This window comes from Podarcis filfolensis (assembly GCF_964270895.1).
Source record: "Podarcis filfolensis genome assembly, chromosome: 8".
NCBI lineage: Eukaryota > Metazoa > Chordata > Lepidosauria > Squamata > Lacertidae > Podarcis > Podarcis filfolensis.
The window spans coordinates 87,258,622-87,528,013 of record NC_139611.1 but is presented as its reverse complement, the minus strand read 5'-3'; the positions used below and the strand labels follow the sequence as shown (position 1 = coordinate 87,528,013).

The 269,392-nt window shown below is 48.5% G+C and overlaps 4 protein-coding genes across 8 annotated transcripts; 1 reads left to right on the top strand and 3 right to left on the bottom strand.

The window, feature by feature from the left end:
* Positions 1-131,918: 131,918 nt before the first annotated feature.
* On the top strand, positions 131,919-133,680 carry SYCN (syncollin). The gene is made up of 2 exons (XM_083628209.1): positions 131,919-132,864; positions 132,994-133,680. The coding sequence occupies exon 1, from the start codon at positions 132,085-132,087 to the stop codon at positions 132,481-132,483; it is 399 nt and encodes a 132-aa protein (XP_083484335.1). The 5' UTR covers positions 131,919-132,084; the 3' UTR covers positions 132,484-132,864; positions 132,994-133,680.
* A 1,798-nt stretch (positions 133,681-135,478) lies between these two features.
* On the bottom strand, positions 135,479-149,335 carry NCCRP1 (NCCRP1, F-box associated domain containing). Its single transcript, XM_083628041.1, has 6 exons — positions 149,089-149,335; positions 143,424-143,495; positions 141,550-141,637; positions 140,548-140,643; positions 138,117-138,261; positions 135,479-136,099 (listed from the first exon to the last, which is right to left on the bottom strand). Exons 1-6 carry the CDS (start codon positions 149,216-149,218, stop codon positions 135,959-135,961), a joined length of 672 nt encoding a protein of 223 aa, XP_083484167.1. The 5' UTR covers positions 149,219-149,335; the 3' UTR covers positions 135,479-135,958.
* A 6,871-nt stretch (positions 149,336-156,206) lies between these two features.
* Positions 156,207-173,255, bottom strand: LOC310768952 (sushi domain-containing protein 4-like). The gene is made up of 5 exons (XM_083627929.1): positions 173,084-173,255; positions 168,802-168,948; positions 162,365-162,580; positions 158,988-159,126; positions 156,207-157,343 (listed from the first exon to the last, which is right to left on the bottom strand). The coding sequence occupies exons 2-5, from the start codon at positions 168,902-168,904 to the stop codon at positions 157,004-157,006; spliced, it is 798 nt and encodes a 265-aa protein (XP_083484055.1). The 5' UTR covers positions 168,905-168,948; positions 173,084-173,255; the 3' UTR covers positions 156,207-157,003.
* Positions 173,256-180,649: 7,394 nt separating this feature from the next.
* PAK4 (p21 (RAC1) activated kinase 4) lies at positions 180,650-263,760 on the bottom strand. Of its 5 annotated transcripts, none has more exons than XM_083627188.1 (9): positions 263,641-263,760; positions 206,068-206,291; positions 197,442-198,149; positions 194,985-195,482; positions 193,224-193,357; positions 188,831-188,957; positions 186,234-186,359; positions 185,667-185,801; positions 180,650-184,939 (listed from the first exon to the last, which is right to left on the bottom strand). In XM_083627188.1, exons 2-9 carry the CDS (start codon positions 206,269-206,271, stop codon positions 184,784-184,786), a joined length of 2,088 nt encoding a protein of 695 aa, XP_083483314.1. In that variant the 5' UTR covers positions 206,272-206,291; positions 263,641-263,760; the 3' UTR covers positions 180,650-184,783. The 5 variants fall into 5 exon arrangements, with proteins under 5 accessions (XP_083483314.1, XP_083483315.1, XP_083483313.1 ...); XM_083627189.1 differs by lacking the exon at positions 263,641-263,760 and adding an exon at positions 243,633-243,736; XM_083627187.1 differs by lacking the exon at positions 263,641-263,760 and adding an exon at positions 230,343-230,574.
* Between the last annotated feature and the right edge of the window lie 5,632 nt (positions 263,761-269,392).

Sequence of the window (269,392 nt, the reverse complement as noted above, 5' to 3'; positions counted from 1 at the left end):
TCCAGCACCAGAATTCAAAAGCATCCATTCTTCGGCGATCAGCCTTCTTTATGGTCCAGCTTTCATTTCCATACATCACTACTGGGAAAACTATAGCTTTAACTATACGGACCTTTGTTGGCAAGGTGATGTCTCTACTTTTTAAGATGCTGTCTAGGTTTGTCATTGCTTTTCTCCCAAGAAGCAGGCGTCTTTTAATTTCGTGACTGCTGTCACCATCTGCAGTGATCATGGAGCCCAAGAAAGTAAAATCTCTCACTGCCTCCATTTCTTCCCCTTCTATTGGCCAGGAGGTGATGGGACCAGTGGCCATGATCTTCGTTTTTTTGATGTTGAGCTTCAGACCATATTCTGCGCTCTCCTCTTTCACCCTCAATAAAAGGTTCTTTAATTCCTCCTCACTTTCTGCTGTCAAGGTTGTGTCATCTGCATATCTGAGGTTGTTGATATTTCTTCCGGCAATCTTAATTCCGGCTAGGGATTCATCCAGCCCAACCTTTCGCATGGTGAATTCTGCATATAAGTTAAATAAGCAGGGAGACAATATACAGCCTTGTCGTACTCCTTCCCCAATTTTGAACCAATCAGTTGTTCCATATCCTGTTCTAACTGTAGCTTCTTGTCCCACATAGAGATTTCTCAGGAGACAGATGAGGTGATCAGGCACTCCCATTTCTTTATGAACTTGCCATAGTTTGCTGTGGTTGACACAGTCAAAGGCTTTTGCATAGTCAATGAAGCAGAAGTAGATGTCGCTGGACTCATAGAACCACATAACTGTAGAGTCGGAAGAGTCCTCAATCTATTCCAGACCATCTTGGCTTCCAGATCTTGGTTTTATTTGTTTTTGTTAAAATCTGTAAAACTCAATAAAAAATTATTTAATCAAACACAGTCAACATCATCTCAAAAACAAAACAGGATATAAATTATCAACCCTCTTTCCCCTCCCCACGACTTCCCTCAACTTCATTTTCTAGTTCTTTGAATATTTGCTTCCTGCTTGTTTTATTCTTAATATGCAGTCTTTAACTTAAGTATTATTATGTTCTTAACATTTTTATACCCTACTTATTTTCATATTTCCTCTTGCCCTCCCATTTTCCCATTTTAATTTCTATGCTGTTAATTGTAAATGTTTACTGAGTCCACATCTTTACAGTTTTTCTGTAGGTGCAACATAAATGGTTCCCAGTATTTTTTTTTTAAAAAATCTCTATTATCCTTGTTTCTAAGTTTTGCAGTTAACTTTGCCATTTCAGCATATTCCATCAGTTTTTCTTGCCATTCTTCTTTTGTTGGTATCTTGGCTTTCAGACCCGTGGTCACTTTGATCGCCCTCCTCTGCCCACGTTTCAGCTTGTCAATGCCCTTCTTAAACTGTGGTGTCCACAGGACTCCAGATAGGGTCTGGCCAGAGCGGTGCCATTACAGTGGTACCTTGGTTCTCAAACTTAATCCATTCCAGAAGTCCGTTCCAAAACCAAAACGTTCCAAAACCAAGCCACGCTTTCCCATAGAAAGTAATGCAAAACGGATTAATCCGTTCCAGACTTTTAAAAACAACCCCTAAAACAGCAACTAAACATGATTTTTTACGATCTAACGAGACCATTGATCCATAAAATGAAAGCAACAAACAATGTACCGCAGTCACACAATCAATCCATCAGTAGCTGAACTGGGTTCCACACAAACACAAAACAGAAAGAGCCACAAAAACAAAAACGCAAAATAAATAGCAAAAACATAGAGACCTCAGAGTAACACTCAAAACAGTAGTGTGGCACTCAAGTCGGAAGTGTAACACTCAAAACGGAGCACGTTCGGCTTCCGAAAAAACGTTCACAAACCGGAACACTTACTTCCGAATTTGCAGTGTTTGGGTTCCAAGTTGTTTGAGTGCCAAGGCGTTTGAGAACCAAGGGACCACTGTACTTCTGTGTACAGTGGTACCTCTGGTTGCGAACGGGATCCGTTCCGGAGCCCCGTTCGCAACATGAGCAGAACGCAACCCGCTTCTGCGCATGCGCGTGACGTCATTTCGAGCATCTGCGCATGCGCGAATGGTGAAACCTGGAAGTAACCCTTTCCCGTTCTTCCAGGTCGCTGCGGGACGCAACCTGAAAAGATTTAACCTGAAGCAAAGGTAACAAGAGGTATGACTGTATGTGGATACCGTCATTTACTATGGCGCCATCTACTGGTGGGCTCCCAGCCTTGTACCCTATGACCCCTGCCCGTGACCTTCCTGAGTCAACACCACTCAGGGTAGTAGATGCTGGGGCAGACGCTGGTCTGAGTTAATATAATGCAGCTTGCTTCATATGCTCAACATCTTCTGCAACATCCTACTTTCCCAGGGCACCTGGTCGGGGGCTCCCTCCAGCAGACTGGATCCTTGTAGCGAGGGTTTCTTGAAGCCTTGAATTTCGAAGACCGTGACTCGGCAGCGCTGCCTTTGGGGCCAACTGACAAGGAAGACGACGAACCCTCTTAATTCGGGATAACGTTTTGGGGCTGGCAGGCATACGCATGTTTTTGCTCGACATAACAAATTAAAATATGGAGAGTTATTCTTCCCCCTTATGCTTTATAATAAAAAAAAGCGCCACCCAACCCCGGGCGCTTTCCATCGAGTTATAAATTAAATGCATTTTTAAAAGATGTGTACACTCACATCATGCAAATGTGTGAACGGGAGATTACACAAATAAATTCAATGATGGCTTCAAGATGCAGATTTAACACCAGGGCCGTCCTGTAAACGGAGAGGATTAAAGGGGATATTTCTGCGCACAGAGAGAGACAGGCGCGCGCAGAGACGTTCCAAGTGTATTGTGACGGTGTCCAAGTCGCTGTTTTTCAAATGCAGAAGCTTTGTAGTTCCCAGGGAATCGGGCGCCAGTCATCTCCACAGCCAGGGGTTCCACCACAGCACAGCCACTGTTATGGCAGAGTGCAAGAATGGCTAAGTTAGCTGCTTAACTGTTGAAGTCGCAAGGACTGGCACATTGCAAATGCATGAGGAAAAAAGAAATGACAGTGTCATTTCCATTCTGCCCAAACCCACTGAGGCTCTCCCAGAGCCTCAAATTCATTATTTGAGGAGGAGGGCGTGGGATGTGCCAATCTCCACTGCTTGATTTCTCAAGCAAAGAGGTGGCGGGGCTCAACGCTCTGGGAAAGTCAAGGTTTCTGCTTCGGAAGACACCCCCTCCCTTCCTAATCCCAGATGTGCAGAGGAACTCCAGCTAAGCTTAATATGGTCTAAGCAGGGGTTCCCCAGGATTTCAGGCATACGGGCAGGGCCAGATTTAGGTTTGATGAAACTACAACTAACCCAGAATGCGGCAGCTAGACTGGGGACTGGGAGCGGCCGCCGAGACCACAGAACACCGGTCCTGAAAGACCATACATTGGCTCCCAGGACGTTTCCGAGCACAAATCAAAGTGTTGGTGCTGACCTTTAAAGCCCTAAATGGCCTCAGTCCAGTATACGTGAAGGAGCGTCTCCACCCCCATCGTTTTACCCGGACACTGAGGTCCAGCTCCGAGGGCCTTCTGGCAGTTCCCTCATTGAGAGAAGCGAGGTTACATGGAACCAGGCAGAGGGCCTTCTCGGTGGTGGCGCCCGTCCTGTGGAACACCCTCCCACCAGATGTCAAGGAAATAAACAACTACTAGAAGACATCTGAAGGCAGCCCTGTTTAGGGAAGCTTTTAATGTTTAACAGACCACTGTATTTTAATATTTTGTTGGAAGCCACCCAGAGTGGCTGGGGAAACGCAGCCAGATGGGCGTGGTATTTTTATTATTATTATTATTATTATTATTATTATTATTATTATTATTATTAGAGGAGGCCCTCAGCTCCTGAAGGTAATGGGGCCTTTTCTATGTCCAGCTGTCCTTTCTCAACAACAATTTGTCCCGGTTTTTTTATGTTGAATATGCTATATGGTCACTGATGGACCTAATAGGTATCTCAAGCCATATGCACATAGGAGCCTATACAACACAAACCACTGTTGCTGTACGTAGGTTTTATTTTATTTGTTTTTTATCTTATATTTTGGAAATGTACATCCAGGGTTTTTTTCCCCCCCTTTAAATTTTTTGGGGGCCCCCAAGAAAGTGGGGCCCTAAACTAAACCTTGTTTAGCTTATACGTAAATCCGGCACTGCTATGGCCCTCTCTCACAGAGACACTAGCTATAGAATGAGAAGGAAACATAGAATCCTAGAACTGTAGAATTGGAAAGGACCCCCAAAGGTCATCTAGTCCAAACCCCTGAGATGCTGAAAGAAGTCCAGCACACATGCTGCTCAAAAGCCCTTTCATTTTCTAGTGCTTTACATTTTCAAGCAATCAAGCCCTGCCGTTCCAGCTGCCAAGCCCTCGACGCTAATTAAAACCTGGGTAGATCCTCTTCCAGCAGGATTTTCTCTACTAGAATCCTGTTACTTTGCATACCGCCAAACTCTCACTTTTCTGCCTGCTATAACGCAATTATCTCCACTAGAAAGAAACTTTGGGGGAGCATCAGAAGCAAAGCGGAATGATATGCGGATGCTCCAGCACAAATCGAACACTCACGCGTTGCATGCATGACGCGCAGCAGAATGCACCTGCAAGACCAAACCATTAGCTAAAGTGGTGCTTCAGGTTAAGAACAGTTTCAGGTTAAGAACGGACTTCCGGAACAATTTAAGTTCTTAACCCGAAGTACCACTGTATATCATCTCCTACTTTTAAACCACAGAGCCTAGGGCTTGCCGATCAGAAGGTCGGCGGTTCGAATCCCCGCAACAGGTTGAGCTCCCGTTGCTCGGTCCCGGCTCCTGCCAACCTAGCAGTTTGAAAGCACGTCAAAGTGCAAGTAGATAAATAGGTACCACTCCGGCGGGAAGGTAAACGGCATTTCCATGCACTGCTCTGGTTCGCCAGAAGCGGCTTAGTCGTGCTGGCCACATGACCCGGATGCTGTACACCGGCTCCCTCGGCCAATAAAGCGAGATGAGCGCCGCAACCCCAGAGTCGGCCACGACTGGACCTAATGGTCAGGGGTCCCTTTACCTTTACTTTCCTAAACATTTCCACACTTACATTCTTATAATGAAACATCAAGCAACCATTCAGGACTATCAGCTGAACAAGAGGCTGGCTGTTGAGCATCCATAAAACTACCTGATAAAAGATTAAAAAATCCTGTCTTTTAGAATAATTGAAATTACCTGCGGTTTTTAAAAGCTTCTCCTGCAAAAGTCTTACAAGACTTTTTGAGAGCACAGTACAGGAAGGGTGGGGGAAGGGAAGCAGCACCCAGAAAACAAATGACAGAATGGGGTATGTGGGGTGCACACTGCTGGTGCTCTCTGCCCCTTACAGGGGGTGTTGTGGGTCTTCGCATCTCTGCCACATAGCCAGGAGCTGTGTAAAGGATCAGTTGCATGCATCAAACATCTGTTTTTCAGAAAATGTAAGTTTGCAGATTCTCTCCTGTTCGGGGGGTGGGGGGAGAGCAAAAATTAAATCAAGTGTGCCAACCCAGCCCATTGTTAAATGCAAACAATGGTGACAGTATGCAAATTAAGAATGGATAAGAAGGAATATTTAAGCAATAAGGTGGACAGTGGCGGGAAGTAGGGGGAGGAGAGGTGGGGAAATATTGTTAAAAAGGTCTAGTTAAAAAGTAGCGGGTGGCGCTGTGGGTTAAACCACAGAGCCTAGGACTTGCCGATCAGAAGGTCGGCGGTTCGAATCCCCGCGACGGGGTGAGCTCCCGTTGCTCGGTCCCTGCTCCTGCCAACCTAGCAGTTCGAAAGCACAAAGTGCAAGTAGATAACTAGGTACCGCTCCAGCGGGAAGGTAAACGGCGTTTCTGTGCGCTGCTCTGGTTCGCCAGAAGCGGCTTAGTCATGCTGGCCACATGACCCGGAAGCTGTACGCCAGCTCCCTCGGCCAATAAAGCGAGATGAGCGCCGCAACCCCAGAGTCGTCTGCGACTGGACCTAATGGTCAGGGGTCCCTTTACCTTTACCTGTAGGTATATCAGCACTCAAATCTGAAATGTTAAATTGTGTTACTAGTGTTATTGTAGTTTTTGTTGCATGTGTTTTTTTGTGGTTGTTGTTTGTATTGAAAAAATGATTAAATGAATTAAAAACAACAATGGTGTCAGCAGTGGGATACTTAATAAATAAATAAATAGATAAATAAATAAATAAATAAAGCAAGCAAGCAAGCAAGGAAGGAAGGAAGGAAGGAAGGAAGGAAGGAATCTGGAACACAGATCCTCTTCTTCTCCTGCCCGGCGAGAATGGCTGAACCTGACAGAGCCAAGACAAATCTGGGAATGTGTGCGATTTGCAGACACCTTCTCCTGCTGGTTTTGCTGACAGATCTGAAAATGCCTGAGGAAGCCCGAGGCGTTTCGAAGGCATACCTGGCAGGGGAGCAGATCAGAAAAACTTCCGCTCCATGCCACTCAAGGAGGAGGTTAGGCGGAAGAGACAGCTGTCAACAGCTGCCAAGTCCCCGAGTCTCTTCCCAAGCACAAGTTGCCCTAGAAACCTGCAAGAAGCGTCTCTCTCTGGGTTTCCTAAAAGGAGGGGAGGGGAGGAGGAATCCGCCCCATGACAGGGCTTTGCTCCTTGATCTCAGCCTGATAGGGAAGAGGAGATGAAAGGTTCATTACCGCCTCAGCAAATTTGAAAGAAGATTAACCCCTTTGGAGTTTCTGAGTCTCCATCCCTGTTTTCAGGAAGACTTAAAAGATACTAAGAAGGGGGGGGTGTTGCAAAGAGCAGGGAGTTTTACAGAAACTTCACTCCCCAAATTGACTTTGGCGATCACTCATAGCCGAGTAGAATTGTCTTCCATGAACACGGTCTTAACAGTGAGTCCGTAAGTGACTGTGGAGGCCAGTTCTGGACCCACAGGTCCTTCCACAGTGGGGACATTGGTTTCTGGGTGGGAGTTGATCCCGGTGTGGATTTGCCAAGCATGCCTTCCTCTTGGCACGTTTCTCCCTTTTGTCCTGAGTTCGAGTGTCTTCAAAGCCCATGACACCTTTGGTCAAGGCTGTTCTCCAACTGGAGCGCTCGCAGGCCAGTGTTTCCCAGTTGTCAGTGTTTATAGAACTGGGATGTTTTGCCCCTATACTTCTGGAAGTTTGTTTGGGTTTTTTGTGGGATGTGAAACACAAGAGCAGTCAAGTACAACATTCCTAGAGTGAAAATGTGTACAAATGGGGAAGAATGTTTGTCCAGCCAGCAGGTAAACTTCCTGTTTCCTTCTGGGCTGGGACAGACTTCCTCTGCATGAGACTAGAGGTGGGCGTGGCCTCACCTCTGCAGGTAGTGACAAAAGCACAGGGCAGGGCAGCCATCTCTCTCTCTATGACTACATGCATCGAAGAAGCAACATCTGTTTAGCCAAAGATGCTCTCTTGGCCTCCAGCCAAGAGAGGACAGAGGGACTGTCTCCTTATGAGATACTTTCCAGGTATATGTTACTTTGTGAACAGAATGTGAGTGAGTAAACTCTTTTTATATTTTTATAGAAGACTGTGTCGTGCCTTATCTCTCTCTCTTTGACTACATGCATCGAAGAAGCAACATCTGCTTAGCCAAAGATGCTCAAGAGAGGACAAAGGGACTGGCTCCTTATGAGATAGTTTCCAGGTGCATGTTACTTTTCTAAGCTAAGTCTGCCTTCTGGGATCCAACTGTGAACAGAATGATGTGTGAGTAAAACTTTTTATACTTTTATAGAAGACTGTGTTGTGTCTTAATTTTTATGAGAGAATAAGGGGAAAATACCAGAACAGTTATTATAGAGGCTTTAGCAAGCCTGAGCAAACGCATCCACTGCAAGCTTAAAAAGGGGAATGTTACTCTGCTAAATTGTGAACTTGTAACACAAGTTGGAAAGGCTATAATAAAACAATATATCCTCTCCTGCATCCCAGAACATTCCCACATTTTTAATAGTCTTTAATAAAGCTGATGGGGAAATAGTAAACATCTTTAAAAAAACCATAAGGAGTGTTTGCAGGGTCAGGGCAGAAGGGGGCCCAACTAGTTCAGCGTCCTCTTCTTGCAGTGGCCAACTTGAGGCCTGTGGGAAACCCACAAGCAGTGTAGGAATGCAAATATCCAGAGTGTGGGGTCAGATGGGATTACTATGAGGAATTATAAAATATGCATCAAGCCATTGTGTCCACGATGAATGCATTGTGTTGACCAAATCCCACAACCCTCTGCATCTCTGGCCATTCCCTCTACTGTCCATTTTTCTTGCTTGACAAGTCGCGTACAGCAGGCATGCATCCTGGGTCATCAAAGACAGTGGGCAACTTCTTTGAAGTAGCCTTTCTGATATGTTAATCCCAGGATGTTAATCTTAGGGCCAGGAAACAGATCTCACATGAAGGTGATAATGATCGCTGTCCTCCTGGCCATCCTTCTTATCATGTATATTGCTTGGGGTTGCCAAATGCTCTCCTTTGTAGTTCTGTTTTGTTTACCCCAGAAATATATGTGCTTAATTATTTTTGGTAGTTTAGCTTTGTCCCCACGTGGGGTCTGTTGAAATGCTCAGAAGAAATATGATTCGTTCTTTCGAACACTCTGTAAAAAGTTCTTTTGTGAATAAAACGACCTGGGCCAGGGGCTGGGGAGAAACAGAGACTATTATACGTACCCTTCCCAGAGTCTTGCTGGTTCAAGCCCCTGTGTATATTCTTATTAACCAGAGTTCAATCCTTCCTTTACTTTGGGAACGCCTCAAGCAGGATTCGAACACAAGAGCTCTGTCCCCCTTCCCCTGGTTTCCGGCAGCTGGCATTCAGAAGCCTTGCTGTCTCCAACTGTGGAGGGCAGCGCACAGCCATCATGACTGGTAGCCATTGATAGCTCTCTCCTCCTCCATGAATTTGTCCAATCCCCTTTTAAAGCCATCCAAGAGGATGGCCATCACGTCCTCCTGTGGCAATGAGTTCCATAGTTTAACAATGCGCTGCTTGGTCAAGGACCTCCTTTTCTCTTCCAGCACTCAGCTGGAAGGTCCATCAGTTCTCATGTCCTAGTCCAGCGTGTTTTGCTAAATGGCTTGGAAATCTCTTCTCAGCTACCGCCTTTATACTGGAGCCCACAAAAGACATTGGTGCCTCCTCAACGGAGACACTTTGCGATAAATTTTTTAAAAGAAGCACCAGCTACAAATCATATACACATCGGTAAAAATTGTGGTCTGTGTGGGTGGCAAGAGTTTGGGGGTGGGAAAGCAAGCTCCCCCCCCCCTTCCCGAGGGAATGCTGTCTCAGAATTAAGTTTACTGCTGTCGGTTTCACTAAAACAATGAATAATCTACTGTTACTCACTGGATGTGCCGCGTTTACATATATTTTACGAAAATGCGGCGAGAGAAACCAGGCCTCATCTTGCGAGCCCAGTTTCTTTAATAGCTAGCGAGGCATCAGATCTCTTCGTTTGTTCATTTATATACCGGGTTTCCACTTTAAAGAAATGCCAGAAGCAGCAGACAATATTGAAAAGCAAATAAATCAGGGGAGGCGAAGGCGTGCTGCAAAATGGAAAACAGGGCTGGGGCAGCAGGCAGAGGGGGGAGTCGGGATGGAGGGGGGAGCAGAGAAACAGTGGAGGGTGACTCCTTTGTGGGGTGCAAGCCTGGGAAGTGTGTCTGGGGGTCCTGGGCTGCCTAGATGACAAGACCCGCCCCCCTCTCGGCTTTGCTGAGGTGGTCCTAAGGAAAGCAGAGCGAGACATCGGGAGCGAGCTAGGCTGCAGGACTTAGATGCCCTCTAGCATTTGTCCAATGAAAATATTCTATTTTTTTTATTATTACCCTACTCGTTGAAAAGCAAGGTGTTGGCAAGGTGATGTCTCTACTGGAGACTTCTTTAAAGTCATAATTAGGAAAAATTGTAATAATCACATATAAAAGAAACAGTATAAAGTCATACCTCGGGTTGAAGTAGCTTCGGGATAAGTATTTCCGTGTTGCGCGCTACGGCGACCCAGAAGTAATGGAGCGCATTACTTCCGGGTTTCACCGCTTGCGCATGCGCAGACGGTCAAAATGACATTGCGCGCATGCGCAGAAGCGGCAAATCGTGACCCGCGGACTTGGGTTGCGTTTGCTTCTGGATGCAAACGAGGCTCCGGAATGGATCCCGTTCGCATCCAGTGGTACCACTGTACAAGAAGTAAATAAGGAGGCCATTTACAGCATAAAGAAAGTCTTTTATTTTTATGTTATGTTTTCTTTGTGTAAGGGGATAGGAGTTTAATTTTGATAATTAAATTGTCAAAGGTGGTGGGTTTGTTTGTATGCACGAGTTGTTGTGGACTGTGTTGTAAATAAAGTAAAAAAAATTATATATTTTTTTTTTTAAAAAGAGAGAGAACAGGTTGTTGGACTAGATAGGCCTTTGGCCTGATCCAGCAGCTAGGCTCTCTTTAAATTCTCACAAAAGTGCAGGACTTTGATGGCCCGGGGACTCCCTGGAGCCAGTCTTGGGACTCACTCTGCCCTGTGATTAATAGACTCTTTTACTCTGTTGCATAGCCTGGATTCGTCTCCCCACAGCGACTCCCCCCGCGGCCCCCTCTTTGGGGTAAGCCGCCGTTAATGAGGCTGCCTGTTCTTTGCGACTTGACAAGCCCCAGTCTGGCTGGCTCCGTCACGAGCTGGACTTTGCGGGAGGTGCAGAATTCAATCTATATGCAAATGTGCGTGCGGGGAGGAAAAAAATAAAGAAATAAAAAATTAGCAGAGGTTGGGGCTGATTGGATCGGTTGTAATGTAAAGAGACAGAACACGTGTACGAGACGGAAGGGCGGGGGGTTAGAGAGAACGGGGGTGGAAAGGCAATGTGAGCCCGGCAACCGGAACAGAAAATGGATTACGCTTGGCCGTGCTCTAACCGCTAGGCTCGGCTGCCCTCCAAAGAACCGGGGTGATGCTTATTTATTGCACTTGCACCTCGCTCTTCTGTCTGGCAAAATTCGGCCCCTTCCTCAAATGTTCCAGCCCCATGGGCGGGCAACATTCATAGGATCATAGAATTGTAAAGTTTTAAGGGACCCCGAGGGTCATCTAGTCCAAACCGCTGCAATGCAGGAAGCACAGCTAAATTCACAGCTAGTTCTGGGGTCTTCTGGTTTTTCAGGGGGAGGTAAAGGTGAGGTCTTCATGTCAGAGGGGAACATGGGTGGGTCCAGGTCATTGTGCAGCACTGAGTGACGGATGAGGGAGTTGGGGTTGTTTAGCCTGGAGTAGAGAAGACTCAGAGGTGATATGATGATGATAATAATGTTATGTACTGAGTTGAATAGGATCCAAAAGGCAGCAGTCTGATTGGTCCTAGAACAATAGGATCCAAAAGGCAGCAGTCTGATTGGTCCTAGAACAATAGGATTCAGAATGCAGCAGTCTGATTGGTCCTAGAACAATGCAGCAGTATGATTGGTTGGCAGGAACCACCCAATCATGCTCCAGATAGAAGTGAATCCACAACCTGATTGGCTTACAGTAGAATTCCGGAATTAGCCAATCATGTGCAGCCCATTGTGTAAATAATGTATATAAAGCAGATACTTTGAGGGGACTTTGATTCATTCCTCCTCACCACTATGAGCTGAATAAAGAGAATGAAATCACTTTGCGACTCTGAGTATATTTCAAATAATAACAATAATAATAATTTATACCCCGCCCGTCTGGCTGGGCTTCCACAGCCACTCTGGGCGGCTTCCAACCAAATATTAAAATACAGTAATACATCAAACATTAAAAGCTTCCCTAAACAGGGCTGCCTGTTTATGAGAAGCCTGGGAACAGCTTCGACTGGACGGCTAAACCAGATGAGGGGAGCAGATGGGTCTCAAACCCTCGAAGAGTTAGTGCCTGGGCCTGGGGTCCAGATCCGGCCCAATCGCCTTCTCAATCTGGGAATTAGCGTGTTTTTACATGAGTAGAATGTGTCCTTTTACAGTGGTAGTTCTGGTTAAGTACTTAATTCATTATGGAGGTCCGTTCTTAACCTGAAACTGTTCTTAACCTGAAGCACCACTTTAGCTAACGGGGCCTCCTGCTGCCACCATGCGATTTCTGTTCTCATCCTGAAGCAAAGTTCCTAACCCGAGGTACTATTTCTGGGTTAGCGGAGTCTGTAACCTGAAGCATATGTAACCTGAAGCGTCTGTAACCTGAAGCATCTGTAACCCGAGGTACCACTGTATTTTTCTGAGTTAGGTGGAGCGGGGGGTCAGACTGGATGATGCCCTGAGCCCCATCCAGTTCTCAGGATCCTGTATATTGGTTTGGGGAGGGAGGGGATTAGAAGATATCAGAGCAAGCTTCCCAAGGCAGTCTTTTTGTCTAGGTCAGGCATCCCCAAACTCAGCCCTTCAGATGTTTTGGGACTACAATTCCCATCATCCCTGACCACTGGCCTTGTTAGCTAGGGATGATGGGACTTGTAGTCCCAAAACATCTGGAGGGCCGAGTGTGGGGGTGCCTGGTCTAGGTCATGCTTTTGGCTGGCTAGTTAAGTACCACAATTTAGCATGACAAAATAACTTGCTCTGTGCCATAGAAGTGTCTGTAATCTGAAGCGTCTGTAACCTGGTGGGATAAATCCTGAAGCTGAGGCTCCAAAACTTTGGCCACCTCATGAGAAGAGAAGACTCCCTGGAAAAGACCCTGATGTTGGGAAAGATGGAGGGCGCAAGGAGAAGGGGACGACAGAGGACGAGATGGTGGGACAGTGTTCTCGAAGCTACCAGCACGAGTTTGACCAAACTGTGGGAGGCAGTGGAAGACAGGAGTGCCTGGTGTGCTCTGGTCCAGGGGGTCACGAAGAGTCGGACACGATCTCGTTTTTTGACAGAATTACAAGCCTGGTAGATGAAGGGAATGCAGTGGATGTAGCCTATCTTGATTTCAGCAAGGCATTTGACAAGGTGCCCCATGATATTCTTGTAAAGAAGCTGGTAAAATGCGGTCTTGACTATGCTACCACTCAGTGGATTTGTAACTGGCTGACTGACCGAACCCAAAGGGTGCTCATCAATGGTTCCTCTTCATCCTGGAGAAGAGTGACTAGTGGGGTGCCACAGGGTTCTGTCTTGGGCCCGGCCTTATTCAACATCTTTATCAACGACTTGGATGATGGACTCAAGGGCATCCTGATCAAATTTGCAGATGACACCGAACTGGGAGGGGTGGCTAACACCCCAGAGGACAGGATCACACTTCAAAATGACCTTGGCAGATTAGAGAACTGGGCGAAAACAAACAAGATGAATTTTAACAGGGAGAAATGTAAAGTATTGCACTTGGGCAAAAAAAATGAGAGGCACAAATACAAGATGGGTGACACCTGGCTTGAGAGCAGTACATGTGAAAAGGATCTAGGAGTCTTGGTTGACCACAAACTTGACATGAGCCAACAGTGTGACGCGGCAGCTAAAAAAGCCAATGCAATTCTGGGCTGCATCAATAGGAGTATAGCATCTAGATCAAGGGAAGTAATAGTGCCACTGTATTCTGCTCTGGTCAGACCTCACCTGGAGTACTGTGTCCAGTTCTGGGCACCACAGTTCAAGAAAGACACTGACAAACTGGAACGTGTCCAGAGGAGGGCAACCAAAATGGTCAAAGGCCTGGAAACGATGCCTTATGAGGAACGGCTAAGGGAGCTGGACATGTTTAGCCTGGAGAAGAGGAGGTTAAGGGGTGATATGATAGCCATGTTCAAATATATAAAAGGATGTCACATAGAGGAGGGAGAAAGGTTGTTTTCTGCTGCTCCAGAGAAGCGGACACGGAGCAATGGATCCAAACTACAAGAAAGAAGATTCCACCTAAACATTAGGAAGAACTTCCTGACAGTAAGAGCTGTTCGACAGTGGAATTTGCTGCCAAGGAGTGTGGTGGAGTCTCCTTCTTTGGAGGTCTTTAAGCAGAGGCTTGACAACCATATGTCAGGAGTGCTCTGACGGTGTTTCCTGCTTGGCAGGGGGTTGGACTCGATGGCCCTTGTGGTCTCTTCCAACTCTATGATTCTATGATTCTATGACTAAACAACTAAACAACAACAACAAAACGCAAGTTATGAAGGATATTATTAAACAATATATCCTCTCCTGCCTCCCTGAACATTCCCACTCATAATAACTTAAGAAGAGCCTGACCGCTGGATCAGGCCAAAGGCCCGCGTAGTCCAGCATCTCCTAGATGAACCCTATCTTCCCCCTCCTTCCCTCTACAACACATGCAGAAACCGCCTTCTTGACCGTTAGACCCCTCTTGGTCTCATCTGCTCAATCTGCTGGTGCCTCTTTGCATGCAGGTGGTCCCTAGCACACTGAGGGTTTGAGACCCATTGACTCCCTTACCTGGTTTAGCCGGCCAGTCGAAGCCATTCCCGGGATGTGGCTCCTTGTCTCATGGGGACAGGAGCCACAGGTGAGAGGTTTGCCAAAGGTGGACAAACTACCCTAAAAGGAGCACAATGTGGCTTCCACCAGAGGTACGGCTCCTCCCCTAAAAACCCATAGGTAAAGGTAAAGGGACCCCTGACCATTAGGTCCAGTCGTGGCCGACTCTGGGGGTGCAGCGCTCATCTTGCTTTACTGGCCGAGGGAGCCGGCGTACAGCTTCTGGGTCATGTGGCCAGCATGACTAAGCCGCTTCTGGCGAACCAGAGCAGCGCACGGAAATGCCGTTTACCTTCCCGCCGGAGCGGTACCTATTTATCTACTTGCACTTTGACGTGCTTTCAATCTGCTAGGTTGGCAGGAGCAGGGACCGAGCAACGGGAGCTCACCCCATCGCGGGGATTCGAACCGCCGACCTTCTGATTGGCAAGTCCTAGGCTCTGTGGTTTAACCCCCAGCGCCACCCGTGTCCCAAAAACCCATAAATATACCCTATATTATAAAGACTCCAAAGTCTCCACTGGCCCCTATTCCAAGGAAACTGAACCCTAGGTACAGACCCTGCAAGTGTCCCTATTTTCCAGGGACAGTCTTGGATTTACAGAAGCCATCCCAGTTTTTTACTTGATTCTGGGACCTCCCACTTTCCCTTAAGACGTCCCTATTTTCATCCGAGAAATGTTGGAGGGTACGGAGTTATGCGAGCCAAGGAAATAAGTCACTATGCAACCTTTAGAAGACATCTGAAGGCAGCCCTGTATAGGGAAGTTTGCTAATGCCTAATGTTTTATTACATTTTTATATATGCTGGGAAGCTGCCCAGGGTGGCTAGGGCATAAATAATATAATTATTATTATTGAAAAGGTTGCCCCTATTCTCATGAGAGAAATGTTGGAGGGTACATAGGTAAGTGCCTGGAATTCCTGGAATCTTGCACCATTCAGACTTCCTTTTGTCTGTTCTGAGTCTTCCAATATTCAGATTCATAGGATTTCCACAAGTTCCATTTTGGAAGCTGCTTTTGGACACATCAGCGATGGCAAAGGAAAACCTGGGGCGCTTATTATCTAAAGCAGATGTTTTGTACTACAACTCCCATCAGCTCCAGCCAGCATGGAAGTTCTCTTGCCCTGCGGCATTGTGGGAAAAGAAACAAGCAAACCACATAGGCATGATGGCTGACCAAAAGGCAAAGCAGGCACTGTGTCTTCTACCCACAATGCCATGGGATGAAGGAACTGCTGGGCCATTGCATTCTGGGAAAACTGCTGCTCCGAGGCATTGTGGGTAAAAAGAAAGAAGCCATGTGACACAAGGTGGCCAATAGAAAGGCAAAGCCGGCACTGTGTCTTCTACCCACAATGCCATGGGATGAAGGAACTGCTGGGGCACTGCATTCTGGGGAAACTGCTGCATTGTGGGTAAAAAGAAACAAATCACATGACACAAGTTGGCCGACGGAAAGGCAAAGCCACCTCCATGCGGTCTACCCACAATGCCGCAGGATGCCCAGAACTCCTGGGCCATTGAATTCTGGGAAAACGAAGATGGCAGCTACATCAGATGGCGGCCAGCTCAACCCTGGAGCCAGCCCTGGCTGGAAGAGTGTGCGGTTGGCAGGCCAGAATTAAATCAGCCCAGAAATTATTCTGCTGCAGCCAATTATCGCTCACTAGAGCCGAGAGCTACAGGGATGCGAGATTAATTAAAACTACTCATCCCGCTTATTTGTTATTTTCTCAACGCACACAACAGCAGCGGCGTGAGGGACTGCAGGGCCCGTCTGCGTGCCAAACAGCAGCCAGGAGAGGCCCCAAGAAATCTTGGCTACCAGCCATGTCGGCTGGGCTCTGCCTTCGCAGTTGGAGGCAGCCATGCTTCTGAACTCCACTTGCTGGAAACTGCAGGAGGGAAGAGAGGGCTCGAGTGCGGATCCTGCTTGCGGGTTTCCCACCTGGTTGGCCCATAGCTGTCAAGCGTCCCTTATGTGGAGGGACAGTCCCTTATCCCAGCGCCGTGTCCCGCTGCTGTCCCTTATTGATGGATGTCCCTTAAATTTCCCGGGTTTCAAAGGAAGCAGCTCCTCTCCCTCCCTCCCTGCTGGCCAGGGAGGAGGGAGGCTCCAATTGTGTTGCTTGGCTGCCCGGCCTGCCCCCCTCCAGCCTTCTCTCACCAGCCTCGGCCCCCGGGAGCCCCTCCCCGCCAGGACTGGTGGGAGCCTCGGGCCCTTCCACCACCATCCTCCTCGCGGCCACCAAACTGAGCGTCTCTGCCTGGGGCCTCCCCTCTGCCCGTCACCCCCGCTCCTGCTCCCACTAGGCCGTACTGTGGCTGTGCCGCCGAAGGACCCAGATGAGATGGGCAGCCTGGCATGGTCTATGAATTGATGAGGAGCCTTGAGAGGAGAGCAAGGACAACCATAGAGAAAGCAGTTCAGAGAGAGGAGGAGGAGGAGGAGGCGGAGGCGTGGGCAGGTGTTCCAAGGGCTACAAGGGAAGGACCGCAAGTGCTTCTCCCACAGATTTGTAGTGGTAGACTAGCATAGATGGTCTGATCTGCGGGTTAACTTCGGGCGCTATTTTCCCACCCCACCTGATGGAACTGAGAGCTGCAGATGGAGCACGAGAGAAAAGATACAAAACTGCAGCAGCATCTTCGTAGCTTGGACTTCGTTTTGTGCGAAAAGTGGTTGCTGCTTGTAGTTATTTCATTGCAGTGTTTCATCGGCTGGTGTCCTGAGCAGCAACCTCTGGAAACGAAGGGCTAAAAACCGGCGCTGCTCTCCAAAATTATCTGGTCCCTTTTAACTGGTTGACTAAAATCCCTTATTTTGGCTGCTGGTCCCTTATTTTCAAATCTGTAAGTTGACAGCTATGGGTTGGCCACTTTCAGAAGGATGCTGGACGAGACAGGCTATCAGCCTGACCCAGCATACTCTTCTTATGGTCTTAGAAGGTCTCTGGGGGGAAAATTGCATTCTCTGAAATCCCAGAGATGTTTCCCTCCAGCAGGAAGAGCCTCACTTCCCTGGAAATTCAGCAGCGATGCTACTGGCCACAGGTCTTCCACCCACTTCACAGGGAGGGCGTTCTTCACCAGCCGCAAAACCTCAGCCCAGCAGCCTGTGATAGCAAGAGGCCATTTCTTTGCAGAAGCTGGCAGAGCGCTCTGGAGGTTTTTTGGCTTTGCCCAGAGAAGAAGCGTAAAAGTATTTCAAAGTAAAACAAAATAAACAAGAGCAGAATCAGAGGATGGAAGAGTGAAGGGCAAACCAGCCAGTCATGTACCCATTCCCCAGACTCACTGGCCTCAATACATTTGGAGGGTGAAATAAAAAAAATAAGGTCATATATATATATATATATATATATATATATATATATATATATAAATAAATGTTCATAAATGTCCCAAGCAAACACATGCATAGATATATAAACCACATGTCTGAAGCAGCACAGGAGAACAGTCATGAGGCCATTTTGGCTCCCAAGCTGACCAAATGTTTTCTCTGCAAAGTCGAAGGAAAATGGAAAAGCCTCCCCATTGTCTTTTCCTTCACAAATCCTGTCTTAAGGGTATGTCTATATATGAATAGGGTGAGCCTGTGACTTGGCTCAGGAACTAAGTACTTATCATTACAAAAGACTAGCCAGGCTCCTCAGGGTATCCAATCAAGTAAGCATTAACAGGTAACCTGCCAGAGAGGAGGTAAACAATGCACTCAGATTTCTGCTGTAGACCACCCTTTCTGTGATGTAGGTATGATGTTTCTGGGGGTGGTCTTGGACTCCAGGGCAGGCAATTTTAAATGTCTATATAAGGGCGGGCACACCTTTGTTCTGGGTCCTCCTCCTTTCCTGCGTGTGAGGGGAGCACCCTGTTGCAACAGTTCAATAAAGATCAGGCTTACTAGCTGCTTCTCAATATTCTCTGCTTGGCCTCTGTTATTTTCTCCAACCGATGGAGAACCTACAAAGGACTCTGTAAGGGCTCTTGTGTCCCCCATAAGCGAATAAGGGCAGATTTTCATTTATTACAAGGGTGTGAGTCTACCACATGGGTAGGCAACCTAACGCCCCGGGGCCAGATCCGGCCCAATCGCTTTCTAAATCTGGCCCCTGGACAGTCCGGGAATCAGCGTGTTTTTACATGAGTAGAATGTGTGCTTTTATTTAAAATGCATCTCTGGGTTATTTGTGGGGCATAGGAATTCGTTTATTTCCCCCCCAAAAAATATAGTCTGGTCCCCCCCACAAGGTCTGAGGGACAGTGGACTGGCTCCCTGCTGAAAAAAATTGCTGACTCCTGGTCTACCAGCACAGTGAGGGAACTGCTGCGCTTGCAGAGGCTTCCCCAAAGATTCAGAGCCCTATATGGGGATGATAAACAGTTAGAACTGGATATGTAACAACTAATTAGTTCAAAATTGGGAAAGGAGTACGACAAGGCTGTATATTGTCTCCCTGCTTATATGCAGAATTCATCATGCAAAAGGCTGGGCTGGATGAATCCCAAGCCAGAATTAAGATTGCCGGAAGAAATATCAAGAACCTCACATATCTTGATGGCGGAAAGTGAGGAGGAATTAAAGAACCTTTTAATGAGGGTGAAAGAGGAGAGCGCAAAATATGGTCTGAAGCTCAACATCAAAAAAACGAAGATCATGGTCACTGGGCCCATCACCTCCTGGCCAATAGAAGGGGAAGAAATGGAGGCAGTGAGAGATTTTACTTTCTTGGGCTTCATGAAAGGTCCGTCTAGTTCAAGCTGGTTTTCCCAGTAGTGATGTATGGAAGTGAGAGCTGGACCATAAAGAAGGCTGATCGCCGAAGAATTGATGCTTTTGAATTCTGGTGCTGGAGGAGACTCTTGAGAGTCCCATGGACTGCAAGAAGATCAAACCTCTCCATTCTGAAGGAAATCAGCCCTGAGTGCTCACTGGAAGGACAGATCCTGAAGCTGAGGCTCCAAGACTTTGGCCACCTCATGAGAAGAGAAGACTCCCTGGAAAAGACCCTGATGTTGGGAAAGATGGAGGGCGCAAGGAGAAGGGGACGACCGAGGATGAGATGGTGGGACAGTGTTCTCGAAGCTACCAGCATAAGTTTGACCAAACTGCGGGAGGCAGCGGAAGACAGGAGTGCCTGGCGTGCTCTGGTCCAGGGGGTCACAAAGAGGCGGACACCACTAAACAACAACAATGGGAATGATAAAGCAGGCTCTCTGCTAAGAGAAAAAGAAGAGGCTGCTGGACCAGGCCAGGGGCCAACCTTGTCCAGCATCCTAGGGATCTAGGGATCTAGATAGACTGCTTCTGGAGCTGGAGGTTCCATAAGAAAAGTCTTGTTGCTGGATCAGACCAAAGCCCAACCTAGTCCAGCACCCTCTGTGCACAGTGGCCAGCCAGATGTTCATTAGGGGAACGCCCACAAACAGAACCTCCTCAGGGATCGGGGTTAGCTGTGATCCCCGCATTGCGGGGGTTGGACGAGGTGAGCTGGGGATCCTTTCAAACTCTACAATCCTATGATCCCATGAGGTTGGTGATGTTCAACAGGGAAGCATCTCTCCAAAGACCGTCTCCATTCCAAAGGCACATAACGCAAGAAGTCTACGATTCTACGTCACTCAGCCTGATCTCCCTCACAGGGTTGTGGGGAGGGTGGAGAAGGAAGGGGGCAGCCGTTTTGCTGCGGGAAGGGCAAGATCAGTGAAACAGAAGCAGCCCCCCACCCCAGCTCCCTATGATGCTGCTGGTTAAATTTGTCTGGAAGGTGCCAGACGGATGCACCCAGAATGGCAAAATGAGAGAGGCAGCCGCTTCGCTCCCCAGTCCCTGGGCTGCTGTTGTGGCTGCCAGCCGTTTAAATTTATTTATCTATTTAAAACCTTTTTATCCTGCCTTTCAATACCAGATTATCAGGCAGCCAGAGTAGAACAAATAGAGCATGCAACCGAACAGTAAATTAAAACAGCGACAGGCATCTCTGGAGGAGCAAAAGGTTAAGAAGCCTAAGGAAACACCAGGGTGTTTTTTGACCCAGTATAAAGGTAAAGGGACCCCTGACCATTAGGTCCAGTCGTGGCCGACTCTGGGGTTGCGGTGCTCATCTCGCTTTATTGGCCGAGGGAGCCGGTGTACAGCTTCCGGGTCATGTGGCCAGCATGACTAAGCTGCTTCTGGCGAACCAGAGCAGCGCACGGAAATGCCGTTTACCTTCCTGCCGGAGCGGTACTTATTGATCTACTTGCACTTTGACTTGCTTTCAAACTGCTGGGTGGGCAGGAGCAGGGACCGAGCAACAGGAGCTCACCCTGTCGTGGGGATTCGAACTGCCGACCTTCTGATCTGCACGTCCTAGGCTCAGTGGTTTAGACCACAGCGCCACCTGCGTCCCTATAGGAGGATTTAAAAGGAGCTGCTTCTTCACACAGCACACAGTTAAACCGTGGAACTCCCTGCCACAGGAGGCAGTGAAGGCCAACAGCTTGTAACGCTTTAAAGAGGGCAAGGGATGTTAATGCAGGACAAGGCAGTCAATTGCTACTAGCTATGGACAGCTGCACCCAAGTCCGAGTTCTAGGCATCTGGTTGGCCAGACTGGATGGGGGTTGGACTAGATGAGCCCTTGGGTTCCCTCCCAACTCTACAATTCTATGGTTCTGTAACCTTGGGGCCTGATCCAGCATAAGCTTTGAATTCCTGACTTCACCTAGAATCTTGCATTGCAAAACTCAGAGTCCGTGCCCTCACACATTTCCAGGGAATTCACGCTTCCTGGGTATTTTAATATTTTTGCCCTCATTTTGGGAGGCAGGAAGCTCTCAGGTTTCGCTGTGGTGAAAGACTGTTTTGCAAACCCACCTTCCACAAGTTTATTCCGCTAGACAAAGTCCATGTCAATTATGTTTAAAAATGTACCTAAATCCAAATAGTATTTAAAAAAAAAAACCTCCATAATATGATGTTTAGAGAACCAGTGTGGTGTAGCAGTTCAATCGGTCAGATTAGGACCCAGGAGACCAGAGTTCAGATCAGCCATTAAACTCACTGGGTGACCTTGGTCCAGTCACTTGGCATCTCTTAGCCTAACCTACCTCATAGGGTTGTTGTGGCATTAAACGAGACGGAGGAGAACCATGTATATGCCACCTTCAGCTCCTTGAGGGGGGAAAGGGGGATATAAATGCATTATAGTGGTACCTCAGGTTAAGAACTTAATTTGTTCTAGAGGTCCGTTCTTAACCTGAAACTGTTCTTAATCTGAAGCACCACTTTAGCTAATGGGACCTCCCACTGCCGCCGTGCAATTTCTGTTCTCATCCTGAAGCAAAGTTCTTAACCCGAGGTACTAGGACCCTTGTACCAACAGACTGCCTCTCCTGGTATGCCCTGCGGAGGACCTTAAGGTCCACAAATGACAACATTTTGGAGGTCCCAGGTCGCAAGGTGGTTAGGCTGGTCTCAACTAGGGCCAGGGCCTTTTCAGTACTGGCCCCGACTTGGTGGAACGCTCCGTCACAAGAGACTACGGCCCTGTGGGACTTGACATCTTTCTGCAGGGCCTGCAAGACAGAGCTGTTCTGCCTGGCCTTTGGTTTGGGCTCGGTCTGACCCTTATGTTTCCCTCCCCTTATGGTTTTGATCTATGGGCTACTTTTCAAATGAGGCTGCATTTTAAATTGCATTTTAACCTGTATTTTAAATAGGGGTTTTTTCCTATTATGTTTTTACTGTAATTTTACTGGTGTTAGCCACCCTGAGCCCGGCTCTGGCCGGAGAGGGCGGGGTATAAATAAAACATATTATTATTATTATTATTATTATTATTATTATTATTATTATTATTATTATTTCTGGGTTAGCGGAGTCTGTAACCTGAAGGTACCACTGTAAATAAATAATACAAAATAAGGGGGGTGGGAATCAGAAGTACAATCTGCTGGCTTGAGGGCTACACAGAACTCTGCAAACACATCTGATGAAGAGCTCTGTTTAGCTCTGAAGCCAGCACACGATGCTGCAGCCCAGAGAGACTGGGAGGACTTTGCTTTGCCCTACCAAAGTTTTGTTTTGTTTTGTTTTAATCTCTTTAGGGGTTTTCTTGCAGCACCCACCAGAGAGAACTGCAGGAGACTCTCTCACTTCAGCCTGACCCCTGAAATTCTTTCCAACCTGCCACCTCCGTTCACGTCTAGCGTCTCTGCGGAAGACCTGGGGCTCTTCCGAAATGAGCTGCACCCACCTCACCCGTGTTTGCCTGGGCCTTCCATCCCTGGGTGTCCTCAGCGACACCCTTTCCTATTTATGCGTGTGTTCGCAGTGACGTGCAGCCCAGCTTTTGGTGCGATTTCTCCCTTTTCACAGCTGTCCATGGAGGCGCAGGTCAATTCTGTGTCCAGGGCAGCTGTTTATCAGCTCCATCTGGTACGCAGGATGAGACCCTCCCTGCCCGAGGACTGTCTCACCAGAGTGGTGCATTCTCTGGTTATCTCCCGCTTGGACTACTGCAATGCGCTCTACGTGGGGCTACCTTTGAAGGTGACCCGGAAACTACAATTAATCCAGAATGCGGCAGCTGGATGGGTGACTGGGAGCAGCCGCCGAGACCACATAACACCGGTCTTGAAAGACCTACACTGGATCCCAGTACGTTTCTGAGCACAAGTCAAAGTGTTGGTGCTGACCTTTAAAGCCCTAAACGGCCTCAAAGGCCCAGTATACCTGAAGGAGCGTCTCCACCCCCATCGTTCTGCCCGGACGCTGAGGTCCAGCGCTGAGGGCCTTCTGGCGGTTCCCTCCCTGCGAGAGGCCAAGTTTCAGGGAACCAGGCAGAGGGTCTTCTCGGTAGTGGCGCCCGCCCTGTGGAACGCCCTCCCATCAGATGTCAAAGAGAAAAATAACTACCAAACTTTGAGAAGACATATGAAGGCAGCCCTGTTTAAGGAAGCTTTTAATGTTTAATAGGTTTTTGTATTTTAGTGTTTTGTTGGAAGTCGCCCAGAGTGGCTGGGGGGACCCAGCCAGATGGGTGGGGTATAAATAATATATCATCATCATCATTATTATTATTATTATTATTATTATTATTATTATTATTATTATTATAGATGGGGTATGTTTGTCTCTCCCTCAGCCCTGCCTGGAGACACCAGGATTTGAACCTGTGGCCTTCTACATTCAAAGCAGATGCTCTATCGCCTAGCTACCAGCCTCTCCTAAAAAACTGCTTGACACCCAGGATCTCTCCGATTCCTTTGTTTCCTTCCTATCCCCACAGCAACCTCCCCTTCCCTCCCCACATGTGCCAATGTTCTCCCCCATGCGCAAATGTTACGCACTCGGCTGCCAGGAGACGGGGGTCTGGTTAAAAAATCATGAGGCTCTTTTGAAATAATAATGAGGTTTTAAAGTATAATAATACCTTGGTGTGCTCTTTTTCTCTGCCTTCTGGGGTTCTAACCTTTGCGGAGGAGGGGAAGCAATGTAGAGTTTGCGCTTATTCGTGTTTTTCGCCCGCAGGAAGTCGGCGTGTGCGTACGCACCAAAGCCCTCTCCCATTTTAGGGACCCGGTTTTATCAACCAGTACAGAGAAAGGAGCTGGCGTCTGGGAAGTTTTAAGAGATGTTGTGCATGAGAAATGCAAAGACCCCCCTCAACTGGAGCTCGTTTTGGGGAGATGTCCTCAGCTAAGGTCATTGTCCGGGGCTAGATTAACTATTAAGCAAAATTAGCTCACGCACCAAGGAAAGGGGGCAAGACAGAAATTTTCCATTGTCAGATTTTTAACACTCATGGTCACAGATTGCTCAGCTGAGCGAAGTCTATTAAAAATCCAACAGAACAACGAGGCAACAAGGCAGGCTGGATGCCTTAACTCCACTAAGTATAGAAGCAGATGTGTGGCGTAAGATTGGTGTTTTGAGGATCTGATCAAAGGCTTTGCAACTAGAAAAAGGAAGAGAAAAATGTTGCAAATATAGAAATGGAAGCATACTAAAATAAACATCATTTTGCCGTAGCTTTTGTTTCATTCTGAAAAGCACAGTTTTATTTTACAGCTTCTCATTGTTAAAAATTCGAATTAGGTCTTCTATATGGAGGCACTGAAATCTTTTACGTGATTAGGGTCTTGATCTGGCCCTGTCGCCGTCTTACAAAGAGACTTGTTAGATTCTAAGCCTCCTTGGCTACACGACCCGGGGCATCATCCATCCAGAACTGCCGTGCTCTTTTAACAAAGGATCCCCCCCAAGGCACAAAAATAGAACGGGACAGTGTGCCCACCTTAATGCCCAAAGCAGGGGCACCTCAGCTGCCTGGGCTGCCAGCGAGAAGGGCCGCGGTCCGAGGAGCGCTGCATCCCCAGCGTTCTTGGTGACATCGCACAAGCCATCGCTCTCAATTAATGCAAAATATGTCTGCATGTGAGCGCAGTGTGGGGCCGGGAACATGATCTGACAGGTGCCCCCCTCTGGAACGACTCTCTAAATGGCACTGCCTACGTGCAGCTCTTGAGAGGGGCGACCCGGGTCCCCGCGCATCTGGGCATCTGAGGAGAGGAAACAGCAAAAGGCATTTCATAGGACAGCCAATCCCACGCAGAGCAACTTCGGAACTGACAGTTCCATCCATTATTCAAATGGACTTGGGAGAGAAACGGCCCCTTTCTTAATAAGAGAGGCTTCCTCTCACCCTTTCTCTCCGGGTGCGAAATCCACGTGCAAGATTCGCGTGGGGCACGCTTTTGGGAGATGCTTTGCACCCCTCAAAAAAATAAATTGGCAAAAAGTAGAGACATCACCTTGCCAACAAAGGTCCATATAGTAAAAGCTATGGTTTTCCCAGTAGTGATGTATGGAAGTGAGACCTGGACCATAAAGAAGGCTGATCGCCGAAGAATTGATGCTTTTGAATTCTGGTGCTGGAGGAGACCCTTGCGGGAGGCAGTGGAAGACAGGAGTGCCTGGCGTGCTCTGGTCCAGGGGGTCACGAAGAGTCGGACACAACTAAACGACTAAACCACAACAATCTCGAGAGACAACAGAGGGTGCCATCTCTCCTGGGTGCAAGCCTGGGCACTGTGGCTGGAAGTCTTTAAATTGTGGCTGTAATTTTTTTGTATGGATGATTTCATCGCTTTATCCTTTTCGTAAACCGCTCTGAGGGCTTGTTTTTTTTGCTGCGATCAAGCGGTGTATAATTTTTTACAAAGTAAGAAAATAAATAACACAGGCACAAAACAAAACATATTGAACGTAAGGCAGGTATCTGAAATCCACGTCAGCTCTCTAGCAAACGTTGCCATTAGAATTCCCCTAAACAAAAGGAAAAGATTCCTTCACTGCACATAAAATCCACAGTTGGCTAACAAACCTTTCCATAGTTGATCCAGTTATCATTATTATTAATTAAATTTCTATACCTCCGAGGATCCCAGGACGGTCTGCAATATAAAAACACAAAAATGCATAGCATGGTGGGAAACAAATACAATAACACACACCCCCAAATCACTAAGCAAGCAATAGCCGAAAAATAAATAAAAACCCACCCGAAACATCAATATTCATATGTTTCAGTTTTAAACCCCATTTAATTCAAAGTCTGCAAAGCAGCAGCATTAGAGTAAAGAAACCAGAGAAGAAGTCATTAATCTCCATCAGCTCCACTAAGTAGAGGGGGCAGACTTCAGGTTTGCGAGATACACTTCGCTTTCTCCTTAAAAAAACACCCCAGGGCCCCCACTAATCAGACCAAGGTGCAAATCTGGGGAGGTGGGCAGGGAAGTGGAGTCCATGACCTAATGAGTTGCCAGAGCTGTAAGCACAGCTACAAATCTACGTCCGAGTTACTCTAGATCAAGAGTTGTAAAGGCCCCTTCAGAGCTGTTGTTTTTCTTCCAGGGATAAACTTGCAGCATGGATCATTCACACATCACACTGTTCTATGGGCTGTTCTGCAAAGTGGCGTAGGAAGGCCAGGTGGTACCTGGTGCGGAAAATTTCTTGTCACATGGAAATCTAGTTGGACTCCAAAGAGACTGCGAACTACTTACAGTATAAATATAGTTACAGATAGGTAGCTGTGTTGGTCTGCCATAGAAGAAGTGTGCATGCACACGAAAGCTCATACCAAGAACTAACTTAGCTGGTCTTTATCTGAAGAATCTGAAGAAGTGTGGTATCTGGTATCTGAAGAAGTGTGCATGCACACGAAAGCTCATACCAAGAACTAACTTAGTTGGTCTTTAAGGTGCTACTAGAAGTATAAATATACTGGCTGTGATCTACCCATTGTCATTGTCTGGAGTTGTTGAGCTTTTTTTTAGGGTAGGGTGGGCCAAGGTTGTTGAGATAGATAGATATAGATATAGATGATATAGATATAGATGATATAGATATAGATGATATAGATATTAGTTTTTTTAACATATCATTTCCAACCATCACATAACTTAACTTCTTATCTTATACATTGTTTTAGACTTCCATCAACACTTTTGATGATTTTCTGTACTTTATCACTTATTCTGCATTTCTTAATATATCTATTACAGTGGTACCTCGGGTTAAGTACTTAATTCGTTCCGGAGGTCCGTCCTTAACCTGAAACTGTTCTTAACCTGAAGCACCACTTTAGCTAATGGGGCCTCCTGCTGCTGCTGCGCCACCGGAGCACGATTTCTTTTCTCATCCTGAAGCAAAGTTCTTAACCTGAAGCACTATTTCTGGGTTAGTGGAGTCTGTAACCTGAAGCGTATGTAACCCGAGGTACCACTGTCCTCTTAATTATTATCAACTAACAATTCTCCTCATAGTCTTTCTTGCAATATTTCATATAGTTCACCTTACAAAACGTCTTGCCGTCCTACTAGCGTACAGGGATTCGCAGGGATTCGCAGGGATTCAAACCGCCAACCTTACAGCCTTTCATAAGCAAGAGACTCCAGGAATTGACGCTTTAGCTGAGATTCCTGCATTGCAGGTTGAGATGATCCTTGGCGTGGTTTTTCTACAATTCTATGATTCTATAAATTTGCAGTGGACCAGATCTCCTACCTGGGCATCGCCTGGCAATGCCAACCCCTCACCCCAGCCCTGCAGAGGCCTATATCTGATGGCGCAGGGACCAGCCCTTTTTTCCATGCGCCAGCGGCCTCACCCCCTCTCTTCTCCCCATTCCTGCCTCACTCCGCTCGCCCTATTGCCGCAAAGAGGTTCTGGGGCTACGCCCCGGGCATGTAGGCACGACATGAGTCGGAAGAGCTACCAGCTGGCTCTGCCGTGTTGTGCAGCTGGCTGGCTCGACAACCCACGTTGGTGCATGGAAGAAGGGGGCGGGCGGGAAGCAGAGTTCACACCTGTCAAGAGGAGCGAGGCAGGCAGTTGCAGCAAACTTGACCATGGCTTTCTGCCAGCTCCCCTTGCCTCCGGGCTGCAGAATTCGTAGCTGTGCTCCTTGCATGGGCAGTGGGGGTGGGCGTAGCTGCTGATGCCAAGGGTCTGCCGCCCCTGTGTATTTGCAGATGTTCCAGCAGGCTGAAGCAGGAAGAGGAGACCTTGGTGCTCGGCCACAAACAGCTGGCAGCCTGGAAGGGTGCCAGGTTCGTTTAGTTTTCCCTTTAATGAGCTAGCCGGAAGGTCAAGTATGAGTCAGAATCGGCACAGCAGGGCGGGGAGTGAAGGCAGGAGGAGGAGGGGGCTGGAGGCAGCTCTGATTTGGTCCACAGAGCATCGTTGCCTCGGGAAGCCGTTTGGGATTAATAGGTTTTGATCTTCCGAGGCTCTCAGGGTGGTGTGTGTGTGGTTCTGCTCCTCCCCATTTCATCCTCACAACATCCCTGTGAGGTAGGCCAGGCTGAGAGGTGGTGGCTGGTCCAAGGTCACCCAGAAACAAGGTCAATCAATGCATTACTATTAGGATATGAACACTTAAGGACCTGGGAATGGTTGACCTCCCAGATCGCCTTACATCGAGATCGCCCATAATCCCCGTTCTGCTTTTGTAAGAACTTGATCACTTAGTGTGGCGGCAGCACCTGCACTTTGGAACTCCCTGCCTCTTGATGTCAAGGCTTCACTGTCCCCTTTTCAGCCGCTGCAAAATATATATACAGTGGTACCTCAGGTTACATATGCTTCAGGTTACATACACTTCAGGTTACAGACTCCGCTAACTGAGAAATAGTGCTTCAGGTTAGGAACTTTGCTTCAGGATGAGAACAGAAATTGTGCTCTGGCGGCGCAGCGGCAGCAGGAGGCCCCATTAACTAAAGTGGTGCTTCAGGTTAAGAACAGTTTCAGGTTAAGAACGGACCTCCGGAACGAATTAAGTACTTAACCTGAGGTACCACTGTCTATATATTTGTTTAGACAAGCCCCCCCCAGATGCTTCAAAAGTTGATGTGTGTTTGTGAGTTTTAATCTGCTTTTAAAGGTAAAGGGACCCCTGACCATTAGGTACAGTCGTGACCAACTCTGGGGTTGTGGCACTCATCTCACTTTACTGGCTGAGGGAGCCAGCGTTTGTCCACAGTTTAGTTTTTCCGGGTCATGTGGCCAGCATGACTAAGCCGCTTCTGGCTAGGTTGGCAGGAGCAGGGACCGAGCAACGGAAGCTCACCCCATTGCGGGGATTTGAACCACCAACTTTCTGATCAGCAAGTTCTAGGCTCTGTAGTTTAACCCACAGCGCATTAGTATATGAACCCCGTAAGAACTTGGGAATGGTTGACCTCACAGATCGCCTTACCCCTAGATCGCCCACAATCCCCCTTCTGCATTTGTAAGAAGTGTGGCAGCAGCACCTGCACTTTGGAACTCCCTGCCTCTTGATGTCAAACCTTCACTGTCCCCTTTTCAGCCCCTGCAAAAAAATAATAATCTTTGTTTATACAAGCGCACCCAGATGCTTCAAAAGTTGGTGTGAGTTTTAATCTGTTTTTAGCCTATTGTTATTTTAGCTGTCTGTCTTAACTTATTGTTGTTCACTTTTCTTACCGGTAATTTTCTCATTTGATCTGTATGAGGGTTGTTTTTTACAACCTAGTGGTATGTAAATTTTATGAAATAAAATAAACTTTCCCGCCCAACAGTAGGGGGTGCTGCAGAGCAATATATATATAACCACAACAGAGTAACCCAGAGCATGTGCAGAGTGCCTTTTTTTTACCCCTTCACTGTAGCCTGCTTTGCTGGGGGCGGGCAGGGGGGGCTTGTGTGAGATCTCAGGTTTCCGGTCAGCGGTCTCTAACCTGGTGCCCTCTAGATCTTTGGAACTACAACTCCCAGCACCCCCTGGGCAGCTCAGCATGATGGAAAGAAGGAAAGCAAGTGAGGTTGACACGGGCAGGCAGTGAGGACGGAAGAGAGCGTGAGTGACATCTGGAAATTTGTCAGCGACATCTTTGGGGATCTCATTTACGCTTCCCTCAAGGCATGTCAGCTTTTCTGATCTCTGCACCCTTCCACTGACACGCCGGGTTCTTCTAATTAACCACAGAGACTGCAAGGCGGCTGAGGCAAGGGGAGCGTGGAAGAGTTTTGTGGGTGGCCTCAGTGTGCTTGAAGCAGCGGGCAGCGGAAATTACCCCCTAAAGAAGTGCTGGGGTCCAGTCGCTGTCTCTCAGCTTAGCCTCCCTCGCAGGGCTGTTGTGGGCATTAAATGAGGGCTAGGACTCGGGAGGGGCTTGGGTTCGAATTCCCACTCAGCCATGAAGCTCGCCGGGTGAGCTAGGGAGCCGGTCCCTGTCTCTCAGCCCTACCTCGCGGGGGTTGCTGTGGGGAGGAGCAGAACCACGTGCGCCACCTCAAACGCCTTGGAGGAAAACGTGGTACACAGATGCAACATCAAAAAAACGAAGATCATGGCCACTGGGCCCATCACCTCCTGGCAAATAGAAGGGGAAGAAATGGAGGCAGTGAGAGATTTACTTTCTTGGGCTCCATGATCACTGCAGATGGTGATAGCAGCCACGAAATTAAAAGACGCCTGCTTCTTGGGAGAAAAGCAATGACAAAGCTAGACAGCATCTTAAAAAGCAGAAACATCCCCTTGCCAACAAAGGTCCGTATAGTTCAAGCTCTGGTTTTCCCAGTAGTGATGTATGGAAGTGAGAGCTGGACCATAAAGAAGGCTGATCGCTGAAGAATGGATGCTTTTGAATTCTGGTGCTGGAGGAGACTCTTGAGGGTCCCATGAACTGAAAAAAGATCAAACCTCTCCATTCTTAAGGAAATCAGCCCTGAGTGCTCACTAGAAGGACAGATCCTGAAGCTGAGGCTCCAAGACTTTGGCCACCTGATGAGAAGAGAAGACTCCCTGGAAAAGACCCTGATGTTGGGAAAGATGGAGGGCACAAGGAGAAGGGGACGGCAGAGGACGAGATGGTGGGACAGCGTTCTCGAAGCTACCAGCATGAGTTTGACCAAACTGCGGGAGGCAGTGGAAGACAGGAGGGCCTGGAGTGCTGTGGTCCAGGGAGTCACGAAGAGGCGGACACGACTAAACGACTAAACCACAACAATCTCGAGAGACAACAGAGGGTGCCATCTCTCCTGGGTGCAAGCCTGGGCACTGTGGCTGGAGGTCCTGGGCTGCCCAGAGGACTACCCCCCCCCCCCGTTGGCCTGGCTGATGTGGTCCAAAAGAAAGCAGAGCGAAACATTTGGCATCTCTTTGGCTGCAGGAGTTGCCAGAAGGAGGTGTTCAAGGTGCCAACCAATCGCCGTAGGGACTCCGCTTTGTGTTGGGTTTACTTGTGAGCCTTTTCTTCCCACAAAGATGTCCTGCAAGGCAGCAGAGACTTGGGACCAGAGTTTTCCTTCTCCTAGATCAGGCATCCCCAAACTCGGCCCTCCAGATGTTTTGGGACTACAGTTCCCATCATCCCTGACCACTGGTCCTGTTAGCTAGGGATGATGGGACTTGAAAGACCTACATTGGCTCCCAGTACGTTTCCAAACACAATTCAAAGTGTGGGTGTTGACCTTTAAAGCCCTAAACGGCCTCAAAGGCCCAGTATACCTGAAGGAGCGTCTCCACCCCCATCATTCTGCCCGGACACTGAGGTCCAGCTCCAAGGGCCTTCTGGCAGTTCCCTCGCTGTGAGAAGCAAAGCTACAGGGAACCAGGCAGAGGGCCTTCTTGGTAGTGGTGCCTGCCCTGTGGAACGCCCTCCCATCAGATGTCAAAGAGATAAACAACCACCTGACATTTAGAAGACACCTGAAGGCAGCCCTGTTCAGGGAAGTTTTTAATGTGTGACATTTTAATGTATTTTTAATCTTTGTTGGAAGCTGCCCAGCCAGATGGGTGGGGTACAAATAATAAATTATTATTATTATTATTATTATTATTATTATTATTATTATAGTCCCAAAACATCTGGAGGGCTGAGTTTGGGGGTGCCTGTCTTAGATGACTTCCCTTCCCAGGTGAATGAACCCCATCTGCCCGTCACCTTCCTCTACAGCACATGCACTAATTGCCTTCTTGACTGGTAGACCAACTATTCGAATAATAGTATAGCAAAGGTAATAAGTAAAATAAAAGAGGGAGGTGCTAGATATTTCCTTTTTCTCACGCCAAGGATGGATCTGTGAGTCCTCCACTATTACCAGCGGCAAAAACATCTCTCCTCCATCGCTGGCTCAAATGCCAGGAAGGGCCATAGTCCTTTTGGCTAAAAACAGAACAACAACAAAAAGCCGCTGGTCCACAAAACGCGGTTCAGGAGAGGCAGGCCCCGAAACGACAGGCTGTGAGCATTGCGCGGCGCTGCCTCATGCGTGCATCTTGACATACACGTGCGTCAAAGACAGGATGTGTTCCGCTTCCTGCTCAGAGATATCACTGTGTGTGAGAGCTGGACCCTGAAGGCTGACAGGGCCAGGGTGGGATGCAGATGGAATTCTAATAAGGGATCTTCAAAAGGGCATATATAGGTGGCTTTCCAGGAAGAAGGACCAGAAACATCCCACTAAATAGGAACGCTTGAAGGGGGCTTTTAACAAAGGCTCGGCTTCCCTTTACCCCGCCTGTAAAATGGGTTTGTGGTACCTTCATTAAAAGAACCAGACAAACATACAGTGGTACCTCTGGTTACGTACTTAATTCGTTCTGGAGGTCCATACTTAACCTGAAACTGTTCTTAACCTGAAGCACCACTTTAGCTAATGGGGCCTCCTGCTGCTGCCATGCGATTTCTGTTCTCATCCTGAAGCAAAGTTCTTAACCCGAGGTACTATTTCTGGGTTAGTGGAGTCTGTAACCTGAAGCGTCTGTAACCCGAGGTACCACTGTATTTTTGTGAGTTAGGTGAAGCGGGGGGTCAGTCTGGATGATGCCCTGATCCCCTTCCAGTTCTCAGGATCCTGTATATTGGGGGGGGATTAGAAGATATGAGAGCAAGCTTGCCAAGGCAGTCTTTTTGTCTAGGTCAGGCATCCCCAAACTCAGCCCTCCATATGTTTTGGGACTACAATTCCCATCATTCCTGACCACTGGCCTTGTTAGCTAGGGATGACGGGACTTGTAGTCCCAAAACATCTGGAGGGCCGAGTGTGGGGGTGCCTGGTCTAGGTCATGCTTTTGGCTGGCTAGTTAAGTACCACAATTTAGCATGACAAAATAACTTGCTCTGTGCTATAGAACGAATGGGTGGGCCTTTCCCCCAACCAGCTGCCAGGGATAATGATCTCTGGCAGGCAAGCAAGCCCAGATAAGAAGTAATGACTCTCCGGCAGTTTTATGTACGTTTATTTTCAACAAAGCACATCCAGAGCATGGCTTCTCGCCTGCACGCATTGACAACAGTTGGTCAGTCTGAATCTTCGCCCCTCCCACAGCAGGAAGGACGCCAAATTCCCACTTTCCCCCTCTTGCCCTCTGATCTTCTCCAGCCTCCTAGAACAGGGCCTGAGAGGCTGGCCTTCACCCTCCCCAATTTCACTTGACACAGTCTCAGACCTCTGCTTATCTGCTGATTGCCTAGCAACACTCTGGCTGCCTTCCAACTCTTCCTCTTCTTGAGAGCTAACAGTGTCTTTCTCTAGAAGGGGGGGGGGTTGAACTGCCCTTTCTCGACTCTGTCTGCCAGCTCTCATCTGCAGAGTCAGTCCCTCCTTCACTTAGCTCAACTTCTGAGTCTGACTGTTCTCCTGCGTTCTGGTGAGCCACGTTCCTGACACCAAGTAGGAGAACAATAGCCAATGTTTTGGGGTGTGAGATGAGCTGGAAGATGGGGACACAGAGACCTGCTTGCTCTGGGCTGGCACCAAAGCTGTGATTAATGGAGAAGCGAGATCTGTTGGGCTGTGAATACTGCAAGCCCCTCCATCCTAGGCTCAGGTTGCATATAAATGTAAAGGTAAAGGGACTCAGAGACTCATGGAAATTCTAGTTTGCTGCGGGTGCTGGGAATTATAGCGCTGTCGGGGGAAACTACAGTTCCCAAGATTCTTTGGGGGAGCCGTGTGCTTTAAATGCGATTTCATTTTGGTGCGGTGCATCTTCCTCTGCAAGATGTCCATCCCTCCCCACTTCCCGCGGGTTGGACTAAATGACCCTCGGGGTCCCCTTCCACCTCCACCGTTCGGCATTTCTGTGACTCTCTCCGGCAGCCTGGCATGTCAGTTTTGCTGATCGGGTGACCTTCCCGCACCCTGCGCAGTTTAATCAGGGCTCCGGCGTACAGCCTGTAAGATTAATTTACCGGTGCCGCCGCTGCAGCCACGGGGGCGGCTAATGGATGATTAATTAGATGTTAATGAGACAGTGGCATAAATTAATCCTGCCCAAAGGGGGATTGGTAAGAATGGGGTGGGGGTGGGGAGATCTATAGGAGGCGGGGAAGGCCTTTAAATTGAGGCTCCGTGGGGACGTGTTTGGGAAGAGCGGGTCAGGATGAAATTGCTGCACCCCCAAAGGAAGAACCAGGAAGGGGGGGCGTTTCAGCCTCTCCCCCACCCCTCTAGGAAGCCGAATCGCTCCTGGCGTCTCAGACGCTCATGGATAATTCATCGCCACCTGCTTGGGGAGCCCCACAATGAACAGCAGAGCTGCCAGATGTGCCCCCCCCCAACCTGCTCCCTCCCCTACTAGGCCTTTGTCTTATGCCTTTGTTGTCTTCCTAGAAAATCCAGGGAGCTCACGGAGAGATCAGCCAGGGAGCTGCGTTCTTGGCAGGCGTGCAGATTCCTTTGGAAGTGGGGAGGGGGAGGAGGGAGGGAAAGAACTCGAGCGCACGGATCCATCAGGCAGGTCAGCCTTGTGCAATATCAATTAAATCAGCGCTGTGCATGCCAGACCAAACTCCAGATGATGAGAATAAAGCCCAACAATTGCAGATCTCTTCATTTTCAGGGTGATTCCTCCCTGCAAGGATGAGGAGAGGGTAAGTGTGGGAATGTTCAGGGATGCAGGAGAGGATATATTGTCTGATTATAGCCTGTCCAACTTGTGTTAACAAGTTCACAATTTTAGCAGAGTAACATTCCCCTTGTTAAACTCACAGCGGATGCGTTTGCTCAGGCTCGCTAAAGCCTCTATAATAACTGTTCTGGTATTTCCCCCTTATTCCCTCGTAAAAGATAAGACACGACACAGTCTTCTATAAAAGTATAAAAAGAGTTTACTCACTCACATTCTGTTCACAATTGGATCCCAGAAGGCAGACTTTGCTTAGAAAAGTAACATACACCTGGAAACTATCTCATAAGGAGACAGTCCTTCTGTCCTCTCTTGGCTGGAGGCCAAGAGAGCATCTTTGGCTAAGCAGATGTTGCTTCTTCAATGCATGTAGACAAAGAGAGAGAGATGGCTGCCCTGCCCTGTGCTTTTTTCGTTAGCTGCACAGGTGAGGCCACGCCCATGCAGAAGTCTGTCCCAGCCCAGAAGGAAACAGGAAGTTTACCTGCTGGCTGGACAAACATTCCTCCCCATGTGTAAACATGTTCACTCTAGGAAGGTTGTACTTGACTGCTCTTGTGTTTCACTTCCCAAAGTAAGGAGCTAGGAGGCGGGTGCTGGTGCTGGCGGGGGCGACCCCAAGGAAATGCTGGAAGATTCAGGGCAGAGAAAATAAAGTCCTTCTTTGCACAGTCAAACTGCGGAACTCCCTCCCGCAGAAATAAGCGGCGGCTTTAAAAGAGGACGGGGGGGATCACGGAGGAGAGGGGGGCTAGCCATGCTCTGCCAACACAACTAGAGGCAGCAGTGCTTGCGGGCGCCACTTGCTGGAAGCCACACAGGAAGGGAAAGTTGGTCTTGAATTCGAATCCTGCTCGCAGGTTTCCCTTCAGGCATGCGGGTGACCACTGTGAGAATAAGATGCTGGGCTAGATAAGCCAATGGCCTGATTCAGCAAGCTTGTCTTTGTGGGAATGTTCAGGGGGGCAGGAGAGGATATAACTTGCGTTGTTGTTTAGTCGTTTAGTCGTGTCCGCCTCTTCGTGACCCCCTGGACCAGAGCACGCCAGGCACTCCTGTCTTCCACTGCCTCCCGCAGATTGGTCAAACTCATGCTGGTAGCTTCGAGAACACTGTCCCACCATCTCGTCCTCTGTCGTCCCCTTCTCCTTGGGCCCTCAATCTTTCCCAACATCAGGGTCTTTTCCAGGGAGTCTTCTCTTCTCCTGAGGTGGCCAAAGTCTTGGAGCCTCAGCTTCACAATCTGTCCTTCCAGTGAGCACTCAGGGTTGAGTTCCTTCAGAATGGAGAGGTTTGATCTTCTTGCAGTCCATGGGACTCTCAAGAGTCTCCTCCAGCACCATAATTCAAAAGCATCCATTCTTCGGCAATCAGCCTTCTTTTATGGTCCAGCTCTCACTTCCATACATCACTACTGGGAAAACCATAGCTTGAACTATACGGGACTTTGTTGGCAAGGTGATGTCTCTGCTTTTTAAGACGCTGTCTAGGTTTGTCATCGCTTTTCTCCCAAGAAGCAGGCGTCTTTTAATTTCGTGACTGCTGTCACCATCTGCAGTGATCATGGAGCCCAAGAAAGTAAAATCTCTCACTGCCTCCATTTCTTCCCCTTCTATTTGCCAGGAGGTGATGGGACCAGTGGCCATGATCTTCGTTTTTTTGATGTTGAGCTTCAGACCATAATTTGCGGTCTCCTCTTTCACCCTCATTAAAAGGCTCTTTGGTAAGACCCCTTGAATCCCTCCTAAAAGAATAAAGATACCACAGTCTTATTCATAAGCAATAAAAAGGAAGTTTACTCACGATCAGGCAGAGCGCACTGTGATCCTCAAAGGCAGGCTTTAGGCTTAAAGTTGCAAACTATAAAAACAGGTTTACCCCATAAGGGAGATGACCTGAGGGACTGCTTGGCTGGCAGCCAACAGTTCATTCCAGGAAGTTTGCAGGACGAAAGGAAGAGGGAGAGTGGCATACCTTGTCCTTTTGTTACCTGGACAGGTAAGTTCACGCCCGCCCACTAGTCACATGCAAGGAAAGATGCTCCAGGCCAGGAGGAACAGGAAGTTTTGACTGGCTGGACCAAGCATTCCCTTGCATGTCCACTCTAGCAAAACAAGGAATGTTGTATTTGTCTGCTCCCAGTGGATTACATCCCACAGTCTTATCTTAGGTCCTTAAGTGTGACGCTCTAGAGAGCAATAATGTGGCAACACAAGAATGATATTTGAACGTTCTAGTATAATTCCACCGCTAATGGACTATTATTCCGTCAACTCCATGTTGCAAGGAGCCACCTGCGGGAAAACGAAACCAGACTGCGAATTAAGTACTTAACCCGAGGTACCACTGTAAACAACTATTTTACTTTTAAAAGACAACCGAAGGCGGCCCTGTTTAGGGAAGTTTTTAATGTCTGATGCTGTATTGTTTTTAATACAGTGGTACCTCGGGTTAAGTACTTAATTCGTTCCGGAGGTCCGTTCTTAACCTGAAACTGTTCTTAACCTGAAGCACCACTTTAGCTAATGGGGCCTCCCGCTGCTGCCGCGCCACCGGAGCACGATTTCTGTTCTCATCCTGAAGCAAAGTTCTTAACCTGAAGCACTCTTTCTGGGTTAGCGGAGTCTGTAACCTGAAGCGTATGTAACTTGAAGCGTATGTAACCTGAAGCATATGTAACCTGAGGTACCACTGTGTTCGGTTGGAAGCCGCCCAGAGTGGCTGGGGAAACCAGATGTGCGGGGTATAAATCATAAATTATTATTGTTGTTGTTATGTGTCCTTTTTCTGCTTCCAGAGAAAAACTTCCATCTTCCGCAGCCCCGTTCCATGACCTCGCCTCCCCCCCCTCAGTTTCCCCAGGCTCTCTTCCCTCCTATAAAGGGAGGAAGACGCAGCGATGAGATTAGAGCATCAGCCGGCGAGTGTTTTATTTCGTGCAGGAGGGCCGCCTGCGCTCTCTCTCGGCTCAGGTGAGCTGTGCTGCTGTGCAAGCCCCCACAAAGTGATTTCCCCAGGGACCCCACCAGCAGCAGCAGCCCTGAGCCGAGCGCGTGGGCTCGGATGATGACCCACTGTCAAGTCTCATCAGGTCTCCAGCGGAATGGCTCTCTGCGGCGACGGCGCGTGGAGGATGCCAGCCGCGCAGGCAGGTCCTACTTGACCCGTCACGCGGCTCTCTGAGGGTCTCTCTGTGGGAGGAGGTCTTTGCGACAGAACAAATCTGGTGGCATTTTGGGTTGGGTGGGGGCCAGGGGGAGGCCCTAGTCAAGAGAAGCGTGGAATTGAGGGCTCCCCTGGAAGGAAAGCGGCAGAGACAGGAGAAGGTTGCAAAGGAAACGTTCATGGATGAATGTCTGGAGGTGGTTAGAGGATGGATGGCGGCTAACAGATTGAGGGTGAATCCTGACAAGACAGAAGTACTGTTTTGGGGGACAGGAGGTGGGCGGGTGTGGAGGACTCCCTGGTCCTGAATGGGGTAACTGTGCCCCTGAAGGACCAGGTGCGCAGCCTGGGAATGTTTATGTACTCACAGCTGTCCATGGAGGTGCAGGTCAGTTCTGTGTCCAGGGCAGCTGTTCATCAGCTCCATCTGGTACGCAGGATGAGACCCTCCCTGCCCACAGACTGTCTCGCCAGAGTGGTGCATGCTCTAGTTATCTCTCGCTTGGACTACTGCAATGCGCTCTACATGGGGCTACCTTTGAAGGTGACCCAGAAACTGCAATTAATCCAGAATGTGGCAGCTAGACTGGTGACTGGGAGTGGCCGCCAAGACCACATAACACCAGTCTTGAAAGACCTACATTGGCTCTCAGTACATTTCCGAACACAATTCAAAGTGTTGATACTGACCTTTAAAGCCCTAAACGGCCTCGGTCCAGTATATCTGAAGGAGCGTCTCCACCCCCATCGTTCAGCCCGGACACTGAGGTCCAGCTCTGAGGGCCTTCTGGCGGTTCCCTCACTGCGAGAAGCCAAGTTCCAGGGAACCAGGCAGAGGGCCTTTTCGGTAGTGGTGCCCGCCCTGTGGAACACCCTCCCTTCTTTTCTTTTTTTTTAAATAATTTTTATTAACTGGCCAATCACATCAAATTAAATAACATCACATAAATTCCAAATTACAAAGCCAAATTTTTAAATTTTGTTGGGGGAACCCATACTTCAAGATCCAAAGGGGGATTCAGATCATCTTATTATTACTGCGTTAATGTCCCAATCAGTCCAGACAAAGTTCATAATTCTATCCAGTCTTATCTTGGTGTTTCCACATCATATCTTGTTCATATAATTTCTCTTTTTCCTTTACGATCTCTTCTGTTAGTCTCCTTAAGCCGATAAGCAAATATAATAATCCTGTGTGAATTTCCCGTTCCTCCAATCTAAGTCCAGATGGTTTCCATATATCTCCTTCGTAGATAACATCGCTCTTTCCATCATAAATTTGGCATTTGTCGCTCTTAAGACCCACCAAGAAGTTGATCCACGATATGTAAACAACTCTATTTCTCTCTTTCTCCTCCCAGACCCAAGAGCTCCAACAATGCCTCCCAAAATGGCGACGGCATTTTTAACTGCGTCATTCCAAAACTCTTAGCTTTCCAGCTTCGTCTTGAAACATTGCTTTGGTTCGAAAGTTTATCTCCACACAGCCTTAAATCCACAGCTTAAGTCCTTTTCTGACTCATTCGGGGAGGGGATTCTTGTTTAATCACATAAAAAAAGGAAAGGCAGGTTTTCCCCCCCCCTCCCCCCCCAGTCAATTGTCGTACCGTATCTTGACGTATCTTCTCATATTTTATTCTTGTCTTGTTATCAGAGATCTCTTCTGTCAGCAGTCTTTACTCCCCCTTTGTCCTTGAAGTATGTGCAATTTATCTCATCCAAATTGTTTCTTTTGAAGATTCTTGCAACTAGTGGCGCGGATCAGGGATGGCGTCCAGGAGTGCCGGAATCCCACAGGAGGGCTTTGTGCCTAGTGCCCCCACCCCCACAAATTCGGGGGTGGTATAGGAACACCCTCCCTTCAGATGTCAAAGAGAACAACAACTACCAGACTTTTAGAAGATATCTGAAGGCAGCCCTGTTTAGGGAAGCTTTTAATGTTTGATGCATTACTGTATTTTAATTTTTTGTTGGAAGCCGCCTAGAGTGGCTGGGGAAACCCAGCCAGATGGGCAGGGTATAAATAAATTATTATTATTATTATTATTATTATTATTATTATTAGGCTCCCCCCTGTCTCCCCATTTCTGGATACAGCAATAGCCTGGTTTTTTTCTTGGTTCTACATCTAGTTGTTCAGAATTCAAGAGGCAAAGCTTTTCATAACGTGGGGAGTAACCATTATATCACCCAATGAAGACATTGGTGGATTATACACTATACCTATCAAGCACATTCGAAACACATCCCCTCCCCTCAGTGAATTCTGGGAACTGTAGTTCACCCCTCTGAGAGCTGCAATTCCCAGCAGCCACCCTACACCTACAGCACCCAGAATTCTTTGAAGGGAAAGAATACGCTTTGTTGGAAAGGAAGGAGGAGCTATAATGCCGCAGATGATTAAGGAGAGCCAGAGGCCTGCTAAGATGGATATAAAGGAAAATAAGAATGAGATTATGAAAATCTGGCTTGAATGGAAGAATGAGGAATGGAGAGATCTCCTCATGTGGAGATCTGAAGACTTATGGATTACAAACTTGACTAAAGTGGAAGCTGGAGTTTCTGGGACATTTGGACCTAAAAGAAGTAAGAAACAAGATTTGGACTACACTTTTAAATATGGAGGTCTGGCTGGAAGAAACATGGACCTTATTGGGACAGAGCTTCTCCGAGATTTGGTGTTTAATATAAAGGACTATCAAAAAAACCGGCAGAGAGGAATTGAGAGAGAATTAAGAGCCTCGGACGTGAGGTCACCAGGCTGACAGCAGATAGACTGATGGACATTTGTTGGAGCTCGAAACCGGGAAAGGCGGGGAGTTGGGCTTTGGGAATCCAAAGGGTGTACAATTATACTTTGTTTCTTTGTATTTTGTTTTGCTACTTATATCAAAATGGGGAACTCGTGAAAGGGAATTGGGGTCGATCTTAGAAAAAGATATTAAGAAATAAGTACTGACGTATAAAGACTGAGGATTATGTTAAAATTGGTTAACTAAAATGAATTAAATATAATAAGGTAAAATTTGGGGATAAGAACTTGCTGAACTAAAAATTGAACTGGAATACAAGAAGGGGAGGTGTGGGGAAGTCAGGGAAATATGTTATTGAAAGTAAGGAATGCAAATTATATGTGTGTGTTTTTTGTGTTTTTTGTGTGTTTTTTCTTTATTTTTTGAAAATTTCAATAAATATCTTTAAAAAAAAAAAGAATACGCTTTGTTGACCCAGTGGTTTGGACGACAACTCTCATACCCGCCCTCCACACCTGCTCACCTCCTGTTCCCCAAAAAGAGTACTTCTGTCTTTTCAGGATTCAGCCTCAATCTGTTAGCTGCCATCCATCCTCCAACCGCCTCCAGAAAGATATGGAGAGGATACAAGCAAGAATTTGTTCCAGTCGCTTCTAACTTTCTCGGGTTCTAGCACATATAAAACACAAGAGTCCTGGAAGCTGTGGTTTGCTAAGGGTGCTGGGAATTCTAGCTCCACTGGGGGCAAACTATAGTTCTCAGCTTGTAAATGTGCTCTAAATGTATGGCATGCCATACATGCGTTTGTGGCGTTTCTATTACATTTTATTGTAATTCATATTTTGTGTTAGCCGCCCTGAGCCTGAGCCTGACCCTGTCTGGGGAGGGCGGGGTACAAATAAAAATTTATTTATTATTTATAGTGAGATTTACAAACCGAATAAGCACTTGGGGCTTCTGATGTCAGGAAAGAAATGAAAAAGAGAATGGGTTGGGAGGAGGGAGCAGGCCGTGTGGACAGAATAAACACAGCAATGCCCTCCCACCCAATTTTTAAGAAATGCCTCCTGGTCTATCAAGCAAGTGGAACCTGCGACGTGATGCAGCAGAACCAATTAGCAACAGGGCAAAGAACAGAAGGAGGAATTTATTCACACTCCAGGCAATTAACCTACAATTAACCTTCGGGATTCATTGCAGCAGGATGTTCTGCAATGGCCATAGCATCAGCTGCTCTCTTTCTTTTAGAAAAAGAAAAAGAAAGAATTTGACAAATTCAAGGAGTGGAGTGGAGTTCTCAGGGCTGTCTTACGCATATGTGGTGCCGGAGTGCAAAGATCATTTTGGACTCACAGTTGTCCATGGAGGCACAGGTCAAATCTGTGTCCAGGGCAGCTGTTTACCAGCTCCATCTGGTACGTAGGCTGAGACCCTATCTGCCTGCGGACTGTCTCGCCAGAGTGGTGCATGCTCTGGTTATCTCCCGCTTGGACTACTGCAATGCACTCTACGTGGGGCTACCTTTGAAGGTGACTCGGAAACTACAACTAATCCAGAATGCGGCAGCTAGACTGGTGACTGGGGGCGGCCGCCGAGACCATATAACACCGGTCTTGAAAGACCTACATTGGCTCCCAGTACGTTTCCGAGCACAATTCAAAGTGTTGGTGCTGACCTTTAAAGCCCTAAATGGCCTTGGTCCAGTATACCTGAAGGAGCATCTCCACCCCCATCATTCTGCCCGGACGCTGAGGTCCAGCGCCGAGGGCCTTCTGGCGGTTCCCTCATTGCGAGAAGCAAAGCTACAGGGAACCAGGCAGAGGGCCTTCTTGGTGGTGGCACCTGCCCTGTGGAACGCCCTCCCACCAGATGTCAAAGAGATAAACAACTACCTGACATTCAGAAGACATCCTAAGGCAGCCCTGTTCAGGGAAGTTTTTAACGTGTGATATTTTATTGTATTTTTGGTTTTTATGGAAGCCGCCCAGAGTGGCTGGGGAGGCCCAGCCAGATGGGCGGGGTATAAATAATAAATTATTATTATATATTATTATTATCTGCCCGGCGCCCCCCCCAAGAGCCCAGCGCCTGGGTGCCGCGCACCCCTAGCGCCTATGAGTAAAACGGGCTTGGGAGTTCTTTTGTATTCGATTCAGTTGGACTGAGGCCTCAGAGTCCTGCACAGGATTACGCTCACAATACCTAGCTGTGCACCTCCACCGACTACAACTCCCATGAGCCTCGGCCATAAGATGCTGGAAGGGATGGGAGTTGTAATCCAAAATATCTAGAGAGCACCAGTTTATGGGGGCTGGGTTTGGGTTGGGGCATACTTCCAGTGGCAAGGAGTTCCGCACATGCGGAAGTGAAGCTTGAGTGCACATCCTATATGTTTTCAATAGGCTGTCTAGCCCCGAGTCCTCCTGTCTGACGTGGTGCTTATTTTCACTGGGAGATTCAGGATGGATAAGAGAAAGTCCTTCATGCAGTCCATAGTTAAACTGTGGAACTCCCTGCCACATTGGCCTCATCCAGCAGCCAGGCTCTTCTTGTGTTCTTATAGAACCTCCAGCTCCAGAGGCAGTCTATCCAGATACCTAACTTTGTAGGGCCACTGTGAGAAGAGCATGTTGGCCTAGATGGGCCATCAGCCTGATCCAGCCAGCTCTCCTTATGTCCTTAAGGGCTTCCAAAGGTGCAGATAATAATATAATAATTTATTATTTGTAACCTGCCCATCTGGCTGGGTGTCCCCAGCCACTCTGGGCGGCTTCCAACAAAGATTTAAAATACATTAAAATGCCACACATTAAAAACTTCCCTGAACAGCCTTCAGATGTCTTCTAAACGTCAGGTAGTTGTTTATCTCTTTGACATCTGACGGGAGGACGTTCCACAGGGCGGACACCACCACCAAGAAGGCCCTCTGCCTGGTTCCCTGTAGCTTGGCTTCTCGCAGTGAGGGAACCGCCAGAAGGCCCTCAGAGCTGGACCTCAGTGTCCGGGCTGAACGATGGGGGTGGAGACGCTCCTTCAGGTATTTTGGGCCTTTGAGGCCGTTTAGGGCTTTAGAGGTCAGCACCAACACTTTGAATTGTGCTCGGAAACGTACTGGGAGCCAACGCAGATCTCTCAGGACCGGTGTTATGTGGTCTCAGCGGCCACTCCCAGTCACCGGTCTAGCTGCCCCATTCTGTATTAATTGCAGTTTCTGGGTCACCTTCAAAGGTTGCCCCACATAGAGCGCATTGCAGTAGTCCAAGCGGGAGATAACCAGGGCATGCACCACTCTGGCGAGACAGTTCACGGGTAGAGAACAATTGGTGCCCTGCAGCTATTTTTGGACTACAACTCCCATTTGCCCTGGCTGCGACTGATGGGAGTTGTAGTCTCAAATATATATCTGCAGGGCTCCAGGTTAGCTGAGACTTTACATGACCCGGAAAGATGAAGAGATTCACTGTGGCGTGAGCTTTCTGCCTCCTGCCACGACGCATTTGTGACACGTCATCTTTCAGACGCCACAGGGCTTCGCGTCTGTTCCGCTAACAGGGCTCTGCAAGCCTCCAGGCCCGCTCCTAGTTAGCAGGGGAGAGAAATCCCAGCTCGCTCTCTCCTCCGCCTGCGGCTTCTCTTTACCTGCCTGCCACCTGCCCTAAAAGCTGCCCCCCCACCCCACTCTGTATGCCTGGGAGCAGAATAATTTAGACTCAAACATGAAGTGTCAGGTACGGAGCAGGTACAGCATACCTGGCTGGGGGCACGACAGGTAGGAAAAGGGTTCCTCTTTTTCTCTTCCTTTTCAAATAAATGGGTTGGCGCTGAGGGACGTAGGTGGCGCTGTGGGTTAAACCACAGAGCCTAGGACTTGCCGATCAGAAGGTCGGCGGTTCGAATCCCTGCGACGGGGTGAGCTCCCGTTGCTTGGTCCCTGCTCCTGCCAACCTAGCAGTTCGAAAGCATGTCAAAGTGCAAATAGATAAATAGGTACCGCTCAGGCAGGAAGGTAAACGCCGTTTCCGTGCACTGCTCTGGTTCGCCAGAAGCAGATTAGTCATGCTGGCCACATGACCTGGAAGCTGTACGCTGGCTCCCTTGGCCAGTAAAGCGAGATGAGCACCGCAACCCCAGAGTCGGCCATGACTGGACCTAATGGACAGGGGTCCCTTTAACTTTACTGACAAAAGGGAGGGCAACGAGGGCATCCCAAATGCGCTGGCATTGAGCAGAGACCCATCATGCCCTCACAACAACATCCCCAGGGAAGAGGAAGGCTAACGGGAAGCACATAATGCGTTTCATTTGGAGGATATGCCTATCAGAGGAGCCTCAGGCCCACGACGCGTCTAGTCCAGTTTCCTGCTCTCACAGTGGCCAAATGCCCCATAGGATCTAGGGGTCTAGATAGACTGCTCCTGCAGCTGGAGGTTCCATAACAGCAGAAGAGCCTGGCTGGATCAGGCCAAAGGGGGCCCGCCTAGTCCAGCATACTGTTCTCACAGTGGCCACCCAGCTGCAAGTGGGACCTGATGGATGTGAGATTCCTGGATTGTAGGGGGTTGGACTAGATGACCTGTGGGGACCCCTTCTGACTCTACAACTCTATGATAAACCTGCGCCACACAAAGAAGCCCTTTCTTTTCTCGTGCGAGTTCTAATGTCACAAGAGCGGGAGAGAAACCCTTCCCCATCCACTTTCCCACGCCATTTGAGCATCTTCTGTCGCGTCCCCTCTCGCCCGCCTTTCTGCTAAACGGAAAAGTCCCAAACGCTGCAACCTTTCGTCGCAGCGGGCGAGCCTCGTACGGTGTGGGTGAGTGGGCTATGACAGGCCCGGCCCTACCATTAGGCAGGGGCAGAGAGACAGCCTGTCTCCCGTCTGCCATTTAAATGCAGGGGAAAACGGCTGAATTATTTAGCTCGACGCTCCCAACTTATCAAGTGGATTTCCAGCTCCAGGCACTGAAAACGGCTTGAGACATATCTGTCAGTCTGGGAGAGGAGGCTTGTCTGGCTGTCTGGCTGTCTCCTCACTTCGCACCCGGAATCCATTATACAGGGGAAGCTCTGGGGGTTTTCACCATTTGGGTCCTAGACGGCAGGGGGTGGGAATCTCTCTCAGCTCAAGATCTAACCCAGTGGTTCTCAACCTGTTTTTCTCTGGGCCACGCTTTCTGAATAAAAACTTGCTCGAGATTTAACTATTGAAGCTGCCAGTATCACGTATAAGACCAGTTCTTTCGATGATATACAGTGCAAACGTGATCCGTGCGGGATCCATGTTCACAACCCGCAGCATTCGCAACCCGCAGCTGCATGTCTTCGCACGCATTGGTTGTGATTCGGCACTTCTGCGCATGTGCGGCCACCGAAATCCAGAAGTAACCCGTTCCGGTACTTCCAGGTTTTGGCGGGTCTGTAACCGGAAGAAACACAACCTAAAGCATCTGTAACCCGAGGTATGACTGTATCTACAATGGTGAAATATATTGAGTCCTGTAGTGATGTCAGGCTCATTATTGCAGCTTGCAAAACAGTGGTTTAATTGCCCCCCAAACCTCAGGCTTTTAAATACATTTACACAATGCGTTTTCCCAGTAGTGATGTATGGAAGTGAGAGCTGGACAACAAAGAAGGCTGATCGCCGAAGAATGAGAGCCAGTGTGGTGTAGTGGTTAAGAGCGGTAGTCTCGTAATCTGGTGAACCGGGTTCGCGTCTCCACTCCTCCACATGCAGCTGCTGGGTGACCTTGGGCCAGTCACACTTCTCTGAAGTCTCTCAGCCTCACTCACCTCACAGAGTGTTTGTTGTGGGAGAGGAAGGGAAAGGAGAATGTTAGCCGCTTTGAGACTCCTTAAAAGGGAGTGAAAGGCGGGATATCAAATCCAAACTCTTCTTCTTCCTCTTCTTCTTTAGAATTCTGGTGCTGGAGGAGACTCTGGAGAGTCCCATGGACTGCAAGAAGATCAAACCTCTCCATTATGAAGGAACTCAACCCTGAGTGCTCACTGGAAGGACAGATCCTGAAGCTGAGGCTCCAAGACTTTGCCCCCCTCCTGAGAAGAGAAGACTCCCTGGAAAAGACCCTGATGTTGGGAAAGATGGAGGGCACAAGGAGAAGGGGACGACAGAGGACAAGATGGTGGGACAGTGTTCTCGAACCTACCAGAATGAGTTGGACCAAACTGTGGGAGGCAGTGGAAGACAGGAGGGCCTGGCGTGCTCTGGTCCAGGGGGTCACGAAGAGTCAGACATGACTAAATGACTCAACAACAACAACCTCCTGCAGAGCATTTCCAATCAGAAGAAGTGCCGCCAGTGGCATAGCATTGCTTGGTGGTTCCTGGGGCACATGTGCACCCTTGCACTGGGCAGTGGGGCTGCCAGCCTAGGCTTCGCTGCCAATGCCACTGGAGCGATCCTACCCTCGCTGGAGCAAAGTGGGGCCACACTGAGCCGCCTGCCCGCCTGCCCATGCCAGGATGAGCCCACCCGGCTGACACAGCCCTTGGTAGGCGGAGAGGGGCACCAGGTCAGGCCGGGCTGGTTTGCACCCCCTCAAAAATTGTGTGCCCGGGACCACAGCCCCCCTGGCATGCCCCACGCTATGCCCCTCAGTGCCAACACCACTACATTAACAGAACAAAGTACACATGCCCTCCATTGCTGTGAGAAAAACCCTGAATCCCGATTTTATTTTATTTTTTGGTAGATTTACTGTTATGTACTGAGTTGAATAGGGACGTGGGTGGCGCTGTGGGTTAAACTACAGAGCCTAGGACTTGCCGATCAGAAGGTCAGCGGTTCGAATCCCCGCGACGGGGTGAGCTCCCGTTGCTCGGTCCCTGCTCCTGCCAACCTAGCAATTCAAAAGCACATCAAAGTGCAAGTAGATAAATAGGTACCGCTCCAGCGGGAAGGTAAACAGCGTTTCCATGCGCTGCTCTGGTTCGCCACATGACCCGGAAGCTGTATGCCAGCTCCCTTGGCCAATAAAGCGAGATGAGCGCCGCAACCCCAGAGTCGGTCACGACTGGACCTAATGGCCAGGGGTCCCTTTACCTTTACTGAGTTGAATGGGATCCAAAATGCAGCAGTCAGATTGGTCCTAGAGCAATAGGATTCAGAATGCAGCAGTCTGATTGGTCCGGAGGAGCCACCCAATCCAACTCCGGGTGGAAGTGAATCTGCAACCTGATTGGTTTACAGGAGAATCCCAGAATTAGCCAATCACGTGGGGCCCATTGTATAAATAATGTATATAAAGCAGACATTTTTGGGGAACTTCTATTCCTCCTCACCACTATGAGCTGAATAAAGAGCATGAAATCCACTCTCGACTCCGAGTATATTTCATTTACAAAAAGTCACACCAATAAATTTTAGAAAAGGGCAAGATGAGCTGCAAAATGCACAAAGCATTTTTTAAAGGCAGCAGCCTCTCCTCCTCATTGCCCGCTCTTTCACGCAGCGAGCCCCACATTGGGTGAAAGATTCCTACGTTGCTGAGGTTTCGACCTGTTGACTCTCGTTGTTGTTGTTTAGTCATTTAGTCGTGTCCGCCTCTTCATGACCCCCTGGACCAGAGCACGCCAGGGCCTCCTGTCTTCCACTGCCAAGAGGTTTGATCTTCTTGCAGTCCATGGGACTCTCAAGAGTCTCCTCCAGCACCATAATTCAAAAGCATCCATTCTTCGGCGATCAGCCTTCTTTATGGTCCAGGTCTCACTTCCATACATCACTACTGGGAAAACCAGAGCTTTAACTATACAGAGCTTTAACTATACAGAGCTTTAACTATACAGAGCTTTAACTATACGGACCTTTGTCGGCAAGGTGATGTCTCTGCTTTTTAAGATGCTGTCTAGGTTTGTCATTGACTCTCATACTCCTCTCCAATGCTACAATTCTATGATTCTATATCTTGCCCAACGGCTTTGCAGCTGACTCGGCATTTGAACCCTGCTCTCCCAGGTCCTAGTCCCACGCTCTAACCGCTGTGCCACACTGCCTCTCCTAACTAGCTCTCTGCCGAAAGCAAAAGGCACGGCATTTAACCTCCCTAGTCAAAACCCCGCATCTGCCTCTCCTCTCTCCGCTGCGGCTCATGCAGATGGGCTGGGCCATTTTGTGGCTTCCAGGGGCCGGGCAGACAGGCGTCAATCAAAGTCATGCTGTCGACAAACGAGGGGGCTGGAGGGACTGTTTTATGCTCGGGTTTCATGGGCCATCAACCCTTCATCCTGACTGTCAGGGAGGGCCTGGCGAAGGGTGGCAATGGCAATAGATTATTAGCGGGCTTGACGTTTATCTGTTGGAGAGGGATCTCAGTTGCAAACGCTGTCGCTCTGCATCGCTTAGAGGACATTGGTGTGGACAGATCCTTCGCAATGCGCCGTGTTCTGCCCTTGAGGTTAGCCCAGTGGTTCTTGCAGGGTGCGGCGCATGCCTCCCTGGTGTGGCCAGAGAGGATGGCAGCTGTGGCAGGAAGATTCGAGGACAGCCAATATCATATTTTGGGAAGGATCTGTGTAGCTGCATTGCGTAATAATAATAATTTATACCCTGCCCACCTGGCTGGGTTTCCCCAGCCACTCTGTGCGGCTCCCAAGAGAATATTAAAAACACGATAAAACATCAAACATTAACAGCCGTCAACAGGTTTTCCATGCCCATTGAGTCAGTCACCCATCTCCTTCTACCCTTCTGAGAAAAACCCCACCCCACCCTCCCACTGTATATAAGGGTCTGATGACTTCTGTTTCAGTGTATCTGAAGAAGTGTGCATGCACACGAAAGCTTATACCAAGAACAAACTTAGCTGGTCTCTAAGGTGCTACTGGACAATTTAAATTTTATTTATTTATTTCATCAAACATTAAAACCTTTCCTAAACAGGGCTGCCTTCAGATGTCTTCTATAAGTCAGGTAGTCGTTTATTTCCTTGACATCTGATGGGAGGGCATTCCACAGAGAGGGCGCCACCACAGAGAAGGCCCTCTGCCTGGTTCCCTTTAACTTGGCTTCTTGCAGTGAGGGAACCGCCAGAAGGCCCTCGGAGCTGGACCTCAGTGTCTGGGCTGAATGATGGAGGTGGAGACACTCCTTCAGGTATACTGGACTGAGGCCATTTAGGGCTTTAAAGGTCAGCACCAACACTTTGAATTGTGCTCGGAAACGTACTGGGAGCCAATGTAGGTCTTTCAGGACCGGTGTTATATGGTCTCGACGGCCGCTCCCAGTCACCAGTCTAGCTGCCGCATTCTGGATTAGTTGCAGTTTCCGGGTCACCTTCAAAGGTAGCCTCACGTAGAGCGCATTGCAGTAGTCCAAGCGGGAGATAACCAGAGCATGCACCACTCTGGTGAGACAGTCAGTGGGTAGGGAGGGTCTCATCCTGCGTACCAAAATATTGGGTTGAGGAGGAGGGTCAGTTGCGGGGGGGGGGGGGAGAGAGAAATGTCCCTGTTTCCATCTGAGGAATGTCGGAGGGTATAGCTTAGGGCTTTGAACACCAGGGGCACATTTCGAAAACCAAAAACCGGACACAAAAGTTGATGAGCTTTTTGGGGTGGGGTTTAATAAGTTTTAAAACTATTTTTAAGGAAATTCCTCCAAAAAAAATCAGCACTTCTGACATGAGTTGCCACACAGCCGGTTTTCCAGGACATTTTTGCCGATATTCGCAAATTCCGCCCGGATGCTATTTCCTTCCCCCCCCCCCCAAAAAAAAATATTATTGGTTTTCTCTTATAACACACAGACAAAAACGCAAAAGAAAAACATTACATTTGACACAACGTAAAAACTTAACACCAATAAAACCACACAAAATAAAAGAATAATTTTTCCTTCTTATTCCCTGGTGTAGTTGCATTGCTAAAAGACATCCTCGACACCCTCCAATCTGGATTTCATCATATCACATATGTAGCAGTTCCCAATTTCATATTTATAACATCAGTATCTTCTTTCACTACATACTTCTTAACCTTATTACCAATTGTAATCCATAATAATCTTTATAATTAATCTTTTTCTATCACTTAGCCTAATCTGTTACAGTGGTACCTCGGGTTAAATACTTAATTCGTTCCAGAGGTCCGTTCTTAACCTGAAACTGTTCTTAACCTGAAGCACCACTTTAGCTAATGGGGCCTCCTGCTGCCGCCGCGCCACTGCTGCGCAATTTCTGTTCTCATCCTGAAGCAAAGTTCTTAACCTGAAGCACTATTTCTGGGTTGGCGGAGTCTGTAACCTGAAGTGTATGTAACCTGAAGCGTATGTAACCTGAGGTACCACTGTACTTCTAGGATTTTTTAAGTATCTTATATTACAATATCTTACTAAATATTCTTTAAATTTGGATGCTATTTCCGACAGACAAATCCCAGATACGTCCGGGAAATCACGGACATATAGCAGCCCTACGATAGTGGCCAAAATAGCGGCTAGGGGCAGGGTGAGGGCGTGGCGGTGCTGGCAGCTACCCAAAGGTTCCTGGCGCCAACATGCCCCCCAGTCGCTGTGCCAGGCCCTGACACCAGCCGGCTTCTCCTTCTTCTATTTACAATTTTAATGAAAACCCTAATAGACTTGTAATCTTTCCATCAGTATTCTGGTGGCATCCTTCAGCGTACTCTGGGTCACCTTTAAGCCGCCGACAGCATTCAGGCCTGCTTGGGTTTGCAGTTCCAGGGGGGCGTTGGATGGGGCGGCGGCGAATGATGAACAATTTATCCTGTTCTTCTCCTTATATTATTTTGATTGTCCGCTTTGCCTGCTGAGCCGGTTCTCAGAGCAAAAGAGGGAGGGACTGTCACGAAATGTCTTGGAAACTGGCCGCGCCGCCTCTAAGCACCACAGCCTCTTTGCCTCTCGCCCCTGAAGATGCACGCACCACGCTGAGCCCCAAATTGAGGGATTTAATAATAATAATAATTGATTATTTATACCCCGCTGAGTTTCCCCAGCCACTCTGGGCGGCTCCCAGTCGAGTGTTAAAAACAATACAGCATTAAATATTAAAAACTTCCCTAAACAGGGCTGCCTTCAGATGTCTTTTAAAGATAAGATAGCTGCTTATTTCCTTGACATCTGGTGGGAGGGTGTTCCACAGGGCAGGTGCCACCACCGAGAAGGCACTCTGCCTGGTTCCCTGTAACCTCACTTCTCTCAATGAGGGAACCGCCAGAAGGCCCTCGGCACTGGATCTCAGTGTCCGGGCAGAACGATGGGGGTGGAGACGCTCCTTCAGGTATACAGGACCGAGACCGTTTAGGGCTTTAAAGGTCAGCACCAACACTTGTGCCCCGAAACGTACTGGGAGCCAACGCAGATCTCTCAGGACCGGTGTTATGTGGCCCCGGTGGCCACTCCCAGTCACCAGTCTAGCTGCCGCATTCTGGATTAATTGCAGTTTCCAGGTCACCTTCAAAGGTAGCCCCACGTAGAACGCATTGCAGTAGTCCAAGCGGGAGATAACTAGAGCATGCACCAGTCTGGCGAGAGTCCGCAGGCAGGTAGGATCTTAGCCAGCATACCAGATGGAGCTGGTAGACAGCCGCCCTGGACCCAGAATTGACCTGCGCCTCCATGGACAGCTGTGAGTCCAGAATGACTCCCAGGCTGCGCACCTGGTCCTTCAGGGGCACAGTTGCCCCATTCAGGACCAGGGAGTCCCCCACACCCACCCGCCCCCTGTCCCCCAAAAACAGTACTTCTGTCTTGTCAGGATTCAGCCTCAATTAGAGCCATTAAGGCCAGTAGCAGAGAGAGCAGGGGTGGCAGCCAGGGAGAGACGGGGCCTAATTGGAAGTGGCCCCCGAGGGAGACAGTGAATGGCAAGACTGCAGCTGCTGCCATTGTACGGAGCCGGGGCGACACAGCATCGTAGGAATGTCAGAAGAGGCTGCTGGATCAGGCCCAGGGCCCATCTGGGCTGGCAACCTGTTCTCACGGTGGCCAGACAGAGAAAACCGCAAGCAGGACCCGAGTGCGAGAGCACACCTGTCAGAAGGCGGTGGGCTTGCCGTCCTTGAAAGTTTTTCAGCAGAGTTGGAGGGTCATCGGTCAGGGATTCTTGAGCTGCAATTCCTGCATTGCAGGGGGGGGGGGGTTTGTACTCAATGACCTTTGGGAGCCCCTTCACAGATCAATGATTCTATGGTTTCATTATACATGAGAGCGGGGCCTTCTCTGCAGTGGCTCCCCATCTGTGGAATGCTCTCCCCAGGGAAATTCACCTGGCACCTTCATTATACACCTTTAGGTGCCAGGCAAATACGTTCCTTTTTTAACCAGGTTGATCTGTTTGACATCCTATGCCCTTTTTAAAATGTGGGGTTTTTTGTGGGGGCGGGTGTATTGGGTTGTTGCTTTTATTTTTATTATGTATTTTGTGGTTCTATATCTTGATTTTATCCTGTGAACTGCCCCAAGACCCCTGGGTATAGGGCAGTACAGTAGTACCTCAGGTTACAGACGCTTCGGGTTACAGACGGTTACAGACTCCGCTAGACCAGAAATAGTACCTTGGGTTAAGAACTTTGCTTCAGGATGAGAACAGAAATCGCGCAGCAGTGGCGCGGCGGCAGAGGGAAGCCCCATTAGCTAAAGTGGTGCTTCGGGTTAAGAACGGACCTCCAGCACGAATTAAGTTCTTAACCTGAGGTACCACTGTATATAAATACAAATAATAATAATAATAAATAATAATAATATATGAATTCCAGGGATTTAGCAGCACTCACAGGCCGAGCCGGGTTGTTGCTTGAGCCACATCAAGGGCTTCACCAATGTGCCAAAGTGGCCCTCAGTGGGCTGGCCGAGTGACCTAGCCGGCCCCCAGCCCCTCAGCCCCTTCTGCGGGAAGATGAAGGCCGCTGAAATTGCAAGGGAAAAGATTCTGACGAAACACCAGGAAGGACTTTTAGAGGGCAAGAGTCATTCGACTCCCTCGGAACGCGGTGGACTCTTAATAATAATAATAATAATAATAATAATAATTTATTATTTATACCCCGCCCATCTGGCTGAGTTTCCCCAGCCACTCTGGGCGGCTTCCAATCGAATGTTAAAAACAATACAGCATCAAATATTAAAAACTGCCCTAAACAGGGCTGCCTTCAGATGTCTTTTAAAGATAAGATAGCTGCTTATTTCCTTGACATCTGGTGGGAGGGCGTTCCACAGGGAGGGCGCCACCACCGAGAAGGCCCTCTGCCTGGTTCCCTGTAACTTGGCTTCTCGCAGGGAGGGAACCCCCAGAAGGCCCTCAGGGTCCAGGTAGAATGATGGGGGTGGAGACGCTCCTTCAGGGATACAGGACCAAGGCCGTTTACTCGAGACTTGATGGTCGCCTCACTGGGGTTGGACTAGATGACCCTGTGGGGTCTCTTCCCGCTCTGAAGTTCCCTACTCCCTAGCCGAACCTCAGCCGAGCCCAGAGAAGTTGCCTCTCCAATCAGCTGCTCTTTACAGCATCTGTGAACCAAGCCTTTAATCTGTCAAAATCTTGTTATCTCTTTTTCCCCCCCTGAAATGGGGGGGGGGCGCAAATGGGAACGTATTTCCACCGCCACCCCTCCAACAAGGGGAAAGGGGGGGAAATTGTCTCCCTGGCTTGTCTTCTCTCCAGTCGCTTTGCTTTTAACCTTCCCTTTCAGCCGGCTGGAAAACATGATCTGAAATCGTTAGAGAGTTCATCAACGGAATTAATCAGGGCATTTGGCTCCGCGGGGTTTTAGGCCGGGATGGAGGAGGCGAAGTGGCGGCGGCGGCCGACTCTGCTCTGCTCCCCCCGCCTCTCTTTCCTTTTTGCAGAAAAAAGAAAATCTCCCCTCGACTGCTGTTCCTTCTCCGCTGCTGGAATAAATCAGAGGCACTGGGTGGCAGAGGGAACGCAGAGGTTGTTTGGCACGCTGGAGAATCAAAGAGGTTTAATAGCTTCGCTGGGTAGTTTGCACCAGAGAGGGATGAGGTTTTCAAGCAGAGTTTAGAATGGGCATCTGCCAGGGATTCTTCACTTGCAATTCCTGCATCGCAGGGGTGGGGGGTGGAATGGATGACCCCTGGGGTTCCCTCCCATCTCTACAATTCTACGAATTGGGAGAAGAAGGAGAGCAGGTCGTGCACAAAGCCCCTTTCTACAGAGGGCCTCAAAAGCAGGCTGTTCTGACATGGTTGTGAGGGCAGTGCGCTCTGCACATGCTCCAGGGCACTCTGCTGGAGCCAAGAGCAGCGCGTAGAACATCAGAAGGTTCCTGCTGGATCAGGACCAACGCCCAGTCCAGAGTCCTGTTCTCGCAATGGCCAACCGGATGCCTGTTTTGGGAAACCCTCAAGCACGACAGCATTCTCCCCGCTTGTGATTTCCAGAACCGGGTATTCAAAGGTATGCTGTCTTTGTTGGAGATGAGAGGTTTGGAAGAGTTTCCTTACTCTCTCATAGCAGAGTGTGCTAGACCCGAGGGCTAACCGTGCAGCGAGGTCCGAGTCCAGTCCGAGGTCAAGGGTGCGGTATGGAGGCTGTCCGTCAAAGCTGAAGTCGGGTCCAAGGCAGAAAGTCGGGTGAGGTCAGGAACTCTGGCAGAAGAGCAGGACAGGGTGCAGGCAGGGACAGGCTACCAACAATGTTGCTCCCGCAGCCTGGGACTGGGGCTGGCCGGCTTTTATCTGCCCTGAGGCATAGGGCGGCCCCGATCCTCTGGTGACTCGCCTCTTCTGGCCTGGAGGCGAGCACTCCTCCTGCGGGAACTTAGTTCCCTCCGCCTCTCTGCCCTGAGCCTCTGCAGCTCAGGAGAGGCTGGAGGGTTACCGGACCCAGAGGCAACCTCAGTTTCCCCTGACGGGGCTGAGAGTGGAGCACCTGCAGGCAATGGGTCCTCCATCACCTCAGGAGCCAGAGCAGACTCAGCTGGTGCCTGCACCTGGGGATCCAGCACAGGTGAGGACCCTTCGGGCTCAGGCCCCAGTCCCAGATCAGCTGGTTCTGGAGGCGGGGACTCCAGTGCAGGCTGGGATTCTTCAGGTTCAGCCTCCGAGTCTGAATCCCAGGCCATCACACAGAGTTAGCACAATGGTGATTTGCTCCAAGCACATTAAACTTGGTGAGAATTACCACTTTTAAACAAATGTTCCCCATGAAAATACCTAGGCTAGAATAAATCACAGACATTTAGCTTTGTAAGCAATTGAAGATTTTACTCAGTCGTGGTCCGCGGGAACATTAATGCCCCCCAACAGTAGAGGGCAGAGCACAGCCATCGTGCCTAGTAGCCACTGATAGCGTTCTCCTTTGTCCTTTTTAAAGCCCCCTCAGTTGGTGGCCCTCTCTGCCTCCTGTGGCAGTGAGTTCCACATGCGTGACGAAACGTTTTCTTCTATCTGTCCTGAATCTTCCAACATTCAGCTTCGTTTCATGTCCACGATTTCTAGTATTATAAAAAAGGTGTAGAGAAAGCAGATTAGGTTTGCACTTGGATGTGCCCATGTTCTGGTATTGTACATGGCATGGAGAAAAGGATAGGGGGGGAAATCTCCCTATAATAGAATCACAGAATTGTAGAGTTTGAGGGGACCCCAAGGGTCATCTAGTCCAACCCACTTCAATGCAGGAATCTCCACTAAAGCATCCTTGACAGACGGCCAGCCAACCTCTGTTCAGAAGCCTCCAAGGAAGGAGAGGACACCATTTTCCAAAGAAATCCATTCCACCAGGAAACAGCTCTTACCGTGGGAAAGATCTTCCTAAGGTTTAAGCTGGAATCTCATTTCTTGCAATTTGAATCCATCAGTTTGAGACACACTGTCCAGACCAGGAGAAAACAAGCATTCTCCTTCTTCCATGGGACAGCCCTTGAGATATTTAAAGATGACTATCCAACAACCTCAGATGTGCAGATGACACAACCTTGATGGCAGAAAGTGAGGAGGAATTAAAGAACCTTTTAAATAGGGTGAAAGAGGAGAACGCAAAATATGGTAAATATATAAAAAAAACAAAGATCATGGCCACTGGGCCCATCACCTCCTGGCAAATAGAAGGGGAAGAAATGGAGGCAGTGAGAGATTTTACTTTCTTGGGCTCACTGCAGATGGTGACAGCAGCCACGAAATTAAAAGACGTCTGCTTCTTGGGAGAAAAGCGATGACAAAGCTAGACAGCATCTTAAAAAGCAGAGACATCACCTTGCCAAAAAAGGTCCGTATAGTTCAAGCTATGGTTTCCCCAGTAGTGATGTATGGAAGCGAGAGCTGGACCATAAAGAAGGCTGATCGCCGAAGAATTGATGCTTTTGAATTCTGGTGCTGGAGGAGACTCTTGAGAGTCCCATGGATGGAAGAAGATCAAACCTATCCATTCTGAAGGAAATCAGCCCTGAGTGCTCACTGGAAGGACAGATCCTGAAGCTGAGGCTCCAATACTTTGGCCACCTCATGAGAAGAGAAGACTCCCTGGAAAAGACCCTGATGTTGGGAAAGATGGAGGGCACAAGGAGAAGGGGACGACAGAGGATGAGATGGTGGGACAGTGTTCTCAAAGCGACCAGCATGAGTTTGACCAAACTGCGGGAGGCAGTGAAAGACAGGAGTGCCTGGCGTCCTCTGGTCCAGGGGGTTACGAAGAGTTGGACACAACTAAACAACTAAACAACAACATCCTATCTCCTCTCAGTCTCCTCTTCTCCAGGGTAAACACACCCAGCTCCTTCAACCGTTCCTCATCAGGCTTGGTCTCCGGTCCCTCGATCATCTTGGTCTCCCTCCTCTGCACACCTTCCAGCTTGCCAACATCGTTTTGTCTTTTCTCAACACCATGCAGTTTTTATACACTTCTCTCATGGCTCCCCATTGTTTATTTGTTCCCTCTGCACTAAAAAGCCCTCAATATTGTGGTCTTTCCTCATATATCCTCCGCCGAAAGAATGATCGCCTCTTGTTTTTTAAATCAGCAGAGAAGGCGACTCTTGCAGAATACCAAGGTAGGGGAAAGCCTCCGATAATGTGTCTCTGTGGCAGGAGATGGGCTTGCAGAGCCATCTGAAGCATGAAAATAGGGAGACTCCAGACTGCTGTTTCTTGTGGGATCAATATTTCTCATGCATGCAAGATTTATTTATTTTCCCAACAACCACACGATGTCCTTGCCGTCAAAATGCCAGCCCATATTTTCCCGGCCATCTAATCCAGATTTACTCTAATAATAATAATAATAATAATAATAATAATAATAATAATTTATTTATACCCCACCCATCTAGCTGGGTTTCTCTAGCCACTCTGGGCTGCTCCCAATAGAATATTAAAAACACAATAAAGGGCCAGTCACATAGCCATCTTCTTTTGGCTCTTTGACTTTTTGGTTCTATTGCCATCTTCCAGTGTGGTGTAGTGGTTAAGAGCGGTAGACTCGTAATCTGGGGAACTGGGTTCGCGTCTCCGCTCCTCCACCTGCAGCTGCTGGGTGGCCTTGGGCCAGTCACACTTCTCTGAAGTCTCTCAGCTGCACTCACCTCACAGAGTGTTTGTTGTGGGGGAGGAAGGGAAAGGAGAATGTGAGCCGCTTTGAGACTCCTGAAGGGGAGTGAGAAAGCGGGATATCAAATCCAAACTCTTCTTCTTCTCTGCTGGCTCTTAGCCAGCAGCACACGGCTCATCCTTACAGAGGATGGAAGCCACAAGGTAGAAAGTCGGAGGCCTAACTCAGACTTCTTTTCTCTACAAATGTAACTGTAACCACAAGACAAAGCCTGCCTTCATAGCACTGCTGTGAGCTGAATGTAAGTAAACTTTACTCTCACTTTTAAAGAAGACTGTCGTGTTATTATTATTTTAAGAGAGAAATAAAAGGGGAAACTTACCAGGAACAATCCAGACTGGATCGCTCAACTTAAATGATTCTAACGAATCCATCAACTTGCTTCCAGCAACGTGCAAGAGAATGTGCTCTGATCTTTGCTCACTAGCATGATTGGGGAGGGATAATATTTAATCAATATATCTTCTCCTACCTTCCTCGCGGGTGGCGCTGTGGATTAAACCACAGAGCCTAGGACTTGCCGATCAGAAGGTCGGTGGTTCGAATCCCCACGACAGGATGAGCTCCCGTTGCTCGGTCCCTGCTCCTGCCAACCTAGCAGTTCGAAAGCACGTCAAAGTGCAAGTAGATAAATAGGTACCACTCTGGCTGGAAGGTAAACAGTGTTTCCATGCACTGCTCTGGTTCACCAGAAGTGGCTTAGTCCTGCTGGCCACATGACCCGGAAGCTGTACGCCGGCTCCCTCAGCCAATAAAGCGAGATGAGCACCGCAACCCCCGAGTCGGCCACGACTGGACCTAATGGTCAGGGGTCCCTTTACCTTTACCTTTACCTTCCTCAACACAAGAATAGCATTTGCTTTTTTTGCTGCTGTATCTCACCATTGACTCATGTTAAGCTTGTGCACTACTAAGACCCCCCTAGATCCTTCTCACATGTACTACTGGCAAGCCATGTGTCCCCCATCTTATACTGGTGCAGCTGGTTCTTCCTGCCCAAGTGCAAAACCTCACATTTGCCTCGGTTGAAATTCATCCTGCTAGTTTGGGCCCAGTTCTCCAATCTGTGAAAGTCACCTTGAATCCCGAATCTCTCTTCTGTGGCATTAGCTACCCCATGGGTAGGCAAACTAAGGCCCCGGGGGCAGGATCTGGCCCAATCACCTTCTAAATCTGGCCCGCAGACGGTCCAGGAATCAGTGTGTTTTTACATGAGTAGAATGTGTGCTTTTGTTTAAAATGCATTTCTGGGTTCTTTGTGGGGCCTGCCTGGTGTTTTTACATGAGTAGAATGTGCGCTTTTGTTGAAAATGCACCTCTGCGTTATTTGCGGGGCATAGGAATTCGTTCATTATTATTTTTTCAAAATATAGTCCGGCCCACCAGAAGGTCTGAGGGACAATGGACCAGCCCACTGCTGAAAACGTTTGCTGATCCCTGAGCTGCTACCCCTCCCAGTTTGGTGTCATCCGCAAATTTGATGAGCATCCCCTCAATTCCTTCATCCAAGTCGTTTATAAAGACGACGAACGACAGCAGGCCCAGGACAGAACCCTGCAGCTCACCACTTGTCACTTTTCTCATTGTTCCTCTGTCCTGGAGTGCTGAGACACAGGAAAAGCTTTGGCTGAGAGAGGCAGCAAAGATTAGAGGCATATGAGTCACGCCAGAGAGGTTTGGCTTGGGCTGACTCAACCCGGCAACAGAGCAGGGCATCACTCCCCAGGTCCACTGTGTCTGCTTCCCGCACATCTGATAACATGCGCGTTAAAGAACTCACTTGGCTGGGCTACTGATTTATTTTTAATTTTCTAGAGCGCTTGCTCCCATACATACAATCAAAACAAGACAGGCCCTACCAATCTGAAATAAATCACGGCACACAAGGGGAAAGGGATGAGGAGGGGAGAGGAAAATAAAAATCAAAGCTCAGCCACAAATTTCCAAACAGTTGTTCCTGCTGTAACCAGCTGGCATGGTTCAGGGGCAGAGCAGAGCCATTATAGCCAGCGGCCATTGATAGCCTTCTCTTCCTCCCTCAATTTGTCTAATCCTTTCTTAAAGCCATCCAAATTAGTGGCCATCACTGATTCCTGTGGGAGAGAGTGTGGGAATGTTCAGGGATGCAGGAGAGGATATATTGTTTGTTTATAGCCTTTCCAACTTGTGTCAACAAGTTCACAGTTTAGCAGAGTAACATTCCCCTTGTTAAACTCACAGCGGATGCGTTTGCTCAGGCTCGCTAAAGCCTCTAGAATAACTGTTCTGGTATTTCCCCCTTATTCCCTCATAAAAGATGAGACACGACACAGTCTTCTATAAAAGTATAAAAAGAGTTTACTCACTCACATTCTGTTCCCAATTGGATCCCAGAAGGCAGACTTAGCTTAGAAAAGTAACATACACCTGGAAACTATCTCATAAGGAGACAGTCCCTTTGTCCTCTCTTGGCTGAGAGCATCTTTGGCTAAGCAGATGTTGCTTCTTCGATGCATGTAGTCAAAGAGAGAGAGATGGCTGCCCTGCCCTGTGCTTTTGTCGTTACCTGCACAGGTGAGGCCACGCCCACCTCTAGTCCCATGCAGAGGAAGTCTGTCCCAGCCCAGAAGGAAACAGGAAGTTTACCTGCTGGTTGGACAAACATTCCTCCCCATGTGTAAACATGTTCACTCTAGGAAGGTTGTACTTGACTGCTCTTGGGTTTCACATCCCACAGAGAGTTCCACAGTCTAGTTCTGAGCTGCATCAGGACGTTATTTCTGTTACCTGTCCTGAATGTAGGAATTGAGGGGTTTGACCTGTTCAAAAGGAACAGACCAAACAGGAAAGGAGGAGGAACATTATATGAGTCTTCCAGCATTCGGCTTTGCGAGGTGCCTGAGGGAGCTGGGTTTCCATCAAAGCTAATGAAATCGTAGTCGGAAGGGACCCCCAAAGCTCATATAGTCCAACCCCTTGCAATGCAGGAATCTCAACTAAAGCATCCATGACAGTTGGCCATGCAACTTCTGCTTCAAAACCTCCACGGAAGGAGAGTCCACCACCTTCTTCTCGTCAGAAAGTTCTTCCTGATGTTTCGTTGGAATCTGTTTTCTTGTAACTTGAAGCCATGGGTTCGGGTCCTACCTTCCGGAGCAGGAGAAAACAAATGGTCTTGGTCAGTCATCCTTTAACCTGTGATTCTTGCAGTGCAAGAGGTTGGACTCAATGACCCTTGGTCTCTCCCAGCTCTACAATTCTGTGATTCCCTGCGACAAATGTCCCCTCCAGGCTGCCAACATTTTATGTAATGGATTCAACCCCTTAGCAGTTTATTGCCACATTTGCGCCATACGTTGAAAGCACTATGGTACCACTTTAAACATTCATAGCTCCCTCCCCCAAATAATCCTGGGAACTGTAGTTTGTGAAGGATGCTGAGAGATGTTAGGAGACCCCTGTTCCCTTCCCAGAACTACAGCTCCCAAATTCCTTGGGTGCAGGCAGTGGTGGACTTTGGGCTCTCAAATTTCAGTGGCACCCTGTGCAACGCTAAAATTTAGCGGTCCCCCATCTCTCATGCTCCATTCGACACCTTTGTTGTGGTGCCCCTTGCAGTGTGGCGCCGGCCCAGAGTGGCCGAACCAATTGTGCTACCCTAAAAGCACTTCTGGATTGATTGTTGAGCCACTCTGGGAATTGTAGCGCTGGAAGGAGAATTGGAGTCTCCCCTAACAAGTCTCACCACACTTAAAAACTACAGTTCCCACAGTATTTGAGGTTGAATCCTGATAAGACAGAAGTACTGTTTTGGGGGGACAGGGGGCGGGCAGGTGTGGGGGATTCCCTGGTCCTGGATGGGGCAACTGTGCCCCTGAAGGACCAGATGCGCAGCCTGGGAGTCATTTTGGACTCACAACTGCCCATGGAAGCACAGGTTAATTCTGTGTCCAGGGCAGCTGTCTCCCAGCTCCATCTGATATGCAGGATGAGACCCTACCTGCCCACAGACTGTCTCGCCAGAGTGGTGCATGCTCTGGTTATCTCCCGCTTAGACTACTGCAATGCACTCTGCGTGGGGCTCCCTTTGAAAGTGACCCGGAAACTACAACTAATCCAGAATGCGGCAGGTAGACTGGGGTCTGGGAGTGGCTGCAAAGACCATATAACACCGGTCCTGAAAAACTGCATTTCTGAGCACAATTCAGTGTGTTGGTGCTGACCCTTCAAGCCCTAAATGGCCTCGGTCCAGTATACCTGAAGGAGCGTCTCCACCCCCATTGTTCAGCCCGGACACTGATATCCAGCGCCGAGAGCCTTCTGGCGGTTCCTTCATTGCGAGAAGTAAGGTTATAGGGAACCAGACAGAGGGCCTTCTCGGTGGTGGCACCCACCCTGTGGAACGCCCTCCCTTCTGACGTGAAGGAAATAAGCAGCTATCCTATCTTTAAAAGACATCTGAAGGCAGCCCTGTTTAGGGAAGTTTTTAATATTTAATGCTGTATTTTTTTAACACACTATTGGAAGCCGCCCAGAGTGTCTGGGGAAACTCAGCCAGATGGGCGGGGTATAAATAATAAATATATTATTATTATTATTATTATTATTATTATTATTAGAGGGGAAGAAGCTTTGACTGTTTAAAGCGGTATGATAGAACTTTAAACGTATGGTTTGAATGTGGCCCAAGCTTTTGCAACGGAAGTGTACAAAAGGCGCTATGTCGCAACAAATCAGCCTTTCTTGGTTTTAAGAGAAAATAGTTGTTTCTGTGGTTAGGAAAGTACAGCGGAAATGCACCTAAAATGTGTGGGATAAACAATTGATGAATGGGAAGATACAGAAAGACTGCGCCAGCAAATCAGGACAAATGCGCGTTGTCATCTAACCTCTCTGCAAGGAAATCAGAATGAATGCTCAATAAAGGCCAGACACCTTCTAACCTCCATGGAAGCTTTGCAGAATTTAATCAGGATGAATGCTCCATAAGCAAGTTGTCTGAAGGAGCTCAAATTGACGGATAGCCAAAAGCAGGGTGCCAAGGCAGGCATTTGGGACTAGAACTCCTATCAGGACATCCCATCTTGACTGCTGAGCTTCAGCATGGCCCGTTATTGTATTTTAATATTCTCTTGGAAGCCGCCCAGAGTGGCTGGGGAAACCCAGCCAGATGGGTGGGGTATAAATAATAAATTATTATGATGATGTTATGTGACATGGCGACATCTGAGCCGTATGAGGAATGGTCGAGGGAGCTGGGTAGGCTTAGCCTGTGGAAGGGAAGACCAAGAGATGACATGAGAGCCATCTTCAAATATTTGAAGGTCCATCATGGGGAAGAAAGAGCAAGCCAGATTGAATTGTTCATTGTTTTAAGGAACTCACAGGAGTTTGCAACCAGTTTTCTGCTGCGTAAGAAGGGGGATGCACTCTGCTAAGTGAAGAAACTCGCTAGCACAAGTTACGTGCTCTCAATATATCCTCTCCTGCCACCCTCAACATTCCCACACTCTCTGCCCTCCTCCCAGCAGTCATTCCTCCTCTAGTCACTGCTGTGGATGTGCAAACTGACTGTCTGTCTCCAGGCACTGCGGTCATCTGCAGGGGATTCCCACACACAGAACACCCTTCATGTTACATTTGCAGACATTTTTGTAGCACAAAGTTCTGCCAACGGTGTCTGAAGCCAGCTCCCCGCAGAGCACGTCCTTGGGGATCCTGCCCTCTTCCATTCTGCAGACATGACCGAGCCAGCGTAGACGTCACTGAGACAGGAGTGCGCACACGCTGGGAACATCGTCTGGGGAGAGCACTTCGTGGTTTGAGACTCTGGCCTGCCATGCGATGCCCAAACTCTTCCTGACGCAGTGTATGTGGAAGGCATGGAGGCGTTGCTGCCAGGAATGAGCCAGCTCCCAACGAAGGTTTGCAGCCAACGGCAGAAAGCAGCCAGGAACAGAGAGGCTTAGATGTGAGCCAAGCAGGGGAAAGCGGGCAGCTGCAGACTTCGACTCTTCCTGACCTTGATGGGCCAGCTGATAAGGCTATAGCTGAGAGTGGGTTGGAACACAGCCAAAGCTCTCAGGGAGCTCAAACAGGAGCAAAAGGACACAGAGAGAGTCTCTTGGAAAAGGAAGAGGTGGGGGTGATCCAATAAGTCCGCGGAGTCGGCGAATGGGAGGGCTGTTAGACAGGAAGCAAAACAAGAGACCTTAAGGTGCGAAAGTTCAATATATTCTGTAGACACCGGAAGAAGTCTTCAGAAGGGTCATCTTGAGTAATGATGTTGGGGGCTTTATTTGAGCCGCCTGGAGTTATTTGTTTGTTGTTGCAATAAATCCTCCTGAAAGAGGAGAGCGCAAATTATGGTCTGAAGCTCAACATCAAAAAACGAAGATCGTGGCCACTGGTCCCATCACCTCCTGGCAAATAGAAGGGGAAGAAATGGAGGCAGTGAGAGATTTTAATTTCTTGGGTTCCATGATCACTGCAGATGGTGACAGCAGTCATGAAATTAAAAGACGCCTGCTTCTTGGGAGAAAAGCGATGACAAGCCTAGACAGCATCTTAAAAAGCAGAAATATCACCTTGCCAACAAAGGTCCGTATAGTTAAAGCCATGGTTTTCCGAGTAGTGATGTATGGAAGTGAGAGCTGGACCATAAAGAAGGCTGATTGCCAAAGAATGGATGCTTTTGAATTCTGGTGCTGGAGGAGATTCTTGAGAGTCCCATGGACTGCAGGAAGATCCAACCTCTCCATTCTGAAGGAAATCAGCCCTGAGTGCTCACTGGAAGGACAGATCCTGAAGCTGAGGCTCCAAGACTGTGGCCACCTCATGAGAAGAGAAGACTCCCTGGAAAAGACCCTGATGTTGGGAGAGATGGAGGGCACAAGGAGAAGGGGACGACAGAGGACGACATGGTGGGACAGTGTTCTCAAAGCGACCAGCATGAATTTGACCAAACTGCGGGAGGCAGTGGAAGACAGGAGTGCCTGGCGTGCTCTGGTCCAGGGGGTCACGAAGAGGCGGACACAACTAAACGACTAAACAACAACAACCATGTTATCAAGCTGGGAACCTGGACTCCTGACAGTTGCAAGTTGCCCATGACCGACTTCCATAAAGCAGCTGCTCAGCACACAAGCCTGGTTGATCTTCATCTTGGTATTGGTCATGGGCCTCACATTTTCCCATATTCAGATTGCAAGACAGGAGATCTCAGCTAAACACTATGAATAACTTTCTGAAGGCAAGAGCTGAGGGCAGAAGACCAGATTCCCTCAGAAGGGCGTGGACTCTCCTTACTTGGAAGTTTTTCAACGGATGGCCATCTGGCAGGAATTATTCAGCTGCGATTCCTGCACTGCAGGGGTTGGGCTAGATGACCCCAGGGTCCCTTCCAACTCTACAGTTCTTTGATTCTATGAGCATTATTTAGCCCATTTCAATTGGACCAGAGTTTTCTACACTTGTACATATTTGAACCTATACATGAGGAGACACTTGTGTCTTTCCCGTTCGTACCAGAAAGTTTTCCCTTTGGGATTTGTCCTCACCTTCTAATTTTTTTGTCCTATTATGCCAATATCAGAGTAGGTTATTGGTTAGGGGCTGCTGTGGTGGGGGGGGGTCGACGTTTAATTTTGGAGGTGACTTATTTCTGCTGCTACCTGGATGATATTCCTGTATCTTTACCGCTAGACTTCAGTTATGAATTTTCTGCGGGCTGTATAATTTTATTGCATGTTTATTAATACGATTGCCTTTTCATTAGCCCGTTGTTTATGACCCTTTAAATTTTATTAGTGAATTATGTAAACTTCCTCACATTGCATGGTTTGCCTTGAGTGTGGTTTGCCTACAAAGAAACATTGGGTTTACGTTTGGAGAGAGGAGTCGTAGAATCGTAAAGTTGGAAGGGACCCCTGGGGATCATCTAGACCAACCTGCTGCAATGCAGGAATCTCAGCTAAAGCATCCATGACAGATGGCCGTCCAACCTCTGCTTAGAAACCTCCAAGGAAGGAGAGCCCACCACCTTCTTCTTTTTTAAATCATTTTTATTGATTTTCCAATAAAAACAGCCAATTAACATATCCATCACAATCCAATTAAAAACAATAAACTAAAATTAAAAAAACCACCAAATTAGCGTCCAAATTATTAATTATAAATTTATTTTGGGGCACCCCATAGTCTGGACCTTTGAAGTGTATCTCCAATATCTGAATATTGAAGCTGGTAAAATGCGGTCTTGACTATGCTACCACTCAGTGGATTTGTAACTGGCTGACTGACCGAACCCAAAGGGTGCTCATCAATGGTTCCTCTTCATCCTGGAGAAGAGTGATTAGTGGGGTGCCACAGGGTTCTGTCTTGGGCCCGGTCTTATTCAACATCTTTATCAACGACTTGGATGATGGACTCAAGGGCATCCTGATCAAATTTGCAGATGACACCAAACTGGGAGGGGTGGCTAACACCCCAGAGGACAGGATCACACTTCAAAACGACCTTGACAGATTAGAGAACTGGGCCAAAACAAACAAGATGAATTTTAACAGGGAGAAATGTAAAGTATTGCACTTGGGCAAAAAAAATGAGAGGCACAAATACAAGATGGGTGACACCTGGCTTGAGAGCAGTACATGTGAAAAGGATCTAGGAGTCTTGGTTGACCACAAACTTGACATGAGCCAACAGTGTGACGCGGCAGCTAAAAAAGCCAATGCAATTCTGGGCTGCATCAATAGGAGTATAGCATCTAGATCAAGGGAAGTAATAGTGCCACTGTATTCTGCTCTGGTCAGACCTCACCTGGAGTACTGTATCCAGTTCTGGGCACCACAGTTCAAGAAGGACACTGACAAACTGGAACGTGTCCAGAGGAGGGCAACCAAAATGGTCAAAGGCCTGGAAACGATGCCTTATGAGGAACGGCTAAGGGAGCTGGGCATGTTTAGCCTGGAGAAGAGGAGGTTAAGGGGTGATATGATAGCCATGTTCAAATATATAAAAGGATGTCACATAGAGGAGGGAGAAAGGTTGTTTTCTGCTGCTCCAGAGAAGCGGACACGGAGCAATGGTTCCAAACTACAAGAAAGAAGATTCCACCTAAACATTAGGAAGAACTTCCTGACAGTAAGAGCTGTTCGACAGTGGAATTTGCTGCCAAGGAGTGTGGTGGAGTCTCCTTCTTTGGAGGTCTTTAAGCAGAGGCTTGACAACCATATGTCAGGAGTGCTCTGATGGTGTTTCCTGCTTGGCAGGGGGTTGGACTCGATGGCCCTTGTGGTCTCTTCCAACTCTATGATTCTATGATTCTATGATTCTATGATTCTATGATTTTAGAATGAATTGATTTTAGAATGTATTTCAATTAATTGATTGTGATTTTATGTAAACTGTGTTACTTTTACTGTTGTTAGCTGCTCTGAGTCTGGCTTCGGCTGGGGAGGGCAGGATATAAATAAATTATTATTATTATTATGTTCAATCCTGCCTCTTCGATCCCTAAACGGCCTCGGTCCAGTATACCTGAAGGAGCGTCTCTACCCCCATCGTTCTACCTGGATGCTGAGGTCCAGTGCTGAGGGCCTTCTGGCGGTTCCCTCATTGCGAGAAGCAAAGCTACAGGGAACCAGGCAGAGGGCCTTCTCGGTAGTGGCACCTGCCTTGTGGAACGCCCTCCTGTTAGATGTCAAGGAAAGAAACAACTATCTGACTTTTAGAAGACATTTGAAAGCAGCCCTGTTCAGGGAAATTTTTAATGTGTGACATTTTAGTGTATTTATGGTCTTTGTTGGAAGCCGCCCAGAGTGGCTGGGGAAACCCAGCCAGATGGGCGGCGTACAAATAATAAATTATTATTATTATTATTATTATTATTATTATTATTATTATTAGCATACAATCAGTAAATTTCAAATTTACTCTCCATAATTTCTGTCCCTCCTCTGTCGACACCCACCCACATGGCCACAGCAGAGCACAGTGCCCAGCCTGCAATTTCACACACTGAACTCTCCCCGAGGTCTATTCTGAACTGTTGATAACATGTTAGCAGGCTGCATTGTGTCCCTCGGGGAGATCTTTAACCGAATGAACCCTCCCCGGCTCGGCAATTGGTGAAAGGCAGGCAGTTGCAAATAGAGTCCACAGAAGGTGGAGCAGAGTCATAGAATCATAGAACCGCAGTCGGAAGGGAACGCCAGAAGTCATCTAGACCAACCCTCTGCAGCGGAGGAGTTGTGGCCAAGTCAATTCAGCAGTGTGCGAGGAACAGACAGTTCTATTGCAATGCGCTCTACGTGGGGCTACCTTTGAAGGTGACCCAGAAACTACAACTAATCCAGAATGCAGCAGCTAGACTGGTGACTGGGAGTGGCCGCCGGGACCACATAACACCGGTCCTGAGAGATCTGCATTGGCTCCCAGGACGTTTCCGAGCATAATTCAAAGTGTTGGTGCTGACCTTGAAAGCCCTAAATGGCCTCGGTCCAGTATACCTGAAGGAGCGTCTCCTCCTCCATCGTTCAGCCCGGACACTGAGGTCCAGCGCCGAGGGCCTTCTGGCGGTTCCCTCGCTGCGAGAAGCCAAGTTACAGGGAACCAGGCAGAGGGCCTTCTCGGTGGTGGCACCTGCCCTGTGGAACGCCCTCCCTTCAGATGTAAAGGAAATAAGCAGCTATCCTAAAGACATCTGAAGGCAGCCCTATTTAGGGAAGTTTTTAACAACAACCACCACCGTCTGGCTGAGTTTCCCCAGCCACTCTGAGTTGCTCCCAACAGAATATTTAAAATACAATAAAACAGGGGTCAGCAAACATTTTCGGCAGGGGGCCGGTCCACTGTCCCTCAGACCTTGTGGGGGGCTGGACTATATTTTTTTTTGGGGGGGTGAACGAATTCCTATGCCCCACAAATAACCCAGAGATGCATTTTAAATAAAAGCACACATTCTACTCATGTAAAAACACACTGATTCCTGGACCATCCGGGGGCCGGATTTAGAAGGCGATTGAGCTGGATCTGGCCCCCGGGCCTTAGTTTGCCTACCCATGCAATAAAAAAAAAAAAACATTAAAAACTTCCCTAAACAGGGCTGCCTTCAGATGTCTTCTAAAAGTCAAATTGTTGCTTATTTCCTTGACATCTGATGGGAGGGTGTTCCACAGGGCGGGGCCACCACCGAGAAGGCCCTCTGCCTGGTTCCCTGTAACCTCACTTCTCGCAGTGAGGGAACCGCCAGAAGGCCCTCGGAGCTGGACCTCAGTGTCCGGGCAGAACGATGGGGGTGGAGACGCTCCTTCAGGTATACTGGACCCGAGGCCATTTAGGGCTTTAAAGGTCAGCACCAACACTTTGAATTGTGCTCGGAAACGTACTGGACTATCGGGGAGCTTAGCTTGGCCCATCAAGGTCTTCTCATGGCCCTGTCCTGGCCCCCCCCCCGACTTCCATGAAACGTGGGCGGCCACGACGAGGCCTCTCAACTGAAGAGCGAGAGAAGCGGCTGGGCTTTCAGGGCCCTTGACATTTCCCGCAGACAAAGGCTTGCAGGTGCGTGGGGAAGAACAAAAGATGCTCAGCGCTGGTAGCTCACTTTGCCCCCGGCTGACCCAGGCTGGGAATCCGCTCCGGTGTTCAGAGAAGGGTTTGCATGGTCTTAATGGGATTTGTGTGCCTGCTCTCTCTCTCTCTCTCTCTCTCTCTCCGCCAGGGGAGTTGCAAAAACCGGGGTCAGCATTTTTGCATCTCTCTCCCTCCCTCCCTTTCCCTCTTTCCTCCAAGGGCTGCGCATGACGAATGGTGGCGCAGTCTGGATTCCGGCGCGAAGCTTCCTTCCCAGGGCACTTGTCAGGGCCTGTTGACGTTCCTCCTCGCCACATCCTGGCTATGTGACTGAAATATACTCGGAGTTGAGTGTGGATTTCATGCTCTTTATTCATCTCATAGTAGTGAGGAATGGAAGTTCCCCCAGAATGTCTGCTTTATATACATTACAGTGGTACCTCGGGTTACAGACGCTTCAGGTTACATATGCTTCAGGTTACAGACTCCACTACGATTGCTTCCAGGTTAAGGGGAACAATGAGCAAAGTGGGGGGGAGGGATTGGTGCAGGAGAACAGAACAGAACAGAAATTGCGCAGCGGCAGCGGGAGGCCCCATTAGCTAAAGTGGTACCTCAGGTTAAGAACAGCTTCAGGTTAAGAACAGACCTCCGGAAAAATTAAGTACTTAAACCGAGGTACTACTGTATTTACACAATGGGCCCCACGATTGGCTAATTCCGGGATTCTCCCGTAGGCCAATAGGTTGCAGATTCACTTCCACCTGGAGTTGGATTGGGTGGCTCCTGCGGACCAATCAGACTGCTGCATTCTGGATCCTATTGTTCTAGGAACAATCAGAGTGCTGTGTTCTGGATCCTATTGTTCTAGGACCAATCATAGAATCATAGAGTTGGAAGAGACCACAAGTGCCATCGAGTCCAACCCCCTGCCAAGCAGGAAACACCATCAGAGCACTCCTGACATATGGTTGTCAAGCCTCTGCTTAAAGACCTCCAAAGAAGGAGACTCCACCACACTCCTTGGCAGCAAATTCCACTGTCAAACAGCTCTTACTGTCAGGAAGTTCTTCCTAATGTTTAGGTGGAATCTTCTTTCTTGTAGTTTGGATCCATTGCTCCGTGTCCGCTTCTCTGGAGCAGCAGAAAACAACCTTTCTCCCTCCTCTATGTGACATCCTTTTATATATTTGAACATGGCAATGCACACATATCTAAAGATATGAACCACGTGTCTGAAACAGTATGGGAAAGCAATCCTGGAGCCATTCTGGCTCTCCCAAATTGAGCTCGATAAATTTCTCTGCAAGGAGGGAGGCTGTTATGTACTGAAGTTCTCACCCTGAGCCAGCAGGGGGATACTGTAGATAGTTATGCAAATGAAGGATCAAAAGTGACGTTCAGTGATTGGATAGTTTTAGAAAGTTGCTACAGTAACGTTGTACTGGAGCTCTATATAAGCAGGCTGGTTGAGCCCTTCAGTTCAGTTCTAGCCTCTGAATAAACAAGAGCTGTTTGAAGAATTGCTGTGTCGTCTGGTATGTTCACCCACAACTTAACAGAGGCACATGGGGTAAGTCTTCCCATTGTCTTTTTGCTTGCAAACCCTGTCTTAAGGGCGTATTTGTGGATGAATAGGATGAGCCTGTGACCTGGATTCAGGAACTAATGGATTAACCATCACAAAAGAATGGCTAGGCTGCCCAGATGATGCAACCAGTGACCATAATCAGGTATCCTGGTAAACAGGATTTCTGCTGTAGACCACCCCCTTCTGTGGAAAGATGTCAAATCCTGCAGGGCCCTGATCCATCAGGCCGGGGCCAGAGCTGAAAAGGCCCTGGCTCTGGTCGAGGCCAATCTAATCTCTCTGGGGCCTGGGATCCTCAGGGTGTTATTATTTGCAGACCTTAAGGTCCTCCGCGGGGCATCCCAGGAGAGGCTGTCCCGTAGGTACGTGGGTCCTAGGCCGCTTAGGGCATTAAAGGTCAAAACCAGCACCTTCAACCTGACCCTGTACTCCACCGGGAGCCAGTGCAGTTGGTAAAGCACTGGATGAATGTGATCCCACGGCAAGAACCCCATAAGGAGCCTCGCCATGGCATTCTGCACCCGCTGGAGTTTCTGGGTCAGCTTCAAGGGCAGCCCCACATAGAGCGAATTACAGTAGTCAAGCCTGGAGGTGACTGTCACATGGATCACTGTGGCCAGGCCGGGGCGGGAAAGGTAAGGGACCAACTGCTTAATACAATGGAGATGGAAAAATGCCACCTTTGCTGTGCCTGCATGGAAAGGGAGGCATCAAAGAACAGGATGCTGAGCCATTGGCCTGATCCAGCAGTATTCTTACGTAGAGCCCCACTTTCACATTGCCAGGGTTTAGCCCCTAAACATAGGCATCTGCTGAGAGGCCCCTGGAGAGACAACATGGGGGGAACTGTTGAAGAAGGGGCAGATCCGGCTTCTGAGGAGTGTCCTGCAACTGTCAATTGCCCCGGAAGTAGCAGCAGGGGGCAATGTGGGGTTCCCAAAGCAAAGGAAGGATTGGACTCTGATCATAAGATACACACAGAGGCTTGACCAGCAAGACTGTGGGCGGGGTGCCAGATTTCTCCATTAACAGTTTAGAAGATTGAGGGCTTGATTCCCTTCGTGGTCGCCAAACTGTTAACGGAGAAATCTGAGGGCTCCCTTGGACAAAAAACAAGGACACCAGCCAGGAATAGTCAGAGCAAAACAGCAGCCAGGAGGCTTGGTCTTGATTGAAGACTGTCGCGACAGGACTCCCACCTGCCACCAGGTGAAACAAAATGGAAGCCCAGAACAAAAGAAGACCCCAACTTTTATTAGCTACTAATCCCCCATGCTACACCCCTAAGACTACATCATGACTACATCATGACTACATCACAAAGAGGAGGGGTTCAGGGAGGAGTTGTGGAGGTAACCTGAGTGTCTTGTCACCTGTCCGGTTCCTCCTTTCCCCCTCCCCATGAGTCATTTCCAGAGAACAAAGGGGAGTTCACTGTTTCCTGCCCCCAGAGAGAAGGGCTGGTCACTGTCCTTTGTTTCATTTTTTTTAAAAAAAAAGATATTTATTGAGGTTTTACAAAAACATAGGTTTACAAAATAGAAAAAAGTCATATAGAAAGAAAAAGATACCAAAACAAGAGCATACATAAAAAAGAAAAAAGAAGAATAAAAATACAAAAAACAAAATACAAATAGATAAAAAAGAATTAAAAACAAATCCGTTTTTTGTAACTTTAAACTCATTTGCTTGTTTCCTTGGCCTCCTCACACCTCCCCTTTTTGTATTCCCATTTAAATAATCAAATCAGCAAATCCTTACCCTCTTTCGTTTATCTTAACTCTATATCTTAACATATTATAACTCTATATTTTCATCCATTATCAATTCATTCACTGTCCTTTGTTTCAGTCCGTTCTGAATCCACTTCCATATGCAGGTCCTTTGTGAGTGTAATGATCTTCTGTCTAGGACCATCAAGGTTGGCATGCCAACTGGGGAGGGCTCACGCTTGGGGGATTATGGTTGCCTTGTGTCAAGTCTCCCCCCTTTGATAGTCCTTCCTTCATGGTGTAAAATAAAAGTGGAACGGTACAGATCCGATGTACGGCTGATTTTCTATGAATTTATAACAGAAGTGTTGTGCATGTCGTGTGTGTGTATGTGTGTGTCATGTTTGTACAAACTGAATGATGGGGGGGTGGGTTCCTGCAACACAATGAGATAGGTATCTTTATCACCTTCCTGTGAAACTATTTCCAGGCCCTAAGATTAACAAAATCAAGGAAGGGTACATCTAAGAAACTGCCTACTATCTTTCATGGCCTCAGGGTGCCTGATGAAGCAACTGGCCTGTGTACGTGACTTGTCAATCAAGAGAAATAGGACAGGGATGCAGAGGCGTGGATTGATCAGAAATCATATCAAAATGGCTTAAACCCAGTCAACACAATGCTTTCATTGCTGACACAAATGGCTCACTGTATATTTGTTATAATTCTGCATAGCAATCCCACCTGATCACTACAGGGCAACGCGTTACTTGGAGACTGGTGGGATAGGAATTTTGAGGTCTTAGATATATGTTAAATGTTCATAAGCGTACCAACCAAGCACATACATAGATCAGCACAGGAAGACCGACCTGGAACCATTTTGATTCCCAAACTGTCCCAAACTGACCAACTGTTTTCTCTGCAAGGTCAAAGGAAAATGGAAAAGCCTCCCCACTGTCTTTTCCTTCACAAATCCTGTCTTAAGGGTATGTCTGTGTTTGAATAGGGTGTGAGCCTATGACCTGGCTCAGAAACTAAGTATTTATCATTACAAAAGACTGGCCAGGCTCCCCAGGAAATCCAATCAAGTAACCTGCCAGACAGGAGATAAACAAGGACAGGAGAAAACCAATATTCAAAATTCTGTTTTAGACCGCCTTTTCTGTGATGTAGGTATGATGTATCTGAGGGGTGGTCTTAGGTTACACCCCTTCTGTGATGTATGTATGATGTTTCTGGGGGTGGTCTTGATCTACAGGGTGGCAATTTCAAAAGTCTTTATAAGGCCTTGCATGCCATTTTTCTGGGTCCTCCTCCTTTCCTGCGGGTGAGGGGAGCACCCTGTTGCAACAGATCAATAAAGATCAGGCTTACTCGCTGCTTTGCTTCTCAATATTCTCTGCTTGGCCTCTGTTATTTTCTCCTACCAATAGGGAACCTATGTAAGGACTCTGTATGGGCTCTTGGATACCCCATAAGGGAAAAGGGCAATTTTTGTTTACAACACTGGGTTTGCTGCCCCTGTAGATCCTGCCACCAGAGGTGGTCCCCTCAGCTTGCCTCAGGTGTGGGCCGGTCGTGCCGTGCTGGAGACTGGCATCAGGGCATTTTGGGGAGGGCAGGGGAGCTCCCTTCTCATGCATCTTGGAAGCTGGGCTCCCCGCTGTGCATCAGTCTGGCTCCTGTCAGAAAACCCAGACAAGGCGGTGCTCAGGCTGCCTCCCATCAGACCCAGCTCAGTGACTCTTACGAAGCCAGCTTCCCTCGTTTCAGCCCACAGGGGAGCAGCTAGGTCTGGCGGGGGGGGGGGGAGCCTCAGCCGGCCACAGCAGACGGCCCCTGCAGTCCTCTCTCCATTCCGTGCTCGGACCGTACAGCCGAGGCTGTCTGAGTCCCCCAACACAACACGGCTGCCCCACTGAGGAAGACAGGCAGGGTTAAAGCCTCCGTGATGTCCCCACACATCGGTGCAAACCCACCCTGCTGTGATCTTTCACACTTGGTGCAGAAAGGCAGCCCAAATGCTGGCTTTGACCTAAAAAGCCTTAAGCGGCTCAGGACTGCAATACCTTAAGGATCACCTCTCCGGATCCTGAGATCACCATTTGAGGCCCTTCTTTGTGTGTCTCCTCCATGACAGATCTGGAGGGCGGCAACGTGAGAACAGGGCCTTCTCTGTGGTGGCTCCCTGTTTGTGGAATGCTGTCCCCAGGGAGGTTAATCTGGCACCTTCATTACGTACCTTTAGGTGCTTTCCTCTTCAACCAGGCCTTTAGCTGATTAATAAATCTTCGCCCTTTTAAATGTGCTTGTGGGAGGGGGATTGTTGGTATCATAGAATTGCAGAGTTGAAAGAGACCTTAAGGATCATCTAGTCCAACCCCCTACAAGGCAGGAATATGCAGCTGCCCCATACGGGGATCAAACCTGCAACCTTGGCATTATCAGCACCACACTGAGCTATCCAGGCATTGGTTTGTTTTTATTTCCCTTTTCATTTTGTATTTTGCGTTCGCATTTTTTGTTTTTGTATTGTGAACTGCCTTGTGATTGTCAGATGAAGGGTGATATACAAATCTGATAAATAATAATAATGATAGTCATTGGAGAGGAAGTCTCATATTTTTCATCACGGCAGGGCAGCCCAGTGCTTTTGGGCCTCTAAAGAAAGGGAGCGGGTTCCATATTTATTTATTTTTCCTCTTTGTATCCATCCCAGTTATTTTTGCTATCTCCTTCTTTTCCTCTGGCTTTACATCCCAGTACATAATTTTGGACTTCTCCATATTAACTCCCAGTCCAGACCCATCTTTAAAGTCCCCTGATCCTTTCTGGTCGCCCTTCCTGGCACCTTCTCAACCTCAGTCTCCAAGCAGGGAAATGGGTGCATTCATCATCCAGCGCACACCCACAGATAAGCACCCCGCACATGAGCACTTAGGTTTACACCACAGGTCAGCAAACTTTTTCAGCAGGGGGCCAGTCCACTGTCCCTCAGACCTTGTGGGGGGCCGGACTATATTTTTTGGGGGGGAAATGAATGAATTCCTATGCCCCACAAATAACCCAGAGATGCATTTTCAATAAAAGCACACATTCTACTCATGTAAAAACACGCTGATTCCCGAACCGTCCGTAGGCTGGATTTAGAAGGCGATTGGGCCGGATCCGGCCCCCGGGCCTTAGTTTGCCTATCCATGGTTTACACACAGCCTGCCGTTTTGCATACTTCAGCAAAATCTGAGATGGTTTCTTTGAAGAAAAAAGGAGTTTATTGATGGATTTGCACCCAGTGAATATTTTGACACGCTTGGCTTTCAAATCAGCAGAGGAAAGGGCTCTTTCAGGATAAAGGAAAACGGTACAGAGGCAAAGACGAGCCTCCGGTGACGGGTGACGCAGACAGAGTCGTCCCGAGGTATTTCCCTGCTTCAGGCTGAGAAGCAAATCTCCGACAACAACGCCACGCCGAGGCACGGACCAAGCCAGTTAAGTTATTTTGGTCCTGGAGAAAAATCCCACAAGTGCCTCTCTCCATCCCAGCAGGAAAAGCAGAACCATCACCAATTGAACGCTGGATATAGCCAATTAAATGCTGCAGCACGATTGCTGATGGGAGCGAGGCCTTGTCAGCACGTAAACCCCTGAGCTCAGAGACTTACAAGGGTTGCCGGTTTTCCGCCAGGCCAAGTTAAAGGTTATTTGAAAATAAAGTACTGTTGATATATTAAGTCCTGACCTTGGGACCAGTTTGCCTACAAGTATCCCTTCCCCCACATGTGCCCACTGGATCGATGGAACTGGCTCTGTTACAGGTGTTACGAAGAAATTGGAAGTGGGGTGAGAGACCCCCCCCATCCCAAGAGCCTTGCCTCTCCACACCAGCAGAAAAAGACAAAGAAGTCTCCGCTGCACATTAACAAACCACTCACTCACAAATAATATAAAACTCCTGTCGAAAATGTATAAATTGCTTCTGGAATTGCACACAAAGGATGAACGCAGGTTAAATCTGTCATGAGACACTGGGAGAGGGATTTGGGGCATAATTTGGGTTAAACCACAGAGCCTAGGGCTTGCCGATCATAGGCTGGCGGTTCGAATCCCCGCTATGGGGTGAGCTCCTGTTGCTCGGTCCCTGCTCCTGCCAACCTAGCAGTTCGAAAGCACATCAAAGTGCAAGTAGATAAATAGGTGCCGCTCTGGCGGGAAGGTAAACGGCGTTTCCGTGCGCTGCTCTGGCTCGCCAGAAGTGGCTTAGTCATGCTGGCCACATGACCCGGGAGCTGTACGCCGGCTCCCTCGGCCAATAAAGCGAGATGAGCGCCACAACCCCAGAGTCGGCCACGACTGCACCTAATGGTCAGGGGTCCCTTTACCTTTACCTTTTGCCTGATAACATTTATGAACATTCATTTTATATCTTACACCTTATAATTCTCATATTAATACTGTTACTTCCCACCAGAGTGGTACCTATTTATCTACTTGTACTTCTTGCTTTTGAACTGCTAGGTTGGCAGGAGCAGGGACTGAGGAACGGGAGCTCACCCCGTCGCGGGGATTCGAACCGCCGACCTGATCAGCAAGTCCTAGGCTCTGTGGTTTAACCCACAGCACCACCCGCGTCCCACCAGGCAAACACATACATAAATATATAAACCACATGTCTGAAATAGTATGGGAGAACAATCCTGAAGCCATTTTGACTCTTTCAGTGACCTCAAATATTCCTCTGCAGTTTGGATGAAAATGCGAAAAGCCTCCCCATTGTCTCTGTGCTCACAGATCCTGCCTTAAGGGCACATTTGGGTATGAATAGGGTGAGCCTGTGACCCGGATTCAGCCCTGAAATCAGCCCTGAGTGCTCACTGGAAGGACAGATCCTGAAGCTGAGGCTCCAAGACTTTGGCCACCTCATGAGAAGAGAAGACTCCCTGGAAAAGACCCTGATGCTGGGAAAGATGGAGGGCGCAAGGAGAAGGGGACGACAGAGGACGAGATGGTGGGACAGTGTTCTCGAAGCTACCAGCATGAGTTTGACCAAACTGCGGGAGGCAGTGGAAGACAGGAGGGCCTGGCGTGCTCTGATCCAGGGGGTCACGAAGAGTCAGACACGACTAAACGACTAAACAACAACAACAACGTGATCTGAATTCAGGAACTATTTACCATCACAAAAGAATGACCAGGCTGCCCAGGTAAAGCAATCAGTGACCATTAACAGATATCCTGGCAAACAGGATTTCTGCTGTAGACCACCCCCTTCTGTGATAGATGTATGGTGGGTTTTTTTGGGGGGGCGGGGGTGTCTTGAGCTACAGGGTGGGCAATTTCAAAAGTCTATAGGGATTGCACACCATTGTTCTGGGTCCCTCCTCTCTCCTCCTGCGTGTGGTGAGTGAGGACCCTGTTGCAACAGTTAATAAGATCAGGCTTACTAGCTACTTTGCTTCTCAATATTCTCTGCTTGGCCTCTGTTATTTTCTCCTACCGATAGAGAACCTACATAAGGACCCTATAAGGGCTCTTGGGTACCCCATATGGGGGAAAGGAACAGTTTTTTCCTTATAACAGCAACATCTCTGCAAAGGCATTGCATCTTCAAGGGAGCTCAGCTCAGAAACCTGTGACTCCCAGCTGAGCCCCGGGTCTTAAATTTTCTATAGTGAATCCTTTTGGGGGTTTTTTTGTTATTATTTATTTCCTATTATCAGTGCTACTTGCTTCTAGTTATACTGGGTACCCTTTGTTCAAAGTATAGTGGCGGGGTTCGCCCTGATAGGAAAGTTTTTCATAAGCCTCCACCTCAGATTTGCCTTTTCAGTTTGCGTCATTAAACTGGAAGTGTTAAGTTGTGGGCGAACATATCAGACGACACAGCGATTCTTCCAAAGCAGCTCTTTATTTGTAAGCTGGAACAGAACTGAACTGAGGAGCTCAGTCAGCCTCCTTATATGGAGCTCCAGAACAATGTAACTGTTGCCATTTTCTAAAACTATCCAATCACTGAACGTCACTTTGGATCCTTCATTTGCATAACTATCTACAGTATCCCCCTGCTGGCCCAGGGTGAGAACTTCAGTACATAACAGGGAGAGAATGCCAGGACATGAAACTGTAAACCTAATGTGCTCAGAAGGCAGCAAAAAAAAAAAATCCACTTGTTGGAAATCTTTGTTTCCCTTGGAGCAAATAATTTTTGTACTCAAAGGTCTAGAAATGTTTGTGTGTGTGTGTGTGTGTTTAAATTGGCTTCACAGGTAACATCCTATGGCCTGCTATCTTACATGCACAGAGTTTTAAATTGCAAGCTTGCTTCAAAATAATAGTTTAAAAAAGCCGTGTTGGGCCTGATCAACCTTAAACATGGCAAATATTGGGGGGGGGGGAGAAAAAATGAGGTGTGCAAATGTTTGTTATTTGAGGGAGTCTAGAAAGGGAGAATCTCTTTCCAAGTAGTAAAAAAATCATTTGTATGTGTATGCCTGTGGTCTGAGAGGGGAAACTGCCCCCCCCTTCCCTCTACAGCTTAAGGGAGGAAGAACATTTGTAACTTTGATTTTTTTGTTTAAAAAAAAAAATTTGTTGAAACTTGGGAGTTTCTGAGAGAACTTACCTACAGCAATGTTCTAGTCTCCTTTTACAATATGCTGCGAAGTAGCCTCCTGGAATACGTAAATTTCCTCTGCAAATAGTCTAGCTGAGCAAAATGGCTCTTATAAGTTAAATGTAGTGTTGGACGTTCCTTTAGCCTTAAGCAGGTCTCCTCATGAAGTAAAAGGCCTTGTGAGGAATCCTAAGAAGTATTGTGAATGTATGACCAAAGGAAAAATGAGCATCCCTTCCAGTTGGGGGTGGGGAAAGTACCATATTTTTTTATCCATAACTCTCACTTTTTTCCTCCTAGTTACAGATAGGTAGCCGTGTTGGTCTGCCATAGTCAAAACAAAAAAAAAATTTTCCTTCCAGTACCACCTTAAAGACCAACTAAGTTAGTTCTTGGTATGAGCTTTCGTGTGCATGCACACTTCTTCAGATACACTGAAACAGAAGTTGCCAGATCCTTCTATATAGTGAGAAGGTGGGGAGGGGTATTACTCAGAAGGGTGGTGGGAATGGGTGATTGGCAGATAGCTGTGATGAGCCTGTTGACGACTCTTAACGACTGCAATAGGTCTTACAGGAAAAAGCAAGGGGTGAGAAGGTGAAAAATGGCTTTGTCATGTATAATGAGATAAGAATCCAAAGGATCTGGCAACTTCTGTTTCAGTGTATCTGAAGAAGTGTGCATGCACACGAAAGCTCATACCAAGAACTAACTTAGTTGGTCTTTAAGGTGCTACTGGAAGGGAAAAAAAATTTTTCCTCCTAGAAAGTAAGGGGAAATGTCTGTGCGTGTTATGGAGCGAATGCCTACGGATGGCGGGGGGATCTGCTGCAGTTGTGAGCAGAGGATCCATGGTTACCCTTCCTTCCCTCCTCCGTGGCTCGCTTTGAAACAGCAAAGCGGGAGAAGAGCCGCTGAGTGGGGAGGAGAGAGGGACAGAGAGCCTGCTTCTTTAAAGGAGCAAAGTGGGAGAGGAGAGGAGCCTTCTCTTCTTATACCCCTCTTCTGCAGCATCCTTCTCCACACACCCCACGCGCACTTCTTGTCCCTTGGGTGCTTTTCCTTCCCTCCCCACTTAAAACGTGGTTAGAAAGAACGGATCCACATGGATCCTCAGGATTTTTGCACTGGGTCACCCCAAACTCACCATCAGATCACATAGCACGCACCCACTGTTGCCTGGGGCCGCAGTGGTGCAAAAACGTGGTTACAAAGCATGGATCCACATGGATCCTCAGGATTTTTGCATTGGGCTACCCCAAACTCACTGTCAGATCACATGTCTGTGGGCACAGCATGAACCACAAAAATCATACATCCACTGTTTCGTTTAGAATATTTTATTTCTTGTTTTCCTCCTCTAAAAACTATGTGCGTGTTATGGTTGGGTGCGTGTTATAGAGCGAAAAATACGGTAATTTGTTTTTCAAAAGTAGAACTTCCATGGGCAGTGACTGTGTATCTGGGTGTAGGTTTTGGCTTGGATTTGGTTGGCTAAGGGAGTTATGGGAAGGCTGATAGTATCAGTTTCTGTAAGATCGGCCAGGACCCCTGGCCTCCTTTTGTAAATGGGTCTTTTACCCCTTTAGTTTCTATCTCTTTGAGGCTTTTTCTTACTTCTGTGCTTCAATGGGTAAATTTACTCTCGAGTAAGCTTTATTTTATAGGGACGCGGGTGGTGCTGTGGGTTAAACCACAGAGCCTAGGACTCGCCGATCAGAAGGTCGGCAGTTTGAATCCCCGCAATGGGGTGAGCTCCTGTTGCTCAGTCCCTGCTCCTGCCAGCCTAGCAGTTCGAAAGCACACCTGTGCAAGTAAATAAATAGGTACCGATCTGGCGGGAAGGAAAACGGCATTTCCGTGCGCTGCTCTGGTTCGCCAGAAGCGGCTTAGTCATGCTGGCCACATGACCCGGAAGCTGTACGCCGGCTCCCTCGGCCAATAAAGCAAGATGAGCGCCGCAACCCCAGAGTTGGCCACGACTGGACCTAATGGTCAGGGGTCCCTTTACTTTACTTTAAGCTTTGTTTGGGAGGCAGTGGAAGACAGGAGTGCCTGGCGTGCTCTGGTCCAGGGGGTCACGAAGAGTCGGACACGACTAAACAACTAAACAACAATAAGCTTTGTTTAATAAGGAAAGTGCAACCTGGCCGGTCAGTATTTCCCAGGAGCTGCATTTTGTGAAAGACATTCCTCCCCACCCCACCCCCCACCCCGTGTGTGTCTATTTAAACTCTACCCATGTGCTTGTTCTTCTGGTGGCTGCATAATATTCTTTCTCTTTCTTCCTATATAAGCACATGCTGCCTTCGTAGTAAATCTACCTTTTGGTGGCGCAGCACCTCTCCTTTGGAACTCCCTGCCTCTTGATACTTCCCTGTCCTCCTTTTGCCCCTCCAGCAGCAATAGCAACTTGAGGCTGTGGGCTGCAGCCTTCTTTCTACCAACCCTGCAACTGGGCTCTCTCACCACTGATCTCCACAGCCGCCAGCCGCCCTGCCACTTTCCTCTTTCCCCTCCTGCCCATATCATCTCCTTTATTATATACGGGGTGTTCAGACTGTGAGCTTACTTATGTGTTCAGGGCTTCCTATCTCCCCCAATAGACAGGCGCAAAACTGTTTTTGTAGAAATCCCATGACTCTTGAGTCGAACAATGGCATCACTCTCAGGTCCAGCCCATGAGTTTCCATTGTGCAAAGTGGAGCCCAAATAGCCTTCTCCCCCCCCCCCAAAAAAATAATAATGTTGGAGGCTAATTTGGGGGGGAGAGAGACTAGACGGCTCCATTGAGGCATCAGATCCTTCATCTGCTGCTTTCAATTTCCACTGTCTGGGGAGACTTCCTTCTCCTTTTTGCTGATCACTTTCTCTCTCACCCTGCCTGACCTGCCTCCCGCGTTGTTCTCTGAGCCTCTTAGAGGAAGCGGGTGCATGGAATACAGAACAAAACGAAAATAATTATGGATCTTCTAATTTCACTCTTTGGCTAGGCTAAAGAAACTGTGCTAATGGAGGACAGGGTTTTAATGTGCCATCTCTTAACTGCTGCCAGAATTATTATTTGTCAAAACTGGAGGGGTTGAAATGAGAGGCTCTGTGCATAAGAGAATAGATGGCTGAAATCTGGGACATTGTGCGAAGCTTTTATGTATGGTGAGGAGCAGAGCAGAGCAGGCAAACAAGATTAGGTCTTTATCGAGAAACAAAGCCTTTTTATAATGTAACTGGAGCAATAGGGGACAGGATAACGTCAAGCCATTTCTGTTACTCGGAACCTTGCGATATTGATTTATGACGTTTGATTTTGGCATGGAAATTTGCTGCTGTGATTAAACTTCCGGGTATCCCTCTCTGCTTTGAATTTATACGGCGTCTGTTTTTGTACTTGTCACTCTGTACATGTGTGTGTGTGTCTGTGTGTGTGTAAATAATAATAAAAACAAATAAATACATAATGTGTCCTTTATAAAACAAATAAGCCGGGCAAATATAAGCTCTCCCGGTTCCACTGCCCCGCTCCGTATTAATTAAGCCGGCCTAATTACCACGGCTGGTTCCGTAATTGCAAGCGCCGATGTGGACTCTGGACCTCTCCGATTCATGCTTCCCGCTCCCTCCCTCCCTCCTTCCCTCCCTCCCTTGAGAGCTGTTGGAGAAATTGCCTGGTTTTTAATAAACCAGAATATGCTTCTGCAATGAAACCGGGGGAGACAGAGTGCAAGGAACGGAGAGACAAAACAGCCGTTCTTGCCTCTGCAAGGAATTAAAAAACAGGGCTTGCGGTTTGAATACTTGCTCATGTGCAAGCAAAAAAAATAAAAAAATACCCCCCCAGAAATCCTTGGCTGTGCTTTTGACAGCTTCAGAAAGCTGTGAAGCTATTTATGTCCCAGGGACACCCAGAAAACAACTGTCTTTCTAGAAACACTGCATAGAGATTCCAGATTTCTCGCTCTCTTATTTTATTTTATCCACTTGGCTTTGTGTTCTAATGCTGCAGGCTGAAAGACGGGTAACTAATAACAAAAATAAAAATAATAGAAACGTGAGTTTGTAGAGTTTGAAGGGACCCCAAGGGCCATCTAGTCTCACCCCTGCAAGACACAGCTGAAGAATCCCAACTTTCAACCTCTGCTTAAAAACCTCTAACGAAGGAGACCACCAGCTTCCACTGTCAAAGTTCTTCAGAATGTTTAGTCAGAATCTCCTTCCTTGTCATTTGAATCATTTGCTTCAGGTCCTCCCCTCTGATGCATCATTGAATCATTTGCTTTAGGTCATCGTCTCTGATGCATCAAGCTTGCATCATCAACAGCCCTTTGAAGATGGCTCTCATATCGTTTCTTCTTTTCCAGGATAAACAGACCCAACTCCCTCAACCGTTCCTCATCAGGCTTGGCTTCCATCCCCGTCATCATTCTGGCTGCTCTCCTCTGCACACCTTCCAGCTTGTCGATATCCTTCTTAAACTGGGGTACCCAGAACTGCGGGGGAGGTCTGACCGAGGCGGAATAAAGCGTCAGGTTACGTACCTTCAGGCTGCCAGGGCAAAGCAAACCTTCGTAATGTTCGAAGGCCACAAGACATCACATGAGAAACGCAGTCCTGGCTCCCCTGAGCTCAGTCGCCAGTCAGGAGTGGAAAAAGAAAACAGGAAGGAAAAACCAAAAGCATTTCAAAGGTCAGAGCTCAAAGACCGGCGCTTCGCCTCTCGATTCCCTAGGAAGTTCCCCGCAAACCAGGCTCTCAGGCGGCTTTCCTTTTCCACCTCTCCCCCACGAGCTCAGCAGTTCCACAATCGCGTCGCATGAAAGCGCAAGGGCACACAGCCACAAACCTCTCACACCCACACACCTCTCAGCTCCACTGAGCTTTCTTCCCCCTAGAGCAAAATAAGTGAGGGTGCTGCCCCACAACCCGTTTCCAAATCACCCCAACGGGACCAGAAAAGAACCACCTGCCCAAGCCAGCCGCCGGTTGCCCGTTCTGTGCTGAGTTGCAAAATCCCAGGGCTGACGGGCACGCCTATTTCTCCTCCTCCTGCCAGGGTAGAAGGCCTCTTGTGTGCCAAGCATGACATCACCTCTAGACACTCAGTCAAGATTACCTGGGAATTTCTCTGGCTCACAGCCAGCACCTGTCGACTTTTTTCACTTTCCTTCGACTGCTTTCGGAACATCATGTTGCGATAGTTCCCCAACACTTTATTCGAATGCTCGAGTTCCCCAGCTCGCTGTTTTGTGTCCTGAAAACAGAAAGCTGCGCAGGTATAAATACCTGGGCCATGGAGAACCCAAAACACACAGATCTGCTCCGGGGAACGAAGAGGACGTGCATCTTGAACCCCGAGACATCGCGACAGAATTACGATGGGAACAGGTAAGGACACGACGACTTCTTTTCTTCGACACTGCGGCTCAGGTTATAGAGTTGGGTGTGTGTCGGCGATAGGTTCCTCCAGATCGGGGCAACTGCGATTAAGCTGTGATGGCTTTGTTGCAGCAGGTTGGACTAGATTACTCTTGGGATCCCTTCCAACTCTACCACTCGATGATACATTGGAGGTCTTCCAACAGAGGTTGGGCGGCGATCGGTCGGGGATTCCGTAGCTATGATTCCTGCACTAGATGACCCCCAGGAAACCTTTCAACTCTGCAGGTCTATGATGCTGATTAATTCTGCACCCTTTTGCATTGCGAACCCCGTGTTTTGCACCGGACCCCAAACCAATTAACTGGCACTCAACTCAGGGGTCCGAGGTATCCCATAAAACCCCAACATTGTCCAATTCATTCCAAAGTGGTGCCAAATTTTTGCAATAGTTTTGCACCTTTTTGCACCGTTTCGCAGCAGCCCCCAAACAGAGTAATTGAGGCTCAAACCAAGATCGAGGTATCCCCCCCAAAAAAACCCACATTGTCTGATTCACTCCAAACTGGTGCCAAACTTTTGCACTCATTCTGCACCCTTTTGCACCCTGAACCCCGTGTTTTGCACCGGACCCCAAACCAATTAACTGGCACTCAACTCAGGGGTCCGAGGTATCCCATAAAACCCCAACATTGTCCAATTCATTCCAAAGTGGTGCCAAATTTTTGCAATAGTTTTGCACCCTTTTGCACCATTTCGCAGCAGCCCCCAAACAGAGTAATTGAGGCTCAAACCAAGGTTGAGGTACCCCCCCAAAAAAACCCCACATTGTCTGATTCACTCCAAACTGGTGCCAAACTTTTGCACTTGTCCTGACTCTTTTGTACCACAAACCCCGTGTTTTGCACCAGCCCACAAAGTGAGTAACATACTCAAACTGGGGGGACATCATTATCCCCCCCAAAAAAGCCCTCAAGATTCTCTTCAAACCAGTGCCAAACTTTTGTAATCGTTTTGCACCCTTTTGCACCATAAACCCCACATTCTGCAGCGGCCCCCCAAATTGAGTAACTGACACTCAAACCACGGGGTCATAGATATTCCCCCCAAAATAACTTCACCATTGTCCTCTTCACTCCAAACTACTGCAAAAGTTTGGCACCCGATCGGAGTTTACTGGGTACTCCATGGCACAGCTTTCCGTTTCCAGGACTCGACACAGCGAGCCGGCAAACTCTCCCGCCACGATGTTTGGAAAGCAAGCAGAGCAAAGCGAAAATAGGTGACAGGTGCTGGCTGTGAGCCAGCGGAATTCCCATGTGTTGTTAGCCAAGTCAGTGCCTAGAGGTGATGTCACGCTTGCAGCACAAAAGGCATTCTGCCGTGGCAGAAAGAGGAAAAATAGGCATGCCGTCTGGTTCACCGCCCTGGAATCATTCACCTTGGCATAGAACGGGGAGGGTGAGGCAAACCATGGGTTTTGCGATGCAAGTTTGCAAACGTTTGGCACCTGTTTGGAATGAATCGGACAATGTTAGCTTTTTGGTGTTAACTATGACGCAGGTGGCGCTGTGGGTTAAACCACAGTGTCTAGGGCTTGCCGATCAGAAGGTCGGCGGTTCGAATCCCTGCGACGGGGTGAGCTCCTGTTGCTCGGTCCCTGCTCCTGCCAACCTAGCAGTTCGAAAGCACGTCAAAGTGCAAGTAGATAAATACGTACTGCTCTGGCGGGAAGGTAAACGGCGTTTCCGTGCGCTGCTCTGGTTCGCCAGAGAGGCTTAGTCATGCTGGCCACATGACCCGGAAGCTGTACACTGGCTCCCTCGGCCAATAAAGCGAGATGAGTGCCGCAACCCCAGAGTCAGTCACGACTGGACCGAATGAGCAGCAGCGGAGCTAGTCGCTCAGGCATCCAGAGCGGCACACATGTCTTGCACCCAGGGGCAGAGTGATCAGTGGCAACCTGCCGGGTGGGATTTTGTTATACACCCCCTCAGGGATGACATATTCCCGGGTTTCACTACTCACACATGCGCAGAAGCACTCTGTGCGCCATACGCATGCGCAGAAGCGCGCTATCGTGCTGCGCACATGTGCAGAAGCGGAGCCTCTAGTTACGCACTTTTTTGGGTGCGCACGGCACCCCGAAATGAATTAAATCCATAACCAGAAGTACCACTGCACTCAGTTTGGGGGTCAGTGTAAAACACGGGGGTGAAACCTGAGCGGCTCCCAGTGTATCGCTGAGTCCAAACTAGCTAGAGGGCACCAGGTTGACAAAGACAGGGTTAGAGAGCAAAGTGTGCCCCTCTTACAAGGAGGCCTGGTGGGAGAAACAGGCGAGAATCATTTCAGAAGCAAAGGCAGCATGCTGTTTCCTCTAGAATTCTTGATTCCCCTCATATGCAAATGCATGCAGATTTTAATTGGCTCAGTTAACCGCCTAAAACTTATACAAGTAATCAGCTGGAATGGAGTGGGAAAGGGAGGAAGGAGGAGAGTCTCGTTCCCAACAGCGTCTGCGTGCCTTTTAGCAGCTGGAGACGGGCAGAAATTCAATCCGTACAGCTTTTTGATAAGGAAGCTGCACCTGTTGGATTTCCACCTGCCGGACAGCTCTTAAAGGCAGGGCATCTCTGTGGGGCAGGTGGGATGGCATAAGTGCACAGCAGCCTTCTCCAACCCGGTGCTTTTCAGGGGTGGTGTAGCGGTTAGGGTGGTGGGTTAGGACCAGGGAGAGAACCTGGTTCGAATCCACCCCACTCAACAGGGAGAGTAACAAGAAGAGCTGCGCCTGTTGCATTTGGGCTTCCAGGATTAAGTGAGGAGGGGGCAGAACCACGCCTGCTGCCTTGAGCTCTTTAGAGAAACGGGTGGAATATAAATATAAATAGCTGGATCGTCTAGTCCAGCCCCCACTGTGCAAGAATCGGGGGGTTGGACTAGATGACCCTGGGGTTCCCTTCTAACTAATTCCATGATTCTGTGATTCTATGAACTCAGTTGGGGCATTGCAGGGGGCTGGACTAGTTGACCCCTGGTATCCCTTCCAACGCATGGATATTGAAGAGAGCCAAATGCAAAAAATATTACTGCTCCAAATAATAATAATAATAATAATAATAATAATAATAATAATAATAATAATACAGATGCCTTGGACCACAGCTGGGCTGGTGGGTCAGCACCTGTAATCCAGAGCCTCTGCAGGGTTCTAGGTTGGAGAAGCCTGGTGTGCGCTGCCAGAAACGGAGGACAGGTGTCTCGGCACACCTGCCGGTTTCTCTGCTCTTTGAAAAACCCGCCAGTCATCTTTCGCAAAGGTCCGTAGGGGGTCAGCTCCCCAAACCCTGCCGCCTTCCCCCCACCACACAGACACATATACCCCAGACCCCCGTTCCTTGCCAGGACACCCCGGCGGCGAGATCCCTCTTAACCTTATGCTAATTGCCCAATTACTCACCTTCCCCATGCAAATGTAGCTACAGAGAAATAATTGAAGCCCTAAACAGTGACAAATGATTCTGGCTCCGGAGGACGAGAAGCGTCGAGGCAATTATCTCCCAGCGCTTCTCAAAACCCATCTTTCCTTTCCAATATTTTATTTATCAGAGTTTTTCCTCTCCGTGGTGGTAATGGTGCAATTAGCTGTCTCCCAGGAATACCCAGCGGGGCGGCCGGGGAACGAGGGCATCCATTTGGCCCCAAAGTCTTCCTCCTCCCTAGTCAACAAAATCTCCTCCTGGAATCTCAGTCACATGCCTTTCGCCCCAAAAAACCCACCTGCCTAGAAGTTGGGGACCCCAAGATGTAATCCCAAGGAAAGGGGGCTAGGACCAGCCAGGATCCCTCTCTTAATGACTCTCGTAGAATCACAGAATCTTGGAATTGTAGACTTGGAAGGGAACCCCGGGGTCATCTAGTCCAGCCCGCACTGTGCAACAATCAGAGGGTGGACTAGATGACTCTGGGTGTCCCTTCCAACTCTACTGTTCCATGATACTAGGCCTTGCCACAGGTAGCCAATGAGCTTGAGAAGTTCCAAATCCCAACAGTCCCCCTCCAACCCAGCGTGACCAACAGTTGTGGATGATGGGTGTTGCGTTGTTGTTGTTTAGTCGTTTAGTCGTGTCCACCTCTTTGTGACCCCCTGGACCAGAGCACACCAGGCACTCCTGTCTTCCACTGCCTCCTGCAGTTGGGTCAGAATCATGCTGGTAGCTTCAAGAACACTGTCCCACCATCTCGTCCTCTGGCATCCCCTTCTCCTTGTGCCCTCCATCTTTCCCAACATCAGGGTCTTTTCCAGGGAGTCTTCTCTTCTCAGGGCTGATTTCCTTCAGAATGGAGAGGTTTAATCTTTTGCAGTCCATGGGACTCTCAAGAGTCTCCTCCAGCACCAGAATTCAAAAGCATCCATTCTTCAGCGATCAGCCTTCTTTGTGGTCCAGCTCTCACTTCCATACATCACTACTGGGGAAAAGAGTGAAAGAGGTGAAAGAAAAAGGGTGAAAGAGGAGAGCGCAAAATATGGTCTGAAGCTCAGCATCAAAAAAACGAAGATCATGGCCACTGGTCCCATCACCTCCTGGCAAATAGAAGGGGAAGAAATGGAGGCAGTGAAAGATTTTACTTTCTTGGGCTCCATGATCCCTGCAGATGGTGACAGCAGCCATGAAATTAAAAGACGCCTGCTCCTTGGGAGAAAGGCGATGGCAAACCTAGACAGCATCTTAAAAAGCAGAGACATCACCTTGCTGACAAAGGTCCGTATAGTTCAAGCTCTGGTTTTCCCAGTAGTGATGGGTGGTGTAGTCCACAGCAACCAGAGAGCAACAGCTGGAGCCATGGTTTTTGAAAAACAGCAGAGAAGACCCAGTTTAATCAGCCTGAACTCGCTTTGAGTTCTGCGTCCTTCTGAAAGGAGATGAAAGCAAGTGGGTCCCCGCTGACTTTCAATGACTCAGCGCCCCCCCCCCCCCTTTTCATCCTGGCATCAATGCGAAGGCAAACTGTGATCGCATCCCCCTGGCCAGGAGTTGAAAGGGGTCAGGGAAACGCTCGTTCTTCAAATTGGTGTGCCTTTCCCGCTTCTTTAATCAGAGCCAGTTTACGCCATCAGATCTGGGGTGGGGTTTTTTTGCCATCTCCGCACCGTTGATCAAGAGGTAACAGCCCTTCAAATATTAATCGCATAATAACAATCCCCATTTGTTCAAGTGTCTTAAACAGAGGGAAAGAAAGACACTGCTCAGAGATAAGAAACACACAATCCCTCGAAGAATAATCAGACGGCCCCCATCCATGGGAATCATAAATCCCTGGAAATTTCAGACCACACACCCTGGGCTCATCATCTCCAGTCATTTAAAAGTGAATTTTGTTGTCTAGCAAATGCAGAAAACTCTTCTGGATGGGATTGCTTATCCCGGTTTAAAAAACAAAGTGAGGGTGAGCGCCTGATCTTACTAACACAGCCAGTCTCCTGCTGGTGGAATACAAAGGTTTTGGACTACAATTCCCATCAGCTGGTGGTGAAAGTTGTAGTCCAGAACCTCTGAAGGACACCAGGCAGTGGCGTAGCGTGGGGGGTGCAGGGGGGGCCGGCCGCACCGGGCGCAACATCTGGGGGTTAGGGTTAGGGGGCGCAAATCCACGGGTTAGGGGGCGCAAATCCACGGGTTAGGGGGCGCAAATTACTTGCCTTGCCCCGGGTGCTGACAACCCACGCTACGCCACTGACACCAGGTTATGGGGAACGCTACCCTTCCACTTCATCAAACTCAGGGACAGTGCGGTTGAACTTTCTAAACAGAGCATGAGCGATGCCATTTTGGTTAGAGCAGCAGTTGCACATTGTTGTTGTTTAGTCATTTAGCTGTGTCCGCCTCTCTGTGACCCCCTGGAACAGAGCACACCAGGCACTCCTGTCTTCCACTGCCTCCCACAGTTTGGTCAGACTCATGCTGGTAGCTTTGAGAACACTGTCCCACCATCTCGTCCTCTGGTGTCCCCTTCTCCTTGTGCCCTCCATCTTTCCCAACATCAGGGTCTTTTCCAGGGAGTCTTCTCTTCTCATGTGGTGGCCAAAGTCTTGGAGCCTCAGCTTCAGGATCTGTCCTTCCAGTGAGCACTCAGGGCTGATTTCCTTCAGAATGGAGAGGTCTGATCTTCTTGCAGTCCATGGGACTCTCAAGAGTCTCCTCCAGCACCAGAATTCAAAAGCATCAATTCTTCGGCGATCAGCCTTCTTGATGGTCCAGCTCTCACTTCCATACATCACTACTGGAAAAACCAGAGCTTGAATTATACGGACCTTTGCTGGCAAGGTGATGTTTGTCATTGCTTTCAGTTGCACGTTACCCTCCTCCAAAAAGAAACGAGAGCAAAAGAGGGCAAATTGCAAAGCATTGTTGGCACCTGCTGGTTTATACGCAGAGGTTTCAATTGCAAAAATAATGTAAAGAGAAATCCACAGCGAGTCATGATCCCGGGAGCTGTGCACCTGTTTAGTCCAGGATCTAGCAGTGGGCAGGCAATTTCATGGAAACTCCTGCCCTCCTTTCTTTCAGAAGTAGAGCTCTCCTTCACAGAATTATAGAATCATAGAATTGTAGATTTGGAAGGGAGACCAGGGATCATCTAGTCCAACCCTCTGCAATGCAGGAATGTGAAACTGTCCCTTATGGGGATCAAACCTGCGACCTTGGCGTTATCAGCACCATGTTCGAACCACGGATGCGGGTGGCGCTGTGGTCTAAACCACTGAGCCTCTTGGGCTTGCTGATCAGAAGGCCGGCGGTTCGAATCCCCACAACAGGGTGAGCTCCCGTTGCTCTGTCCCAGCTCCTGCCTACCTAGCAGTTCGAAAGCACGTCAAAGTGCAAGTAGATAAATAGGTACCACTCCAGTGGGAAGGTAAACAGTATTTCCGTGCTCTCTGGTTTTCGTCAAGGTGTCCTGTTGTGCCAGAAGCGGTTTAGTCCTGCTGGCCACATGACCCGGAAAGCTGTCTGTGGACAAATGCCGGCTCCCTTGGCCTGAAAGCGAGATGAGCGCCGCAACCCCATAGTTGCCTTTGACTGGACTTAACTATCCAGGGGTCCTTTACCTTTTTATGTTCAAACCAAGTGCACTATCTAGGCTTCTTTGGAGTTTTTTGGGTTTTTTAACAAAGGCCAGGGATTCTCTAGCTGTGGTTCGTGCATTGCAGGGGGGGTTTGATTAGAGACCGTTGGGGTCTCCCAGTCTATGAGTCTATGACTCACGACGCAATGCTTTTTCCCAAAGGCGCCCGCTCGCCTTTGAAGAACTGGATTAGCCACAGCAGCAGCATCCCATGCAAAGCGCACCAATTAATTCTGCTGCCCCACATGTCGCAGCTGGTGGGCGCCCTCCTTTCCACACGCTGCGTTTTAAGGAAGTTGGAGGTGACCGAAACCGCGAGCTGGAGAGGGGAGCACCCAGTAGGAACAGGGGTTTAGCAGAGGAGGCTGGAGCCCCTGGCGACGCTCGGCTTAGGAAGGGAAAGGCGATTATGTGCCCAGCCCGTTTAATGATGCTCTTCAGATTTTAAAAGGCTGTCATGAAGGCAACGGAAAGCTATTATTCTTCCTTGTCGCTGAAAGCCACGCTCACCCGGGCAAGGTGCAATGGGCTTTCTGCCGCGAGGAAGTGGATTGAGGATGTTTCGGCAAGAGTATTGAGGAGGATAAAGTGGTTTCTTCGAGTCCTAAGGTCTGCAGAAACGGGGGTCTATTTCCAGGCTGGCTTGCCCCACAGTCCCTAATTCACACTAAAGACCTCCAGTGCATTGATTTGCAGCTTTGCAATCCCAGGGAAAGTCTGCGACAGTTTGCAGGTCATCCTCCCCCCAAAAAACCCTGCTTCTCCCCATCTCGTGGAGGTTCTCAGGCACTACTAGCCATAGCAGCTGGGCTCTGCCTCCACGGCTGGAGCCAGTAAGTGCCTCTGAACGCCGGTTTTGTTATTACACCCATTTCGCAGAAGGGAAAACCAGTTTCTGGAAATCGCACTCTGGAGGCAAGCAAACCAGCCCTTCAAATCGGTATGGGATTTGGCCTGTGGCTATAACCAACCACAGGGGAATTAGAGTCACGGGACGGCAGAGCAGGGAGGGACACCCAAAGGCCATCGAGCCCATCCCCCTGTCATGCAGGAATCGTGGCTAAAAAGAGGACTTCCTGTGCAAAAGAAATCAAAGCAGCATTTGAAAAGGTCACTCTCAGTGATGGCCCCCTTTTTCCCCTTCCACTGCTGTGCTGCTTCGCAGGGGCGCCGACTTGGGGCCCAGGTTATGGGTGCCCAGCATGCAGCGACGTCTTGACATGACATCATGACATCACGCGCCCCGCAGCCTCGGAACCTGACTTCTGGTCTGGGGTGTTGCAAAGGGGGTGGGGGGGTGGTCCGCCCCAGGTGTCACGGCTGGGGTGTGTGTGTGACAAAATCCCCCCAAGCAGATCTGCATTGTGGCGCGCACAACCCCGGAGGGCGGATTTTCGTGATTGGTGTGATTGGCTCACAGCGCTGACGTGCAGTGCTGACATGGTTTTATGTGACCGTCGGTTGGATTTGTGCGATCCGTGGGAACTTTGGGGTATCCTAAAAAAGCTAAAGAACTCTGGGCAACCTTCCTGAAAAACAGCCGACCTTGCCGTGCCTCTGCTTCCGGTCTCACAAGGCCTCAGAGATGCTGTCCAAGGTCTCATATCTACGGGACCGCCTCTCCTGGTCTGCCCAGCAGAAGACCTTAAGGTCCATGAATAACCATAGTTTAGAGGTCCCGGGCCCTAAGGAAGTCAGACTATCCTCCACCAGGGCCAGGGCCTTCTCAGTGGTGGCTCCGACCTGGTGGAATGCTCTGTCCCATGAGACTAGGACCCTGCAGGATTTAACCTCCTTCCGCCGGGCCTGTAAGACAGAGCTATTCTGCCTGGCCTTTAATTTGAATTCAGCCTGATCTTTTATTTCCCTTCTCTTCCTTCCCCCTCCCCTTTTATGAAGATCACCCACTCTGGGATCCCACAGCTAATTCTCCCCTGGTCTCCTCGCTGGCCCAAGTAGGACTAATTCAGCCAGCTAGCCCTGGGGATTATCTGATTGATTATTTTTGAATTTTATTGTTATTCATGTTTTTATACCATATTTTATGCTGCTTTATAATTAAGTGTTTTCAAGTGTTTTAAATTTGTTGTTAGCCACCCTGAGCCTGGTTTTTGAACCAGGAAGGGCAGGGTATAAATAAAAATATTATTATTATTATTATTCATAAGGTATTGGAGCCTGATTTCTGGTGGCTTTGCAAGGCACCAAAAGTTACATCGGGGGGCCCTGTGATGTGGGTGCTGAGGGCCTCCTATAGTTGGTGCCCCTGTTGCTTAACCGGCTCCCTCGCTGCCTCGTGAAAACAATTCACCTTCCCGCTATTCCCCACCTCTCCATCTTCCTTCTCTTCTCCCACCCCCCCCCCCCCGATTATCGAAGCGTCTGCCAGGCTCCATTAAACGCAGCAACAATGTGAGACTCCCTGCCAATTTCATTCGTGAGCAACGCCGTCCGCTGTGTTTGGCGTCAATTAGTGGCGGTCAGGATTCTGCCCTTGCAGAATTTTGGAGGACTGGGTTTTGCCCCGGCTCAAGCCAAACCTCATCCATGCCTCCCGACACACACACACACACCCTCCTTTGAGAAAATACAGTGTCGGTTTAAGATGCCGGTAAACCCAAGTGGGATCTTTAATTACCGGCCTGCGAGGGGGATATTAATGTCCCGAATCAACCCATGTCTGCGCCTTCCCTGGCGTTCCTTTAGATCTCACACAAAGCCAAGCCGCCTGGCTCAGGGCACAACACCAGAGCTGTTTGTGATTCCATAATGACACAGATTAGTGGCCTTTCAGGAACTATAAACCCAAGGATGCAAAGCAGAGAGGAATCTGGCGAGAAACGGCTGTGTGATTAAGGAGCATATGAATCTGCGCTGAGCGGGTCCCAGCTCAGCGTGGAATTGCTTTGGAACGGGTTCCGGGTGCGGAAACAAAGGGTGAAGCTCCGAAAAGTGATTGCCTTCAAATGCCATCGCCAAAGGGCAGGGAATCATAAAATCATAGAAGTGGAAAGGACCTCTGGGGTCATCCAGCCAAACCCCGAACCTCAAGCACGGAAGGTTTTTTTTAGAGAGGAGTTACAGTTGTTGAGAAGACAGTCTGGAGTTAGGAAAAACAGAGAAGATAGGACTGCAGGTTGGTCTAGTCTGGTGTGAGAGAGGGAGAGAATTTGTTGGCGATCACACAGGGTCCCCGGACGTTTAACGGTCTATTGATCCCTGTGCCACCACTGTGCTCGCTTCCCCACTGCCACCAACCAGTTAAGGTAAAGGTAAAGGGACCCCTGACCATTAGGTCCAGTCATGGCGACTCTGGGGTTGCGACACTCATCTCGCTTTATTGGCCGAGGGAGCCGGTGTACAGCTTCTGGGTCATGCGGCCAACATGACTAAGCTGCTTCTGGCGAGCCAGAGCAGCGCACGGAAACGCCGTTTATCTTCCCGCCGGAGTGGTACCTATTTATCTACTTGCACTTTTGACGTGCTTTTGAACTGCTAGGTTGGCAGAAGCAGGGACCGACCAACGGGAGCTCACCCCATCACAGGGATTCGAACCGCCAACCTTCTGATCGGCAAGTCCTAGGCTCTGTGGTTTAACCCACAGCGCCACCCGCGTCCTCTGCCTCCCGCGTCCTCCAGTTACTTTCTGGTAAAACACTGAGTCCAGTCAGTTGTTAAAAGTGAACCAATAAACAAGTTTATTTTACAAGTTTTTATTCCTGTCAGTATCTTAACTTTAATTTCTTTACCAGCCTATACCTGCCAATCTAGCAAAGTGCAAGTAGATAAATAGGTACTGCTCTGGCGGGAAGGAAAACGGCGTTTACCTTTACCTTTACATTCCTAATACCTTCTGACAGATTATCTCAACTGTTTGACTGACTCCTCTGAACAAATTTTCTCTCACTCTCTCAGACCAGACTAGCCCAACCCACAGACTTATCTTCTCAGCTGAAGCATCCCGGACAGGTGGCCCTCCAACCTTTACTCAAAAACCTCCACCACCTCCCCAGGGAGGCCGTTCAGGTGGTTCTTAAAAGGCTCGTTCCCAGATCACCTTGGTCTCCCCTCCTCTTTGCACGAGGCTGAAGGGAAGAGAGAGAGGGCCTTTAATTTCTCCCAAGAACAGAAGGCCTTAGGGTCACATCCACACACCTTCCGCTTAAAATGCTGTGACACCATTTTAAAGAGGCAGGGATTCTTCCGCCAGAGAATCACAGAATCATAGATATATTGCAAGGGGCACCCAAGTGTCATCTAGTCCAACCCGCTGCAATGCAGGAATCTCAGCTGGGGGGAATCCTGGGAACTGTAGTTTGTTAAGGGTGCCGGGAGTTGTTAGGAGACACGCACCCCCAATTCCTCTCCCAGAATCTCCCAATAACTCTCAGCGCCCTTATCAAACTACAGTTCCCAGGATTTTTTGGAGGGGGGGCTGGTGCCCTCCAATTGTTGCCGGACTACAATTCCAACCAGCCCTGAGCTTTGGCTATGCAAAAAGGCAGCAGTCCTGTAAACTGGGAGTCACTTTTCAAAGCTTTTAGAACAATGGGATATCGGGAATTCTGTGGGAAGAGGGTGGGCGATGTCATTCTTGGTTTGAGGGACAACCTTCATCTCCCGCTTCTCTCGATTCAGCTCCTGTGAAGCGGATCCTGCTGGCGGCCGCGGCCGTGATTTTGTTTCTGGAAATCTATCGGGCGGATGGAGCTTCCATCAACCGGTGCTTCTTCGGCGACTTCTCGCCCCCGAAAGCGACGAAGGCCTTCAAAGAACTTACGTACAAATACGTAAGTAGGATGAATTATTCCTTTCTTATGTAATTTGCGGGGACGCAGATGGCACTGTGGGTTAAACCACAGAGCCTCTTGGGCTTGCCGATCAGAAGGTCGGCGGTTCGAATCCCCGCGACGGGGTGAGCTCCCGTTGCTTGGTCCCTGCTCCTGCCAACCTAGCAGTTTGAAAGCACGTCAAAGTGCAAGTAGATAAATAGGTACCACTCTGGCGGGAAGGTAAACGGCACTTCCACGCACTGCTCTGGTTCCCCAGAAGTGGCTTGGTCATGCTGGCCACATGACCCGGAAGCTGTACGCCGGCTCCCTCGTCCAGTAAAGTGAGATGAGCGCCACAACTCCAGAGTCGGCCACAACTGGACCTAATGGTCAGGGGTCCCTTTACCTATGTAATTTGCACCCCTCCGTTTTCTCCAGAGAGCTCAAGGTGCCTTACATGGCTCTCCTGCACCTCCTTGTTTAATCCCCACAACAGCCCTGCGAGGTAGGATAGACTGAGAGTGAATGACTGACCTCACCCACAGAGAACCCCCAAAATACATTATGAAAACATACATTCTCGCACATTCAACTTATCCCAGTACCCATCTACAAAACCTTTTATCATCAAGTGATTCACAAGCTAGCATAAACCCACCTAGGATAGGTCCGTCGGTAGGGCATGAAACCTGCAACGTCAGGGTTGTGGGTTCGAGTCTGCATTGCAGAGGGTCAGGCCAGATGACCCTTGAGGTCCCTTCCGACCGGCCTTTGGTTTTCCAGACGAAACGAAGCTCCCAAATTCTCTCGCAAAGGTGCCTTTCTGCTTTGATCCGTTTGCCAGTCTCAATTCGCGCACTGTTTTTGTTTTGTTCTTTTCTGTAAGGGCGATACGCCACCCTCTCTTGCACCAAGTTCCCATTTCCCTCACCTCTTAAGCCCTCCCAGAATGTAGCAATATAACCCTATGTGCAGCCACCAAGAAAAATCCAATTAGTGGCTTATCCCCGCCTTAAACCTGCTTGTCATTTAAATAGAGGTTCTTATGTTTTCATAAAGGGTTTTTAAACAAATGTGTGTCAAGGCCGGCATGATGCCAAACAACCTACAAGGCAGGCTGCTGTAAACTGGGTGCTCCCCAAAGATTTCGAAAGCACACAGGTTGAGGAAGTGGAATTCACCTGCAGGGCTGGGCGATATCTGATTTTCAACATTGTGATAGATCACCAGCCAAACATTGCAAGATACTGATAAATCACAATGTCCAAAATAAAGATGGAGCTATGCAGAGGCTTCACGCTTTTCCCCACATCACGATTTTTTGCATAGCGCAGACACACACATCATGACTCGCGATATATTGCCAGGTCAAAAATTACGAAACTGATATCAGGATATGGACTCAAACCAGTTTGGGAGATTACAGTGGCGCCTTGGTTTGCGAACAGTCTGGTTTGCGTACGTTTTGGATTAGGAACACGTTAAAACCGAAAGTGCATGTCCTGGTTTGAGAACTTTTTTTGGATTACGAACAAATTTTTTGGTTTACGAACAAATTATTCTGGATTACGAACAATTTTTTTGGGACGCACCATTGGCAAAAGCACGCCTTGGGTTACGACCTGTTTTGGTTTACGAACAGACCTCCAGATTTACGGATTGTGCTCGTAAACCAAGATACCGCTGTATGTTGAAATATGCCCTATTCACCTGACAGCATCGTGCCACCGACCTACATTGTTCCTGCATAGCAGGGGGTTGGACTGGATGACCTTTGAGGTCCCTTCCAGCTCTACAACCCCATGATTCTGTGACCTGTTTTGATCCCGGCATGCCGTCAAGGAGGCCCTAACTTTGCTTCTGTGCCTTGTCATTCCAGGAGGACTTGAGGAAAGAGTCTCAGCCATGGATGAACTGCTCTGGGGAGCATCTCAGGTGGCCCAAAGCATCTCTGGACAACGTGAGTGAGCCCCTCTTTTCCTTGGGGGTGGGGAAGCAACGCACATGAGCCCCATTCTGTCCCACACGCCGCCTGCCATGGCAGAGAGAGCCAGGACCCGAGACGGGTGGGGTGTCCTCGTTTAGATGCAGGAAAATGTATCTAGGAGATATTTAGGTAAAGGGTAAAGGGGCCCCTGACCATTAGGTCCAGTCGTGGCCGACTCTGGGGTTGCGGTGCTCATCTCGCTTTACTGGCCGAGGGAGCCAGCATACAGCTTCCAGGTCATGTGGCCAGAATGACTAAGCCGCTTCTGGCAAGCCAGAGCAGTGCACGGAAACACCGTTTACCTTCCCGCCGGAGCGGTACTTATTTATCTACTTGTACTTTGACGTGCTTTCGAACTGCTAGGCTGGCAGGAGCAGGGACTGAGCAACGGGAGCTCACCCCGTCACGGGGATTCGAACCACCAACCTTCTGATCGGCAAGTCCTAGGCTCTGTGGTTTAACCCACAGCGCCACCCGTGTCCCAAGAGAGATTTGGGGAAGCCTATTTCGGCCACAAATAGCCATAACCCAGGCAACCAAAGCCACCAAGAGGATAGAGAGACTCCTCAGTGAGGGAACGTTGCAGCGTTTGGGACGTTTCAGAGGAGAAGAGAGGCAGACGAGACAGCAGTTTATGAAGTTATACATGGCACGGGAAAAGTGGAGAGAGAGGAAGAAATTTTCCTACCTCTCTCATAACATGAGAGCTTGTGGACATCCTGCTGGGAGATTCACGTGAAAGAAACCACTAAACAGCATGCGGTTAGACTGTGGAACTCCCTGCCACAGGAGGCTGTCGATGGCTCCTAGCCAGGATGGCTCTGCTCTGCCTCCACGGTCGGAGGCAGAAATGCTTCTCAGTGCCACCTTAGACGCGGACCTCTCCGCTGAAGGGATCCCCCAGCGCCGGTGGGCATTAGAAGTGATAAATGCTGTTTGTGGCTCTTAGGATGCTTCTGCAGGGAGGTGTGGAGTTTAAACAGCTGCGCACACCTTCCAAAAGCAATTCTAGGAATCTGCCTCGCCAGGCAGAAACAACAACAAGGTAGGACTTGAACTCTCTTCTTTTGACAGATATGGGATAAACGAGAAGCCTTGGCGATGAAGCTCGACTTGGTTATCTCCGTCCTGCGGAACCACAGCCAGACTGTGTCTGCCAAAATCGTCAAGCCCGTGTTGGAGGAGTACTTGATGCCCCTCCAAGGGAGACTCGCGAACTGCGTAAGTAGTTTCTCAGCCCCTTCCTGTCCCACTCACCCACGCTGCCCCCAGTTCCACCAGGAAGGGGAATTTCTAAACCACATCCCCTTCTCTCATTCAGATAAAGCACAAGCCTTCGGATCACAGAGCCTCCAGTCACCTGCAGGAATTTAAGGGAAAGCTTCAGACGTTTAACACCACAAATGTCCAGGTGAGAGCCGGGTAGATTTCATCAGGGTGCGAGACAGGACTGGCAAAGGGGGGGCAGTCTGGGAAAAGCTTTGAGGGTTGGATAGAGAGGACTGGGTGGGGAGCCTTGCAAATAGAATAACAGAATTTTGGCCACCTCGTGAGAAGAGAAGACTCCCTGGAAAAGACCCTGATGTTGGGAAAGATTGAGGGCATAGGGAGAAGGGGGCGACAGAGGACAAAATGGTTGGACAGTGTTCTCGAAGCTACCAGCATGAGTTTGACCAAACTGCGGGAGACAGTGGAGGACAGGAGTGCCTGGCGTGCTCTGGTCCAGGGGGTCACGGAGAGTCGGATACAACTAAATGACTAAACAACAAATAGTTGACCCCAGAACAACATTGCAATGATTGACTCACACAGGGCGCAATATAACTGTAATGGAGAAAATTACAGTGGAACCTTGGTTCTCGAACGGCTTAGTTGATGAACAAATTGACTCCCAAATGCCAAAAGTGTTCCAGTTTTCAAACATTTTCCAGAAGCCAAGCATCCGACACGGCTTTCGCTTGAGTACAGGAAGCTCCTGCAACCAATCGGAAGGCCCGCCTTGGTTCTCGAACGGTTTCGGGAGTCAAACGGACTCCCGGAACAGATCAAGTTCAAGAACCAAGGTTCCACTGTGCTCATAATTTGAGATTTCAATAAGGACCAGAACATCCAGACAATTTTAATATGATTTGGCATCCTTTTATTCCACAGACATAAAAGGTAAAGGTAAAGGGACCCCTGACCATTAGGTCCAGTCATGGCCGACTCTGGGGTTGCGGCGCTCATCTCGCTTTATTGGCCGAGGGAGCCGGTGTCCAGCTTCTGGGTCATGTGGCCAGCATGACAAAGCCGCTTCTGGCAAACCAGAGCAGCTCACGGAAACGCCGTTTACCTTCCCGCCGGAGCAGTACCTATTTATCTACTTGCACTTTGACGTGCTTTTGAACTGCTAGTTGGCAGGAGCAGGGACTGAACAACGGGAGCTCACCCCGTCGCGGGGATTTGAACCGCCGACCTTCTGATCAGCAAGCCCTAGGCTCTGTGATTTAACCCACAGCACTACCCGCGTCCCTTGCATAGACATAAGTTGGCATAATTTAACAGATGATTTGGCATTATTTTATTACGGAATTTCCTAGCCTGGCAAGGCCAATTGTTGCGATAGGTATACAGATGCTCTCGTTCTCATATATATTTTCTCTCTCTCTCTCTCAGCCATCTCCAGAGTGTCTGGAAGTAGCTGTGGGCCTGCATCTATATGGTTTCTTGAACAGAGATATAAGGCAAATCGCCCAGCACCACCATCACCCACGCCCCTCCTCCGACTGAGACCCAGCTCGACCCAATTGCGCCAACCCAGGACCTCTCTATCCCACTTTTTCCCCAAAACGACCAGCTGGAACTGGAAGATCACCCGCCCTCGTTCACCACAATGCTTCAGCCTGCAGATTTGGACCAAATGCTTGACTTCCCCACTCAACAGCCCTCCAGCCGTTCTAGACCACAAATCCCATCCTTCGCAGCCAGCCTGGACCACAAACCCCCTGGCACAAGCATGCCTGCCTCCTTTCGGATTTGGGAAGTTTCAACGCCTGCCTGCAAAGCATTTGCCAGCAGCCTTCCACACCCGGACCAAGATGCAATCCAGATGCATTTCTCTTCCGGCAAGAGAAAAGCAATATTGCCCAAGGAAAACCGAGGGCTTGCAAATCCTGACGGAACTCTATTGCAGAAAATAAACTATGTCATTTATTTTAATTTCCTTGGGCCTGGAATTAACAAGTTCAAGAGGGAGGAGGGGGAAAGGGGAATCATTATTTAAAGTGCAGCGCGTTCATAAAAATGTTATTTATTCATGCATCTGCGTCTGTTTGCCCAGAATAGCTATTATTTCAAAAGTGGTTTAAGAGGGCTCTCTCTCTCTCTCTCTTGGAACGGACAAGCCAGGCTGCCCCCTGCTGGAAGGATTTATGCTTTGCACACACCATCGGAATTGCATCAGCAAATCCAGAATTCAAACCTGGTTTTTGGAGCAAAATCAAAGTCTGCGATATTTTGCTAAATTGTTTTGGCAGCAAATCCACCGCCTTCTTACTTCAGAGGAATCCACTTAAAATAGTATTACTCTAGAGCAGCTTTCTCCCAACCTAGGCACCTTTTGGATTTAGCTTGGTCGAAGCTGCTGTAGAGAAAACAAACTGCAGACTGTGGCCAATAATGACAATATGGCAAAAGGCAGGGGGGTTCGGAAAGACTACCCTGGCTACCTCGCAGGGTTGGTGTGAGCATAAAATGGGGAGAACCACATGAGGCACCCTATGCTGTAAATGTAATGAAAAATAATATTTCTCATTTCCTGAATCCCACTGAAATAAACTGCACAGGAAAATCTTCCAAGGTGGGCTCATGGCCGCAGAAAAGTCAGGACAAATAATCCGTTTTCTCGAAGACTGTTAAGGTAGTGATAAGCTTCATTATAAAAGTAATAATAATTTATTTGTTCTTTGTTATCCCGCGTCCTCCATGGCCAGTGGCGATTTGATGTTATTTTTATTAAAAGATATATTTTCTTACTATTTATTTTATATATAAAAATATACATGTACACTGTACGTTACAACCAAAACTGTTGTCTTTCTTGTTGTTCTTTTGCAATGGCTCTGAATCGTAATAAAAACATGGGAACAGAAACTCTTGCCTTTCTGCCATCTACACGTAAAAAAAAAAGACTGGAAATTACACAGGGCAAGTGGGTCAAGACCCCATCTACTCCCTGACCCCCAGGAGGGTGGGGGTGTAGCCTTATTGGAGTTCACCGATTGGGTCTGCGTTGCTCCCGAACAGGAGGAAGGAAGTCAAATGACACCAAGGGCTGGTTCAGAGAAAGAGTTCTTTATTTCTGCTCTCCAGAACAGCAGAAAGGCACCTGCGTGGTCAGTCCACTGCAAGTCCAAATAAATGAGAAATTTCATCAGTATATATATCCTCCAGGCACTCTCTCCCTCCTTCCCCAGGAATCCAGCCACGTCAGCCTATACACGCAGGTTGACATCACATATATTCCTGCTCCGGTATTCTTAACCATAAAAGGATATTCCTTCCTGTGCTTCTGACCATAAAAGGATCTTCCTGTTCCTACTCTTATCTTGGAGCAAGAGGTCACCATCTCCAAGAACACCCTCTGGCGCTGTTCCCAGACTAGGTCTGTGCATCTTTGTGGTCAGGATATGAGATAAGGCACAGACATGTCTTCCCTGTTCTACTGGTACAGTCAAGGCCACCCTTGCCATCACAAACTGATAAAGGAGAGGGCTCTGAGCACTTGTTTATACAGCTGGGTTTTTGGCTCAAGAGCTCAAGTTAAAGCATTTTAGCTAAGGAAAACTAGGGATTTTGGTGCAGTTTCAAACTGCCTGCACAGTCAGTTTTGGGTTTGGGAAACCCATTCCTTCAGGGGGAACCAAGTCCTCTCTCTCTGACCCCCTTCCCAGGCCACACACTCCTGGCTGGCCCTGTCTGACACTCTGAGTATTTCTACCAGGCTGGAATCACAAAATCATCGAGTTGGAAGGGACCCCAAAGGTCATCCAGCTGAACCCGCTGCAAAGTTTGACACCCCCTTCCTTTTACAAGATCCTTTTATAAGCCCCTGCATGCAAGTGGCCTCCCTAACTCTTCCCGCCAGCCCTCCCTGCGAGAAGCCAAGTTACAGGGAACCAGGCAGAGGGCCTTCTCGGTGGTGGCGCCCGCCCTGTGGAACGCCCTCCCACCAGATGTCAAAGAGAAGAACAACTACCAGACTTTTAGAAGACATCTGAAGGCAGCCCTCTTTAGGGAAGCTTTTAATGTTTGATGTATTGCAGTATTTTAATATTTTTTTGGAAGCTGCCCAGAGTGGCTGGGGAAGCCCAGCCAGATGTGCGGGGTATAAATAATAATAATAATAATAATTATTATTATTATTATTATTATTATTATTATTATATAAGACCAGCACAAATAGTTGGGCCTGGTGAGCACTTAATGTCCCCAACCCCTATAGTTATAATTCGTGGGTTGCCATCCGATTTGCTTTTGTTTCGATCTTAATCTGATTTTAAGCTGTATTTTAATTGATAGTTTGACTTTATGTCTTCAACGTATTATATATTTTGATGTAGGAACGCGGGTGGCACTGTGGGTTAAACCACAGAGCCTAGACTTGCCGATCAGAAGGTCGGCAGTTTGAATCCCCAGGACGGGGTGAGCTCCCGTTGCTCTGTCCCAGCTCCTGCCAACCTAGCAGTTCGAAAGCACGTCAAAGTGCAAGTAGATAAATAGGTACCACTCTGACCGGAAGGTAAACGGCGTTTCCATGCGCTGCTCTGCTTCGCCAGAAGCGGCTTAGGCTTGCTGGCCACATGACCCGGAAGCTGTACGCCGGCTCCCTCGGCCAATAAAGCGAGATGAGCGCCACAACCCCAGAGTCAGCTACGACTGGACCTAATGGTCAGGGGTCCCTTTACCTTTTTATTTTATATTTTGATGGTAGCCGCCCTGGGCCCAGTCTTGGCCTGGGAGGGCGGGGTATAAATTATTATTATTATTATTATTATTATTATTATTATTATTATTATTATTATTGCAACTAAACACACCCTGACAGATGGCCACCCAACATCTGGGGTTTTTTTTTCGGGGGGTGATCCAATAAGACTTTTATAACATTTCATACACCAGCCAAACATGGGTTCCACAGAACCTGGCCCTTTCTCTTCTTGTCTCCTCCCGACTCAAAGTGCTTGCACCTCTAAATGGCCAACAACCTCTTTGACCTGCAATTGGGCTCCACACATTCCTGTCTCAGCAGGATCTTCTTTGTGGTCTTTGCCTTTTTGCGGAAGATGGGCTTTGTTTGGCCACCATAGCCACTCTGCTTGTGATCATATCCCCGCTTTCCCTGAGTGTACAAAGATTCCTTGCGCTTCTTGTACTCACCCAACGTATGTTGAAAAACCTCCAACCAAGGAGAGTGTTATGTACTGAGTTGAATAGGATTCAGAATGCAGCAGTCTGATTGGTCCTAGAACAATAGGATTCAGAATGCAGCAGTCTGATTGGTCCTAGAACAATAGGATCCAGAATGCAGCAGTCTGATTGGTCCTAGAACAATAGGATTCAGAATGCAGCAGTCTGATTGGTCCTAGAACAATAGGATTCAGAATGCAGCAGTCTGATTGGTCCTAGAACAATAGGATCCAGAATGCAGCAGTCTGATTGGTCCTAGAACAGTAGGATTCAGAATGCAGCAGTCTGATTGGTCCTAGAACAATAGGATTCAGAATGCAGCAGTCTGATTGGTCCTAGAACAATAGGATTCAGAATGCAGCAGTCTGATTGGTCCAAGAACAATATGATCCAGAATGCAGCAGTCTGATTGGTCCTAGAACAATAGGATCCAAAATGCAGCAGTCTGATTGGTCCTAGAACAATAGGATTCAGAATGCAGCAGTCTGATTGGTCCTAGAACAATAGGATTCAGAATGCAGCAGTCTGATTGGTCCTAGAACAATAGGATCCAGAATGCAGCAGTCTGATTGGTCCTAGAACAGTAGGATTCAGAATGCAGCAGTCTGATTGGTCCTAGAACAATAGGATCCAGAATGCAGAAGTCTGATTGGTCCTAGAACAATAGGATCCAGAATGCAGCAGTCTGATTGGTCCTAGAACAGTAGGATTCAGAATGCAGCAGTCTGATTGGTCCTAGAACAATAGGATCCAGAATGCAGCAGTCTGATTGGTCCTAGAACAATAGGATTCAGAATGCAGCAGTCTGATTGGTCCAAGAACAATAGGATCCAGAATGCAGCAGTCTGATTGGTCCTAGAACAATAGGATCCAGAATGCAGCAGTCTGATTGGTCCTAGAACAGTAGGATTCAGAATGCAGCAGTCTGATTGGTCCTAGAACAATAGGATTCAGAATGCAGCAGTCTGATTGGTCCTAGAACAATAGGATTCAGAATGCAGCAGTCTGATTGGTCCAAGAACAATATGATCCAGAATGCAGCAGTCTGATTGGTCCTAGAACAATAGGATCCAAAATGCAGCAGTCTGATTGGTCCTAGAACAATAGGATTCAGAATGCAGCAGTCTGATTGGTCCTAGAACAATAGGATTCAGAATGCAGCAGTCTGATTGGTCCTAGAACAATAGGATCCAGAATGCAGCAGTCTGATTGGTCCTAGAACAGTAGGATTCAGAATGCAGCAGTCTGATTGGTCCTAGAACAATAGGATCCAGAATGCAGAAGTCTGATTGGTCCTAGAACAATAGGATCCAGAATGCAGCAGTCTGATTGGTCCTAGAACAGTAGGATTCAGAATGCAGCAGTCTGATTGGTCCAAGAACAATAGGATCCAGAATGCAGCAGTCTGATTGGTCCTAGAACAATAGGATCCAAAATGCAGCAGTCTGATTGGTCCTAGAACAATAGGACCCAGAATGCAGCAGTCTGATTGGTCCTAGAACAATAGGATCCAAAATGCAGCAGTCTGATTGGTCCTAGAACAATAGGACCCAGAATGCAGCAGTCTGATTGGCCCACAGGAGCCACCCAATCCAGCTCCAGGTGGAAGTGAATCCACAACCTGATTGGCCTACAGGAGAATCTCGGAATTAGCCAGTCACAGGGGGCCCATTGTGTAAATAATGTATATAAAGCAGACATCCTGGGGGAACTTCCATTCCTCCTCACCACTATGAGCTGGATAAAGAGCATGAAATCCACTCTTGACTCCGAGTATATTTCAGAGGGTCTGTCACCTTCCGAGGGCGTCCATTCCACTGCTGAGCGGCCCACAATGCCAGAAGGTTCTTCCTAAGGTTTAGTCGCAATCTCCTTGCCAGTTATTACAATCCATTGATTTGGGTCCTGCCTTGCAAGCTTCTTTTGTCTTCCAGGGGACAAAGCTGTATTGGGAGACAATGGAGGAGCCTTTAGGGGTGAGGTCTGTCGGGGGGGGGCCAGGAGGCAGGATAGACCCCCCCAGGCAAATAACATCTACATGCCAGCCTTCCATCAATCTTCTTCCCCGACGTGCTTCCGTGACCCTGATGTTGGGAAAGATGGAGGGCCCAAGGAGAAGGGGACGACAGAGGACGAGATGGTGGGACAGTGTTCTCAAAGCGACCAGCATGAGTTTGACCAAACTGGGGGAGGCAGTGGAAGACAGGAGAGCCTGGCGTGCTCTGGTCCAGGGGGTCACAAAGAGGCGGACACGACTAAATGACTAAACAACAACAACCATGTTATCAAGCTGGGAACCTGGACTCCTGACAGTTGCAAGTTGCCCATGACCGACTTCCATAAAGCAGCTGCTCAGCACACAAGCCTGGTAGACCTTCATCTTTGTATCAGCCATGGCCCTCACATTTTCCCATATTCAGATTGCAAGACAGGAGATCTCAGCTAAACACTAGGAAGAACGTTCTGAAGCCAAGAGCTGGAGGCAGAAGACCAGATTCCCTCAGAAGGGAGTGGACTCTCCTTACTTGGAAGTTTTTCAATGGATGACCATCTGGCACGGATTATTTAGCTGCGATTCCTGCACTGCAGGGGTTGGGCTAGATGACCCTTGGGGTCCCTTTGTGAAGATTTGACGTTTTCATCCCCAAAAAACGTTTTTGGAAGACAGGAGTGCCTGGTGTGCTCTGGTCCAGGGGGTCACGAAGAGTCAGACACGACTAAATGACTAAACAACAACAGCCCCACCTATCCTTCAGTCTCAAGGTGGCAAGTATGGTAATCTCTCTCCCCACTGTGTCCTGACAACAGCCCTCCAAGATATTTGAGGTTGAGAGGCTTTGACTGGCCCAAGGTCACCCACTGACTGTCATGGCTGAGTGGCGATTCGAACCCTGGTCTCCCAAGGTCAACCACTGCGCCACACTGTCCCTCAAGATGGGCACCGCTCACCCACCCTGCTTTGGGTGCATTTGCCGGCTGGGATGTGTCCTCGATCTTTGACCGTGACTCTTTTGAGGTTGGATTCAGGATACAGATGTGAGTGCAGAAACCAGCCTACTCTGCAGGGGTGAAGTTCTCGTCTGCTGCCCCGCCCACTTTTGCCCCTGGCCATGCCCACCCCTGACATCCGGCCCCTGGAACTTCACCCAGAGGCAGATGCGGCCCTCCGGCTACAAAGGGCTCCTCGCTTTTGCTGCGAGAGTCTGGTGAGTTTCCTGCCCACCCAGTGGCGTAGTGTGGGGGGTGCAGGGGGGGCCGGCCGCACCGGGCGCAACATCTGGGGGTTAGGGTTAGGGGGCGCAAATCCACGGGTTAGGGGGCGCAAATTACTTGCCTTGCCCCGGGTGCTGACAACCCACGCTACGCCACTGTCCCCACCCGTCTGCTGTCTGAGCTCAAAATCCGCAGCTGATCTCCGGTTAGCACCGGTTCCCTTCGCTCTGCCGGGGATGACAAACGGGGACAGCAAAATTCGGCGCTGCTCTGTCTGCGACCCGCTCCCCCCTCCCTCTTCGGCTTAACCTTTACATCGGTGTTTTGGCAGCAGATGAGGAAGACTTAATTTATTTAAATGGAAAAAAGAAACAAGTGGAGGTGTTTAATTGAATTACATGTTGGGGGGGGAATTACTAATCCCATCAATGCGTCGTTAGCTCCTGGGTGATTAATGCTGACATTAAGTTGAAATAATTCTCCGCAGCCTCGTCGATGTGTGGGTGGAATCAGTGGCGGGTGGGGGCTGAAAGGAAAACGGTTAATGATACTTCCCCAGCGGGTGAGGCGGAGGGAAATCTAGGTGAAATATACTCAGAGTCGCAAAGTGATTTCATGCTCTTTATTCAGCTCATAGTGGTGAGGAGGAATGAATGTCCCCTCAAAGTATCTGCTTATATACATTATTTACACAATGGGCTGCACATGATTGGCTAATTCCAGAATTCTACTGTAAGCCAATCAGGTTGTGGATTCACTTCTATCTGGAGCATGATTGGGTGGTTCCTGCCAACCAATCATACTGCTGCATTTTGGATCCTATTGTTCTAGGACCAATCAGACTGCTGCAGTTTGGATCCTATTCAACTCAGTACATAACAATAGGCTTCCCAGACAGGCAGCGTCAGGGAGAAAGGGGTGCTGCTGGGCCCCAAAGGTACAGGAACATCATCCCGAAGGTGGCAGAACGGGAAACTTGGTCACAGCAAATACATAGAATCCTAGAGTTGTGTTGTTGTTGTTTAGTCGTTTAGTCGTGTCCGACTCTTCGTGGCCCCTGGACCAGAGCACGCCAGGCCCTCCTGTCTTCCACTGCCTCCCGCAGATTGGTCAAACTCATGCTGGTAGCTTCGAGAACACTGTCCCACCATCTCGTCCTCTGTCGTCCCCTTCTCCTTGCGCCCTCCATCTTTCCCAACATCAGGGTCTTTTCCAGGGAGTCTTCTCTTCTCCTGAGGTGGCCAAAGTCTTGGAGCCTCAGCTTCAGGATCTGTCCTTCCAGTGAGCACTCAGGGCTGATTTCCTTAAGAATGGAGAGGTTTGATCTTCTTGCAGTCCATGGGACTCTCAAGAGTCTCCTCCAGCACCAAAATTCAAAAGCATCAAATCTTTGGCGATCAGCCTTCTTTATGGTCCAGCTCTCACTTCCATACATCACTACTGGAGGTGGGGTAGAAATGGAATAAATAAACCAACAGACACCCGAAGGGTCCATGTGAATTCGCCCAGGTAGGAGGCCTCTTCCTTGTCTGGGTCACCTCACCCCCAATCCACACCAGACATCCAAATCGAGTTTGGTAGACACCGGAAAAAATATCCACCAGGTCTGAAATTTTCTCTCCAGGAAGACCCCCGTGGGGTCTTTTCAGTGTCTGCAGAGGAGTTTTCTGTTTCTCCAAACCTCTCCGCCTTCTCAATCCTTTCCTCTCAAGCTCTTTTAAATTAGGAGGCTTCTCTGTTTGCGCTGCTGTTTTGCAATTATTTTTTAATAATGGACGCTATTTCTTGTTTTTAAAGCCTTTAGACTAAAGAGCACACTCTGATGCATCTGTAATGAGAGAGAGAGAAGCAGTGGCCGAGCTATTTAGAGAACACTTTTTCACCTGCAATACATCTGTATTCACCCACGATTCACCTGCAGTATCTCTGTATTTACTCCTGACGCCAACCATCCTTATTGCAGGGGAGAGGCGGACAGAATCAAAGTCACACCAGGATAAAGTTCAGCATCCTCTATTATGGACAGGCCCCTTTCGAGATGCGAATACATCATTAGAGTCCTCCATTAAGGATCCATTAAAATACACACATCCCTGAGGTTCGCCTTGATGTTCCTTCTGAATTTTTCCATCTCTGTAGCCTGTGGTGTGTGTGTGAAAGAGAGCTTCCTCTCCCCAGACCCCCACCCTCCCTTCACTAAAGCTAATTTGCGACTCAGCCTTACCCGCAGAAGGCAGAAAACTACTTAGCAGTGGCTCTCAAAGAAACAACTGGAGCTTGTCCGGAGACATAAAACTATTAGGTGAGGAAATGTGAAATGGGTGTATAAATTGCCTGCCTCCCCATTCGTGGGCGCGAGGCGAGCCGTGTAGCCAGTCACATGGAGCAGCCAGTGGTCCAGGGAGGGAACACAGCACCTTTTTCACACCGTCCTCCAAATTGCACCAATTTGCAAAGCGCATCGGCTGTGGCTTCCCATTCACCGGGTCCCAGAATGGAGTCGGTGCCTGTTGCCTGATTGGAGGTAGGGCGAAGGTACAAGAGTGAAAACGGCCGGTGTAATTGGCGCTGCCAGGGCCGGGCACGCCACCATCTCCCGCCGCCAGCAGCTGCAGGAGGATAAAAGGGATGGAAATTAATTGAGGTGCGGGAGGGGGAAGGAAGAAAGAGGGTTGTGCATTAATGGTTCGCGTTACAAGTGACAACGGGGACCGCTCTGCTGTGTCCTCTGTTAAAAGCATCATTTCAGACGCTGCAGAAATGCAGATCTAATGGGCAGGTGTGGGCGAATTTGCAGGTATTTCCACGCCAGAGGGAAACAGGCATTGCTTGATGGAGAGAATGTAACCTTCAGGTTGCAATCCTGTACCTGGGAGTAGGCAGCATTTAAAACACCCTTCTTACTTCTGAGTAGGAACGTGCAGGATAAAATGAACTGGTTAAATTGAGTTAGTTTCACAGTTGAGGAACACAGGAATCTTGCCTTGTTGTTGTTTAGTTGTTTAGTCGTTTAGTGGTGTGCGCCTCTTCGTGACCCCCTGGACCAGAGCACGCCAGGCACTCCTGTCTTCCACTGCCTCCCGCAGTTTGGTCAAACTCATGCTGGTAGCTTCCAGAACACTGTCCCACCATCTTGTCCTCTGTCATCCCCTTCTCCTTGTGCCCTCCACCTTTCCCAACATCAGGGAGTCTTCTCTTCTCATGAGGTGGCCAAAGTCTTGGAGCCTCAGCTTCAGGATCCGTCCTTCCAGTGAGCACTCAGGGCTGATTTCCTTCAAAATGGAGAGGTTTGATCTTCTTGCAGTCTATGGGACTCTCAAGAGTCTCCTCCAGCACCAGAATTCAAAAGCATCAATTCTTCGGCGAACAGCCTTCTTGATGGTCCAGCTCTCACTTCCATACTTCACCAGTGGGAAAACCATAGCTTTTACTATATGGACCTTTGTCGGCAAGGTGATGTCTCTACTTTTTAAGATGCTGTCTAGGTTTGCCATTGCTATTCTCTCAAGAAGCAGGCGTCTTTTAATTTCGCGGCTGCTGTCACCATCTGAATCTTGCCTTAGTGTCAGGCAGCTTATGTTACACCACCGGTCCATTTTGTTCAGTATTGCTGACACTGACTGGCAGCAGCTCTCCATCTAATAATAATAATAATAATAATAATAATAATAAATTTTATTTATACCCCCACCCTCCCTGGCCAGAGCTGGGCTCAGGGCAGCTAACACCAGTACAATTACAGTAAAAACATTAGCAATTTAAAAGCAATTTAAAATACAGGTTAAAATGCAATTTAAAATGCAGCCTCATTTTAAAAGTAGCCCATAGATCAAGATCATAAGGGGAGGGAAAAATAAGGGCCAGACTGAGTCCAAACCAAAGGCCAGGCGGAACAGCTCTGTCTTGCAGGCCCTGCGGAAAGATGTCAAGTCCCGCAGGGCCCTGGTCTCTTGTGACAGAGCATTCCACCAAGTCAGGGCCAGTACTGAAAAGGCCCTGGCCCTAGTTGAGACCAATCTAACCACCTTGCGACCTGGGACCTCCAACATGTTGCCATTTGTGGACCTTAAGGTCATCTACAGGGCATACCGGGAGAGGCGGCCCCGTAGGTACGAGGGTCCTAGGCCGTGAAGGGCTTTAAAGGTCAAAACCAGCACCTTGAACCTGATCCTGTACTCCACCGGGAGCCAGTGCAGCTGGTATAGCACCAGATGAATGTGCTCCTGCGGTGAGGACCCCGTAAGGAGTCTCGCTGCGGCATTCTGCACCTGCTGGAGTTTCTGGGACAGCTTCAAGGGCAGCCCCACGTAGAGCGAGTTACAATAATCAAGCCTGGAGGTGACCGTTGCTTGGATCACTGTGGCCAGATCAGGGCGAGAAAGGTAAGGGACCAACAGCTTAATACGGCAGAGATGGGAAAATGCCACCTTTGCTGTGGTTCCATGGAAAGGGAGGTTACACCCAAGCCCTTGACAGAAGGCGCTGGCACTAATTGAGCCCCCGCAAGAGATGGGAATTGGCCCCCCAGCCCCATGTTTTCCCGATTAGCCAGAGGACCTCTGTCTTTGAAGGATTTAACTTCAACCTATTCCCACGCAGCCATCCAGCCAGAGCTTCCAAGCATCTGGTCAGAGTGTCCAGGGCCGAGTCAGGACGGCCGTCCAACAACAGATAAAGCTGGGTGTCATCAGCATATTGATGACAACCCAGCCCAAAGCTCTGGACAATCTGGGCGCATAAAGATATTAAAAAGTTGCAGCCCTCCCTCAACTCTCACAATGGAATTTCAATTTTGCTTTGCCGGTTGTGGACCGACTACTTGGTGAGGCCTAAGACCTGCCTGTCTCACCCTTGACCTTCCTGGTTGTCAAGGTCAGTGAGATCAGGACTGGGTGACTGGATCATGGAGAGAGGTTTAGGATCGGAGTGCTCCTTCTCCCCGGTAGACCTCCTTCCAGAGTGGACAAGCCCCACCTGCCCCTCACTTCCTTCTACAGCATGGGCAGAAACCACCTGCTTGACCGTTGAACCCACACTTGGTCTCAATCCAATTCACATGCAGGGGGTCCCTAACTGACCGAGGGTTTGAAACCCATCAGCTCCCTTCACCTGGTTGAGCCAACCAGTTGAAGCCATTTCAAGATTGTGGGTGCTGTCACGGCTTCTAGGAGCCACAGGTGAGAGCTGGGTTCAGGGTGGGGACCAAGGATGGACAAACTACCCCAGAAGAAGCATCATGTGGTCCCACCAGAGATGCCACTCCTGCTAGGGGTGCCATAGACTGGGACATTCGCAGGGAAACTAAAACGCAGTGGTACCTCTGGAGGCCCATTCGCAACATGAAAACAATGCAACCCGCAGCGGCACATCCGTGCATGCACGGATTGCGATTCGCCGCTTCTGCGCATGTGCATGACATAGAATCATAGAATCATAGAGTTGGAAGAGACCACAAGGGCCATCGAGTCCAACCCCCTGCCAAGCAGGAAACACCATCAGAGCACTCCTGACATATGGTTGTCAAGCCTCTGCTTAAAGACCTCCAAAGAAGGAGACTCCACCACACTCCTTGGCAGCAAATTCCACTGTCAAACAGCTCTTACTGTCAGGAAGTTCTTCCTAATGTTTAGGTGGAATCTTCTTTCTTGTAGTTTGGATCCATTGCTCCGTGTCCGCTTCTCTGGAGCAGCAGAAAACAACCTTTCTCCCTCCTCTATGTGACATCCTTTTATATATTTGAACATGGCTATCATATCACCCCTTAACCTCCTCTTCTCCAGGCTAAATCATTTTGCATGTCTGCGCATGCGCGAGCAGTGAAACCCGGAAGTAACCCTTTCCGGTATTTCCGGGTCGCCGCAGGACGCAACCTGAAAAAACATAACATGAGGTATGACTGTGTTTGTTTACAAAGCTATTGTACTACCAAACTTACTGCATGCATGTGAAACATGGACCATTTATAAACACCATCTCCAACTCCTGGAAAGATTCCATCAACGGCGTCTCCGAAAAATGTGACACATCACTTGGGAAGACAGGTGAACTAATACCAGTGTACTGGAAGAAGCAAACATCTCCAGTGTTGAAGCAATGATTCTGCAACATCAACTTCGTTGGACTGGTCATGTTGTTCGGATGCCTGATGATCATCTTCCAAAGCAACTACAGTGGTACCTCGGGTTAAGAACGTAATTCATTCCGGAGGTCCGTACTTAACCTGAAACTGTTCTTAACCTGAAGCACCACTTTAGCTAACGGGGCCTCCTGCTGCCGTCGCGCTGCCGGAGCACGATTTCTGTTCTCATCCTGAAGCAAAGTTCTTAACCCGAGGTACCACTTCCGGGTTAGCGGAGTCTGTAACCCAAAGTGTTTGTAACCTGAAGTACCACTGTACTCTAATATAAAGGTAAAGGGACCCCTGACCCTTAGGTCCAGTCGCGGACGACTCTGGGGTTGTGGCGCTCATCTCGCTTTACTGGCCGAGGGAGCCAGTGTACAGCTTCCAGGTCATGTGGCCAGCATGACTAAGCCACTTCTGGCGAACCAGAGCAGTGCACAGAAACGCCGTTTACCTTCCCGCTGGAGCGGTACCTATTTATCTACTTGCACTGGTGTGCTTTCGAACTGCTAGGTTGGCAGGAGCAGGGACCGAGCAACGGGAGCTCACCCCGTCGCAGGGATTCGAACCGCCAACCTTCTGATTGGCAAGTCCTAGGCTCTGTGGTTTAACCCACAGCGCCACCCACGTCCCACCACTGTACTCTACTGCGAACTTAAAAATGGAAAGCGTAATGCTGGTGGTCAACAATAGAGGCTTAAAGACTGTCTCAAGGCAAATCTTTAAAAATGTAGTATAAACACTGACACCTGGGAAACACTGGCCTGCGAGTGCTCCAGTTGGAGAACAGCCTTGACCAAAGGTGTCCTGGGCTTTGAAGACACTCGAACTCAGGACGCAAGGGAGAAACGTGCCAAGAGGAAGGCACGCTTGGCAAATCCACACCATGATCAACTCCGGACAGGGAACCAATGTCCCCACTGTGGAAGGATGTGTGGATCCAGAACTGGCCTCCACAGTCACTTACGGACTCAATGTTAAGACTGTGTTTGTGGAAGACAATCTTATTTGGCTACGAGGGATCGCAGATGAAGAAAAACAAGAAATCCAGGGAGAGAAATATTACAGGAAAAAATAATCAACCTTCTGCAGAAACAATTACAAACCTCCCATGTGACACACGAAACACAAGTTAAAACTTGCACAAAAACCACAATGGAGAAATGGAAAATGAAGCCATATGATCAAGTTAAAGATTATGTCTGTGATTGGTTGCATTACCTTCAGGTAAATGAAATGTTTAAAAAGGATCTTAAAGAGAGGGGATACATAGAAAACGAATCGAAATTTCAAATAGAGATAATAAACAATGATGTTAAGACAATGTCAAACATGTATAAAATGCTATTGGAATGGCAAACAAAGGATGAGGAGATAAAGTCGGTTATGATACATTGGGCCAGAGATTTTGGGTACAATATACAATTGGCGGATTGGGAAAAAGTATGGAATGAAAATATGAAATTTACTGCATGTACGGCGTTAAAGGAGAATATTATGAAAATGGTATACAGATGGTACATTACACCCGTAAAGTTAGCAAAAATGTTCAAAACATGTAATGAGTGTTGGAAATGTAAAGAAAAAGAAGGATTATTTTTTCATATGTGGTGGGAATGTAAGATGGTAAAGGGGTTCTGGGAACTGATATATAATGAGTTGAGAAAGATCCTTAAATACACGTTTGTAAAAAAAAACAGAAGCCTTTTTGTTAGGAATAACAGGAAGTGAGATAAATAGAAGGGATTACAAACTTTTTCAGTATGCAGTAACAGCGGCAAGAATATTAATGGCCCAAAAATGGAAACAAGAGGAACTACCGACTTTGAATGAGTGGAGAATGAAACTTATGGACTACGCAGAACTGGATAAAATGACTGGAAAAATTAGATACCAGAAAGATCACAAATTCATCGAGGACTGGGGAAAGTTTACCGATTATCTGAAAACTATATGTGATGAACAGATAACGCTAGTGGGTTTTAAGGAGGTTTTGTGATAGTACAAGGTATATTGTAAAAAAGAAACAGAGATGGAAGGATAATATTAACGGGCAATATTATATATAGAAAATGCGTGAAGATAGGGAAAATGGATGATTGATGGAGGTGCCGGTGGAAGTTCAAAAATTGGAAATTTGTAAACATGGTGGTATGGACTTATTTGTAATGGAAAAATTTAATAAAAATCTATGTTGTTGTTTAGTCGTTTAGTTGTGTCTGACTCTTCGTGACCCCCTGGACCAGAGCACGCCAGGCACTCCTGTCTTCCACTGCCTCCCACAGTTTGGTCAAACTCATGCTGGTAGCTTCGAGAACACTGTCCCACCATCTCGTCCTCTGGCATCCCCTTCTCCTTGTGCCCTCCATCTTTCCCAACATCAGGGTCTTTTCCAGGGAGTCTTCTCTTCTCATGAGGTGGCCAAAGTCTTGGAGCCTCAGCTTCAGGATCTGTCCTTCCAGTAAGCACTCAAGGCTGATTTCCTTAAGAATGGATGTGTTTGATCTTCTTGCAGTCCATGGGACTCTCAAGTCTCCTCCAGCACCAGAATTCAAAAGCATCCATTCTTCGGCGATCAGCCTTCTTTATGGTCCAGCTCTCACTTCCATACGTCACTACTGGGAAAACCATAGCTTTAACTATACGGACCTTTGTTGGCAAGGTGATATCTCTGCTTTTTAAGATGCTGTCTAGGTTTGTCATGGCTTTTCTCCCAAGAAGCAGGCGTCTTTTAATTCCGTAACTGCTGTTACCATCTGCAGTGACCATGGAGCCCAAGAAAGTAAAATCTCTCACTGCCTCCATTTCTTCCCCTTCTATTTGCCAGGAGGTGATGGGACCAGTGGCCATGATCTTCGTTTTTTTATGTTGAGCTTCAGACCATATTTTGCACTCTCCTCTTTCACCTTCATTAAAAGGTTCTTTAATTCCTCACTTTCTGCCATCAAGGTTGTGTCATCTGCATACCTGAGGTTGTTGATATTTCTTCCAGCAATCTTAATTCCGGCTAAAAATCTAATCTAATATAAAAAACTATATATGTAAAAAAAAAAAAAAAAAAAAACCACAATGGTTACAGTTTTTTCGTCTAAGACCTTAAATCTATTTTTGGGAACAAGCGAAAATTCAGTCTCCGTAGAGACTGTCAAAAATTGCCATTGCCGACTATATTTCAAGTCGTCATGGCGGGGTATTGGGAAAAGTTTTCAATTAACAATAATCGCGCCTCGGATTAACCTCATTGGCTACGATACTGCCACTGCGCAAAGCTACCATTCCCTTCGGCCGGCGCTGGAGCCCTGCCGTCAGAGGGCTAGGCAGGTGAGGGCGAGCCGATGGCGGCCGCTCTCCGGAGCTGAACTAGAACCTGAAGCCCCTCCACGGTGTCCCCCCGTTCTCGCCTTCGCTCCGGATCCCTCTTGGAAAGACCTCCGCCGCTTTTGCTCCGGTTTGTAGCGCCGTCGGGCTGCCGCAAAGCACGCTGGGCGCCGTATGTATATGAGCACTACGCGTCATCGACTCCCCGCCCCCTCCCGGGAAAGGGAGGGAGGCATGAATGAAAGGCGCGAGAGCGGGCAAGAGGACAGCCAATCATGAAAGGGCATGGGAAGGGGGCGGGGACTTAGGAGCTCCGCCCCATTGCGTCACAGACCTTGCTTCTTTTTTGCTGCTTAGGAAGGGATTAAAAAGCAGGAAAGATGCAATAATGTGGGTTTCTTGCAACCGTTGCAATACTTTGCAAACAAGAGAGGATGCAGCGGAACGGAGGAAGCTCCTTGCACCGAGTTGGACCCATTGGCGCATTTAGTTTAGTATTCCCTGCACTGGCTGGCAGCAGCTGTCCAGGTTCACAGGCATGGATCCAAGCCTACGCTGAGATGCTGCCAGGCTTTTTGCATGCAGTGGCAACAGCAGGAAAAATAATAATAGGGGGGGTGATAGGAATTTTATGGTCTTAGATATATGGTAATGTTCATAAATGTACCAACCAAGATAGATCAGCACAGGAAGGCCAACCTGGAACCATTTTGATTCCTAAACTGAGCCAATGTTTTCTCTGCAAGGTCAAAATAGAAAAGCCTCCCCATTGTCTCTTTCCTCACAAATCCTGTCTTAAGGGCACATTTAAGATATGAATAGGGTGTGAGCCTGTGACCTGGCCCAGGAACTAAGTATTTATCACTACAAAACACTGGCCAGGCTACCCAGGAAATCCAATCAAGTAACCTGCCAGACAGGAGATAAACAAGGACAGGAGAAAAACAACATTCAAATTTCTGTTTGGACCACCTTTTCTGTGACATATGTATGATGTTTCTGGGGGTGGTCCTGATCTACAGGGTGGCAATTTCAAAAGTCTATATAAGGCCTTGCGCGCCATTTTTCTGGGTTCCTCCTCTCCTGCGGGTGAGGGGAGCACCCTGTTGCAACAGATCAATAAATATCAGGCTTACTAGCTGCTTTGCTTCTCAATATTCTCTGGTTGGCCTCTGTTATTTTCTCCTACCAATAGGGAACCTATGGAAGGACTCTATATGGGCTCTTGGATACCCCATAAGGGAAAAGGGCAATTTTTGTTTACAACAGAGGGGGCTTGGAAGTGGCAAGGGACGCGGGTGGCGCTGTGGGTTAAACCACTGAGCCTAGGACTTGCCAATGAGAAGGTCGGCGGTTTCGAATCCCCACGACGGAGAGAGTTCCCGTTGCTCGGTCCCTGCTCCTGCCAACCTAGCAGTTCGAAAGCACGTCAAGTGCAAGTAGATAAATAGGTCCCGCTCCGGCGGGAAGGTAAACAGCGTTTCCGTGTGCTACTCTGGTTCGCCAGAAGCGGCTTAGTCCTGCTGGCCACATGACCTGGAAGCTGTACACCGGCTCCCTCGGCCAATAAAGCGAGATGAGCGCCGCAACCCCAGAGTCAACAATCCAACCCCTGTTGCAAAATATGTGACAGCGATATCAAAAGCAACATGATGTCCAGAAACAATAACAATGTGAAAAACTTTATGGAATAATTCAAAACATCAAAACTAACAAACTGAAGTCTCTGAAAGTCCTTCAGTGAATCACGGTGCAAGACTTTACCCTGCAGAAAGCAAGCTGTGAAGCTTTGTATAATCAGCAAACGTCCAATTATGACGTCCAGCTCTGAACTCTGTTGAACAGTGTTTCCGGATAACCGCTACTGTTTCATTGAATTCTTCATCAGCCAATTAGTTCAACACTTGTAGGTAGAAAGATATGTAATTTCTTCATTAACTGAAAATAAAATATTCAAACGATGACCTGCACATGCATAAGAACAACTTCAAATAGCGTAGAAATTATAAACTGTAACATAAAAAAGTTACATACCCAATCTTTTTTTCAATAGATATAATGAAAAATACTCAGTTAATGAAGAAATTACATATCTTTCGACTTACAAGTGTTGAACTAATTTGCTGATTATACAAAGCTTCACAGCTTACTCTCTGCCAGGTAAAGTCTGGCACTGTGATTCATTTAAGGACTTTCAGAGACTTCAGTTTGTTAGTTTTGACGTTTTGAATTATTCCATAAAGTTTTTCACATTGTTATTGTTTCTGGACATCGTGTTGCTTTTGATATTGCAACCCCAGAGTTGTCCGCGACTGGACCTAACGGTCAGGGGTCCCTTTACCTGGAAGTGGCAAAGTATATTTCCAGTTGTGTGACTGTCCCCCAGAAAGAGAAATAACCAGATATTTGATGCTAAAACTGCCATTCTAAACATTCTCCCCCCCCAAAAAAAAAAAAAATACATCATACATTGATTAATTTAGATAATAATATTTTTCATATAGCATACATTAACCAAATTCAAATTGCAGAAAGAGAACAGGGCTTTCAAACAGGCAGAGTTACTCCACAAGCATTTATTTAGTTTTTACACTTGTGAGAAGTACATGGTGGTATACATGGTTCTCACAACAGCCCTGGAAGGTTGGTTTGGCTGAGAGATGGTGACTGGCACCCAATGAGCTCCATGGCTGACTGGGAATTCGAACCCGGGTCTCTGCCAGATCCTAGTCCTAAAACTCGTAACCATCACACCACACGCGGTTTCACCGATGTACAAATTACCTACCTCTACCTCTCTTTCAAATCAGAACCAGTGAAGGCGGTGAAGGTCCTGTGTGAGTGTCTGGAGGCGGTTGGAGGATGGATGGCGGCTAATGGATTGAGGTTGAATCCTGACAAGACAAAAGGACTGTTTTGGGGGGACAGGAGGCGGGTTGCTGGTCCTGAATGGGGTAACTGTGCCCCTGAAGGACCAGGTGTGCAGCCTGGGAGTCATTTTGGACTCACAGCTGTCCATGGAGGCGCAGGTCAGTTCTGTGTGCAGGGCAGCTGTCTACCAGCTCCACCTGGTACGCAGGATGAGACCCTCCCTGCCCACAGACTGTCTGGCCAGAGTGGTGCATGCTCTAGTTATCTCCCACTTGGACTACTGCAATGAGCTCTACGTGGGGCTACCTTTGAAGGTGACCCGGAAACTACAACTAATCCAGAACACGGCAGCTAGACTGGTGACTGGGAGCGGACGCCGAGACCATATAACACCGGTCTTGAAAGACCTACATTGGCTCCCAGTACGTTTCCGAGCACAATTCAAAGTGTTGGTGCTGACCTTTAAAGCCCTAAACGGCCTCAGTCCAGTATACCTGAAGGAGTGTCTCCACCCCCATTGTTCTTCCCGGACACTGAGGTCCAGCTCCGAGGGCCTTCTGGAGGTTCCCTCACTGCGAGAAGCCAAGTTACAGGGAACCAGGCAGAGGGCCTTCTCGGTAGTGGCACCCGCTGTTATGTACTGAAGTTCTCACCCTGGGCCAGCAGGGGGATACTGTAGATAGTTATGCAAATGAAGGATCGAAAGTGACGTTCAGTGATTGGATAGTTTTGTATGCAAATGAAGGATCGAAAAGTGACGTTCAGTGATTGGATAGTTTTAGAAAATGGCAACAGTTACATTGTTCTGGAGCTCTATATAAGGAGGTTGACTGAGCTCCTCAGTTCAGTTCTGTTCCAGCTTACAAAATAAAGGGCTGCTTTGGAGAAATCGCTGTGTCGTCTGCTATGTCACCCCACAACTTAACACCCGCCCTGTGGAACTCCCTCCCACCAGATGTCAAAGATAACAACAACTACCAGACTTTTAGAAGACATCTGAAGGCAGCCCTGTTTAGGGAAGCTTTTAATGTTTGATGTATTACAGTATTTTAATATTTTTTTGGAAGCTGCCCAGAGTGGCTGGGGAAGCCCAGCCAGATGGGTGGGGTATAAATAATAAATTATTTTTATATTATTATTATTATTATTATTATTATTATTAGACACACAAGAGGCTCCCTGTAAGGAAAGAGTTCTTCTTTAGCGCAGGCAGAACCAGGAATTCAGACTCCCGGCAAGAGCCAACTGAGACATCTGGATACACCTAAAGTTTTGCATCAGTTCTGGCTGATTAGATTGTCAATCACCGAGAGGCAATGGAAGAGGATGTAGATCCAGGGGGGAGAAGCTGAACACACCGATTCTCTTGCACTTCTGCAAAATGATTGACAACAGCTTCAAGGTCGAGGGCTTTTGATCATTTCTTTTCAATTGCCAATCCAACAGCAATGTTACTTAGTGATTCATCACCCATTCTGCTCCTCAAGTAGGTCTTAATTTGCCGCAGTCACGAAAACCGCATCCAGCCTTGCAAAGAGATATTATTGTGGCGGCGGAGATCTCTCAATGAACAAACAGTCATAAGCTTGCATTGCAGCTAGCTCAGACTTCCGGACGACGCTCCTCCGAGGTAGACTATCCAGGGAGAGTTGGTGCTGGGTCAAGGTCACCCCGATGTGCCCTCGGATCTCATTGGACAAAGTCCAATGCCATCTAACCACTAGGCCACATTGCCCTTTTTTAATATGGGAACAAAGGTATTGCTCCATTTGCCGAAGATATTTTGAGAAGCTATTAACCAGCCCACCCAGAGAAATAAAGGCACTTAAGATTTTGCACCAATATTTCGTGTATATGTTTCAGTTTGAGACGCATGAGTGACCTCAACACTTTCAGTCAACATGTAATCAGAGTATTTTTTAAAAAGTTAATGTATTTTGCTTATAGGTACAATTAGGCTATGTCTCGCTCCAGACCGGGGGGGGGGGTTATGGGAGAAATTTCCTTGTTTTGGGAGGGGCTTGCCTCTCTGCCCACCACCACCACCATAGCACCCCATTCCATGTCTCTGAGCTCTTATTTTTTTCCTCACTGGGCAAACATGTCCCCCCCCCCAAAAAAAATCTCAAGCTGTAAATTGGGTGGGAGTTAAAGGCCAACATAAAGGTAAAGGTAAAGGGACCCCTGACCATTAGGTCCAGTCGTGGCCGACTCTGGGGTTGCAGCGCTCATCTCGCTTTATTGGCCGAGGGAGCCGGCGTACAGCTTCCAGGTCATGTGGCCAACATGACTAAGCCGCTTCTGGCGAACCAGAAACGCCATTCTGGCTTCTGGAAACACCATTTAACTTCCTGCCGGAGCAGTACCTATTTATCTACTTGCACTTTGATGTGCTTTCGTACTGCTAGGTTGGCAGGAGCAGGGACCGAGCAACGGGAGCTCACCCCGTCGCGGGGATTCGAACCACCAACCTTCTGATCGGCAAGACCTAGGCTTTGTGGTTTAACCCGCAGCGCCACCTGCGTCCCAACAAAGGCCAACATCCGCCTGAAATAAAATTCATAAATGTACCAACCAAGTGCATACATAGATGTGTGGACCGCATGTCTGGAGCAGCACAGGAGGACCGCCCTGAAAACCATTTTGACTCCCAAACTGACCAAATATTTTCTCTGCAAGGAGGGAGGAGGTGGTTGAGCCTCCCCATTGTTGTTTCCTTCACAAATCCTGTCTTAGGCGTATGTCTGTGTATGAATAAGGTGAGCCTGTGACCTAGCTCAGGAACTAAGTATTTATCATTACAAAAGACTGGCCAGGCTTCCCAGGGTATCCAGTCAAGTAAGCATTAACAGGTAACCTGCCAGACAGGAGATAAACAACGCACTCAGATTTCTGCTGTAGACCGCCCTTTCTGTGATGTAGGTTTGATGTGTCTGGGGGGTGGTCTTGAGCTACACCCCTTCTGCGATGTATGTATGATGTATGGAGGGGTGGTCATGAGCTTCAGAGCAGGGAATTTAAAATGTCTATATAAGGGCAGACACACCTTTGTTCTGGGTCCTCCTCCTTTCCTGCGTGTGAGGGGAGCACCCTGTTGCAACAGTGCAATAAAGATCAGGCTTACTAGCTGCTTTGCTTCTCAATATTCTCTGGGGAGAAATCCGAGGGCTCCCTTGGACAAAAAACAAGGACACCAGCCAGGAATAGTCAGAGCAAAACAGCAGCCAGTAGGCTTGGTCTTGATTGAAGACTGTCGCGACAGGACTCCCACCTGCCACCAGGTGGAACAAGATGGAAGCCCTGAACAAAAGAAGACCCCAACTTTTATTAGCTACTAATCCCCATGCTACACTGCTAAGACTACATCATGACTACATCATGACTACATCACTGACACATCACAAAAAGGAGGGGTTCAGGGAGGAGTTGTGGTGGTAACCCGAGGGTCTTGTCACCTGTCCGGTTCCTCCTTTCTCCCTCCCCATGATCACATTCCTGAGGACAAAGAGGAGTTCACTGTTTCCTGCCCCCAGAGGGAAGGACTGGTCGCTGTCCTTTGTTTCAGTCCGTTCTGAATCCACTTCCATATGCAGGTCCTTTGTGAGTGTAATGATCTTCTGTCTAGGACCATCAAGGTTGGCATGCCAACTGGGGAGGGCTCCCTGCGGACCTGTTGGTACGCTTGGGGATTATGGCTGTCTTGCGTCAAGTCTCCCCCCTTTGATAGTCCTTCCTTCTTGTGTAAAACAAAAGTGGAACAGTACAGATCCGATATATGGCTGATTTCAGGACTCAAAATTTATGCTTTTGCTTCACTGGGTCACTTTCGTGCCAGCCCCTTTGGCACGAGATGTGGGGCTACTGACAACCCCCTTTTTATAACCAGGAGGGGGGAGCAATTTGTGGGCAGGAACAAAGACTTCATGCGGCAACCATTCTTCCTATGAATTGGCTTCAGGAGGGTGAGACTGTAATTTTGGCTGGCGCCTTCATTATACACCTGGAGGCGCCAGGCGAAAACGTTCTTCTTGGACCAGGCCTTGGGCAGATCGGCACCCGATACCCTTTTAAATGTGTTTGTTGGAGGGGGGTTATTGGTTTGTACTTATTTGTTGTTATTGTTATAAAAATTCTAAGGTCTCAAATATAGAACAAATGTTCATAAATGCACACATATCTAAATATATGAACCATGTGTCTGAAATAGTACAGGAGAGCAATCCTGAAGCCATTTTGACTCTCCCAATGACCTCAAATATTCTTCTGCAGTAAAGGGAGGAAAATGGGGAAAGTCTTCCCATTGTCTTTTTGCTTGCAAATCCTTTCTTAAGGGCGTATTTGTGTATGAATAGGGTGAGCCTGTGAGCTGCATTCAAGAACTGAAAATATTTACCATCACAAAAGAATGGCCAGGCTACCCAGGTAAAGCAATCAGTGACCATTATCAGGTATCCTGGCAAAGCAGGATTTCTGCTGTAGATCACCTCCTTCTGTGATGTATGTATGATGTTTCGGTGGGGTGTCTTGGGCAACAAGGTGGGCAATTTCAAGAGCCTATATAAGGGCTTGCACACCATTGTTCGGGGTTCTCCTCCCGCCTGCATGTGGTGAGTGAGGACCCTGTCGCAACAGTTCCTTGAATAAAGACCAGACTTACTAGCCACTTTGCTTCTCAGTATACTCTGTTTGGGCTCTGTTGTTTTCTCCTACCAATAGGTAACATACTTAAGGACTCTATACAGGCTCTAGAATACCCCATAAGGGAAAGGGAGCAGTTTTTCTTATAAGATTACTCTTGTTTCTATTAAGCATTTTGTGTTTTTATCTCGTCATGTCTACATTGCCAACTGCCCTGAGTGCTGCAGATGATGGGCGGTATACAAATTTAATGTTGTTGTTGTTTAGTCGTTTAGTCGTGTCCGCCTCTTCGTGACCCCCTGGACCAGAGCACGCCAGGCCCTCCTGTCTTCCACTGCCTCCCGCAGATTGGTCAAACTCATGCTGGTAGCTTTGAGAACACTGTCCCACCATCTCGTCCTCTGTCGTCCCCTTCTCCTTGTGCCCTCCATCTTTCCCAACATCAGGGTCTTTTCCAGGGAGTCTTCTCTTCTCATGAGGTGGCCAAAGTCTTGGAGCCTCAGTTTCACGATCTGTCCCACCAGTGAGCACTCAGGGCTGATTTCCTTCAGAAGGGAGAGGTTTGATCTTCTTGCAGTCCATGGGACTCTCCAGAGTCTCCTCCAGCACCAGAATTCAAAAGCATCCATTCTTTGGCGATCAGCCTTCTTTATGGTCCAGCTCTCACTTCCATACATCACTCCTGGGAAAACCAGAGCTTTAACCATACGGACCTTTGTTGGCAAGGTGATGTCTCTGCTTTTTAAGATGCTGTCTAGGTTTGTCATCGCTTTTCTCCCAAGGAGCAGGCGTCTTTTAATTTCGTGACTGCTGTCCCCATCTGCAGTGATCATGGAGCCCAAGAAAGTAAAATCTCTCACTGCCTCCATTTCTTCCCCTTCTATTTGCCAGGAGGTGATGGGACCAGTGGCCATGATCTTCGTTTTTTTGATGTTGAGCTTCAGACCATATTTTGCGCTCTCCTCTTTCACCCTCATTAAAAGGCTCTTTAATTCCTCCTCACTTTCTGCCATCAAGGTTGTGTCATCTGCATATCTGAGGCTGTTGATATTTCTTCTGGCAATCTTAATTCCGGCTAGGGATTCAAATCACAATAATTTGGGGAAGGGTGGCAGCTCAGGAGTAGAAGGACCTGGGCCCAGTCTCTGGTTGCCTCTCCAGGTAGAACTGGGAATGTCCCCTGCCTGAAACCCCAGAGAGATGCTGCCAGTCAGTGCAGACAATACTGAACTAGAAGGACCAAGGAACCAATATAAGGCCACTTCTCCCATTCCTATTTAAAATCAGCTCTGTGTTGAAAGTCATGAAGACTGGAATCCTTATTTTCAGGCTCACAGGTCAGTGGCAACCAGAGCCCGTGCCTCGCTCAGGGTGCTGGGTTCAAATCCCGAGCAAAACATCTGCTGCAGAAAAGACTTCCTGCTCAAACCGCCAGACAGCTGCTGCCCGTCAGTGTATGTTTCCCCCCAAAAAATTATTTTTATTGGTTTTCACAATATTAAAAAACAAACAATCAAACACACAAGACAAACAAACAAAACAAACATAAATCATAGCCGTATTAAAAATTACAGTTGTTAACTTTGTTAAGTGACTTCCTCGCATCCCCTTGGTTGAATTTCATTGCATGTCCTTTTAACAGTTTTCCAAATTCCAATTTTTATGAAATTTAACTTAAACATTAACATCCTTAAATCTTCGCCTTATAGAATTAAACATATTAATTCATCACTTAACATAAATAAAGTCCTAAGCCCATTAAGTATCTGCAAGCTATTTCCAGTTAGTTTAACTTAGCAAATTTAACTAAATAATCATTAAATTTATTCCATTCTTCCTGATACTCCTCCTCCTTCTGGTCGCAGACTCTTCCGGTTAGGTCGGCTAGCTCCGAAAAATCCATCATCTTCATCTGCCATTCTTCTATTGTTGGTAATTCTTGGGTTTTCCACTTTTTAGCTAACAAAATACAAGCAGCAGTTGTGGCATACAAAAATAATTTAACATCTTTCTTGGGCAATTCCAAACCTGTTATTCCAAGAAGAAAGGCCTCTGGTTTCTTTATAAATGTATACTTCAACATTTTTTTCAATTCATTATAAATCTTTTCCCAGAAGTCTTTTGCCTTGGGACAGGTCCACCACATATGATAAAAGGTTCCTTCCTTTTCTTTACATTTCCAACATAGATTGTCGCAATTATGATATATCTTTGCTAATTTTACAGGAGTCAAATACCATCCGTACATCATTTTCATTATATCTTCCTTTAGCAAAGTACATGCAGTGAACTTGACCCCTTTCTTCCACAATCTTTCCCAATCCTCAAACATTATTTTATGTCCTACATCTCTTGCCCAATCTATCACCACAGATTTAACTTGTTCATCTTGCCGGTCAGTGTAGGCGACATGGAGAGAAATGAAGGCAGGGTCTGACTCTGAAGCCGCCTTGACCTCTCCACCCCCACCTTGCTCTCAAGATGAAAAGGCGGCTGGAATAAGAGCACCAGGGCTTGGCAGCTGCAGCTCATCCATCGGGGTGACCTTGAGGGTGACGCAGGTGGGTGGGTGCTGAGACGAGGGTGCGTGGATGCCCCCACCCAGGGGAAATCTGCACCTGGGCCTTGGAAAACAAAAATAGAAATGTTCCAATGTGGAAAGATTAGATAGACGATAGTCACTGCAGATGTTCTTTTGGAGAAAGGTGGTGTTTCTGCTGTTTACCTGCTGGAAGTTGGGGGGGGGGAGAAAGGAAGGGGAAAGAAATGTATCCACATTGTGGCCAAGTTAGGACCCCCATTTGGGTCAGGGTTAGAGCTGGGAGGGACCCCCTCCACCAGGGTCATCTAGTCCAAGCTCAGCCATTAAGGTAAAGGGACCCCTGACCATTAGGTCCAGTCGTGGCCGACTCTGGGGTTGCGGCGCTCATCTCATTTTATTAGCCGTGGGAGCCGGCATACGGCTTCCGGGTCATGTGGCCAGCATGACTAAGCCGCTTCTGGCGAACCAGAGCAGCACACGGAAACACTGTTTACCTTCCCGCCGGAGTAGTACCTATTTATCTACTTGCACTTTGACGTGCTTTCGAATTGCTATGTTGGCAGGAGCAGGGACCGAGCAACGGGAGCTCATCCCATTGTGGGGATTCGAACCGCCGACCTTCTGATCGGCAAATCCCAGGCTCTGTGGTTTAACCCACAGCGCCACCCGCGTCCCATTATCCTCACGGTTTTACAACATCCTGCACTTCCGAAGTTTGGGGAGGAAACATTTGGATTGTATCAATGTGACTGTGCGGGAAATGTTGAACTTTTCGGAGGAAAATATCTCCCGCCTCTCCCGGTACATCCCACAGAGGACCTTAAGGTCCACAAATGGCAACATTTTGGAGGTCCCAAGTCGCAAGGTGGTTAGATTGGTCTCAACTAGGGCCAGGGCCTTTTCAGTACTGGCCCCGACTTGGTAGAACGCTCTGTCACAAGAGACCAGGGCCCTGCGGGACTTGACATCTTTCCGCAGGGCCTGCAAGACAGAGCTGTTCCACCTGGCCTTTGGTTTGGACTCAGTCTGACCCTTATGTTTCCCTCCCCTTATGGTTTTGATCTATGGGCTACTTTTAAAACGAGGCTGCATTTTAAATTGCATTTTAACCTGCATTTTAAATTGGTGCTTTTTTCCCCTATTATGTTTTTACTGTAATTTTACTGGTGTTAGCCGCCCTGAGCCCAACTCTGGCAGGGGAGGGCAGGGTATAAATAAAATTTATATTATTATTATTATTACTTTGAATGACATACCCACTAGATGGAATTTGACGACGTAAATGCATTTCCCATGCCTTTACTACGGCAAAAAGACTTGGTATTGATGCATTGGGAAAATGAACCTATGCCTCACTTTAGTCAATGAAGATATGACAAGACTCACAACTTATGAATGGATTGCGTACAAATGTGGACTTTGAATGGAGAAGCATCATCGTATTTGGAACCCATTTATGACGGAATGTAGTAGGTTATAAATAACCATATATGATCTGGATAATTATAACACTTATATACCTAGGCCCCATGAGGGTCTTTCTTGTGTGCCTCCACCATGAGGGGTCTAGGAGGTGGCAACGTGAGAACGGGGCCTTTTCTGCGGTGGCTCCCTGTTTGCGGGATGCTCTCCCCAGAGAGGCTCGCCTGACACCTTTCTCTATAACCACCAGGCCTTTGGCCCCTTAGCTATCTGTGACCTAAATCTTTAGGTCCCATGTATCATTGCTGAATTCACCAATTCATCTTTCGTTTCCCATTCCAATAACATTATATATATTTTTGAGATCAGTTTTATAGTAATAATAATAGTAATAATAATTATTTATTTATACCCCGCTCATCTGGCTGGGTTTCCCCAGCCACTCTGGGCGGCTCCCAATAGAATATTGAAAACACAATATAAAACATCAAACATTTAAAACTTCCCTAAACAGGGCAGCCTTCAGTTTTACTTTACCATCTAGCGATTTACTTTCAAAATCAGACCGTTGATGTCTCTCTCTCTCTCTCTGCCTAAATCAATCTACAAATGGCTGACATTGAATCTGCTCCCCCGAGGAATAGACCCATTGATCTTCTGCGACCAGTTCCTATCAGGCTGGCAGACTGATACACCCTCCAGAAATTGGGTTTTGCCCCTCAAGCCCTTCTGAGCCTGGGGTTGGGCCAGGCAAAAGCCACGGTCAGGCAAAGAATCATAGACACCGAGAGACGACAGAACTGCTCAAGGTGCCCCGACTATAAAATTGGAGAAATCAAGAGATATATAGCTGCACCAGCAGCATATCTCTTCTTTTTCGTATCCAAAAATGCAAGAAGGGCTTTTACACTAGACCAGAAGCTCGGCTCTGCCGTCGCCGGTCCTGGAAGGAGCCTTTAAAAAAGTCCCATATGCTCAGAGACTTTGCGCCTGCTCATTGGGGGAGATAGGAAGCCCAGAGCACTTGTTCCTTAGATGTCCCTTTTATGAAGAGGCACTGAGTGAGACCATTGATCCCCTGCTGGTGAGGCTCGCTGACCTCCCGCAAAAGCAAAAATTTGATCTTTTCCTGTTAGGCAAAGATTAGAAGATGACCTGGATGGTTGCCAGATTCTGTGTACAGATTTGTAGGTGCAGTTGTTGTTGTTTAGTCATTTAGTTGTGTTTGACTCTTCGTGACCCCCTGGACCAGAGCACACCAGGCCCTCCTGTCTTCCACTGCCTCCAGCAGTTTGGTCAAACTCATGCTGGTAGCTTCAAGAACACTGTCCCACCATCTCGTCCTCTGTCTCAAGAGTCTCCTCCAGCACCAGAATTCAAAAGCATCAATTCTTCAGCGATCAGCCTTCTTTGTGGTCCAGCTCTCACTTCCATACATCACTATTGGGAAAACCATAGCTTGAACTATACGGACCTTTGTTGGCAAGGTGATGTCTCTGCTTTTCAAGATGCTGTCTAGGTTTGTCATCGCTTTTCTCCCAAGGAGCAGGCGTCTTTTAATTTCGTGACTGCTGTCCCCATCTGCAGTGATCATGGAGCCCAAGAAAGTAAAATCTCTCACTGCCTCCATTTCTTCCCCTTCTATTTGCCAGGAGGTGATGGGCCCAGTGGCCATGATCTTCGTTTTTTTTGACGTTGAGCTTCAGACCATATTTTGCGCTCTCCTCTTTCACCCTCATTAAAAGGTTCTTTAATTCCTCCTCACTTTCTGTACAGACCATCTCCCAACTCAAACTAGTTCGTTGTGAAAATCCCCAAACTCAGTTCCATGGGTGACTCTGGGTTAACTCCCTGCGGTAGTTTATTATTGTACATTGTTTTTAAATTTATTGTTGTACATTGTTTTAATTGTTTGTTTTTCTTCTGAGACTGTACCCCCAAGTGTGTTTTATAAGCTGGTCTCTGACTGTAATAAATTATCTATCATCTATCTATCTATCTATCATCTATCTATCTATCTATTATCATCCATCTATCATTTACCTGACGATGCTGAAACAAAACAGAAATCCATTCTTGGATCTCTTCTTGTTTATTAACTTTACAAGAACTTTCAGAAAAACTGCATATATTGCTGTACGTTCCCCAGTTCCTCTTAATATTTATTTTCTTCTGTGCACACAACGGTGTTTTTCTGCCCAGCTCCCAGAATGTCCACCCCCAGAAACAAGTGGCCTTGATTTGCCAGCCACCTGGGTTGGCACAGGGCAGCCCAGCTTGCCACCTTCCCACCCATATCTCCCCCCTGCTATCTCTGTGCCCGCCTCGGCCCTTGGCGGCGCTCTATAAAAGCGAGCCTCTTCGCCGCAGGCTGCAACCTTCCTTCTCCCTCTACCGCTGCAACGATGAAGACCTCGCCAACCTTCCTCCTCATCCCGCTGCTCTTCGCCATGGCCTGGGCCCAATGCCCGGCGCCGGCTGATCTGAAGACAGCCAACGGCACCAAGATCTGCGCCCAGCTATACACCAAGAACAGCCCCTATTACGACCAGTGCTGTGCTGGCAGTGTACTGGTGGTGCCGCCGGACGAGGACCAGCCTTACATGCCATCTGCCTTCAACAACAAGGTGACCTCGCTGGTGGTAGGGCAGAGATGTGAGCTGACCGTCTGGTCCAGCAAGGGCAAAGGGGGCAAGACCCGCAAGTTCAAAGCCGGCGCCTTCCCGCGTCTCCAGGAAATCCGGAAGGGCATCTTCGGCGACTGGGCCAATGCCATCTCCGCCTACTATTGCAAGTGCAGTTGAGGAGACCACGCCAGAGCCGTGTGAAATAGGACCCCGTGGCCACAAGCAGCTCTTGCCAGCCTGACCCCGCAGCACCCCAAGCGATGTTCCCACAGGTCTTGCACCGCAATGCGCCACTCTGTTGCCACTAAGGATTCTGGGATAGCTCCCTCCCAGAATCCCCTGCTCTTGCCATGGCAAACACTCTGGTCAACTGGAAGATCTTCTTCCCAGAATCCTCTGCGTTGCCCATGGCAAAATCTCTAGCCAACTGGGAGAAGTCTCTCCCAGAATCCTCTGCTCTCGTCACGTCTCCAAGGCAAATTCTCTGGTCAACTGGAAGATCGCCCTCCCAGAATCCTCTGCGTTGCCCATGGCAAAATCTCTAGCCAACTGGGAGAAGTCTATCCCAGAATCCTCTGCTCTCGTCACGTCTCCAGGGCAAATTCTCTGGTCAACTGGAAGATCGCCCTCCCAGAAACCTCCTCTCTGGCCATGGGCCATGGCAAAAGCTCTGCCCAACTGGGGGAGCTCTGCACCCAAACGAAATGCAAACCCCTGAAAAAAAAATTCATCGTCTGATAGCAAGCAATTCACCTACAGGGAGCAGGAACGACGCCACGAAAAAGCAGAAACCGGCAATTGAATTTATTTTTCACAACCGCAGCAGAGAAGGGGGTTTCTCCCTGAGCTTTGACGATCTCCAAGCTGGACACCTCGCTCGAAATATATGTAGCTTCTGGTGCTTTTAAGATCTTTCCCACGTTCCCCACTTTGTTCTGGGTGTAGTGTTTTGGCTTTTTTTTGGCTTTTTAAGACAGGCGTTCCATCTTCAAAGCCATTGTGTCTCTCTTTCTCTCTCCCCCCCCCCCCCTCACAACTGCTTCCCCAGAGACCCGCTTTGCAGCAAGCGCGCCTTCTGCCTCATCTAGGCCACTATTCCTCTGCATCGCCACGATAAACATAATTAAAAGCGAAAGAACACGGCTTTCGGAACACGTTCCATGTCTCTCTCTCTTTTTTGTAGCTCAAGGTCAGCAAATGATGGGTAGCTTCGACTCTTTTCTCGCCTCTTGTAAACATTTAATTGGAAAGAGCTTTCAGGGAGCCGAGAGCAGAATACAATAATCCGCACCAAATTGTTTTCAATTTAACTCCCTTCGAGGCAGCTCCAAACTGGGCACCTCCGAAAGAGGGTGGGGTGCGAGATGAGGAGTTTGATCCAGGGCTTGCCACTTTGCCAATTTCAATGCCAGAGAGATCAACACTTGAAATTTGGGTGCGGCGAGGGTGCCTCTGAGCACCAGCAGAGTGCCACAGAACTGTATAGCTGGAAGGAGACCCCGAGGTCAACAAATCTAAGCACCGCAATGGAGGAATCGCAGGATTTCTGACCGATGAAATCCCCCCACCCGACTTAGATGGGATAGCTGAGACTCTGAATCTCAGGGTTGCGGGTTCGAATCCCACATTGGGCAAAAGATTCCTGCATCACAGGGGGTTGGACTAGATGATCCACATGGTCCCTTCAAACTCTATGATTCTATGAAAACGTCAAAGAATCAGGCCAAAAAGCCGCCTTAGCCTTGATCCAGGGGTGGGGAGCAGAGACCACATCCTCCACTGGTCTTATTTCATGCCCTGAGCTTTTTGTCCCCGCCTGGAACCAAAGGATCATAGAATTCTAGCGAGGTGTGGGGGACCCCCAAAGGTCATCCAGACCAACCCCCTGCAATGCAGGAATCAGAGATAAAGGATCGCTGGCAGGTGGCCACCCAAGCTCTGCTTAAAAAGGTCCAAGGAAGGAGAACCCACCACTGTCCGCTGCTGAACGGCCTTTACCTTCAGAGAGGTTTACCGAATTTTTGGTCAGAATCTCCTTTCGTTGGTACTTGAAACCTGTGGTTCTGGGTCCTGCCCTCCGTAGCAGCAAAAAATAAATAAATGCAGGCATCGTCTTCCAGGGGAGAGTCCTTCAGGTATATTGGAAGATGGCTATGCAATCACCTCTTCCCTACTAAATGCATTTAGCACTGCAACCTCAACACCCAGTTTCCCATCTGTGCCATGGCAGTAAATGTAGATTTTCAATTTCTTTAACATCGGCAGTTACATCTAGACCAAAGGAGCGTTTCAGCCCTGTTCTTGAGTTTGTTTAAAATCTAAAACAGCTTATCTCGTATTTCTTTGTAAGTTTTTTAAAAGCTTTTTGCAAAGGCAATACTAGAGTTTTTACAGCCGAGTCCTCAACTCCTTATTACTACTGTTTGGCTTTCTTTAAATAGGGCTACGTCTAAAACTTGCCACTGAGGTTTTCAAACCTTTTTTGTAAACTCAGGTGAGCGTTCCAGCCCTGTTCTTGAGTTTGTTTAAAATCATTTAAGGTTTATGATTCCTCTATTTCCTTCTGAGGAAACTGAATCGTCCAGTGAAATGAGGTTCGTAGCCGGCATCCCATCAAGGCTTTGTTCAATTCTAGGTTTTTCTAATTTTTAAGGCTTTGTTCAATTCTAGGTTTTTCTAATTTTTTTCCTTAAACTTTTTGATTTGTGTTATTTAGTTTAATTCTAGAAGATAATACCTCTTGTTTCAGGGATATACGGAAAATTTCTGTGTTTCTGGCTTCAAGAAGATGCACAGCGGCACTCCAGACTCCGAATATATTGGAGCCGGCTGTGGTTCCGTCATACCTTCTCCAGGCTAAATATTCCCAACTCCCTTGACAGTGGAAGAGTCTCCCTTGGGGGGTTGTGGACTCTCCTTCCTTGGATGCTTCAACTGAGATTCCTGCATTGAGCGGGTTGGACTAGATGTCCTTTGGGGGTCCCATTCCTACAATTCTGTGATTCTCTTCTCGGTTTCCAGGCCCTCTCTGTTCTTCCCTCTCTGCTACGGAACCACAGCCAGCTCCAATATATTCGGAGTCAGGAGATTATAAGATAATCTTTATTTGTCATTGTCCCACACAGAACAACGAAATTGAAAATCTACATTTACTGTCATGGCACAGATGGGAAACTGGGCATTGAGGTTGCAGCACTAAATGCATTTAGTAGGGAAGAAGCCTCGCTGACTTGCTTCCGAGTAAGCCGGCGCAGGACTGCGTTATGAGGAGTGCAAAGGGTAGGCGTCGCCTGCTAGGAAGCCCCCACTTTAGCTGGGGGGGGGGTGTCAGGTCTACAGGGAAAGGTTGATCTGAGAAAGCGAGGAACCAGGGATTAGCCCCCAAACCTTTTCCCAGCATGCCATATCCCTGACCCGGAATAAAATGGCGTCAGGAAGACCAACGGTGCCTCTAAACATGGGCAGAGTGTCTTCCTCTATATACTACAAAGATGCTGTTTGTAGTTTCACATCTGCTTTTAATCAATATGGAAGAAAATATCATTCGTTGGGGGGTCTTCCTACAGGATCTGGGCAGCTCAGGGAACCCCCTGCACCACCCCTTTGATGCCCCACACAATGCCTGACCACTCCACTGCTCCCCCAAACGCCATCAGTCCCGCAGCTGGGCAGAGACGCTGCTGTCCGTCACTCTCGTCCGGAGGAATCCAGCCGGCGTCTCGACCTCTTTGGCCTTGTGGAGGAAGTGGACGTAGCGCAGTCCTGCTCCGTAGCGCTGGAATACGTGGGAGACCTTGAAAGAGATCGGGGAGGGGGGGACGGTCTCAGTCCATAAGGCTACAACCACAGGGGTGGAGACCCCAAAGTTCCTCCAGCTTAATGCACACATATGTACCCATTTCTCGGACAGGCAAACTGAGTCCTTAGGGTTGTTTTTTTTTGACAGCAGGAAGTGCGGCTCAGTCAACCCAGTGAGACCCAGATCAGTCAGAGTTTGGGGCTTTTTAGTTTAGAGAAAAAGCGAGGAAGTGGCGACATGATGGAACTTTATGAAATTGCATGTGTCGCGGGGGAAGTGGGTAGGAAACAGCTTTTCTCCTTCCCTCGTGGAGGTCCACAAGAACTTGTGAACATCCAGGAGTTTGCAAAACAAGATTGAGGAACTCCCCTCTGAAGAAGGGTTACAGTGTTTGCCATTTTAAAGTTTGGAATCATAGAATTACGGAGCTGGAAAGGACCCTGAGGTCATCCAGTCCAACCCCCTGCAATGTAGGAATATGCAGCTTTCCCATGGGGGGATCGAACCTGCAATCTTGGCCTTATCAGCACAGCGCTCTAGCCAACTGAGGAGACACGGTGCTTTATATTACGAAGAACACAAAGGAAGCAGATAGAGAAAAGATTTCCCCTCTCTCGTAAAATGAAGTCCTTCTTTAAACAGCGTGCGGTTAAACTGTGGAACTCCCTGCCACATGGCCCCCAACTGGGATGGCTTTAAAGGAGGATTAGAAAAATTCATGGGAGAGGACAAGGTTATTGATGGCTATGCTGTGCCCTCCACAGTCAGAGGCAGCAATGCTCCTGAACACCAGTTGCTGAAAACTGTGGGAGTGGAGTGTGTCTTGTGTTCGAATCCTGCTTGCAAGTTTCCCACAGGCATCTGGTTGGCCACCATGAGAACAGGATGCTGGATGAAAGAGTTCAGCCCCATGCCATGCAGGACTCCCAGGTCTTCAATGGGGCAACTGTGCCCCTGAAGGACCAGGTGCTCAGCCTGGGAGTCATTTTGGACTCACGGCTGTCCATGGAGGTGCAGGTCAAATCCGTGTCCAGGGCAGCTGTTTACCAGCTCCATCTGGTACGCAGGATGAGACCCTCCCTGCCCGCGGACTGTCTGGCCAGAGTGGTGCATGCTCTGGTTATCTCCCGCTTGGACTATTGCAATGCGCTCTACGTGGGGCTACCTTTGAAGGTGACCCAGAAACTGCAATTAATCCAGAATGTGGCAGCTAGACTGGTGACTGGGAGCGGCCACCGAGACCACATAACACCGGTCCTAAAAGACCTACATTGGCTCCCAGTACGTTTCCGAGCACAATTCAAAGTGTTGGTGCTGACCTTTAAAGCCCTAAACAGCCTCAAAGACCCAGTATACCTGAAGGAGCATCTCCACCCCCATCGTTCTGCCCGGACACTGAGGTCCAGCTCCGAGGGCCTTCTGGCGGTTCCCTCATTGCGAGAAGCAAAGCTACAGGGAACCAGGCAGAGGGCCTTCTCGGTGGTGGCACCCGCCCTGTGGAACGCCCTCCCACCAGATGTCAAAGAGAAGAACAACTACCAGACTTTTAGAAGACATCTGAAGGCAGCCCTGTTTAGGGAAGCTTTAAATGTTTAATAGACTATTGTATCTTAATATTCTGTTGGAAACCGCCCAGCCAGATGGGCGAGGTATAAATAATAATAATTATTATTATAAGCAGATAGGGAAAAGATTTCCCCTCTTTCATAACGCTAGAAGTTTTGGGCATCCAAGAAACTGAATGCTGGAAGATTCAGGAAAGGGAAAATGAAGTCCTTCTTTAAACAGCACATGGTTAAACTGTGGAACTCCCTGCCACATGGCCCCCAATTGTGATGGCTTTAAAGGAGGGTTAGAAAAACTCATGTGGCAGGACAAGGTTATCAATGGCTGTGCTCTGCCCTCCACAGTCAGAGGCAGCAATGCTCCTGAACACCAGCTGCTGGAAACTGTGGGAGTGGAGAGTTGTCTTGTGTTCGAATCCTGATTTCTCACCCAACCCGGCTCTTACGTGATGCCAGTTCTTGTTTTCCTGCCCGTCCTGCTCGCCTTCGTGCGCCACGTGGTGAAATTCACCCATCACCGTGGCCCTGTCTGCTCCCAGGAGCCGGACGTGGAGTTCATAGACAGAGTCGGCCAGTTTGCTGTTTTCGTACCTGTAGGGAGAAAGCAGTCGTGTTAGGGCTGATGGTTTTGTCCCCGCAAAACTGGCTTGATCACTGCAGAACTGCTGCCCTCTGGTGGTCCGAAATAAAGCATGTGTAAACACACTTTTGCACCTGATTTACTAGATATACCGGTTTTTTTGCTCTATAAGGCTCACTTTTTCCCTCCTAAAAAGTAAGGGGAAATGTGTGTGCATCTTATGGATCGAATGCAGGCTGCACAGCTATCCCAGAAGCCAGAACAGCAAGAGGGATTGCTGCTTTCGCTGCGCAGCAATCCCTCTTGCTGTTCTGGCTTCTGAGATTCAGAATATTTTTTTTCTTGTTTTCCTCCTCCAAAAACTAGGTGCATTTTGTGGTCTGGTGCGTCTTATAGAGCGAAAAATACGGTATTTAGTGACGGTGCAATTGCATCTTACATGCATTTAACCTCTGCAATTTCAAACATATGTGGCTGTAGGCAAGCTGAATGAAATTGTGCAAGTTGTGCCCCTCCCATTCATCACGCCCCCACCAAAAAAAAACCCACATTGTAGTGATGTATGGAAGTGAGAGCTGGACCATAAAGAAGGCTGATCGCTGAAGAATGGATGCTTTTGAATTCTGGTACTGGAGGAGACTCTTGAGAGTCCCATGGACTGCAAGAAGATCAAACCTCTCCATTCTGAAGGAAATCAGCCCTGAGTGCTCACTGGAAGGACAGATCCTGAAGCTGAGGCTCCAAGACTTTGGCCACCTCATGAGAAGAGAAGACTCCCTGGAAAAGACCCTGATGCTGGGAAAGATGGAGGGCACAAGGAGAAGGGGACGCCAGAGGACGAGATGGTGGGACAGTGTTCTCGAAGCTACCAGCATGAGTTTGACCAAACTGCGGGAGGCAGTGGAAGACAGGAGTGCCTGGCGTGCTCTGGTCCAGGGGGTCACGAAGAATCGGACATGACTAAACGACTAAACAACAACAACAACAATTTGAACCAGGGCTCTCCAAGGCTTAGCCTGGAATTTTGCTATCAGAATATATCAGAGATGTCCAACTCCCAATAGACTGCCATCTACTCACAATGTAAAAAAACTGGCAGTGATTTTAGGAAGCCAAAGTTGTGGAGATTTGGGTTTTTTTCCCGTTCTGCTTTTCTGTAAGGAAATTGCTGAGGGGCCGGAGATCAACCAGGATCAACCAGGAACACCCCGCGATCTACCAGTAGATCGCGATCTACCTGTTGGACATGCCTGGAATATATTATAAGCAAGGGGTGAATGCATCTGAGCATGTACAAAGTTTATTTCCCTCACTCCTGTGGAACTGCCAGCCTTGGGGATCTTGCCCCTAAAAATAGGCTACTCATCAGTCAGGGAGAATCTTTGACAGAGAGCCAGGGGTAAGGGATCAGGTTAGAGACCAGGACAGGGGAGGTAAAAGATCACCATCATCACCATCAAAATATTAAAAATACAATAAAACATCAGACATTAAAAATTCCCTAAAATATGGGACTGATGGGAAGGGTTCTGCCACAGACCGTCTGCACGGCCCGTGTGCAAATCACTTATTTTACGAAGCAGAGCCCAAGTTGTTTTGGAGTTGTAGGACAGGATTCCAGTTCAAACAGCATAACTTTCTAAGTAGCATCAAGCCCCAGCACTTATTTTTAGAGAGCCAGTGATGCTATCAGTGTGCTTCTTGCCCATTGTGCCAAACAAGGCCAGGAAAGAACCAGGGTCGTAGAATCATAAAACTGTAGACTTGCAAAGGACCCCCAAGGTGTTAGAATTCCTGCTCCGTGATTGCAGTCATGGGATTGTTGTCTATCACATGACGGTGTATGTTTTGACTCCACGGAGTGGGCAGTGATGGAGACAGGATGTTTCTGTTCCTGTGTTCCCTGAAGTGGGACTCTTGTCCTTTGTTTTTTCTCTTTGCTGTCTGATGCTAGAGAGAGAGGGAGCCGTGTTGCAGTGCTCCGGGGGTGTTTATATGTAAATAAAGTAGATTAGCCAAAATGCTGAGTTGCAGAGGTCTGTTTCGCAAGCTGTGCAAACTCTGCGGATCCCTATGTGTGCTGTTGTCTGTTGGCATCGGTCGCTGTGGTGTTCGGGCAGAAGAAAGCTTTTGAAGCTCCTGAATGATCGGCCAGGAGGGAGAGAACATGCCAGTTGGGCATGTGTCTCTGCCAGGTCCTACTCGAGTGTAGGACGGGCTCCTGACATCCAGGGTCATCCAGTCCAACCCCCTGCAATGCAGGGGGAACTAACCACCGCCGGGCCACACACGCTTACCAGTCCATGACGGTGATGTTTGGCTGGTATGAATCCAGCAGCTCCTCCCAAAATCCTTCGGCCACCAAGTCTATGTGTTGCTGCTTAACGCACCAGCTAGAAAGGGCAAAAGGGAGAGAAGGTAGCAGGTGAGCTGTTCCAATGAGACTCAAAGAGACAAGACCAGCTCACAGGGACTCCAGTGCCGGATGTACATATAAGCTAAACAAGCTATAGCTTAGGGCCCCACTCTCTTGGGGGGCCCAAAAAAATTAAAGCAAAAAAACCTGGATGCACATTTCCAAAATATAAGATAAACAACAAATAAAATAAAACTTATATACAGCAACAGTGTTTTGTGTTGTGTAGGCTCCTGTGATGTAAGTCATGGACCCCACCTGCTAGCCTGCTCCCTAAAATATCACTGGTTTGCTCCTTTCTATATATAGGGTAGGGATGCGGGTGGCGCTGTGGGTTAAACCACTGAGCCTAGGGCTTGCTAATCAGAAGGTCGGTGGTTCGAATCCCTGCGATGGGGTGAGCTCCCATTGCTCTGTCCCAGTTCCTGCCAACCTAGCAGCTCGAAAGCAGGTCAAAGTGCAAGTAGATAAATAGGTACCACTCCGGCGGGAAGGTAAACGGCATTTCCGTGCACTGCTCTGGTTCACCAGAAGTGGTTTAGTCATGCTGGCCATATGACCCGGAAGCTGCACACCGGCTCCCTCAGCCAATAAAGCGAGATGAGCGCCGCAACCCCAGAGTCAGCCATGACTGGACTTTACCTTTTATATATAGGGTGCCAACATTCTGCATGGACTGGTTGCACGGCAACATGTGCAAATGGCTTGAGATACCTATTAGGTCCATCAATTATCATATAGCATATATTCAACACAAAAAAACAGCGGCCATTTGTTGTTGACAAAGGACAGCTGAACATGTAAAGGGCCCCATTACCTTCAGGAGCTGAGGGCCTCATCAAACCTAAATCCGGCCCTGCCAGAGACATCGTCCCCCACTCACCTATAGCGTGGCAAGACGGACTTTGGGGTGATCTCTGCCTTGTCTGCCTCCAAGGGTTCAATGCTGACTTGCCAGCCTTTGAAAATACCTGTGGGGAGAGATGGAAAGGGGACCCCCAAGAGGAGGGGGAAATGGTTTTAGCAGATTGTCATTTTCCTGTGACCCTGCATTCTGGCATCTCGAGCCAGGTGCCCCTGAGCATACACAGAACGCTTCCCCCCCTAGATGGAACATGTGGGTAACCCCGAAAAAAAATAAACACAAGAGCCCAGTGTCCCTGAGCTTGTGCAGCTTCCGAATAAAAATACATTGGTACCTCAGGTTACATACGCTTCAGGTTACATACGCTTCAGGTTACAGACTCTGCTAACCCAGAAAGAGTGCTTCAGGTTAATAACTTTGCTTCAGGATGAGAACAGAAATTGGGCTCCGGCGGCGCAGCAGTAGCAGGAGGCCCCATTAGCTAAAGTGGTGCTTCAGGTTAAGAACAGTTTCAGGTTAAGAACGGACCCCCGGAACGAATTAAGCACTTAACCCGAGGTACCACTGTATATGTATTTATTTCAAAAAAGTTATACACTGCTTGGTTGCAAAAGAAAGCCTCAAAGTGGCTTATAAAACTATAAAATTTACAGCAAAAAGATCTATTTAAAACATTCAAAAGGCAAAACAGCAATAAAAACAAAACTCGCATCAGCTTTCTAAATATATTGGAAGGCTTGTCTGAACAAGAATGTTTTTAACATGTACAGAAAAAGGTACAGTGAAGGCAACCCCCTGGTGTCAAGGGGCAGGGAGTTCCGAAGATCAAGTTATTACAAATGCGGAATTCCGATTTTGAGGCAGCTGCAACAGGGCCAGTTCTGCCGAATGAAGCGGTCAAGTAGGCGCGTGTGGGGTCAGGCCATCTCAGAGGTAAACTGATCCCAAGTTGTTCAGGGGATTTATATACTAATATAGGGGTCAGCAACCGTTTTCAGCTGTGGGCCGGTCCACCGTCCCTCAGACCTTGTGGGGGGCCGGACTATATTTTGAAAAGAAAAAAAAGAACGAATTCCTATGCCCCACAAATAACCCAGAGATGCATTTTAAATAAAAGGATACATTCTACTCATGTAAAAACACGGTGATTCCCAGACCATCCACAGGCCAAAAAAATATAGTCTGGCCCCCCACAAGGTCTGAGGGACAGTGGGCCTGCCCCCTGCTGAAAAAGTTTGCTGACCCCTGCTTTACGGCATCTTTTAAAAGTTCCATTTCCCCCATCACAGAAACACCTCCTTGGAAACGCCACATTGATGTGCAACACAGAAACATCACAGGTATCAGTCGGAAATCTGAACCTGTGACTTGACACCTGTCCATCAAGTCATCTTGTGAATTGCAAGTCTTAGTCTCCCACCTTGGGCCACTCATTTCCATTTCCCTTTGACATTCAGATCCGTTTAGCCGGGCTTGAGTCATCCGATCGCTTGTTCAAACATCTCTCTATGGATGGCTCGATTTATGCTCTTCCTCCCATTGTGAAACCGTAATCTGTCCCCTTTGACAGATCCCTGACAGGTCCTGCTATGTTGTTGTCACACTTAAAGGATTATGACCATCAGTGACCTGGGTCAGAGTATTGCTGTTCCAAAGCTTCCTAGAATATGATTTTGTGGTTCCTGGTTTGAGTTTTATTTATCAATAAACTGATTTTTACACTCGCTGTGTGTTTTTATTCCAAAGGAGCGAGTTTTCGGCTTCTATCAATAACTTCCGCTCAGGAGGAAATTAACAAGCTGCACATGCCAGCCAGCTCTGGGCTTGCAAGGAGAGGCCCACATCCGGTTGCCACAACCCCAATTGCCTCACGCTGTCGCGCATTACGTCACCTTTGGGGTCCAGGGGATTCCAAGATGCCCTAGGAAGCGTCAGGGGGGGCGCTGGCTCAGAAATATTCACACCTGTAAAATAAACGGGGGAAGAGGAAAATGCATTGAACCTTGATAATTAATAATAATAATAATAATAAAATTTTATTTATATCCCACCCTCCCCAGCCGAAGCCGGGCTCAGAGCGGCTAACAACAGCAAAATAATACAGCATTCTACAATCAATTCATTATAAAATCAGTTCAAATCAAATTGATGGCAACCATTGGGCTAGAGTTCTGTGAGGATTACCAAAGGAGGAGGTCAGACTGTGCCTTGGCCAAAGGCCTGGTGGAACAGCTCTGTCTTGCAGGCCCTGAGGAAAGATGTCAAGTCCCGCAGGGCCCTAGTCTCTTGTGACAGAGTGTTCCACCAGATCGGGGCCAGTACTGAAAAGGCCCTGACTCTGGTCGAGGCCAGCCTAACCTCCCTGTGGCCCAAGATCTTTAAGACCGTAAGGTCCTCTGTGGGACATACCAGGAGAGGTGGCCCCGTAGGTACGAGGGTCCTAGGCCATATAGGGCTTTAAAGGTTAAAACCAGCACCTTAAACCTGATCCTGTACTCCACCGGGAGCCAGTGCAGCTGGTATAGCACTGGGTGAATGTCATCCCGCAGTGAGAACCCCGTAAGGATTGCTTTTAGCACCAAGCCCAGCCAGTGGCATAGCATGGGGGTGTGGACCCCAGGGCAACTGCAAAAAAAAATTACGGGTGCACCTCTGCAGCTGCCACCTTAACAGGAGATCCCCATCCATGTCTTGCAGCTGATCTGCAGCTCTGTCTGGCAGCAGCTGCAGCGCCGTATGGAGGTGCCGGTTAGAGGGCAGAATACTTTCCTTGCCCCGGGAGCCAGCAATCCTCACTACGCCACTGCCTGCCCTCAACCTCTCTCACATACATAGGCGATTCCTGCATTGCAAGGGGATGGGCGGTTCCCTTCTAACTAAACAGTTCTTTATAGGTATCTCGTTTGCCCCATAAAATCAGGATGCTGGACTACATGGGCCCCTTTGGGCTTTATCCAGCAGACACTTACTGCGTTCTTAAGAAAGGGCTGTGTTAATTGGGAGTGACGAGAGGAGGCCTGGAAGCTACAAGGCCTCCTTGCAAGCGCGCAAGGATTATGACTGCCAATTAATTATGGTAATTGTGGAGATCTTCCCGCACCCCCAGGCAAGCAGCACCAGCAAGGCCAAAGACAACCTGTTTCAGAGCTCTGGGAGTTAATCTCCTGCACAAGCAAGTTTTAACATGTTTAGGCATCCGCCCTGCCTTGCAGCGGCCTTGAACCCTGACTAGCCAGAACAGTAAAAACTCTTCTTGGCTCAACATCAGAAAAAGCCGTTTGCTATTTTCTGGAAGGGAAACAAGCAAAGGACCTTTCATTAAAAGCCGACACTGTCGGATCTCGCAAGCGACCTCCTTGCTCTTCCCCACCACGTTCATTTGCATGCTTGCGGTCCGTTGGCTGGAAGGATTCTAGAGGCGGCCCCAGAGAGAAAATCAACCCATTCATAAATACTGTGCAGATCTGCCAGTTGGTCACCAACCTTCCTGGCTGGGATGTAACAGAATGACTACGCACATTCCAACTTCTCAGAGGCGAACGGTCAAGATGAGGCATTTAAGCAGCTGGGATAGAGGTTGCCAACGTGGCGATAACAAGCCTCTGAGCTCACCCACCTGCCCCACAGCCCCTTGGGCCAGCAGGTGGTTAGGGCAGCCCTCTGTTCCTCTCTTGAAAAGGACCTTTCGCTAAAGGAGAATGTTGGAAGAGTGAAAGTATTTCCTTCCTCTTTCAGATCTATGTGCTCCCTGGTCCTGAATGGGGCAACTGGGTACCAGGTGCGCAGCCTGGGAGTCATTTTGGACTCACAGCTGTCCATGGAGGCGCAGGTCAATTCTGTGTCCAGGACAGCTGTTTATCAGCTCCATCTGGTACACAGGATGAGACCCTCCCTGCCCGCAGACTGTCTCACCAGAGTGGTGCATGCTCTGGTTATCTCCTGCTTGGACTACTGCAATGAGCTCTATGTGGGGCTACCTTTGAAGGTGACCCGGAAACTGCAACTAATTCAGAATGCGGCAGCTAGACTGGTGACTGGGAGTGGCCGCCAAGACCACATAACACCGGTCTTGAAAGACCTACATTGGCTCCCTGTACGTTTCTGAGCACAATTCAAAGTGTTGGTGCTGACCTTTAAAGCCCTAAACGGCCTCAAAGGCCCAGTATACCCAAAAGAGCATCTCCACCCCCATCGTTCTGCCTGGACACTGAGGTCCAGCGCTGAGGGCCTTCTGGTGGTTCCCTCCCTGCGAGAAGCAAAGCTACAGGGAACCAGGCAGAGGGCCTTCTCGGTGGTGGTGCCCGCCCTGTGGAACATCCTCCCATCAGATGTCAAAGAGAAAAACAACTACCAGACTTTTAGAAGACATCTGAAGGCAGCCCTGTTTAGGGAAGCTTTTAATATTTGGTGAATTATTGCATTTTAATATTTTGCTGGAAACCACCCAGAGTGGCTGGGGAAACCCAGCCAGATGGGTGGGGTATATATAATAAATTATTATTATTACTTCAGTCTCAGATTGATTCTGCCAGATCCGACTTTTACCATGAGCCCTTGGAAATGTAAATTGGGGTATGTGTGTGTGTACCCTTCCTTCATATGTGTGCAGTGGGGCGGGGCGGGGTGTGCTGATCCGGAGAAGGATGAAAAGAAGAGAGTAGAAGGAAGAGAATATTCCAGAGTGTTCTGTGACATCACAGCAGTTGCTGCCAATGGTATCGGCTGAGCTACTTGCAGGTAAGCCTGTAAGGGGCAGGCAGCTGTCCTAAACTCAGCTAAGACTCTTAGAACAAGCTCAAGTATTTGTGGCCTTGGTAATGTGGCTAGCATTTGGTAATGTAACCTAGCAGTTTGAAAGCACGTCAAAGTGCAAGTAGATAAATAGGTACCGCTCTGGTGGGAAGGTAAACGGTGTTTCCATGCCCTGCTCTGGTTCGCCAGAAGCGGCTTAGTCATGCTGGCCACATGAACCGGAAACTGTATGCCGGCTCCCTCGGCCAATAAAGCAAGATGAGCGCCGCAACCCCAGAGACGGCCACGACTGGACCTAATGGTCAGGGGTCCCTTTACCTTTAAGGTGGCTGAAGGTGGAGACTTCTCTGTCTGCAAGAGATGAGCCACCTCTATGTTCCGGCAGATGCTCTAACTCAAATATGGAAGTTATTATAGACTCGCAACCCCAGCAGAATGCCAAGTCTTCTCAAGGCTCATCACTCAGCTCTTGCAATATTTACCCAACCTTCAGTGCGACAAGCACACCTAATTCCTGCAAACGTCCCTCCTAAATCCTGCATTCCATATCCCTGTTATTTTTCCCTCGGCCTCCACATCCAGATATGTTTTGAACCGTCTAAAGATTTTCACCCATATGTCACAGTAAAAATAATAATATAACGGCTCACAAAGCAACTTACAAAATCACAAGGCTTGCAAATGAGAGACATGGTACAAGAGGAAAAGGGGAGGGGAGAGAGGAGGAAAACAAGCTGGCTCGGATACTAACTCCTAGTAGCAAAATTGAATCAATGCAAAACTGTACATGCCTGTCACCCGATAAGCAAGCTGCTCAATGCTGTAACTCTGAGTGAGGAGCTGGCTGGCTGGCAAGTCAAGCCGTCTTCCTATCTCAGACTCCTGCAAGGGCAAGTCTAGCAAATAGCCATTGAACAGTGATTCCTTGCTGGGAGAAAATCCACTTCAGTTAGAGGTATCTTTTAATGGGCAAACGTGTGCCTGCTTTCTAGTCTCTGATAAAGCACCGTCTGGTGGAGGAATGCCTTATTAGAATTCCTCTCGCTCCTTCGTGTCAGCATTGTCATTCTTCAGAGTTCAGTTCTCTTCTCGGGGTCTCGGGAAGCTAAATCTACGAGGGGATGCATCTTGGCTCCAGAACACACTCCGTGTAAACACAGAGGTGCGCCAGAAAGACACCACACAGAGCGCGGTCTGGCTGCATCTCCTCTGCAGAGCTCTTAAGGTGTTTGTTTGTTTTGTTTGCTAGTTTCTCCAAGTCTGTCAGTTTAAGATTAAGAGGCAACTGCTGGCTTGGCTCTTCAGGCACAGCAAGGGATGCTATTGCAAAGGAAAGAGAAGTGGAACAGAGCAGCCTTTGCCCACCTGTCTTCTTCCAGGTGTTGCCAGACCACAACTCCCATCAGCACCCCAACCTGAGGCTGATGGGAGTTGTAGTTCAACAACATCAGGAGAACGCCGGGTGGACAAAGGCTGGAATATAGCTTCAGTAACATGTAGAGGAGGGGTCAGCAAACTTACAACGCCTTGGGCCAGTGTCCGATCGCATGGCAGGCAGGGGAGCAAGTGCCCATACGTGTGTGCACACGCTATTTCCAGCGCAATTCCGGGTCAGAGGAGCACTGGAAATAGCTTGTGCGCATGTGCACGGGACCATAAAGAAGAGAGCTGAACCATAAAGAAGGCTGATTGCCGAAGAATGGATGCTTTTGAATTCTGGTGCTGGAGGAGACTCTTGAGAGTCCCATGGACTGCAAGAAGATCAAACCAATCCATTCTGAAGGAAATCAGCCCTGAGTGCTCACTGGAAGGACAGATCCTGAAGCTGAGGCTCCAAGACTTTGGCCACCTCCTGAGAAGAGAAGACTCCCTGGAAAAGACCCTGATGTTGGGAAAGATGGAGGGCACAAGGAGAAGGGGACGACAGAGGATGAGATGGTGGGACAGTGTTCTCGAAGCTACCAGCATGAGTTTGACCCAACTGCGGGAGGCAGTGGAAGATAGGAGGGCCTGGCGTGCTCTGGTCCATGGGGTCACGAAGAGGCGGACACGACTAAACGACTAAACAACATAAAATGTGCATGGGCCTCCTCTGACCCAGATGTGCACCACAAATAACGCTTGCGCATGTGCAAATAACTATTGCGCATGTGCACAAGCTATTTCTGGTTTTTTTTAAATCATTTTTATTGATTTTCCAATCATAATACCTCAATTAAAAAACCAAAAAACGAAAATAAAAAAGATCAAATTATAGTCCAAATTGTATTTATAAATTTCTTGGGGCTCCCCAGGGTCTGGATCTCTGGAGCAGATCTCCACATCTTAATCCTGCTTCCGCACAAGCTAAGTGGGCAGCCGTGCAGCGCAGCACCGGTAAGAGGGGGCGCCGGCAGCAGGTAGCGTCACAGGCCGGATAAACGAGTCCCTCGGGCCTTATCCAGCCCCCAGGCCTTAGTTTGGGGACCCCTGATGTAGAGGCTTGGGAGATATCCTTGATATTTCATTGATTCCTAGAACCACAGGCTTATAGAGTTGTACGGGATCCCCAAAGGTCATCCAGCCGAACCCCGTTCGAGGCAGCAATCGCCGCTAAGCAGTGCCAAAGGGGTCTTGCCAAAAACGCTTTGCTCCGGGGGTGGGGGACCACTTCTTGCAATGTTGACCCTTAGAAAGGCCGTTGGGGGATGGAAGTGGTCAACTCCCCTCTTTTGCAAAGCAGGCACCCCTCCCTCCATCGCCACCCCCCAGGTCCCTTCGCAGGGGCTGAAGGAGAGGCGTGCGCCAGGGGGAGCCGCGTGGTACCTTCGGGGTTGGGGTTCCGCAGCAGGTTTCTCTCGAAGGGGTTCAGCGCGGGGTCGGGGGCGACGGAGACCCCCGGAGGCGGCTGCTTCGGGGCTCGCTTCCTCTGTAGCTGCTGCTCCTCCGAAGCCATCGGGACAATGGCAGGAGCTGCAGGGCAGAAAACCGGGCGGCGGCGGAGGGGAAGTTTTGCAAAGTGCCGGCGGGCGGCTTGCGCAAGGCTGTCCTACCTTGGAAGCTGGAGGGAGGGGAGAGGCGGGCCGGCGGCCACAGAAACTCCCGGAGGGAAGGCGGAAAGCGATGCAAAACGGCCTTCTGCAGCCGAGGAGACCCGCCCAGCAACGTGCCTCACCTCCACCCGTCTATTTCTATCCTGTTTGTTATATATTTGACTTTTGTCTCCAAGGAGCGCAAGGTGGCGCGCATGACGGGTCTCCTTCCCCCTGTGTTTTATCTTCCTGTGAGGGAGGTCAGGCTGAGAGGCGGTAACTAGTAGTCCCCAAGGCCACAGTTAGCGATCTTTATTATGGTCCAGTGGGGGGGGGATTTGAACTCAGGTCCAGGTCCGACACACTAAGCACCACACCACAGTGCCTCTCTTTTTCCAAAATCAAATATTGGGGCGCCCTCCTCCCCAACTCTAGATATACACGGCATGCCCTGGAGACGAAGGGCTGACTAAACTTGCAGGGAGGTAAAAGCACTCTGCGCATGCACAGCAGGCGACTCCAGCTGTGGCACAAGATGGTTTGAGGTTTAGAAAAAGACAAAGAAAATTGGCAGCGTCTTCCCATCGTCCCTGTATTTCATCTTCTCAACAATCACAGAAGGTGGATTTCCCCTTCCCATTTTATAGAGAGGGAAAACTGAGGCTTAGGGGGGAAATAGTCAATGTTCTTGAGGAGAGACATGGATACTGCTTCTGTTTGTGCATATACGGTGTATATATATATATATGAATGAATTATTTTGATGTTATACGACACTGAAATGTTTCTTTGTCCTTGAATCTTCTTGCTGCAGTTGCCATTCTCTCCTTTGAGAACCACTGACTTAAAATACCCATTGCTGCAAACCAGTGTCGTCGTCTTCTTTGGTGATCCCTTGCAGCCAAGTAAGATTGTCTTCCATAAACACGGCTTGAACAGTGAGTCCGTAAGTGACTGTGGAGGCTAATTCTGAATCCACACGTCTTTCCACAGCGGGGACGTTGGTTTCTGGGTGGGAGTTGATCCCGGTGTGGATTTGCCAAGCGTGCCTTCCTCTTGGCACGTCTCTCCCTTGCGTCCTGAGTTTGAGTGTCTTCAAAGCCCAGGACACCTTTGGTCAAGGCTGTTCTCCAACTGGAGCGTTCGCAGGCAAGTGTTTTCCAGGTGTCAGTGTTTATACTACATTTTTTTTAGATTTGCCTTGAGAGAATCTTTAAATCTCTTTTGTTGACCACCAGCATTACACTTTCCATTCTTAAGTTCAGAGTAGAGTTGTTGCTTTGGAAGACGATCATCAGGCATCCGCATAACATGACCAGTCCAACGAAGTTGATGTTGAAGAATCATTGCTTTGACACTGGTGATCTTTGCTTCTTCCGGTTTGCAAACCAGTGTACAGTGGTACCTCAGGTTACAGACGCTTCAGGTTACAGACTCCGCTAACCCAGAAATAGTACCTCGGGTTAAGAACTTTGCTTCAGGATGAGAAGTCATGCTCTGGTGGCACAGTAGCAGCAGGAGACCCCATTAGCTAACGTGGTGCTTCAGGTTAAGAACAATTTCAGGTTAAGAATGGACCTCCAGAACAAATTAAGTTCTTAACCCGAGGTACCACTGTATGCAACACTGAACTAGGTGGACCAGCCGTCCGATGGCTCTGTGTGAAGCAGACTTGATAGAATTTGCACCTGCCAAAATGCCCCCACTCTGAAAGCCTAGATGTCCCGGACAGTTGATCTATAACAAGAACCACTTGCAACAGAAGATCTCTGCACCATCTGTGCCGCCGTTGTTGTCTTTTGCATTCCAGGGTAAAGCTGCATGAAGGAGACTTGCCTACGAAACAGGTTCAGCAAGCGGTTAGCTGATCCCACCCAGCGCAAAAGGAAGTGGATCCACACAGGTGTATCTGTCTAGGGGCGCACCCAGAGCAGTGTTTACCTTCCATGATCAATGGGAGAGCTTAGGCCGTCAAGTCTCCCACAGCGAGCGAACCCCACCTTGCATTGCTTTAGAACGACAGCCTTGTCCTGCAGAACTCAACAGTGAGCTGGCAGAGATGTGTCATCATGTATGTCAAAGGCAGGGCTCAGTCCAGCAAGCGAGAGATCCGCAAAGGGGCACATGTCTCTGCCAGTGCCGGATTTACATATAAGCTAAACAAGCTACAGCTTAGGGCCCCACTCTCTCCCCCTCCCCAATTTATACTGAAAGAAAGAAATACCGTCTTTTACACTAACACTTAAAAGGACGCTGGTGGCGTTGTGGGTTAAACCACAGAGCCTAGGGCTTGCTGATCGGAAGGTCGGCGGTTCGAATCCCTGTGACGGGGTGAGCTCCCTGCTCCCTGCTCCCTGCTCCTGCCAACCTAGCAGTTCGAAAGCACGTCAAAGTGCAAGTAGATAAATAGGTACCGCTCTGGCAGGAAGGTAAACAACATTTCCGTGCGCTGTTCTGGTTCGCCAGTTGCAGCTTAGTCATGCTGGCCACATGACCCGGAAGCTTTACGCCGGCTCCCTCGGCCAGTAAAGTGAGATGAGCGCAGCAACCCCAGAGTCCGTGACTGGACCTAACAGTCAGGGGTCCCTTTACCTTTACACTCACACTTAGTACAGGGTACAAAGGTCTGCTATTCCAATGAACAGTGTGGACTACTATGGTGATACTGATATTACACTAAAAAATGCATTGTATTAACTACAATTGCATTGTACAGGTTATAACACTTACTTTCGTATTAATAAAGCTATTTATCATTATTAGTAGTTTGCATCAAATATTTACACCTATTATTATTATTTCATGTTATAGCAAGTTTCTAGAGACTAGATTATGAGTCCTTGTAAACTGTGTTTCTAAAGGAACTTTTGTTATTGCCAAATGCCAATGTGTTTGCATTATTAAGTTTGTTATGCATAATAAATCATTTTAAGTTAGAGCTTAATAATTATTTCACTATTAATATACTTCTTTATTGTATTTCACTATTGATATGCTTCTTCTTAATTATATTTCATCTTTTGTGATGTGCAAATGGCTTTAGATACCCATTAGGTCCATAAATTACCATATAGCATATATTCAACACAAAAAAACAGTGACAATTTGTTGTTGACAAAGGACAGCTGGACATAGAAAGGGCCTTATAGCCTTCAGTAGCTTAGGGCCTCATCAAACTTAAATCCGGCCCTGGTCTCTGCAGAATCATTGCGGGGGGGTGATTCAAGGGCCCAAGAGCAGCTTAGTACAGGGGTACATTGGGTTACAGACGCTTCAGGTTACAGACTCCGCTAACCCAGAAATAGTACCTCGGGTTAAGAACTTTGCTTCAGGATGAGAACAGAAATTGTGCTCCGGCAGCGCAGTGGCAGCTGGAAGCCCCATTAGCTAAAGTGGTGCTTCAGGTTAAGAACAGTTTCAGGTTAAGAACGGACCTTCGGAACGAATTAAGTTCTTAACCCAGGTGTCCACTTGTACTGGGGACATGCTATCTTCCCCCAATCAAGATGCTCATGGAGACCTTGAGACGAGGAATGAACTCAAGGGAGCATCTAAAAGGAGAAACATTGAATTAACAAGATGATTTTGACTGGCTACATCTGTGTTCCAGTCATACCAAATTGGTGCAATTTCTAGACACCCTAAAATGACTGTGCACTAGAACAGTTGGTGCTGGAACCAATGAGAGGGCAAGAGGCGACCCTGGACTTGATCCTGAGTTGTGCCCAGGACCTGGTGCAAGAGGCAAACATTGTTGTACAGTGGTACCTCGGGTTAAGTACTTAATTCGTTCCAGAGGTCCGTTCTTAACCTGAAACTGTTCTTAACCTGAAGCACCACTTTAGCTAATGGGGCCTGCTGCTGCTGCCGCGCCGCCGGAGCCCGATTTCTGTTCTCATCCTGAAGCACAGTTCTTAACCCGAGGTACTATTTCTGGGTTAGCAACGTCTGTAACCCGAGGTACCACTGTATCAGAGGATCGCCAAAGCATGTGCCATCAGGACGCAACATCAACAAAGCTAGAAGTCAGGTCACTCGTTATTCAGGTCTAGAAATCCTCCACCTTACTTTCGAAAATATTTTAAATGGTTCTGATTTTGGTTCCTCTGTTTTGCTTTCGTCAGGTTGGTGTTGGTTAAATGTTTAGTTGGCGTTGGCGGTTATTTTAATTTGGGTATGGCTGCAAACTGTTTATTATTGTTAATATTGTTGTTGTTGTTGGTTTCTATTGATTTGTTGGTTGGTTTGTTGCTCGTATAGGATATTTTGTTATTTCAATGTTTGATGCTTTGTTGTGTTTTTATATAGGTTGTAAGCTGCCCAGAGTGGCTGGGGAAACCCAACAAGATGGGTGGGATATAAATAAAAAAAATATTGTATTATTATTGAGCCCAATTGGCTCATGTAATTGTGGAGTTGGAAGGGGCCTGTGGGATCATCTAGTCCAACCCCCTGCAATGCAGGAATTTCAGCTAAATCATCTCTAAATCGCCCAACCTCTGCTTAGAAACCTCCAAGTAAGGAGGGTCCACAAGGTAATCTATTCCGCTGTCAAACAGCTCTTACCGTTAGAAAGTTCTTCCTGATGATAATAATTTTATATACAGGTGAAACCAGTGGCGTAGCGTGGGGGGGCAGACCGCACCGGGCGCAACATCTGGGGTTAGGGCAAATCCACGGGTTAGGGGGCGCAAATCCACGGGTTAGGGGGCGCAAATCCACGGGTTAGGGGGCGTAAATTACTTGCCTTGCCCCGGGTGCTGACAACCCACGCTACGCCACTGGGTGAAACTCGAAAAATTAGAGTATAATGGAAAAATTCATTTATTTCGGCTCCCCAAATCTCTTTTCTGATGAGAGCAGCTTTTGCATCTCATTTGGAAACCAAGAGTCTGGAGGAAGAATGGGGAGGCACACAATGCCAGATGCTTGAAGTCCAGTGTGAAGTTTCCGCAGTCTGTGTTGATTTGGGGAGCCATGTCATCAGCTGGTGTTGGTCCACTGTGCTTCATTGAGTCCAGGGTCAACGCAGCCGTCTACCAGGAGATTTTGGAGCACTTCATGCTTCCTTCCGCAGACGAGCTTTATGGGGATACTGACTTCATTTTCCAGCAGGTCTTGGCACCTGCCCACACTGCCAAAAGTACCAAAACCTGGTTCAGTGCCCATGGGATTACTGTGCTTGATTGGCCAGCAAACTCGCCTGACCTGAACCCCATAGAGAAAGATGAGAGACATGAGGCCGAGCAATGTAGAAGAGCTGAAGGCTGCTATTGAAGCTTCCTGGTCTCCCATAACACCTCAGCAGTGCCACAGGCTGATAGCATCCATGCCACGCCGCATTGAGGCAGTAATTGATGCAAAAGGGGCCCAAACCAAGCACTGAGTACATATGCATGCTTCTACTTCTCAGAGGTCCAGTATTGCTCTATTTGCAGTCCTTGTTTTGCTGATTTCATTTAATATTCTAATTTTATGAGATTGTTAATTTGGGGTTTTCATCAGCTGTACACCATGATCATCACAATTATAACAAATAAAGGCTTGACATATCTCACTTTGCATGTCACAAGTCTGTCTCATATATTAGTTTCACCTTTTAAGTTGAATTACTGAAATAAATGAACTTTTCCACAATATTCTAATTTTCTGAGTTTCACCTGTATATCCCTCCCATGTGGCGGGAGTTAGGGTTAGGGTGTTGAGCCTCCCCCATGAACCAGTACTGGGGCCTGTGCTTTGAAACTTGTTCATAGATGATTTGGAGTGGAGCAGTGTGAGGTGACCAGCTTTGCTGACGACACTAAATTATCGGAACGGAACGAGATTGCGAAGAGCTCCAAAAGGACCTCTCCAAACCGAGCCAACAGGCAGCAAAATGGCAAAGGCAATTCAACGGAAGCGAGGGCAAAGTGATGCCTGTTGGAGCAAAAATACAATAATATTAATTTGACATATACTGCTATGGAGTCTTAACCGGACGTGGTGGCCCGGGAACGAGACCTTGGGGTCATAGCGGAGAGCTCAGTGAAGTTGCCAACTCTGTGTGCGGTGACTGTGAAAAAGGCAAATTCCATCATTAGGAAAGGAAAATAAAACTGAAGAAGTTACTTTTCATTTGTGTGTGTTATGAGAGAGGGAGAAAAGTTTCTCTCTGCTTTCTCCTTGCAATACAGAATTTTATAAACATCGCTTCTTCCTCACCTTTTCTCTAAACTAGAAAGCCCCCAACACTGCAAACTTTTATTCACAGGGGAGTCGCTCCAGCCCCTTGATCGTTTTGGCTGCCTTTTCCCGAAAACTTTTCCAACTCTGCGATATCCTTTTTCAGTTGAGGCAACCAGAACTGTACACAGTATTCCAAATGAGGCTGCGCCCTAGATTTGTACAATGGCATTATGACACCAGCAGTTTTATTTTCACTTCCTTTCCTAATGATCCCTCGCATGGAATTTGCCTTTTTCCCAGCTACTGCACACAGGGTCAACATCTAGATAACCAGCCATTCAGAAACAATTTGTACCGTATTTTTCGCTCTATAAGACGCACCAGACCACAAGACTCACCTAGTTTTTGGAGGAGGAAAACAAGAAAAAAAATATTCTGAATCTCAGAAGCCAGGACAGCAAGAGGGATCTCTGCGCAGTGAAAGCAGCAATCCCTCTTGCTGTTCTGGCTTCTGTGATAGCTGCACAGCCTGCATTCGCTCCATAAGACACACACACATTTCCCCTTACTTTTTAGGAGGGAAAAAGTAAGTCTTATAGAGCAAAAAATACGGTAACTAGTACCTTAGGGGGGACTTTCTACACCCCCGAAACTCATCCCGGTCCCGACTTTAACACTTTGCAGATTTATTTATTTTTCAAAAAGTCCACACACACTAGGCAGATGTAAAAAATAATCCACAAGTGTAGAATGAACAAAGTTTTAATTGTTTTTTAAAAATAAATCTCTGAACACGACAAACAGCATTCAAAAGTATATCGGAGAGTGTACATTCAGACAACGTGGGGCAATTAACCCAGAGTGCTTGCAAGTGTCAATACTGCTTTCGGGCAAAGTCGCAAGTCTGTTCCTGCAGAACCAAATTCAGCGGAGGGAGTCAATATATGAACAGTTCCCCCGAGCCATTTGGGCCAAGACTTCCATCCGTTACTGGGGCAAGGGACCAGTCAGGGGCAGGTCCAAACTGGTCCCCTGGAGGCACCCAGTGCAGCCTCCAAGCTGTGTGATTTCTGAGCACAGCAGGCAAGGAAGGCTTTGGAGAGAAGGAACGATGAGTTTCCCCCATATCCACACACTCACGTTTTGCTTTGGGAAATAAAACGAATTAGGAAAAAGGCTTTAAAATAAAATTAAAAAGTAAATTAAGAAAAACAACAGCCAAAATTCTCAGGAGAGAATTCCTACTTATGTCCTGACACGGAAAACCAACCAGCCCTTTGAATCTGCAATATGGCTCCACTGCCGCAGGGCCATTGGACGGGGTATTAAGTCAGTCCCTCATTGGCGGATGCATCGCTCCACCCACCACAGCCCTCCAATAGCAGCATTTGATCAGGGAGGGGCAGGTCTTCCTTAGGGCACCCCCGTAATTCTCGCCCCCTCCAAGATTGTACAGGGAGCCACTTGGAAAAGGGTGGAGGGGAAAAGAAGGAAGGAAATCGTGGCTCCAAGGCGGATCAACAAAAGCGCTGCAAGCTTGGCTAAGGACAGTCCTTCTTTCCAACACCTGGGGGCAAGAGCGATGTGGGGAGCTGGGAGGGTGACTCTCTTCCTGGGGCAGGTCCCGATCCGGCAGAAGCTGCCACCAAGGAGTCCTCGTAGGAAGGGGGCTCCTCTCTGAGGCCGCAGAGATCTGGGGGGCCCCAGGCTTCCTGGGAAAGGACCAGAGGGGTCGGGCCCTGCACCCCCGGAGGCGAGGGGCACCCCGTGTGACCGTAGACGGCCTCTTCGTACGAGGGGAGGGGGCCTCCGCTGCAGTCCAGTCCGGGCACGTCAAGCTCTTCCACTTGCTCCAACGGGTCGTCCAGGGGCTCGTAGGAACTGGGGGGGGGGGAGAAACAGCACCATGAGGGTCTTTGCACCAAAGTTCTGTACAAGCCCGAGCAAAGTGTGACCCCCGCAGTTTGCAAAAGGGAGGAAGGGTGTGTGAGAAGGACCAGTCTATTCGTTTTTAAAAAATATCTCTATACAGCTATTCATTTTTTTAAAAAAAGTCTAGAGTATGTTATAAGATTTTTAAGTATTTGCCCAGGACGATATCTACCTTTACCTCCCCACCCCCATATTATGTTGTTATTTTTATGTATATCATGCTATGGCCACACGGCTAATGCAATAAAATCTATTGTGAGAAAGGTGTCAAATACAGTACAATACAGTAGTGCCTCGGGTTAAGAACTTAATTTGTTCCGGAGGTCCGTTCTTAACCTGAAACTGTTCTTAACCTGAAGCACCACTTTAGCTAATGGGGCCTCCCGCTGCTGCTGCTGTGCAATTTCTGTTCTCATCCTGAAGCAAAGTTCTTAACCCGAGGTAATATTTCTGGGTTAGTGGAGTTTGTAACCTGAAGTGTATGTAACCTGAGGTACCACTGTATTCATAAATGCACACATATCTAAATATATGAGCCATGTGTCTGAAATCATCAGGGAGAGCAATCCTGAAGCCATTTTGACTCTCCCAATGACCTCAAATATTCCTTTGCAAGGAGGGAGGCAAATGGGGAAAGTCTTCCCATTGTCTTTTTGCTTGCAAATCCTGCCTTAAGGGCGTATTTGTGTATGAATAGGGTGAGCCTGTGATCTGAGTTCAGGAACTAAACTATTAACCATCACAAAAGAATGGCCAGGCTGCCCAGGTAATGCAATCAGTGACCATTGTCAGGTATCCTGGCAGATGGGATTTCTGCTGTAGACCACCTCCTTCTGTGATGCATGTATGATGTTTTGGGGGGTGGTCTTGCGCAATCGGATGGGCAATTTCAAGAGTCTATATAAGGGCTTGCACACCATTGTTCAGAGTTCTTCCTCCTGCGTGTGGTGAATGAGGACCCTGTTGCAACAGTTTAATAAAGATCAGGCTTACTAACTGCTTTGCTTCTCAATATTCTCTGGTTGGCCTCTGTTATTCTCTCCTACCAATAGGAAACCCACTTAAGGACTCTGTACGGGCCTTGGATACCCCATAAGAGAAAGGGAGCAGTTGTTGTTTTTTCTTATAACACGTAATACAGCAAACATAAATGTAAAGGGACCCCTGACCATTAGGTCCAGTCGTGGCCGACTCTGGGGTTGCGGCACTCATCTCGCTTTATTGGCCGAGGGAGCCGGCGTACAGCTTCCGGGTCATGTGGCCAGCATGACCAAGCCGCTTCTGGCGAACCAGAGCAGCGCACGGAAACGCCGTTTACCTTCCTGCCGGAGTGGTACCTATTTATCTACTTGCACTTTGAGGTGCTTTCAAACTGCTAGGTTGGCAGGAGCAGGGACCGAGCAACAGGAGCTCACCCCGTCGCGGGGATTCGAACCGCCGACCTTCTGATCGGCAAGTTCTAGGCTCTGTGGTTTAACCCACAGCGCTACCCTTCTAATAATACAGTAAACATACTGTATAATAAATACACTTCAACAGTGGAAGGTAGCAGACTACAAACAGGATCCACTCTTGGAGTTTGCCCAGGCTCACCTGAGGCAGCGGCAGAAATGGAGTCTCGACTTCAGGAGGACACAAGCCACAACTGCCACCAGAATGGCGGAAAATATCACGGCGGCAGCCAGCACCATGGGGACGGAGGCAGCGGAGAGGAAGGCGTCGGGACGTGGAGCTGCAAGGGTTGGGTGGGGAGGCAGGAGAAATATAATGGAGACCCTTAGGAATGTGCAAAATTGTTGGTTAAGGCTGCGGGTATCAGTGCCCAAAACTAAACAGGGAGAGCAGACCTACACAGATGGAAGAAAAAGTCAAGATGCCTCTTGGTGGGTCAATCAACGTTAGGGCAAGAGGTGTCAAAAATGTCTGTGGTGGCAGGAATGACCCAAACTGGCCCATCCAGGCCAGCTGCCCATCCGAACAGGGGCGGTGTGTTTGAGAAGCCTGCAAGCATTCTGCCACCCAAACACTGAGATTCATTTCACTGCTGGAATATCTTAAATCTTAGGCCATGGGTAGGCAAACTAAGGCCCGGGGGTCAGATCCGGCCCAATTGTCTTCTAAATCCGGCCCACGGACAGTCCGGGAATCAGCATGTTTTTACATGAGTAGAATGTGTGCATTTATTTAAAATGCATCTCTGGGTTATTTGTTGGGCATAGGAATTCGTTCTTTTTTTTATTTTCAAAATATAGTCCGGCCCCCCACAAGGTCTGAGGGACAGTGGACCGGCCCCCTGCTGAAAAAGTTTGCTGACCCCTGTCTTAGACCACCCTGAGTGCCCTGGCAGGATGATAACACACAAGGTCAGCAGCTACCATCGCTATAGCAGCACAACCGTTACCCACTGCTGTCAATAGGCCAAGATCTCTGTTGGACTCAAAAGCTTGCCTACTTGAAAGTTGGCTCGCTAAGGCCCCCAACCCAATCCTAAGCAACTCTGCGTAGCAGACAAGCCTCTCAAATAAACTGGAGCCAAATAAATGCGAATCAGAATGAGTCTGAATTCATATCCCCGGGATTGAAATTTGAACACTACTTTTCGGTGGCTGCAGGAAAAGCCAATCTGGTGCCCTGCAAATGTCGCTGGACTGCAAGTTGCCTCATCATCCCTGAGCCCAACAATCATCTGCAAAGTCAGATTCTTCTTCTCCTTGGCAGCCAATGGCAGCTGCCTGCAAAACGGTGGGTGACAGAGTGAACTGTTGTTGCGGTTATGTCCACAAGGTGGCAACCAAACCGGTGGAGAGGCTTGAATTCTGAGCCCAGGTAATCCGAATTTTGCATCTTGCATGAATGGCGCTCAGGATTGGGCCATGACACACCGACTGTGCAACACAAGGAGAGCCCCCCCTTGCAACATCGGAGGGTGTGGGGTGCAATGCTAGGAGTGCGCACGGCACCATGGATCGCGCACCACTTGAAATATTGCCTGAGAACCATAGCTGTCAACCGTCCCTTATTTGGTGGGAAAGTCCCTTATCCCAGCGCCGTGTCCCGCTGCTGTCCCTTATTGATGATGTCCCTTAAATTTCCCGGGTTTCAAAGGAAGCAGCTCCTCTCCCTCCCTCCCTCCCTCCCTGCCGGCCAGGGGAGGAGGGAGGCTCCAACTGTGTTGCTTGGCTGCGTTGCTCACCCAATAAGGAGTCTAAAAACGACTGGGGGGTGGAGCTTGCATGCCTTGTGCCGATCAAATAGGCAGCGTTGCCTGGGGACTCGCCTTTGCTCAGCGCTTCCCAGCGGAGAGGTGACGGTGGTTTTCCTTGCTGCATCCCCTTTGCCGGGTTGCTGCGCTGTGGGAACCACCGCTTGAGGCTTCGTTTGGCTGCTGGCTGGGCATTCTGCCTTTGGTTGGGAGGGGGCTCAGAAGTTGAAAATACCTGTGCTCTGAAAATCCCTTATTTTGGCTGCTGATCCCTTATTTTTGAGGCTGCTGGTCCCTTATTTTCAAATCTGTAAGTTGACAGCTATGATGAGAACAGCCTGCTAGGTTAGGCCAGCGGCCCACCAAGTCCAGCATCCTATTCTTGCAGTGGCCAAGGAAATGCCCGATTGGGGTGGACATGTGAGAAAACGAAACAGTCTTGGGAACAGATTTATAACGAATTGAAAAAGATATTTAAATACACTTTCCCAAAAAAGCCGGAAGCTTTCTTGCGAGGTCTGATGGGAAAGGAAATAGAAAAAGCAGATCAAAGGTCATTTATGTATGCTACGACTGCTGCCAGAACTTGTTAGCCCAAAATTGGAAAGTACCAGAATTACCAACAATAGAGGAGTGGCAGACGAAGATTATGCAGAACTAGCAAAACTGACCTGTAGAATCCAGAATCAGGAAGAAGCAAAATTCCAAAAAGATTGGAGTAAATTTATGGAGTACATAAATAATAACTGTAGAAATTTGAAGACTCTGGCAGGACTGAAATAAATCTTACGATGTAGATAGGACTGGATAAAATAAGAAACTGTTGAAAAGTAACTGACATAAGAAAACCTGTTGAAGGGAGGGAAGGAAGTCAATGCTCAGCAGAGTGGGGGGGGGGGGAATGTGGGTAAATGATTGCTGTCCTTCCAGTGAGCACTCAGGGCTGATTTCCTTCAGAATGGAGAGGTTTGATCTTCTTGCAGTCCATGGGACTCTCAAGAGTCTCCTCCAGCACCAGAATTCAAAAGCATCCATTCTTCGGCGATCAGCCTTCTTTATGGGCCAGCTCTCACTTCCATACATCACTACTGGGAAAACCATAGCTTTAACTATACGGACCATTCTGGTTAGAAGCCATCAATAGCCCTCTCCTCCTCCACGAATCCTGCAGCAGTGAGTTCCGCAGTTTAACTAGGTGCTGGACGAAGAAAGACTTGCTTTTGTCTGCCTCGAATTTTCCAACGACCAACTGGGTGCCTACAAGTTCTACTGTTACATGACAGGGAGAAAAGTTATCTCCTCCCCTCTTTCTCAAATACCATGCATCATTTTATAAACTCCCATCCTGTCCCCTCTTCCCCGCCTTTTCTCTAAACCAGGGTTCCCCAAACCTTGGGTCTCCAGCTGTTCTTTTTAGACTACAACTCCCATCATTCCTAGCTAACAGAACCAGTGATCAAGGATGATGGGAACCGTAGTCCAAAAACAGCTGGGGACCCAAGGTTTGGGAAACTCTGGACTAAACTTTTTTCTTTAAAAAAAGAACAAGATGCCACAATCTTCCTTTGCAGGGGAGTCAGTCAAAGCCTCAAGGGGCTGTTCATGCAGTTGGGTCATCTCTGATTTGGCAAACCGGATACACAAATTATTCTCCCCTTTGCATTTTTATTCTGGGTATGGGGCAGAGAGAGAAAGAGAGAGAAAGAGGGAGAGAGAGAGAGAGAGAGAGAGAGAGAGAGAGAGAGAGAGAGAGAGTCACAACACTTACTTCCTGGGGGCATGCAAGCGAGGTCTCTCAGCATATTCCACTGCCCTCCTCGGCAGAAGGCGAGGGCTGGCAGGCTGGTCGTGACGTATCCAGGTAGGCAGTAGAATTCCAGCACCGTTTCGGGTCCGAACAGGTCTGAGTCCGGAAGAGGCATCTGGCATAGGGGGGCCTGGCATCGGTAGGCACTGTGAGCGGGCGGGTCTGGTGGTCTGCACCCTGGGGTCAGAGGGAAAATCAGAGGGGAGGGATGTAAAGAAGCGCAAAGGAAATGGGCAAACCCCAAATCCCCAAGTGTGTTTGGTGGCCCAGTTCCTGAGCCATCAGAAACAGAAACCTTGCAACAGGCTCTAAAAGGATATCAAAGTACGTTTCCAAGCACAATTCAAAGTGTTGGTGCTGACCTTGAAAGCCCTAAAGGGCCTCAAAGGCCCAGTAGACCTGAAAGAGCGTCTCCACCTCCATCACTCAACCTGGACCACTGAGGTCCAGTGCCAAGGGCCTTCTGGCGGTTCCCTCACTGCAAGAAGTGAGGTTACAGGGAACCAGGCAGAGGGCCTTCTCGGTAGTGGCACCCGCCGTGTGGAACTCCCTCCCACCAGATGTCAAAGAGAACAACTACCAGACTTTTAGAAGACATCTGAAGGCAGCCCTGTTCAGGGAAGCTTTTAATGTTTAATAGACTATTGTATTTTAATTTTCTGTTGAAAGCCGCCCAGAGTGGCTGGATAAGCTCAGCCAGATGGGCAGGGTATAATAAATTATTATTATTATTATTATTCAAAATAGCTTGCTTACGGCATCTAAGAAGCCGAGAGAATCATCCAGACAAGCTGGGACAACTCAGTCGGTAGAGCATGAGGCTCTTAATCTCTAAGTTGTGGGTTCGAGTCCTACACTGGGGGGGAGATTCCCGCATTGAAGGGGGTTGGGCTAGATGACCCTTGGGGTCCCCTAACAACACTATGATTCTGTAACTTCTATGACAATTTCAAAATGCTGGCTATGACCATAAAACCCTAGTCCAGTGGTTCCCAGACTTTTCCCCACCTTGGTTCCATAAACTCATCCCTGTCACCCCTCACCCTAAATCTACAAAGACCAGCAGTTAGCAGAACTCGCTAAGGAAGATCATCACACAATAAAATACAGAACAATACCAATTGTTGCCCATTTTATGCAAAAAGTCAATTAAAACCACTTAGTTTAACGAATTCAACAAAATAGATGAACTTGATCCAATGATAGCAGCTTTTCAAAGCCTGAAAGTTGTGTACCCCTCCAGGATCCCACCCCCCCTTACCTCTCAGTGTCCCCCTGAGTAATCCTACTGCCCCCCCCCCCACTTTGGGAGCCACTGCCACATATAGATTAGGTCCAGGCTACTGGGAAGATCATTGTTGTTTAGTCGTTTAGTCATGTCCGCCTCTTCGTGACCCCCTGGACCAGAGCACGCCAGGCACTCCTGTCTTCCACTGCCTCCCGCAGTTTGGTCAAACTCATGTTTGTAGCTTCGAGAACACTGTCCCACCATCTCGTCCTCTGTCGTCCCCTTCTCCTTGTGCCCTCCATCTTTCCCAGCATCAGGGTCTTTTCCAGGGAGTCTGCTCTTCTCATGAGGTGGCCAAAGTCTTGGAGCCTCAGCTTCAGGATCTGTCCTTCCAGTGAGCACTCAGGACTGATTTCCTTCAGAATGGAGAGGTTTGATCTTCTTGCAGTCCATGGGGCTCTCAAGAGTCTCCTCCAGCACCAGAATTCAAAGGCATCAATTCTTCGGCGATCAGCCTTCTTTATGGTCCAGCTCTCACTTCCATACATCACTACTGGGAAAACCAGAGCTTGAACTATACGGACCTTTGTTGGCAAGGTGATGTTTCTGCTTTTTAAGATGCTGGGAAGATCATATCTCCGTATAATTTAGGCTGAGGGGCAGTCCAAGGTGAGATTCATGGCTGAGGAGGGATTCGAACCCTGGTCTCTCCCAGGCCCAAGTCCAAGACTCTAACCTTTTCGGCCGTGGCCCTGGCCTGGTGGAACGCTCTGCGACAAGAGACTAGAGCCCTGCGGGATCTGACATCTTTCCGCAGGGCCTGCAAGACGGAGCTGTTCCGCCAAGCCTTTGGGCAGGATGCAGTTTGACTTATGTACTTTCCTTTGTATAAAACAAGCCCAAAGGAGGCCCCCAACTCACTCACAGGTCCTTGTATGCTCAGTGGAAACAGTTGGTCATGGCAATCATTAACCACTCTCAACTCCAACCTGATAATTACCACCTGCCCAGTTTTTAACTCATCTGAATTAATTTAAAGATGTATTTTAACTAATTGATGTCTGTTTTTATGCATATTGCGTTGTTTTTATGATGTTAGCAGCTCTTGGCCAGGGAGGGCGGGATACAAATAAATTATTATTATTATTATTATTATTATTATTATTAACCACTGTGGAATTGTAGAGTTGGAAGGGACACCGAGGGTCATCCAGTCCAACCCCCCACAATGCAGAAATCTTTCATCCAACGTGAGGTTTAAACCCACAACTCTGAGATAAATGATCTCACGCTCTGCCGATCGAGCCAAAATATATCAAACACTCATCATTGCAAAGATCACAACTGGCAGAGCGTTATGTATGATCTTGGCAGCTCAAGAGATAGTAATTGCTACTCGGTGGAAAACAGCCCAAAATCTTGCACCAGATGCTTGGGTACCACTCACTCTGGAATGTAGCCACACTGGAGAAAATTACCCATCATTTGAGATTTCAACAGGGACTAGAACCTCCAGATGCTTTTTAAACGACTTGGCAGCCCCTCCTATACAACGAAATCATCATTTCCAAAACTTCCCTTGTCACACGCCTGGCAAATCTGGAAGTAGACTTGATAATCAGATAATGATGATATTATTTACATGGGAGTTTTTTTGTGTGTTATTTTAAGCCATGCCATGTGCAACTGCTTTACTCATTCTACGTGCCTCATTCTATAGTCTTGTTTCTCAACTTTCCATTTTCCTCTGCTCCTATAATTGTTCCCTGTTTTATACACATTTAACAATGTGTATAAAACAAGTCCAACCCCTGCAATGTTTCCAGTATCGTATTGAGAGCCAGGGTGGTGTAATGGTTGTAGTGATGGACTGACTATGACCTGGGAGGACGCGGGTGGCGCTGCAGGTTAAACCTCAGAGCCTAGGACTTGCCGATGAGAAGGTTGGTGGTTCAAATCCCCACGACAGGGTGAGTGCCAGTTCCTCGGTCCCAGCTCCTGCCAACCTAGCAGTTCGAAAGCACGTCAAAGTGCAAGTAGATAGATAGGTACCGCTCCGGCAGGAAGGTAAACGGCATTTCCGTGCGCTGCTCTCCAGAAGTGGCTTAGTCCTGCTGGCCACATGACCCGGAAGCTGTACGCCGGCTCCCTCGGCCAATAAAGCGAGATGAGCACCACAACCCCAGAGTTGGCCATGACTGGACCTAATGGTCAGGGGTCCCTTTACCTTTACCTCTAACAATAAAATTTTAAAAAACCCTTTACTGGGGGGGGGGGGAGAGAAAGACAATTGGCAGAGAGAGTGGGCAATGCCCAGCAGGTCACAGAAGCTGGAGCACAGAGCGACAACATAAAGAATTACGTAGCACAACGAAACGTCAGATCTTGATGCTCTTCCTCATTCCGCGTAACGGCTCGATGTTGCAACATGCAGACAGACACATTGCAAAACAAGGAATCCACAAATTCAGGATAAAAAAAGGAGGCGCCGCCTTCACCCAACCTCTTCCCGGTTTTGCACTTCAGCCTCAGCGCTGTTGCTCACAGGAAGTCTACGACCCAACTCCTGTGACCAAAGCAGTCTCCAGATTCAGCTTGCAACACACCTGTTTTTCAAGAAACTTGCAACAACCCCATTCTGCGAACGTTTCTGGCGGCTGAAGTGCTGGCATGAGGCAAGGCCATGTAGTCCTGGGAATGCAGATGACGAACGGCCTCAGTTGACGGCTTCCGACTGGCGACTTCGCTCCGTCCACCCCCAGGACTGGCCGCTTGAGGTTTTGAGCTCCAAGACGTGCAAAGAGCAAAGACCTCAGTTTCCACCTGAGTCCTGTTCCCAAGAGGGGAGAGGGAGCCAGGGGTCTCCCCAAGGAAGCCATCTGCAACAATGTTATCTAGTTATCTCCCGCTTGGACTACTGCAATGCGCTCTATGTGGGGCTACCTTTGAAGGTGACCCGGAAACTACAACTAATCCAGAATGTGGCAGCTAGACTGGTGACTGGGGGCGGCCGCCGAGACCACATAACACCAGTCCTGAGAGATCTTCATTGGCTCCCAGTTATGTTTCTGAGCACAATTCAAAGTGTTGGTGCTGACCTTGAAAGCCCTAAATGGCCTAACCTCCTTTTAAAAGCTAGATTGGTGACCATCACTGCCTCCTGTGGGTGAGAGTTCCATAGTTTAACAATGTGAAGAAGTACCGTATTTTTCGCTCCATAAGACACACTTTTTTCTTCCTAAAAAGCAAGGGGAAATGTCTGTCCGTCTTATGGAGTGAATGCGTGGTCCCCGGAGCCGAATTGCCCAGGGGCGAAAAGCAGATCCTGCTTTTCTTTTTTTGAAAGAGGGAAGTGGGTGTTGAAACAAAGCCGCTGATAGTTTGCCGATAGGGGAGAGAGATAAGGGACGCTAGAGATAAAGGAGGCTGCCTGGGAGGGGGGAGGTAAAGACAGCAAACTTGCGAAGGGGGGAAATAGGAAGACGAAAGCAATGAGGAGAGAAATTAGAAGAAAAGGAGGAGCAAAAAACTGCTCCAGCTAAGGAAAAGAGACTAAGGCAAACAAGAGGGAAGGGAGTGTTGAAAGGAAGCAGCTGATCAGCAAGCGATCAGGAGGGAGATAAGGGACGCTAGAGATAAAGGAGGATGCCTGGGAGGGGGGAGGTAAAAGCCCATGGATCCTCAGGATTTTTGCATTGGGTCACCCCAAATTCACCATCAGATCACATGTCTGTGGCCACAGCATGAACCACAAAAATCATAAATCCACTGTTTCATTCAGAATATTTTTTTACTTGTTTTCCTCCTCTAAAAACTAGGTGCGTCTTATGGTCAGGTGTGTCTTATGGAGCGAAAAATACGGCACTTTATCTGCCCTAAATCTTCCAACATTCACTGGATGCCTAGGTCGCCTCTCAGTCTTCTCCAGGCTGAAACAGACCCAGCTCCCTCAACCATTCCTCATCAGACTCGGTTTCCTTGATCGTCTCAGTCGCCCTCCTCTGCGCACAGAATTGCAGAACTGTAGAGTCGGAAGGGACCCCGAGGGTCATCCAGTCCAACCCACAGCAATGCAGGAACCTCAGCCAAAGCATACATGACAGGCGGCCATCCGACATTCAGGCCTGTCCATCTTGGTGGGGCAGCATCTTCCAGAGGGCAGCAGACCAGCTTAGGGGCACAGGATAGTCGCTGCAGGCAGCATGCCCAATGGCTAGCGACAATGAGCGTCGCTAATGTCTTTAAATCTTTACATTGTTCCTTAATGTACTCTGTGAATTTATACCATTCTTCTTTAAATTTACTGTCATCTTGCTGTCTGATCTTCTTGCCATTTCTGCATAATCCATCATTTTCACTCTCCACTCTTCCTCGGCTGACTTTCCCTCTTCCTTCCATCTCTGGCCAAAAAGCATTCTTGCAGCTGTTGTTGCATACATGAACAGTCTTTTGGTATTTCTTCTCCTGTAATGTCTATTAAAAAGGCTACTCGGTTTGTTTGTTTTACAAAAGTTATCTCAAACTTTTTTTTTCAGTTCATTATAAATCATTTCCCAGAATGCTCTAGCCTTTTTGCACGTCCACCACTAATACTGTAGCTAAAAACACAACATACAGCAGAGAACATTGCATGAAAAAAAATATATTTGCACATTTTTTACAGACAAAAACATAAGGGTGAAGGAAATTCATAGCATAACATATTTATGTATAACTGCCTACCAGAAACGCACAAAGCTTCACCTACCGCAGATGTACAGCAACCCTTGAATCAATGTGCAATTAACTGCTACTGCTTTGAATTTTACCGTGTTATCTGCTTCCTTAGTGGGTTGGGCAAACCGCTATTCAGAATAACGCTTTTTTATAGGCAGGTTTAGGAGGATGAGTCTACGGAATGGGATCTGAAAAAGTCTGGAATCCCAGTGTTTCCCAAAGCTTGGGTCTGTCTGTTTTTGGACTACAAATCCCATCATCCCTGACCACTGGGTAACGAGGGATGATGGGAGTTGTAGTCCAAAAACAGCTGGGGACCCAAGCTGGGGAAACCTTGCTCAGTCTAGACAAAGATCCCATCACAGCCATCGGCTTTGATGCCAGAGGATAAAAACCACACAGACTACGTAGGAACCGCCAAGGTTGCTCACCCAGCGACTGGCTCGATGCCTACCTTTTCTCCGGAAGGAAAGCCGGGTGTCGCCCAGTGTCACGAGAGCCAGGCAGACGAAGAGGCTTCTCGTGGTCTTCTTGTGAGAGCAGGACATTTTGAGCATCAGCTCTGGCAAGCAGGGGAAAGGACAAAGGTCGCCCAAGGACCCTGTGGCAGAGGAGGAGAAAGGACGGATCAATATTTGCACGCCCAAAAAACACCCGGACTCAGCATTCAAGGATGGGGCTACTCCACCCTGCGCCAGCTAAGGGACCGGACGTCCGAAACAGGCAGAGGGCACCCAGCTGAGGAAGGCCAATGAAAACAGCCAGTGGGGCATGAAGGGTTTTAAGAGTGTTGCAGGGTTCAAATCTCCACTCCCTGGGTGGCCATGGGCCAGTCACCTACCTCACAGGGTTGTTGGGAGGGTGAAATGGGGAGGAAGCAAACCATGAACATCTTGAGATGCTTGGAAGATAACGGTGGTATATAAAGGCAAGAAGGAAGGAAGGAAGGAAGGAAGGAAGGAAGGAAGGAAGGAAGGAAGGAAGGAAGGAAGTGTTGGGCCCTGGGAGATGGGTTTCTGGACAGGGCTACCGCATTGATCCAATTAATCATTAGAGCCAGTGCCGGGTTTACATATAAGTTAAACAAGCTATAGCTTAAGGCCCCACTCTCTTGGGGGCCCCAAAAAAATTTAAAGGGAAAAAAACAAATAATTAAAAAAACAAATAAAATAAAACCTACATACAGCAAGAGTGTTTTGTGTTGTATAGGCTCCTATTACGTCCATAAATTACCATATAGCAGACAAGTCCAACTTTCAAGAGACTGAGATCTACTCCAACTATAAAAAAACTGGCAGTGACCTACAAAAGTTGTTGAGCTCTTTTGGGGGAGGTAAAAGTTGTTCAGAGTTTTTTAGAAAGTCAAAGTTGTTGAGCTTTTTTGTTGCGGGTCTAACGATCTACCGCAATCTACCACGGACACCCCACGATCTACCAGTAGATCGCGATCTACCTGTTGGACACACCTGCCATATAACATATATTCTACACAGAAAACAGTGACAATTTGTTGTTGACAAAGGACAGCTGGACATATAAAGGGCCCCATTACCTTCAGGAGCTGAGGGCCTCATCAAACCTAAATCCAGCCCTGATTAGAGCAATAGATAAAAGTGCTGATGAATAAAACAAGAGCCGTGGCCCAGTGCAAATTTTTGAGCACCGGAATTATGTGCTGGCAATACTTTCTCCCCTTCAGTCGCCCAGGGGTGGCATTTTGCACCAGATGGAGCCTCCAGACCAGGCCCAAGGATAGCCCTGAAAAGAGCATGTTGTAATAATAAAGGCTGCTAATGCATGGATCACCGTGAACAGACCATCCTTGGCCCAGAATACCTGAAGGAGCATCTCCACGCCCATTGTCCAGCCCGGACACTGAGGTCCAGCTCTGAGGGCATTCTGGCGGTTCCCTCCCTGCGAGAAGTGAGGTTACAGGGAAGCAGGCAGAGGGCCTTCTCGGTGGTGGCGCCCGCCCTGTGGAACGCCCTCCCAGCAGATGTCAAGGAAAGAAACAACTTAATGTTTTTAATGTTTGATGTTTTGTTGCATTTTTAATATTTTGTTGCAAGCCGCCCAGAGTGGCTGGAGAAACCCAGCCAGATGGGCGGGGTATAAATAAATTACTACTACTACTACTAATTCTGGTGCTGGAGGAGACTCTTGAGAGTCTCATGGACTGCAAGAAGATCAAACCAATCCATTCTTAAGGAAACCAGCCCTGAGTGCTCACTGGAAGGACAGATCCTGAAGCTGAGGCTCCAAGACTTTGGCCACCTCATGAGAAGAGAAGACTCCCTGGAAAAGACCCTGATGTTGGGAAAGATGGAGGGCACAAGGAGAAGGGGACGACAGAGGACGAGATGGTGGGACATTGTTCTCGAAGCTACCAGCATGAGTTTAACCAAACTGCGGGAGGCAGTGGAAGACAGGAGGGCCTGGCGTGCTCTGGTCCAGGGGGTCACAAAGAGTCGGACATGACTAAACAACTAAACAACAACACCACCACTACTACTCCAGAGGCCAAGATAGATCCAGCCCCCCCCCAACTCTGAACCTTTCAGAGGGAGCTCAACCCCACCCTGAACAGGAAACCAGCCCATCTCCTCCATTCCACCACAGCATCCTGAACACCAGTTTCTGGAAACCACAGGAGGAGAGAATCATTGAAGTGTAGGGTTGGAAGGGACCTCCAAAGGTCATCCAGTCCAACCCCCTGCCATGCAGGAATCTCAGATAGAGCATCCCTCACAGATGGCTATCCAACCTCTGCTTAAATGCCTTCAAGGAAGGAGAGCCCACCACTCCGCGAGGGAGGCTGCTCCACTGTCAAACAGCTCTTACTGTCAGAAAGTGAACCTGTGTTCGTATCCTGCTCTCAGGCAGCCCTTTGGGGCATCTGAGTGGTTGCTGTGAGAACAGGATACTGGCATAGATGGCCCACTGGCCTGATCCACGCTCTTCTGCCTCCACAGAACAGTCCAGATGATGCACAATTTCTCCTGACTCCTGCCATTTTCCAGTGAAGAAGTTTTTGAACTCATGACCGCCTTGCCTCTTGGGCAAGTTTTAGCCACAGAGGAGTTCCCCGCTTCCTCCAGTTCTCAGAATTCAGCCCCACTGACTAATCATCTGGAATGGAAACTCAAGCGTCAGCAAGAAGGCAACAGGGAGCAGTATCTTGGGCTCTGAAAAAGGGCCGCTCTTAAACCCATTTTCCAGCCCGCAATCAAGGTGCAACTCTCACTGCGCCGCAAGAACCACAATGCACACACCCCCCAGGCTAAGCCAATCAATGGCTCAAGGATGGAGGAGGAAGAAATGGACTCTGACCAGGGAAGAGTCACGGATTCAAATCCCCCACTAAGCCATGAAGCTCCCTGGGTGACCTTTGCTCTCTCCCTGGGCTCCAAATCAAACCTTGGGGAGTAAATTCACTGCTTACTACCCAGATGCCGGGGGGGGGGGGGATATGAAGAGGCCGGAGGATGCTTCGTATTACTACCAGTAGTAGTAGTATTAGTAATACTACTAATACTAATAGTTCTAATAATAGTACAGTGGTACCTTGGGTCACAGACGCTTCAGGTTACAGACTCCGCTAACCCAGAAATAGTACCTCGGGTTAAGAACTTTGCTTCAGGATGAGAACAGAAATCGCATGGCGGCAGCAGGAGGCCCCATTAGCTAAAGTGGTGCTTCAGGTTAAGAACAGTTTCAGGTTGAAAACGGACCTCCAGAACGAATTAAGTTCTTAACCCGAGGTAAAAAGGTAAAGGGATCCCTGACCATTAGGTCCAGTCATAACCAACTCTGGGGTTGCAGCACTCATCTCATACTAGTACAGTGGTACCTCTGGTTAAGAACTTAATTCATTCTTCACCTGAAACTGTTCTTAACCTGAAGCACCATTTTAACTAATGGGGCCTCCTGCTGCTGCTGCGCCGCCGGAGCACGATTTCTGTTCTCATCCTGAAGCAAAGTTCTTAACCTGAAGCACATGTAACCTGAGGTACCACTGTACTAATACTACTAGTAGTAGTATATCTCCCTTCATCCGAGTATCCCAGGGTGCTTCACAACAGAAAAATACAAAACGAGCAAACAAAATACGCCATAAAACCAAACCACTATCTCCCTTCCCACAAACACATTTCCAAAGCCATCAAAAGTTTATCAACCAAATACCCGGTTGAAGAGAAATGTTTTCTTCCGGCACCTAAACATATGCAGTGAAGACACTGGCATACACTTAATGTATATAAGGAGGTGCCAATTTACCTTTACAATGGAGCAATGGTTTAGTAAGCTTCAGCAAGAGGAGCACATTTGGGCAAAGGGCACAAGGTCGAAAGGGGTCTTGCTGGGGTGTCTTGGCGGTGAAAAGCGGCAGAATTTGGGGACCCCCCAAGGACCTCTGCGAAAGACGACTGGACGAGTCTATGCTAACAATCGGAGATGATTTTAAGACGTACAAAAAGTTAAAGCAACAAGAGAGAGGGAGAAACGAGGAAACCCCTCCTTAAGCCCCGGGGCGCTTCAAAGATTGCGCGCTGCGCGCTGCGCACCGACCGCGAGGCGCCCGCGGCTTCTGCGCGCCCCTTCCCCAGTCTCCAGTCTCCGCGTAAAGTGCGCGTAAAGCGGCTCTCTGGCCTCCCCTGAAGGCGGGAGGTGGGGGGTAGGAGGGGGACAGGAGCTGGGGGGGGCAGGGAAAGGGAAAGGCAACAAGACGAACCCACTTCCAGCGCCGGCGCGCGGATCTCCTCGAAGAAGGTATCCAAAAGCCGCGTGGGAGCGCGAGGTGGATTTAAGTAGGGAGGGGATCCTCCCTGTGTGGGCGGGGCCGTAGCCAAGCCCCGCCCCTTCTTTGTTTCTCGCACAGGTAATCCGGATTAGCAGAATCGTCGATTTAGAAGGGACCGATTTGAGGATCCTCTAGTCCCGTGGTTCCCAACGTGGGGGGGTCAATTTGATTTTTAAGGGGGGCAATTCGAGAATGAGGTATTAACAGTTAATGTGCTTTTTAGGCTTCAGGTGAATAGGAGCTCACTTTTTGAATAATAAGAATTATATGTCATAAAGGGGGGGCATCAGGATTTTAGAGGTGCTGGGGGGCATGGCAAAAAAAAAAAAAAAGGTTGGGAACCATTTATCTACTCCAACCCCTACAATGCAAGAATATGCAGCTGTCCCATACGGGGATCGAACCTGCCATCGTGGCCTCGCCAGCACCACATTTGCCCCGCAAGAGCCAGCGACTCCTCTTGACCTTGGGTGCGTCGTTGGGCAAAGGAACAGGCTCCGTAGCTGTCCCGGCTCATTTATTTCTTTGTTGCATTGAAATTTCCCACCGTTTCCCCCAGGCGGTCAAGTGGCCCTGCTAGCTAAGGATGATGGGAGTTGTAGTCCATCAACCCCTGGGGACCCGAGGCTGAGAAAGGCTGCTCTGGCGAGGGAGGAGCGGGGCCCAGCCCAGGTGGTGCCGCCCAGATGTGTTGGACTACAACTCCCATCAGCGCAACTCCCAAGCTGGCGCGCATCCTTCGCATCTCCCTGCTTCTTAACAACAACCCTGTGGGGTAGGTTAGGGCTGAGAGGGGCAGAGTGACTGCCACCCCCAGGATCACACCCAGGGTGAGCTTTTTGCACCCTGGTCTCTCCCAGCTCCCATTCCGGCACTCTAACCCAGCCTTTCTGGACTTTGGGTCGCCATGTCTTGTTGGACTACAACTCCCATCATCCCTGGCCAAGCGGTCCTGCTAGGTAAGGATGGAGGGAGTTGTAGTCCTTCAACACCTGGGGACCCGAGGCTGCTCTGGCGAGGGAGGACCGTGGCCCAGCCCACGTGGTGCAGCCCAGATGTGTTGGACTACAACTCCCATCAGCCCCCAGCCCTCTTGCACCTGGTGCGTGCTCCTCTTTTAAATAAGAGCGCACAGGAGCGCGCCTGGGGATTGTGCAACTCTGGAGCACGCTGCATGCTTCACTGAGCTTCCGGCTGCTTTTCCTGGAATTTGCCTTGATCTCCCATTATTCTGTTTTTTGTTGGTGGCCGGGAGGGCAGATTCCACACACACACCCCATCGCCGTCCTGAGCGGACCAAACGGCTGCTAAGCCAAAGGAGCTCCTGGGAAGCAGGAAGGGTTCAAGATCAGCTCTCCCTGCCAACTTGGGCATGTGAGGCAGTGCGGTGCAGTGGTTAGAGTGTTGGGTTAGGACCCGGGAGAGACCACGGCTCAAATCCCCGCTCAGCTATGAAGCTCACTGGGTCACAGTCACTGCCTCTCTGCCTAACCTGGGCTGCTGTGAGGATAAGAAGATGGGGAGGTGAGAGAACCAGGAACACTGCTTTTAGCTCCTGGGAGAAATGGTGGGATAGGAAACCAGTAATAACTTTCCCAGTAGTGATGTATGGAAGTGAGAGCTGGACCATAAAGAAGACTGATCGCCAAAGAATGGATGCTTTTGAATTCTGGTGCTGGAGGAGACTCTGGAGAGTCTCATGGACTGCAAGAAGATCAGACCTCTCCATTCTGAAGGAAATCAGCCCTAAGTGCTCTCTGGAAGGACAGATCCTGAAGCTGAGGCTCCAAGACTTTGGCCACCTCATGAGAAGAGAAGACTCCCTGGAAAAGACCCTGATGCTGGGAAAGATGGAGGGCCCAAGGAGAAGGGGACAACAGAGGACGAGATGGTGGGACAGTGTTCTCGAAGCTACCAGCATGAGTTTGACCAAACTGCAGGAGGCAGTGGAAGACAGGAGTGCCTGGCGTGCTCTGGTCCAGAGGGTCACGAAGAGGCAGACATGACAAAACAACAACAATGATCTTCCCATTAGCCTGGACCTAATCTATATGTGGCAGTGGCTCCCAAAGTTGGGTGGGGGGCAGTAGTGTTACTTAGGGGGACACTGAGAGGTAAGGGGGCCGCGGGGTGGGGGGTGGGATCCTGGAGGGGTACACAACTTTCAGGCTTTGAAAAGCTGCTATCATTGGATCAAGTTCATCTATTTTGTTGAATTTGTTAAACTAGATTCGTTAAACTAAATGACTAAACAACAACAATAATAAAATGAACCAAGGGCACCATCTCAGTTCATGGCAGTTAATTCTGCACTGTGCAAAGGAAGATCTTTTCTGTGGCTATTGGCTCGTGCCAACCTGCTTTCATTTTGCACACGCACCCACACACCCCCGGGTTTTGAGCGGGGAGCAAGCATCTCCCCAAGGCAGGGATAGAGAACATGCAGGCCCCCAGGTGTTGCTGAATGACAACTCACACCCCCAAAGCAAGACCAGTAAGTGGTCAGGGGGTGGAGGGACATTGGGAGTCAAAGGCCACAGGTGAGCCAGGTGTCAGCTGAGCACCTAAGAGCACAGTCCTGCTGGGAATTCAGTGTTAAAGGAAAGGGACCCCTGACCATTAGGTCTAGTCGTGGCCGACTCTGGGGTTGCGGTGCTCATCTCGCTTTATTGGCTGAGGAAGCCGGCGTACAGCTTCCAGGTCATGTGGCCAGCAGGACCAAGCCGCTTCTGGCGAACCAGAGCAGCGCACGGAAACGCCGTTTACCTTCCCGCCGGAGCGGTACCTTTTTATCTACTTGCACTGGTGTGCTTTCGAACTGCTAGGTTGGCAGGAGCAGGGACCGAGCAACGGGAGCTCACTCCGTCGCGGGGATTCGAACCGCCGACCTTCTGATCGGCAAGTCCTAGGCTCTGTGGTTTAACCCACAGCGCCACCCGCGTCCCAATTCAGTGCTACAAACTAAGATATATGAAGATCAAAAACCCCACTCAGTCGGGAAGCTTATCTGACCCCTTGGAGCCCTCTTAACCTACCTCGGAGGGTCATTGTAGGGTTTAATTGAGGGATAGCATGAACCACGTACTCCTTGGAGAAAAGGGTGGGATATAAAAGCAAAAAATGTGCTCTTCTGCTGAGCTGCTTAAGGAAGTTGGAGGGGCCATTCGGACGGAGATGTCAGACGCCAACCCAGGTATTTCCACATGGTCGCAATTGGACCTACACCAGTCGCCAAACACACACGGAGCGTGGCTGATTTCTGAACACTGGTTGTGATTTTGGCGAAAGCAGCTTTACAGCCGCTCCTAGGTGCTGCTTAGGTAGATTTGGGTGGGACCTTGATACCAGGTGTTATGTACTGAAGTTCTCATCCTGGGCCAGCAGGGGGATACTGTAGATAGTTCAGGTCCACATATGCAAATAGGGGAATGAAAGTGACATTCAGTGATTGGATAGTTACAGAAAGTGGTTACAGTTGCGTTGTAGTGGAGCTCTATATAAGCAGGCTGGCTGAACCCTTCAGTTCAGTTCTGTTCTGGCCTGTGAATAAAAAAGAGCTGTTTGAAGAATCGCTGTGTCGTCTGATATGTTCACCCACAACTTAACACCTGGAATTCCTTATCTTACCCGTTTGGTAGGTGGCAAGCAGAGCATCACAGCCATTGCAGGACTGGAACGCTTGGAGGTGGCTGGGTGCAGAGGAGGGAGAAACGCTCCCCTTTTAAATGGCAGCAAAACCAGAATAAAACCTACCCACATATCTGGGCTCAAAGGTTTTTTTTAGTTCTGAGATATGGGGCCACCCACCAGACAGCCAGTTCCTTAGAAGGCAGTGGGTTCAAATTTCCGTAGACTCCTGCAACCGCCTTAGCAGCCTATGATGTTTATGTGTCTGAAAGTAGGTCGGTGTCTATGGATGTGGGTGGGCGCCAAGGCCACAGAAGGAAAATTTTTTACAGCATGAGCAAACGCTTAGGAGTTTCTCCCACAAGCCCATGCAGCTGCATGCCCTAGACCTTGATCTTGCTGGGCACCCAAAGCAGGCAGCGAACCGTGTGGTGCAGCTTGGTTGTTAAGAGGACTGGACTACTAGGACCTGGGAGACCAGGGTTTAATAATAATAATAATAATGAATAATAATAATAATAATAATTAATAATAATAATATATTATTTATACCCCGCCCACCTGGCTGAGTTTCCCCAGCCACTCTGGGAGGCTCTCAATCGAATGTTAAAAACAATACAGCATTAAACATTAAAAGCTTCCCTAAACAGGGCTGCCTTCAGATGTCTTTTAAAAAGAAGATAGCTGCTTATTTCCTTCACATATGAAGGGAGGGTGTTCCACAGGGCGGGCGCCACTACCAAGAAGGCCCTCTGTCTGGTTCCCTGTAACTTGACTTCTTGCAGCGAGGGAACCACCAGAAGGCCCTCGATGCTGGACCTCAGCGTCCGGGCAGAACGAGGGGGTTGGAGATGCTCCTTCAGGTATACTGGGCCGAGGCCGTTTAGGGCTTTCAAGGTCAGCACCAACACTTTGAATTGTGCTCGGAAACGTACTGGGAGCCAATGCAGATCTCTCAGGACCGGTGTTATGTGGTCCCAGCGGCCAATCCCAGTCCACAGTCTAGCTGCCGCATTCTGGATTAATTGCAGTTTCCGGGTCACCTTCGAAGGTAGCCCCACGGAGAGCGCTCGGCCGTGAAGCTCATTTGGTGACCAGTCACTGCCTCTCGGCCTGACCTACCTCACAGGGCTGTTGCCAGGATAAAATGGGGAATGGAAGAACTGTTCCTTGGAGGAAGGTGGGGTAGAAATTCGATAAAAATGGCAGTGACTGGAAGTCAAGAGTGATGTTCTGAAACCTGTGCATATTTACACTTTTTATAGGTCAGTGACCAACGAGTTACTCAAACTGCTTTAAGTCTCATAGCCGACACTAAAGCAGTCGACTGGTTTGCTAGTAAGGTTTGTTCATTTAACCTAAAATATCTGTTTTTCTCCCCAAATGATGCATGTCCAGAGCAGCTCTCAGTATATAGCCTGCTTTCTGAATGTGTCCTCAATCTTTCCCAACATCAGGGTCTTTTCCAGGGAGTCTTCTCTTCTCATGAGGCGGCCAAAGTACAGTGGTACCTCAGGTTACATATGCTTCAGGTTACAGACTCCGCTAACCCATAAACAGTGCTTCAGGTTAAGAACTTTGCTTCAGGCTGAGAACAGAAATCGTGCTCCGGCGGCGCGGCAGCAGCAGGAGTCCCCATTAGCTAAAGTGGTACTTCAGGTTAAGAACAGTTTCAGGTTAAGAACGGACCTCCGGAACGAATTAAGTACTTAACCCGAGGTACCACTGTATTGGAGCCTCAGCTTCACCACTGTCAGTATAGACTTTGCAAGAATCATTGCAGGTGCCCTCAAGCAATGGATACTCTCTTTAAAAATGAAATAAAATTCACCACTGTGTATTCTTAGTATTAATAGTGCATCTCTCCCCCTCACCTGCCCAGACGCTTTAAACTAATTTAGAATATTTTCACTGCGCTTTAGGGTTTCTTGATGCAACGGCTGCAGGCTATTAAAAGCAGCTTGAGGGAAGCAGGGGAAATTCCAAGCGTTGCCAGAAAAAGGGCTTTATAGTCGTTTGGTGCAACTTGTTTTCTCTGTTTCAAAACCCAACTGGGAAGAGTGTGTGTGTGTGTGTGTGTGTGTGTGTGTGTGTGTGTGCGCGCTCTGAAGGAGAGTGCACTGCTAGCTCATCCGACTCATTAATTTATACCCCAGAGAGGAGAGATCTCTTCTTAGCCATACTGAAAGCAACCGCTCCCAGCGGGGAAGTTACTGGTCCGTATTTACAGCACCTGGTGCCTGCAAGAGTGATCTCATACGGAGGACAAAATGGTTGCCCTGAATCCATCGCCGGTGGCAAATGCCCGCCGATACCAGGAACATTTTGTGGCTGCACAAGTAGGAGCGTCTCATGGTTGCATCGATTCGGGCGCAGAGGCCAAGGAAATGCATTGGGATGCCAAACGGTCTAAACAGCTTTTCACATCGAAAGTAGCACATCATAGAGGATTTCAGACCAGCTTACTGCCCCACGTGAAGGCAACGAGAGAGTTCAAAATATGGTGTCTTTTACAAGGATGTAACAGCCAGCCGGATCAAGCCAGCATCCTGTTCTCAGAGTGGCCAGCCAGATTCCCAAAAGGGGAGCCCACAAGCAGGACCGGAGAACGAGATCCCTCTCTCCTCCCGGGGCTTCCAGAAAACGGTATTTAGAGACATCCTGCTTCCCCCAGTGGAGGCAGAACACAGCCATCAAGGCTAGAAGCAGCCACTGATAGCAATATCCTCCACGAATTCATCTAATCCTCTTTCAAGCCTTCCAAGTTGGTGTTCACCACTGCCTCCTGTGGGAGGGAGTTCCGCAAGTTAACTGCACTGTGTAGAAGAGGACTTTATCTGCCCTTCATCTTCCCAACATTCAGCTTCATTGGAGACCCACGAGTTCCAGTGTTAGGAGGAGGAAAAGGAAGGTTTCTCTATCCTCTTTTTCCATGCCATGCATCATTTTATACAGTCATACCTCATGTTACGTCCGCTTCATGTTATGTTCTTTCAGGATACGTCCCGTGGCGACCTGGAAGTACCGGAAAGGGTTACATCCAGGTTTTGCCGCTCGCGCATGCGCAGATGCACAAAATGTCACGCGCATGTGCAGAAGCGGCAAATCGCAACCTGCGTGTGTGCAGATGCGCCGCTGCAGGTTGCGCTTTTTTCATGTTGCGAACGGGCCTCCGGAACGGATCCCGTTCGCAACCAGAGGTACCACTGTACACTCCAATCAGATCAGCTCTTACCTTTCCCCTAAACTAAAAATAACCCAGGTGCTCATAGGGGGAGTTTCTCCACCCACTCAATCATTCTGGTTGCCCGTACTGGATCTCCTTGGCAATTGGCCATTTAATTTAATAAAACTATGGCCATTGTTGCCAAGCAGTTCAGTAACATCTCGCAGCAGATGGGTGCCGCACGACTCCAGGGCCACCGTCCCTCTGGTCAGCTCCTTGTACTTGGGTATAGTCATTTAGGGTATCTAGAGATTTCACCACTTTATCATGGCTGGAAGATATATAGCCGGCCAGCCTGTAGCTGAAGTCATCAATTGCAACATTTCCTTTTTGTAATGCTTCCTCCATTCTTCTTCATAAGGGTCTCCCCCCCTGAGCATTTCGATCAGGAGGACGAGAGCACATTCTCAGTACCTAGTTGCTTAGCTGGGATCCTTGCAATGCAGAGGGCTGAATTAGTTGACCCTTGAGAAGGGGCTCCCTTCTGATTCTACAATTCTGTCCTCTTGCATCTGTAAGGAAGAGGTGTGTTTCGTGGTCCAGATCGTCGGACAGCTTCGCTCTTAATGCGCACCCCCGCCAACCCAGAAGACAGAACCTCCCAAGAAAGACCCGAGAGAGTTAAAAACAAAGGAAGGAGCACACCTCTGTAATTGTAAAACTAGAATTTTGACTATTTAAAACTTTTCACCCAAAATTCAAACACCACATTTGAAAAGGGGGGAGGGAGGGGGGAAAACAACAACCAAACCAAAGAAACCCACAGCCAAATCTCATCACATGAAGAATCCAGGTTCTTTATACAATACAACTCATGGCGAGAACGTCTTACTAGAATTTGTCACAGCAGTCTGTCTGAAACAACAGATCCAAAGGGGATGGGGGGGGGGGAATCATCCCAACGCAAAATACTGTTGTGTGTTTTTAAAAAAATGCAATATAAATAACTTCTCTTTTTTAAAAAAGTAACAAAAACCCACAGAAATGAATCAGTAGTCATTCTCACAGGGAGGAGAGCAAGACCCCCATTCCTAAACCTCCAATCATATAAAAATCTTCAAGCTACAAGGAGGCAGGATACGTGGGGGGAAAGGAACGAGGGAGTGGCTCTGGGGCCAGTTCTGTGGGACAGGGCGAGGCTTCTCTGCCAGGGCCTGTGGTTAAAATTCCAGTCCTGCATCTCAGGAAACTGGGGGGGAAGATATAGTGTTATGTGGGATTTGGGAAGGCTGAGAGTTTATCACCCTCGACCTTGAAAGGATGAGATTTGAAGTCTTTTCCCCTGCAGGGAAAGTGTAGTGTTTGTGCATCTGTGTTAGTGCCATAAAAAAATAGTTTCTTTTCCCCCTGTGTGCATGGGGGAAAGCAATTCCTAGAGCGGAGGCAGCAGACGGCTGTGAGAAGAGGGGAAGTGAGCACTCAGGAGCCAGAGATTCTAGGGCTGCCACCACCTTCCATTTGTCAGCAAGCTACCAGGAGATGAACGGTCCGTCGGGTGGCTCAGATTTAAAGCTGCAGTATATAGAGTTACAAAAAGAATTGCTCCCGGAGGGGGGACAACCCAGCTTCTCAGAAAGGGGTTGGAGCGGGTGATGCCAAGTCACGAGGGCTGGGGAGCTGGGTCCTGGCTGCAGGAAGCAGCTCGGAGACTAGCCTGTTCTGAGGCTCAAAGCGGAGAAAGCCTTCGAGGAAAGCCCCTGGGCTTTGTTGCAGAACAGAGCAGATCCACAAATGCAGCGCTGGGTGAAGCCTTTGCTGCAGGCAAAAGCCAGGTGCGCTAGGAAGAGAGGTCCCAGGTGAGCTCGGTAGCAAGCAAGGGTTCCTCTAGAGATTGGAAGAGATGAAACACTGTCCAGTTTTGAGAAGAAAAGCACCAGAAGCAGGAAGCAAACAGGGCAAGGGGATGTCCTGCGGAATAGCTGCATTGCAGGCCAACAGCATCAGCGGAAAGGGGCTCAGTCCAGGACCCTGCGTGGACCAAGGCTGGCTCTTTCTCACCTGCAAATCCCTCCTAAAATATGCCAGTTTGCACCTGGCTAATGCCAGTGGAGATGAGGAGTGGAGCCCACAGGATTTTAAAAACCAAACACCTGGGTTTCCCCCCTTAGAGTGGTTGCAACTGACAGCAAATTTGCCAGGAGAGCGGCAAAAGCAGCAACAGGCGGATCCTGGTTTCGTGGAGGGGCACGTGAGAAATATTTGCCCTTTGAGCCCTAGGAGGGGCGTCAGAAAGCGGGGTGCTTCCTTCCCGCCCCCGGAAAGCATTTCCAGGGCAAATGTGATGCATAACCTATACCCGTAAGAACCTAAAACCAGGAAGCAAGAGACTCCCCCAAACTCTTGAAGAAGAAAACCCCGCAAAACCCTTCCCCTGTAACCCTGCATGCAGAAAAGCCCATCCTGTATGTACAAGCATGCAAGGAGGGGGTGCCTTGTGTGGCAAGGAGGGGGGTGGAGACCTCTGGAGGCCAGCTCTGTGGCTCAAGGCAGCTGCACCTAGTTTACAAAGGGGAGGGACCTCTGCCTGCTCCCCTCCCCTCACACCAGGGGACTCCCGGTGTCTCCTGGGCCCCCAAGCAAGCCTTCTTTCCAGAAAGCCCTGCGAATGCCACCCCCTTCCCCACTCTCCTGCCACGGGGGGCTCAAGCCCTCTCCAACCCTGAGGGAAGGACGGACCTGAGCTTCCGATCCAACCCAGGGCTAGCAAACCCGGCGGCCTTCATCTCTCAAGCCGCTGTCCTGACATTCCTGCCTTGCCCATGCCACAAAACGGCACACAGGGACATGTTGGGAGCCAAGGGGGCGGCCTATGGCCTTTGCTACTGCTTCCCAACAACTGGCAAGGCGGACCCCCCCCCCAAAAAAGCCAACAATGCAAGAGCTTAGGGAAGTGCCACTTTGCAAGCTCGTACTGGCCTCTATTTTAAAGACTAGGAACGTAGGAGCAGTGATCTCCCTATCTCCTTGCCCCCCCCCAGCCTAGCAATAAGCTGGGGTGGGGGGCAATGACAGGAGAGGCCCTGTTGCTGGTATCCCACTGCTTGTTCAGCCGGAGGGGAGCAAAGCGACAGAGCATCACAACCACGGAGGGGTTCAGTCTCACAGAGAAACGCCCAGGAAGCTCATTTGCTCTTCCTGCTCCCTTTTCTTCCTAACATTGCTTCCTAGGCTATGCTCAAGGTTTGCAGGTTTCCAGGTCTGGTGAGCAACACCAAGAGGCGCGCAGCTGCCCGACCTCAGGAGCCCCACACGTCACACTTCTGACATTGCGAGCGGCAGACGAAGTCACCCTCCAAGCTGTGCGTCACCAGCCACAAAGGAGAAGTCCAGAGGAAGCCTCCCTGCTGCGAGACAGGACAAAAAATAAAACCAGAACAAGGCCTGTTCTTGGCACACCCTAGGCCAAGAGCAGAACAGAGCCCACAAGGGGGACTTCCATAAATCCAGCCTGCCCTCCAGGCCGAAGGAACTTGCTAGTCGCAGTTTTGCCTGGGGTGGGGAGTACAAAGCCCAAGAGCAAGCGGAGGGGCAGGAAGCAGGCTCAGCGCGGCAACGTCAGGCGGGGAGAAAGAGCAAGGGGAAAGAGAAGACAAGGAGGAGAGAGGGGCCAGGGCAGCTCCATCCTGGCCAAGCGGCGACAAGAGGCGCAGAGACCAGGGACGAAGAGAGAGGCTTGCGATTAAAAGCAGCCTTGCCGGGTCAGGATCCCCAGTGACGACTGCAGTTCCTGCCTGAGCAGCAAGAGACGTGGGTTGGGGAAGGAGCTCAGGAAGGGCACGACCCCTGTGAAGAGGGACCGTTTTAAAAACGAGAGAACCGGGCTGGGTAGGTGGAAGTGGCCGTCTCGATTTGGGAAGAGGGCCTGAAACTCTTTAACTGGCAGTTAAGAGCACGGAGGAAATTACGGAGGGCGGTTTTTCTTTTCTAAAAAAAAAAAAGGGCTGCTTTGCAGAGCTGAGAGTCTCGTTTGCCTGAGATGGGAGCCCCTGAGAAAACCCACCTCGCTTCCTTCCCTTCCTCTCCAATACCAAGAGAAGCAGTGTTTCTCCCCAGTTTAAAAATCCGAGGCAGGTCTGGCTCTTGGGGGGCAGGGAGAGGATTCTTCAGGGAGGGGGAGAGGCAACCATGGCTCAACGGAAGTCCCCAGAAATCTGACCGGACTGTGGGGATGGGGGCTTCCCTGCCCCCCCTCTCTGGGACACTCCTTGCCAATGGACCCCATCACCTCTGTCCTCTCGCTATCTGGGAGGAAAGACGTGCTACCAAGAAGAACGAGAGAGGGGACTCGGAAACCACGGACTGGAGAGGGGTTGCGTTTCAAGCTCTCCCCTATCCACCCAAATCGCCGCTGCCCCAGACTTGTGTGATATGAACGGCTAAACAGCAATCGGAAATGTTACAGTCTTTTGTTAAAAAACAACCCCCCCTCCCTCCAGGGCACTAAACCCTGCTCCGGGCTCAGTAGTATGGAAGAGTGGCGCAGAGAGGGCGTCGGGAGTTGTTTGTGGGACTTGTGTCTCCAGCATCAGCGGCGGATGTAGAGGAGTCCCTCAAGGGAGGGTTGGCCTGAGGGTGGAACGCAGAGGTGACCTGTCTCCCTGGCCACGCTGCCTGGAGGAAGGAAGTGAAGCCCCCTCTTTCAGCAGGGAGATGCCATGGGGTGCCCGTTGTCCCTGGAGGGGTTCCAGCTGCCGTTGGGGTGGGGTGGGGGGTTGGCCAGAGACGACGGAGGTGTCTCCTCTCTCTCTCTTTGGTAAGATGGTCCAGTTTCTGTCGCCTCTTTCATCTCATCCGGTTCTGCCTCATCAGGGGCACGATGCAGGAAGGGGGGCCGGCTTTCCCCAGGAAGGGGTGCTTCAAGAGTTCCTTGGCGGTGGCTCGCTGGGCCGGGTCCCTGACCAGCAGGCGGTCAAGGAAGCCCTTCAGGGAGGGAGAGACCTGCGGGGAAAGGAGGGGAAAGGAGGGGCATGAGCCGCATTTGGGGCAGAAGAGGAAGGAGGTCTGCAAATAATAACACCCTGAAGATCCCAGGCCAGAGAAATTAGACTGGCCTCGACCAGAGCCAGGGCCTTTTCAGTACTGGCCCCGGCCTGGTGGAACGCTCTCTCACAAGAGACCAGGCCCTGTGGAAAGATTTGACATCTTTCCACAGGGCCTGCAAGAGGGAGCTGTTCCGCCAGGCCTTTGGTCGGGGTTCAATCTGATTCTTTTCTTTCTGTATAAGAACAAGAATTAAAGAGGCCTCCTGGCTTGCTCACAGGTCCTTTATAAGACGAGTGGTAACAGTTGGCCCTGGAGAATATTAACCACTCTCAATTTTACCCATGGACGGCCATCTGTCCAGATTTTAATTTCCTCTGAACTAATTTTAAGATGTATTTTAATTGAGTGCCTTTTTTATGTTCTTATATTCTTTGTATACTGTGTTAGTTTTATGATGTTAGCCGCCCTGAGCCCAACTCCGGCCGGGGAGGGTGGGGTACAAATAAAATTATCATCATCATCATCACACTGGCTCTCTAACCCAAATGGCTCAGGACTGCCTCTCGTCGTATGACCTGACCCAGACCCAGTGATCCTCATCCTTTCAGTCCTGAATCTGATCCTTCTAAGGTGGGGAAGTCAAGTGAAGAAAAGGAAGAGAGAAGGAAAAGGAGTCTCTTACCTTGTGCACGTTTTTGAGTTTAGGGGGGAGGTTGTCCCGGATCATCTTCATGGCCTTCAAAGGGGGCTCGTTGAAATAAGGGGGCTCCCCATCCACCATTTCTATCACCATCACACCTAGAGACCAGATGTCCACCTGAAACAGAAGGAGGGGGGAGAGGGGAATTGAGAAAGGGGAACAAGAGCAAAAGGTCTCCCCGCCCCCCTCCCCAGCCTAGACAGTTTTGTAACTGGTTTGCAAAATGGGGGCCCTACTGGACTAGCACGTCTGCCTGGCAGCAGGCTTTTCGTTCCATTTGGATTTTACAGCTTCCCTGTCCCTGAAAGCTCAGGCTGGACGAGGGAGGCAAAAAATAATAATCTGCTGATTAGAGAAAATGAGAACTTCATCAAAACCACATAAATGACCACCTGACTGCTCTGATCAGTGGAACGTGGCGGCACATACCCTCTGGAACTCCCTGCCTCTTGATATCAGGCAAGCGCCTTCACTGCATTCTTTCGGCATCTGCTGAAAACATTTCTGTTTAGGCAAAGCCAGAGGTTTAGGGAGTTGAAGCCCTCTTACCTCCGGCCCATAGGGCAACCGGGAGATGAGCTCTGGAGCCATCCAGTAAGGGGTCCCAACTAGGGACTTGCGCCGCGGAACCTCCTTGTTCACTTGCGCACAGAACCCGAAGTCGGAGAGTTTGACCTGGAAGGGAGAGCCAAGAGAAGGAAGCATGTCAGTGGCTGGAGTAGGCTCAGGGTGAGTTTGCTCACGAGGTCTGCTGTGCGAAGCATCTTTCCAGCCTTTGCAGTGCAGATCAGCAATATTCCTTTTTTTAAAAGAAGTGACGAGAGGCGGACAAACTCCCACAAATATATGGCTTTGCCTTATCGCGATGCATCACCCCTCTGGTCAGCCTAGCCCAGTTCTCTCTATTTTGTCCGCTTCTGGCGAACCAGAGCAGCACACAGAAACGCCGTTTTACCTTCCCGACAGAGCAGTCCCTATTTATCTACTTGCACTTTGATGTGCTTTCGAACTGCTAGGTTGGCAGGAGCAGGGACCGAGCAACGGGAGCTCACCCCGTCGAAGGGATTCGAACCACCGACCTTCTGATCGGCAAGTCCTAAGCTCTGCGGTTTAACCCACAGCGCCACCCACGTCCCACAAGTACAATACAATTTTTTTAAAAAAAAATATTGGCAGAAATTTCAAACCATTATTGAACGTAATTGCTTTGGGACTTCCAGGGGAGAGAAGACAGAGCAAGCAACTGAGATTCCAGAGGGTGCTATAAAAAAACCTGCCTTCTCACAAGTCTGAATATGGCGAGAAGTGAGTTTACAGGGAACCAGACACAGGGCCTTCTTGGTAGTGGCGCCCTCCCTGTGGAACACCCTCCCATTCCCTGTTTGGGGAAGTTTTTAATATTTAATGCTGTATTGTTTTTAACACTTGATTGGGAGCCGCCCAGAGTGGCTGGGGAAACTTAGCCAGATGGGCGGAATATAAATAATAAATTATTATTATTATTATTATTATTATTATTATTATTAGGGTTTCAACTAAACATTAGGAAGAACTTTTTGACAGTGAGAGCTGGCCGACAGTGGAAAGGACTCCCTCAGAAAGTGGTGAACTCTTTTTCGTTGGAGGTTTTTAAGCAGAGGCTGGATGGCCATCTGTTGCGTATGATTTAGTTGAGATTCCTGCATTGCATTGAGGTTGGACTAGATGACCCTTGGGGTCCCCTCCAACTCTATGACTATGTTTTTATGTTCTCCTCAGAAGTCTTGGGGCCGCCTGACACCACTGAAGAGTTGCCTCCAGGTGGCACTGCAGGACCAGGCAATTTCAGCAAGAGGTGAACAGGGGCAGGGACATTATTTTACTCCAGGGGTCAGCAACCTTTTTGAACTGTGGGCCGGTCCACTGTCCCTCAGACCTTGTGGGGGCCCAGAGTATATTTTGAAAAAAATAATGAACGAATTCCTATGCCCCACAAATAACCCAGAGATGCATTTGAAATAAAAGCATACATTCTACTCATGTAAAAACACGCTGATTCCTGGACCGTCCGTGTGCCGGATTGAGAAGGCGATTGGGCCACATCCAGCCCCCGGGCTTTAGGTTGCCTACCCCTGTTTTACTCATTTGTTTCTACTCCCACCTCTTACAAGTCAGCTTGCAATAAAAAAAAAAAAGCATCAGATGAAATCGTATGTAGGAGTTCAGCAATAAAATCAATCAAAACATGGAGAAATAACAAGTCTTTAGTGACTGCATAAGGTCAGGCAGTGTTTCTCAGGGGAGGGAATTCCACCGGTGTGGGGCCACCACTGAAGAGTCCTGATTCCTGGTCCCCAACAATCCGAATGTCCTTAGTGACAGCGCCAAAGAGGCCAACCTCAGAGCCCAGGCAACTTCATGAGGGGTTTAAGCTCAGAAACAAAGGGATAACCAATGCAACTGATGTAAACTGGCGTGATAGGAGCAAACTGCCTGCAAATATTTGGGCTGTGGAACTCAGAACTGCAACTGGCACCTTCGGCACACAGCTTTCAGTGAATGTTGAAGGTGCTCCTCTTTACCCTGGAGATGTGTATTTTCATGACCCACCCAATTCCTGTGACTTGTTTTAACTGTTTTGAATTCTGAATTTTAAATTGCTACAATTTGCCCCGGGACCTGCAGGGAAAGGTTGGAGAGTCCACCACGTTCAGAGGTGTTCCACTGTGAGAGCATTCCACTGTGGAGCAGCTCTTACTGTCAGAAAGTTCTAGTTACAGGTAGGTAGCTGCGCTGGTCTGCCGTAGTCGAAACAAAATAAAAAAATTCCTTCCAGTAGCACCTTGGAGACCAACTAAGTTAGTGATAGGTGTGGTAAACCTGTTAACGACTATCAGCCATTCACCCATTCCCACCACCCTTCTGAGTAATACCCCTCCCCACCCTCTCACTATATATAAGGGTCTGGTGACTTCTGTTTCAGTGTACCTGAAGAAGTGTGCATGCACACGAAAGCTCATATCAATAACAAACTTAGTTCGTCTCTAAGGTGCTACTGGATGGAATTTCTTTATTTTGTCAGAAAGTTCTGCCTGATGTTTAGTTGGCACCTCCTCCTCCTTTTTCCTCAAACATAAAATCAGCACCTGGGACCACGTGCAACTCACCCGGCCGTCATGTGTGAGCAGAATGGAGTCACTCTTGATATCTCGGTGGATGACACCCTGGGCATGGAGGACGGAGAGCGCCTTGAGGACAGACAGACAGACGGCCGCAATCTGCTCCTCGTTCATCCTGGAAGTGGAGTAAGAACACAGCACCCGTTAAAAGAGTGGTTGGTTCAGACCTCGGTGGGTCCACCTTGCCCACAGCTTCTAGAGGTCAACCGGATCCCCACAATCCGGGAAGCTCACAATCAGGGCATCAAGGTGACAACCTTTCGCCCATCCTTGTTTCCCCAAGCGGCAAAAATCCTGAGTCAGGTGCCTCCTGCACCTAGAGTGGGTCCCATTTAGCTAAGATGGCAAATAGCCAGTGGCAGGCCTCTCCCTCCTGCTCCCTCACGGATTTATGAAGCTGCCTTTTAAAGTCACCTAAGCCAGGGACGCGGGTGGTGCTGTGGGTTAAACCACAGAGCCTAGGGCTTGCTGATCAGAAGGTCGGCAGTTCGAATCCCCGCAATGGGGTGAGCTCCCATTGCTCGGTCCCAGCTCCTGCCAACCTAGCAGTTTGAAAGCACGTCAAAGTGCAAGTAGATAAATAGGTACCACTTCAGCGGGAAGGTAAATGGCGTTTCCGTGTGCTGCTCTGGTCCGCCAGAAGTGGCTTAGTTCTGCTGGCCACATGACCCGGAAGCTGTACGCCGGCTCCCTCGGCCAATAAAGCAAGATGAGCGCCGCAACCCCAGAGTCGGCCACGACTGGACCTAATGGTCAGGGGTCCCTTTATCTTTACCTTTAAGCCAGCAGCCCTCATCACATTCTGTGGCAGAAAATTCCACAAATCTATTCTGTGCTGTGTGAGGGACTCTCTGTGGCCTGTCCCAAACCCAAGTTCTGGCATTTGGAGAGAGTGAGAAAAACCTCCCATTGCTTTCCTTCTAAAGAGGAATTGGTGATGTGGAATAAAAACCTTGGTTCGTCTTCCTGTCTCTCCAAGACATCCCTTTCTGTGGCCAACCATGTGCCTGTGGGAAACCTGTAGACAGGATTCGACCAACAAGAGCCCTCTCCCCCCATGGGGTTTCCTGCAACTGGGATTTGGATGCACTGCTGCCTCCGACAGCCATCCTGGCTAGCAGCCATCAAGAGCCATCTCCTCCATGAATCTGTCTTATCCTCTTTTAAAGTTGCACTTTCTTAAATATTCACTCATCTGGTTTCTACCTTTGTTTTCCTAAGGTTCATCTTTGGGCAAAAATTGGCCAACATCTGAATCTACATGCTGCTCTCTGCATAGCTGCTCTTTTCGATAATCTGCTTCAATTATACCTTTTGACATTTCATACCGAGATAATTTTTCCTTTAAAAACATAATCCTTAGCGGGGGAAAGTTATGTATTTTAACAGTCATTCTGTGCAGGCTGAAATTCTATACGCAGTTAACTAGGAGAAAGATGTGGGAGTGAGGACTTCCGGGTCAGCGCCATCGGCAATGGCGGATTTCCTCTGACTCAGAGGAACCTGCTCCGCAAAAATCGGGTCTTGCCGCCGCGGCGAAGGCGGAGACCCTTTAAAAATCCCAGGCGGAAGAAGCCTGGGAACGTGGGATTCGGCTGACACCAGGAGCGCCCCCCCTACCCACAGGGAAACCCCTTTTTGGGGCTTCCGAAGTGACGCAGGGTGAGTGGCGCGGTGTTTCGAATCGACTGCTATTTTCGCGGAGTGAAGCCGCACAGCCGTTGCCGGAGAGCGCTGACTTTTTTCTGTGGACATTTGGATTTCAAACAACAACCCGTGAGTAGTACGGAAATTGGATTCTTAAAATATCTCTAAATTTGGCACCGATTGGGGAAGGTCCAAACAGGAAGTCCGCCTCCCCTTTCTATAAATAATCTAAAGCAAAGAACCTGTCAACTAAGGTCGTGGAGAGTTGTGTTTTTTTTGTAAAGGACTTTAATTCTACTGATTGAGACTATCAGAAAACTTTCTTGGAAGCAGGGGAGCCTGCAGGCGAAGAATAAAATTTGGGATTTGATGTGCCACCCCCCCCCCCGGACCCAGGAGTGGTCCGTGAGAGCCCGCTGATGAGGAACAGAATAATTTGACAGCTGTCAAGTTAGCTGTCAAGATACAAAAAGAGGACTTTGTTTTTATTGTCTACATTTGCTACAAGTTTGTATTTTAAATGAAGGAAGGACTGTTACAATTTAACGTGTGGGACCTTTGGGTCTGTGCTGAGAGGAGTGAAAAGAAACTTAAATTCCCCTAGAGGGAGCTTTGGGATATTGCATCAAGGACCAGCTGAGAAGTTGTTTTTCGACCCTGGACTGTTTAAGAATGGCTGTCGGGAAGGAAATTCAGTTTGAATTGAATAGGACATTCTTTCTCTTGAGAAAGTTGCAAGGTCAGATAAATGTTTTGACTACAAATGTTACAACTTTGGGAACAAGAGTGAGTACTAATAATGAACTTGATAAGAACTCGGCACAGGAATTTTATTCAACTGAACAAACAGGGAAATTAGAGAAGGAGAACTATGTTGTCTCCGAAGCGAAGAAAGGGGGAGCCGTAACCCTGCAGATGCAAAAGGCGAGTTACAACTTGAAGCCTGACATGATGGTAACAAGGAGAAATAAATCTTGGAAGATGGAAGCCTGGCCTGAATTGGAAAGTGAAAAATGGAGGGATCCCCTTGTGTGGAGGCCAGATGACCTTTGGATTACAAATCTGATCCAGGTGGAAGCTGGAACTTTGGGGACCGTTGGATCTGAAAGGAGAATGAAACAAGATTTGGAATATTTTATAGGCCCTATTTTCAATTATGGAGGTTTGGCTGGAAGGAATGTGGATGCTGTTGGGTTGGAGCTTCCCCGAGATTTGGCTTTTAATACTAAAAATTATCAAAAAGACTGGCAGAGGGGACATGAAAGAGATTTAAGAGCCTCGGATTTGAGATCTCCGGGCTGATGGCTTTCTGAGATTGATGGACTTATGCTGGGGACTGAAACCGGGAAGGGGTTTGGGTGGATTGGAAATTGGGAACTCAATATGTATATAATATAATTTCCTTTTTGTTTTTCTTTTAATGAGAGTAGGGAAATTCGTGGAATGGAATCTTTTTTGACCCTAGGGAAACATACTAAGAATAAGTATTTAAAGTATACCCTTAAAAATATTGCAAAATCAAGGATTGTTAGAAAGATGTTGGAAAAAGAAAACTAGGTGGTTTTGGCAGAAATGATATAAAGGATTAAGTAAAAATGAACTGATGAAATTGATGAAAGAGAGAGCGCAAAACTACAATATATTAAAATAAATTATTAAGGTTAAAAAAAAAGGTTGGAAGGATTTGCTGAAATGAAAATTTTTGAACTAGAATACAAAAATGGGAGGTGTGAGGAGGTCAAGGAAATAAGTAAAAGAAGAAAGTTATGTAAAGGTTTAACTTGCTTTTCTTTTTTTCCTTTTTTTTCCTTTTCTAAATGATTTTTGTACTTTTTCTGTCTTTTGTATTTCTTTTTTCTCTTTTTTTGTAACCTTCAAACTCTGAATAAATATTATTATAAAATAAAAATAAAAAGAAAGATGTGGGAGTGAGTTCCACAGTTTAACCAGGGGTGGGTGAATGAGGACTTCCTTTTATGTGTCCTCAATCTTCCACTATTCAGCTCCATTGCGTGTCCACAAGTTCTGGACATCCGGCAGGAGCCAGCCCCGAGGTCGGAGAGAGAACCATCTTCTGAAGCTCTGCTCCAAGCTGGAGTAGAAAAGGGGCTTTCAACTGCGTCCCAGTTCCAACTCAGCCACATGGGACTGCCTTTCAAGTGAAGAAAGAGCAAGGTCAGGCCATTGTGGAGCACTTAAAAACAAACACTTCTCTCCCTGCCCACGCTGCAAAGCTTCGAAAATGCTTCTTTTCCCTAAAGGCCTTTACATCAACACATGCACACTCCTGGCTTCTTTTAGCTGGTCACAAAAGTCAGTGTATGCCTGGGAGAACAAGGCTCTCTGTCCAGCAGGGCTGGGCAATATCTGGTTTTCAACATTGTGATATATAACCAGCTAAACATCACGATATACCGATATATCACAATGTCTGAAATAAGGATGGCGCTATGTAGAGACACTGGCTGGCTTCACGGTTTCCCCCGCATTGTGATTTTTGCATAGTGCACACAAACACCCACCCACCCACCCCGTGATTTGCACGATACACTGCCAGGTCAAAAATTATGAAACCAATATCATGATATGGTCTTCAAACCGATTTGGGACGATGTATAGATACATTGCCCAGCCCTACTGTCCAGGTGGACTCAAGAAAACCCTGTAAGGAAAATGGGTAAAACAGCAGCAGAGTCCCGGGAGAGAAGGGCCTCAAGACTTCCGCTCCCCATACCTCGTGTGTGTGACAATGTCCGTCAAAGCGCCTCCTTCCAGGAACTCCATGACGACCCATAGCTCATCGCCCACCAGGTAGCTGTTGTACATCTCCACCACATTCTCGTGCTGATAGTCTCTCATGATCACAACCTGAAAGGGGGAAAATGGACAGTGGCAGCTGGGAGGGAGGAAGAGCCGCTGGATAAGGACCCAAAAAGTGCCTGCTGGATGAGGCCAGTGGCCCATCTAGTTCAGCATCCAGTTTTCGCAGTGGCCAGCCAGGTGCCCCAAAGAGAAACCCGCAAGTAGGATCCGAGCGCAAGAGCAACTCTCCCCTCCTGCGGCTAAAGTAACAAGCCAAAATAACAGCAAACTAAGAACAGATTTAGGGATGCGGGTGGCGCTGTGGTCTAAACCACAGGGCGTAGGGCTTGCTGATCAGAAGGTCAGCGGTTCGAATTCCCGCAACGGGGTGAGCTCCCGTTGCTCCGTTCCTGCTCCTGCCAACCTAGCAGTTCGAAAGCACGTCAGAGTTCAAGTAGATAAATAGGTACCGCTCCAGCGGGAAGGTAAACAGCGTTTCCGTGCGCTGCTCTGGTTTGCCAGGAGCGGCTTAGTCATGCTGGCCACATGACCCGGAAGCTGTACGCCGGCTCCCTCGGCCAGTAAAGCGAGATGAGCGCCACAACCCCAGAGTCGTCCGTGACTGGACCTAATGGTCAGGGGTCCCTTTACCTTTACCTTTACGAACAGATTAACACTCAAAGCAACTTTCGAAACGTCTGGACAGGCTTGCCGAAGCAAAAATGTTTTTAATAAGTGCCCAAAAAAGTACAGGGAAGGCGTCTGTCTGATCTTAAGAGGCAGGGAGTTCCAAAGTGTAAATGCTGCCATGTCAAAATATGGAATGGGTGTTACATGGCACCAGTGCTTTTTTCCTGGGGGGGGGGGTGCAGGGGTATGCATACCCCTAAACATTTTGTGAATCTCAGTTTGGCTTCATTGAGGGGCAGTATTTCAATATAAGTAGGAAAACGAGAGTAACCCCCAACATTTTTTTAAGGAAAAAAAGCACTGCATGGCACCTGGAAGAATGCCAGTTCCGCAGAGCAGTCGAAGGGGGTGAGGCGATCTCGCAGGTGAACTGGTCCCAAGTTGTGAAGACCTGGGTCCTCGGTTGTTGCTGGACTACAACTCCCATCATCCCCGCCTGCTGGTCCTGCTAGCTAGGGATGATGGGAGTTGCAGTGCAACAGCAGCCGGAGACCAAAGTTTGAGAAAGGCCGTGTTAAGGGCTTTCGGTTAAACTACAGAAGACCCGCCAATCAGAAGGTCAGCGGTTTGAATCCCCACGACGGGGTGAGCTCCCATTGCTCGGTCCCTGCTCCTGCCAACCTAGCAGTTCGAAAGCACCTCAAAGTGCAAGTAGATAAATAGGTACCACTCCGGCGGGAAGGGAAACGGCGTTTCCGTGCGCTGCTCTGGTTCACCAGAAGCGGTTTAGTCATGCTGGCCACATGACCCGGAAGCTGTACGCCGGCTCCCTCGGCCAATAAAGCAAGATGAGCGCCACAACCCTAGAGTCGGTCATGACTGGACCTAATGGTCAGGGGTCCCTTTACCCTTTTTATAGTAGCCGCCTCTGCTGCCAGGACACCCCACACTATACCCTTTGGGGAAGAGGAACACCATTCTCAACACACACACAGAGGAAGAAGAACAGGAAGCGAGGCTACGGAGCGGGGGCCTTTCTCCACCCCACCTCCCGGCCCCTCACCTCGTTGAAGAGCAGCTCCCGCCGCTGCTGCTTGCGCAGGTCCATCTTCTTGACGGCCACCAGCTTCCCAGAGCTCTTGATGGTGGCGATGCAGACGATGCCGGTGGACCCCTCCCCGATCTTGATGAAGTTGTCCAGGTAGGTCCTGGGGTCGCCCGGGTCCACCACCATCTGCAGGGCGGCCCGGAACTGTTCGTGGGAAACCCGCTGGGGCTCTCGCTGCGGGGATCGGGGCTGCTGCGGGGCCGGGGGAGGGGGGCCCGGGGGCTGCGGGGGCGGGTGCTGGGGAGGGGGCTGCTGAGAGTACGGTGGCTGGTGGGCGGGCGGCGGGACGTGCGTCAAGTGGGGGTCCGAGGCGTGCTGGGAGAGTCCTGGGTGGGGCGGCTCTGGGTTCCGGGATCTCGTTGGGCCCGATGGTGGGGGCCTGGAGGAGCTGCTGTTGCCACTTATGGGGCCGTTGGAGGCTGTTTCTTGGGGTTTCCCGGGCCTGTGCTCTGCCTAAAAGAAGCAGGGGTGGGTGGGGTGAAACGGTTACATCAGCAACTGGAAAGGACAGAAAAGATCAGAGAATCATAGAACTCTAAACTTGGAAGAGACCAGGAGGGGCATCTAGTCCAAACCCCAGCAGTGTCTACTTTCAGGCAAGTATGGAAGGGCCGACGATCCCCTCAGACTACTCACTACAAAGGGAAGGGGCAGCTTGGTCACACCCCAGCTGCCCAGTTGCCAAGGGACCCTCAACCAGAGCACTGTGTGCCAGAAACCAATACGGTGATGCTGGTGTCAGAAACCAATAGGGTGATGTTGGTGCCTTAGGACTTGAGATTCACCACCACCGGTTCCGATAATATGTGAAGTATGGATCTCGCCCACAAGCAGGTCATGTGTTCTGAAACCCCCACCTGCTCCAGAAATTACGTTATCTGATTCCCTAGGTGAAATCTGTGTCTGTGTGTGGTGTGTGTGTGTGTGTCAGTCATTCTGCATGTTCCCTTCTCATGGATGAGCAGTGCCCTCTAACCTTGGATCCCCAGATGTTGCCGGACTACAACTCCCATCATCCCTGACCATTAGCTAAACTGGGGGTGGTGGTGGTGATAGGTTTTGTAGTCCAACAATACCTGGGCACCCGACAGCTGAAGAGCACTGATGGAGAGGGATTTGTGGGTAGCTCTTGCGGACTAATACGGAGTAGGAGACTGCTGATCCGTTCAGCCCAGGGCCGTCTTCTCTGCCCAACAGTAGAATCATAGAATTGTAGAGTTGGAAGGGACCCATAGAGTCATCTAGTCCAACCCCCTGCAATTCAATAACGCCTCAAGAGACCCAGACACACACGTGTTTCCCCAGCCCTTTTAACCTATGCCATAAGAAAGTAAAAGCAGCCTGTTTGATCAGACTAGTTACACCTTGCCCTGCATTTTCCTCCCCACAGTGTCGAAACAGATGCCCTCTGGAAAGCCCACAAACCAGGTTCTCTTTTAACTGGAGATGGCAGAGATGAAACCTGCAAATGGGAGCAGGGGGAGTACCCAGAAAGCAGCAGGAGCTGCACCTGTCCTCTGTAGCTCATCTCTCCTGTTGCCGGTGGCAGAGTTATGCCCAGAACACAAACACACACATACGCACACAGCAGGAAAGCGGCAGGACCCCCTGCTAGATTAGCACAAAGGACAGGAACCGAGGCGGAGATGATAGTGGTTAGGTAGACGCAAAAGAAAGTTGAAGCTAAGGATGGCAGTGCCCTTGGAGGAAGAGGAAGAGGAGGAAGAAAAGTGGCAGAGGTGCAAGAAAAAAGGGTTCCAGACACCTGACAGTTGTACAGTAGATTCCCTTGTGATGGAGGCTTGCGGCACACACAGCGCAGTACGTGGCTGCTTTGCTGAAGTGTTTCTACAGAGAGAGAGACAGAGTCACTGTGCAGGAGGCCGTGGGGCTGCGGAGGGCGGTTAGAGAAAGGCACACGGAGGGAGAAGAGCAGAGAGAGGAGCGTCTCCTTCAAAAGGCGGGCAGCACCAGAGTAGCTCAGGTTAGTGGGAGCAAGGGCTGTGACAGCAGAGGAGAGGAAAGGCAGGAGAGACACCCAGACGTTGCAGGAAGACAGTGGGTTGCAAAGCGAGGGAGCGCTGCTCCGAGGAGGGAGGAAGGCCCGAGAAAGAGGAGACACAGCGACACGGCAGGGAGCAGAGCAAAGAGCCAGCCTCTGGAGGTCTCTACAGGGTGGGGCTTCTGCAGAAGAGCTTGGCTTCGCGGCTCAGAAGGTGCCCACTGCCCATCACACCATCAGCCACTCAGGGATGCTGGCAGTAAGACGCAAATCCCTTTTAAAAGCAAGAGGCGTCTTCACTTGCTGATGAGCTTGTGCTCCAGGGAAAAGGCAATTGCGGAGGGTCGGTCCTGGCCGGCCAGGGCTAGAGAGCCACAACCTACAAGGCGGGGGGTATGGGGAATCGTTACCTGAGCACCCCGGACGGGATCTGTGTCTGCACGCGGGTACGTGTTAAAAGGCCGCCCGGTCTGCTGTGCCGTTTTCATGACCCCCTCGGAGATGGGGATATTTGGGGTCCGGATATTGGGTCCCGAAAGGGGCCGCTTTTCCCGGGGGGACTGCGGGCTGGTCTCCCCGGTGTAGGTCGATTTGGGTCTTTTGTCGGGGCCGTCCGCACGCTCCCTTCTGACCACGCGCTCCGATGGCTCCTTCTCGGCGGCCGCCTCCCTCCTCCCGTCTCGCTCGTGCGGCCTGTGCCTGTGGTCCGAGAAGGGCTTGTGGTAGTCTGGAGGGGGCGGCCGGTGGTGAGGTTTGCCCGTGGGCTCCTGCCCCCGGGGGTGTTGTGCGGCTGTCCTGTCTTCCCGGCTCCTCTCCCGGCTCTGGTCCAGCTCGTTCCGGGAGCCATGGCGGTTCCGCTCTTTCAGCTCTTTGCCCCTGCTGCCCCCGGAGTCTTCCTCGGCGACGGCAGCATGGTAGTGGTGGTGGTGGTGGTGGCGGGAGGGCCTGGCCAGGGCCTCGCTCAGGCCGTTCTCCTGGTAGAGCTGGTCGTGCCGAGGCGGGAAGGGGGGGCTGTCCCTGCGCAGGGAGTTGGAGCGCGACACGGACATGTTCTCAAACTCATCCAGCAGCCAGGCCAGGGAGCCGTCCTTGGCCGCCTTGTTCCCCCGCACGATGGTCTTTATGCGCGGGGCATGGAAAACGGAAGCGGCGGGGAGGGGAGGGAGAAAAAAGACAAACACAAACACAAAAGAAAATAAGGTGAGCAACACAAAAACAAAAAAGAAATTAAGGGGCTTGGTGGATGCCTGGCAGCTGGTCAGTTTTGGCACACACACACACATACAAAATGAAGCGTACAGAAGCATGCGGGCGTCGGGAGGGGGCGCTGTTGCTCACACACTGGAGAAGCAAGGCCTTTAAGGAAGCTGCTCTTAACCCCAAAGTAATTTCAAAGTAAGACACCCATTCCATCCGTGCATTGAACCTTCCTTGAAAACCACAAATGCAGGCGATAACAACGCTTGACTCGAAAAGCAATGGCTTAAAGGAAATGGCAAGGCCTTTGGATTTGTTATCCGAAGGCAGAAACCAAGATGCAATCTACATAAAATGCATTGCCGTCATTTGTGCTGCATCAGTCTGCAAAGCTCTGATTTCAGAGCCTTCCAATCACAGCATGGCCACTGTCGCTTCCTCTTGCCAGAAAAAAAGGAGGGGATTTGCAAGACTCCACACTCATGTGGCCTTCCACTGGTGGCCCAGGAAAAGGCTTACTCCTCCCTCACATATCAGGTACACATCCTCTGGGGTCAATGCAAGAACCTTTCCCTCCCCTCCCCTCTGCACCTGCCAAGCACTTCAAATGCAAAGCAACTGTCACATCCCACCTTTTCCGTGTGTTGCTTTGCTCCCCCCTCCCCTCCTCAAGGCCTGATCCTATCCTTTTGCACCGGCTCTTATCACACTCTGCACAGCGCACAGATCAGTTGCATGCTGCAAGCAAGCGAGAGGACACAACAGCCAGGCCAGGCCAGGCATGCAGATTATTGTTTTTTCCCTTTCAAAACCAGACCCACACATCTGCTAGAACACTCTGAAGGACACCCTGCCAGACTGAAAACAGATTGCGGTGTCTGGAACCGAGACACCCAACCCCAAGCACACCACAATCCACCACAAGAAACTCCTGCAAGAGCGCTGAAGGATTTGGGAGGCAAGGCCTGCAGTATAGATCTGTGGGTGTTAGCAGGAGAGATTCCAAGGATCGCTCCTTTCACTCACAAGGGCCCTTTCTGCCATGCTGATTTATTTAGAGCATTTGTACCTGTCTCTTCAGGTACAGTCCATGCCCCCCAGATTACAATCTAAAAGAAAAGACACTCAAGGGGAAGGGAACAAGGAGGGAAGAGGAAAAATCAAAACTCAGGCACCCATTTCTAAACAGCTGTTTCTGTACTGACCAGCAGGCACAGTTCAGGAGCAGGAAGTGCCTGATGGAGCTGGCCGTTCAGTAAAGCTGACCAAGTGAAAGCCCTGCTTCTTATCTCTCCTGCTGACGCAGTCTGGTGGAATGGCTGCCCCAAATGACAGTTGCAGGAGAGAAGGCCTAGTGGAGCTGCTTTTACACCGGAGGACTTTAAGGGAAAATTTCCAGCACCAACGTAACAACCATTGGTTCACACAGCATTTGAAATTTGCCAGGCGCATTTTGCACCTGGCTATCAGTCGCTTGCAACCAAGTGAAGAAGCCTGGGCACCAAGATGGTGCCTGACGTCTCCACCATCTGGAGGTGCATGCCTGGGGTCCTTGGGTCTTGCCTGTTTTTCGCACGCTAACAACACACCCTTTAGAATTCTATCAGTGATATTCTCTCCACCTAATCAGAACAAATTTCAGGATCAAAAAGTCACATTGAAACATACAACTTTCAAGCTGCCTGGCCCCAAAATGGCAAACTAGGCATTCCGTGTTGGCGACTGTAACCCTGGTTTAAGGAGTCAGTTGGCACCCAGCTTATATATCTGAGTTTCTAACACTGGTTTCAGAGAGATGCAAATGGTACAAGTCAGCATTCAGTTATCTGTGACCTACTAGAACCAAGAACCTTCCTTATATTTGCGGCCTACATGCAACGCTTTATTCCCAGAACAAGCAGCGCTAAGGCTCCAGGAGCCTGATAGGAAGTCTCACACTCTGCCTTCAGAGCGGCTCCTAAGCTCAGAGAGGCTGGTTGGTGAAGGAGAGGAGGAGCCTAGATGAGTGGGCATACAAACTTCTGTTATTCCGCCTCTGCCAAAACAGGACTCGTAAGCCAGACGTTTAGCATGGGGACACCCGACTGCTGCCATGAATGTTTCTCCGGCCCAAATCCAAAGCAAGCGAGATGCTGCCACCTTCACTCTACACTGGGAGGACAATGCAGATTCCTCAGATCAGGAGCTTAAAAAACGTTCTCCGCCAACAAGCCAAAAGCAGTGGGCCAAAGCAGCAACACAAATAAGCACCCACACCCACAGAGAAAAGTACAGCTTTCGGGTAATTGGCTCAGTGACTGTACAGTTATACAGGGGATGATGGCGGCGAGGATGCATTTATAAATAAATATTCCAGAAATGCACTCTCGCTCCTTGCTCCCTTGGAGATGAAAACCTGACTTCAGCGCTCGCAGCCCTCCCAAAGATCCCTGATCTTTCTGCAAAGAGTGATTCTGTCCCAGTTTACACAACCAGCAGGCTTTTTTCGTGGACTGTACCACTTCAGGCTATGGTGGCAGGGGGTGGGGAGAGAGAGGAGAATGCTTTCCCCCCTGGAAATAATTGCCTCTACACAGGAAGTTAGGAATATGAACCCTGTATATTTGAAGGAGCGTCTCCACCCCCATCGTTCAGCCAGGACACGGAGGTCCAGATCTGAGGGTCTTCTGGCGGTTCCCTCACTGCGAGAAGCAAAGTTACAGGGAACCAGGCAGAAGGCTTGGTTCAGTAGTGGCACCCACCTTGTGGAATGCCCTCCCATCAGATGTCAAGGAAATAAACAACTATTTGACTTTTAGAAGACATCTGAAGCCAGCCCTGCGTAGGGAAGTTTTTAATGGTTGGCACTTTATTGTGCTTTTAATATTTTCTTGGGAGTGCTCAGAGTGGCTGGGGCAACCCAGTTAGATGGGTGGCATATAAATAATAAAATTATGATTATTACCAAGGCAGGGAGAAGAGCTTGCAGCCTAGCCTCACCAACCTGCTACTCTTCTACATGGAACAGTGTCTATGTGCAAAACTTCAGTAGGCCCCTGCAGCCCGAAACAGCACCATTTTAGTCCATAATCCTGCAGACTGTATAAAAAGGGGCCGCACAGCATCACTGGAGGTGAGGACCTAAGACCCTAAGAGCGCCAAGGGGGCCCCACCTAGCCCAGAATCCTGTTCTCACAGTGGCCAACCAGATGTCCAAATGCAACGCCACTCTCCTCACTTGCAGTTGCCAGAATTTAAGGCGCATGCTGTCTGATTCTGGGGACAGGACGCAGACGCAGCGTGACTAGGAGCCATTCAGGGCCTTACCCCCCCCCCCGAAAAGGAAGTGGCTGATGGAGATGGGAAAGAGAGGAGGGCCACTTCTATAGTGCACCAGCGCACAAAATCCATGCACGCGCCCTTCTCCCCCGCTGAAGCCCTTTTGGTCAATGTGGGCCGTCCTCAATGAATGTGTTTAGTATGCCAAGAGCGGCTGCCTTTTGCCCCCAGCCTACACAATGCATAGCTCCAACTGTGGGACCTCTTTCATTGGAGAGATGTGCGAGCGCATAAAGATTTCCTTATCAGAGAGCGCTCAGGCTCATCTAGCCAGCTGGAAACGTCAAGAGGCAAAGATTCCCAAGAGGCGGGCTTGCCGGAGGGCGTGGGGTGGGGGGAAGAGAGGGAATGTGCTCATGGAAGAGAGAGAGATCTGAGCCGCAGGATCAACACAGAATTACAAAACTGCAGAGTCGAAAGGGAGCCCCAGGGGCCATCTAGTACAACCCCCTGCAATGCAGGGGTCTCAACTGAATCAGACACAACAGAAGGCCATCCAACCTCTGCTTAAAAACCTCCAAGGAAGGAGAATCCATCCCAAAGGTCCAGATTCTGGGCCAAGAACACTCCTTACTGCTATAACGTGCCATGACACAAGCACAAACTGGCTCTAGTCCAATGCAGCACCCAAAGGGGCAGAACTGGAAGGTTTCTTCTGCGTGGGCATGTGGCGGCAGGAGGAGATCTATGAGGCAACGGGGAGTAGGGGAAGGCTGAGTGAAAGGGGGTCCTGGGAGAAGCGCGGGCTACAGACTAAGCGGTGCAAGCTTTGCTCCCCGCGAGAGAAGCAGATGGTGTGTGTGGTTGGACTTGCTCTGGAGTTTCGTCTGACAAAACCACACTGAAGTTCACACAAACTGTGCGGGAGCTGTGCCTGGTGTCAGAGAAATGCCGAAGTGCAGTGCGCTAACTGCTCCCACATGTGTGGAAGCTGCTCTCTCTACAATGGCAGGTGTTTTGTTGGATAAAGGAAAAAGGGAGATTCTAGTATCTAAAGTTGCATGGAAGAGGGGAGCAAGCCTGTTTTCTGCTGCTCCAGAGGGGACGGCCCAAACCAATGTGATCAAACGACACATCAGGAAGAACACATCATGCGCTCAGACGACACTAAGCATCAGGAAGAACTTCCTGGTGGTAAGAGCTATTCGACAGTGGAACGGACTCTCCTTCGTTGGAGGTTTTCAAAGAGAAGCCGGGTGGCCATCTGCCAGAGATCCTTTAGCTGCAATTCCTGCATTGCAGGGGGCTGGACTAGATGACCCTTGGGGGTCTCTTCCAGCTCTACAGTTCTGCGTTTCTCAGAGCTGAACCTTCCACAGCAGGTTCTGTGCCTAAGCACAAAGAGCAAGAGGGAGAGGGATGGGCTTCTTAGCTACAAATGCCATTCCTGGACTCGCCAGGAAACGGCCTGAAGCAGCAATGCGCAGCGTGTTGCCTTGAATGAGTTTCTGAAGTGTCCTCCTGGGTAAACAAGAGGCAATTTGCAGAGGCCTGCAGATCCCACCCTGCAGCTGCAGGACACGGAACGGGAGCCCGGCTCGTCGGAGGCAGCAACAGGGGCCCCTCCCCACTGCAACTCCCAGAGCACCCCTGGGACAAGGTGCCTCGCCCTCCCCAGAAATGCAGCGCTGCGCCTCCAAGGGAAACAAGCAATCCCTGCAAAACTGCCGTGGCGTTTATTGGGAAGGCAGGGAGGGGTTGTTTAGTTCCCTAAACAAGGCACGTCCCAAATTCTGGGCAAATTAGGGGGCTGGGGGCAGGATGACACCAGAAGCAGGGAAAGGTGTGGGTGCGTGGTCAAGGGGAAAGCAGGGAAGAGGCTTGGAAGAATAGCCAAGAAAGGGAACAGCCAGCAAGACGGCTCTACTGGAATATTGCAGCTAGGACATTAGGCAGGTGGAGGAGATTTGAGCTGGCACTTCCTGTGTGTGTGTGTGTGTGTGTGTGTGTGTGTGTGTGTTTTAACATATCATTTTCAACAATAATTAAACATACTTTTACATCTTATTCAGTTTTTTCGACTTCCATCAGTCCTGTCTGAAAATTTTCCAATCTAATCTCTTAGTCTGCATTTCTTATTTTCCCTATGACATTTCAATCTCATAATCAATATCTCCTATCTTTTTCTACTTTGTAACACTTCGTATATTTCTGCTTCTTGTAGTCCTACTAGCGTAATTTGTTGATTACAGTTGCTCTTCAAATAATCCATAGACTTCTTCCAATCTTCTGTAAATCTCTGGTAAATCGCTGGCACTTCCAACAAGGTGGGGCTCTGGCTAAGAGGCAAATTCTCCTGCCATCAGCGCCTCCCGGACCCAAGCAGACCAGTCTCATCAAGCCCCACACCAGGCCGCGGCAGGACTGGAACAACAGGTCTTTGGCTTTTATTCAGACCCAAGCCTTTCCCTCGCTTCTCTCCAGGAAGGCAACATGGGCTGAGTCACCCTCTGCTGAAATTACACGGAGGAGCAGCCTCTTCTGTGACCTGAAAGTCACAAGCCACTTCCTCTGTGGTCAGGGGTGCGACAGGACTTCCGCCCCTACCTTGTACTTGGGGACAGGGGCAGCAGGCAGGTGGCGCCTGGACGTGCCAGCCAGCCGGCTTATTTAAAAGGACAACATCCATTTTGGGCTTACAAAAATAAATGCAAAAAACCCCACAACCATGCACACGCCATTTAAAGATGCAATATTGTTAGCAGAGCAACCAGGAGATAAACCTCATACAAAACACCTGGACACGCAAAAAGGCATTCCGATCGATTTTGGTATGAACACTGAAACCTCATGGCCATGTTCAATGCCATGCAAGCATTCAGACCCAACCAAGCATCATAGAATTGTAGAGTTAGAAGGAACCCCAGGGGTCACCTAGTCCAACCCCCAATCACAGCTAAAGAACCCCTGACAGGTGGCCCTCCAACCTCTGCTTAAAAACCTCCCGTGAAGGAGAGCCCACCACTTCTGCCTGCCCTCTACCTGGCAGTACAATGATTTATTTAACTCTCCCCAATACACTTTGTTGTCCTTGAATCCTGCTAGCCCATAGAAAGCCAGGCACTGACATCCTAATGCCTAAATAGATGCCTTCTCCATCAGCTAACCCTGACAGGGTTGCCTGTCACTATCTGCTCCTGGCTTGAACTAAAAGCTGAAGCAGGGCTCCCCTTGCTGCCTCCTCAGCTAAGTAAATAGACAAACACAGGCATTCTCCTTACCGCTAAGGATGTTCATACTGGTAAGCTGTCGAGGGTGGGCTGGCTATCCCAAAACCGGCACCCCATAGTACAGGAAGTGCGATAAATCTCTTCCAGGAAAACCAGCCAGCAAACCCCTTCCCCCATCGGACACGAACCTTTAAAAGCCCGTCGGTTTCCAGATCTGGGTGAATCACTGTTGACTTGAGGACACAAGTCATGTTGTTTTCAGGATCAAGTTCCTAACACACAGCTCTGTACCAAGCCCCCTGCGCCCTCCACCAGAAGGCATTTCGGCTCCTCCGCCTCAAGCTGAACCTCGTGATGCTTCTGAAAGAGCCAGGCGCTTCTGCCCCCGGAGGCCAACTCAGAGCTGCCTCACATACGCTGCATTTGACCCCTTGCCTGCTGCACTGGGACTCCACTCCCACGTCCAGATTTTGGCTCTGGCGTTCAGGCCTGGGTGTCCCGCAGCTCCGAAATGTGTCAGGCTTGCGGTCCACTCTCTCCCCCACCCACCTCACCCTGGAAAAAAAATTAGCTGAGCTGCAAACTCATTATATGCAGGACACGTACACCGCCCCATTCCACGAATGGAAGGGGCCGTTCCAGGATCTATGCCTGAACCAAGCAGTCGTTCAGAGACGACATCTCATTTTGCATGCTCGGCAAGGGGAGCCTCTTACGCTACACCCCAGAGATTGGGGTCCAAAGCTCCAGTCACTCCTATATCCAAGCACAGCACAAACGACAGACAGGATACCGAGTGGGTGAGGGTAGCAAACTTCTGACACGGACAGAACTCGAGTCCTACAGAATCCGCTCATTACTTCGTCAGAAAGAAATTCAGGAAGCTGTTCTGATGTTACATTTAGTCTTGTGAACGCACCCCAAAGCCTTCAAGGTTACACTGCAACCGGAATCCGTCACCCGGCTCAACTCGCATGTCCAGGAGTTTTGCCAGATGGCAGCAAACCGCAGTCTTGGGAGAGACGCTGAGTTCTCAAAAACCACTCCAACCTTATGGCTGGTGACAAAGTGGTTGGGTGAAATGACCCCAAGGTTACTTTGAGAGTCTCCTCTAGCGGTCTGAAGCTCTAGGTTCAGGATGTGTCCCCCCCCCCCGCCACCGCCCCCTTCTTACACAGCATCAAAAGGTCTACAGATAGCACCTGTCCACATCAGAGCAGGCTGCAGCTGCAGCTACCAGCTGGCCATTTTATGGCTTACTCGTTAAGCCACCGCTCAGAAGCACATTCCCATTCCGACAGAAATGTATGAAGTTCAGGTCCCACCCAAGAGCAAAGCCAGTGCCATCTACCTTCTGAGAGCCAGACTGGACGGCCGTAATGCACACTGGATCCACCAACGGCTTCGGCCGCTTGGCCGACTCCTCGATGATGCCCTGCCATTGCCTCGGCAGCCCTATGAACTTCTGCTCCTGCTGGTCATACCCCGTGTGGACCCGGTGCTCAAAGTTGGAGGGGGCGGAGATCTCAATGCGCTTCTTCTTCTTGCTGAACATGGTGATGTTGGCTAGCAGACCTGAAAGGAAACACAGAAGGCGGTTTAGAAAAACAAAAAGCGAGAGGAAATCATAGGAAAAGAAGAAAACAGGCAAATAAGGGTCAGTATAAAGCTTTGGCTTGAAATCGAAAATGGGCAACAGCTTTGCAGAAACGTCCTACGTATGGGTCAGGCATTCACAGACATATAGCAAACTAAAAGGGAGCAGAACTCAAACGCTCTCCTAGGACCAGGCTTCAGAAATGTTGGACTACAACTCCCATCAGCCCCAGCCAGTACAGCGCCTGTAGCCCCAAACATCTGGAAGGTACCAGGCTGGGGAAAGGATGAGTCTCAAGAACCCTCAAGCAAATGAAGCTCTGGCTTGTTGCAGGAGCTGGAAAAACGTCCCAGTCATTCCCTTCCTTTGCTCAAGACTGATAGGTTGCTGGAAACCACAGGAGAGGAGGGGTGCTCTTGTGCCAGAATCCTGCTTGCTGGTTCCCACACAGGCATTAATTAGGCCACTGCCGGAACAGGATGCTGGACTAGATGGGCCACTGGCGTGACCCAGGACACTCTTATGCGCTCTCTCTTCTTTTGCAGTCGCTGCACAATGAAGAAACCGATTCAGGCGCTTGACAAAAATATTAAGAGAAAAGCAAGGCAAGCCATTGGCATCCAAGCTCAAGTTCTGCAATACCACGGCCTAGGACCCTCGTACCTACGGACCGCCTCTCCTGGTATGCCCCGCAGAGGACCTTAAGGTCCATATATAGTAACACCCTAAAGGTCCCGGGCCCTAAGGAAGTTAGATTAGCCTCAACCAGAGCCAGGGCCTTCTCAGTGATGGCTCCGGCCTGGTGGAACGCTCTGTCTCATGAGACCAGGGCCCTGCGGGATCTGATTTCTTTCCGCAGGGCCTGTAAGACAGAGTTGTTCCGCCTGGCCTTTGGCTTAGAATCAGTTTGATTCCCTCCCCCCCTCTTTCTTTTTCCTTTCTCCTCCTGTGAAGAGGCTGCAGCCTAATGTTTTAATATTGTATCTTAATCTTTTAAATTGTATTTTAATCAACTTGTTTTTATTATTGGCCGCCCTGAGCCCGGTCTTGGCTGGGGAGGGGTATAAATTTTAAAATAATAATAATTATTATTATTATTATTATTATTATTATTATTATTATTCCAATTGGCTGTTATCAGTGTGTACTTTCTAGCTGTGTACTGTTATCTAGCTGTGTACTTTCTCCTCTAGCTGGTGATAGCTCTCCAGGGCCTTGTGCTCAGAGAGAGGGAGAGGTTTTTCCCGTTACCTGCTACTCAGGCCTTTTTAACTGGAGGCTCTGCCAGGGATACAAAACTGGTGCTCTGCACTGATTTATAGTTCCTCCACACAAGAAAGAACAGAGCCACAAGGTCAGTAAGATTCGGGGCAAGACACCTTGCAGGATCACTGCTTCGAATGCCAGCAGCGTAATCAGTGCAAACTTATTCCCAGTCACAACACTGGGAACCCTTGAATTCTGGCTACAAAGGACTACAGAGCTGGCCGGCTGTGAACCTTCCTCCAGCAATGAAACCAAAAGCCTTACAAACACATTTGGAGAATCTACTCTCCTGGCGGAAGCAGAGACAACCAAAAAAAGTACACAAAACTACATGAGAGCGAAGGAACAGCCCAGCACATGGCATGACAGAAGTATTTTTATTTATCTCATTTATTTAAAGCATTTGCAGGTTGCCTTTGTTGACACAAAACGGGATGGAAAAAAGCCTCCTCCAAGGGCAACCTTGGAGATCTGTACAGCAGCACATCAAACATTCTCAGAAGGAACTCGAAGATACAAAAGCCACTTACGAGACATACGAACAAAGTGTGTTTTGAAATGAGACTTTAGCCACGAGGATAAGGATCCGGTGGATACAAGTAAAGCTCTTTTTAATAGAGTCAGAGCAGGCAATGTGTACAGGTAGTGCTTTAAAAAACCCACAGGACTCCTGATGATATTCCCATGCTTCTTAAAATATCTCTTGGCCACCAGATGCTAGGAATAGGGAGGGGTTGTGGATCAAGGAGATAAAAAACTACAGTGGGCACTCGGGTTACAGACGCTTCAGGTTACAGACTCTGCTAAACCAGAAATAGTACCTCAGGTTAAGAACTTTGCTTCAGGATGAGAACAGAAATCGCGCAGCGGTGGGATGGCGGCAGCGGGAGGTCCCATTAGCTAAAGTGGTACCTCAGGTTAAGAACAGTTTCAGGTTAAGAACGGACCTCCAGAACGAATTAAGTTCTTAACCCGAGGTACCACTGTACACAACTTTAAAAAGACATCTGGAGGCAGCCCTATATTGGAAAGTTTTTAAAGTTTGATGTTTTACTAGGTTTTTATATATGCTGTAAGCCGCCCAGAGTGACTGGGTGGTGTATAATAATAGTAATAATAATGATAATAGTGATGATGATAATAATAATAATAATAGTAATAATAATAATAATAATAATAATAATAATAATAATAATAATTCTCCTGAGGAACTCTGAGAGCCGCCCCTTCCAGAGGCATCTGCCTGGCCACTGCCAGACTCCCCACAGCAAGCCAAATATATTCTGAAAGTGGGGCAGGATCTTTCTTCTTTGATCCACATGCCAGCCCAGTCCTTTCCCAGCTTCTGTCCTGCTTTTGCCTGCACACCCCTGCCTCAGCGCACCCTTGGGGAGAGCCTCCTCCTACTCGGAGAAACAGTTTTGTTTTGACTCATCTGTCCCACAGGTGCCTGAGCCCTCAATGACCGTGGAAAGAATTCCTAAAACTGACTGCAATCGGAAGCGCTCAGCACTTTGTAGGATCAGATCTATGTCAATCCCGGCTGGCGGCTTAATCGCAAACACACAGACACATCCGGTTCTTATTGCACAATGACAGCGGCCCTCTCTTGAACCAGGGCAAGGGAGGAGTTCCAAACCACTTCCAAGAGACTCTGATCAGCGATGGTGAAGAGATCATCGCGTCACAACCTTTCCTGCACAATACGATCGCACCTGATGCCTGGGTTGGGTTCCTGGGGTATACCCAAATCCTTGGAGTTGCCCTGCAGCCAATGGGTGAGGGGCAGAGAGAAATCCCCACACTCCCAGAGACCATGCGCTGAGTGGGCCTTCTCAGCAAGAAATGCAGAGAACTAAAAAGAGCTGCTTGCACCAGGTAACCCAAGAGGAACCAGTGTGAAAAGAGATTTTATGCTCTCTGACTTGCTTGGGAGGCAAGGCTTGATCAGTGTGCCAGTTCAAGGAGACTGGGGTCCTCATGTGAGATTGTACGGAAACACAATGACCTCACAGCAGCATTCCAGAGCCCGTGTGCTGAGTGCATCTTGCTCCCCAAGCAAGGTGGAGAGCTTAAAAGCTCCTTCTGCACCAGGTAACCCCAAGCAGACCTGACACAAAAGAGCTTTTTTGCTTGGATCTAACTTACGCCATTTCAACCAGCCTGCCTTCAATCGTGCCCGGTTGAAATCACACAAATGCACGCAGTGTGCAAATGTACTGCGCTAGACCCAAAAGCAGAGGGCGACACCGCAGAGAGACCTGAGGAAATCGGATTTTCCTGGGCTGCAAGGAAGCTTTGGCACCAAGGGAGATCTAAGCGGGTCTTCCCGAGCTGCTGTAAATAAGGAAAGGCCTGGCTTGTTTACATCCGTAGGACGGAGCATCCTTGAAAGACAAAGGCAGGACAAGAGAACAGGCAAACATTTTGCTCAAGGCAGACTGAAGAGCACTCGGGATCAGCACAAAGAAGATGGCTGAAGCGGTCAAAATGGTTACGTATTCCTGGTATCTCACCTGCTGATCATCCACTGTCTTCCCTTCAACCAGGCAGCCTCAACCTCAACGGAGATTCAGACTTAACACCACTGACCAGAAGAGGCTGTGGGAGCTATTACCGTATTTTTCGCTCTATAAGATGCACCAGACCATAGGACGCACCTAGTTTTTGGAGGAGGAAAACAAGAAAAAAAATATTCTGAATCCCAGAAGCCAGAACAGCAAGAGGGATCTGGCTTCTGGGATAGCCTCTTGCTATCTTGGCTTATGGGATAGCTGCTCGCAGCCTCTCCCAGGCAGCGGGATGAGGGCTCCCCCAAAAGCCGCGCTCCCTTTAAAGAGCGCGCGGAGTGTGTGTGTGGCTCTTGGGGGCTTTTCCCCGAGGAGGGAGAAGGGCACACATGCTCCACACGCAGCTCTTTAAAAGGAGAGCTGAGCAGAGCCTCCCGTCTGCATTCGCTCCATAAGACGCACACACATTTCCCCTTACTTTTTAGCAGGGGAAAAGTGCGTCTTACAGAGCGAAAAATACGGTAAGTGCTTTCCTATTCTGGGTCACACTTCTTTTGATACTAAATCAAGCCACCTTGTGGGTTGCCAGAACAAGGGAGAGCAGGGGCAAAAGTGGGTGCAGCAACATGTGATTTTTTTTCTCCATCCAAGGAAGAAAGAGGGAAGTAAGAGTTCAGGCCTTAAGTGGCCAGGTTTCCGACAGGGCCCTGGATCATGCAGGATGCGGCGGCTAGGCTGCTGTTGAGAGCTTCTGGTTGAGAACATGTGACTCCACTGTTAAAACAGTGCCTACCCACTACCGAGCCTCAGGGACCACCTGAACCCTTATATCTCAGCTCAAGAGCCGAGATCATCTCCAGCAGTGCCACTGGTGAGGCTCATTTGACAGCAAGAAACCAAGCCTTTAGTATCACTGGCCCAGTCCTGTGCAACTCTCTGCCACTAGACCAGCGGTTCTCAACCTGTGGGTCCTCAGATGTAGTTGGACTACATCTCCCATCATCCCTGAGCTCTGGCCTTGCTAGCTAGGGCTGATGGGAGCTGTAGTTCAACAACATCTGGGGACCCACAGGTTGAGAAAGGCTGCACTAGACAGTCATCAGGAGCCTTCTGTGCCAACTTTTGAACGCCTGCTGAAAACTTTTCTATTCTGCCAGGCCTATGCAGGCAATTAAGAATGTATCCTTCCACAATGGTTATTTGATGTCTGATCTTAACCTTTTTATGGTTCTTATTGTATGGTTTTATGTTTTGTTGCTGTAAATCACTTTGAGATAGATACATATATTATGACACAGCATATATATACATACACAAACAAAATAAATAAGAACATAAGAAGAGCTTGCTGGGCCAAGGCCAGTGGCCCATTGAGTCTAGCATCCTGTTCTTACAGCAGCCAACTAGATGTCCCAATTCTCTTTTAAATCCATCCAAGTCGGTAGCCATCACTGCCTCCTGGGGCAGCGAGTTCCATAGATTAACAATGTGCTTTGTGAAGAAGGACCTCCTTTTATCTCTCCTGAATAAATGCACATGCTGGCTAAAATAACTTTATAGAAAACTGGCATTCTAACCCTCCAAGCTCCGGAGGGATTTGCAGTGGGAACCCTCTACTTGAACAATCTCTCTACCCTGGACTGACCCATTATTAAGATGCACTGTAAATGTGAAACACGGCTGGCTTCTCTCTGTGCCTATTAAACAGACACTTTGATTCTTAACAGCACTTTGATTTCTGGTTTATGAGGGCACTGAGGCAACCCCCTTATCAGATTTCTCAGATGCCAGGTGTGTGTGTGTGTATAATTCTGCAGTGCAGAAAGTGTTAACTCCTGACCTTCCCAGGTCACTTTTTACAACACTGCTTGACCAAAATAAAAGCATGGAGCAGAACGAAAACCAAAGCATGAATGATCTGCCCTGGTTGACATTTTCACTTTCAAGTACAAAGCGAATGCACAGAAACAGGTCAGATTTTCATATCACAAAGGATGGTGGGAAAGCAGGAGGAAGTCTGATCCTGTGGCAAAACTGAGCACAAAGGCATCTCAAGATTGCTGCGAAGGATTTCACTGAAGTTCTGCTAGTGCGCGAGTTGACTGTGAAGGGGGACAAGGCAGACTCAAATCTCTAATCCACAAAACACAGATCTGGAGTTCATGCCCCTTGCACGTACAAAGATCCCTCCTCTCTCACCCCAACCGAGATTTTAAAGGCCAGAGGGCTTGACCTGCAGGGACCTCTCTGTCAAAGTCGCCTCAAACCATGTGCTGTGGCAAAAACAGATAAAACTGCAGCCAAAATTCCGGGAAGAAAACTGGTGCCGTCTTGAAATAGAAGCAGCACGACCAGGCAATTTTAAGAATGAAAAGTGTTTTTAATTTCTGAGGCCAAAAGGCAGGATATAAATGATTTTTAAAACCATTGGGACCTTACAACAAAATATTGCAGTATGGAATGCCTCTGCCCAGGGCTCCAGCCACTCCAGTCTATCCTCCATTATTTATTTAGGGAGGAACACACTTGTGTCCAATTCAAGATATATTGCATTCTTTTAATTTCTCCAGTGAAGTCTATGGGAAGCTCTCTCTTCTATCCCTGGGGACGCTGAGAAACAGCTTCTCAGTGTGAACCAGGAAGTAACCAATGGCTCTTTCTATCCATACAAAACATATACACCATCTATACCACTGCATTTTAGCCCCCAGCTGTCCACCATGCAGTTGTCCGGTCATTCCCTTATCAATCTCTCAACATCCTGTGCCACTTGAGTTATGAGGGTCATTTTGAGTACCACTCCTATAAATTAATTTTTCTCTGTAGGCTTTTTGTACTTGTGTATACCTTGGGGTTAGGGACGCGGGTGGCGCTGTGGATTAAACCACAGAGCCTAGGACTTGCCAATCAGAAGGTTGGCGGTTCGAATCCCCATGACGGGGTGAGCTCCCGTTGTTCGGTCCCTGCTCCTGCCAGCCTAGCAGTTCGAAAGCACATCAAAGTGCAAGTAGATAAATAGGTACCGCTCCAGTGGGAAGATAAACGGCGTTTCCGTGCACTGCTCTGGTTCGCCAGAAGCAGCTTAGTCATGCTGGCCACATGACCCGGAAGCTGTACACTGGTTTCCTTGGCCAGTAAAGTGAGATGAGTGCCGCAACCCCAGAGTCGTCCGCGACAGGACCTAACGGTCAGAGGTCCCTTTATCTTTACCTTTATACCTTGGGGTTACCCACAAGTCCGCAGGCACTTCTCTCACAATGTGGGCATTGTGGTTTTGGGTACATAAGCACAAGACTCCAGCCAGTATAACGCAGGATAAACACAACCTCTCCCCACTTCCTTCCATTTTGTGTTGAGTGGCCTGAGACAAGAAAACCCTCTTTCAAACTGAGAGCCAAGGTTTGCCGCACTGAACAGGTCAAGGTGGGATCTTTTACAGGGTCAGTGTGGAAATGCGGCTGAAACGAGCAGGGCAAGTTTGGCAAAGTGCCTGACCCCAAAGCTGGGAAGGATCAGGAGTGACTTGGCATTGCCACCTCTGTGACTCCGATGCCCAGGTTGCCAGTGGCAACACACTGGCATCTAGCCAGCAGGAACAGTTCTAAGCCAGCCACTTTGCGATTCACGCAGGAACCATCTGGCGGACCTGCTCTGGATCTGAACTGGTGACCTACAAAAGTTTGCAGAAGCCTTTGATCCCCTTAGCAGATCCTTCAAGAGAAACCTCAGGCTTCCTTGGCGGGGCTGGAGATATGCCATGACCCCAGATGCACTGCTGGATCCAATTGGCTGCAGGGATGTCACCCCTTAAGCCAATTAAGGTACGTCGCAGCCGCCACGTAACATACCTGTCCCATACCTGCAAACCATGTTTCTCAGTCACAGCCTGGCAAATTAGAAATGAACTAATAACGGGTCCAGATGACGTCTACCTGAGAGCTTTTAAAAGAATTCACATGCAGAATTGCTGGTGTAAAACTGCCAATAGCATGATGGCGTTCTACAAATTTTTGGTGTAACCACACGGAGTAATGTGTTTTTGTTCTGGTTGCCAGACCTCAAAAGGGATGTTGTAGAGCTGGAAAAGATTCAGAAAAGGGCAATCAAAATGTTCAAGGGGGCGAAGCAACTCCCATCTGAGGAAAGGTCACAACATTTGGAGCAGGGATATAATATTAAAACCCAACAGGGTCATCCAAGGAAGCTGAATACTGAGAGATTCAGGGCAGACAAAATAAAGTACTTCTTCACTTGGACAAGTTAAAAAGGGGATTAGACCAATTCATGGAGGACTTGAGTAATAAGCTATAGAAAGCCCTCTTTCTTCTCATGGTCCCTCTTTCCCTTTCAGTCATGAACAAGGGGAGGGCACCCAAAGGTTCTGATTCTAAGTCTGCAGCAAAACTTTCCCTCAAAGGAAGAAGTGGCTCGTTTTCCTAAGGACAAACCATGTCTTGCCCTTGTGTCTGAAGTGAGCCTCTGGGTAGATAGCCCTTTCTTTGACCCCATGTTACAAGTTAAATGGAGGGCATATGGCTAGCTGAACATGAGAAGAGCCTGCTGGATCAGGCCAATGGCCCATCTAGTCCAGCATCCTGTTCTCACAGTGGCCAACCAGATGCCTGTGGGAAACTTGCAAGCAGGATCTGAGCACAAGAGCAGTCCTCCTCCTCCTCCTGTACCTTCTTGGAACCTGGGTAACGGGAACAAGCCTGTGAATTCTTGCATTGGAGAATTAAGCTTACAGTGGTACCTCCAGTTGTGGACGGGATCCGTTCCAGAGCTCTGGTCGGATCCCAAGGTTTCCGCAACCCAAGGTGCCTGTTCTGCACACGATGCGATAGAGCGCTTCTGTGCATGGCGAAACCCAGAAATATACTTACGGGTTTGTCTCGTGCGTATCCCAAAGGATAAGTAACAAGAGGGGCACGTAAGTAGAGGTACCACTGTAATAGGAAGCAGCAGGAACTGCAGCAAGACCGAAAGGTTAACACACTGGGCATCATACTGATTTACTATCTCCTGATTATACAGGGCTGGGGTGAAGAACAGATCTTCATCAAAGTTCAAGGCGGCCAGCAAACTTTCCAACGCAAAGAGATGGTTCTTCCAACTTCCTGCACAGCTGAAGAAACACCCCTTGGAATCAACAGCTTGCAATGCTTTATTAGCTGGCCAGATAAGATATAATTTCATGTACTTTTTGCCTCTTGCTCTGCAGAACCAACAACCTCACCTTGCTACCCGGAAGCAAGCATACCCGAATTGCCAATATCCTGTAATTGGCAGTCTTGAGGATATTGCTAATCAGAGCAAGAATACAAGCACTTAATCCATATTAACAAACAATAACAATTTCATAAGGAGGATGTTTGTTTGTGGCCTGCCCATAATCTGTTCAGGTTGCCAGACGGGCACCACCCATCCACAGGTCTGGAAGAGGCCCATGTCCCTGGCTCACCCAGTCTTTTAATGTGAGCACCAAAGGTGTCAGCAGTCTTGTACAGGAACAAATGCCAGACATTTGGGGCAGGTCCCTAGAAATGTCCTGAACATTCCAGACTGGCAACTGCTGATCCCAGAGCCAAATCCAGATCCTGGAATAGCACCAGTTGTTTTACACTCCCTGTTGCGAAGGGGTGGCGGTGGCAATAGGCCTAGAGGGCACCCTCCACTTTGAAAGGATGATGAGGGAGACCTGGCTCACTGTATCTCTCTCCCACCTCAAGTGGATCTCCTGCAAAATCAGATGCAGATGGGGGCGAACAAACACTCTGCTGGAGAATGAAAATTCAGAAATCTTCACCAATAGAACAGCCAAGCTGTGCATCTCGAAGAAAAGGTGCAAATTAAGGTGCAATTAGCAAATTAAGTTAAACCAACATAATTTCCTCGGCTTCTACTAGCCACTGGGGTGGGGAAGACTTATCCTAAGCCTCAATTTCTTAACTGGAAAGTCTCACCTCTGGCTACTGAATCATCCCCAGACGTATTAGTGACCCCCGAAACTTGTTGCCCTCCCCAACAATTATCAATGTATGCGCTAGAACAGCCAGCTAGATGGCAACCATATATTTTCACAGAGAAATCTGAAAGAACAGGGGAGCGGATGAGTCTTGTTAAAAGATGCCTTTTTGTGCGCTATAGCCATTTTGCTTCCTGGGTTGCTAAATTAAAGAACGCATATGGGATAAAAGCCTCCCAAGTGGACTCAGTAACCACTTCCTCCTCCTATTTCTGTGCAGCCGCCGTCCAGTTTCCAATGACACATTACAGCAGGAACAGCCACTAAACAGCAGAAGGCTTGCAAAAGCTGCTTTGAAGACAGCACCAACTCGATCTCCGAGGGCTGAGCTTGCACTTCTCAGGTCCCTTGTGCTTCTTCTGTGGCATTCTGCTTTTTCCACACCCTGAAAACCACCAGAATCATAAAGCGCTTCCCTTACAAAGCCACGTCTCTCCAACGCTCCTTCCATCCAGCGCAGCCCAAGAGCTAAGACAGCCCACTGTGCAGCTAACTCTTAGCCAAAGCCAACTCCCAGCTTCACTCCTGCTCTCCTCTTTAACTTGTGGCGTGAAGAATTTGATGCCTTAAATTGTCCCAGAAATCAAGAAACAGTGCTATCTCTGAACCGCAACAGAGGAATAGTGCCTCCTCAACAAAGAGCACAATCTTCACCATGTCTACTAAGAACTAAGTCCTACTGAATTCAATGCGGCTTACTCTCAGGTAAGCGGAGTTAGGATTGCAACCTTAAGCTCTAAGAAGTGCCAAAGCTGCCCAACTGCGGGCCGACAGCAAGACCACAAAAAGGAATACTATACCAGCTTTCGGCTGAACACAGATCTTCACCAGGCAAAAAGAGCTGACAAACTCCAGACCACGCCGGTTGCAACTTCTAAGAGATACAGCATCTGAGCCACCAAAGAAAGATGCACACCCTCCTTCCCTTCCCTGGCAATGATTACGGGAGCACAGCTCAAGAATTTCCAGACGGGTGGCCGCGTTTAGTCACAGCTAAGGAAGAAGAAACTACAAAGAGGATTGCAGAGAAGTTTCGCTACGGAGAGATCTGGACAAACCCAGCAAAAAAAAGGCTCTCAGTGTTACTGGTGCTGAACAAAGCAGTGAAGATGCAGCCAGACTTACAATCCCATTCCTCCTCATGAGACTTCATCTTGGTTTGCTCGGCGCTCCTCCACAGGCTGCAGCGTCAAAATGGGAGTAACCAAGACTAAGCTCCTGTTTATGACTTTTTGGCCCATCCTCTGTTCCATTAAATGGCTGGTGACCCCTCCCTTCTCCTCAGTCCATTGGCTGGGTGGAAGTTTCCTTACATCTGCTGCTTGGAAGCACAAACCCTGGCAGGCTGTCTCAAGGGCCACTCCCAGAGACCACCAAAGAGCTCAGAAGCCTCTTGCACACACCTTAAAGAAGTGTTTTCCAGGCCCAGAACTAACCTTCAACACCAAGGGGCTACGTGATCCGTTTTGTGCCTCGCAAAAAGAATACATCCCTACTAGCTGGTGCTGTGGGTTAAACCACAGAGCCTAGGACTTGCCGATCAGAAGGTTGGCGGTTCGAATCCCCGCGACGGGGTGAGCTCCCGTTGCTCGGTCCCTGCTCCTGCCAACCTAGCAGTTCAAAAGCACACCAGTGCAAGTAGATAAATAGGTACCGCTCCGGCGGGAAGGTAAACGACATTTCCGTGCGCTGCTCTGGTTCACCAGAAGCGGCTTAGTCATGCTGGCCACATGACCCAGAAGCTGTATGCCGGCTCCCTCAGCCAATAAAGCGAGATGAGTGCCAAAACCCCAGAGTCGGCCGCGACTGGACCTAATGGTCAGGGGTCCCTTTACCTTTTTACTAGCTTCCAGGCTCCACTCAGCCCTGATGTGGCAAAAATGTGTTTGGGTTGAACACATGTCCCTTTCTGCATCCCACCCTCAATTCAACAGAACACGACCACCTTTGCCCTTGTTCTTAAAATTACTAGCACTGGCATAGCACAGTGCCCTTTGGGGCAGTGAAATTACAGGGGGGGGCGGTTTGCTAAGAAGCAGGGGGGGTACTGAAGTAATTATCAGAATTTGAAAAGTCAGCATCACTGGATCAACTGTGTTGAATTAATTAAACTAAGCAGTTTTAATAGGATTTTTAACAAATGTGCAATTAATTGTCTGCGTTTTGAATTTTTTTGTGTCATTATCTTTCTTAGTGGGTCATGCATATTATTTTTTTTATACGGTAGGGTAGTAAGGGGCCCTGGGGAGGAGTTTATGGAACCAAGGAGGCGGGGCCCCGAAATGGGAACTGCTGGCACGTAGGGAAAAGAGTACAGCGAAGGCACCTACCTGTTGTCAACATACTGCATCAGCTCCTACTTTTTTAAAAAACAGCCTTCCCCAACTTGGTGCCCTCCAGATGGTTTGGACTGCAGCTCCCATCTTCATCAGCCAGCACAGCTGTCATGGCTGGACCAATGGGAGTCGAGAGTGCAGAACATCAGGAGGACTCCAGGTTGGGGAAGACTTGCTGCAGAAACTTCCTGCTGACAGTGGCTATTGTCCTACTGGCCAGAAGCATTCCCCCACCCCAACACACACACACACACACAGAGAGAGAGAGAGAGAGAGAGAGAGAGAGAGAGAGAGACAGACAGACAGACAGACAGACAGACAGAGAGAGAATAGCAGCTGCTCCCAGTATGGAGTGCAAAAAGGGAAGCCCAGAAGCAAACAGGGAACAATTACAGCAAGAGGATTAAGTGGAGCTTCTTCTTTGGTAGTGGTTACTGAGTACTGCAGTGTAGAGCCTGATAAATGCAGTTACTCAAAGAGCAAGGAAGGTAACTGCAAATATCCTCGCAGTATTGTTGGATTTTACCGTATTTTTCGCACCATAGGGCGCACCGCACCATAGGGCGCACCCAGTTTTTAGGGGGGGAAATCAAGGAAAAAAATTTCCCCCCCCAGCCCCAAAGAGCAGCGTACAGGCTGCGCACAACCTCTCCCTGCCGGAGGGGTTGCGTGCAGCTATGGAGCAGGCCAAAGCAGCTAGTGGGATGGATCCCGCTCGCTGTTTTGGCTTCCCCTTTAGCCCCGTGCAGCCTCTCCTTGCCGGAGACGCTGTGCAGGGCTTTCCTGGCTTTACTGGGAGGTGGGGGGATTCACCCACCTCCCGCAAAACCAGCAGAAGCCACGCAACTCCTTTAAAGAGATCGCGGCTTCTCCTGGCTTTTCTGGGAGGTGGGAGAAGGGACTGATGTGGCCAGTCAGTCCCTTCTCCCTCCTGTGGAAAAGCCCGCAAGAGCGCACGGAGCTTGTGTGCAGCTCTTGGGGGCTTTCCCCACCTGCCTCCCCCCTGAATTCGCTCCATAGGACGCACACACATTTTCCCTTGCTTTTTAGGAGGGGAAAAGTGCATCCTATGGTGCGAAAAATATGGTACTTCTGTGCCCGTTTTAATTTTAGATCTAACATTACACGTTCTTGCATTTTACGGTTTTAACCTCTGTCCTGTGAGCCGCCCAGGGTGCTTTGGCTCTTGGGCAGAACAGAAACGGAAACATATGCCTACATTTGCAATGGGGACGTTACATGAATCTGCTGTCCACAAATGCAAAGCACTAGGCCTGAACTGTCTGCTCCGAAGAGCAGCAGATCTCCATGATCCCAAATCGAGGGAGAACTTCCCAGTTCTGCTCACCAAGTACCTCTTGGTTGGCGCATGCTCTGGATTAGACATGGGGCCTTCTGCATGCACCGGAACTGGGATGTGGGTCTTGCAACCGGAGTCAAGGGAGCATTCTTAGGCTTTACTAATACTCTAAGCAGCCTAGAGTTGGGGAGGGGTGTGCGCAGAAGACAACTGCAGGTAACTTTACGTTCCCCCAGAGCTGGGCAACGGAGGGAATATTATTTATTGTGTCCGTCAGTCGCTTTAAATAAACGGAAAGCCTCAAAGCAGCAAAAGACCAAGTACACAAGCTGACCACAGCTCAGCAAATCACCATTTCTAACGTTTTCTACCTGTCCTTCAAACTTGGCCAACACCTCTCTCAGCACCTTGCAATTAAAATAACCTGTTTACATGAATGAGACATGAGCACCCGGGATCAAAGAGAAATTAGCCAGCGTGGTGTAGCAGTTCGTGTGTTGAACTGGGACATGGTTGTAAAGGTAAAGGTAAAGGGACCCCTGACCATTAGGTCCAGTCGTGGCCGACTCTGGGGTTGCGGCGCTCATCTCGCTTTATTGGCTGAGGGAGATGGCATACAGCTTCCGGGTCATGTGGCCAGCATGACTAAGTCGCTTCTGGCGAACCAGAGCAGCGCACAGAAACGCCGTTTACCTTCCCGCCGGAGTGGTACCTATTTATCTACTTGCACTTTGACGTGCTTTTGAACTGCTAGGTTGGCAGGAGCAGGGACCGAGCAATGGGAGCTCACCCCATCACGGGGATTTGAACCGCCGACCTTCTGATCGGCAAGTCCTAGGCTCTGTGGTTTTACCCACAGTGCCACCCGCATCCCTTGGGACATGGTTGACCAGGGTTCAAATCCCGTCAGCCATGAAGCTCTCACCGGGCGACGCTGCCTCTCAGCCTAACCTACCTCACAGGGTTGTTGTGGGGATTAAAGGAGGAGGGCGAGAGCCATGTACTCCACTCTTGAGCTTCTGGGAGAAGGAAGCGGGATAGAAATGCAATGAATAAATAAGAAGTAGCCACAAACTAAAAATACTAGCTGTGTGCAACCCCCACAATGTTACCTGCCCAGGGGCTTCAGCGAGACCTACCTGGTGCTGCCCGTGCCTGCAGCGCTCCTCTTGAACCCGTTCACACACACACACCCCCAATCTCTGGGTCATGTGACCACCATTTGGGCCCAATGAAACTTGCTCTACTGGCCCCCTGTTGACCCAGACAAATGGCAAAGGGAAAACATCGCTTGGGGGCCCCTTTGTACTGTGGGAAAAGCCAGGAAGGAACCACACCACTACCCCTTAAGGAGTGTATTAGCAATTTCACACCATTTGCATGGCGTTCCCCACATGTGCTGTCTAAACAAAGGCAGAATTGTATCTGGAAGTGAAAGGAAGCCTTCGGCCACTCCTGCTACAAGATCAACATATGAAGCATGAGGGGGAAAGACAAAGACAAGTCTATTATCTGTTTGCATGCGCAGCCCACCTCTCTTATAACCCTTCCGCCGCCACATGCTCCCCGTTGTTTCTGCGCATCATTCTGGAGGGGTGACCTAATGTAACACAGCAATCCAGGATCAGAAAGGGGTCCTCCCTTCTGCCGTCCCTCCGGCCCATCCCAGTCGATTGGAAGAGGATCCATGAGGGAATCTGGCCTGCTGGAGCTCTGGGTACGTTTGCCCTCAAGTCCCACCGCTGGCTGACCCCAGCAGATCACAAGACTTGCTTTGAAAAACATGCTTATGTGGGTCTTTATGAGAAGAACTAAATAGCACACAGGGAAGTTTTTAATGTTTGATGTATTATAGTATTTTAATATTTTTTGGGAAGCCGCCCAGAGTGGCTGGGGAAGCCCAGCCAGATGGGCGGGGTATAAATAATAAATTATTATTATTATTATTATTATTATTATTATTATTATTATTATTATCCACATTCATGCTTCAGAAACACAGCATTTATTTGCTGCCTTTGTGTAAAGTGGGCTGGTTCCCGTTTCCCTGGCTTTTCCGCCTGCCTGTGCGCTAGGAGCAGGGGTGGATCTTGCTGGACTACAGTTCCCATAATCGCCGACCGCTGGCCACGCTGGCTGGGGCCAATGGAAATCAGAGTTCAGCAACTTGTGAATAGCTGTGATTCCTGCACTGCAGGGGGTTGGACTAGATGGCCCTTGGGGTACCCTCCCAACCCTACAAATCTATCATTCTAGAGCTGATCTTGTTTACGGCACTATTGCAAAGGAGCACTGTTTTCCTCTTCAGTCCACCTTGAGCAGGCAGAGGCAAACTCAGCCCTCCAGCTGTTTTGGGACTACAACTCCCATCATCCCTGTTAGCTAGGGATGATGGGAGTTGTAGTCCCAAAACAGCTGGAGGGCTGAGTTTGCCTATGCTTGAGCATATTCTTCCCTTTGAAGTTGAGGCGCCCAGTGTCATGGCGATGTCAGGTGGACAGACCCACCCACCCATCAAAAGTGGGTCGGGGTTGGGGGAAGATCAGGATCCACCCTGTAGCCCAGGTTTCCCTATGTGGTTTAAGATTAAAGCTCCAGGCAAAATCAGATCCCTCCACTCTCCACTTTCGGATGAGCCCAGGCCTCACAGGAATTCCACAAAAGGAGCAGGAGAGAATCGTATCAGAACTGCCCGGAGGCTGATGAAAATGTAGGTTGCCAAGAGGACAGTAACACACCCAGGCAATGGCCAGTGTGAAGGAAAATTCCTCCTGACTCCAGATGCTGATGGGTCAGAAAATGCAGTAAACTACATTATAAAATGGATTTTTTTAAAAAGAAAGCTTAACCAAAAGAAATGCAATAATATTTTCGGTCTCCAGGTGATGCTGGAAATATCCCAATCACTGAATTCCTTTGACACATTCAGTGTGCTTTGCAATCCTGATGAGATTTCCCCCTGCATTGACTCTGGTGTTCCGTTCATTAAAAAGGGAGAAATTCTCCAAGTTTTCCACCAAAAGAAGGAGACACACCGTTGCTACTGCAGAAAAAGTAGGCTGGAATTAAAACCATTAATCAGGGTGATGGGAGACAGAGCAAAAGTCTAACCACCACTGAAAAAGTCGATTCTGGAAACTGGGATGTAGTATATCCCTTGCTCAGACAGACAAGATTGCCATGGGTAGAGCGTGGGCTGGAATACCATTTCCATTTTTGTCTATAGTCAAGCCATATACAGTGGTACCTCAGGTTACATACGCTTCAGGTTACATGCGCTTCAGGTTACAGACTCCACTAACCCAGAAATAGTGCTTCAGGTTAAGAACTTTGCTTCAGGATGAGAACAGAAATCGTGTTCCAGCGGCACAGTGGCAGTGGGAGGCCCCATTAGCTAAAGTGGTGCTTCAGGTTAAGAACAGTTTCAGGTTAAGAACGAACTTCCGGAATGAATTAAGTACTTAACCCAAGGTAAGGTAAAGGTACCCCTGCCCGTACGGGCCAGTCTTGACAGACTCTAGGGTTGTGAGCTCATCTCACTCTAGAGGCCGGGAGCCAGCGCTGTCCACAGACACTTCCGGGTCACGTGGCCAGCGTGACGAAGCTGCTCCGGCGAACCGGCACCAGAGCAGCACACGGATCGCCGTTTACCTTCCCGCTATAAAGCGGTACCTATTTATCTACTTGCACTTAATTGTGCTTTCGAACTGCTAGGTGGGCAGGAGCTGGGACCGAACGACGGGAGCTCACCCCGTCGTGGGGATTCGATCCGCCGACCATGCGATCGGCAAGTCCTAGGCGCTGAGGTTTTACCCGAGGTACCACTGTATAAATTTTATGTTCTTAACCTGAAACTGCTGTCACCGAGCCGCTGGAGCACGATTTCTGTTCTCATCCTGAAGCAAAGTTCTTAACCCGAGGTACTATTTCTGGGTTAGCGGAGTCTGTAACCTGAAGCGTCTGTAAACTGAAGCGTATGTAACCCGAGGTACCACTGTAAATAAATGCTCAGTGAGGTCCTTCCTATTTTTGATTCAAATGAAGAAGCAAGTCTGGTCAGAAAAAGGCAGCTAGAAGATCCCCTATTGAAAAGGTAGCTGCTGTTGTTGCATTTCTATCCCTCCTTTTTCTCCTTGGAGCTCAAGTACTTCTGCCATTACAGTGGTACCTCGGTTTACGAATTTAATCCACTCCGGAAGTCCATTCTTAAACCAAAACCGTTCTTAAACCAAGGCGCACTTTCCCTAATGAGGCCTCCCGCCGCCCATGCCCTTCCACCGTGCGGATTCCATTCTTAGACCGAGGTAAAGTTCGCAAACCGGGACATTGCTTCCAGTTTTGCAGAGTTCGTAAACCGTATCATTCGTAAACCGAGCTACCACTGTACTTGGTGCCTGGTGAATATGGGTTAGCCAATAGCGATCCTTCCAGAACATAACGTAAAAATAATTAATTTAGAATATTTTTACTCCACCTCACTCATCTTACTTGTTGCATTTTATTATTCTATGACTTAAAGAGATATTTCTGACATACTGTAAAACAATTTTCTTGCTGTGCAATGAAAACACATTGTTGTTGTTGGCATCCGTCTGTCTTGAGAGACAACGGAGTGCGCCTCTGGGGGTGAAGTCAAACTGCTGCGTTAGCAGCACCGAAATGACTTCCCCGGGGTGCAAGCCTGGGCAGTGTGTCTGGAGGTCCTGGTTTGCCCAGATGACAAGACCCCCCCCCTCAGCCTCGCTCGTGGGGTCCAAAGGAAAGCAGAGCAGTGGATCTGGCATCAGTTTGGCTGCAGGAGTTGCCGGAAGAAGGAGTACAAGGCGCCATTCCAACTGTCTTTTGAGGAAATCCAACAAAATGTTAACACTACACAGCAGGAACACAAAGACTTCATTAAATGGTCAAACAAAAATCTCCCCTTTCCAGGTTTTACACCCTCTCGAAAAGGGCCGGCCTCACTGGGGAGGTCAATCTGCAGCCTCAGATCAATCACAGTGGTATCTCAGGTTAAGAACTTAATTCGTTCTGGAGGTCCATTCTTAACCTGAAACTGTTCTTAACCTGAAGCACCACTTTAGCTAATGGGACCTCCTGCTGCTGCCGCGCCGCGCCATTTCTGTTCTCATCCTGAAGCAAAGTTCTTAACCCGGGATACTATTTCTGGGTTAGCGGAGTCTGTAACCTGAAGCATCTGTAACCTGAAGCGTCTGTGACCCGAGGTACCACTGTACAACCCCCGTTGCATGTAAAGCCATAAGTATCAGCAGCCATTTGATCCCCCTTGCTAAGGAGGAAGCCATGCAAACTGTACGGAAGTGAAGAACTTTTAACTCCCAGAATAACTTACGCAGCAATCTTCATGGCTGAGCAGTTTTTAATGGGATGCACATAGCCGAATCCCAATACATTTAAGCAACTAAAGAGCGATTGCCTCCCAGTTTCCAGAGATTGGGGGGGGGAGGTTAAGTTCAGAGCTAACGCTTTTTTCACTTTTGCCACCTCTGCAAAGGGACCTACATGTTTGCTGAAGGAGAGGAGAAGGTCAAATTACTCTCCAAGGGCCTACCCCCCCCTCACTAGCCACATCCACCAACCTTAACCTAGGTCAAATTCCCTTTATCTCCCTGCCTTGTTTAATTAGTCAGCCATAAACCAACACTTTTTCACGGCCCTGGATAAGCAGAGGAGTAGAGCGAGCACGCCTACGTCCACTAGCACACACCCAGCAGTTAAGATCTTGCCACTGGCTGAAAATATAACCACCACCTTAAAAAAAAAAAAAAAAAGACAGACAGAGGGAAACTGGAAGAGACTGACAAAACTAGTTTCTTCGGGATCAGATATAAACTGGTTCTGTGGTGCAGCTTTTTAAAAAGAAGTTGGAACACTGTGTATTTGTACGGCTGAGTTACAACAACAGCGTCAACACACAGGCATTGTGCGAAAAGGAGTCTAAGACCATCTGCGGAGATAAACCCCTACTGGGCATGCAACCATGATGTTTTAGAAATATTTGCGGGCTCCTGAAATTAACATGCTCACAAGACCTATGGGAACTGCTTTAGAGCAAGGAGGAACACGGCCCAACTGGATCAGTGCTGCCTTGTCCACAAGAAGCAGAGGCTTTCCAGGGATCAGGTGGGATCTTTCACAGTTCTATGGAGACCGATTATGGGACCTTCCGCACACAAAGCCTATAGTCTACACCTAGAGATGTGAAAACCCTCTTCTGGGATAAATGCTATTATTAGTAGTAGTCGTAATAGTAGTATACTGTCCTATACCCACAGGTGTCAGGGTGGTTCACAAGATAAAATCACAATATAAAAACACAAAATACAAAATCAAGATAAAAACAAAAAGGGCACTGGATGTCAATTAGCCAAAGGCCTGGTTAATGAGGAACATTTTTGCCTGGTAAACAAGGTTTTACTCATTGAAAAAAACTGTGTTGCCCAAAGACTTTTATGCAAGAATCTACAGCATCAGCATGCAAATTCCTGTGTCTACTATGTAAACATAAATGGAATTCAAGATGCATTTCTAGATCCAGAGATGCTGCCATATTCACAAGAAAAAAAATGCCACAATTGTTATATTAATAAATAGCCACAAGAAATGAATACAGTGCTTGCTTTTTAACCATTTACACTTTGAATTGATTCAGGCATGAGCATCTGAAAAGAAATGTAAAGGTAAAGGGACCCCTGACCGTTAGGTCCAGTCATGGTTGACTCTGGGGTTGCGGCGCTCATCTCGCTTTACTGGCCAAGGGAGCCGGCGTACAGCTTCCGGATCATGTGGCCAGCATGACTAAGCTGCTTCTGGCAAACCAGAGCAGCGCACGGAAACGCCGTTTAGCTTCCCGCCGGAGTGGTATCTATTTATCTACTTGCACTCTGACGTGCTTTCGAACTGGTAGGTTGGCAGGAGCAGGGACCAAGCAACGGGAGCTCACCCCGTTGCGAGGATTCGAACCGCCTACCATCTGATTGGCAAGCCCTAGGCTCACACAGCGCCACCCGGGTCCCGTTTGAAAAGAACTGTAGTAGATCTCAATTCACTTTTGACCCCCCTCCATCTGAAATGCCATGCCTGATCTTGCACTGACTGAATGTAGTATTGCCACCCTAAGTTCAACTGATGAAATATGATGTTTACAACCCATGAAACTTGAGTTCTTTGAATGGTTTAGAGGTGGCACTGGAGGACAGAAGGGCTCAGTGCCTTTAACAGATATGTGGCAGGCAGAAATTAAACAGGGCAAGCCTTTTCTAGTATGAAACCATTACAGGGAAAGTGTCACTGGCTGACATTCTGTTGAGTTGTGTGACTCCAGATTTATTTCGGGGTATTCCACCCCACCTGCAAACGAGGGTACAAAATTGCACATGACATAAAGTCTTCTTTAGCGAGTACAGCAGAGGGCCCAATCCACATACAGTATGTGGGCCCCCCCAAAATCCTGTTTGCAGCCCAGTGAATGGGGAAGCTTCAGTTACTGGGTTGCTGTTGGTCAGGTTTCCACAGGAAAGCCTAAGGCAACAATGGGTTTTCCAAAAAAAATCTGAAATTGATGGAAAGATTTCTTGGGCAAATCTGCATAGGGTAATTTTCCAATGCCCTAGAGCAATGGTTTCCATTGGTGGTCTGTGAACCCCAGAGGTCTGCGTAACCCACCCAGGGGGGTCCATGGCACCATTCACACAACAAATACCACAATAGAGGTATCAACATTTTCAAAGGTAGAGGGTCCATGGCTTGGCTTTTCAAAAAGAGGGGTCAACAGTACTTAGCTAACTGGGAACCACTGCCCGATAGTTATCTAATTCAGCATGCTTATTCTCCTTGTAATTCTTTTTTTAAAAGAGGCTACAAATTTAAAAACTGTTAAGCTTGCCATTTGGCATTCCATCATTGCTAATTATTTTATGAAATGGAAATTCTCCCACAGAAACCTTTCTGCCCCACATCACTGGGTGCAGGCAACAGACAACCCTCAGAGAGCAACTTGCACCTGCCTTCCGCTTGCAGCCTGAGGAGTTCACTAGCTGTTCCGCTTCCAGCACAAGACTCTTCTTCCACAGTGAAGCAACTTTGTGCAGCTGTAATGCTATGCCACCCCAAAGTGGCAGCAGCGTGCAAAATTCTCAGGGCAGTTCAATGCAGTGGACAAAATGGTACAAGGCTCGGCTCTAGCTTCTCAGCTCATTCCTGCTATCCAATCCCTACACCTATCTCCAGCTGAAGCGCAGCAAATACAAGAACGCTAGTCACTGTATTCCAGAACTCCAGCTGGTGTTCTCTGAGGCCAAACTGCTGATGGGGACACCAGGTCGAGAACATGCGGTCATTAAAGCATCTGAAACTGTCTGCCCATCTACTACAAGGCCAGGTTGAAGGTTCTTGTATTAATCTGCAAAGCTATTAACAACTTATGTCCTGGGTATCTCAGGGAGCGCCCGAATCCTTATATCCCAGCTCGATCACTAAGGTCATCTGCAGGAGCCACCAGCCATCTCCCCAGCCACTCTGGGGCAGCTTACAGCACATAAAAAAATCATAAAACATCAGACATTAAAAATTTCCTGATACAGGGCTGCCTTCAGATGTCTTCTAAAAGTCAGATAGTTGTTTCCTCCTTGACATCTGATGGGATGGTGTTCCACGAGGCGGGCACCACCACCAAGAAGGCCCTCTGCCTGGTTCCCTGCAACCTCACTTCTCGCAGTGAGGGAACTGCCAGAAGGCCCTCGGAGCTGGACCTCAGTGTCCAGGCTGAATGATGGGGGTGGAGACACTCCTTCAGGTACACTGGGCCTTTGAGGCCGTTTAGGGCTTTAAAGGTCAGCACCAACACTTTTAATTGTGCTCGGAAATGTACTGGGTACGTAACAATGAACAGGTGCCAAACGCAAATACAGTCTTAGGTAAGCTTGGATGTTTCAACATGTTTAGATTTGTTTAGTAAACACAAGTAAAACAAACATGCTAAATTAGATCACACATGGGCATCAGGAAAAAATTCCAGTAGAAATTTCCCAGAAAACCCACAGCTACCAAGCATCAAAAGGCAGCTGCCTACCGGAAAGGACCTGCTTGCAACCCTACCCTGCCATTAGCACCCTGCTCAGCCAGTCGCCTTTTTTGGGCTCAGTAGTGGAATTTTCATTCTTAGCAGAGGCCTATTCAAGAGCAGCAGCATTTATGCACCACACTGCTGCAGGCAAAGCATGGGGGGAAGGGAGAAAGCAAGAGAACGCTGGGCCCTTGGTAGGCAGGGAATGAAAGCTGCAAATTGCATATAAATAGCTGCATGCAACAATTCTCATCTTGAGGTCTGCAAAGCCACGACTGTGCCATGAGCCTTGGGAATGCCTCTCCTAGTGTGGAACCCAAAAACCTGGAGCCAGGGATCCCCACTTTCTTAGGAACTCTCTCTGCCAAAGCTGAAGGGTGGGTTCTTGCTACTACAAACATGCGTGTACCTCCAAAGCCCTCTGTGGTCCCCAATTTCTCTCTCTCCCACCCCTCTTCTTGCTACATCCTCTCACCTAAGACATTCAGGAGTCCAGCCTCACTACTCCAAGTCGCCTGAAGGTCTACTTTTCCTTTGGCTGCCCCTGATGCCACAAGCTCCCTCACAGGATACGTCCCCATTGCTTCCCCGATTCCTCCTCAAGACCCACCTTTTGCACGAAGCTCTTGGCAGAACCCCTCCATCTCCATACCCTACAGTAACTAGACTTACGTACACAGAACTGAAATAAACATACACGCTCCCTTCTGGCCCCAACTCCATTTCCCTCCCCTTTCTCCGTTTAATTGTAAACTCCTTGGAGCAACCACACACTTGAGTTTTGCAATGCTGATAAATTGAGTCTGGTCATGAGCAAACTGGGCCAAGGGATAGGTTTATACCCAAAGGCACTTTGAAGTTTGCATTACTATTCTTGGGGCCTTTAATCCCCACAGCCCTTTCCTAGGCCCACAGGCTTAGAGCTACAGGAACAGTTCACCAACTCTTATCACGAAGCCTCACCCATTTGGCCACTGCCTCCCAGCCTTACAGGCCGCAGTCAACTGGGCGGTGCAGCCATCCAACTCAAGATTATTTGACCGTGAAGGTAGACTACATTTTGACTGTCAACTGCCGCTCCTGTCCTGCCCTCAACCTCTAGGCAACCATTTCAGAAATGGGTGGGCAACTCTGTTGTTAAACATGCAATAAGCCATTTCACAGAGAGAGAGAGAGAGAGAGAGAGAGAGAGAGAGAGAGAGAACCTGCAACACTAGATTTCCATTCTAAAAAGTTTTCTCCGGATGCTTTTTTGCAAGAGAGAAAATTCTGCACAAAATTGAAATTAAATGCACAAAGAAAGAGCCCACCCTGAAAATAGAGCCTCTCCCTTTTCGCCGAGTTGAGCAGCTTCCACCAGAAGCCAATGCCCTGCTTGAACACACTGTTTTTTGGGGGGTAAGGGGAGAGCCTGGCGTCCCCCTCGGTCGCCCAGCACGGACAGGGATCTCACCCTTCCTGAAAGCGCCCCGTGGGGGAGGGGGAGCAACTGTCCAGCAAGTTCACTTACCTCCACCATCGCTGTACTTCCTGAAAAGTCAGCCGCAGGGTGCTGGAGAGGAATAAATCACACGGCAGAGGAGAGGGTGGGCGGACAGGGGGTGGGGGAGAGAACGATTCTCCTCCGGAAGAGGAGATTGGGTTTTTCTTCTCTGCCCAGGAGAGGAGAGTCAGTTGGTTTCCCTGACTAGGAGACACTTGATCCGGGCAGGGACGCGCACACTCCTTCTTTGCTCGCTCGGCTGCTACACACAAGTTTCCTGACGTTGCAAGGCCAGAAGCTCCACCCCTCCCTTCCCAGCACTCTGAACTGGGTGAAAGGAGGGGAAAAGCAGCAGCACTGCCCTCGCTGGAGGAGTGAGGCAGCGACACCCAAAGAGGAAGAGGAGGAAGATGTGAAAAGGCGAAGGAAACTTTGGGGCTAGCCTGGTGCCGTTCCGGGCCTCTGGATGCATTCAAAGGGAAGGGTGAATCATTTGTAAAATGAGCTTCAAAAGCCTCTTGGTTTTAAGGGTGTGGGGTGGCGACCCAGGAAGGGAAATATGAAGAGAAAACACACTGTACATGCTCAGAAGTAGTAGTAATAATAATAATAATAATAATAATAATAATAATAATAATAATACAGTGGAACCTCAGGTTACATATGCTTCAGGTCACAGACGCTTCAGGTTAGAGACTCCGCTAACCCAGAAATAGTACCTCGGGTTAAGAACTTTGCTTTAGGATGAGAACAGAAATCGCGCGGTAGCGGCAGCGGGAGGCCCCATTAGCTAAAGTGGTGCTTCAGGTTAAGAACAGTTTCAGGTTAAGAACAGACCTCCGGAATGAATTAAGTACTTAACCCGAGGCACCACTGTAATAATAATTTATTATTTGTACCCCACCCATCTGGCCGGGCCTCCCCAGCCACTCTTGGCGGCTTCCAACAAAGCATTAAAATACAGTGGTCTGTTAAACATTAAAAGCTTCCCTAAACAGGGCTGCCTTCAGATGTCTTCTAAAAGTCTGGTAGTTGTTTTTCTCTTTGACATCTGAAGGGAGGGCGTTCCACAGGGCGGGCGCCACCACCGAGAAGGCCCTCTGCCTGGTTCCCTGTAACCTCGCTTCTCGCAGCAAGGGAACCGCCAGAAGGCCCTCGGAACTGGACCTCAGCGTCCAGGCAGAATGATGGGGGTGGAAATATTCCTTCAGGTATACTACAAGTGCAAACTTTAAGACTGAGGGCATAAAGTCGCTTTCAGTTCACCCTTCTGGGGGGAAAGAGACTAATGAATAAAAATGATGTGCCCAGAGCCCAAATCCAACATTTGCGTCTAGCGCGATGGAACGCCATGAGGTTTGACTCACATTAGGCTCCATCGCAGAGTGGGAAAGGGGGGTGCCCTCACACCCTGGGCATTTGAATACTTTACAGCCTAGGACCCTCGTACCTATGGGACCGCCTCTCCCGGTCTGCCCCACGGAGGACCTTAAGGTCCATAAGCAGCAACACCCTAGAGGTCCCAGGCCCTAAGGAAGTCAGATTAGCCTCAACCAGAGCCAGGGCCTTCTCAACACTGGCTCTGGCCTGGTGGAACGCTCTGTCTCATGAGACCAGGGTCCTGCGGGATCTGATTTCTTTCTGCAGGGCCTGTAAGACAGAGTTGTTCCGCCTGGTCTTTGGCTTAGAATCAGTTTGATTCCCTCCCCCTCTTTCTTTTTTCCTTTCTCCTCCTGTGAAGAGGCTGCATCCTAATGTTTTAATGTTGTATTTTAATCTTGTTTTTTAAATTGTATTTTAATCAACTTGTTTTTATTATTGGGTGTTAGCCGCCCTGAGCCCGGTCTTGTCTGGGGAGGGCGGGGTATAAATTATTATTATTATTACTATTATTATTATTATTATTATTACTACTACTACTATTATTATCTGTGGGAGAGACTGGGATGTGCAGATGTGCAAACAGGAAATGCAGATGTGCAAATGGCAGAGCTGTTCCCAAACGACACACTCGGGCTCAGTCTTTCTCCCCTATCTCACCCCTTACTTGAAATGTCAAAATGCCGTTCACTGGACTGAGCACACATTTCACACTCAATGCCCGTTACCAAACAAGGTGGGAAAGACACAGCTATCTAGAAAATCACCTGTCCTCACCAATTGCCTCATCGATAATCCCTAGATTACAGGGGCAGAACATCCAGGACCCTGCCAACTATACAGTCACTTGATCTTTGTACACCTTTCTATGAACGTGGAGTTTCAATCAAGAGGCATTTCCTTTTTCCTCCTGCTGTTATCTCCAGGGGCGAGTTGGCACCTTTTCCCAGGACACAAAAGCGCCTGCCTGTTTCTACTCTTTGCTCCCCACCATCTTAAAACATAATCTCCCTCCTCCTTTACTTATATTAATTCGAATGGACACAGATCTACGGCAACCTCCCACATCTTGGGACGCTGGTAACCCTACTCTGCTCTGGGACACAGATCCAACAGAACGGGGACTTTGTTTTTTTTTTTTTTATAATATATTTATTGAAGTTTTCAAATAAAGCATATATTAGATAAGCACAACTTATCATTGTCCATTTAACATCTCTCAATTGTTACATGGGACTCCCCCACACCTCCCGCATACACTTACATCATTATTAAATTAATTTCAAACAAATTATCATTTAACTCATCTTAATTAATAATCTTAATTTGGTTTGACATATAATTCAGCCTTAAATCTAATTTAATGGTAGACAATTGTCTGCACTGGCATCCAATTCAACACTCAGCCAAATTACAATATTTTTGTAAATAAATCTTAAATTTCCTCCAGTCTTCTTCCATCCTTTCTTCTCCCTGGTCTCGAATTCTGCCGGTCATCTCGGCTAATTGCATATAGTCCATCAGTTGCATCTGCCATTCTTCCACAGTGGGTAGCTCCTGAGTTTTCCAATTCTTGGCAATTAATATTCTTGCTGCTGTTGTTGCGTACAAAAAGAATGTTCTGTCCTTTTTTAACACGCTCTGGCCGACAATACCCAGGAGAAAGGCCTCTGGTTTCTTAGTAAAGGTGTATTTAAACACCTTTTTTAATTCATTATATATCTTCTCCCAAAAGGCCTTCACTCTAGGGCAGGTCCACCAGAGGTGAAAAAAAGTTCCTTCATTTTCCTTACATTTCCAACATTTGCTATCAGACGAATGGTATATTTTAGCCAGTTTAACAGGGGTCATGTACCATCTATACATCATTTTCATCACATTTTCCTTCAACGCATTACATGCAGTGAAGTTCAGCCCAGAGGTCCACAACCTTTCCCAATCTTCAAACATAATATTATACCCAATATCCTGCGCCCATTTTATCATTGTTGATTTTACCATTTCGTCATGTGTGTTCCATTTCAGCAGCAAGTTATACATTCTTGAAAGTACCTTAGTCTTAGGTTCTAACAGTTCAGTTTCTAACTTTGACTTTTCCACTTGGAATCCTAACTTTTTGTCATTTTTAAACACTTCTTTAATCTGAGCATAGTGTAACCAGTCTCGCACTTTGTCTCTCATCTTTTCTAAACTCTGCAATTTCCAGTTGTCACCATCCTTTTCTATTATCTCCCAATATTTTGGCCAGTTGGCCTCCATATTGGCTCTTTTCCGAGCCTTAGCCTCCAGGGGTGACAGCCACCTCGGAGTTTTATTCTCCAATAAGTCTTTATATTTTGTCCAGACATTAAAAACTGATTTTCTGACAATATGGTTCTTGAAGGCCTTATTTATCTTAGCTTTATCATACCATAAATATGCATGCCATCCAAACGCATTATTAAAACCTTCCAAATCCAAGACATCCGTATCTTCAAGAAGTAACCAATCTTTCAACCAGCAGAAAGCTGCAGCTTCATAATACAACTTTAAATCTGGCAGGGCAAAGCCCCCTATTTCTTTCGCATCTGTTAATATTTTAAATTTGATTCTGGGCTTTTTGCCCTGCCAGACAAATTTAGAAATATCTTTCTGCCACTTCCGGAAACACTCTGTCTTGTCTACAATCTGCAGTGTCTGAAACAAAAATAACATTTTTGGCAATACATTCATCTTGATGGCAGCTATTCGGCCTAACAAAGAAAGTTTTAGTCTTGACCAACTATCCAAGTCTCTCTTAATCTCTGACCAACATTTTTCATAATTATCTTTAAATAAACTCAGATTTTTTGCTGTTATGTTTACCCCTAGGTATTTAACTTTTTTAACCACATTTAGTTCTGTCTCTTTCTGAAGCTGTTCCAACTCAATGTCTGTCATGTTTTTCCCCAAAACTTTAGTTTTTTGCTTATTTAACTTAAATCCTGCCACTCGACCGAAGTTTTGAATCAGTTGTAGAACTCTTTTCAAACTAGACTCCGGCTCCTGTAATGTCAAAACTAGGTCATCTGCAAAAGCTTTAAGTCCAACAGAACGGGGACTTTGGACCCTCCCAGCCTCTCACAGTTTCACTTGGCTGGATTACCAATACTAGGACTGAAAGCTATCAGGTGCAAGGAAAGGAGCGGCCTGAAGTTCGTGGAATCGAAGAAACCAAAGCCAGTCAGTGTACACACACACACACACACACACACACACACACACACACAGAGGGGGGGGGAGAATAGGAAATCCTACCTTTCAAGTTACAAGTTTCCAATTTTAAGCTTGTAACTGTTTTCAGAGATACAATATTAAAGAACCCACCTCAACTTTTTGGCTTCCGGCCACTTAGGAAGCAATTAACACAAGCCACAGAAAATCAGAATGGGTTCTATCTATAGCAAGGAGATGGGCATTATCACTGAGAGATATGAAACCTGAGATTCAGAAGCCAGGTAGAGTAAGTGAGCTTTTATTTTATTTTTTAAAATGGAACCCCTGGGCTATGTCCAGGGCAATGGGTTTTAAGTACAGTGGTACCTCGGGTTAAGTACTTAATTCGTCCTGGAGGTCCGTTCTTAACATGAAACTGTTCTTAACCTGAAGCACCACTTTAGCTAATGGGGCCTCCTGCTGCCACCGCACCGCCGGAGCACGATTTCTGTTCTCATCCTGAAGCAAAGTTCTTAACCCGAGGTACTATTTCTGGGTTAGCGGAGTGTGTAAACCTGAAGCGTATGTAACTTGAAGCGTATGTAACCCGAGGTACCACTGTATGCAGAAACATTCATCTTTAGCAAAGGAATCATTCTTTTTAGCACTACTTCGCCAGTGCCTTTAAAGAGTTTGAGATATATCCTGCGGAGGACAGTAACATGGTCTCTAGGCTCAAAGGAACATGAAACGTGTACTGCGATCTGTTCACCATCTGACTAACGGCTCTTCCCTGGGGGGTGTCCTCTCTTATATACCTTACATATCCCTACTGGGGGGAGAGGCCAAGTTCTTCACCTGCTGTGGACCGGACACCAGAACTTTCTGCACGTGTTAGAAATGCACAGGCACTTTTTAACCACACAGAACAAATGAGGTTTTATGGTACAAACAACTTATCCAGATTTCCTAAGAGGCACAAATTCCCCTAAGCCCCAGCCTGTGCCTTGAGATGTATCAGGGTTTCAAAGGATTTCCCTGCTCGGCTTCCTCCACCCCACCACCCCCGGTAATGACTCCAGGCCCCTATGATTTCCTTGTTATTGTTTCTCCTGGCAGGTCTTCCATCTGCCAGATTCTGGCTGTGTTCGAGCCTGTTGGCATGCCATGATCTTGCAGGAGAGAAAGGGGTTAACAGAAAGAGGGAAGGGAGCCAGAAGGAACTTGAGGGAGAAAAGCACACAGAGGTTTCCGCCAGCAGCCAATGAGGCGGCAGCGTTTGAAACAAGGACGGCCAATCAGGTGCCGCATCTGGTGGTTCAACATCAAAAGGGAAAGGGGGGTTCAGGGAAAAGGACAACATAGTGGTAAATCCTGAGATGCCCATCTAGGAACATCCTTGCACCACAGAGGAGTGCAATTCAAAAGAAGAAAGCACTCAGGTGTTCCCTATCACCCAGGAAAGAATGCCATTTATTCCTTGCAGAACCAAGGCCTCATCCCCTCCATGTGTAATTCAGGAGGCGAGTCCACGAGCTGCTTAGATAGCAACATAAGCTCAAAACACTGGTTTAGATCTCCAGATGGCTATAATAAAATAATAATAATAATAGATGGGTGTGGGTGTGTGTCTGTCCGTCCATCCGTCTGTCCTGCAGCTCCCTTGTCTCTGGGTCAGCTATGCCCTTTAGCCAGAGTTGTCTGGGTCCTTGACTTAATAATAATAATAACAATAATAATAATAATTTATTATTTGTACCCCGCCCATCTGGCTGGGTTTCCCCAGCCACTCTGGGCGGCTTCCAACAAAGACCAAAAAATACACTAAAATGTCACACATTAAAAACTCCCCTTCTATACTCCCCTTACTCCACACAAAGTGGCAGAAACTGTTTTGGGCTTTAAAGGTTAACAACATCACCTTGATTTGTTCACAGAATGCACAATGTTAAAATTCTCTCTCTGCGTGTGTGTACATCCACCCACCCTACCCCACCCTTCATCAATAGCTCTCAGGGTGCTTCACAAGATAAATGCAATTTTTTAAAATTTCTCAGCAATCATTACAACCACCCCATAAAGGGAGTCCGCATCCCCTGCAGTGTGTGCCTGACCAGTATTCCAGCTCTGACTTGAATCAAGAGGTTGGGTACAACAGGTCTCTGTCTGGAAAGAGCAAGTCTGAGCCAAGGAATATCCAAGCGATTCCAGTTTTGCGCCATTGCACAGCAGAGGAAATGCACAACCTCAAAAGCATCTGCAAGGATGAGCCATTCAGGTAAGTGGCCAATTAACAGCTGTTGGATTCCAGGCATGGGCAAGGAGTTCCCCCAGCTAATTTTTAATTGCCCCATAGAAAGTATACCGGCAAGGGAGACTTAAGGGACACACCCATCATCTTCATAACCGGGATCTTCCTTGTCAAAGCTAAACACTACATCACACTGGCTCAACCCTATCCGGTCACTGGTATCCAAGCAACCAGCCTAATTTGGCTCAGTGGCTTCCGTCCCGTTCATCAGGACAATTCTGAGTGGAGCAATTTACCTGTGGAGACTGACAAAGGCCCTTTTCTTAGCCACTAACCCTGCTCCATTTCCAGTGAGTGGGCAGCCGCAAGAGCTGGCTTACGAAGCAGGCTGAAACGGCCAACTCTAAACAGGTACGTTAACCTTTTGCACTCTAAAAACACAGGTGCTTTGTCAGCTGAAACTTTAGGGGCGTTGGGTCGGCATTCTGATCTTCCAACTCAGGCCTCCAAATTGCAAGCAGCACGATGACTCAACTTCTAGTCATCAACACTGCGAGGGGCTGAAACCAGCAGGTTTCCTGGTCCTCCTCCTGACAGGTGCAAGTCTCAGGCAGCTCACCGGCCAACTCACCAGGGCTGAGTCAACAAGGTTCTGCATAGCACAGAGGTTTTCAACCTTTTTGAGTCCACGGCTCCCTTAACCAACTACCGTATTTTTCGCTCTATAAGACGCACCAGACCACAAGACGCACCTAGTTTTTGGAGGAGGAAAAGAAGAAAAAAAATATTCTGAATCTCAGAAGCCAGAACAGCAAAAGGGATCGCTGCGCAGTGAAAGCAGCAATCCCTCTTGCTGTTCTGACTTCTGGGAAAGCTGCGCAGCCTGCATTCACTCCATAAGAAGCACACACATTTCCACTTACTTTTTGGGAGGGAAAAAGTGAGTCTTATAGAGCAAAAAATACGGTACATTCTTTCTGCGGCACCCCAGGAGCCCAGTTACGTCACCCCTTGCCTGCAGAGCTGGCATCCTCTCACCCTTTTTCAAAAGCCCTCCCTTGTGGAGTGTTCCCTCAGCCTCCATTCCTCTCCCCTTGGGAGTCTCTGAGCTTGCGCCCCCCCCGCCCCCTCAAAGAGAGGTGTCTCCCAGAGGCACCATTTGCCTGCGGAGCTTATAGCCAGCGCTGCTGCAATAGACAGCTGTGCAAGCCTTTGGGAGGCAGAGACGCGAGGGAGCGAAGGAAAGAGGGACAGATGCCAGTGTTGCCCGCAGCACCCCTGACCATCATTCAAGGCACCCCAGGGTGCCACAGCACACTGGTTGAAAACCACTGGCACAGCACTTCCTGATCCCTCCCTGAATCCTCTGATCCAAACTCTCCTGCAAACTCACTCAGCTCTACTCCTTCTCCAAAAGGTCGAGCAAAAAAATGCCATTTACACAACATACATTTCCAAATGAGGCGAAATCCAAATTTAACCTAATGTTAGGAGTTTGGGGAAATAGGCTGCATGCCAGACCCCCTCTAACCCCTGGATCCCTCAAGTGCTGAAAGCTAATCAAGCCTTCTAATTCCGGAAATAGCCAGGATGGCTTCCCGGTGAGGTGATGGGGGGTTAAGGGGCTCAATGTGAGATGGCAAATGGGCAGGGGCCCCTCCCTTAACCGACAAAGCCAGAGTTTGGAGTAGAGAGTTTTGCAGTGATACGATCTAGAAGTAAAGCAGCAAGCTAGACAGAGAGTCAGAGCAAAGTTTGAGAGCAAGCTTTGATTTCTGCTTGAATCCAAGGCTGCAAGATGGGAGAAGCAAGGCTCCCCCTTGGTGTGTTAATGCTCTGAACCCCTCCATCGCAGGTCCAGGTAAAGACACCACAGTCCCTGCTGTACCTCATTCCCAAAAGGAAACATGAACCCTGGGTAAGTGCCTGGGACCCCTGCTCTTGTGCACTGCTTGGAGATTGGGATGGCGCACGATAATGAGCTTCGTGTTCTTGCCACGAATCAAGAAGCCCTAAACGGCCTCGGTCCAGTATATCTGAAGGAGCGTCTCCTCCCCCATCGTTCTGCCCGGACACTGAGGTCCAGCTCCGAGGGCCTTCTGGCGGTTCCCTCACTGCGAGAGGCCAAGTTACAGGGAACCAGGCAGAGGGCCTTCTCGGTAGTGGCGCCCGCCCTGTGGAACACCCTCCCATCAGATGTCAAAGCGATAAACAACTACCTGACATTCAGAAGACATCTGAAGGCAGCGCTGTTTAGGGAAGTTTTTAATATGTGACATTTTAGTGTGTTTTTCATCTTTGTTGGAAGCCGCCCAGTGTGGCTGGGGAAACCCAGCCAGATGGGCGGGGTACAAATAATAAATAATAATAATAATAATAATTATTATTATTATTATTATTATTATTATTATTATTATTAGCAACCGATTTGACCCCAAGGATTGCTCCAGCTTTCTTCCAAGTTGTGCAGTAGCTAATTCCCTACTGCACAAGAATCGCAGAAAAAGGCACAGGGGCCCTTAGCGATGGCAGAAAGGGCAAGGAGGAAGGATTTCGCTTTGGGCTCATTTGAGCTCACTGCACAGGCATTTGGAAGCTTACACAGTACCAAGGAAGGTCATTCCGGAAGGCCTCTTGTGTTTTAAAAGGGCTTCCACCCTTAGGTCTCTTTATACATTGGGCTTAATTAGAATGTTCTCACTGAAGACGGTTCTAATTAAACCCAAAACAATTAGGAGCTGTTAGGACCAGTCAGAGAAGCAAGTAGCCGAAAGATGCGTCATGCCACACAAGTGTGTTCCTCCAGTCAAATGAGGGGCATGTATCACGAAGAGCCGGCATTAGCCATTCCTCTGAGAGAGGCACAGAGAAAGGACTTCAAAACCAAAGCACTTTTTGCCAACAAGAAACTGGACTTTGCCTTTGAAGCAGGTTCTGTTCAAGGACAAGTCAAGGTCAGCTTCCAAGTTGTTGTTGTTGTTGTTAGAAAAAAACAAAACACAGTGACAATTCACCTCCTACAAGGTCATGCCAACCTGGACAAAACTCCCAACAGCAACGTTAAGATTTTTCTAAGCAATAAAGCAATCACAAATGAAATCAAAGTCCCTTTTCATTTACGTATAATCAATCTTAGTCTCTCGATGGCTTCCAAGAGGAATTTGCTGTAATGATGATTTTAATGCAGTCTGGCAGCAGACCATACCGCTAAGCACTAATTGTGTTGGGGGTGCGCGCGAAATCTATCCTTTCACTGGACAACACGGAGGTTGTGGGTTCTTTCTTTCCCCCTGCCGACCTCCCGAGAAAGATTCTGTTCTCAGAGTGATACCAAGTCCCTAAGGGTCTCCACCAGCAGAAATGAGATTGAAACCAATGCCCAGCAGCCATTTCTGCATCTCCTTGAGACTGTATTAACTATCTCATGAGCTTGTTTCCTTTTGCCTTATTTGTACGCTATTGCGTCTTCGGCTTAGCGATAGTGATGTTTGCTCATTTTTAATGCTATTACGAGCCACTTCGAGCTCAACCTGGTATTTTGGAAAAGCTAAATACAAATATTAAACCTAAATGAACAGCAGAAACCATTCAATCCTGTCGAGCTGGGTCATGCAGCGAAAGCATTTCAGGACACAGAAAGATCACTGGCAGGGATGGAGGGAAGAATGTTCAGAAAACAGACTTTTCCCCCTGCAGGTTGTTTGCAGGCCTCCTAAGCTTAATTTAGTCTCTCCAGCTGTTCCCCTACCAGCTTCGCTGTGCAAGAGCTCTCCATTTAGCTGGTCTCCTCTCGCTGCTTGAGCAGATAAACTGAAAGACCTGCCTGAAAGCAATTCAGGCAGATGCGGCAGCAGCCTGCCTAGGTGCGTCTTCGCGGAGCCTGCTTGAACTCAAACCAGTGTTTGAAATTAGCCAGGCGCCAGGCGCATTTTGCACCTGGTTATCAGTCACTTACGACCGAGTGAAGGTGCCTGGATGCCAGGATGGCGCCTGACATCTCCACCACCTGGAGGTGCCTGCCTGGAGATCCTTGGATCTTGACTGTTTTCACACACTAATACCACAGCATTATTTATCCGTTATATTTTATCTGCACAATCAGAATCAATTTCAGGAACCAAAAATTCATTCTCTGTGCAGCCTGAGCAGGAGTAGTGAACAACGCTATAGTTAATTGTTATCACTTGCCTTGCCTTCCCTTACCCCACCCCACTGCCCTGCTCACAGTTGTGAAAAATATTCTTGCGTTATGAATGATCCATGTCACCATTAAGAAAAAGAAGTCAGAATAAGGCAATACAGTGGTATCTCGGTTTACGAACATAATCCATTTCGGAAGTCCGTTCTTAAACCAAAACGGTTCATAAACCGAGGCGCACTTTCCCTAATGAGGCCTCCCACCGCTAGTGCCCTTCCACTGTTCAGATTCCATTCTTAGACCGAGGTAAAGTTCTCAAACCACTATTTCTGGTTTTGCGGAGTTTGTAAACCAAATCGTTCTTAAACCGGACTGTTCTTAAACCAAGGTACCACTGTCCCTGGATCAAGGGACTTTTCTTCTTTCAGTTCACAAAGCCCTTAACCTAGCTCAAGGTTGTCATATGAACTAGACAGATGTTTTACTGATCACAGTCAGTCCATCATTTGAAAAATAAGACCTGAGAGCCGTCGTGCCCCAAAATGGCAACTAGACATTCCATTTTGGCGGCTGTAACCTTGGTTTACAGAGCCATTTGGCTCCAACTTATATATCTGAGTTTCTAACACTGACCCAAACTGGAAAACATTGTGGTGAAAAGGAAATATATCCAAACTAAATGTGTCTTTCATAAACATGGCAAACAGTCATCCGGCGCCGGATCAGGTAAGACTGGGGAAAGCAGCGCATTTCTAATAAAAATGAAAGAGATTTGAAATTAACCATTTAAAAATGGAAAAGCGCCAGCCATCTGCAAGCCTGTTCCTTTGAAAAATCTCAGGATTTCCTATGAAATAAATCGACACAGACTTAAAAAAAACAAAGAAAGAAACATTGCATAATGAATTCACACATAAAAGCCAAGATGTGAAAGAGAGAGGAAGCAGTGATTAGCTGCAGCCCAGATCTCAGGGCACATCAGGAGCTTTGCAGTGACGCTTCAAAACACACCCCTGGTTCGAGATGATGGGGGGGGGGAGGAAGACGATAAGGGTGAAGGGGAAACACCATATATGTGGCCTTCACACAGCTTCTCTGCAATGCAGCTTGTTTCGAGTCAACCATGGATGGTGAACCCAGAAATGAACTATGGCAGGAACAAAGTACAGAATTATTATTATTATTATTATTATGCACACGGGTGGTTAAACCACAGAGCCTAGGACTTGCTGATCAGAAGGTCGGCGGTTCGAATCCCTACGACGGGTGAGCTCCTGTTGCTTGGTCCCTGCTCCTGCCAACCTAGCAGTTTGAAAGCACGTCAAAGTGCAAGTAGATAAATAGGTACCGCTCCGGTGGGAAGGTAAACAGCGTTTCCATGCACTGCTCTGGTTCGCCAGAAGCGGCTCAGTCATGCTGGCCACATGACCTGGAAGCTGTACGCCGGCTCCCTCGGCCAATAAAGCAAGATGAGCGCCGCAACCCCAGAGTCGGCCACAACTGGACCTAATGGTCAGGGGTCCCTTTACCTTTACCTATTATGCACACAAGAGCTTCGTGTGAACCATTGTCTCCACCCCAAAACTCAAGACATATATCACCTTTTCTGAAAACCTGCCACCCATTTGACAGGGCTTGGCGGACTGCATCCAAGGCCTGAAGGACGAATTACGACTCAACCTCTGAAGGCATCCAAGGGCTGCAGCCAATGCTGCTCCACAACTTTCCAAATACTTTGTCCCTCCCCTAAGACCCCTTGAGAGAAGCCCTCTCACTGATCTTTTCATGGAATGGTATCATTACGCTTCTCCCAGGCGTCCACCATACATGGCACACCTGTTTTTAATCAGCCAAACAGAAATATTTGTGATGGGAAAGCCGGCACATCGCGCAGGGGGGAAGTCAGAGATAAAGGCTTGCCTGTGACATTAACGAGCAGAGGCTGAAGCTTCACAGGCCTGGGCTTTCTCACATTCCTCAAGCGACTTCCTACCCAATTCTACAAAGATATACTTGACACCAAAGGATTCCAAAGTGCTCATTAATAAAGAACATCACAACCCGCCAGAGCCACCCCCGACAGGAAAGTAAAAATTAAAAGGGTTTAAAGGCGTTATCTTGGCTCCCCTCGCCCACACCACTGTTTGCATATGGCAGGAATAGCGAAACCGTGGCTCTCCAGATATTGTTGGACTACCATTCTCATTAGCCGGAGCCGCTGGATGTGGGCTACTGGGAGTCCAACCATACCTGGAGAGCCACCCCTGGTATTTGTCATTCCATGTTACGCTGGGGGGTGGGGTGGAAGAGGGGGTCAAAAGCAAGTCCTGAACAGAGATGCAATTCAATTTATGCATCTGTGGGCCTTACGAACTTGGGCAACTAGCCTGCCTGCTCTTGAGGTGGGATAGCTGAAGATGCCAGTGAATCCACAATGCCTTGCTGGTCCACTTGCCCTTAGCTTTGTTTAAGTCATATCTGCAAGATGTAAAAAAGGGAGACCTCATTACCAGTGATGTTAAATTCTCGAGAATAATCTTTTGGAGAATATTCTCAAGAATATTCTCGATTAATGAGAATATTAGAGAATTTTCATTTAAAATAGGAGAATATTCATTTTAAATATAACTTTAATGCACTGAAAATGGTATAATTAGTTAATATACATGCTTATTCATGGGTAAACTTGTTCAGATGGCAACCAAAAACTGTACAGATACTTCTATTCCATGGGGCAATGCAGTGAATTCACATTTTTTGATTTTTTGCACCAAACTTGAAATTGAAAATTCAATGTGAATGTCTCATGTTAATCACTAAGCCTGCCACTAACCCGTATACTTACCATCAACTTTGCATTCTAATTATGTTGCCAACTGCCAATGGTGAATGACACAATGCCCAGTAATGTAACTGGATCAAAAAAAAATATTATTCATTACTTAACTGGCAATATCACAGCTTGACTTAATATTTGCTAGATTGTTTTAATGTGGGTTGTAAAACTGGTTCTTACATTAGAATTTACAGTTTGTGGAGAATATTCTATGGAGAATTTTCTAGCAGAGAATATCACTACTCCTTCCCATCCTGCTTACAAGACCTCTCCTACCAGCTCTCTAGACCAGTACAGTGGTACCTCGGGTTAAGTACTTAATTCGTTCTGGAGGTCTGTTCTTAACCTGAAACTGTTCTTAACCTGAAGCACCACTTTAGCTAATGTGGTCTCCTGCTGCTGCTGCGCTGCCGGAGCACGATTTCTGTTCTCATCCTGAAGCAATTAACCCAAGTTACTATTTCTGGGTTAGTGGAGTCTGTAACCTGAAGCGTATGTAACCTGAGGTACCACTGTAGTCTTCAACCTTTTCAAACCCAGGGCTCCACCTTTGAATGGTACTGATGCTCCTGTTGCAACCCACCTGACCCAGTAGGGCAGCGGTTCTCAACCTGTGGGTCCCCAGATGTTGTTGGACTACAACTCCCATCATCCCTAGCTAGCAAGGCCAGAGCTCAGGGATGATGGGAGTTGTAGTCCAACTACATCTGGGGACCCACAGGTTGAGAACCGCTGCAGTAGAGGGTCCAAACACACCAGCTGAAGATTGTTAAACTATGGAACTCGCTTGCACAGGAGACAGTGATGGGCGCCAACCTAGATGGCTCTAAAAGATTGAGACAAATGAGGAGGGGTATTGATAGCTATTTGCCATGGTGACTATGCTCTGCCTTCACAGTTCGAGCTTTCAAATAGCAATTGCTGGAAACCACAGGAAGGGAAAAAGCGCTTGTGCTCGGGTTCTGCTTTTGGGCTTACCATGAGCATTTTGTCAGCCACTGTGAGAACAGGATAATGGACTGGATGGGACATTGGTCTGATCCAGCCGGCTCTTCTGATGTAAGATCAGAGCTCTAGAAGAAATTATTGCTTCCCACAGGCCAGAACATGTCTGATATATCCTCAAATATAGTTTGAACTGAAATAGTGATTTGCACCCGGCTCCCTGTGAGCTTCAAGGTTCAGCAGGCTCTGCCCATTCAAGCCCACTGGCCTCAGACGCGTTCCCAATGGGCCTCCTCTCTTACCAGCGGAAACTCATTCCCCTGTAACCAGATAAGAGTGTGCAAAGTGATCTATGAAATCCCTCACATCTGCTGCCAGGAGAGTGACTCCCTATTAGTCATATCTGAGAACTATCAGCCACTGCCAGAGTCTGGCTGCCAGCTTCACTCAAGAGGCACTGAAATATTCTGCCCCAGAGCTTTTGCCATCAGGACACCAGACAGAGACCTCGGAAAAGCCAAGCTCAGAATGGGTCTGTGCCAAACTGGACTTCTGGACATTGCTGGTCCAGCAAAATGCACTCACTTCCCTCCCTCTCAAAGAGTCAGGCACCCTCTGATTTCATCCCTCTCTCTAGGGCAGGGTTCAGCAAACATTTCCAGCAGGGGGCCAGTCCACTGTCCCTCAGACCTTATGGGGGGCTGGACTATATTTTGAAAATAAAAAAAAAGAACGAATTCCTATGCCCCACAAATAACCCAGAGATGCATTTTAAATAAAAGCACACATTCTGTCATGTAAAAACACCAGGCAGGCCCCACAAATAACTCAGAGATGAATTTTAAATAAAAGCACACATTCTGCTCATGTAAAAACACGCTGATTCCCGGACCGCCCACAGGCCAGATTTAGAAGGCGATTGGGCCGGATACGGGCCCCGGGCCTTAGTTTGCCTACCCATGCTCTAGGGATTAGCATGCCCAGAAGGCAAATGGGTAGATGCAGGCATCAAACAAGGAGGGAGGGTAACAAGAGGTCTATCATCTCTCAGCACACACACACACACAAGCCTCTGCACGGACTGCAGCTCTGAGAGATGCAGGAGGCTCCGGCCAATTGCAGTCAGCGCCTGAGCAGCGCTCAAAGGAAAGAGGGGCATAGGAGGGAGGCAGGGGGACCAGCAGGCATGCTAGGAATGCAGAGAGATCTGACACAGTCCTCTCCAGCTATCCCACCTCAAGAGCAGGCCGGCCACTGCACTCTGGGAATCAGCGCTTCAGCAGTCACATGGCCTCCAGGACCAGTCTATGGCATTTTATAATAATTAATTAATTAATTAATAATAAATTTATACCCCACCCATCTGGCTGGGTTTCCCCAGCCACTCTGGGAGGCTTCCCACAAAATATTAAAATACAGTGGTACCCTGGGTTACATACACTTCAGGTTACAGACACTTCAGGTTACAGACTCTGCTAACCCAGAAATATTACCTCCAGTTAAGAACTTTGCTTCAGGATGAGAACAGAAATCGTGCTCCAGCGGCGCGGCAGCAGCAGGAAGCCCAATTAGCTAAAATGGTGCTTCAGATTAAGAACAGTTTCAGGTTAAGAACAGACCTCCAGAACGAGTTAAGTACTTAACTCGAGGTACCACTGTACAATAGTCTGTTAAACATTAAAAGCTTCCCTAAACAGGGCTGCCTTCAGATGTCTTCTAAAAGTCTGGTAGTTGTTTTTCTCTTTGACATCTGGTGGGAGGAAGTTCCACAGGGCGAGCGCCACTACAGTGGTACCTCGGGTTACATACGCTTCAGGTTACATACGCTTCAGGTTACAGACTCCGCTAACCCAGAAATAGTGCTTCAGGTTAAGAACTTTGCTTCAGGGTGAGAACAGAAATCGTGCTCCAGCGGTGCGGCAGCAGCAGGAGGCCCCATTAGCTAAAGTGGTGCTTCAGGTTAAGAACAGTTTCAGGTCAAGGACGGACCTCTGGAACGAATTAAGTACTTAACCCGAGGTACCAGTGTACCGAGAAGGCCCTCTGCCTGGTTCCCTGTAACTTGGCTTCATGCAGCAAGGGAACTGCCAGAAGGCGGTTCTTTAGGGGGCTTGAGTGGGACAGAGCGCATCATTTAAAACACAGAATGCGATCCAGCTGTTTTGAGGCAGCATGGAAATGAAAACCCAACACTGTGCCCTGGGTCAAGTCCCTCTCCCTAACTCACCCACCCAAAATTGACCACTGGAGGTGACCATCTCACCTTGCCTTGTGGCAGGGATGCCTCTGGTGGAGACACCTGGCTCCAAGCCTTCCCTGGGGCCACAGGAACTGGGAGGCAAGGTTGAGCCATGGAAATGCCGTGCCAGCCCTCCACACACAAACAGCAGTGGTGCTGTCAGGTTAGACAAGCCAGACAGGAAGTTGCATTGTACACAGTCAGACCGCTGGTCCAGTTAAATCTGCATTGTCTACACACCATCTGGCATCAGCAGTCCAGGGTTTCAGACAGGAGCCTGACCCAGCCCTGCTGGAAAATGTTGAGGATAGAAGCCGGGACCTTCTGCCAGTGAGCAGTGGCCCAGGGAGGAATATTTGAAGACGAGGAAAATATGCAAGGAAAACTCACTCCCCCCGCCCTTTACAGGGGTTTACTGTTTTGCTTTGAATGGCCGAAGAGGTGGTCAGAAGGTGCCTTGTGGGGGAAAGACAGTCTGAGTGGGGTCTGAATAGCAGACCTCCCTGTAGGAGGCTCATCTAGGCCACCCTGTGCACTCCCCAGAGGAAAGGGAAGATGTGGATGTTTAAGGAATCACAATTCTCAGCAGATTCCTCCCACCACCTCCAGAAATCCCAGTTGCGATGGGCTATTAAAAGGGGGGGGGATAAGTCCTTTCCCCATTTTGCACAACGCCCTCAGGTGCATAAATGTCACAGGGCTTGTGGTGGCAGCAGCGCTTCCGCAAGCGATTACTATTTGGTGGTAATTAAGCTGCTAGTTGATTGAGCAAGACCCTTAATTAGCTCTTTACATCGTTACCAAAATTACAGCATATTTCCCCTGCTAAAAACACACACGTGGGATGGGAGGGAAGGACAGTTTGGTGGAACTCACAGCAATTGCTACTAATCTTCATTAGCGGGAAGCATACCCATTACTTAAAAAATATCTAAGTGAGTCTAAGGGGAAGGTTCTGCTGCTAAACAACTCCTCCTTTTCCTCATCTGTTGCTCATCTCAACCATGATAATGCTGGGACTGCCTCTCCACTAGAGAATGACACCTCCCCACTACAGAAAATCTAGGAAGCATCAGCTCTCCCCTATAATAATAATAATAGTAATAATTTATTATTTGTACCCGGCCCATCTGGCTGGGTTTCCCCAGCCACTCTGGGCGGCTTCCACAGAAACCAAAAATACACTAAAATATCACACATTAAAAACTTCCCTGAACAAGGCTGCCTTAAGATGTCTTCTGAATGTCAGGTAGTTGTTTATCGCTTTGACATCTGATGGGAGGGCGTTCCACAGGGCAGGCACCACTACTGAGAAGGCCCTCTGCCTGGTTCCCTGTAGCTTTGCTTCTTGCAATGAGGGAACCACCAGAAGGCCCTCGGCAATGGACCTCAGCGTCCGGGCAGAATGATGGGGGTGGAGACGCTCCTTCAGGTATACTGGGCCGAGGCCATTTAGGGCTTTAAAGGTCAACACCAACACTTTGAATTGTGCTCGGAAACGTACTGGGAGCCAGTGTAGGTATTTCAAGACCGGTGTTATGTGGTCTCGGTGGCCGCTCCCTGTCACCAGTCTAGCTGCCGCATTCTGGATTAGTTGTAGTTTCTGGGTCACCTTCAAAGGTAGCCCCACGTAAAGCGCATTGCAGTAGTCCAAGCGGGAGATAACTAGAGCATGCACCACTCTGGCCAGACAGTCTGCGGGCAGGGAGGGTCTCAGCCTGTGTACCAGGTGGAGCTGGTAGACAGCTGCCCTGGACACAGAATTGACCTGCGCCTCCATGGACAGCTGTGAGTCCAAAATGACTCCCAGGCTGCGCACCTATTTCCCTCTGTAAAGTAGGTGTCAATATATAAATAAAAGATGCAGCCTAATACTTGAGCATCTTCTCTCGCCCCCATCCCACAAAGCTCTGCAAGTCTCAGCCAACTCCTGTAGAATGACTTAGAGGCAGATCTGTAGGGAAATGGATAAATCTAATTGATTTACCAAACTTTTCTCTCTGTGTGTGTGTGTGTTTTGTGCTGGTTTAACTAAGATTCGTTTTATTAATCACAACCTTTCCTTTCTGTGACACATCATTCCATCTTGCTTGCTTCAGAGCCAGGAACTACGATGCCAGCTATTTATAATGCGAATAATTTAAAACTAATTCTTACCCATTAAAGTAATTCCTGACAATTGCCTTGTCATTTTCACTCTAAATACTCTCAAGTTCCCTCCTGCGAGGCTGGCTATGTCAGAGAGAGTCTGCCAGAGTTTGCTCATTCAAACATGTCCCCAACATTCAAAACCCTCATTACTTTTCAAAGCACAATGTAAACAAAGGAAGGGAAACACAGAAACGAGGCAACAACTGAACCATCTCAAGCACAGGAAAATTCCTAGGAACTCTGTGCACTCCAGCAGTGGATTAGCATGAAGCTGAGAGCCAGGAAGTTTCTGGAATTTCCAGAGACTTCCTAGTTATCTGGATTAAGAGCAAAAGGTGCAAACAAGCAGCACTATTAAGACCACACACAATTCACAAGTTTATATTGTATATATAGTAAAAGCTATGGTTTTCCCAGTAGTGATGTATGGAAGTGAAAGCTGGACCATCAAGAAGGCTGATCGCCGAAGAATTGATGCTTTTGAATTCTGGTGCTCTTGAGGAGGAGGAGACTCTTGAGAGTCCCATGGACTGCAGGAAGATCAAACCTCTCCATTCTCCAAGGAAATCAGCCCTGAGTGCTCACAGGAAGGACAGATCGTGAAGTTGAGGCTCCAATACTTTGGCCACCTCATGAGAAGAGAAGACTCCCTGGAAAAGACCCTGAGGTTGGGAAAGATGGAGGGCACAAGGAGAAGGGGACAACAGAGGATGAGATAGTTGGACAGTGTTCTTGAAGCTACCAGCATGAGTTTGACCAAACTGCGGGAGGCAGTGGAAGACAGGAGTGCCTGGCGTGCTCTGGTCCATGGGGTCACGAAGAGGCGGACACGACTAAACAACTAAACAACAACAACAACATATATCCCAATCTTCTCCTCTGATGAGCTCAAGGTGGCGTACACAATTCTGCCCCATCTCATTTAATCCCCACCTTGTGAGGTAGGTTAGGCTGAGAAGCAGTGAGTGGCCTAAGGTCACACCCAATGAGTGTCATGGCCGAATGGGGGGTGGATTTGAACCATGGTCTCCCAGATCCTAGTCCAACCACTGTACCACACTGGCCCTCTGGTTCACTTGCATATGCAGCTCACTCATGAAGCCACACACCTGGAAGAGGTAGCTTGCTTCGGCGATTGGGCCTCTGCTCTTCTCTTTCTCCACCGGACTCGAAAATTCCATTTAACAGGCTGACAGATTACACACCTCTCCCTGTCGGACTCCCATCAGCAAGATGAGACAATCGTTGCATTCCACCCCGTGCCTGTATGCAGATAGCACCACATAGGAGAATAAAGTTTCCCAAACACTTGTCTTTGGTTCTCTGGGGCAAAGCCAAGGAGAAAAGGTCAAGGATGTAGCAATGCTGGCAAGTTCACCATGGACACGCAGACCTCGGTGGCAGGAACGTGAAAGGGGGGAGGGGAGGCAACTGGCGCGCTAAAATAAACGAGGAACATGAAGATATATGCAGCAGACTAATCACATGAGAGGGGCGCTGTGAGTTAAACCACTGTGCTGCTTGGGTTTGCCGATTGAAAGGTCGGCTGTTCGAATCCCCGCAACGGGGTGAGCTCCCGTTGCTCGGTCCCTGCTCCTGCCAACCTAGCAGTTTGAAAGCACACAGTGCAAGTAGATAAATAGGTACTGCTCCGGCGGGAAGGTAAATGGCATTTCCACGCACTGCTCTGGTTTCACCAGAATCGGTTTAGTCATGCTGGCCCCATGACCCAGAAAAACTGTCTGCGGAAGCGGACAAACATCAGCTCCCTCAGCCTGTAAAGCGAGATGAGCGCCGCAACCCCAGAGTCGTTCACGACTGGACTTAACTGTCAGGGGTCCCTTTACCTTTACAGTGGTACCTCGGGTTAAGTACTTAATTCGTTCCAGAGGTCTGTTCTTAACCTGAAACTGTTCTTAACCTGAAGCACCACTTTAGCTAATGGGGCCTCTCACTGCTGCTGCACCGCCGGAGCCCAATTTCTGTTCTCCTCCTGAAGCAAAGTTCTTAACCTGAAGCACTATTTCTGGGTTAGCAGAGTCTGTAACCTGAAGCGTATGTAACCTGAAGCGTATGTAACCCAAGGTACCACTGTACCTTTAATCACATGAGAGGGAGGTTTGAGCTTCCTTTTCCTCTGCAGTTCCTGAGCTTAAGTGTGCATCTCTCAGATGCAACTGGCTCGAAAGGAAGAAGTTCCCCCTCTGCAGCATTTTATTTCCAAGAGCAGCTTGCACAAGAGATGGTGCTTCAATCACTGGTGAAGTGGAGGAGGGGAAATGCAGAGAAGTGCAGATCCTTCTGGGCTTTTATCTAGAGCAGGAGCAATGAACTCACCTGCACAAGCACTACAGTTACTGGGAAACAAATAAAGGGATAATGAAACTTTCCAGTTTAATTGCGTGACAGACAGACAAATTAGCATAGAAGCAGCCTGAGAATGAAGGCAACAATCACAAAGAGGTCGGGTCCATTCCTTTTACCTGATGCAGCTCCTAACTTCACGCCAGCATTTCAAACAGTAATAATTATTCGGAAGATGGTCTGCAAATCCAGTTAAAAGCTAGAGACCGAAATTCAGCTGGCTGCGTATCTTTTGTTAAGGTGTTTTACAAGTTGACCCGATTCATAATAATAATAATAATAATAATAATTTATTATTTATACCCCGCCCATCTGGCTGGGCCTCCCCAGCCACTCTGGGCAGCTTCCATAAAAACCAAAAATACAGTAAAATATCACACGTTAAAAACTTCCCTGAACAGGGCTGCCTTAAGATGTCTTCTGAATGTCAGGTAGTTGTTTATCGCTTTGACATCTGCTGGAAGGGCGTTCCACAGGGCGGGCGCCACTACCGAGAAGGCCCTCTGCCTGGTTCCCTGTAGCTTTGCTTCTCGCAATGAGGGAACCGCCAGAAGGCCCTTGGCGCTGGACCTCAGCGTCCGGGCAGAATGATGGGGGTGGAGACGCTCCTTCAGGTATACTGGACCGAGGCCGTTTAGGGCTTTAAAGGTCAGCACCAACACTTTGAATTGTGCTCGGAAACGTACTGGGAGCCAATGTAGGTCTTTCAAGACTGGTGTTATATGGTCTTGGCGGCCGCCCCCAGTCACCAGTCTAGCTGCCGCATTCTGGATTAGTTGTAGTTTCCGAGTCACCTTCAAAGGTAGCCCCACGTAGAGTGCATTGCAGTAGTCCAAGCGGGAGATAACCAGAGCATGCACCACTCTGGCGAGACAGTCCGCAGGCAGATAGGGTCTCAGCCTACGTACCAGATGGAGCTGGTAAACAGCTGCCCTGGACACAGATTTGACCTGTGCCTCCATGGACAGCTGTGAGTCCAAAATGACTCCCAGGCTGCGCACCTGGTCCTTCAGGGGCACAGTTACCCCATTCAGGACCAGGGAATCCTCCACACCTGCCCGCCTCCTGTCCCCCAAAAACAGTACTTCTGTCTTGTCAGGATTCAACCTCAATCTGTTAGCCGCCATCCATCCTCCAACCGCTTCCAGACACTCACACAGGACCTTCACCGCCCTCACTGGTTCTGATTTAAAAGAGAGGTAGAGCTGGGTATCATCCGCATACTGATGAACACCCAGCCCAAACCTCCTGGTGATCTCTCCCAGCGGCTCCTGGCTCTCCCAGCCAGGAGTCAACACCTCTGAGATCAGTGGCGCTCCCTCCCAGGGAATCACGCTGAGGAATGCAGCTGTGCTGATTCTAATAAACTGGGCCTTCTGCTCAGTGTTCCTGCTCTGTGGGTGTAAGCAAAATAATAGATCAACACAGCTGTCTGTCCTTTTGGAATCTTCTTAAGGGAACGGAGGCTGCCCTGCGCTTCACCAACTACCAGAACACCACAGCTATTTCAAGGAGCCAACTCAAAAGGGTTAAAGAACAACAAGGTGAGGAATATGAGAAGGGTGGGATTATGGAAGTCTAAGGCCCTGAGAGCTGGGGGTTCCTGCCCCCCCTAATATCCTCTCTGCCTAGTTCTGAAATCTCCCATTAAAGCCACATAAAGGGAGCAGGTGCCAGCAAAAAGCAGAGGTTTTCTTCCTTGGAGGAAAGCAAAGCAGCACAAAGATATTTTTCCCCCCAATGCGGGTGCACAAATGCTGCTGCTGAGCTGTGTTTGGGACTTACGCAGCAGCCTGCCTCACTGGGCCCATACAAGAGAATTAGCTATCTGGGATTAGCCAAATCAGCAAAGCGTTCAGAAATTGCCTCTCTTTTCTTTCCTGAATGAGTGTGTTCCCATTAAGCCTGGAGAGAAAAGGAGGGTGGGGGGAGGGATGGAGGAAGAAGAGCACAGTTAAAGCAGCACACTTCCATCTTAACAATTATGGAAACCTTGGAGAAAAGCAAGGCCCAAATCCTGAGCAAAGCCTTGCGCAAGCTGGGAGATATCAGCTGCACAAGGACGATGCATAACGGTTGTTTTTCAAAAGCAGACTGCCTGACTCCACTTTGCAAATTCCTCTGTGCCAGAGAAAATCTGCTTTTATTAAGAGACGCAGGTGCAGTTGAACTCAAGGGCAAGAGGCAAGGTTGGGTAGCCAGGAAATTTCTTGCACAACAGCAACAAAAAAAGTCATTCGCGGCAGAAATGGGCAAGCCATTAACATTCGAGTGCTGCCCACACCATTGCAGGGCGGGTGGAGAAGAGAGAGAGTCAGCAATGAGACCTTGGATTTGGGGGATCCATTCACAAAACCGCCTGATACCCAATTGGCTTCAAGACCTACAGCATCTAGAAGACGAGGCTAGGGGTATGTAATCTATACAGTTCATTTAGTTAACTTAATAATATTTTTCTACCGCTTACCATTAGAAGTGAATTCTCAAATGCATCCCAGCAGATCACAGAGCTCAAACCTGGCTGCCATGCTACTAGAGCCCGGCACTGATTCAGTGCCATAATGGATGCTCAGAACAGACCTTCGAAATGCCCTGGAAGAGGAACCCCAATAAACCAGGCTAGAGAAGATCAGAGACGCACTAACAGGCAAAACTGGAGGCAGCGGACAAGTTCGCTGAGCAGGGGGGCAGAGCCCCACCACCACCCTGAACTTGCCTGTTCTCCCAGCCCCTGAAAGCCCACGGAAGATAAATTACTCAAGAGTGTCAAAGGATAACTTGGCTCCCAGCTGTAACACAGATCCGTTAGTTATGTGGAGGTGGGGCTTGGTCGGGCGATCAGAGCTTGCACAAGCACGTCCAGCCTCAGACCTGCCTTGAGGTTTTACAAGCCATGTATGGACACTATCTGATTTTCAGAGGGAAGCTTCACTGGCTGCTTATTTGCTCCTGGGTGTAATTTAATATGCAGGTTTTGAGCTTTGAAGTCCTAAATGGCCGGGGTCCTGAGTACCTTAGGAAGCACCTGCTCCCATACATCCCGCCCCGTTCTCTGAGATTGACAAGAGAGACATTTGGGGTGGCTGGAAGACACAGGGGCTCAACATATACATTCGTGGTGCCACTCCATCTGCAGAGCCTGCTTCCCCAGGAAATCTTTCCTTGTTGTCCGTTCAACAGCCGGCAAAAACATTTCTTCTTTTTCAAGAATTCCTTCTGGCTGACTGTGCCCTGTTCTTAACTGCTGCTGCTGCTTCATATATCTGTCTTTGGCTTTTAGGATTATGTTGGTGTTTTGTGAATTTTTTATTACTGCTTTATTTCACTGCCATGTTGCATGCCACTCCAAGTGCCGTTCTGGCAGAAAATGCGGCTTTAAATTGTTGGAAGTACAGGCATACCAACAGACAGTCTAATGGATTCTCAGAGTACTTCCATTTTTAATCAATTCGGAGTTTGCTGCCTTAAAATTGCAGCCACGCTACTTTGTTCTCCTGCAGTGTTAAGACAACAGGCTCCCCATCTGTCTTGTGTCTACTTCCCCTGCCCAATTATCACATTTCCACATGTCAGGCTATTTGCATCTGCAAGTCACCAAAGTAATACCATTCAAGTTCAATGTCACTCTAAATATATATATACATGTGTGTGTGTGTGTGTGTGTGAGAGAGAGAGAGAGAGCGCTAAAATTATTCCTAGACACCAGAAGTGGCTTTTTAAGGTGATAGAATTAAACTTAGGCACCTTGCAGCACAAGCCTTAAAAAATAATAATTAAAGCTTCCGGGTATCAGATTTTGAGATGCCTGGCTGTCCATACGACCACATTATCAATATGCATCCATGAAATTGTGAATAGCACAAAGGGCACAGGCAAGAGGCTTCCACCCTGTCCAGTCTATGAACACATCAAACTGTACACTGAACAGATGGGAGACTCCCCCCCCCTTGAGCATAGATGTTCAAAGAGACAGTCTTCCATATGTTCTTCAGGCACTCAAAATTAGAGCATAAGGCTCTGCAAAATAACGAGGCTTCCGACTCAGATGTAAAAATATCTCTTCCTCCTCCCCCCCCATCTCTTCCTTTCCACTCAAAACCATGAAATTTTTCATTTGAAAGAAGACAAAAATCAAGTAGCAAGGTTTCAACATGAAGACTTTTTAAAAAAGCAGACCTTTTTTTACATACAGGCTGCACTTGGTTACACCTACATGGGCTCCCCGTACGTTTCCGAGCACAATTCAAAGTGTTGGTGCTGACCTTTAAAGCCCTAAACAGCATCAGCCCAGTATACCTGAAGGAGCGTCTCCACCCCCATCGTTCTGCCTGGACACTGAGGTCCAGCTCCAAGGGCCTTCTGGCGGTTCCCTCACTGCAAGAAGCGAAGTTACAGGGAACTAGGCAGAGGGCCTTCTCGGTAGTGGTGCCTGCCCTGTGGAACGCCCTCCCATCAGATGTCAAAGAAATAAACAACTATCTGAAATTTAGAGGACATCTGAAGGATCACAGGGCGGTTTACAGTACAAAACCACAAAAATACATAGCAACAAACCAAACAATATCCCCCTTGATAATCACAGGTGCCAGGTAAGCGATGCCCCGGGGTCAAATTTTAGATCGTAAGCATCTCAGGGCAGGGATCTTTCTTCTTGGGCTCCCTACAACAATAAGCTATACATATAACAGTTGAAAATATTAAGTACAATTTTACACACAGAATTCATTAAGAGGGAAGCAAATGCTTCTGGTTTTAAAAAAATTAGATAAATTCATGGAGCAGAGGTCTCATCTACACCTAGTCAAGCATCATGTTACCCACAGTGGCCAACCAGATCCCTGTGATAAGTAAGGCCTGAGAGCAACCTCAGCTCTTCCCACTTGGGATTCCCATCAAATGGGATTCAGAATCCTCCTACTCCTGGTGGTGGAGGCAGAACACAGCCACTGCGGCTCACACCCGCCAATAGCCTTATCCTCCAGAAATTGGGCTAAACCCCTTTTAAAGCCATTCAACTTTCTGGCTGTCACCACACCTTGTGGCAGAAGAGTCCATGTTTTTAACATTCAGCTTCCTCATCAGATGGTCCTGGGCTCTGGTACTATGAGACAGATGAAAACTTCCTTTTCCCCCAGACCACCCAGTCCTTTATCACTTTTCCTCCCCACAAACTAAAAGACCCCCAACATTGCCACCTTATTTCCATGGGGAGGGGCTCCAGCCCCTGTGACAACAAAGGAGAGCCTCCTCATGCAGAGGCAATATACCACAGAATATACCACATGATTGTAAGTTTCTGCTAGGAGTTGGAAAGGTGGACTAGACCGAACCATATTCTGATCAAGAATAGGCAAGGAGTTTGGTTCTGAAGTTACTCATAAGAACAAGCTCAAGCAGAATTTTCATTCAAATCTTTGTGGCCAATGCAAGCAGCATCTTTTAAAGAGAGGACATTGGGAGATTTGGGGAAATGCAGTAGTACAGCAGGGAGTCTGAATGACCAGAACTTTGGGGTAATACAAGACAGGACCACCTTGTGCATAGCCAGGCCCCTCTCCTCCCACTGCCTACATGCAGTCCGCTTCCTGAACTCAACAACGATGCTTCCGGAGTCTTATTTCCACAAGTCTTTTTATCCCCAGCCAGAGTTGTAAGAGGCAAAGAACAATATATTTATTCATCCAGCAGGTTTGTTCCGTTACCAGAAGTTGAGCATTTTCTTTAAAATGTTGCTGGGATTAGTTAATGTTTTCGCTGGCAAGAGAAAGCTGCTTCTTGGCTAGCTTTCAGGCCTTGTTTGGTGCTTCATATTGAAAGCATTCTTTCGCGTTGCCAGAGTCAATCACATCTCTTCCCCCTCCAACCTTGCAGCTGGGGGTTTCCAGCAAACGGCAATTTGTAGATACCCAGTAAGAATCACAGCTCACCCCCCAGGGCTCTTTTGCCCCAGGGTTCATTAGACCCTGAGAATTCTAGTTCTCATCTTGTTTAAAGCAGCAAGTTTCTAGCCCTCACCATTTGTAGAGAGGCAACTCCAACGGCAAACATTTCAAAGCCAAATAATTCTTCCTCCCCCTCATGAAGAATTTGCAATTGTGCCACATGCCTTAGGGACTATTGCCAGGTTTACAAATGGTTTCGTCTTCAGTTTCCCTGGGTTCTCCTTTGGTTGCTTCCTTGCTGAGAGATCCTCTCCTCCTTTGAAGTGGTTCCAAGCTAGTTATTATACACAACAGTGTCAGCTTGCCAGAAGGGGCCAAGAGCTACAGATCTGCTTTTTGCATCGGAGGGTTTGTCAATTTCGTGAAACATTTTGAGAGTGCTTTTGTATTTCTTCCATGGTTAGTTATTATCATGAGACACAACCCCCTGCAACAAACCTCTCTTTTGGTTGGCATGTCCAAGGGGTAAAAGAGGTTAAAATGCGCTGGAAGACAATCAACTCCTGGCAAGACTAGACTCGCTTTTACTACAGACCTAGACAAACACAATTTTGCGTCATCCATCTCATATATATCATGGGACAATCAGTATCAGCATCAGTTCTACTGGTGGATAGAAATCAGTTTCGTAGAGAAACCCACTGACCTTGTGAAAGAGCTACAATACACAGCACTCAGTCAAGCTACATGACTGGGACATCCTGGGATGCCTTACTGGTGCAGGCAGGGGTTGTTCCCCCAATTAACTGGAGACAGCATCTGATCCATAACTGGGTAAACAAGCCTGCAGAAATGCATCTGATAAGGAGCTACCTGAACACATAGGCCACCTCTTTATTCTGAGCAAGGGTTTATTGGGAGCAGATTTCTTCCATCACTTGCTCAGCTCACAAGGTCCAAGAGATCCCATGATAGATGGTAGCAGCTAGTGTAGTAGCTAGCACCGAGCTTGGATCAGGAAAACCCCAAACCAGACTCCTCTTAAGCTGCCAGACAGAGAGGGTGGCCCTGGGCAAGTGACACTCTCTTGGCTAATGGTTAAAACACCCCTTCTGAGCTCTTCTGAAAAACAAGGGTACAAATATTGATTGCACACTGCTGACAAGTTACATTTCGGACGCTTGGCCCATGGGGGAGATAAGGATTTGGCCCTTGGGCTGGATCCTATTTCCCCAAGTCTGTTTCTCAAGTTACATTTCTGTAACCATAAGAGCTAGAATTAAAACAATATACAGTGGTACCTCAGGATGCGAACGGGATCCGTTCTGGAGCCCCGTTTGCATCCTGAATGGAACGTAAGACGTGATGGCATGTCTGCACATGTCGCGTTTTGCCGCTTCTGCACTCTGTTACTTCCGGGTTGCCACGGAGTGCAACCCGAAAGCGCTCAACCTGAAGCACATTCAACCCGCGGTATGACTGCACTGCTGTATGGAGTGTCCCTACTGAGGGCCCTAGCCAGCTATGCCCTGCTCCAGGATACTCCATTCCCTCACCTCTAAGCAGTGAGCCAGCATCTCATGGAATTGAATACGCTCAGATCTTACTGGCTGTTTCGCCTCCTCTCCCTGCCCTTCATGTATTCCAAAGCCTTCTGATACCGCCTTCTTTTGCATGGATGGTGCCATTTTGGACACACAAGGACCAGCACTCAGAGATCTGAGTTTACTGTTATTGCATTATGTTACAGTAATGGATTCTCCAGGTGCGTGTGAACCACATACAAACACTTGAAGAAATGAATGTGGCTTGTGGGCTGCTGTAGGAAGTGCAAATCCAAAGCAACCAAAAGGGGAATCGCTCCACTCCAAAGAAAAACAAAACAAAAAAAGCTTTTGCAGATGATAGAGGAACACCCCCATCCCAAACCAAATTAGCTCTGTCACAAGCCAAAAGATTAGATAAGGACCTCCTGGATTTGCTGCACTCCCAGCCTGGAAATTTTACAACGGCTGCCCCACAACTGTGGAACATCCCCAGGGCTGCACATTTGGCAAAGAGAAGCCTGCTTGCTGGTGTCTGTAACTACAACAACACAACACACTCGCTCTGAGTGTTGCTGCAGAGCTTTGATCGTCACACCAGATGTATTAATTGCCCTTCCTAAGTGAATTACAAGCCAGCGCCCTGTCCATTTTGACGAGATGTATCAATCAGAAGAAGCAACTCTGCCAAGAGAAAAGCCTCCGGAAGCACGTCCCCCAATCAATATGCTTTTAGAGAAAGGCGATACTTTTCAAGCACATCCACCAAAGGGGACTGGTCGGCACCCTCCTGCATAAACAGAAACGTCTCTGGGTGGGCAGAGGCCAAGGCTTGCTTCACTTTTATATTTTCACTTGCATTTCACTTCCCAGCAATTAGAGGCATTTCCACTCTAGCTAATTGAAGGAGATTTAGAAATCGCCTGTTGGAGACATCTGCTCAATGGACGATAGGAAAAAGGGGTCAGCTCATGCAAGCTCCATCCCAAGAGATTACAGCCACTCTGGCAGAGGTGCCCCCCTGGATACCGCCCCACCCAATGAAACGAGCGAAGAAGTGTTATGGATAAGGTTCCGTTTCGTCTCGCAATAAGCTGTGTTGCAATGCCACAGCCCAAACTGCTGCTTTTTCAAGTGGCATTCCTTCCCACATGAAATGTCCTTTGCCCCCCGCCGATCAACCTTCAGGCTATGATGGGCTCTCCAAACACCACTCTGGCTAGTTCATGGGTAGGCAAACTACGGTAAGTCGTGGGGGCAGGATCCGGCCCAATCGGCTTCTAAATCCAGCCTGCGGATGGTCCGGGAATCAGCATGTTTTTACATGAGTAGATGCATCTCTGGGTTATTTGTGGGGCCTGCCTGGTGTTTTTACATAAACAGAATGTGTGCTTTTATTTAAAATGCATCTCTGGGTTATTTGTGGGGCATAGGAATTCATTCTTTTTTCCCCCTTCAAAATATAGTCCGGCCCCCCACAAGGTCTGAGAGACAGTGGACCGGCCCCCTGCTGAAAAAGTTGCTGACCCCTGGGCTAGTTGATACATTCACTCAATTTGGATACGCAGCTCATAATAACCACAGGCAGCTTTTTGGACAGTGGTTATTTGTCTCCGTTGACAAGGGTTTCTGTTGCAGGACAGCCTTTGAAACGGCAGAAGGCCAATTCTGCCAAGTAGCAGAAGGGTGTTTTACCATTTTCAGCGGCGGAAAACTGTTGGCACATTATTTCAGGCTCAATAAATACAGACTGATCATTTCTGTGAGTACAAAACATATGCTGTTTATGGAATAAAGAATGAGGGAGAATCGGGAACGTGCCAAACTCTTATAAGCCACATGCCACGGTTCCTTGCTCCTGCCCCCTTGACCCTTCATGCCCACACTATCTCATAAACAGCCACCTTCACCTGCTCGCATTATTTCTTCGGATGCATAGCCTGTTCTGTCACAAAGGTCTAATGGCAAGAAACTAGAGAAAGACAGTGTAGTCTAGTTGTTAAGCGTGCCGGTGTGGGACCTGGGAGGCCAGGGTTCCAATATCCCATTCAACCATGAAGCTCACTTGGTGATCTGGGAGGCCAGTCACTGCCTCTCAGCCTAACCTACCTCACAGGGTTGTTGTGGGGATTGAAGGGGGAGAACTATGTACACCAATTAGAGCCCCTTGGAGAAAATTCACCCCAAGTCAACCCATAATAAGAGAGTTTCATAACTGAGGGGGGTGGGGGGAGACAGAAGACAGTCATTGTGACTTGTCCACCCCAAGCAGCCCTCGCTTCATCTCCCCTCTAGCAGCTGTTGCAGCCATCCCTACAATATTCTGTGTTTTGGTTGTGGGGGCATTGTTTTGTTTGTCATTACGTTGTGTATTTTTGTGTGTTTTGTATTGTAAACCACCCTGCGGCCCCCTCAGATGAAGGGTGGTGTTGAAATTAAATAAAGAAAAAGAGACCCCTTTCCCTATAGGGAGCAGCTCATGTGTTAAGGTCCTCAGCCGAGATTGCCAGAGGTTGGGGTTGGCACGGGGCAAGGACTTTTTAGCTGCAGCACTGCGCCTGGACAACACCTCTCCCCACTCGCAGGTGTGTGTGTGTGTGTGGCCCCTTCACTGCAGGCCTGTCATCAAGACAATACCTTTTCTTCTTTAAGATGGCCCTTGGGGCCTTGCCTCCTGCCTCTCCCAGGTGGTGGTGTTCCCCCCAGTACATATTGATGACGAAATGGCTTCACTGCAGTTCCTTCTTTCCCATTGCATTTTATCATTTTATGAACGTGGGCTTAATGTTCAGCTTCAGCTGGAAAAGGCAGCTAACGAATGCCACAAACGAGTCAGTAGAACCCTCCCCTCGTCCCCATCCCCCCAGGATCCCCCATCGCACCCCCTTTCTCCCCCAAGGACAACCCCCCCCACTGAATTCCAACCCAGTGATCTTCACCCAACACACACATTCTGCTGCTTCTCACAAATCCCCCTTCCACAAATCCCAGCCCAGCCCCTTGGTACCCCTCAAATCCCGCTGCCCTTCCACGCCCCAGAAAGAACCGGCGCTGGTTTAGTGGTTAGAGCGTCAGACCTGGGAGAGACCAGGGTTCAAATCCCGCCCCCAAGCCATGAAGCTCACCAAGGGGGGGTGACCTGGGAGGCCAGTCACTGCCTCTCAGCCTAACCTACCTCGCAGGGTTGTTGTGGGGATTGAAGGGGGAGAACTATGTACACCAATTAGAGCCCCTTGGAGAAAATTCACCCCAAGTCAACCCATAATAAGAGAGTTTCATAACTGAGGGGGGTGGGGGGGAGACAGAAGACAGTCATTGTGACTTGTAAGCTATCAGCTTACCCTCCCTCCCATCCTACCTCGGAGGGTTATTGCGAGGATAAAATAGGGGGGGGGGGCAACTTGAGCTCCTTGGAGCAGAGGATGGGATGTGAATGGCTGCTACTATTCTGACTGCATTTCTTACCTGTCCTTTAACTACACTGGGTGCATGGCTTAGCTAAGACCTGGGAGACCAGGGTTCAAATCCCCACCCAGCCATGAAGCTCAGGGGGTGGGGGGTGACCTTGGGGGGCCACCACTTACCCTCCTCCAACGGAGGATTATTGTGAGGATAAAATGGGGGGGGGGCAACTTGAGCTTCCTGGAGCAGAGGGTGGGATGCGAATGGCTGCTACTATTATGACTGCATTTCTTACCTGAAACAAGAGCTTTCCAATGCCAATACGCAGGCGAAGGCAAATACTTAATTTTATTTATGCTGTCTAATTTTAAATTGCTGTTATGGCCTAATCTGTATGGAAATTGTCCTTTGTTTTTTCCCGGTGTTATGCTTTGCTGACTAGCTGTACGAGTTAATCTGGTCTGTGACCGTTTAATAAAATTTGATTTGATTCTTACCTGTCCTTTCCCTGGTACCTGTCCTTTCCCTGGTACCTGTCCTTTCCATGGTACCTGTCCTTTCCCTGGTGCATGGCTTAGCTAAGATCTGGGAGAGACCAGGGTTCAAATCCCGACCCAGCCATGAAGCTCACCGTGGGGGGGCAGTGTTTTTGACCTTGGGGGGCATCGCTTACCTGTCCTTTACCTGCACAGGGTGCATGGCCTAGCTAAGACCTGGCGGGGGGGGGGAGACCAGGGTTCAAATCCTGACACCCTCCCCCACTTCAGCCCTGGCGCCCCCTCACTCCCTCCCTCACTGGCCTACCTGGCAGGGCTGTGGCGAGGATAAAAACAGGGAGGAGGATTTGAACCCCGTCCCGGTGGGGGGGGGCGAGAAGAGAGGGGGCCAAGGTGGGATATGAAGAGCGGAAATGTCGATAAATGAACCCCGCCAACAACAACCCCGCAAGGTGGGCCACCCCCGAGAACACTCCCCCCCCTCACCCGCTTCCAATTCCGCGCCCCTTCCCCGCTGCCTGCCTTCTCTCTCGCTCCCGGGTCCGCGCGGCGGCCTCCCTTCCTCCTCCTCCTCCTCGCCGCCTCCCGGTTCCTCTCAGGGCGCCCCTCGCCGCGCCGCCGCCATCTTGGGAGCCGGCCCAGCCGAAGCCAGGCAACATCCGGGCACAAGCCCGCTCTCCCGCCGTCGCCACGGCAACAGCCGCCACGCCCCCTCCCTCCCCGCCGCACAGCCGAGGAGGCTTCCGATTGGCGGCGCTCCTCGGGGGGGGGCGTGGCCCAGCAGCACGGGGAGCGAGGGGAGGGGGAGGAGCCCGCGCGCCTATTGGCTGCCTCAAGGAATGATTGACGGGGAGAGGAGAAAGGAGGGGTGGGAGGGAACTCACCCTAACTGTACATACATTGATATTATCATTATTATTGATTTTTTCTTTCCAGTAGCACCTTAAAGACCAACTAAGTTAGTTCTTGGTATGAGCTTTCGTGTGCATGCACACTTCTTCAGATACACTGAAACAGAAGTTGCCAGATCCTTTTTGGACACTACTATAAAAATACGGATCCTTTTTGGACACTACTATAAAAATACAGGATGGACGCATAGACACCACCTTATACCGTAAACCAACTGACCGACAAACATATCTACATGCCTCTAGCTACCATCCCAAACAAACCAAACAGTCCATTGTATATAGCCAGGCACTACGTTACAGCCGTATCTGTTCCAATTCTACAGACAGAGACTCTCACCTAAGAGATCTACAGCAAACCTTTTTAGAACTAAAATACCCAGCAGATGAAGTTAGACAACAGATCAACAGAGCCAGACAGATACCCAGAGAGAACTTGCTGCAAGACAGACCCAAAAAAGAAAATAACAGAACACCTCTAGTCATCACATACAGCTCCCAAGTCAAAACAGTACAACGCATCATCAGAGATCTACAACCTCTCCTGGACAATGACAGTTCTCTTTCTCAAGCTCTGGGAGGAAGACCTTTCATTGCCTACAGACAGCCACCCAATCTTAAACAACTCCTAACCCACAATAATACTACAACCAGACGTAACACGGACACTGGCACCAGAGCCTGCAATAAACCCAGATGCCAACTTTGCTGCCACATACACCCGGACAACACCATTACTGGCCCCAACAACATCACACATACCATCTCGGGACTATTTAATTGCTCATCGTCTAACATTGTATATGCCATCAAATGCCAACAGTGTCCCTCAGCTCTCTATATTGGACAAACAGGCCAAACCTTACGCCAAAGAATAAACGGACATAAATCGGACATCAAGAATCACAAGACAGAGAAACCAGTAGGAGAACACTTCAATCTCCCAGGACATTCTATACAAGATCTCAAAGTAGCTGTATTACTACAAAGGAATTTCAGAAATAGACTGGAAAGAGAAGCTGCTGAATTGCAACTCATTACCAAACTTAAAACCATGGAGAGACCTGGTCTGAACAAAGACATTGGATTCTTATCTCATTATACATGACAAAGCCATTTTTCACCTTCTCACCCCTTGCTTTTTCCTGTAAGACCTATTGCAGTCGTTAAGAGCCGTCAACAGGCTCATCTCAGCTATCTGCCAACCACCCATTCCCACCACCCTTCTGAGTAATACCCCTCCCCACCTTCTCACTATATAGAAGGATCTGGCAACTTCTGTTTCAGTGTATCTGACGAAGTGTGCATGCACACGAAAGCTCATACCAAGAACTAACTTAGTTGGTCTTTAAGGTGCTACTGGAAAGAAAAAATTTTTTTTGTTTTGACTATGGCAGACCAACACGGCTACCTATCTGTAACCATTATTATTGATGTTATTGTTATTCACATTGATAATACTGATTTAAAATCCGGCAATATGAAATAATTGTGAATATATTAATATGACCCTTGTAATTAATCCAATCATTAATCTATGTAATGATTAGTATAAAATAATTATACTTGTGAATACATTAATGTAATTAACCAAATCACGCATATCGACGGTATTAACATGGATAACTGTAAGTATAAAATAATTATAACGATATATATTAGTGCAAGAGCAACTAAATATATTAGTGCAACTAAATATATTAGTGTAATTATGCTAAATATGCATATTGATAGTTTTAATTTTGATAATCGTAAGTATAAAATAATTATAACTGTAAGTACATTAACATGAACGACTAATAGTAATGGCATTGATTTTATCAAAACCGTCGTATAAAAGTTATTATCAGTGAAAATACATTAACATGATTAATCTGATTTTCAGGATTAATGGTATTAATTTTAATAATCATCATGACCGTTTTGTTTTTGTTTTCCTAAATTCATAGTTTAGGGCAGGCAACCTTTCCTCTGGGGTGCTTCTTTGCTCCCTGTATTTATCATCACAACAACAGCAACCTTGTAGGGTAGGCTCCGGAGAGAGGTTACCCCCAGCAAGCATCCTGGCTGCATGGGGATTCGAACCCTTGTGTCTCCAGGGTTCTAGGCCAGAAGCCTAGCCCAAACCTTTGTGCAAATAAGTCCTGTTTTGCAATTAAACGAAAGGAGGGCTGTTTTTTGGGTGGGAGGATGAAATGAGCCTGGCATGTGAATTTGTAAGAAAACGTGGAAATTTAAAGTAATATTCAGTCCTCCTAAATTTGGGACTCCGTTGCAGAGCAAGGGTGCCCCCTCGCGGGCAGTGCAGCAAAAGCCAAATAGAGGAATGTAGGAACTGCTCCATCAAGTTCAGTATTGTCTACACTGACTGGCAGTGTCTCTCCAAGCTTTCAGGGCATAGCTGTCAACTTACAGATTTGAAAATAAGGGACCAGCAGCCTCGAAAATAAGGGATCAGCAGCCAAAATAAGGGATTTTGGCTTGGCTTTTACAGAAATCCGGCACTGATGGAGCCATGCTGCTTTTGCTGCCACTGACTGTGTTTTGCAGGGGGTTGGACTAGATGATCCTAAGGGTCTACAACTCCCACCAAAGAAGAATAGCAGACAAAACTGATGAACGACGTTGAGATGGCAAAGCTTACAGGCAGAATTAGAAACCAGGAAGAGGACCTCTTTCATAAAAAATGGGGAAAGTTTATAATTTAGTTGAAAAGCTATTGTCAAGAGTTACATACATTGGTAGGATTGACAGAAAACTTGTAGTAAAAATTTGAACTATGGATGGACAAATGATTTATAAAAATAGAGTTATGAAAGGGATGCAGAGGGGGAAATCACTACGTTAAGATGCTGCACTGGTTGGAGGGGATGCTAAGCGGCACGTCGGGGCTGCCGTCGTCCTGGTGCGAGGAGTTCCATCGGCTCTTCCCCGCCCGAGAGAGAGGGAGGGAGGGAGACTCTTTCCCACACCGCCCGTGAGCCCGGCATGAGGCGGTTGTGGCGCCGCCACAGCCGCTGAAGCGCCGCCCTTCTGCGTCCCTCCCCATCCCCTCCTCTTCCTCCTCCCTCAGGCGCCTCCTCAGCCACCACCACCGCCTCCAGCTTCCCCTGGCAGCGCGGTGGAAGTCTCGTAAGAGAGGGGCTGCCTGTCCGCCTGCTGCCACCCGTCTCCTCACGACGCGCCCGAGGGGGAAAAGGGAGAGACAGAGACGCGGCAGCTCGTGCGCTCTCTCTCTCTCTCGCAGCGGAGGACCCCGAGCCGCTGCTTCCCTCCCGAGCCGGGCGAGCGTGAAACCCGGGAAATTTAAGGGACATCATCAATATGGGACAGCAGCGGAATACGGCGCTGGGATAAGGGAGTTTCCTGCCAAATAAGGGACAGTTGACAGCTATGCTGAATTTCAGGGTTGGGGACATTCCCAAGGCAGATTGAGACCAGGATACCCAAAACATTGCCTTACCCCGTACGTACCCACCACACCCGTGTCGCGCTGGAGAGGGTGTTCTGCAGATCCCATCTGCTCAGGTGCCTTCCGCATAATTTCGGGTTCATGGCCTTTAGTGTGGTGGCACCTTTGGAACTCCCTCCCACCGCATGTCAGACACACACCTTCTCTGTTGTCTTTTTGGAACCTGCGAAAGACATTCCTCTTCCAGCCTTCTAAAATCATCACCTCAGCTGGTATCTTGTTTTGAAACTGAATTGGTCATTACGTTTGTGCTGTTGTTCTAAGCTGGTTTTATATTTATAATTGGCTTTTTATAAAATTTATAAAATTTTATTATTATTATTATTATTATTATTATTATTATTATTATTATTATATGTAACTGCTTTATAAGACAGCATCTTAAAAAGCAGAGACATCACCTTGCCGACAAAGGTCCGTATAGTTCAAGCTCTGGTTTTCCCAGTAGTGATGTATGGAAGTGAGAGCTGGACCATCAAGAAGGCTGATCGCCAAAGAATGGATGCTTTTGAATTATGGTGCTGGAGGAGACTCTTGAGAGTCCCATGGACTGCAAGAAGATCAGACCTCTCCATTCTGAAGGAAATCAGCCCTGAGTGCTCACTGGAAGGACAGATCCTGAAGCTGAGGCTCCAAGACTTTGGCCACCTCATGAGAAGAGAAGACTCCCTGGAAAAGACCCTATTGTTGGGAAAGATGGAGGGCACAAGGAGAAGAGGACGACAGAGGACGAGATGGTGGGACAGTGTTCTCGAAGTTACCAGTGTGAGTTTGACCAAACTGCGGGAGGCAGTGGAAGACGGGTGCCTGGCGTGCTCTGGTCCAGGGGGTCACAAAGAGGCGGACACGAGTAAACAACAACAACAAGGTGGTAAATCACTTCGGAATGCCCCATAGTAAGCAGTTCATAAATGAATTAAATGATCATTCCTAGTCTTGATCCTGGAACCTTCTGCATGCATAGTACGTAGATGTTCTACCACTTACCAGTGGACCTCAGGGCATTGTTCTGCTTCATCAATACCCCAGTACCCTCTCGGGTGCTGAGATGGGCCGAGGGGGCCCTCTTAGTAGTTCCTCCACCCCCAGAAACTTATTGTGTGGCCCATGAGGAGAGGTCTTTCTCCGTGGTGGCCCCTAAGCTGTGGCCCTTCCTCCCCACAAAGTGCCCATTGGGCCCTTCATTATACAGCTTCCACCAAATGCTGAAGACAAACCTCTTTGCCCTAGTTTTTGACACTTGAGGTGTATGCTTTGAGCACCTGCCTTACTTCTCCAAGGTGTCTTAAACTGTTTTTAATCTTGGTATTTTAATGTTGCAACCTGCCCTCAGAGTGAAGGGAGCGCAATTGCCAATAGTAGCAGCAGCCGCAAAAGCCAGAGGCCTGGCGGTGCAGCCAGCTGCATTTAAAATCTGAGCCACGTCTCTCCCTATTCCTCGGCCTGAATCCCAGCAGCTGGTATCTAAATATTAAGAAAAACTACAGATTCAAGGCTGCTGCTGCCACTTGGAGGAAGCGTCAAAGAGATACTGTCACCTACCCAGCTAAAAATATTCCAGCCCCCCAAGGGACCAGGCCATTGCTCCCCACCCTGTCCTCTTCGCCTTGCCTTCTCATGCCCCACTTGCTGCAGTAAATCCAGGGGGAGGCCATTTGAAGGCAGAAAGCCTCCCGCCCCCCATCTTTGCTTTTTACCAACACTGCAAATCTAGAAAGCCTTCAAGACTGTGTGTGTGTGTGTCTTAGGGCTGATCCACACTTCCACTTGTCCTAATGCTTCACGCCCCCCCCCCCGCAAAAAAATCCGCTCTTGATCAGAGCAAACAGCAGCTGGGTTTGTTCCGATTTAGAGCTAAGCCGCGGGCTGGGGAAGGAGCAGCAAGGGGGAA

Excerpts from the sequence above, each read along its gene's own strand:
- LOC310768952 (XM_083627929.1), bottom strand. The coding sequence starts at position 168,904 with ATGCTCAAAATGTCCTGCTCTCACAAGAAGACCACGAGAAGCCTCTTC. Across the intron at positions 162,581-168,801 it reads GCTTTCCTTCCGGAGAAAAG|GGTGCAGACCACCAGACCCG; the intron begins GTAGGCATCGAG and ends CTCTGACCCCAG. Across the intron at positions 157,344-158,987 it reads CATTTCTGCCGCTGCCTCAG|TTCCTACGAGCCCCTGGACG; the intron begins GTGAGCCTGGGC and ends CCCCCCCCCCAG.
- PAK4 (XM_083627188.1), bottom strand. The coding sequence starts at position 206,271 with ATGTTCAGCAAGAAGAAGAAGCGCATTGAGATCTCCGCCCCCTCCAAC. Across the intron at positions 195,483-197,441 it reads ATCCCGTCCGGGGTGCTCAG|GCAGAGCACAGGCCCGGGAA; the intron begins GTAACGATTCCC and ends TGCTTCTTTTAG. Across the intron at positions 193,358-194,984 it reads GGGAGCTGCTCTTCAACGAG|GTTGTGATCATGAGAGACTA; the intron begins GTGAGGGGCCGG and ends TCCCCCTTTCAG.
- NCCRP1 (XM_083628041.1), bottom strand. The coding sequence starts at position 149,218 with ATGGCTTCGGAGGAGCAGCAGCTACAGAGGAAGCGAGCCCCGAAGCAG. Across the intron at positions 143,496-149,088 it reads GCGGAACCCCAACCCCGAAG|GTGTGAATATTTCTGAGCCA; the intron begins GTACCACGCGGC and ends TTTATTTTACAG. Across the intron at positions 138,262-140,547 it reads AACATCACCGTCATGGACTG|GTACGAAAACAGCAAACTGG; the intron begins GTAAGCGTGTGT and ends TTCTCCCTACAG.
- SYCN (XM_083628209.1), top strand. The coding sequence starts at position 132,085 with ATGAAGACCTCGCCAACCTTCCTCCTCATCCCGCTGCTCTTCGCCATG.